This window comes from Glandiceps talaboti, chromosome 6 (genome assembly GCF_964340395.1).
Source record: "Glandiceps talaboti chromosome 6, keGlaTala1.1, whole genome shotgun sequence".
In the NCBI taxonomy this organism is placed as follows: Eukaryota; Metazoa; Hemichordata; class Enteropneusta; family Spengelidae; genus Glandiceps; species Glandiceps talaboti.
The window spans coordinates 13,800,592-14,078,091 of NC_135554.1; the positions used below are offsets into that span (position 1 = coordinate 13,800,592).

Sequence of the window (277,500 nt, forward strand, 5' to 3'; positions counted from 1 at the left end):
AGTTCGAATTTACATCATTTCGTATTTCATCAATTTTAACGGTTTATTTTCTTGTATGTCTTTCTTTTCTTTTTTTACATCAGTGCACATCACTCTGTAACAAAAATGGTAACAAAAACTACACTGTGTTTTATGGGTACTCGTCGTAGTGGGCGTACTTCTCGTTTTCTCACAACATGCACATGCTGGAAGTATTTCTGAATCGGAAGAATTCAGAATATTGCGTCAAATCGGAAGATTTGCAGGTAATTAATTACTTTTTAATATTAATTACTCTGGTCATAGGAACTGTCTTTTGATGATAAGGGCCAAATAAAAAAGTTGTTTGGTTCCGGTTACCCGATCCCACGTAGTTTTTCATACCGACCCTAAACTTTTTGTTTACATATTCGAGAAAAATAATAATACAATCGCGAAAATCGTGAAGTCTCGCAAGAAACAGTGGGTGCGGAAACTGACATCAACTTAAAAAGACAATATAAAACTATTCTTCCAAACTGTAATGGCTGTACATCTGATAGGAAGAAATAAACAACACAGAGACCATTTGAAAACAATGGAAAACCTGAACTAGACACTCACGTAAAAAAATTTAATAAAATAAAATAAAAAATCTACCTACCCCACCTATTTTCAAATTGAATGTAATCGGAACCACACAACATTTTTTTTACGCCTTAAAATGTCAAATTACTCGTATTGCCCTGGACCCTTTTACTTTTGCGTAAAGTTGTTATACGTTTAGGAAATAATTATCATCAGGGCATTCGAGAGCCCAGATACATTGCTTGTGGTTGATTTGGGTGATTCCTCTCCTCTCTGTGTTGAGACGGTACATAGCTGATATGAAATACAAAAGACGGGTCTATAAGCTAGGCATTCTCTGGTTTTATTCCTTGGTCATTGTGTAACTACATATCTCTGTGTGCCTGTCTTTGTCTGTATGTCTGTATGTCTGTCTCCCTTCCTACCTACCTACCTGTCTGTCTGTCTATCTGTCTGTATGTATGTATGTACGTACGTAGGTACATATGTATGTATGTATGTATGTATGTATGTATGTAGGTAGGTGGGTAGGTTGGTATTTATGTATGTACGTACATATCACAACAATAGTTTTAGTTTGTTTTTGTACTAGGTTGTCGACAATCAGAGTAATAAAAATACAAAATGTGAGTCTTTTAATAAAGATAGGAGTTGGTCTTCAGTAATATCATCTTTTTTTCTGTGTCTCTCTTTTTGTCTCTTTATCTATTTATATCTGTCTTTCTGTTTCTCTCTCTCTCTCTCTCTCTCTCTCTCTCTCTCTCTCTCTCTCTCTCTCTCTCTCTCTCTCTCTCTCTCTCTCTCTCTCTCTCTCTCTCTCTCTCTCTCTCTCTCTCTCTCTCTCTCTCTCTATCATAACAAGCACGACGACCTACTGGAAACAAAAAAGAAAGTCACTGTGGCTGTGCCACGTCCACGAATTTTTAGCAAATAGCGACGTCACTGTATCACATAGATGTGTTATCCGTCTTTAGTAAATTGTGATGAACGTATGGCTGACAGACAGAATCTAGATCTTGTATTAATGTATGACTTGCGTTTGTGTCATTCAATAAATGACATTGCAATGTTAAAACCTTATATATTTATCTAAAAGTTTGATATATTTTCTTCAAAGTGTAAGCTTTTCTGTATCCAAGTGTAAGCTTTTCTATATCCAAGCATAAGATATTAAAATTTTGAAACAGTGATTTATACCCTTGTCAAAATTTCTTCGAATACTGAGATGGGTGTCTTTGCGGCACGTTTAATATACGGCATGATGTACGAAAACTTTGACTTATTACTAAACATGTGTATTGCGTAAGAACATGAATAACGCCTGTCGCATGTCGATAACACTGATGGTATAAGTCTGCGGGTGTGGCTCCTCTCTCTCTCTCTCTCTCTCTCTCTCTCTCTCTCTCTCTCTCTCTCTCTCTCTCTCTCTCTCTCTCTCTCTCTCTCTCTCTCTCTCTCTCTCTCTCTCTCTCTCTCTCTCTCTCTCTCTCTGCAATAAACTTGCAATAAACTGTGAGTTTATCATATCATCAACTGTTAATAGAATAAATGTTAGTGTAACACGTCACAATGATAGTTCAGTTTGTATCTGTATTAGCTTGTCGACAATGATCTCATCAGAAAAACAGAAATGCATGCTAGGAGTCTTTAAAGAGACGAAGTGATCTTCAGTAATATCATGGGGTTTTTTTCTGTCTCTCTTTTTCTGTGTCTGTCTCTTTCTCTCTCTGTATTTATTTATTTCTGTGTCTCTCGTTTTGTATATTCTCTATCTTTATGTATCTCTTTATGTCCGCTTCTGTATTTCTCTGTTTTTCTCTAATCTGTCTTTCTCCGTATATCTGTATCTTTCTGTTTCTCTCTGTCTCCATGTATGTCTGTCTGCCTCTCTCTCTCTCTCTCTCTTCTCTCTCTCTCTCTCTCTCTCTCTCTCTCTCTCTCTCTCTCTCTCTCTCTCTCTCTCTCTCTCTCTCTCTCTCTCTCTCTCTTCTCTCTCTCTCTCTCTCTCTCTCTCTCTAGAAAAAGCACAACGTAAACAACGTGCTGAAACCAAAACGCCTGTGCCACGTCCAAGGATTATTAGCATGTGACGTCGCTGTGCATGCTGCTCTATGTACCGTGGATTGAATATCCATCTTAAATAAATTTGGATGAACGTACTACTGGCAGAATCTATATCTTGTATCATAATATGCTTACCATGATACCTGTTATTTGATTGGATGAGACATTGTATATGTTTTTTAATACATACCTTGGCATTAGGCCCCCAATGCTGTATAATGTATGGAAAGCATGGATATTAAAATTACGAAACAGTGAAATATACTCTTGTCAACAATTTCTTCGAATGCTGAGATGGGTGTCTTTGTGCCATGTTAATGTAAGGCATGATGTACGAAATGTGTATTGTGTAAGAACACGTATAAAACTTATCGCTTGTCGATAAAACTGGTGGTAAATCTGCCGATGTGATTCATTCTCCTCTCTCTCTCTCTCTCTCTCTCTCTCTCTCTCTCTCTCTCTCTCTCTCTCTCTCTCTCTCTCTCTCTCTCTCTCTCTCTCTCTCTCTCTCTCTCTCTCTCTCTCTCTCTCTCTCTCTCTCTCTCTCTCTCTGCAATAAACTTGCAATAAACTGTGAGTTTATCATATCATCAACCGTTAATAGACTAATATAGAATAAAAGCATCTAATATCTTCATATGACGAATTGACTTCAATTCTAAACAAAAATAAAGTAGTGTTATAATTATCCCCTCAATAATAGAAAAGTCCAATTGACGCGTTCACGTGCATACCCCGGACAGGCTTAGCATGAAAGACGCAGCACTGTTTTTCTTCACTAAATTCCAAATTCGCATATTATATTGGTGTTTGATAAGACCTGCTCAGGGATTCCTGCCGGTAGATATATACAGGAAAGTGAAAGTTACACATATGCTGCAAATAATGGCCTCGCAAGTATTGGTTTCATCAATGTATTTACACATATTCTGATTCTAAATTCACGTCCACGCCCCGGCGGTCATTATTTTTCGCGGCATATATGCAAATGTCACCTTCCATCCTTCCATGTATACTAGTATACTAGTAGATCTACCGTCAGTCTTTTCAAACCCTAAATAAGGCATGGTTTAATATTTTGTAAATGTATAGTTTGATTAATTACATTAAAATGTTAATACTTTGTATACTTTCTTTAAAGTGTAAGCTTGATAAATGGAAAGCGTAGACATTAAAAATGGAATAATACTGTGACCCTGGTAATAGTTCAATAATTCTTAATTTCTCTCTCTCCCCCCCCTCTCTCTCTCTCTCTCTCTCTCTCTCTCTCTCTCTCTCTCTCTCTCTCTCTCTCTCTCTCTCTCTCTCTCTCTCTCTCTCTCTCTCTCTCTCTCTCTCTCTCTCTTTCAGAAAAAGCAGCACGATCTACTGGAGACAAGAAGAAAGTACTAGGTATTCCACCTCCAAGAATTTGGAGCAAATGATGTCGAGTGAGGTCGTGGTACCACGTAAATGTATCATCCGTCTTAAACGAAGTTCGGTGAATGTCGGCTGACAGAATCTAGATTTTGTAATAATGTATGGCTTAATATTTTGTAAAATGCGTCGTTTAATTAATTGCATTGAAATGTTAATACTTTGTATTTCATCTGAAGGTTTGATATATTTTCTTCAACGTATAAGCTTGATAATGGAAAGTGGGGTCGTTCAACATATGAAGCTTTGGATTATATCCACAATTTCAGTGAATGGCGAGATACATTTCGTTGTGGCACGTTTAATGTAAGGCATGTACGAAAAGCTTCACTTGACATATCACCTGCTGATCTATTTGGGGGTTTTATTTTCTTAGCAAATGTGATAAATTTTACATTATAACCGTGTCTGGTTATCTATTTCAAAACTTACACTTTTACAAGTGTAAATACTGCAAAACAATAATTGTAAACTAAGGTTTCTGAAATGTTTCATTTTAATCAGAAAATTACCATGAAAATGTAAGAAAATAAAAACCCCAAAATAGATCAAGTCTTTTACTAAACATGTATTGTGGTACGAAAACCAGTTGAACGACATGGCTTGTTGTGTGATACTACTGGCGGTAAACCATGGATATGCTTGGAAGGTCCAATAATAAAAAAAAAGGAAAAAAAGAGGGCGCCTTCAGGGGTAGGAGCTGTATGGTTGGTAGTAGTGTTCCTGTTATGTCATGTCTTGATGCCGCATCTTTTGATAAAAAATAGTTGCAACGGGTTCTTGCATCAACAATTCGTTCTTGTGGATTTATCATAAGCATTGATTTAATTAAAATTAGAAAATTAATTAAAGTACGTGTACTGGACATTTCCAGTCAGAATTTGTGACAGTTCTTATATGTCGATTTAATGAAAAATGTAATTTAATTAAACTACTCGGTTTTTTCATCCATAATGGGTTCTCATGAGTGGATTTCATTAACACACAATTTAATTAACCAGTGGACCATAGTTTCTTCACTACAAAAACATATTTTCTGTCTGTTGAATTGGGATCTTCGACCTGCGTTGTCACCTGGAAATCACCTTTTGACCTTATGCTAATTACAAACAACATTATGATATCACGTGATTAAAGCTCTCATCATGATAAGACTTTTAAATGATGCCCACAGAGTTTACACGTGTGACTCTCTGAGTCACCGCCACCGGAAAGAAACATCAACGAGAAAATGTCGAACGAAACACGTGACTCTCTTTAACTACGGAAAGTTGGACTGCTTGTTGGATATTCAGGTCCCAGAGATATCAGGAGTAAAATATATTACCATCTATTGTGCGATTTCTCAAAAATATAACAACATCCCATAGCCATCCACATTGTATTCGATTAGCTCTATCCTAGCTGCATTTCTTTAGTATTCTGGGTGTCTCAGAAAAGTGATTTTCGCCAATATTAAGACCTCTCCGAAAGACAATTATCATGACAATCTACAAATCTGGCTTAGAGGGGGTACACTTGGGTATAGTGCCTCGTCCCAGTGTACAGCTCTGGGTCAGATTAGCCAACTTTTACAACAATTACTCTAAATAAAGGAGTCGCACGATGCAGGTTTGGTGAAATTCACTTTTATATAAACTTCTCTCACTATGAAAATATTCAACTAAGATCGATTCAACCTATTTTAACATGAAACATTACTTTCATACCAATCATTTAGCCTCGTGAACACTGACATAGTATAATACGATATTAATTGTGACACAGCCGTGTACTTTGCATGTCAAATGTTCCTATATACTCTCATAAAATATTCAATTATCCGTCGATTGGTTTTGTTACAAAATACATGACAAAGAAAATGCGAATAATTTGCAATTTCCGAATGTCTTTATAACACTAATTTTCTTCTTAAATGGTTATTAATATCAACCTAGCTCTATAAATGATCTAGTCGCACTCGTTAACTTTTGTGTACGTCTATCAAAATCAATTACAACGCGTTGCTCTTTTCTAAGTTTCTTCAGATAACAGGAGAATCGTGCTCTTGAAGGTTTCGTCAATAATTCTGAAATTTCCATGACCTTTCTTTGGTCTGTATCTGTATATGTTTGGATACTGGAGACTGCCTCACAATCGAGCAAATGATCTTCCAGAGGGTGGTATGTGCACTTTGCTGGTTTTAGTCAGGCGAATTACATATTACAGGGTGATCATGCAGATTTAAACTGTTCTGGCGATTTCCTTATTACGACGGAGTCTGTTGGAGCATTCCAACCTTTTATAGTCCTTGGTATGAATGAATTTTTGCAGATTTCGGTATTACAACTGTCTATTTCTGGATGGTCTGCTAATATTATTGTGACTAACTTATCGAACTGATGAAAGTTGTGTTCTTTTCATACAATTATAAACTACTGTAACGATGTAAACCAGTAAAGTTGAAACAACTTATAGTCAGCTGATTCAATCTTACTAACACTGCAACATCTTATCTTATCGTTCGGTTCACCAAAAAAGTCTAATTGTTACATCAATCGACATGCCTGAAAAAAACATAGTATACATCGTTACAATGTATATTACAATGTATATTATTTACAATTTACTAAAAAGGTAATGGCAGCTCACACAAAGAGAATTCAGCATTGTTGTAAGATGTGTGTGGTGCCAGATGATGAAAAGAAGCAAACGTCCTAGTAAGAATTTTGTCATACCAGACGATAAAATGTAGCAAAGCTAGTACGACGTTCCAATTTTAGCTAAGCCAGACGTTATTTTTGTTTCAAATAATTGCCGTCTATTAGGCCAAATAAAAAAAAAATTGTTTGATTCCGGTTACCCGACCTCATCTAGCCTTTCACGCCGACCCTAAACTTTTTTATATATATTCGAGAAAAGAAGAAAATCACGAAAATTGTGATGTCTCGCAAGAAATAGTGGATGCGTCAACTGAAAAAGACAGTTCTTCCAATCTGTAGTGGCTGTACATCTGATGAGAAGAAGCCAATAACACAGAGAACATATGGAAAACAACGGAAAATATAACTACCTGAACTATACACTCACATATGAAGAAAAGAAAATTAAAAACAAAATAAAAAAATCTACCCACCTCACCTATTCTAAAATTGAATGTAATTGGAACCACACCATTGTTTTTACGCCTAAGCCAGATATTATTTGGTTTCAAATAATTACTGGCGTCTATTATAATTTTAAAAAAAGACCCAAAAACATGGTTGAAGCGTCGAAAGTTTGTAATTTCATTGCTTTTGATGATCACTTTTGTTCCATATTGTAATATCCTTAAATTATTCTATTAGCGTAAACACATATATATAAGCTCTGTTATATATAGTTTTGATAGTTCTGGAACTCTTTGATAGTTCTGGAACAACCTGTTGTCTGATGATCGCACAATGCGTGAAACTCCGAGTTACAACCAAGAAAGAGTTCCAGAACTATCACTGTGGTATAGAGCACTGTCTTAGCAGATTGATACTCACCGATATATGGTCACTGTGTACATGTATTATAGCTGCAAAGAGCGTATATAGGTTAAAATTACAGATCGTGTCACATGGGTGTTTAAAAATGACCCACATCTCAGATGAGATTAAATTGAATTACAATATAAATGCCTCAGTCACAACCGATGGCATCACCAAATTGCAATTAGTGTAAATTATTAACGTATATTAGTGAACCAATTATAGTAATCTTCATGGTGTCACACGAGATTCCTCTATAATTTATATTATGTGTAATAAAAACACGAAGACCATTTAGATACTAATAGCATCATAGTGTGAATCACCACTATTTATGCTTCCTCTCTTAAGTAGCAACGTTATTCATTGTTTTAAGTAATATTTTAACAGGTAATTCATTCTATATATATATCTATCTATCTATCTATCTGTCTGTCTGTCTGTCTGTCTGTCTGTCTGTCTGTCTGTCTGTCTGTCTAGCTATCTATCTGACTATCTATCTATCTAGTATATATATATACATGTATATATATATATATATGTGTGTGTGTGTGTGTGTGTGTGTGTGTGTGTGTGTGTGTGTGTGTGTGTGTGTGTATGTATCCACCTAAAAAAACTTTTAACTAGCAATACAGACTTCAAAATTGTACAAATAAGCAGGGCTATGCATCGTAATTGAATTGAAGTAGTGAACTTAGTCTTATAGTTCTAAATGGGTACTACTCCTTCTCTTGTAATTACCTTCTAAATACGACAATCTACCAAATACTTACAAGAAGGGGAGTAAATATTACATGATTGTAAAAAAATTATTGCAGTTGACTGAACAAATAAAGAGAAGTAGGGAATTTTAGATAGGGCAAAGGTCAGACTTTTATATTTTGAATTATTTTTGTTTGTCTTTGTCGCATTTTACTTTAATACTCATTCACTCACTCTCCCGGCCTCACTCATTTACTCTACCTCACTCAATTGTATCCGCTAAATGTACCTAAGTGGGGTTTTTCGATGATAGAGTAGAATAATTAATTTGATATTTTAATTTAATCAACTTTCATTCGACTTTATAGTTGTCTCTCATCTCTTTTCTACTCGCCAAAAGATAGTAATTACAAAGAATTACCATGGGTTCATAGCAATTATCGGATAGTGTAAGATAATTGAGAGATAATAGAGACGGAGTGAATAAGGCGTTTCCGAGTATTTGTTTCTTTGCTTTTTATTCAATGAATTGAAGAAATCTGTAACATGAAATTAGGCTTACAAGTCACCTACTACTACCACACACACACACACACTCTCTCTCTCTCTCTCTCTCTCTCTCTCTCTCTCTCTCTCCCTCTCCCTCTCCCTCTCCCTCTCCCTCTCCCTCTCTCTCTCTCTCTCTCTCTCTCTCTCTCTCTCTCTCTCTCTCTCTCTCTCTCTCTCTCTCTCTCTCTCTCTCTCTCTCTCTCTCGCTCTCTCAAAATGACAAATCCACAATCAACTCCAGAGTTGACTATTTTCCTGATAGTGTATAGTTGTAAGGGGACACCTCTCCAAATGTGTGGTAGAGTTCCAATTCAGCGTTCCCTGTCCCATGATTTATCATAGACTTGGGTTTTATTCAACTACACCGTAGTACACGGAGAGAAGCGTTTGAGAGAACAACTCACACAACAACGTAACAGCACAACATTTGTTACCACGTACCACAAAGATATCATAACATGAGTACGTCTTTATATTGCAATAAATCGAACGTTCGCTTTATGGATAAAAATTACAGAGAAGTAATTTAGTTTCCGTTTTAATTTACAAAATAATTACAAAAACAAATGAAATATAATGATATCCACCATGTCATATCACCATTATTGCTAGCAGAAAATAATCGTGTAATTTTATGTTAATATCATGACTCGGAGGCGTACATAATATCCCGACGACAACAAATTGGGTCGCTATAATTATTTTCTTTATAATTGGGCTTGATCAAATGAACCCTTCCGGAGAACAGACTTTAGTTCCCTTTATAGTGTGATTGTAGATGCGTACCCACACATTTCGCCTTGAAGTTGCTATTCGTTGTGATCCATCGAAAAGAGTCTTTCTCCTTCTTTGGTAGGAGTGTTCGGTTTATTCTGGTAAGTACACTTGTTGTCAATTTGAAATTTACCTTTCAAAAACTTTCGAAGAGAGAAAAACGACAGAAGCCAGTTGAATAGAAACTGTCCTCTGGCGCGACAAAAGTATTTCGAATATTGCTATATTTTATTGTCTGGCGCGGCAAATATCTTCCTGACATTGTTACATCTTATCGTCTGGCACGACAAACATTGAAGTAAAATTGTAAAATTGTTCAACTTAACTGACATGTTTTTCGTCAAGTCAGACGACAAAATGTAGCAATGTTAGTAAGGTTCTGTCAAGTCAGACGATAAAATGTAGCAATGTTAGTAAGGTTTTGTGAAGTCAGACGATAAAATGTTACAATGTTAGTAAGGTTTCCCGCCAGACGATATTCTAAATGTGATCATTATATACTGGCTTCTATTGTAGTTTCCCCTCTAGTTTTCATTTTTATTCTTTCTGATAACCAAAAACAAACTTATGAAATATTCACTACTTTGAGATTCTTTAGACCCTATACATTTCATATATACACAGAGACAAGTAGACTGTCGACAGTCGTTCGTGCCTTTTTTACTACGTTTCATCTAAAACAAAGTCGTCGCCTCGCTCCGTAGCGCTGAATACTAACTAATGCGTCCTGATAGGAACTGCGATTGCCGAAGATCGCCGAAGGCACGAACTGTGAGTGCCGAAGGCTCGTGCCTCCGGCACTCGCTGATCAGTACGCGGTTATGGTATTGCTCCGGATAGGAGCGAGGCGACGACTTTAGTTTTAGATAAAAACGTAGCAAAAAAGGCACGACTACGAACGACTGTCGACAGTCTATGAAACAAGCAATGTGCTGGTTATCCGAGACTAAACGGTCCACTTAATTTCGTCTGTGGAAAAATTTGGTGTTTATTTTGGCAACAATAGTGACAATTGTGAAATTTGTCTACACGTTAGGAGCCAAATTCATGCAGATAATATCTACATTTAATTCCCATTCAATAAAACATTTCTGCCTGAACTGTTTTAGTTAGAATTAAAGCGCAAATCAATCGATCTTATGCATGCTACTTGGGGTCACACGTTACTACAATCATGAACAATCCTAGACAGTAACACAGGCCACTCAAACAAACCTTTTCTTACAAGATATTTACGAAAGATGTTTTCCTCGACTGAACTCTGGCACCATGCAAATAAGCCATTTCCACATCGCATATCGTGTTTTTCGTCAAACAATGCGCCTATATATATAAACATGTATGTAATAGATAGTCAACGAGTTCGGGAGGGTTATCATGTGCCAATAAACAAGGGGGCGCAGCCCCCGAGTTTTTGGCACATAACCCTGCCGAACGAGTTGTCTATCTATTACATACATGTTTATATATATAGGCGCATTGATTCAAAATGCTCACATTCACTATCGCTAATTTGCTAGACGACATGTTTGTGAAATGCATTCTGGTTTTAAAACTTTTCAAAAGCGTCTGCAAACACCTTAAAATGACCCTTTTTCAGTCACTTCCCTTCGGATTTACTTCGAGAGTTTTCGGGTATTTCCGGTCCCACCTAGACCACGGGATTTTATGACGTCATAAAGAGACATGGATAGCACATAGCCTATGGCGAGCGTAGTCACTAGGTGAACAAAACTCAACAGCATTGTGAAAAAATACATTGCTAGTGGTTGTAACAGACATCAGTAAACAAAAACTACACTCTACATGTCTTATTAACCAACATTTACCGATATTTACTCACACTTTCTGACTAATTGGCAGTGTCTGTTGGTATAAATGCTAAAATATGATCTCCCCATATTATGGCAAAATAAATCAAAAACGGCTAGACTAGATATATATAAACACTTGTAATGTCGCGTGTTTCACACTCATTGACTTTTATTTATCTGATTTTTTATTATTTGCCGGCAAGAAGCATTACGATACCGTGGTGACGTTTGACGGCATCCCCGGGCCAAGGACGGCATATTTTAGCCCAATCGTACTCGCGTCGCCTTTTGAACAGTGCATTTAACAACAAAGTAAACATATTTCATCTCGAATAAATATACTAGCTATTAGAATACCAATGGGAAACTTCAAGAAGGCGTATCGGGACATGTGCCACAATATATTTGTTGGTCCCATAATACACTAATTGATTCGATTTGCTCCGAGCATATGGAAGTACGCTCCGAGTCATTGCATCATGTACATGTAAATGGAACTGTGACCGACCTAATTTTGTTGTCCATATATAAAATGAGACTGACCTGCACATTTTTCACAGTTTTCGTTGTGGTCTTGTATTGCCACATGTTTGGCTTGTGAACACAAGTTTACATCTATTATTATCTAGGGCGTAATACTCTAGTCCGAGTCTGAAACCCATATAAAACCTAAGAAACTCGCATTCGGATCGGACAGAACAGAAGTAGGTCTCATCGACTTGTTGGGGACTCGAATTATTGCTTGTTTTTATCACGGTATACAGGTGATTATTATATATCGGTAGAGGGGTAGTGTTGTCAAGTTTTGTGCAGTCACCGCGGCCGCGGCAGTAAGCTCATATTATTACTAGGCCGCCGATCAAAGCTGAAGCAGTGTATGTACAATGTACGTATGGAATCGGGAGAGCACAGCGCACATTCGTGTCGGGTTAAATTTATCCACGTGTTGATGTAATCCATATTTATCAATCAGATATATTGTAAAATTCTTCAAGTCGTACAGAAATAACGTCTCTAAAACAAACCCTGAGAAACGGGACCGGACGTGGCTAGCCAAGTATCTAGTTGCAGGCTTTCTTTCATAACCATGTGCTGGGGTCACGACCTTGATTGCCGACGTCAATATTGTCCAATCGTATTTGATATCATGAACACATCGCGATATTTGATTTGTTGGTTTCCTAAACTGTACACTTCGAATACCATGATTCGTTACAGAATTCTTCTAATGAATATTAAATAGGCTTGTTGCATTAAATTAAGTGATATCGCAACAAGGGAAACCATACAAGTTTTCTTCCAGACGAGTTGCTAAAGTCATGTAAATGACAACACTAAACTCACGAAATGTCCTCAATTCTTTACAATTTTATTGCTGATGATATGGCAATCTAATAGCTAGTATATTTATTCAAGATAAATATGTTTACTTTGTTGCTAAATGCGCCGTTCAAAAGGCGACATCAGTGAGTATAGTCGAGTATAGTGGGCTATAATATGCTGTCGACGCCATGCCTGTCGAAGATATTGTAATGCTTCTCCTCGGCAAATAATAAAAAAAATCAGATAAATAAATTGAAACACGCGAGCGACATTACAAGTGTTTATGTATATCTACACTGTAGTCTAGCCGTTTTGATTTACTTTGCCATAATATGGGGAGATCATATTTTAGCATTTATACCCACAGACACTGCCAATTAGTCAGAAAGTGTGAGTAAATATCGGTAAATGTTGGTTAATAAGACATGTAGAGTGTAGTTTTTGTTTACTGATGTCTGTTACAACCACTAGCAATGTATTTTTTCACAATGCTGTTGAGTTTTGTTCACCTAATGACTTCGCTCGCCATAGGCTACGTGCTTTCCATGTCTCTTTATGACGTCATAAAATCCCGTGGTCTAGGTGGGACCGGAAATACCCGAAAACTCTCGAAGTAAATCCGAAGGGAAGTGACTGAAAAAGGGTCATTTTAAGGTGTTTGCAGACGCTTTTGAAAAGTTTTAAAACCAGAATGCATTTCACAAACATGTCGTCTAGCAAATTAGCGATAGTGAATGTGAGCATTTTGAATCACCTTTAAACTACGCTGTGATTGGCTCAAACGGATATATAGGTCACACGCCTAAGAAAAAGTGGGTTAAATAGCTCCATATAACCAACCGAAATGAAGGCCTCTGATTGGCCAAGTCGGTCTAGCCGTAGTATAAATATACATATTAGATAAATTATGAATATTAAATAATTACACCTTTCTATTGGACTTTCATATTCCAGTTGAATCGTGAAAACTTGACAAATGGCGGGAAGAAAAGGAACGATTATCATAATCTTCACAGCTGCAGCACTTTTATTGTTTGTCCACTCTTCTCATGGTAAAGCCTTTCCTGAAGAACGTCGATCTCTGAGTTCGAAAGGTCAGGTTCAAGGTAATGGATCATTGTCTGAATTACACTTGAATGACTGCACAGTCTATCTACCCCTAGATCATCTACCCCAATCCAGCCCTCCGCATCACATCTTTTATTTGTTTAGCTAGCTATTTAATTTCAGGGGTGGGTATAGTTGTCGAGTATATTATCAATCTTTGTTTTCGAATTGAAAGGTGCGTTATAAAAAGAGACATCAATAAGAGACATTTGCCACTGCTAAAAATCCTAAGACATACCAGACCCTACCGTAATTCGTAATCATCCGGCTTTGTTCGGCAACTTTCGGAAGAGTAGTATGATAACTTGCACCAGGCCAGGTCCACTCCCCAAAACAATCTATTTGCTTACACACTGTCGGATTGTATGTTACTTTCACTTTCTCATTTTTTTTCAGAAACAAGAGACCAGCATGTACTGAAACGTGGATGGGGATCAAATCGGAAGGGAGGGCGAGGCAAAGTCCCCGTCCCTTTTATATTTGTAAGTACATAATATTTTATCGTTTTTTGTATATTGCAAGTAATCTTCTCTCTCCCTCTAATCAGTACAGTAAGGCGTAATAAAAATTGTTTGGTTCCGGTTACCCGACCCCACCTAGTTTTTCACTGCCGACCCTAAACTTATTTTTATATATTTGAGAAAAAATAATAAAATCACAAAACTTGTGAAGTGTCGTCAGAAATAGTGGATTCGGTGACATCAACTTAAAAAAAGACAATACAACACTGTTCTTCCAATTTGTAATGACTGTACATCTGATGGGAAGAAACTAATAACACAGAGACCATGTGGAAAACAACGGAAAACATAACTACCTGAACTAGACATTCACACATGAAAAAAATATATAATAAAATGAAATAAAAAATCTACCTGCCCCACCTATTCTAAAATTGAGCGTATCGGAAACACAGATATTTTTTTTATTAGCCGGCATAAGTATGAATTTGTTATGCGCAAACGAGGTTGTAATAAGGCGAACGAGGTTGTAATAAGGTTACGTTTTCACGGCGTTTCCGGAACAAGATGGCATGATATGCAGAAGTTCAAAAAACCTAACTGGCATGCTATAATTCCACGTATTTTGAAAAAAAAATATCTAAAACTCAAGTTGTTTTTTCCTGTCTTTTATCTTCACAGAAAGGCTTTCACTTCAGATGAAGACATTTTAAACATTAATGTGAGATTCCAAGGTTTTGAACTTTGATAAACTTTTGAACTTTGAACCTTTGTTGCGTCGAATTTGTTTGTACCGAAAATTACATGTAACAACGTAAACGACTGTGTGGGTCATTGACCGATGTGTCCATGTGAAAGCTATGAGAAAGTTGACGTTTTTCTAAGTTGCCATGAGAGAAATGTAACATTGCAGTATTTGTTTATTTATATATTTTTATTTCCAGTTGATGTCCCCCTGGTGATCAATCCCAGTCTGAAATCAATTTCAACTGAAAATCATTGAAAAAGAATGGGTGTCAAATCATTCTATTGAGAAAGTGTTCGGTAATGAAAAAAAGGGTCAAATAGCTGGCTTTTTAAGGTCATACGAGGTCAAAGCCGGTCGTGCCAATACGCTGTACGCTGTCATTCCACTAAAGATAATTGCTTGTTTATAAAGAATGTATATAATTGTTGTACACTATTGTGTATACGGACACAGTTAAAGGGCTACAGTATGTAACTTTATGGCTTTTGGTAGTAGCTACTTTTGTAGGATACCAAATGACAGAACCAATGTGGTAGAACTCACACCATGATATTCAAATAGGATATAACAATTAACGACGACATGACGTATTTTTAAGGTAACCAAAAAATTCGAAAACATATTATAGTTTCAGATACCAGGCCTGTTTTGTGTACATCTGTGCAAACTCAGTCACTTCCTTCTCGCGATGGATTGATTCTGAATAGCTTCCAAATATTTCAGTGTATATCATGTATATTCTCAGTACGCTGAATTTGGTCGACAATTGGGCCATAGTCACATACTTTGCGTCTTTTTAACCTAAATATGGTGAATGGGATTTGTTGACAAAGGCAAATAATGCCTATTTAAGGATCCCTACAACAATTAGAACCAATTACTGATAGCATTTCCTATCGCCATAAATAGGACAATTATTTAAATGAATTATTATTGATGTGCCAGAAATACGCGTACGTAGAAGGCGTACCAGAGCAAAGCTCGGGGACGTACCTCAATGGCCCTAATGTTATGCCTTGTCGAATCAGTGTCTGTCGGTCGGTCTCTACCTGCCTCTGTCTGTCTGTCTGTCTGTCTGTCTGTCTGTCTTTCTGTCTGTCTGCCTGCCTGCCTGCCTGCCTGCCTGCCTGCCATCCATCCATCCATCCATCCATCCATCCATCTATCCATCTATCCATCTATCCATCCATCCATCCATCCATCCAACCATCCATCCATCCATCCATCCATCCATCCACATGTTTGAATCAGTCTGCCAGTCTGTCTCTTCCCACCTGTGTTTATCTCCGTCATGGTGATTGGGTGAGTGTGCGAGTGCGCTATGAATATGCATGATTCACGAACACGTGTCCATGTCAGTTTTCTCAGCTCTTACATTCTGTGTTTATTTTTCAATCACATGAAAAATGAAAAAGGACAAGATTTGGTATAATTTCACTTGGAAAGAGTCGATTATTTCTAGGCTGCTGCACACCTGAAGACATCTGAACCGACATCTGTGATTTGTTCTTCAGCGACTCAGTGATGACGTCACAAATACTGGTGCTAACCATGAAACAAGCTATAAATAACAACAACTTGAACGACATGGTAAAATTAACAAATTTTATTACGATCAAAATAAAAGGTGTACGCTGATAAGAATATATACTTCTACAGGGCAAGCCATGCTAGCAAGTAAATGTTTCTGATTGATTGATTGATTGATTGATTGATTGATTGATTGATTGATTGATTGATTGATTGATTGATTGATTGATTGATTGATTGATTGATTGATTGATTGATTGATCGACTAATACAGTGCGCACAGTAATTCTATATAAGTCTGGATTCGTAATGTTCGTATAAAAACATAAATGTACTCTTCAAATCACACGGTATAATAGTGGACTTTGTAACTTGTCACTTCCATCTGTCGACTTGGTATCCAAAGCGATCCTCATCATTGAATACAGGATGGTACAAAGGGAACAGGAGTTCTTCCAATAGTCTGGATTGGTCACAACAAACTGAGCTGGTATCCTAACATGGACAAGGAAAAGGACAATAGTGAATAAAATACATAGATAAACAATAAATAGATGAATGAATAAATAAATAAATAAATAAATAAATAAATAAATAAATAAATAAATAAATAAATAAATAAATAATAAAAATGAATAAATAATATAATTAATTGATTAAAAATAAATAATAAACAAATAAACAAATAATAAATAAGTAAATAAATCAATGAATGAATGAATGAATGAATTAATTAATTAATTAATGAAGACAAATGTAAATGATGCAAAGAATATGAAGAAGTCAAGATTGTTAGCTGGTGAGGACCATGGAAATAAGTTATTATAAACAAGTCTTGCCTGTGGCATGTACAATAGCGTTAAGTTTCTATACGATATAGTGACTCAACAAACATAAAAAAAAAGGTTAAACAAATGTATGCCATACAGCAGAGAGATGGATACAGAGACAGACAGACAGACAGACAGACAGACACAGACAAACACACACACACACACACACACAGACAGACAGACACACTCGTATATGGACAAAAAATTTAAGTTGGAAGCAATGCAAATACAATTCGTGTTAATTCGTTATGTATTTGGTGTTATATACGTTTCTCATTGAGAGACATAGGATAGTTAATGTAAAAGAGCAGAGTGGATACCATGATAAAAAGAACTAAGTATACTAAAATAGTGGGTGTTGGTTGCAGTAGTGATAGTGGTGGTGTGTTGGTGATGTTGATGGTGTCGGTGGTGATGTAAATGGTGGTGGTTACGTTGATGGTGGCGATGTTAATGGGGGTGGTGGTGGTGGTGGTGGTGGTGGTGGTGGTGGTGGTGGTGGTGGTGGTGGTAATGTTGGTGGTGGTATGTTGGTGGTACCGGTGGCGGCGGCGGCGGCGGCGGTGGTGGTGGTGGTGGTGGTGGTGGTGGTGGTGGTGGTGGTGGTGGTGACGTCACAACAAACCGCGTGACACTCTAAGTGATCTCTGGAAATATGCTTTCCGAGAATTCCGAAACTCTTGGTTCCCCTTGGAGGACTTGTCAAAGTTCCAAGAATTTTACGCAGAGCTATCCCTACACCAGCGATGTTAAAGAAGCGCCATCTACCACGTCACCACATACGATAGACATACTGTAAGTTTTGACTACGACTACAACTACAAGTGTACAGGGGAATAAACTTGTGATTTAAATTTACCGTATTTCAAGGCATCTCAATGTTTATAATTTAATTGTTTTATCTAGCAATATCCATGCGTGTTCAAGAACTATGTGCACTTTTATTTTTCATTTGCGTTTTCGATTTGTGAATTCTATGAATTTTTTACTCAATTTTAGAAAAATCGCCATAAAATGACGTGGTAGTAGAAGTGAGTGGTGATTGTTAATGATGACGCTATAGATGACAAGTTGTCGAACTTATAATATAAACTAACCTTCAACAAAGTTCATCATTCTTGTTGTCGCTGTTTGCCCAATACTTTGCTCCAAGCCTTCGAATTAACTGAAATTCGTTCAACCTTCGGCTGCGGCTTCCGACTACTTGGTTTTATTCCGAATACTCCAGCTGGTATAATATAAGGTGATGTCCTGGTGCAGCACTCCACATTCAAAACCACTAAGCAAAGTGCTAACAAGATGTAAACTTCGGACTTCACCATTTTTGCTTCCAAGTGAGCAAAGGAAAGCTTGAGGAGCTGAAGAGAAGTGATACTGTGTCTTGTAGATGGAGGCAGAAGAAGACAGAGACTGAAGGAAAAGAACAAGATTTGACAGGATAAGTTTGACAAAACTGCTTAGCTATGTAATATTCATGGATTAAGAATAGAAAGACATTTTACGACTTCATCACACCAGCATCGCCAACCAATCAGCGGCGTCGTTCTTAACTGTTTACGTTTATCAATGAATTACAACGTTTCAGACAAGGCACGGATCGGCCATCTGTTATGTCTTCAACTTAGGGACTGTCTGTTTCTTCGACCGGGAAAGGAGGTGGTGGAATTTTTTTTTATATCACTACTTTTAAAAAAAGTCTCCGACCCTCTTCCCCGAAAACCGCAAAGTAATCATGACACATCCCCCTTCCAATCACAAATGTTAACGAAACATGATGACTGCCCTCCGATTATTCACATGCCGGGTAAATTACCCCAACACAGTAGACGACAAGACTAAAAATTTCGCCTACAAAATACTTAACGCAAGACAATACCATCATATATTAGCAACTAATGTCTGTACATGATATAGGGTTGAAATAAAGTTTAAGGCGTATCATGACATTGGGAGGTCAGTGCATCTGATCGTGGGCGATGCCATAGTAGGGGGAAGAAAGCTCAAGGGGGGATGTGGCTCCTCTTGTGTGGGGAGGGGGTCTCCTAAAAACACCCTGGCGGGTTTCGGCTCTTTTAAAAACAATTTCTGGGCTATCCACAGCCTTTTAAAGCTAAATCTAATATTGCTTTTACTTTCATTTACACGTCATGTACAGAAACTAGTATATGTAAGTAGTCATGTATGTTGTTTGAGGCGGGGCTGGCTGGGTTACATAGTTTTGTTTGTTTTTTGAACTTTGGTGAACTACTGCAAAAATTTATCATATGGCGTTAGTGAAATTGGTGGCTGGATAGGGATTCCCTATACATTTTGGTGTAGCATGTACTGTTACAGTATTGAAAGACGTCACCACATGACATTTATATAGTGCCTATATATCAGAGTTCTGCCAATGGCAAAGGATGGCTAAGTATGCGTCAGTGCGTCGACTACAACTGTTACCTTAAAGTTTCAATATGTACGAAAAATTACCCCCCACCCCCCAAATAAAATATATGTAAACTCAAGTTATTTGTAAGAAACAGGTAAGTGTTTCCACTGTAAAGAACAGAGTTAGAAACGAGTGCAGGGGAAACACCACAGTTCAGACACGGTCACGCTATTGTAGCAACATTAAAAACGACAATGACCTCGTATAGACTTCCTTGTACAGTTTCAAGACAGCATGACCCCGCAACCTACTTCTAATTTCAAATGGAGAGTGACACCCCCGTACTAATCCACCACCACCAGCACCCGCCGAAGAAATTGAAGCATCCCTATGGAGTATAACATTGTATTTGTTCTGGTAGCCAAGAAAGAACACACATTGTCGCTTTTTGAACATGATGTAACATTTACAGTAATACGTCATGTACAATGTGAGTTGGATGAATTTATAATTTATAGATATATTCAGATTTTAAACTTGCGAAAGTAAGAGCTTTTCGTAATGAAATATTGTGCTGCGTGATATCTCTACTCTCGAGTTCAAAGGTCACAGCAAAATCACGCCATTTCAAACCGTCGTTCATCTCACAAGCTTTCAAATCGTTATAACCACTAATGAGACGGCCGGCAGCAAATAAAGTGAATTCTTGCCTAAAAATATCTTGCAAGTATTAATGAAATTTTTACTTGATTGAAAGTCGTATACTTACTTCAAATTTCCAAAATGATTTTCAACTTGATTAAAGGTCGTCTGCTTACATCAAAGTCCCAGCCTATACCGACAACCAGAGAGTACTGCGGTACACATTCATTTAGCATTATGAATATTAAGACCCAAAGACATCTGGTCACACAGTAGCCAATCAAATTGCAGAAATTCCCATCACGCCATCGGAGCATAATCTAAATGTTAATGCATCATGGTAGAATTCTACTCACTAGCAAGAGTTTATTAGGAGGAGGAGGGGGAGAAGGTTGGGAAGGCAATATCTTAACTTTTTCTTTGCACTCGAATCATAAAAGACCATGGTATGATTACTCTGGTGTCAAGTGTCATAAAGTCCGCATATTAAACTCTGCAGCGACTTCTCATAGATAGCGCCACCAGCGACCAGATATTAGTATTTTCTAGTGCCTGAAAAAGTATGTATGTATGTATGTATGTATGTATGTATGTATGTATGTATGTATGCATGTATGTATGTATGTATGCATGTATGCATGTATGTATGTATGTATGTATGTATGTATGTATGTATGTATGTATGTATGTATGTATGTATGTATGCATGTATGTATGCATGTATGCATGTATGCATGTATGTATGTATGTATGTATGTATGTATGTATGTATGTATGTATGTATGTTTTAGACTCTCTCACAGTCGAGTCCTCGACGCTTCGCATTGTTAAATTTAAAGCTAAACGAGTTATTTTGCATGTACCCATACCATGTACATAACCGTACCCGAATATCCTTGAACTGAGCCCTCATCGGCCACATAGAGATAGCCATTCGTTGACGTGTGACTGCGACGCTCCGTGTTTTCGCGAAGCCCGAGAGATGCCGATGAGGGCGGAGCGACACGACGTATCGTGCATTAGTGGTGTGTCTCAGTTATTGTTAATCTGGAGATGAAATCTGTCTTTTAGTTTAAAAAACACAGTGCCCCATGAAGGAAACAGCAAGGCAACCTCGTTTGGACTGTATGTTTAACACCTGTATATTTTCTCTTTCATATATCTTAACTCTCTTCTAAAATTTCTTTACAAATCGGCCCGGTTACCAGGGTTCCGGCAAAAACCTTTAGTGCAAACATTGTTAGACGATTTATGGTCGTCGGGTCAGTGACGGATAAGGCAAACATTGTTGTCACAGTCGACTGTCGAAGGTCGACATTTACTTAAACACCAAATGAAAAATAGCTATGAAAACAGATAAATCAAGTTTTAAATAACTGGCGCAGTTGTCTGAACAGTTTAGATACAGTCCACAGGGTCAACATTATGCTATATACCCGAGTTGTGTTCTCATTGTATAAACAAATACCAAACAAATAAACCGTCAGTAGATCTACACCTTTCAAATGATGACAACAGGGAACCATGGATACAATCACACAATTTTACCACGTATCTTAGTCAACGCAAACAAACAAACAAACAAACAAACAAACAAACAAACAAACGTTATAAAACACGCTGACTACCTATTTCCACTTTTAAAGACTAACCAGAAATCGCTATGCTATTTTCCTGGTATTACCAACGTAATGCAAAGCGTCTAGTCGGATTCTCTTGAAAAAAAACATCACTAATTTGTTGAAAAGCGGGAAATTTAGACAACGTAAACATTTGTTTTATGTGATATTTTCAAGTCTCAGAGTAATTTTTTTATCTCATCCACTTTATGCGATGGGATTTTGCCAACAGCACAGTTGCCATGGCAGCAACAATAAATATACAATGGGGACGGTTGGAAACATGTTACGTTTAAAATTGTTACTGGTCAAGGACTAAAAACAAGTCACTTTCGTAGCGGTAATAATATGTCGTTTGTCAAGTGTCGTTAAATCGAGGCGTTTATCCGGATTCTTTGTTTGCTTGTGGGGTTCTCTCTCTCTCTCTCTCTCTCTCTCTCTCTCTCTCTCTCTCTCTCTCTCTCTCTCTCTCTCTCTCTCTCTCTCTCTCTCTCTCTCTCTCTCTCTCTCTCTCTCTCTCTCTCTCTCTCTCTCTCTCTCTCTCTCTCTCTCTCTCTCTCTCTCTCTCTCTCTCTCTCTCTCTGTTTCACACACACACACACACACACACACACACACACACACACACACACACATTTCAATATCTCATCGTTGGTAACGCTCTTCTAACCACGGGTCAATAGTTTCGTCCATTTGCGTACCTATACTTCATAAATACAAATATGTACGCAATGACAGACACGTACAGTAGCCGTAAAATGTGGTAAATAAAACGAATCAAGTGTTCGTTACACCGCAACGCGAAACATCGAGTATTGTACTAGCCAGACTAAGCTTTATCTGAAAACAAACACGGAGCTGTTACACAAACTTTTCAACAGTACTTAACTATTACATGTTTACTACAATCCTTCATAAAACCAGTAACCATGGTAACTATACCGTTTGTGTGTCAGTGCGTGCACACGACGATAAATTCATAATTTATATAACATGTCATGCCACTTGTCAATTTAATATTTCATATTTTATATGAAATATTTCATATTTCATGTCTTGAAATGATCGATGACTGTGCAAAGTGTATCAGGTGCTTTTGCCATGTCAAAATTAATCTTGTCTGTCAGTGTGATCAGGATAGGATATATGGCTTCTGTTATGTAGTTATAAATACGTATCATAGAAGACAACCCAGAAACTTGTCGCGGTCAAGTGACTATCACGGTTTTGTTGTAGACCACGAACAGCACATTTAGATGTGTCCTAGAGTGTAGAAGTAGAAATGAGAGCCTATTTGTTACATTGCATACAAAAGAAGTGAGTGTAAATGGTAGATGCACACCCAATGATGGAAATCCACAACTACAAAGCATAAGAATGTACCCATCACCTGTCCTGATTTTGTGCGCCAACTTTCATTGACCTTGATGCAACGTATTTGTTAGTCTCGGTTACCCAGACTCTTGCCATTGAGGGTGTCAACCTTTCTGAAATGACACTCTCTACTCTATATAAAGAGAAAGTGAAATTACACCCTCTACTCTATAAAGAGAAAGTGAAATGACACCCTCTACTCTATAAAGAGAAAGTGAAATGACACCCTCTACTCTATAAAGAGAAAGTGATATGACACGTGCGCCCTCTCCTCTAAAAAGAAAGATTGATTGGCACCAGGCCGGGCCCTATTCTAAAGCATGAGTAGAATTTTACCCGGTACCATCACAGGGTAAAGGACAAATAATCAATTTTGTACTCGCGATTTTCCGGATTTCTAATATTATTTTCTGTATATTTCAAATAAAGTTTTAAATACTGTTTCCTCCCACTGTTTTTTTTTATATTTCCTACCTGATATCACTGTCTTATCTGAGTTGATCAGCTTTGCATTAATTAGTAGCTTGCTAGAACAAACTCACTATTTGCCCAAATTAACGCATTATGCCGTGAGTGTAAACATCTACTGGTCCGACTAATGGTAGTTCCGTGTACGCAAATAGTGAGTTTGTTCTAATGTAAAGCTGATAAACTCAGATAAGACATTGATATCAGGTAGGAAATAGAAGAAGAAAAACAATGAGGGGAAACAGTTCTTAAAACTTTATTTGAAATATACAGAAAATAATATTATTTAATTAAAATTAATTATTTGTCATTTTTCTTGTGGTACCATGTGTGATGAAGTGGCCTTAAGTTACAGAGGCAAGTATTTAAAAGTTGTTACAAAATATTAGAAGTTAAGCTATTTATAGAGTTAAGGAGTTATAATCCCTTGGTACATGCATATGGTACATAGGAAGTGTGAATGAACCTTGGAGTGATGTCATGGGGGATGTCTTGACGTGACAGACATCCCAAATGACAGTGATATTAGATATTAACACTCGGTCAAATTTCCATAATTTAGTATACGGATCCAATCGTAATACTTAGAGTTATCCATGTGATGGCGACTACCCAATGAGTAGCATGCAAATTCTTTAGGGAGGTGTTATATATTCTTACTAGTTTTAAATACGTGTGTTTTCATGTGAAATGTTACATTTGGATTTTACGTTCGTGTGGTCTCCTTCCAGTGAAAAGCTGTTGTACAAGAATCTTTGCTGTATGCTGTGAGATTTTTCTTCCATCCTTGTGTAACTGACTGTTTGGTAATGCTTGAGAGTTTAAAGATCCCGGAGTAGAACAACAACTAACCCCTCAACTTTATTAATAAACACCGTGATAAGAACGTGGGATAACATCTTTACGCTATGGACAAGTGGAATTACGCATAAGGAGATGCAATCGTCCTTGTATGGATGGATATATAGAATATAATGTTACAAATATAAATGACGTTATTACTTTAACTCCATCTTGCTTGTATGGATTGATACAAAAAAATACCATTACCAATTGTGCTGCCCGCAGTATATAGAGAAAAAGATGTATCAGGTGAGTATAGTGTATGGAGAATACGCTTATTCGTATAGCATTATTTTTCAACAGTTCCTATCCGTCACTGGTATAAATCCTCAATCCCGGCAATTCCAAATGTATTGTCCTTGTGGAATTACGCTCCTTGCATACTATGATAAGAACAAACTACATGTACTCTGTGGTGAAAGTGGAACGACACACGAAGACATAAGAATATCTAATAGCACCTTTTAGGTACTCTTATGAAAAAAATATGCATTGATTACCCCCCCCCCCCCCCCACCAATACCGTAACTCTGAAAGAAGAAATTATAAGAAAATGTATGCCAGGCATCCGAGTCCGGTAAAAGATGGTAGTTAAATTTATTCAACTCATATTGTTTGCAAATACTTGCTGACACGGTGTAGAAATGGTCGACTTTTGAACTCTAGGTAGGTTGGGTGTATCAGTCTATATCATGTTATCTATCTGAATATAATACACGTAGTAGAGTGGGTTGCTTGTTGGAAATACAATCTTTGAAGATTTCGGATATATAGTGGCGATCACTGACAATAAACGGTCAAAAAAAAAATGAAGGAACAAAACTACTGAGAAAATATGTTAATATGTGTATGGCTCCTAGCTGTTGTACGGGTACTTTGTGGCAATTTGTTTGTCATTTTTTACATCGCACAATGTAAGAAATGTTTGAATGCACATTCTTTAAAATTCACTCAAAAAAATGGCGACAAGAGGTGTGGTAACACAGTTATATTGCGAATTTTGGGAGTTTCAGGGATTTATTTTTGCATGGAATTGTCCTTGAAAAGGACGTTTGTGACAGGTAGTCACTGTGGTATATATCATGCAACTACATTGGCATGCAATTGAAAGTACTCGAGCTCACATGATAAGGCCCTTACTAAATCTAAATACACAACAATACTCCATGATCCGGAATTGTTACAATCATATGTACAAAATTGTTAATACATCAGAATTTGGTTTCTTCCCCAAAAAACAGGTAGCCAATCGGCCCGTATTCATTATCAATATGAATGGTCTAGTGGCAACACTTATTCCAAAAACATTAATTCCCAGCTCTAACCATATGTTACAAATATCATCAGCTGTGCATTGTAAATTGATTTTCAGCTAGGAATACACGTAGTTGCGTTGTTCACGGTATACATTCTAATTTCAATGACAAAAAAAAAACATTTATTTTAAACACTTAAGTATCGTTTTAAGATTAAAAACAGAGACTTAAAAATAGTGACTTTGCTGATTCACAATTTTAACTATACAAACTATATCAACAAGTGCCAAATTTTACCAATTTCTTACATTCTCTCTGTGAAACGAACATATCAATATGAGTATTTGATTATCAGTAAAAAATAAGAAACTACACAAAACATTTCAACAAGTTGTCCAAACTTTAGGATCTGTTAAAAGCAATGTCTTTCCGGTTTGTTTTTTTTGTTCCGTGAGATTGTAAACATGAACTTTTTATTTATTCGCTCTCCCTTGTACCTCCCAACTGGAAAATGATTTTTTTTTAAAAGCCTTAACAGAAAAAAAAGGAAAAGAAAAAAATAACACCAAAGTGTACAGCCGATCACAGTAATGCAGTCCAGAAGCACTACTTGAAGGAATAGCCACCTCATAAATTAAAACTGAATCGTTCTGGGGGAAAAATATTATATGAAATAAAGGCTCAGCTTTACATACTTTGCAGGTGATTGTTGTGTACAGATTGTATGCAATTTGACTTTACGAGTAATTGCTTTTACCTCCAAGGATGGTTGTGATATGCTGAACCAGATAAGACCATCTTTTCAAAAACGGTCGTTGACACGCAACGTCATATCATGTTATAGTTCAACCTAAGATATTGTATCGTGTTAGTTGGAATTACCCATTGATTAGATCTTTAATATCAAGCGGGCTTACCTTTGCGTTTCACCCATAGGATATGACATTTTTTTTACACATACTCAGAAAACTTCAAATGCAAATTTAAAATTGAGCTGTCAAGCAGGGTGTCTGTATTTTACTGGACTGTGAAAGAATAGCAACGCTTATCCGAGTGTTCAGTGTGATTGGGCAAAGGATCCTGATGTGGTTATTGTGTCTCTGTTATTCTTAGTCTAGTCTAAGAGTTGAAATATGTCTAGCTCTGTGCCAAAAACGTAATGTCCCATGGATAAATTATCAAGCATACATCATTTTAGCTATAAGTCTTGGTTTAACATGTGTTTATCTTCAAGTTTATGTAAAAAGAAAAAAAAAAGAAGAGAGAACGTGTCTCGTACGTAACACTTCAGTCCGTTTGTGGTTCATAAAATACAGGGACATAATGTTATATCATCTTGGTGATAACTGTATAGAATCGGGTCATTACGACCTCGGGTCGAAAGGTTCGTGTTATCTCAATGGATAATAACATGATATGAGTAAATGTCAATATTGTCCTTACAGTTACATAACCCACTAGTCTGGACTAGTCTGGACATAACATGTATAGACGAATGAGTTGTGTAACTGTAAGAGAGTTGCTTGGGACGTGCACTGAACGAGAAATACCATCTTTGAAGATTTCAAATAGTTGCCATGGCGACTTCGAAATCACATTAAACGGGAAAACATTTTTAAAAAAATACTGTTTAGTCTTTGTGGTCGAACTCCATATACTTTACAACAAATGTTGCAATGTATGTTTTCCTGATAGTTATCAGTCTTGATTGACAAGCTCAATCTCCACAAGGTCGATTCAAGCCGCATATAGATAGATATGATCTATATATAGATGGGGTTTGTTTTGCTAAGATTGAGCTCATCTGCAAATAGACTGGACAGTTACAAAAGAATGGCCCCAGGTCAGTAGAATGACTCGTACGGAGACTTGTAGGACACAGAGCGCGCATGTGATTTTGTCCGAGGCGAAGCAGGACATAGGTGTCATGTATATAAATCTTAGAAGAGTCTCTCTCCAAGATCTATGGTCATGTTAAAATCCCACTTTGGATTAGTACTAAATCGCCCACTTCGGACTATGATTAAAATCAAGATGTGAAAAACAGTTTTTTGGCAAAACTATTGAAAAAGTTTATCTAGACCAAAAGAATGATAGTATGGACTTGTGTTTAAGATAACACCAATGCGATGAAGACGTGTCTTTTTAGACAGTATCTGATTCAGTGATTTTGAGTTGCCAGGGACGTCATTGCAGGACAGTTGACTCTCTATTTTAACGTTTGATGCTCTTTTAATGAGTAATTTGTTTTAATCTACTAGCTGTCTTCTGAATTTTTATCCTTTGTATTTGAAAGAACTTTTAACCAGCAATTTCATACGTCATTTGAGCCCTTTCTTCCGAGACATTAAAGTGATGTTTTTCTCTGTCTTTGCGTAGCTGTTCTATTATTTTTTTTCATTTTTGTTGTACAATGCACTGAGACGTAGTGTAGCGTGTTTCTTTTAAGAATTAAAATAATAATAATAACAGTGTCTCGGGATTGAAATATGGCCCTTTAAGCAATTCAACCGCGGGAAGATATTACCATTTTGGCGATTTTTTCCCCCCGTCGTCCTTGAAAGTACTTTCTCAGTGACTGGTACTGTTATGCCTGTATCTAAGATAATGTTGATTTTAATAATGCAGTCAGTTGTTTTGTTTATACAAGATTACCAACAATAGGTTGTGTATTACACAGACAACTAATCAAACTCACCTGATAGATAAGCTGGTCATAGTCGAAAAGAAAACAAACTCGAGTGTGAGGTGAACTCCTTATGTCATCGACGGCTTGTGTCATCGATGAGACTCACAGTTAGTGCGGCGTGTAAAGAACTCACTGTCTGTGCCGCAAGCGAACAAAAACCTCTTTGTACATTTGTATTTAAAGTTACGTACATTGAATCCGTATTTTTACTTTCACCAAGTCTTGGTGTAATATTTCAGGTTATGATCATCTTTTAGTAGGTTCGAGGTAGGGTGTAATGGAAAGAATTAAGTCACCACGATCTCAGTGTCAGTGACGTCACACATCTTTCAACTATCTCGGTTGGCTGAGAGTTCAGTCAGTATAACTTCTTACCAGTCGGAGGCGAACCTTTTTTTTTATTTTTTTTATTTTTTTTTGGCCAACACTTTGCGTGTTTACAACTTTACTTCATAACTCTTTGGCAATGTATCCTTGCCTAATGAAAAATTAATTTTCAGCAAAATGTTGATGACGCCATGTCAGAATGAACTTTCACCTATATCCCGAATTAATACTTAGAACAATGTTTGCATTTTGCTCATAGCATTTCTCTAGGATGACAATATTCCTCACACCATGCACGAATCTAATTGATCGTCCGACCGGAACAAAACAAACGAGACAAAACGATGGAGATAGAGGTAAATAAAGATATCTAGTCGCTTGCACCACATCAGATTTTAATCAGATTGACCACGCAAAGCCAAGTTGAACAATAAAAGTATGGAACTATACCCAGGTCGTTCTACGTCACGACAACGCGTGTCTACGTCACTGGTTCTGTTGTGTTTGCCTATAACTCTAAAATTCGCTCACGCCGGTTATGAAAAATTTAAATCAAAACAAGCCACATAACAACTACAAAACTGAGGTCTAAAAAATGGTGTGGTTCCGATAACGCCCAATTTGTTTTATCTTCGAGGATCTGTTCATATTTACAGATGTCAACAGAGACTTCTCATCAATGTTATCACACTTCCTGTACTCTACGCAGATAAAATTATAAAATGGTACGTTGTTTTGATCACATGATGACGTTTTCAAATCTCACTATTTCTCGCGCGACTTTGCAGATTCTTTTTCGATTTTTTTTCGATAATTTGTTTTGAATAACCTAAAAACAAAAACAACGTTTAGGGTGACAGTAAAAAAAACTAGGTTGGGACGGGTTACCGGAACCAACCAGTACTGTTTTGGCCTGATTACCCTACGTTTGAAACGTCACCATTGATTGGCTAAGGAGATACTTATAACTTGAAAAACAGTCTATCAGTCACGTAGTGATGTACGTGACCATGTTTGACCACAAATTGTCGGAAATGTGAACAATGTTGTCTGGTAACCTTATCTAGTCGGGAATTTGTTACAAAATGTATCAAATACTTAACAAGTACTTGGAATGTCTCGGATCAGTTCAAGGCTCAGATAAAGTTGTTATTGACATCGACATGTTTTATGAGCTCAAGCATACGTGTAAGCTGGTATTTATTTTCCTACTTTTTCTACGTATACCTGTTGTTCAAATATTTGGGTTTTTTTCCGTAATATAAAAATGTATATAAACACACACAAACTAGTTTTATTTTTTCACAAATTCAAGGCACCAGACTTTGACAGGAATCCAACATGACGATACAGAGCTTACGTTCACCAAACCGAACCTCGCCATTTATTTTTACGAGTACTTTACATGCCAAAATACAAAAATAAAAATACGTATATTGTAAGAAAATTGTTTTATAAAACGATGCATTTTGTTGAGTGTGCCATCTCACCTTATCACTTACACTGTCGCCCGTGAATGTTCTTGTTAAAATATGATGGGGATGGTAGCAGTGATGATAATCTTTTACAAGCAACCAGATCAGGCAGAGTATACACAACATGGAAAGCACATTTTAGATACTAACTAACTAGATTGTGTAAGATTATAAGAGAAAGGTAACTAGCCAGTCTTTTATTGTTTGTCACTTTATATGTACAAATATTGCTTTCTAATACAGAGTAAAAATCATTTAATTTGTATGTATACATATAATGGAAATATTGATTAACGGTCAGTATATGCAGCTGTCATGGGGAGGGTCACTTTTTACACATGGAGAATGGGGAGGGTCACTTTTTACAAATGGAGAATGGGGGGGGTCATGTTTTACTTAACAGACCATGTGTGATTTCCTCCACCCCCTGTAAATACTGGAGGCTCCCTTATTTTATTCCTTAAAAAACAGTTACGATGGCTTGTTAGTGATATTGGGTGATTTTGCGACATTTTCGCTCGTGAACTTGTCGGTTGATTTTCAAAGTCCAAAACTGAAAATGTGTAAAATGGAAAATCAAAAAGAAATAAAGTGAAAATGTAGGAAATTCAAAATGGATGGAAAATAATTTTAGTGGTGTATTCCGATTTTCTTTTGTTCCCTCAAAAATATTATGGATGTCCAACTTCGAAATAAACAACAAGGTCAAAGAAATTGCTACAAGTTGTGTCCTTTTCGAAAAATATTCAACTGCTTTATTTTGAACATAGACGTTGGAGACTGAACATAACTTATACTTACTGCTTGGAAGCAGGACTTTAAATTGTAAAAAAAAAATTAAAAATGTCTGGCGATTCGACGACAATAAAAAAATACGTCCTCAAATCATGAACACGTGATCAATACTGTTAATTAATTCGAAATTATCTCGTCATACTCTAGCTCTCAAAACAGACCACGAGCTGTATATCTTATAAGTTCAGAACACTTTGGAATTTTTCATACTGGTGAGATCTTACAAAGTAACAGTGCTCATAAATGACTATATGTTTACATGTTATCATTTTGGTGATATGTTTGTTAATTTTACATAGCGAGCTTTCGTGTCAGCCTTTTCATAAGAGAGGCTGTATTTTAGCCTACATTGCCAAAATTGTCTAATTTAACCCCAAATTTCGAAACAAGATAATTTAAATCGTAGATGTGTAAACTTCCTGTACTTTGGAAAGCATTATGTAGCCTTATACCAACCCTGACAATATACGCCTGCACAATGATTATGTAATTCAATGTAAGCTACACACACACACATCCGAAGAACGGAACCTGTTACAAACAGGGAAAGTAAACAGATGGAGGCGATCAGGATAACGTAAACATGTACCACGAAGGTCAATTCAGGCAAAATAACGAAGGTAAAATAGCAATGAACGATTAGCCAACATCTACATAGGATTTCAATCAGATTGGGCACGCCGGTGTGCCGCGGGTATACATGGTATCACTCGGAACCCTGGGATGTAGATGACAGGTACAACCCACCATAGCTAGAAACAATCACTCCTCAAATTGTTTTAGTCAGATAGGTCAAGTTCCCGTTGATTAGTGTCACAGTGCGTATTGGTATGTTTAGATAATTTGACCATGACCCGTACGTGCTACTCGCACATTGCACCCCTTGGCTGCTTATGCTTATAGTATTGGAGTCATGATGGGTGAATGGTTAGCATGACTGGCTTGGAATCTATATGTACAGGTTGCAGGTTCGAGCCCTGTCGCTGCCTGCTGTTTGTTTCTGAGTGGCTAAAGTCCTTGGGCAAGATTTGAACCACGACTGTGCTTCAGTCAACCCAACTGTATAATTGGGGACCTGGTAGGATGTAGGTTGCAATGTGAAGGGTTTAATCCTATGCGCTGAAATGGCTGCAATGGATTGTATGCTCCCCGGGGAGTTGAGGAAGACTAAAGGGCCGTTGTGCCGTTCTGATCCGTGCCAGGGGTAATAATTGTAAAGCGCTTTGACTGAGCACGGTGTGGGAAAGCGCTATATAAGAACCGAACATTATTATTATTGTATGCGTACGTACGCCTATAACACTAACTGTGGACGTACGGTATTGGTAACAGCATGCAGCAAAGCATAATATTGACGACGTTCACTGGTTCAGTGATCTTCAGGTAATGTTTTGTATTTCGAAGAACTTGCCTTGAAGTAATTACGTGACATTGTACTGGTTATTACTTCTGAAGTGGCAGAAGAGTAAACCAATGAAAGTTGTTTACCACACACGATAGCTTGTTTACGTACGACAAGGTCATCTATCGGGTCGGGTCAAACTAGAACCGTATCCTGGAATGACCTGATTGTTTACTCGGTAGTATCATTGCGCGTAAAAAAAAAAGACGTTGGATACAGAAGAAATCACTTTTTTCTTGATCGTGATTTCGAGGCGGTTCTCCAATTTCTTCATATATTTTATGGCGTCAAGTTTTTCATTATCAATAGTGTCGATTCTTGTTTGTATTGATTGCGATGTGTGCAACAGCGAATTGATCTGACAACGCGTACGCTGTGAATGTCAGAAACGCTTAAATAATTTGCATATTCTGACGATATGAGTACAACTACAAGGAACTCAGCAAAACAGACGTACCAGTTGTATTTAAGAAGTCACGTAGGTATAACACCGGTTACGGTCAAAATATAGATTTTAGTGCCTTTTCAGAGATTCTTCTGCCTCTAATGGGACAGAGATACATACGCAGCACTGGATTTACGACAGACGTATCGTATCTGTGCCAATGTTTGATCGAAAGACAACGCTAGATGACGGGAGAGATGCCAGTGGCAGTATGGAGGATGTTGATAAACCAACTTGTCGTATCCACGGACCCATACCTAGTGGGTCAAGGCGAAGGTCCTATACAGTAAATGAAGCTCACATTGAAGAGCAAAAGCGTTGGGCTGAAGTTAGGGCAAGGAGAAATGTGGCATCTTATAATAAAAGCCATTCGAAATCAGAATCGAGCGTAAATTCATGGCTGCCAAACGTTTTTAGGTAAGTTTTGTCGTTTTGTATGTTTACCCGGAAATTAAGAGTGTTTCGATTAAATACAACTGAAACCGGAAAACTGGCTCGGCACAAATCTTACTAAATATTGTTACATTTTATTGTATGTTTAAAATTTCTACCCACCTTCCTTTGACATGACTGTTTACAATATGTTACTTATAAACACTACATTCCCCAAATCGCGTTAATCGTGGTACTAGTAATTCTCGCACCAGGGTAATATTTGACCATAGCACAAGCGAGGAGACGACTAATATGTAGACCTGGCTTCCAAATTGCGTGGCAATCGATATTGTGAACTATACAACATTGTCGTTCATGGACAGAATTTATTGTAATTTTGGTTTCGTTTTTCTTTATATGTCGTTTACATCTACGCCTACACACTGACTGCAACTGGAACGTTTTTGTTTTTTTAGAAGTAATGACATCAATAATCGTGATATCATACGCCCTGATCAGTATTGAATCACCTGCGGGTAAACATATTAATGTGACCATACATGTAATGTGGTATAATGAATCCAATTCAAATTCATTCTTGAGTCCGCAGACAGGAAATAAGTGCCCCAAATTACACAGTCACGATTTCAATCCGTTACCGTAATACTTACTACTAAAATCGACCTCTAACTTAACACACACAATGTCCAATTACGTATTTTAACTAATTTCAGTCGTTTGTTGTCTGATGGAAAAAAAAATATTACCCCACTTACATTACAGCTTGTAATAAGCTTACGCAAACTTGAACGACAGGTCGAGGTGGCCCACTTCTTCAAGTTGTTGTACATTGCATAATACCGATACTTCAGTCACTCTGTAAACACCACATTGTGTATATTTAAAGACTGGAACTTGGACGAAAGTACGACAGGACTGAGGGCGAGGCTAGCTGGCCAACTTGTTGTTTAACCTCTACACACTTTACTCTGTAAATACCACTATATATATATATATATATATATATATATATATATATATATATATATATATATATATATATATATATATATATATATATATATATATATATAACACTCACATATATATATATATACATGCACACAACACACACACACACACACACACACACATACATACATACACACACATACATACATACACATACACACACACACACACACACACACACACACATATTAAACGTGCAGTGTACTTGACAGTACCAATATCGACATTTTCGTTCACATTTTTTGTTGTAACTGTAAGCTTACAAAATTCTTGTCCGTTGTGATGTATTTAAAGTTTAACATGGTTTTGGGTGGGAAATATTGTTTCATTTGAAGTTCTTTGGGGTAGTGTATGTGAGTCATGTATATATAGAGATTTGCGGAGTTTTTTTCTCTCATTATATTGAGGCACGTTAACGCCCACTACACCCTAACATTTTGACATATGTCTACCCCGTCTATGCTGTCAAGCCAGTATGTCGAGTCAGATAGGCTAGTCTCTGGGTTCAATAAGAATGTTCTATCGTAATCCTATTTCATTTCCCAACAACCAGGTCACACATAGTCCAATAGCATTCGTGTAGTCGCTGTCGTAGCGAATATAGTACCTACACTATTCCACACGTTGTTTAGGCCACAGTCAGAAAACACACTTTTTTTTAGTTATTTCTTTTATTTTATTCACCAGATTTACTTGCAATGATCAAAACATAATAAACTGTACCGCCTAAGGGCTCTGTGCTTTGTAGTTGGCTGGTGCTGATTTGACTCAACTTTACTACAAGAGTGTAAAGTGTGGGTTATAAACTGCCCCATTACTCCAAGGTTAAAAATCGCAACGCATGGTGCTTTGGTATCTTACATAACGGACTGGCATTCAGAATTGAAATCCCAGGTGACATCATCAGTAAATCTGTGGAATCGTCGCTCTCTCCAACGTCTATGAACCACAAGACTTACATTACGAACATTCTTTTGTTCTGGAACAACTTTTTCTAAAACTCTGATGAAAAACTGGTGTTTTTCACACCTAAATTTAGATCCTAATCCATCGAAACTGGGCCGTTGTAAACTTGTGACAACTTTTGTGTTAGTGAATGATCATTATAAGCGGTTTCTGACGTCCGTAGCTTTTATAGTATCCAAATTTATTAGCATGCACGTGAGTGGTGTTATAGCAAGCGAATTTTGCTATAACATCCGATCATGATGACGTAAATGTGTTAAGCTTACTATTGAAGTAAACAAGTACAGACACCTTGGCATTATGTCAGAAGGAGTTAAATCTAGTGAAAATGACATAATGATTTATTCTGGCAGAGTATTGTAACCAAATTGTTCTTGATTAGCAACGCGTTTCAAGTCTGCGTAGGACAAGTCTTTGAAAGTGGATGATCACCAGCACTGTGGATAGGCATATATACAGTCAGACTTGATTTTAAAATGTGTAAACGCCCATTTCGAATAAGGATGAAAATCTAGATGTGACAAACGGTTGTTTGACGGAGTTTATACATAAAGTTGGTGCAGAACAAAAGCATAACCCTATATAGTCCTCATTGCTACACATGATATGTGGTGTGATGTGGTGTGATTGAACACGTAACCACAGATAACTAACACGTGTGTTAGTTATCTGTGACGTAGCACAGTACATCCTTTTCAGTAACACCTAGATTCCCAATTATTTTACTTCGTTCATCCCAGGAAAATATGAGTAACATAAGGAGCCTTGCCAGAACGAGGCGATGGCGAGTAGTGACAAGACCCTTACGTCACGAGTATTTTCCGACAAATGTATTGGAGAGTAATAATATACCTTAATCCCAATTTTAGAAAAAAAATGGAGAAATTATTGCAATTTTGAACGTTTTTGACTCATATTTTGAGCAGCACAGATCCTATGACGTAGACGGGTGTTTTAGTGACGTAGAAAGAACTTGGTATATATCCCGCAATTTTTGTTCAAACGCGTACAACTTAGCTTGCGCATGGTATATGATAACACTTGATATTGCTGATTTCTTTCAACGTTCCGGAGATATGATACAGCGATTCAAAGATGGCGACAATTTACCACGCCCAACAGTGGGTGTTTTGTACTCAAATACTGTCTCCTAAGAGTACACACAGACATAATAAGTATATTTTTGCTGCGTTGTTTGCATTGCTAAGAATAACGCTAGCAAAACAGATAAAAACTTAACTTACTTTATGTAAAGGCTCAGACACAATATCAATAGAGTAAAACCAACAAACTTGAACGTTAAATATTTCAAGCTCACTTGTACTCACATAGAGTATTTACATAACAAGTTATCACCACTTGACTTTGTGTAAATTACTGCTGCTTGCTTGGTGGTGACCGACACCTGTCAGTTTGAATCGATGGAGAATTGGTCTCTGCAAAGTATTGGGAACACTGAAATAAAAAAATACCATTCTACGTAATTTTCGTGACTAAAAAAATCCACTTGGAAAGTTGACAGTAATGGTATAACTTGTTATACAGACAACCGTCGTACGTGAATTACTGTACATCAATTACTGTAACGGTCATAAGATAGATTTTGGTAAATTATACGAGATTCTACTACATGACATGTCTCCGAGTGGGACAGACCATGGAGGTGGGACAGACATACCTACAAAAGACCAGAATTTAGTCGTTGGCTTTCGAATCTGGCGATCATTTCTAATATAAGTTGGCATAGATCATGTCAGATTCAAAACCAACGGATGGTCTCTAGACCACACACACACACACACACACACACACACACACACACACACACACACACACACACATGTATATATATATTTAATTATTACATATACTGTGATGGCCTCAGAACAGTATTGTTATCAAAGCTGTGTTGGTTGTTTCTTCGTCTTTCTTTTTAAAATGCGACATATACTCAGATGCACACACAGAATTGTACAAATTTCGATTCAAGTGTTCAGGATTACATGCCAGGACTATCAATGTGCCGACTCTCTCAGACAGTCCACAGTCTATTATCCCCAGAGTCACCCAGAAATGCATGTCACATGTTGGCTTATTGTGAGTAACTGTGCGAGATATTATTACACGGTTGGTCTTTTGGACCTCAGGGCACTATATAATTTCTATAGTCGGGTCTGAGGTTGGACAAAGAACTTTTATTGTAAAGATATACACTGTACATTTGTATATTTCCAGAAAATTGTGTTTATTTCAATGTCAGATTCGGACAACGCCCACAACTTGAAGGACCTGACCAACTTCGACACTTTGACACTGAGGCGTTCGTCTAATATCATCCAGACGGAATGCCAGCAGTTTTCATAATGTCTGAATGTCACAGTCCCTGGCTTATTTCAGATAACCGGTCTAGACAGAAAAGTTATAGAATTCTATTATCACGTTCCCTCCCTGTCGCTTTTAGGACCAAAACCTAGTCGGGTCAGAACCACATACACCTTACAAATCACTACGCATGCGTTAACGTTGTTTTGTCGAATAAGAGTCCAACATAAACACTTCGTGATGGATTCACGTGTATAATGAGTATTAAGAAAAAACCGTATCCAGTTTCGTTGACAACACTATGCATTGAACGAAGTTGAAAACGATCATTGTCTATGTATGCGAAGTCCCCCAATCGGTAATCAACCGTTTACAAAATCCATCTTGCGAAGTCAGAACGAAGTGAATCGTGGTTTCTTCATGTTTTACAATTACGTGCATCACATTGAAAACGGACAAGACCCAATGTATGTTGACGGATTGATTGATTGATTGATTGATTGATTGATTGATTGATTGATTGATTGATTAATTGATTGATTGATTGATTGATTGATTGATTGATTGATTGATTGATTGATTGATTGATTGATACTATTGGTGTTTTCTGTATAATAAAGTGTTATATTAATGATCATTGAAAATAAACGCGATGCCAAGTTCCAAACAGATCTATTATTCTGAATCTGAGTGGTTTGAAGCGCTTGTTTCTTCTTTTTGTCGTCAGTACACTGTAGCAATAACAGCTGTCATTATTATTCAATGTTCTCGTATTTATTTAGAGACAGACTCAGGAAGGCAAAGTCACAAGAATTAGCATCCAAAAATGAACACAAGTACACTTAGCAACCAAGACTACGCCCTTATCAACAGCCAAACAGACATGTCTTTTTCAGTGATATCAAGAGTGACAGATTATCGAGGGAATGAGCCTTTCAAAATGATGTGTCTAGCAACCAAGACTACGGCCATAACAACAGCCAAAGTGACATTATTAACAGTGAACAATTAGCGAAAAAATCGGTTTAGTATGCGTATTTAGAGTCGGAAAATTCCTATTCGGAAGTGTTTTTGTGATGATTTCATTCGCCCCCGGCAATGTTTGTTTCCAAATCAGCACACAGTTTTATTTTTATAGATTTATTGGCTACAACGTTGACATCTCCACGTGAAAGTTCTCCAGAGTTTTTGCAAATTAGCACGATTCTCTTTTACTTTGAAGAAGAAATAACATTTTGTCAACTAACAGATCATCGTCACCTGAGCTAACCAGTCGTTATAGAGACATCACGTTTAGTGGGAGTGTGTTAGATAGCCCGATCAGCGATGGCAAGACTATGTTATTTACATATGACCCAATGATCTTCTGATCCCTGCCCGCATGATGTTTTAAAAGCGAAACGTAATCCGATATGGTAAAGTATAAAACATACAGTGGAATAGGTTCACAGATAACATAGATAAGCTATACTGGCAAAGGCCGTAAAGGGGCAGACACCCCTGCGTCATGACGTCACCAGACAGAAAAGCATGGGCTGTTTACGAAAGTTAAACCAACTCGCGTCTGTGCGTGCTCAACAATGATTGTGTGTGTTTTGATCGAAAGTGGTCTGAAGGTGATAAACACATTCGTATATGGGGTGTCTTATTTATCACCGCTCAAGTATATTTATTTGTTATAGAACATAACAAAATGGAGCTCGAGACCAAATGAGGTTCGTTATTATTACTGAGTAAGGCCTATACAACTTGTGTGGTTCCGATTCCACCATGTGTAGAATAGGTCGGGTACATATATATATATTTTTTCATGTGGGAGTGTCTAGTTCAGGTAGTATGTATTTCGTTGTTTTCCTTATGGTCTCTGTGTTATTGTTTTCTTCCCATCAGATGTATAGCCATTACAGATTTTTGTTGTCAATGTCTTTTGAGTCAAGTTGATGTCAGTTTCCGCATCCACTATTTCTGGCGAGACTTTCGCGATTTGGTATTTTTTCTCGATTATGTAAAAAAAAAAAGAAGTTTAGAGTCGACAACCAAACATTTTTTAGGCCTAAGAAGTATGATCTTACTATATACATTAAATAATCATCTTCCATAATGTACTTCATAATCATAGCACTGTACAGATACTAGTATTACCCTATAACGTCATCCACTCTTTGGGGAGCATGCAATCAATTGCAACCTCTGTAACGTTAGTGCATAGGATGAAGGCATTTACAGCTTTATCCTACCAAGTGCCCACAGTTATACAGCTGAGTTGGCTAGGGCACAATCATGATTCAAATCGTACCTAAGGACTTTAATAATAGTCATACAGAAATAAACGGCAGTGCAGAGGATCGGGCCAGTAACGTGCAGCCGACCACTCTATTAACACCAAACCTTCGACCATCACGACTGAACATTGAACAGAATGATATACGTGATATTACAGGTCTGTTTAAAAAAAATGATCGAATAATGTCTCAAGATCCCTATCAGATTTTATCAAATTTAAAAGTCCAAAACACCCTAATAAGTCACATCGGAATTGTCATATCTTATCAAGATTCAAGATATTTATCACGTTTTGCACGTGGCATTTTGGACAGATTTCTTGATAAGGTCGTTTAAGAAATACAAGCTATATATGCAAACATGGAAAGAAGTAACCATGGAAGTGTCATTGTACATGCACAATAACGAAATTTGTACTGATGTACGTCGTTTCTATTTGGTATGTAAGTTGCGCTCCCTTTTTAGGTTACACAAAGATGGTGATCCAAAGCTCAGTCTGTGTGTGTACGGTACAGTAACTATGAAGTAATTATAAAGTATGCATGGCCCAGTGAGAGCCCAATATCAATGAGGTCATGTCACTGTTGGCGACACTGTAAATGGTAGACTTGTCAGTTGTTCTTTGATAAAGCACATTTGTCAGAAACACGGTCGTATCACTTCTATTTTGGGCTGAGTATATAAACAGAACCCTTGGTCTGGGGGAGAAAATCTCATCCTTAACCTAGGTGTATGCCTACTAGATTTCACTCGTCTCCAACCCCCCACCCCCCATTATGAAATATAAATGTTTTCAGACACAGTATAGAGATATCTAAATGGTAGGCACAACCCACTTTTTCAAAAAGCTTATATCTGGGGAGAGTTTACAATGGTTAGACTGTAATTCTAATATAACTATCTTTTCATCAATTTCGGTATACGAAAAAACTTGTCCATAACATTACTACATTCATATACAAAATACAACTTTTAATACAAATAATCTACCTCTTCTCTTAAAAGAGAAATGCAGCTAGCCTTTGCAAGGGTGTTTTCATTGTAAGCATGCATTATTTTCTATAAACTTGTTATTAGACGGAGAAGGATACAAATTACCAAGATACTGGTTGAAAAAAGTCCAAAGGGCATGCATGGAATTCATTCTCTACCTCTCCATTGAAGTTCACCAAAGATACGATCTTGTGTTTGAAGACTAACACTTTTCTACCAGCTTCGATTTTCAAACAGCACCTAGAATGTTCAACTATTTTTCGATGTTTACCAAATTTCACAGCAAACAGAGACTTTTCTGGTTGTACACTGTATTTGGTTACATGAGCATATGATAACACTCTCTTATGTTTTGATGCAAAATTCCTTTCCGTCTTACAAAATGTTTAAACATACTGTACAGTAACAAGAAGCAAAATACCAATTAAGTTTATGCCCCGGCTTCAGTCTAGCCAAGTCTTTCAGTTCACCTTCCGAGCATAGGGGCCAAGGACCCAGCGTCGCTTGTAAATGTTGTGTTACATACATGGTTAAGCTTATCATTCGGAATGTTTCAAGTGAATCAAGGTATATACTTGTTTTCGATTTCTGGTGACGGTTGTCCTTGAGTCCGCACTGGTTTGCATTGGTTTTTGTAGCATTCCATGTATGTTTTTACTAGTGATATAAACAAAGTGACATAGCCCAGAGACAAATTGCATACCCAAGGTCTCAAAGTTCAGGGCTAGCTGTCGTAAAAAAAATATATTTGCATATGTAGAGAAAGTAGTTCGGCTTTGTTCTCGACGTGACCTTTATACACTTGCACGTACGTACCTGCGCATGTGAGAAAATGTGTTGTACATATAAATATATACGCTCGAGGCACAAATTTCTATTATAAACTAGTGGGCGAATTATAGTCTGACAGGTAACTTAGTAAGACGCCTTGAGTCAGAGATTTGTCATGGATTGAGTGACAATGCACATGATTCATATTCTCCTCTGAAGAATTGAAAGGAGTATGATTCAATGCACACTGAAAATAACAATATAACATGTAACCAGACCTTTTTTGGCAAGCTTTGATGCGTACATTACTGACCAAAAAAGTGCATCGATATAATCCGAAGCGGACGTAACGTATAAGTTTACAGTACATCCTTATCAGGCAAAAAAAATATTTGGTTCCGTTAACCCGACCTAACCTAGATTTTTACTGCCACCCTAAGCTTTTTTTTACGTAATTCGAAAAAAAAAATTATCGAAACAATTTGTAAAGTCGCGCAAGAAATAGTGAGATTTGAAGACGTCCTTGCCTCGTGTGATCATTTTAACAACATGGTGGAATACAGTGTACCACACAATGTCTTCTGCGTATAGTACAGAAATTGTTATTACAGCGATGAGAAGTTTGATTGATTTTGATTTATTACTCTAGGTCAATGCATCCATAAATGGATTTTCATGCATTGAATATAAAAATACAAAACATACGTTAAAATACAAAGACACATAATTTAAAAATATGGGAGAGTAACAAAATTTACAGGGCAGAGTACAAAGATAAAATAAAAGTTATAAAAAGTAAAACACGAGAGATGCTAGAATTATGAAGTTAAAAACGGTTTAAGACATTAAAAACTAAGTGTTTACTAAGTAGTCGTATTTGCGGAAATACATGAGCGGTATTTGAAAGAACGACTGTGTGCCTTTGGAATGTGGTATTTGGTCCGAGTATTGTATTGGTGTATTGTTGAGTTTTTGGTGACAAGATCAGATAAATAGAGTGGTACTTTTTTGCTTATACATTTACTGACAATATTTTTGAAGTGTTGATCGTGTCTTTCCTGAATAGTTGGCCAATTTAGAGAATTTCTGGCAAGTGTTACATGGTCTGATTTTTTAAGGCCACATTGAATTCGTACAGCAAAATTTATGATACCTTGAAGACTACTTTTCAAAGTGAGATTACAATTAGAAAAGACTGTGTCACAGTAGTCTAAAAGGGAGAAGACAGTAGCAGCTATTACATTCTTTCTGACTTTTTCCGGTATACAACGCCTAACACGTGCCAGTCTTGTTAGACGGAAACCACATGCCCTACGGAGATAAGACACATGGTTTGACCAAGTCTCTGTTGATCTCTGTAAATATGATGAGAACATTTGAACAGATCCTCGAAGATAAAAATAAACAAATAATAAAAAAATAGCAAATCCTACCTACCTAATAGGAAATTGGGCGTTGTCGGAACCACACATTTTTTTGCTCTCCGCGGCCTAGGGAGCCCAGAGCAAACAGACAGGATTACAACAAAGAAATGTGTATTAACACTCACTTCAAATATGACAGACGTGTAAATATAGTATACCACATCAATAGAATATTAATATCAACGTCTCTATACACGTAGTATAGTAATTTTCACTATTAAAAATAGTTACTTGCTACTAAGTGACTTATTTGCATAGGAAGCATTGCAGTGGACACAACTAAACTGAGGGGTGTATTATACCAGCCTAGAAACCAGCAGCAGTCGACGTTTGGAGAGCCGCAAAAATCCCCACTCAGCTGGATTCTCTAGGCGAAGTTTTACAGTAAATACGCATACATTTTGGGGTAATCGCAGTGTTCTACTTACTGAAGTATACTTATTAAACCTGGTATTAAAATATAACTTATAAACGATAAAGGGATCCCTACTATGCCAGAAGACAATTGTAATGTCAGAGAATGTATGCGTCTACATGTTCTAGAATATGCATAATGTAGACGCATACATTCTATGGCATTACACTGAGATTTTATGTAAATCGTGCAAGTAAAAATTTAAACTCAGCCTGCGCCATTTCAGTTTATGTTCCTAGTTACATAGAAACGTTGATATTGGTACTTGATTAGTATTGAGTAATGACTTTTTTCCATTTATGTATCCATATCATTTATATGTATTCAGATATACATTTACATTAAAATTTTCTTAATTTTGACATGTTCGTTTATAATAAGCACACCCATATTAACTAGTTTAGCCATGGGCCCCTGTGCTCTCTCTAAGTACGTGCAAAAGCAGACACCGCGTTCCCGGCGAGTACAGAATACGTACGTGTGCACACGATTGTGTATCCTATTTTTCTCTCTGTTTGCATGTTTCTGTGTCAAATTTAGTGAATGTTCATTCTTGCACGCACGTTACAAAACACATCTATCAGTAACCTTCGAACTCTTTATTTTGGAGATTTGTGACACGATGAACCGGTTCCAACTTCCACTTACAGCGCAAAAAAACGAGCGTTCACATATTAACAACTGTAACACATATTATAAAATTCAACCATCGTCGTAAACCACAGCCTCTTTTACGGCACCGTACAAGACGCACCGTAGTTGCTTCAGCCTTCGTGACTTTCGAGCATGAATTAAAAACCGTTCATTTGACAAGTTGATGTTGTTGTTTTAATTGATAATGTAATAGAACTTGTACTACTGAACATAGCAGGGTTTTAATGATGTGTGTGAGAGAGGTTTGCTTACAGTGAATGGAGCTAAATTCTATAAATGATCACATATGATTGCCTGTGATCGTAAATGCATAGGCTACATCTCAGACAACTGCAGAAGAACTGTTCTCTAGTTGTTGGAGGCAACATATATTCTCACGGCGACCACTTCCTATTCAGGCTGTAAAGGGGCAACGATTTGAAGCTCTCCCGATCGTATCCTTGTACTTTATCTTTTTTTCCATAAATCCTTCATATTCAATGTGGTCAGGAACTATCACAGATAAGCTTAACCAAATATGGTGTTTGGTTGACCATGAGTTTATCAATGTAACATTAATCTTCAAAGTGCATTGACTATATTTTCTATGTCACTTTGGTGTTATTTTCCGTATTAAAAAGACTGATGTTGACTACGTTCGGAAACACACGTTGTAAATTGGACACTTTTGCACTTACCCCCAGATTGTTTTGGAAAATATGCAAGATCAGTCTAGATTATTTGTTGTGGGTGCACGTGGAGGGGGGGGGGGTTAAAGTTCGATAAACTGAACCGACCTCACGTACGCCATGTAGTTTTACCCACAATTCACTGGGAAACAACAGTGCATGTTTTGTTTCAAATCCACTACAACTTACAGTCAAATTAAATCAGCACTGATTAGATTGATAGCGGAGTATCGTTGAGGCCGAAGACTGTTATGTAAGATGGGGTGGGGGTATCGATTGGGGGGGGGGGGGTGAATTCCGGGTCGGGGATGAGCATGCACTTAATCTAACTTAAATGGGGTTGAACATTAGGAAGACTGATCTTCATAGTATCATCTCTACAGGTGTCTGCATAAAATGGTCCCAATCCTTCTGATCTAAGGGCCAAAAATATTTTAATACTTGGTGTAAAATATGTAAAATAGAGATGACGCGTGTATTGTTATTTTTTTATCTTTAGAGTGCATGGATACTTACTCGTATCACGTGATATACATTTCAATGTACATATGACAAGGCTCTTTTAAACGTCATTTGGTTTAAGATAACTGTTGGAATTTCAGTTATTTGTGTAAACTTGAATCACTTGAGTCACCGACACATTTCCTGTGTTAATTTTGGGAAAAAAACATGTTTTTATGGAGACGAGTTCTTCGTTCATAAGATGACAAGGTATAAATCTAATCATTTAGCATGTGTACATATTTAGCCGTAACTTGTCATCATTTCAGAAGTCAACCAGTAGGTATTGAGATATACATTATGGTACTTTTTCAAGTTAATGAACGTTGAAGAGGCACAAACCACGTTTATAAAACGTTTTACTCAAGTGGCATAAATTGAACTATTTCGGTATAGAAATGGTAACATCAATACCTTCTAAGAAATTACATGAAATTACAACCTGGCATGGTTAGAATTGCTGATTGCAATGTGTGTGTGTGTGGGGGGAGGGGGGGGTTACTCAACATTTAAAAAAAAAAAAAAATGACGTCATCGGATCGTTATACCCAGTGTGAATTTTGTCTTCCTTGTCTGTGGTTCAGGCAATGGTAAGTGATGGTTAAGCATGCTTCAGTATGTAGAATAGTGTGTTTAGCTTTTTGGTATGGTGCGCGCAGGTATAATGATAACAATTTTAAACAAGGACGCAGAAAACAATATTGTCAATGCAGCCATTGACGGATGACATAGGATTATTATTTTGTTCTGGACCAAGTTTTCTATAGCTTTGTCAGTCAACTGTTTATCACACCTAAATTTTAATCCTGTAATTCGCACTTGCAACTTCAGAATAAATATCTGATTCACAAACTGTAATTTTCAAGTTCCGATCATCGTACTGCGGGTAAAATACCAATATTTCCTAGATCACGTTACAATCAAAATATACCATTTTCTACCTAAACGTAGAAGAAATTGATCAAAATGTGCAAACTATAATTTTTTTTAATTTTTTTTCTGAAGGCTTCTCTCCATAATTTATTTCGGGGGTTTTAACTGTCAAAATTAAGGGTATGTGATGAGTATTACATTTTTCCTTAATCGTGAGCTGCATAGCCGGCTATAGCCCCGCCCCGCGACCACCCACTCGCAGTCGATTGACGTCCGTCGCACCCTAATTGTACTAAAGAATGTAATTATTTGAAGTGTAATAATAGTAATTCGTACATGTAGCCTGCTTATGGTGTTTCACCGGACATGTCTACATGGTATACATGGCTGTGACATTACGTCACGTAATTAATATGTAAAATACAAGCAAGGTCGTCAGTGACTTGTTGAGGTCGCCCCAGTAACAAGTTAATGTTTATTCATGAATGAATAATTTAATATTTTACTTTATGATGTTGAACTCAGTTATCTTTTATCTGACGTGTGTGTCTTCCTTTCAAAATGATGTGTTGTCGACTTTAGACACAGAGTGCAAGGTACCGTACCAACCACGCACGCACGAGACGACACATCGTACTGTCGTACCTAACACTTCGTGAACTGACACCATTTTGGTTACATTAAACGGCCTGTTTTCGTCAACAAATTTTTTTAATAACATTTATGAAATCTACAATGCCTCACCGGCGTCGAGGTTCAGCTGTCGAAGCACTGACTAAGGTTGTTTCTGGTTTACTTGCCAGGAAATGGCACCAACAACGAAGCCCAACTGTCTACTGGAGTCAAACACGAAGAGAGTTACCTGTGAAATACATAGCCGAATTGTCCGAAGAGGTCTTGGCTTCATATTCTGCGCCGAATGGAGGAATTACTAATGTTCCCGGGGCTGACAAAAGAAACGGTAAGAGCATTTATACATCAGACGATATCAACAGATGCATCTCATTTTGTAGTTGTGGGCCTGGCTAGTTTTATGTGTAGTAGCCCATGTATGCATATGGGGAAAAAGGCGTAAACTTTTGCAGTAACTTTTGTAATTAATTTGTTCAAGTAATCTATAATATATTCTTAGTTTTCCCAAGAAGAAAATGAGGGCTCGCCATAACGTATACCATCATGCAACACTTTCGAATAGAGAATATTATCAAAAACTATCCATTTCTGGCATTTGTACGTTTATCTTCAGTCAAAATGGTCGTCAAACACTGGCAACTCACATTGACAGTTTGGAAATTTCCTTGAAAACAATACGTGAACAACTAAATTTAGGGCCAGGAACAATCTTTCATATGACCAAGTTTTGGATGATTCGAGTATTTTGATTTTCAACTTGAAGATTTGGTCCTCGGAGCGCTTTCTTCCTTAAGTTATAAGGCCTTAACAGGACTGGCCGCCCTAAAATCTGTGAGTCACTTCGCTCAGTGGTACAAAGTGGAACCTGACCTATATCATTCACAGACAGACAGACAGACAGACAGACAGACAGACAGACAGACAGACGGACGGACGGACGGACGGACGGACGGACGGACGGACGGACAGACAGACAGACAGACAGACAGACAGACAGACAGACAGACAGACAGACAGACAGACAGACAGACAGACAGACAGACAGACAGACAGACAGACAGACAGACAGACAGACTATAAAGTCTAGTATTTCGAAAAGTCTCACCGTCTGAACTTCATGGTTGTTGCTGGTTACTTTTGTCGCATGTTGATATTTCCACCAACTATTCAATATTCTGATTTATGGATAGGAATGCGTAGTACTTTTTAGATTGTTGTTTTCCATGTCTACTGTCAAAATATAGGCCTAATATTATAATGGTGTGACTTGAATATATCTTCCCATTCTGATAAAAATCGGCCTCGATCATGATAAAAACGTAAACATGTACCAAGAAGGTCAATTCATCAGGCAAAATAACGAAGGTAAAATAGCAATGAGCGATTAGCCGACATCCACATCGGATTTTAATCAGATTAATATCTTCCCTTTATGGATAGAATTTTAAGCTATAATATTGAGCGTATCGACAAATTTGAAGTAGCAGGATTCATGTGATATTTTCCTAAGGGAAACAACAATCTGAGCAATAAATACGTGCAGATTTATGTGCATCAACTAATCAATGTAGCACTCTCCAGGTGATACAACGTGGCATTTGGTGCCAAAAAAAACGCTGCGGGAAAAAAAAAGTTTCAGTTCCAGTTCTATTGTAAAGTGTTATTGTGTGTGCTTGCGCCGTTTTTATTTGTTAGTACTATAAAATATAAAGATGTGTGTACAAGTCGAACTTTATTTGTACTTTGCACATTGATTTTGGTCGAAAACATGATTCTCTAGTTCTGGTACAGCGGTAGGTTCTCGGACTAGCCATGGCACCTTCATAACCAGCCCAGGCCTTGAACAGATCTGAGAGATAGCGTCATTGTGATGTGGCAACGTTTGTGGTGCATGTTTTTATGATGAAATTAATTTAGGTTAGCATTAAAATGGAGGAAATAATAGTGTCTATTAATTGCCACAACCACAGTCTCTGCCACAGCATACATCGAAAGGACACAGTGGAGATACTACGTACGTACGTAGCATCGAATATGCTAGCTTTCACTTCAGTGCAGTAACAACAAGACAAGCTTAGTGCGTAAAGTCAATCGATACACACACATAATAGGTACGGTTTTTTCGGCTTTGTCGTGCGCGGAGAAAATGGCAAGTGACGGAGGAGCGCTTAGTCATGGTAGAAAACAATGTCTATTGTTAGAAATTTATCATTTCGCCCGGGAAAAGGATAGCATTGGAAGTGTCGGGGCTTGAACCCGAGGCCTCTCACATGCGAAGCGAGCGCTCTACCACTGAGCTACACCCCCTTGGAGGTCTTGATAGCGATTTTCATTATAGTTGAAGCTGCCATATTGGAACGTTCTATTTTCTGTGTGGGGGCCAAAGCATAGACTCGCCAACGCACGTATTTGGTCAATGCATGGAACATGTTGCTGTGTCGGTTGTATGTTTTTGCTATTTTACTGCGATTTTAATCGATTTAATTATTTTTTTATGGACAAAGGAATAGCTGGAGTTGATGCATGGGACAAAAAGCATGATAGAGCTTATGGTATAGCAACATCACTGTATGAATACAACCATTGCAATAAGATAGCCACAGGTAGGTCATATTTCACCATAATTCTATCTTGGCATAATTTAGTATTCAGCTATGGAAATAGGCAGTTTTAAACTTTTCAACAAAATGTACCCCATAACTATTTTTCTTTCTCTTTGTTTAAGACATCAACCCTGACAACTGACTCTAATTTTTTTTTTTTAAATATATAATATCCCTTACAAGACATCGTAAAGTATACAAAATAATCCATCGTTCAAATAATGAATTTGTGAAACATTGTTGTAACTTGTATGTATGTTGAATGTAATGGTTTTTTTCCCAGAGTTTTTATGCAATTATGTAGATAAGCAATGTTGTTTAATATTACTAAAATCAATGTATTAAATGTAATTCACTCCCGAAATACTTTTCTGTTTCTTGTGTTCTTTTTGTTCATCAATGTACAATCGTTCTGAAAATGAATTAATGAAAAATATTAATAAATATTGATTTTGTATGTAATACAGTAAACTGTAACTTTAAACAATAGGCAATTCTACTTGAACTACCAACTCTTGGTGGCGCTATACAAGTGACAGCAGTCAATGATTTTAGTAGTTGGCCTAAAAGTACTTGCATGTGGCTTTTATTTTCGCATATTTTTACAAGTGACAGCGATCAATTGTTTTAATAGTTGGCACGTTCTTCATTGTCTAAAACCCTAAAAGTACTTCCATGTGGATTTTATTTTCACATATTTTTACAAGTGAATCAAATATCAATGTTTTTAATAGTTCCTATTTGTCTAAAACCCTAAAAAGTACATGCATAGTTTTACAAGTGACAACGATCAAACGGTTTTAATATTTCCTCATTGTCTAAAACCCTAAAAGTACTTGCATGTGGATTTTTATTTTAGCAGATTTACATATACACAAATGAATTGCTCAAATGGATTACTCAGTCAGTCATCAGTAATTCATAATTCTACAAGATATCAAATAATTTTCATTATGTTTTCTACAACAGGAGACCCAGTTGCTGATGTTCTTGCTATATGTGCCAGGAAAAACAGCTGTATATTGATTATAGCTGATGGAGTAAACTGGGGTGATAAACCTCGACTTGCTGCGAGATGTGCTGTACATGCCTGTATGGAATACCTTAATAAGAAACTGTATTCTAATTATTGCCAGATCGACACTACACAAGATATTTTACAAGTAAGTCAGAAAATGAGATAATTCAGCCTTCTGTTACATGTAGTGATTTTATATATATCAAAGGGGGACAAACTCTGTGGCGCTATTTGGACTAAATTGTAACAGGATATGTAGTGCAGATACATAATGAATTAAGTTGTAAAGTTTTGAATAAATTAAGTTGTAAAGTTTTGAATAAATTAAGTTTTAGCCGAAAACCATAAATATAATGTTCATTCCATAATCCAGCATATCATAGTTGATAAAAAAATCTAATTTCATATTGTTCATTTCCTATTTTGAAATATGACTTCAAAGATCAATATTTGATGATATTTGATTCACATCACAGCTTACGAACGATGATTTCAAAGATCAAAATTTCACATTTGCAGTATACGAAAGATGATTTCAAAGCTTAACATTTGATAATATTCTGTTCATTTCACATTGCAGCATATGAAAGAGGGTTTCAGAGAAGCTCAAAATTTCATAATGCGAGAGGAAGGGACAATGACTACATTGACTGCCACCGTTGTTGCTCAATTAAAGGGTAGTACACAGTATGCAGTTTGTACCCTGAATGTTGGAGATAGCCTGGGGTTCATCTACAATAAACAAGCAGGAGTTCGAGAATTAACAGTCGGTAAGGAAAATCTTGTATCTATGAAGTGAGTGGGCTGAGAATGCAGTATATATACATGACTTTGCTGACGGTTTTTGGAACCCCAATAACACTATAAGTGAGGAGAGAGTAGGTAAAAGTAACATAGATCATCATACACCATACAACAATTTTGAGGGAACATCCGTGAAAAACCAGGAAAGTCTGGAGTAGATTTTACTTCTTATCACCATTAACAAAACTACAGGGGTGTCTTCTCTGGCTGTATGTTAATATTAACAATCACCAGGTCATGTTATCAGGGATGACTGAATGAAGAAATATGATGTATAAAGGGTTAAACCGTTGCAGGGCAAATTGGAAAAATGAGGACGAATTTTATGTTCAGAAAATTGCAAAGAAAAAAATCAATTTTTTATTAAAAATGTATTTATTTTTGAATTGATACCTTATTCACTTAGTGTTGTTGAGTTACTGTTTTCATTGGACAGGTATTGTTACCAATGACTTTATTCCTCTCCCAAATTTTCCCATTGTTTCAATTTTGTGTAAACATGTTCGTATCTAAAGTTTCATTCTTCTCTGACTTTTTCACAAAGGAAGCCGCAATCCAAATGTAACTCGTGACATGAAGCTTTGTGGTGGCGCCCTCGGTCCTGTGGATGGTATAAATCCTGACTTGACAAATCTGACGTACTCGCTGACAATAGCTGAAGCAGGAGACGTTGTTTATCTAACAACAGATGGTGTTTCTGATAACTTTGATCCAGTCGTTGCACACCGTGCTATGTCTGTAAATCCTATCAAATTCATTTGCAGTTGTCCACCAGCAACTGTCGAACTAGCAGAAAAAATCGATATGGAGGCATTACTGCCAGTGTTCGATGAGCGGCAAAGACAACACGACAGTCTCAAACATATGGAGATGGCATTACTAACTATGGAATCCCCACATGGGGATGATATAACTGCCTCTGATGTTTGTGCCAAACTCTTACAGTACGCTGTTAATAAGACAGAACAAAAGAGAAAACGTCTTGAACAAATGTCGATAGACAATATACAAAAAAATCCAGCTGAAAGGAGACAAGCTCTTTCTGAAATGTCATCGATTTTTAAGGGAATTCCAGGTAAACTCGACCATGCTGCAGTTGTAGCTTTCCAAATTGGGCAGTTCCAAACAAAGAGTAAATCTCAGCAGCATCAGGAAATTTCAGAGGTAACACGGCACTCAGCAGATATTGATGAAGACTCTTATGTGTTTCTAGAACCAGACTACTTTGCTGCAGACTATCCGAACACATGGCCATCTACAAAATCGTTTGCCAGGGATGAAATGTATTTGCAACAATACTTGTGAATATGACACAAAGTCATCACAAAACCCACCAAAAAAATTCAAAATCATCTTTGTTATTCAAGGAAAAATAGTAGAGAGTATCAACACAGACAATCTCTTTGACACACACTGTTTTGCCAAAATGTAGACCACACTGAAGGTTTGTAGAAAGATCACAACAAGTCCAGCTTTGAGAACACATGCTGTGTGAAGCGTGTTTTTAATGACTAAGTCTAATTTAATTTATTCGTGGTCTGCCTAGAAGCTGATGGTATTCACTTTTATAAAACATTATGTCTAATTCGTGCCTTAAAATAGAATTTTATCAATCTCAAGCACAATTGTTTGAATTATCGGTTGACACTTTGTTGACATGAATTCTGCTCCATGTACCACACAAGCAGGTGTGCGTGAGAATATGTTAATTTTCTTGTTCTGTTTCGACCCGCTGGCATGTGGCAAAATGATATTACAGGTACCGAGAATGTCATTCAACTGTCTGTGTTGATATTCCAAACACAGTGCCACATTGTGTTTGCAAATTTATAGTCATTTCACAAACTAATTTTTTGTTGACATTTTACATTATGTTTTAATAGTGATTTTACAAACTAATACCCACCAATGTTATGTTTTAATACACACTTTACTTACTAATATACCAATGTTATGCTTTTAATGCACATTTTATGAACAGACACATTGCAACCATTATTATTATATTTTAGTATACATTTTACAAATCGGAACCACCTAACGTATTTTAATCTGAAATCAATCAACAGTTCATGATTTGTACATTTATGAAAATACCAGTTGGTAGCCATCTTAAAAAATGGTGGCCATATTTGATTTTCAAGTAGCTAACAGTTTTTACTGCATAATGTGAATGATTTTGTCACTTAGGGTACTCCACTGCAAGTGACGTATACGACCAAATAATGTTGTATGTTTTAAATTTCAGTAATCAAGAGGAACACATTCCACTCATATAAAGTACAATATGCAGCTGTCACAAGACGTGAACAACACATGAAATCATATACTGACCTCAGGCACCACATGTCAGGACAAACATTAAAACCTCAGTAACTGTGACACGAACTATTATTTCATAATTTTTTGCTCTCATTTTTTACTTCTATGCTACTGATATTGTTGTACTTTCTGAATTATGTATAATTATCAAGTGATCAAACATTATCAACGTTAGAGTTGCTAGAGTGATATGACTGCTAAGTGCTAAGCCCAGGCACTCACCTGCACAGAAGTTGGCGGCACAATCTGAATCTGCTAAAAATTACCTAGAAACAGTATCTAAGATTGGCAACTTTGCATATCTCAAAATACCGATAAATACCGATAATCCCCAATACTGAACAGTCAAACCAGGATTAATGCCATAAAGACTACAGGAAATTATCCTGCTTCATACTCAGTTGTTCAGATATGACATCAGCATCACTGATATTCAGTTTTGTCACGACCTGCAATCTGATTGTGGTTATTACTCCAACTTTTAAATGTCTAAATTTCTAATACAAGTTTGCCCTTTTCATCTACTGGCAAAAATTAACAAAAAAAAATAGTTCCATTCACAACTACTGAGGCTTGACTAACTACCAATGTATGCATTTTTCAGTGTGCATTGTATCCCAGGAAATATAAACAAGGTTTTAAATCACACAAAATACATTTTGAAAATTTTTTCAAAACTTAGAAATATATCTCATTACATCTATACATAGGCCTATGTCATTCAAGTCAATCCTTATCTTTCTTATATTTTCTTATGACTTTTAAAAAGTCGATGAATGGGATGCCTTCATGTAATGTAGGTCCTTCAAGTCAGTTGAATTATGGATTTGAAATATTAAAATTTGAGAATTATAATTTTGTATTTCATTATATATTACATGGACATATATATATATAGGTCAGCAGTAGATGTATGTGATGATCTAAATTTCTTCTATACATCAGATATAAAAATTCATTTTCCTGCTTCATCTTCAAGTAACACAGTCTGTAACAAAGGACATATTTATCTGAAAATCTAAGTTCTTCAATTCTTCCAAACTTTGCATAGCCTATTTACTGCACTGTCAAGATACATTATTAGCTGTTCATACCTCCTAGTCCTCTGTGTAACAGACCTTGGCCCTTAAGTGTTTTGTTATAGACTGTGCCCCTTTAATGTATTGTTATAGACTGTGTCCCTTTAATGTATTGTTATAGACTGTGTCCCTTTAATGTATTGTTATAGACTGTGCCCCTTAAGTGTTTTGTTATAGACTGTGCCCCTTTAATGTATTGTTATAGACTGTGTCCCTTTAATGTATTGTTATAGACTGTGCCCCTTAAGTGTTTTGTTATAGACTGTGTCCCTTTAATGTATTGTTATAGACTGTGCCCCTTTAATGTATTGTTATAGACTGTGTCCCTTTAATGTATTGTTATAGACTGTGCCCCTTAAGTGTTTTGTTATAGACTGTGTCCCTTTAATGTATTGTTATAGACTGCCCCTTTAATGTATTGTTATAGACTGTGTCCCTTTAATGTATTGTTATAGACTGTGCCCCTTTAATGTATTGTTATAGACTGTGCCCCTTTAATGTATTGTTATAGACTGTGCCCCTTAAGTGTTTTGTTATAGACTGTGCCCCTTTAATGTATTGTTATAGACTGTGTCCCTTTAATGTATTGTTATAGACTGTGCCCCTTTAATGTATTGTTATAGACTGTGTCCCTTTAATGTATTGTTATAGACTGTGCCCCTTTAATGTATTGTTATAGACTGTGCCCCTTTAATGTATTGTTATAGACTGTGCCCCTTAAGTGTTTTGTTATAGACTGTGCCCCTTTAGTGTTTTGTTATAGACTGTGCCCCTTTAATGTATTGTTATAGACTGTGTCCCTTTAATGTATTGTTATAGACTGTGCCCCTTAAGTGTTTTGTTATAGACTGTGTCCCTTTAATGTATTGTTATAGACTGTGCCCCTTTAATGTATTGTTATAGACTGTGCCCCTTAAGTGTTTTGTTATAGACTGTGCCCCTTTAATGTATTGTTATAGACTGTGCCCCTTTAATGTATTGTTATAGACTGTGTCCCTTTAATGTATTGTTATAGACTGTGCCCCTTTAATGTATTGTTATAGACTGTGCCCCTTTAATGTATTGTTATAGACTGTGCCCCTTAAGTGTTTTGTTATAGACTGTGCCCCTTTAATGTATTGTTATAGACTGTGTCCCTTTAATGTATTGTTATAGACTGTGCCCCTTTAATGTATTGTTATAGACTGTGTCCCTTTAATGTATTTCTATTTATTCTGGTACTGATTGATAATTGTGTGTAACCTTGCCCATTTTCTGACCTTGTGCTTTTTCATATGGTCTGTTTCATGCATTTTCAATACATGCCAATTATCATGTATACATATATCTGCGCTATTTGTTGTGCATGCCGGTTTTAAAGATAACACTGACATATTTGCTGCATTGTTCAAAACAAATACCTATCATTTTTAGCATATAACTTTTATTTACAAGGGATAATCTCGTACATCTATATAGCTTTCATGAAGCTGGACTTCTGTAGTTGTTTTTTTTTTCAAAAGAAAACTTTAGCATCTTTTACACCAACCCAGGTATTTGCAAAATTAATGCTTAAAATAAATTTGTACTTTATATATTTCTAGATTTATTGTTATATCATTTATTATTAAGGCAGGAAAGAAATTTCATTGAAATTAATCTCTATAAAACTCAATATGTTTTATAATAATATCGTGAATTATATGATACTTTGATATAACTGTTTGTTTTATTTTATAAATCAGTATGACGGATTATTAGAGTTTATGAATGGTCAAGATGATTAAAGTCATTAGGTTCCCCCCTAGTACAGTAGTAGACTGGAATCTGTGTGGATTTGGATTTTAGATTTTGCTTTGATTGGAAAGTAAAATCTAAAAATCCCAACCCGCATGGATTCCAGGCTACATGTACTGCTGCATATATATGTTAAACAAGAATGTAATTTTACGATGGAAATTGAAGTACTCTTAGAAATAAAGATTTTAATATATAGTTATTCAATTTGTCCTCATCTATATCGCCCATGATTACATCTCCTTCTCTCTAATCCCCTCTCTCCACTGTTTGTGTGCCTGTCTGCTCTCTCTCTCTCTATCTCTTTCTCTCACTTTCTCTCACCATCTCCCTGTCTGTCTGTGTGCTGTCTGTCTGTCTGTCTTGACTCACTATATCTGTTTTGACTATGTATGTCACACACACACACACACACACACACACACACACACACACAGAAAAGTAACAACAGTGTCCTCGATTCGATATGACTTGAAGGAGCCAGTTCCAAGAGTTTATAAAGCAACTTGTGAGATCACTGAACCACTCAGGTGTATCCATCTTAAATAATTTGGGTAAAAGTATGGCTAATAGAATGTATCATTTAGGCAATATACTATATGGAGTGATATGATATGGTTACTAAAAAATGTATTTTCAAAGGAAGCGTTTTAAATGCAGTTCACGATACATGTCTCCATGTCTCCTAAAGCTTATAAATTATTATCTTAAATAGTATCCCTTTTAAAAATACACATTGTTTCAACAAAATTTCTGAAAATTGAAACAATAAATACTTAATTATGTGTAATATACAACTCTAACACTCATAACATTACCTTTGGTGTTTATATATGCAGGAATTGATGTTGTTCCATTTACCTGGATCATCTTCTTCTTCTTCTTTTTTTATCAGTGGCATGTTTCACTTGGGATGTTTTCAATGTAACAAAATGTTGATACTTTATGTAGCCAATAATTAACCTACCTGTGCACCTACGGGATAGAGTTCCACGGTTGCACCAATGGATTTTTACAAGAAACCTATGTCATTCAACGATGTCACATGTCAGCTGGTAATATTATATATCCTGAAATATATATATTCTTGGGAATATCGTGCCTGAATCTTAGTTGGTGGCGCTCTGCAGCTCTTGAAGACATTGTTACGTCACAGCTTGCACACAATCGTTATAATGGTATGTACAACACGCAGTATGATGCCCTCTTACGATGGAACCATGTTTCGTACATGTGTCGATTAGATACATTTTCACGGCCTTTCTCAGGCTTTAAAGCAAATGCGAAGAAGTTCTTTTTCGTGCATATATTAAACAAACCAAACCAAGCCGATCCTAAAATTCGTTCTAAACCTGTCAAAGCTTGGAATAAATGAAATAAATTCTTAAACTTTCAAAGTTTATGGGTGAAATTAATGATTTCGTATTATTTATTGTGTCCCCGATTTGAAATCATAGGAGCTTTTCACAGTGCAATATAAATATAGAACATTAAGCTTGTATTGTATTGTGTTGTGTTGTGTTGTGTTGTGTTGTGTTGTGTTGTGTTGTGTTGTGTTGTGTTGTGTTTGTTTTCTTTTCAGAACTTTTTTACGGTTAAATACAAATGTACAAAAAGAGTATCTTTTCCCATAATTTTATTCGTTTAAAACTCGGTCTACAATTACTCTGTTCATATAGAGCGCCCTCTATCATGCACGTTCTGCCGACTCAGTTTGGCTTCTCAATAACTTCCAGTTGTACATTGACTCTGTCTACAGTCTGTGTCACTTCAAATGTCTATGTTGTCATACTTTCTTTTAAGGATCTCTATCATACCCATACAAACCTCCACTTTGTATCACTTTCCTTGTCTGTGATATCCTATCTTGGTTGTGTTGGCGGGAGTAGCAAGAAGGTCAATTGAGTGGGACGGGTCATCAGATGTTTTGAGTTTGTTATTCATATTTAGTTTGCAAAGGAAAATGTCATCAGTTTTTTTAAATTATTTTTTTCCCAGATACCAGTAATCTCTCATGACTATACGAGTTCACTCAACTCAGTTAGGTTATCATATCACTTGTGCGGTTTTTTTCTTTACATTTTTAATTCAAACACAGAATGAAAAAAAGCCCGGAGACTTGAGCAAGTTTAAATGTTGATGTAAAATGTCAGGAAGTTTGTAATTCATGCTCTCTTACGCCTGTTCTAAATATGTTGTTGAATCTCAGACTAGAGAGCACGTCCAGTCCAGACTGTAAGATACGTCGTGATGTTTCGCCCTCACCGGCCTCCTGTTAGGGGTTGGCTGATGTTTGAGGGCGCCCCGTCACGGCGTACCTTACAGACTAAGTCCAGTCATGCTTTCGTAAAGTCGTGGATTCGAATCTGATATATTGTCCATTGTCCGATTTGAATTTAACTCGATCGTCAGCAAGCAGAACCAAGACGGAGAAAGTGAACGGTATTGATTCAAGGCAAAAATCATGACCATGAAATCATCCAAATGTCATATGATATTCAACAAACCATACATGAATCAGAGGAGCTTCCGATTAAATCTGTAACGTAAATATCAGAACAAATAACGGTAACATCCCGATTCAACATTTCTACTGAGGTTAATACATGAGTGAATGATAGCGGCATCGTCCAGCCGCACGGGGGCGTAACATTTTCTTTACTGGGTCATTCATGCGCGTGGAAAAGAACATCGCGCATCGCAGCGTCAATCACTTTTTACATACGGTATAGGGTCCACTGACAAGCAAAAGTTGGGTTGTGCGAGGTGGCCAGTCAAATTTGTAACTGTAGTTAATGTGTTTTAGCCAAATTTCTTTAATTCACCATGTTGAGACCACTTTTCTATAATGTACGCTGAATAATTAAAAATCCCGCTAACCAGACTGAAACATACCACAGGTCGAGATCAGCGGAACGGATTCGAATTAAATTAAGTATATGGATAAAGATGTCTCCATAAAAGTCATTAATAACACTATATCTTTTGTGTAATACAAGATTGGCCAAAAGTGAATTTTCAGCCCACAATTAATGTATATTTGGCGATGGAAACATGTATGTTTCAAATTAATAAGCTGCCACCGTGTATACGTAATGTTGATTGAAAGTATCATAAACTTTGATATTATAAGCCATATTTCCTCTTTAAAAAGTAGACAATATTTTTTTAGTTGACAATTTTCCCGATTGTAGCATTAGACATGTAAAGCAATATAGTTATCCGAAATGGAGTAAAAAGAATTCCAAAAAGATTTTCACAAGTTTTGAATAAATGTTCTTGGGGTTTTGATTTCGTAATACATTTCAATTTGCCTCTTTATAAGGCAACACTAACTTAGCTTACGCCCTCTCGAAAATATACTCTGACGAGAATGTATGAATTTTGTAACAAAATGTAATAGGTCCGTGACTTATACTTACTCACAAATCTTGGCGAAATAAAGAATTGAGACCAGTTTGTATGAGCTTTCAGTAATTACAAGGGGCGGGGAATTGGGGGTTATATTTACACGCAAAATAGAAAATGTAATTAGTGGGGGGTTATGTTTTAATAAGAGTAAATGAAGGGGGTAACCTTTTAGAAAATGGGATCGGGAAACGTCACATTGATTTGACACCTGATTTGATCTCCCACCCGTACCCCTATACGTAATTACTGAAAGATCCCTAATACAAAACTAGTATTTAGAAAATAGTATAATCTCACAGTCAAGTGTTCAGTGTCAACTATTTGTCTTTCTTCTACGTGTGCCATACAGTAATTCCAGTTCTATACATCAAGACGCGAGGGTCATGGTTTTATTTTTGCATCGTATTGGTTAATAGTAAGTTCGAAGTTAAATATTTGAAAATGAAATGAAAAGGGTTTTTGCCATGACTTGGACCGACCACCGTCATTGTAACAATATAGTAATACACGTATTTGCAATTTTGGTTCAGAAATGAAGTGACGTTACTTACAGGTTAGGTATGATAACTCAACTATGTAATTGTCAAATATAACCAGTTATTACCACGTATCTTGGATTGAATCTAAAGAATGGAACTATTATATTCAACTTGTATTATCCGTCAGACAAAACGAATCTGTATAGACTATGAGTAACTTATTAAATCGGCATACACAAAATGTAAAACTTACAAGTTTATATGCAAATTAACATAACATATTGTTCTACTTCCCGACGTGTGTTCATCATTTGCTATTGGCAGAAATCAATGGAATCTGGTCACCACTGGAAGGAATAACATATAAGCAATATAATACTAGCATTCGATAACATAGACAAAACATGTTGGGGCCGGATGTACCCTGTTTATACATACAGCAATTGTGCATGTTAACAATGTAACGCCAGATGACGATCTAATTCATGCATCGACGACATTAACAATATTAAAACACAATAATTGAAATAATCGAAGTTTTATATGTCTCAGTAAGAAAAGCAACAACTTAATTATGAACCCAACCTGTGCCATTTTTAGTATTCTATGATCCCTGACTGTGATATAGGGCACCTATGGCCTATCAAACGACTGCAGACGATCTAAAAACTTTACTGCAGTACGTTACTTTAATATTGAATGGTGGTTATTGTGGAAGAACACTGTTGCACTGTTATACGTCACTTGTTCATCGACAATAACCCACGTATCACAAATCATGCGGAATTCTCATTGAAAAGTTCTATACGTTTTTACTTCGTCTGTATTGTTCAGTAACTTGATCCATTCTTAGTTCGTAACCTGCTATCCTCCATGGCTTGGCTTTGATAAAGTTATTTGGACATTTTTTTTTTTAGATGTATGGTTTGAAGAAATTTGTTAGAATATGTCGTGGGTAAAGCGGTTCATCTCTATTTAATTTATATTATTAAGCCTGTACAATAGTTTTCAGTGTTTCTAAAGACTTTCTGTAATATTAATTTGAGAATCAGCTTTCAGTTACAATGGATTTTGTAGTCAGTATTACACATTCTGATGCGTGCGTCATTTCACATCCAATAACACTCAGGCATGGTGTTTCACGTATCGTCGGTTACAAAAATATTGTAACTTCAAAAAAATAGTATCGCGTGGATTTTATTTATGAATCTTTAAGTTAAGTATATATCATGATCACTTGGTTTCTGAACATAACATATTGCCACTTAAGCTTGACGTTGGGAAGTTCAACTATCAGAATAATGAATAATTACAGATGACTAACAATGACCTTGGACTTACTGAAATAGACACAAACTATCAAAGAGTGGGTTCTCAGTTTTCAATGGAGAAGGGGTGGTGTATCAAGCCATGTTTAATTCGCTGATTTTGTTATTTTCAAAAGTGACCATCTAGCACCCCCCATCCAACTTCAAGTGATTTTTTCCAAAATGACCCAGTACTCCTTAACAACAACAACAACAACAACAACAACAACAACAACAACAACAACAACAACAACAACAACAACAACAACAACAAGCATGATCGACTCCCCCCGCATGTCATCAACGAATATATATAACAGGTGAAAAATTATTTCCTTTGTTTGTTGTCAAATCAAGAGGTTCTCAACTTGAACTTCGTACAATCCAGTCAAATTCAATTTCAACAACCATCAAACTTGAAGTCTCAAAATAATATAATTTCGTATTGATGTGATAACGTACTAGGAATGACCATTCCCTCTAGCAGACCGGGGGGGGGGGGAATGATGCCTGTCACGTGACACGCTATCGTGTCAGCGCAATCAGGGTAGCAGACGATGTGTGTGTGCATTTCTTTATATCATTATATAAATAAACACATGTTGATTATTCCTGTCTCACACGACACACATGCCTACACTATCCAACATACGTTTAATACACAAAGGAAGGTGGTCTAGCCGGCATCCCAAGTTCTAATTTTATCTCGGAGAAGTTCTTCATACACCCACTACGTATACCTACTCACAAGTCAAAAAGAAAAATAATAAATACCAACGTGTATTGAGAGTTAACCAGTAGTGTGCTACGAGATTGAGATGCACTAGATGGCGTGTCTGACTTCAGTACATCTATATGATGGGAGGACTAATTATAATTTGCATATCAATACATACAGGTACGTATGCAAAACACAGAACCCAGCAGAAGTAGGAATCATATGGCCGGTTTCTAAATTTAAATTTAAATTTAAATTTAATTTAATTTGATTTAATTTAATTTAAGTCAATTTAATTTAATTTAATTTAATTTAATTTAATTTAATTTAAGGGGGGAGGGGGGGGGGTTTGTCCCTGGAATACGGTACGGTGGCCCACAGGCGTAGTGGAATGATCGGAACAAAAAATAAAAAAATATCTTAAATTCTTCGTTTCATTGTAGTGGACAGCAATACATTAAAAAAAAATCTTTCTATAAAATTTCGTTAAACATTAGATGTAACTTAAGTTAGCTTACTTCTTTGTAAGTTCAAATTTCTATGATAAATATAATTAGATATTGGTGTTCTCATAGTGTGAATTGATTTTTGTGTAAGATCTCAACATATATACGATATTTTTACAAAATTCAAATTTCTTTTCATTATATTGAGCAGTAGCCTTAGTAGGCAGAAAAATAAAGAGAATATACCAAACTCCTTTCAACTTTGTACTCAGATTGTCGTCGATCACTGTGATGGTACACATCCGCAGTGCATTTCCATATAGTCTGGAGGAAAAAACCCGGGCACTTCGCTTTGCATTCTCTTTATTTGATTTAATACCTGTACGATAGTTTTATTACTGGGAGTTCACTTCTGTTAACTTATATGTATCAATGCAGTGTTATATACACACATGGTACAAAGGCATGCTGAGTTGACCTTTGACATCAAGGTTTCATTCATACACAAAACCGCATACTCCCATGATCCTTTGAGCGAAATGACAACACTGTCGTGAACATGGCGGCCAACGTAGGGTGACAGCTGATATATTTATGAACTGAACTGGGGACTGATTTCTTCCATTTAATCTCAGATTTGGAACCGATCTAGATTATGACACAAGAGGTTCAATAATATCGAATCAATCAGGTAAAATAACATGGCTAACCAACACTTACTACATATTATAGCGCCTAGTTTTTGTTCACTTTGAAGTTTTTTCCAACTCCGGGCTCATCGATACCACTACCAGACGACCCAAGAGGATGGCAGACCAGGGCGGGGACGGACGGAAGACGCCGACCTCCCCAGGGTATGATCGCAGTTCGTTGGTGACTTACTTCGAGGAGAATGGTCTTGCAGATTTGTTACACCACTTTCCAGCAGTTGTCACACTTGGTGATTTCAAGGCAACGACAGAAGACGACCTATTACATGAGTACAGCATACAGACGCAGGGGGACCGAGAACGGTTAATGAGAGCAGTTAACGCGGCAAGGGAAGCGGACGACGATGATGACGACGAAGACGACATTACAGAAGAAGAGGTAAGACATTCTACTACCACTTTACTACATTATACCATGGAAGTATAACCATACTTCCATGATTATACCCTCTATAACCTGGATGTTTGTCTTGTATTGGAGGTGTGCCTACCGAATTTCTCCGTTTGTGTTTACTTGCGCGATCATATGCGGGTCGCCGATCCCGACCCCGGTAACAAAAAATAAACAGACCAGGTACATGTAACTCACCGTTTAATATATATTACTAAGTTAAGATGCGTTGGCAGGTGTGTGGCTGGGTATATATAACATTATTATTATATGAGTAACACTCATACCGTCTACCATGTAACCCAATGAGTTATAAAGACTACACATGTGTATCAATTAAAGATAAAAATAAAATGGGGAAAATAAAATAGCATGATAACACAAATGAAATAAAAACAGAAACTTTTAACGAATACCGTTATACCTACAGTGGAACATACATGTACATGTAGGTGAACTGTTCACACAGTTGGAGTTTGATCATGTCCGAATTAGAAATATACATGTGCAACGACCCAGTATAAGGTGACCCTGTCCTGTAGGGTCCATGTCCCAACTGACTTACCTGGCCACAATCCACACCTGCTTACAGGCCAGATTTATAACCACACATCAAGTAATTCGGATAAAATCGATGTATAGATTAGATTAGATTAGATTATATTAGAATGACATTTATTTGACAGTGAAGTCATATTATATATTAAAATACATACATGTATGTATATATTTTGCTATTAACGATAACATCACATCAGAAAACAATGTACATATTGTTACAAGGTGGTGAGCTTGTAATCTAGATTGGAGCTATGGTACAGTACAAGCACAGAATCTGGAAGCCTTGTTGATTTCTATGTACAGTTTTGCTGTGAAAGAAACATAACTCATGCATGTACATGTGTATCATATGTCAGCTGAGAAACGTGCCCAAGATATCTAATAGTAATAGTCAACCCCAAAACATGCCAAGTTTCCCAGTGGACGGAAAGATTTGCACGGTTTACTTGAGTTTTCAGCATATTTTGTTTAAAGTACATGTAGGTTGTAGATGTTATGAATAGCCATAGAGATTTTGTATCACATTCTAAATCTGTTTCTGGGACTTCATCACTTATTCTCTGGAAAATAGTGGAAATGTGGATGTCACTCTCGAGTTATTTTCCTAACTTCTGTTCTGAGCTGTAAAGTTCACCGAGGAGATCTGCATCATTTCCTGGGTGTGGACTGGAGACCTGATAAATCCTGAAAAGGAAAGTACAAATACTGGTATAACTAATTGGCAAATAAATCACAACTGTAGATATTATATTTTTGTCAACTTTTAAGATACATAACTGTACAGTCACAGTGCAGGACAGTTTGATTTTCATAGAAAATAAACAAGTAAACACAACAACAACATTAGTGGACAGGTCATAGATCTCAAATATAAATTATATGAGATAAAATTATTCATTGAAAAAAACAACACTTTACTACAATCACTAACAAAAACAACTTCTCTACAGTCACTACAAACTCCTTTTAATACTGAACTACTTAATCATTTGATTCATAAAAAACATCCCAGTGCATTGAGTTGTATGATAGTTTAATGGACTCTAGTCTCAGCTGTGGACTCATTCACCCAGTCTAGGCCAAGTGGTCATCTTCCAGTTTTGTTTGACATGAGTTATATCGCCATTGACCTACATTATACAATGGTCATCATCTGATCTTGTCTGACATGAGTTATATCACTATTTTTTGATGACTGGTGAAATTTCTTCTCAAAACATAGTAATCACATTCAGTAATGTTGGTTATGATGTACATTTGTATACTGTATAGCAGGATGAAAGAAGGGGAAGACCCACCTTTTTATATCTAAATCTCACAACTAAATGTCTACAACAGTGTATTGTTCAAAGTGTCGGCCTGGATTGTCTGTGTCTTTACACGGTTGACTGACCACACGTCTGAGAATGACTCAAAAATTTCATATTGTTCTATAGTATTGTGGCTCACTGGATGTTCAAATAGAAATAAATCGTTCTTTAGTTGTATACCTGTCAAAACTGAGACAGGGTAGTCAATTCACTAAAGTTGATTTACATGTCTTAAGACTGGAGGGCATCTTGGCAGCTAGTTCTGCCAGTCTGTGTATCGCTATTTATCAAGATCCTGGAAGTCGATCAATAGAGAGTAAAGGTCTTTTCCCCGTGTACAAAAAGACTTAAGAAGAGGAATGAATGAAGTGTCTATAATGGTGCTATGATATCTACGAGGTCATTTGTGTGTTTTTTTTTGTACAGTTTATTCCAGTACAATAGGATTATGTAATGTAAAATTGTATTGTTACTGTTTATTGTTATGGTATAGATTGATCACACTGGAGGAAACTGTGACGTAACTATTAACTTGTAGTTCTGTTATATAAAGCACACAAAGAATTGTCTATGTGGAAATGAACTCCCTAGGACAACAATACACATGTTGGATACTACATAAATTTAGTACTGCTAGACTAGCCCCCCCCCCCCCCCCCCCCCCCTCTCCCCTGCCCCTGCCACCCCTCCCCTGGGTTGTGCGACAACTAAAATACATTTCAACCATATTGATAGGTTAGATATATTAAATATTTGAAAACATCAGTTATGCACATATGTTCTTTTGTTTTGTTTGAAGATTAGTAGTAAATGCCTATCAAGGTGATGTAATTAAAATTTTGCTGACTGGACAAAATTGGCAGAGTAATATATAATTGATGCGAAAATAGTTATTTCAGAAAAAAATATACAGGCAGTCTTTTATGTGTTGAAAAACATTTAGTTATTGATCAGATATATGTTTGCAGACTTTATGTAAAGAAATACAGTAACGGTATTAATTTTATTGTATTTCTTTACATAAAGCCCAGGAGCTGTAACTGCAACTCAGCAAGTATTATCTGCTAATCAGTATTCACTCACAACACATACAACACAGTTCTCCCAAAATACTTTTTACAGAGTGATTAATTACTGCGTTATTAACCCTAGGGCAGTATTATATTATCAGCACTGGATGAGATCTCCATGCCATCAGGGTCGTTATTGTATTCAGTAAATCAATTACATGTGTGTGGTTGTGCATACACTGTATAATTTCTGTAAACTTATATTCACAACTTTCAGGTCTGGATCTGATCTGAAACGGTCAAATCTCTGGTCAAAGTTTAAGCCATATTGTGTATACATGTAGCTTAAAGTACAAATGTTATTGTATCATAACCACTGGGTGATATCACATAGGTAGAACTCACCTTGAGGACGAGTCTATAAGATATGATGTTTGTGCCACACTATCAGCTACCACTCGTGTGGTTTAGAAGCCTGTTAGGGCTTACAATAATAGTATGATGTATCTTACAGTCTACTGATGACCAGTGTCTGTGAAAATCAAAAGTTATTGAAATTTCTCCAAAATTTATCATGTGAAAGCTTGTTCTTTGACTTCTTGAAAAAGTATAGAAATTTGTGGTGCAACATCTTTTCATAGAAATCAACATTCTTTTATTTTTCGCATATAAAATTAGGTGGCCATTTTGGATTTTAAAAAATGGGTTGATTTAGGATCAGTTTTTAAATCTCTGTTTAAAAAATTTGCACCATGACTCCGAATTTTTTTCCCTGCCTTTAGGCTGAGAATGGGTTTGGAGTTTTCTCGAGCAAAGTAAACAGGAACAGTTTTAGACTTCTATTTCAGAAGTGCATGTAATGTAAACAGTTACGAAAGCAGAAAGAGAGAAAGTCATCCTACAAGATAAAAATCCCAACTTGAAAAGTTACACCTTCTTATAATTTCAAATGAGAAAACAATAAAAATGCATTTTGTATTAATAGTAATTCATAGATTCATTTCATATTATGAAAAATTGTTATTGAACGTACATCTATTTGCAATACTTTTGTGAGCTTTTGAGGTACTATACTGAGAAATCATATGATTATCACACAAAAATTAAAGGAAAAATAACCCAAAATGAAATGCTGTAAAAACCAGGAAAAGTTTAGAATTATTTTTGCCCATTTCGCTGGACCACTAAAACACAAAAATAAAAAGTGACTAAAATACCTTCTTGTACATGTACATGAACACAATTATGTACCAGTCTGGTAATTAGTAAAAAAATAATCTTTGAGAACTAGCTGAAGACTATTAATTTAAAAAAATGCAAAACATAGCCAGTGGTAAAAATATGTAGGTACAAACAAAAAATGTAGTAGTAACAGAGACCAGTAACTGAATGGTAAAATACCTAGACATGCTTTAAAAATCAATAACCAGACTACAGATATAGACCTCATTGTGTGTTAATGTGAAAAAAAACAACATATTTGTTTCTATATCGGTGGGTTTGAAGAGGCAAGTTAAAAATAAAAGAAATAAGGACAGGTTTCTTTAACTTGTTATTCATATAGATCATCTGTGAACAGATCTGTGTGTTGCCATGGTAACAGCAACCACACTCTGTCAAAATAATTGTTAATTGTAACATAAATACACAACTTACATGTAGCTACTCCTACTCTAATTGGACACCATGGCATAGTTGTTCATTTAGTTGTAAATTAATGGCCAACGTGGCTCAAGCAGCCATTTTTTTAAAATATTTTTTTTATATTTTGTTGAACAACAATTTCTGTCCTACAGTATTCAACTTGAGAAAAAAAGTTATTTTGCAGAAGTCACGAGAAGTATTTTTTAAAAACAATTTTACAAAAAATACTCCAAATTTCAATATATTTCAACAATGTAGTATTTAAAATCATCTTGAATATGAAACTTAAAAAACTGTTTTCAACAATTTAAACAAAAATCCATATATGTAATTTTGATTTGTAAATATACAATATGTTTTCAAATTTTTTACAACAAAGATTATAAATATGAAAAATGGATGAAAACACCACAAGTTGTGTCATGTTTTTGTATCCTGCTAAGTATTAATTTTCTGAAAAAAATAGTAAAATAAATGTTATTAATGACAATTACTTAAAACCACCTGCCTCGATACAAGATGAAAGGATTGTAGAACTTCCAGCAGACAGCCACAGTACTGTTCATTCTATGGTACAATTACTCTGAATTGTTGCCATGGATACCAATCCATTGGTGTGTTATTAGTTTAGCCACAACTAAAAGGTGCAATAAATTATAATTATCTGTTTATTCCCATGACATGCTTGAATGACATTTATGCGTCAACATTTTCTTCTCCTTATTTAATTAAAATTCACATTGGTCCATGAGTAGACATTTTAGTTTCCCCCCCCTGTGACTGTTTCTATCTTCTGTATTGACAAAGTAATTTGCATATTATTTACATAATGATGTGCATCATTAACATATCATTTGCATGTGCTGTTTTAGGAATTGGAAGCCGACATTTTGTATTAACGAGTGAAGTGCAAGTTGTTATTTTTTTGGCTACATATACAATGTATATAAACACTTTCTTAAAAAGTCATGGCAACATTTGCACATTTTGCATACTACACTACTATTTAAAATAAATGGCTTGACTACATTGTTTGTGAGAGAGATGGGCTAACACGAAGATAATATTTTTATTGAATAAAAAAACACTTATAAACCTTATGTAATATATTTTGCGCCTCGACTTGGGTATAAAATCTCCATTAAGTGTTGATATATTTGTGTGAATTTTTTCTATGCAGTGATGTCAATTAGACAGTAAGATATGTCATGTTGTTCAGTCCTAATCAATAGTGCTGGCTGATAGTGTGGCATGACTGTCTGTATCTTATTATTCTTACACACTGTGATGTCAATGACAATTTTCAGGAACACCTAAAAATTACATCATCATATCATCACATCATTATCTAGTTCTATTTGCCTAACCCTGATGCTCTACATGTAGATGTCACAAAATTATGTGTACTGATAATGTTTTAATTGGATAATGACAGTAATGTTCAAAAAATTATAAAAATGTAATACAATGTGAGAATAATAGATTTTGTGAGAAATTCTGATGTTTTAATTAATTGCTAAATTCATGAACCCATATGGGTATGTGAGAATTGTAACTTGATATGTTGTAGTTTTGTACCATACATAATTTTAGTGTGGAATACTTGGAGAACAAGTTGGTAAGTCAGCTTCCACTATGAATAGTATTTTACTGCCTATAGTATAACAGAAATACAGAATGATACAGGAAATATGTATTTTTAAATACACCTATATTATGGTATAGGGTTTCTGTTGTTGTGCTAATATAGGTGAATGTGTGTGGCCCAATTATATCACCAATATGCCTTGCAAATAAAAGACTGAAATTTTGCTGACATTTACATTGTTTTAAGAAACTCCAACCCAATCTGGAGTAAAAACTAAAATCAAGAAAAATAGCATACATGTACAAATTGTAGGTCACAATTGAACAGACGTCAAATTATAAATTAAAAATAAGCCATTTTAGAATCCAAAATGGCCTCTGAATGCCTTAAGGTTGAGATGCAGGTTCGTTAGCTCATTTTTCCTTCATCACATTTCACAGTAAAGACAAGATAAATATACCATTTTTTTCATTAATTATGTCGAGTCTTTGTATGAAGTTGTGGTTTCTGTGGTGATTTTTTACATTTTTAACCATATTATTGATCTGTACCCAAAAACTGTGTTTTTTGACGATTTTCACTTAAAGCTATTTAACTTTTACAAACAGTTGAATATAGTCCTCTTTTCGACTTCAAATGAAAGCTATGTACATAAACAAAAAAACGTTCCTCCGGATTTTTTATTTTGTCTCTCATTGTCTTGTTATAATCATCCAAAGTTGTATTTTTGTGTTTTTTGCATAAATTACCGCTTTTCACACTTCTCAACGCAATATCTCTTGATTCCCTCAAAAACTAAACAATCCGGAGGAACGTTTTTTCGACACACTGTCTCCGAGTATTGTCTCCAAATTTGACGCAGCTGGGACGTTCTGACGCAAAGTTAAATAGCTTTGAACTTCACACAGTATACAAAATAAAGAACGTAGAAAAATGCTAATTAACACAATTGGACTCCTTCCGCCCGACAAAAGCTTTCAAATTCGACAGACATTGCAACAGCTGTTTTCTGTGACTTGCAAATATGTTACTCAATCCTTGCCATTTGGTTGTGTACGTTGCTTTGCTACAGACATGAAGAAAATCGGGTATTTTAGGAGGGTCATGAAATGCTACAGATAGAAACGTGTTTGTTTCCCGCGATAAAGGTGTCAAGTCATCTATTATTCATCTACGGGTGGAGACTTTGGTTTAATCTTTTAATACGGTACGCGTGCCGTTCTCGACATTACATAGTATACTTTCTGGTTTGGATTCGAAGCTCTTGCTCTACGCAGTTGGTGTTCGTGTTTTGATTCGAATATGGGCTACGTTCCATATTCCTGCTCATGTATTAGGCATTGCTACGTTGTTGGTGTTTCGTTGAAGACACACAATAAAAAAAGTTAATCCTTTCCCTGAAATCAAATTTCCACACCACGACACCGTACGACATCGGGAATGTTATACAAATTGTAAGGAGTGTTACAAAACTACGGTATAAATAATGGTACTTGAACTCACGTCAACAGTTTTTCTTCCACTGCGAGTGACGTTTTATGATACTCGGAGTCGTAGTAGACATTACCTCATTTATTTAAACTACTTGTACCTTCAAAATCTCCATTTTATAACTTTAATAGCCTTGAGGATCGCTCGGTGCCAAATTCTTTGCCGTTTACGTTCAGACAGCGTCATCGTAGACGCAAATAAACAACGCAACGCACGTATACTACTACAGTACATGTGACTCGGTGTCGACGTGTCTCGAAAGTTCACGAAGGATCGAGCCGTGATAAGCCGATCGTTAGAGTGTGGTTGCCACACTCAATTTATATGACCTTAACCCTAATAATATAATATAGTATGTGAAGAGGACGTTGTCAAAATCCACCAACGCGAAAGTTCAAAGCTAGTCTACGGCCACGTTCTGTGAATCTTACAGAAACAGAAATGTAATACCCGGAAATCGCCGATGCAATGTCACGCATCTGACGTGAACTCTCAAGTCTCGAAGATAGCGTGGTTCATTTTCGATGCGCCAACGTGTTGATTAAATCGTTTTATTTTTGTAAACATCAATTTTTTTCGATCGGCTAAAACAATTAGCCTGCAATACTGTTAGATATTCGAGATTTGTATGTTTTTTTTTACATGCATGGTACTTGAAAACCGTCATCTAATACATCGCCGTCGCGTCGGGTACACTTGAAGGCTGTAGACTAGTGTAGTCACAGTCGCTTGTAAACTGTTATTCCTTTCCTAAATGGTTTTATTCTTGTCTATAACGGTCCTAATACAGAACAATGACGTTATTATAGGGATTGGCGATATTCTTATGAAATCGGTAGCAATGTCATACCCCCCCCCCTCTCCCCCTACGTGTTGTATGTAACTTGTAAGTACCATTTAGGAAAGGAGTAACAGTTTACAAGCGGCTGTGCGGCTGTAGTGCAGTGTAGGCCGCTTCACTGTAACGTTTTTAGCCGATGCACTGGTCAAAATCAACGTGCATAAGTCCAGGTTCAAAGGAGGTATTTTTTTTACTTTTTATTGGTTATAACCAAATTTACCGAGTTTGATTGGTTTTGTACAACAACACAGCGATCACGTCAGTCATTGCACAGAGGCCAACTAGCTATGGCCCATTTGCATATGAAAAGACACTCTTCTGTAATCAACGTTTCTGTCAATCTTCTTTATGTATGCAAATCTTTGTACATAAACATTCAGGAATGAAACCATATAAAACACATATAGCGTTAGAGTTTTTTCATTTCAAATTTATTAATGGAAAAAATGAACGATTTTCAAAAAATCTTTTAACCAAATGATGGCACATACCATGAAGCTTCATAATGAGCAAAAAAAAAAAAAAGGCCAAAATTCACCAACGAACCTGCATCTCATCCTTAAATGTCAGTAACTATACATGTGGTTGTTTTCTATGATCTCTCTCTCTCTCTCCACGTATAGTCAAATGGACAAATTCTCTTGAAAATCTCGCTTACATGTAAGTGTCCTGCTGGGGAAAGGGTGAACAGCGCATGTCAGTCGCAATCTAGGTACATCACACACTGATAAGTGGTTGTAATTGGTTACTTCATTCAGTTTACTACAAACTCAGTCTTCAATTTGAAAGTAAGTCGTGTGAGAATGTGATAATATATCGTCACATTTATATCAATGCTCAAGTAGCATAAACTATTGCTACGGGTGGTGAGAACAGAAAGCTGTGCTAGAGAAGTTCATTTTACTATAACGGTGGAGAGCGAGAGATTGTCGAAAATGACCACTTGTATAGTTAATACTAGACTATTGAACACTGTGTTACATGTAACTCTATGGGAAAGGAAGAAATTGTCAATTTACCTTTAAATTTAAAACATGATAGCGAACTCCAGCTGCCATATGGCAAAATTTGGAGAAATTTGAATTACTTCGATTTTCAGGGAAATTGGTCCTTTAAATACCTTTGTAGGCACACTCTACCTTAACATGACATACATGTAAAATATTTGATTTATTGTATTAAAGTAGAGAGAGGAGATAAATAATATGTGATCAAAGATCATAAATATTGTATGTGAATGAACCCAAATAAAATATTATTTGAGTCTTAAATAAACATATTGAAAGAGATTAGGCTTACAAGAAATGAAACTGAGATTATAGGAGTGGTATCACCAGAGTCGTTCAAAATGTATCGCAGTCATCTTTTAAACTATAGTTGTCGGAGGGCGACAGACAGCAAGTGTTTTTTTTGTTGAAGGAGAGAAGTTGATAAAAACCTGCCTGATTTCACCACAGATTCTAGTCTAGTGCTGTACGTGCATCAAATCACAAGATCTCTTATTTGTGCTATATCCATGGCATCAAATCTCAGGATATCTCTTAAGACTTTTGAATCATGATTTCTCATTGAGCTAGAAGGGGTGAAGAGATGATTTGATACAACGGGTAGATGTAGACTGCAAATAGTCAGGCACTAGTACTAGGGTTTTCTTCCCTATATCATGGTACTAATGAAATTCTTAGATCTACATTTTATCAGTTCAACTTCTGCTAGTTGGGTCTCTAAACTTAAATACAGGTAGCATGACTGTACACTATACTGAACTACAATGACAAATACATTGAACTTGAAGTTACTGTTCAGATACACATGTACATGTATACGTTGATATAAAGGGGTTGGGATGTTTTAACTGCACTACTTCCACTCAAGTCCAGCATTGTAAATAATATATAACATGATATATAGTAATTAATACTGCATGCATACTATGTTGTTGGCTGTGCATGCATGACTACCCATGTGTGTGTAGGCGAATACATAATTAACTTTGTACAATATACATTGGTCTACCCATTCATTAGCATATCAGTGCCATTTATAGGTGTTATGACCTATTCTTAAATTTGACCCCAAATTGGTAACCTCATGAATACTAGATGTACATGTAGAACAGATTATACAAACCTGTGTTAAAACTTAAAGTCCACATCCGATTCATTATCTAAGGTCGAAGGACTCTGGTCTGAAAACGTGGGGTACTAAAACATTATTATTTTCAGGGTGTTTTGTTGCATTATAATGTGAGTGTTGATAAAGAAAAAATGAAAAAATAATAATAAGTAGCCAATCAGAATCCGCCTTATAATATATACACTCAACGTTCGAAATTGAAAGAAAGAGAACCACCAAACAATAACGATAACGCTGTTGTCTGCGCTCTGTGCGCGTGCTCTTTTTGAACAGAACGCTCTGAAGTATTGTACCTGTATGTTTTCTGCGCATTATGCGTTTTCATTCGTTGAGTGAATTCACACAGCGACAAGATGTGGTACTTGAATGCCTATGGTGTTGTCACTGTGGTGTCAGATGTATGTAATGAGCGCTCACAAAAGAACAAACGACAGTAAACATAACAGCCAAAAAGAAATCGTGAAGTGTACAATACATCAGATTTTAATAAGATTGATATGTATTAAAGTTAAAAACTTTTTGTGGTATGATAGTATTTGAAGTGCTGTTATTAAGGTAAATTATCTGAAAGTTCTCCAGGTATTTTCATCAGGGTTCCCCACCAAAATTATGACTACAGGCCCTAGAAATTGTGATAATAACAAATGGACAAAAAATCCTGTGAGAACATCTAAAAATGGGGATAAAGTTGCTGACCAGCAATTTTAATGGCAACTTGTTTAGTAAACACAGAGTATTTAATCTGATGCATATATTACATACAGTGTGTTTTGAACAAGGAAAGTTTTGTGTTAAGCCAGACTGTTGAATAAATATTGACTTAATGTAAAAGGTACATAGTGCTTTGTTTATGTGACTTCGCTGACTGTCAATTTGAAGGTTAACAGTTTCAATTTCTCCTGTGACATTCCAGGGTCATAACCAAGTTATCAGAAAATCTAGAAAGGATGAAAACAGAACTCTTTATTTAAAAAAAAAGGACTGTAACAGTTATATTGCAATAAATACTGATAAACAAACAAACAAATGAATGTCTCCATCAGTGTGCCCTGTAATGATAGCCAAATTTTGTTGTTGTGAGTCAAAATGATAAAAACTGAGATTTCTTGTGAGTCACCATCACACAGTGAGCGATAGGGGAACACCAAATTTTGGTGCGTCACTAGAAGATGTGTGCGTCAGTGGTGTGTCAAATTAGCTTAGAGGGCTCACTGATCTCCACACTATACATAATACATGTACTGGGACTAGTAGAGTGAAAAAAGAAGAAGATATACAATCAGATGTATTATGAAAACAAAATATTTTGGGAAAAAAGTTATGAATTAATTTAGAGGTACAAATGTAATTTTGTCATTGTAATCGGTGAAGCTATGCGCATTTTCAAAAAAATTTGCATTTTCAAAACAATTTGCTATAATTGTAAAATTTATTGAACATAGTTCCTTTTATAAATGTGATATAAAGTTAATATACTATTTGAGATTAATTACATGATACATGTAAATTTGATACTAAATAATTACAAGGACAGAGGTGATATGCTTCTCTTTCTGGTCACTAGTTGCTCAGTAAAACGCAGCAGCCGGCTGTTCAAATTACATGTGCTTGCCGAAGGGGAAGAGTGGCCATCGATGTCATGTTTTAACTTAAGCAACAAGGGATAGGAAGAGTAGCAAATAGGTACAAGAGAAGAGAGATCAAACCAAGATATACCACTTGGATTGAACCATGATTTTTCGGATTTGCATGTAAAACTCTTGTTTATAAACAATTAACGTATGCGCAATGGAAGATGTGCAGTGCATGACCCCTGAGCTCTAATTAAATGCACTCTATTAATTAATGTTGTAAAACCTTCGAAAAACGAAGAAACACGACACAGTGCACAACCAGTGAGCTAAAATGAAGTACGTTATTAATTAATGTAAAACCTTTGAAAAATGAATATGACGACCCCTGACCTCTAATTAAGTACGCTATTAATTAATATTGTATAACCATCAGAGGAAAACTGTAGAAATTGACTTGAAGATGTGAATAAAAGGTATATGGTTCTCTGTGTTATTCATTGTGTAAGAGACAAGATCAATAAACAGCAAACAGCGACAAGACGATCAATACTCAGTATTTAAGGATGACCCTGGAAAGAACCTATAAACCATCTTTCAATGCAGCTGTTTGTGTCTGCCCATAACAAGATAACTAAGAACTGAGAGATGTATGGGGCTAAAAGTTCATGATTTGCAAGATAATAGGGTGATCAGTCTTGAGGTGATAAGCCCTTTTCTGTTTTCATGCCTTTGCTGTCAAACTGTACAGGCAGACTCTAACCTCACATCACATACAAAAAAATGTACTGTACACTTCTGTGACATTTTCGATGAAGACTTATTTTCACTTATTTCGCAGGAAACCAAAGACGCAAAAATATGTAATGACTAAAATGCCTTCTTTAACTTCTTATAGTATACATTGAAATGAATTCTACAATGTAACAGTCTGGTAATTAGTAAAAATTAATCTTTGAGAACCAGCTGAAGACTGACTGTAAAAATCCCAAAATTTTCTAATGTTGAAAATATCTAGGTTTTAATACTACATTACTTCAGTAGTCTCGAACAAGTACTGGATGTATTGATAAATAATGCAACCAGTTGTTGATTTTCTGTTTTTCTTTTAACTGTCTGTGTATTTGTGTACGAGCAATCTCAACCAATCAAATTTTATAGTATGAACCTTTGGGTTAAACCTTTTAACCGTGTGTATTTAAAATAATGATTCTAAATCCCCAGGGATATCATACATACATTGATGACCAGTGTCTTTGGTAAATGAGAATCTTTAGGTATTAATTATTAAAACTTGTAATATTGCGTAAAATTTGACATTTACTTTCTGTGCCATGAACCAGTACTATTGGTAGATAAATGGTTATATTAATTGGAGGGGTTCAAATGCGTTTGATTTTACATGAAAATCAAGGTTGTTAATAGGAAAATGTAGCTACAGTGTACTGGTATTTCATTCATGTAACCATTGCCAATAGTTTTAAGGTTACAGTGTTTCCTACTATGTATGGTTCAAAGAAAAAAGGTCATCTGAAATAATATATCAAGTTTTACGAGTCCAGTCAGGCACTATTTAATAGTCAGTTTGTTTTATTATCTTCTATTGGATCACAGTATGACCAATTAAAATAGTTGACTTATAAGTTATAATGTTACAATCCAAGCTATATGTATGACGACTTCCATACTTTACAATCCAATACCTTACCATAGCACAAGCTGTAATTTGAATTTAAACTGACTTCGGTACCTTATGACGAATTTGAATTAAACTGACTTTGGTACCTTATGACTCACAATGTATGGTTTATTTAAGTGATTTCTAATACTCTATCAGTATAGGATGCAAGCTGTTATACATGTGGTAACACTAACAGCATAATAACTTTAACATCTTACCATCCAAGCCGAGATGTCTATATAAACTGATTTTAATGTGATCCAAGCCATACATTGTGCAATGTATCTGACTTTAATACTTTATGATCCAGGAGCAATGCGTAACTGACTTCGGTACAAGTCACTGTCACATAACTGACGTGAATACCTTATGGTATAAAAAGTAATGCACAAGTGATTATATATCCTTACGATCAAAACAAATAGTTCACTTGAATACTTTGTAATGCAAGCCATGCAACAATTTGATTTATATCCAATATAATGTACTTGGTGCAATTTCTTTTTAGTGCTTATGTTTAGTTTTTTTTTTTTTTTTGTGAGTGCCAGTTACCTACATCTGACACAATGCCATAGGTTTTCCCGAGCCACACGAGAGCGTTGAGTGAATTCACTCAATGAATGAGAACGTGTAATGTGCCGAAAACATACGGGTACAGTACTTCAGATCGCTCTGTTCGGAAAGACCTCGAACGCAGAGCGCTGAGTGCAGACAACAATGTTATTGTTATTGTTTGGTGGTTCTCTATCTTTCAATTTCGAACGTTGAATGTTATATTGTAAGGCGGATTCTGATTGGCTACTCCTAAGTACGAGATTAGGTTTGGGAAAACCTATGGTATTGTGTCAGATGTATGTAATGAGTGCTCACAAAAGAACAAACGACAGTAAACATAAGAGCTAAAAAGAAATCGTGCTGAGTATACTACATCTGATTTTAATCAAATTAGTCACGCAGCTGACTTGAATACCTTACGATCAAAGCCGTAATACTGACTTGAATACCTTTGATCCTATCCATTAAATGCTTACCAACTTAAACATGTAAATATATTACGGCAATGCTAGTTGGGAACATATCCATTTCTAGGTACTTCTGGTCTTTCTGTGAATATATTTGGGATACCCCTTAGATGAATTTATGGTTTAACATACAATACTATAATACTGTATGTTGTTATTCTACTAAATCCAAAAATAAAACCAAATGTAATCATGGTACTTTAGTAATGTTCTTTATAAACTTGGTAGTTATGGACTGATAACTGACTCAAGAGGGAAAGTTTCGTTGTTGTTAAGTGTGCCTCAGTCAACCCAGCTGTATAATTGGGGATCTGGTAGGATGTAGGTTGCAATGTGAAGGCTTTAATCCTATGGGCTTAAATGGCTGCAATGGATTGTATGCTCCCTGGGAGTTGAGGAAGACTAAAGGGCTGTTGTGCCATTCTGATCCGAGCCAGAGATAATAATTGTAAAGCGCTTTGAGCATGGCGTGGAAAAACGCTATATAATAACCAAACATCATTATTATTATTATTATTATTATTATTATTATTATTAGGTGACAGCAACGAGGAGGATAAACAATGACGAATGCAATCCTTAAAGTTTAAATTACAGTCTGTATCGACATGTTGATGATATAATTTGTCAATGTCAGGTTATATCGATGTGTTACAAGATTATACACATGTGTATGTAATATTGTAAGGTTAGATCTCTGTCAGCATAATGTACATATACAGTAGCTGTAGACGATTGATAAACGGTTTCAGTCACTACATAGTGCATGTAGATTACCAAGTCAATGCCATATGAAACCAGTTCACTTCAAGTTTGCATAAACACAAAGTGTGAATGAGATTCTGCAATCTTTCAAGATGGCAACATTTCATCTTGACATGTAAATGATGTAGTCTGCCTGCGTTGCTAGACCTGTGACTTCGTTGTGCTCAAATGAGAAAGCTACTTTTAGATACAAAATGTATAGTGTTTCTGTTCCAGTGACACAATGACACTACCAAGAACTACGGCTTGACCAACTTGGCCAATCAGAGGCCTTGATTTTGGTTGGCCATAACCCACTCTTTCTTAGGAGTGTGACCTATATTACGCTCAGCACTCAATTTGCATGCAACAAATTACTCAAAATTTTGAAAAAGATCCGTTTGAGCCAATCACGCCGTGGTATATTAAAGTAAGATAGACAACTCATTCGGTAGAGTTATGTGCCAATTTTGATTTTAACTGAGAATAATTTGGTGTTTTCTTTGAGCAAAGTAAATTTTTTAAAAATGTGTTACGTACAAAATTTACACGTACATTGTACTTTCTAGTTGTACATGTACCTGTGAATCTGAATGAATAGTGCGTGAGTTCTGAACTGATACAAAACTATGCTTCAATTCATTCCAATTATTATGTTTTCAACTGCCCCAGCAACACACGTGTACAGTCAGTCAGTCAGTATATTTGCAAACAAAGAAGTTGTATATTGCTGGTAAAATGTTGGCAGTGATGTGAATGCATCTACTGATGTGAACTTTATGATGTATTGTTAACTATGACAATGCGTATTTATACCTAGTAATAGCAGTATACATAAAGAAGCCATTATTTACTTATTCATTGGAATAATCAGTCGATCAATGGGGGTTCAATTTCTTTATTTGTGCATCACCTAATTCATTTGCAATTGTCTGTTATCCTTGTATTGTTCGGTCAGACAATTGCTTTGTTTAGATGATATGTATAAATAAATTAAACATTTTGGTCCCTGTAAAGTGTATAGTTAGTACATGTAAGTTATGCGTAAAGTAGGACACAGGGTAGTCTGGATGTCAACTGTGGTTTCTAAGTGATTTGTAAGTGAAGGTATAAATCGTAACGATACTGTATAGGAACTAGACTAGACACAGGGACATTGTTATCATTTACTAAATCTTGTTAAAGGGCTATGTTTCAGTCCTGCATCATCGCATATAGTGTTATCTTTAGTATTACATGGGATCATACTTTTGTTCTGGCCCATTTTTTTCTTTAGCTGTTAATTCTAATCTAAAAGTGGGCCTTTAAAAGTTAGAGCAAAAATGTAGACATACATGTAGGCTACATTGTATGTATTATAATTAGGCCAAAAAAAAGAATTGTTTCTGGTCAGCGCGCATCACTTATATTCCCTCGCATCAGTCTTTTTTTTGTAGTTGTCCAGCCAATGCAGTCTGCAGATCCATGGGCAAATGCAAAAATAACCCTCCCTACTACAGTGAAGACAACTACAGAGCCAATCATGAACAGGCAAATGACATCTGCCCCACATACACACTTGCTCTAAAGTATTGAATAAAAAGAACAGTAACTGCCATAAATAGTAGACTGAGTAACAGGTTTGTTGAGAATTTAAAAAAAAAAAGAAAAAAAAAAGAAGAAAAAAAATCTGTGTCGTTGCACCATTTTAGACAAACTGTCCTGACCAGAAACATTTTTTTTTTGCTTTATTAATTTCAATTCTTGTTACCTGAAATAGAGTTTCGCCATCTTGGTATATGTATGCCAAAAAAACCCAACAAATAATATGATTTCCTGGTCGACACTATGTGTTCTGCTGTATGTGCTGCACATGCATTACTGTACTAGATTAAGTTAACCTTCTTGTTCTATTTGACCCTCTACATACATGAAGTAAAATGCTAATTTTGGATACAAAGAATTTGTTTTTGTAAATTTCTGTCAATATTATGTTTATTATCTCTCTGTATGTAGGTAAATTTGTTAGGCCAGACTATTTCTGTCCTTTTTTGTAGTAATGTTTAACTGGAAATGGTATTGTTATAAAAAATGTGATTCCCCCAATGACAGGTACAGGGAGACACTGGGACAGACATGATCAATTATTGTTATCAAATTGTGGGTTAATAAGCAAGGATTGTTACCACGGTGACATTTCTGTGTTCGGTCGAAGTACATGTAGGTCATAAGATAAATGATAGGTTCAGACACAAGTGAGTCAGCAGTTGTTGGTAATATCGGCCTAGATTTCAGACAGATCTCAATATATCATCGACTGTTTGTTTGTATTGCAATATGCGAGGTACACTCTGTAATATTCTGATTGTATACTACATGCGTTTGTCAGTAGACATTAGCACATTGCTTGGGTTATGTTAAGCTGCATATATATATGGAGTACATCAAGCTATGTACGGATATCAAGCTGTGTAGGTATATGTCAACCCTGCCTGGGTTCCTAAACAAATATACTGGCAATTTAAATATGATTTAATAGTATTTGAATAAAGGAGATAGAAGTCACGTATTTCCTTTAGAATTTTCATGGGAATGACAAAATGATCTATAGTTCATTTAGGATCCACACAGGCAGAACCCCTGGAGTGATTATCGAAGTAATTGATGGATACATGTAATGTTTGACATATCTAATATACCTGCTGTGCTGAGATCAAGAAAGTTTAACAATAGAAAATGTCAGCGATACAACAACATGAACTTTAATAGTTATAACTAATGTTGTCAATGTACGTAAGATTAAGGTTTTCTGCATTCTTTCATCTTCTGAAAACAAGATTAATGGATGGTATAACTGCTAAATAAGAAGAGTGGCCACTAATGTCAATGACAATGATAGAGTTGTAAAGACATGGAACAACTCAAAATCCCTAAATATCACACTTTCTTTCACATGATATCTATCTATCTCAAAACAACCATGGTGAGAACACATCACAGAAAAACTTCCTTCTTCGACTTGCGGTATTATTGAGATACCAGATACACCTAATCTACAGTTTAGATTTACATGTACATTTTGTACCTGTGCATGTGGTTCAAATGTATAGTCTTGGTTACCCAGACTCTCACTGCTTGGGTTCTTCAATGAGACCACCCATACGAGGACCTGGGGAAACCATGTTTCCAACTACCCCTGCGAGGAGTCACACAGTACATTTCTTCGAAGTCATCAAAAATGGGCATGTTCGTTGTATATAAGGTGTATCAGTCGCTTGAGAAATGATAACCTGTCGTGAAGGTACCTGAATCATTCAGGCTGCAATGTTGGACATGAAGTACATGTATTCCCCAGCATGCACTTCTCCCAGAGATATATCCCGCGTGGGTAGTTGGAATGTGGTTTCCCCAGACTCCCATCTTGGTGGTCTCGTAGAAGAGCCCCAACAGTGATAGTCTGGGTAACTGAGACCACATGTACTTGTGATATCTAATCATCTCCTTTAGAGAGATCTTGAGATTTGATGCCACTGATATACCACTAAGAGTAAGACTAAGAATCACCAGAAAATTAAAATTTGATACTGAACAATAAATAGTGACAAAATCCTTCAAATATTTCCCAAACGTTGAAAAAAACCCTTCATACAAAATGGCATCAAGTTTATTGAACACAGACAGAGGGCTTATCGAAGTCATTACTTGTATGATATTGGGCAAGCTGAGGTCATTGTTCATCCACTGTTTTAGAAGAAAACTGCTGAATTCAACTGGCACAAAATGTATAAAAGTACTAATGAGCATATAGAGAAAGGACTCATTCTTAAAATTCATTTTGGAAATAATCTTTGGCAACTTGATGGTCATATTTCACATCGTTCTTCATGAAAACTGTTGAAATCCATGTTCAAATATGGTGTCAAATTTAGTGAGAAAATATACAATGTACAATATAGACAGACAGACTCAAATGGTAGGATATAGCTCTTGTAACTTGGTAATATATCGGGCACTCTGTGATCATACATTTGCATTTTGTGCCTAATATTGGATTTAAAAACATTTCACTTTAATATAAGCCAGTGAAATGCAACTTTAGCTTAGAGGAAAGACTGAAATGATAAAGCACAGGTTAGTCATCAAATAGCCATCCTTGAAAACACAAGAATTTGCAGACATAAGGTTGTATTGGTTGTCATGGAAACAGAGGAAGACAATTTGATGATTATTTCACCTGAGAGTAGCTTAGTGTGAAGCCAATCATAATATCAACTTTTCAAGGCAATTGGGGTCATGAACTGAGGGAGTTTAAATTCTCATTTACTCAGGACTTAGGTACGATTTGAATCAGATTACATACTATTTTGCGACTGATCTAGGGTTACTGGTTATGCAATACCAATTTAATTCCCGCAAAGTGTGGCATGGCATGGCTGCTTCCTACATGTGTATCTGATATCATCGAAAATTTACATGTATCTCTACTTTAGTGAAAAATATTCATTTGAAATGTCAGTCATGTTCTTTTTTTTTACGGACTGTCTGCAACTTTTGTTGCTTTACATCTACCAGGTCACGTCACCTTGTAAAGATGCAGTGTTGGTGTGTGCATGTACATTGTAACTGTGTGCTGCACAGACAGACATGGCAACAGTCAGGTATTTTGTTAACAAAAAACATACAGACACACATTATTGTAATTTACATATACATTTGTACACAGACATACAAAATGTACACAGACTCAGACACTCATACACACATTCATATGCATACATGTATACTCAAAGACATATATTACATTTGTATTATCACCACATCAAATAAATATACAATTGTTTTTGTTTTGGGTGCTTCACCCCCACCCTTCACCCCTATGTTTTTCAATCAATACTTGTAAACTAGTATGCCATTTATCAACAATGAGGGCACTGTTCTACATTCTATATGTACATGTAGCGTTTTGATATGACAAGTTGTATCTGAGAAAGGCAAAGTTCACTGGATTTCAAACCATCATTGTAAAATTACTAGATATACCTCTTTGTAACAATGCTAGAACACACTCCCTAGAGGTACATAGTACTTTTTTAGCGAGAGCTGAAAAATAACCCAAGCTAGCAAAAATGACCTGTACTACATGTAGTCACAACGATTCTAAAATTTCCGTAAAAGTAATACTAGTAATTGCTTTCCTGGTGACATCCTATATAGTCTTCAATATTGTACTGGGTTATTGGAACGTTGACAGATCGTCACTGCAGGCTTTCTATATTATATATTATAAGAAATCCACTGTGTCTGTGTTGTAATACTCACAAAACTAAAATTTTGATCATTTCTGAGGTGGCAATATTGTAAATTGTAATTGTCTTATTGTGGTGTTCCCATCCATATTCTTGACTACATGTACATGTATATTAAAACTGAAAAGTGGGACTGTGCGATAGGTTTGTCAAATTTGGGATTTCCGTCCATGTTCTAGTATACAATGTACAGTGTATTCAATCTGATGTAGTGAACTTGGTGCGATGATTTACATTATACCCGTTTCCTACTTTTATTGTCGTTTGTTCTTTTTTGTTCAGTGAGCACCTTGTACCTACATCTGACACAATACCATAGGAGTTCTCATACCAAATCTTGTACTTTTGTGTAGCTAACCAGAATCCGTCTTACAATTATAACACTCAATGTTCATAATTGAAACAAAGAGAACCACCAAAGTGTCGCGATAAAAGTGTTGTCTGTGTTCTGCACTTGAGCTCTTTTCGAACAGAGCGTTCTGAGGTACCGCACCTGTATGTTTTGGGGTGTCACACATTGTCATTCGTTGAGTAAATTAATTCAGCACTCACATCTTGTACGAGAACTCCTGTGTTATTGTGTCAGATATAGGTACAAGGTGCTCACAGAACAAATGATAATAAAGTAGGAGTCAAATAAAGAAATTGTGATAAGTTCCGTACATCAGATTTTAATCAGATTGACAATGTATTGTGATAAGAGGAACCATGCAATACATTGTAGGTTCGTCTAACTGTGGTTTTTCCATCCATGTCCTGGAGTATATAACGTGAAATGTTAGGTCAAAAGTACACAGGCACTGTTGTCATTTCAAGTAATATGTCATCTTCACATTGATGTATATTGTATGTACGCAACACTGGAAATACCAAAGGGTTATATACATGTGATAGAGTGGAAGTGAATGAACGTGTGTGTTCCAATACGTGTTATATCCACACGTGTAGCATCACACCCTTACGGATAAAAGGTCATGCAATCAGAGTGAGATCAAGTATTTTGTATAACTTTGTCTTACAAGTTTATGCATGTGTCATCGCGTAGACTAAAAAGTATATGTGTGGACTTGTTTTCTACAATCTCTCTCCACATACTGTATAGTCAAATGGGCAAATTCTATAAAAAAATCTAGCTAAATTTCTTGCTGGGGAATGGTGAACAGCGCATGTCAGTAGTATTCCCTGTTCCTGTAATAGTATAATGTGCTGACTTGAAATTTGGATGTAAGAAATATTATAGTTGGCATATGTTAGTGTAATTAACATACTATCCCGTAATTAGCATATGATCCTGTAATTAGCCTATGTTCATGTTATATTAGCATATGTTCCTGCAATTAGGATATTTTTTCTGAAATTAACATACATGTAATGTTCTAAGACTTGTAATAACTTAAGTAAACATAATGTGCTGACTTGAAAATTATGTAGCAATTGTCAGTGACTGCACTGTGATGTCAGTATTCAACTTCAGTATTAGTTTATGTGCCTGTGATTAGCATCGTTGTAAACGTCTTTTAAGGCACCATCCAAGACGCACCCCGTACTTGTTATTTCGCAGTGTCGTGGGAGAAATATCAGCTCTAGTTTGTGAGAATGGTGATATAAAATAGCAACATGTACCATACATAATCATGGTTTTTGCCCTTTGTGTACAATGTACATGTACATGTAGCTATTCAAGTTTTGGAAGGGGGGGGGGGGTTTGATCATTCTATACATGTAGTTCAAGAAGGGTATTGACTTATACTCAAGAATGAGGTTACCAACAGAGGGATTGAGTATACCGATGTCATGGTAACTAAGTTAGTTGTCCTCAGGTTAGGATAACATTACATCTCTTCGTAGTCAACAGTAAAATATACATGTACAAATATATATTTTGATAGAATTCTGATGTGATGGCTTAACACAAGACCTGCAGCCATATCATATCGTAGCAATCCCATCCATTATCTAGATGCTTATATGTCAGTTGTAGTTTCAGTAGAATTGCAATTCTCACCACATGTAGATGTATGTCATGAATTTTTCACTAGGTACAATGTATAATACTCCCCTGCACTTAGAGCCTGATAGATTACTATAACTCAGGGGTGAACAAATCATTTTATGAACTGGTGGTCCCCCAGACCAGTGCCTTAAAAAATCCAGTGGTCCTCCTGAAAGAATTAGTGGTCTCAGGTCCTGCTAATGTGAAACATTAAATCTTACCTATGAATCTGTATATTCAGACGACTTTTTAACATAGTTATTAACAGTACGGTAGTGGTCCGATGGACCAGACAAGGTAAAATTTGTGTGGTCCGCCCAAAAAAATCGCTAGTCCCGGACCCAGGACCAGTGGATTTGCTCACCCCTGTTTAAACTGTAACAGTTATTGAAAAATTAATAAATGACTTGTGTACATATATACAATGTAATAGTTCTTGGCATTAAAGACTCGCTGATTATCCTTTTCTGCACATTAATATTCAAATCTTATAAAGCATCAAATACTTTACGGTGTGGAATTGTAATGCTTTGTTGTTTTTGACAGTTACGGTTTTTGATTAATTCTAAAATATTGCATGTATACATTTTGTACATGTACTTGTACATACTGGTACATGTACATGTTATCTACATTTATGTTACTTTAACTTTTGCAACGATTCTAATAAACTTTTGTTTTGATCTCAAAACTAGACTCTTAAATGATTGGTTAGTGTATCAGATTGAAAAAAAAAGAAGATATTTGTAAAAATACAGTACATGTACTGTCAGGTGTAATTATATAAAGGTAGAATGCGTCCCAGACCAATTTTCTCTGAAAATTATTAAAATATCTCCAAACTTTGTCATACATGTAAGCTTGTTCCAGCCCCCATTTTGAAGTAATAAAAGTAATTCAGAGGTTCACTATCTTGTTTTCAATGAAATCAATAGTCTTTCATTTCCCTTGGTATTCAACTTTAACTTTTAAGCGGCCATATTGGATTCTGATTTCAATATCATATTGACCACTGTTTCACAAATTTGCATGGTGACCCCCCATTTTTTTCATGATTTTGAGTTGAGAATAAGTGGGTAACAATAACTTATTCCATGGAGTATGTATTATTTACTTAGACACAGTTCAGATGTTTTTTTTAAACAAACGGTTCAACGTGTCCTTCTGACTACAATTTTCACCAATCTCTATATCAAGACTGTTCAGTGTATGAATATGTACTGAAAGCATCACCAACAAGTACACATACATTTTTTGTACTTTTTCTTTCTCTCTGTTATTTTGAACTGACTAACTGATCCATCTTAAGTTGTTATGTTATGCTGAGAAATAAAATCAAACCAGGGATTATATCCCTCATCATATTACATATACAGTTACATTTGTAAATCTATAGCTCATCGTTACCAAGGTAACTGAATAAGGAATGGAAAGAAACTGCCAAGATGAGGAAATTGAGAACAGTTTTGGATTTCCTTTTTTTATTCAGAATTTATTGAATCTGTTTGCTGTCTGCTAGCATTCCTGTTTTCTATACATCTGCCTGAGAATGATGTTAAATGTGGAGAATCATGAAAACCATGGAAATGTGTTTGTTTGATTGTACGATTGTAAAGACCTTTATTAAGTTACATTATCATGAATGTTGTAATGTCTGTCATGTGTGCTGAGTCACGTTTTTTTGCAAATGTTTTTTTTTTTATGATTGCATCATCACATTTTTGTAAATGTTGTAATGACCGTGTTTTGTCAAATTTTCGTGACTAGGTTGATTAACATAAAATGTTCTGATTATGTTGTAAAATAAGTACCTTTTTCACCAATGTTATATACTGACTGTTTTGTCATGTTTTCATGAAAGTTGTAATGAATGAATGAGTTGAGTCACATTTTCTTGAATGTTATAATTGAGTTATCTTTCTGTCATCGTTCCGTTTCTCTGAATGTCACAGCCTACATGTACTGGGAACTGTCGAGTGAGACATTGATGTATACAGATACTAAACCCCCCTAGGTGCATATTCATGTACATGTAGTTCCCTCATACGATACACTGTAAATCTTAGGATTATTTTCATTTTTTTCATTACAAAAGCTGCATTATGGTTGTCATAGAAACATGAGTTGATAAAGTACATTGTAGTCTTACCAGAAAATTAGGTATTAAAGTCTTACAAAAAACATTTTTTGATGGAGTATTAAGTGAAAAACAGGTGCACATGTATTAAAACTTAAAAGTCTAGAGTCATTTCTTGATTAAGTATAGTTTGTGAGTATTATTGTCTGGTTAATGTTGAACGCTGTATAAAGCAGGGCATTGTCTTCTTCAAAGAAACCCTTCTTCTTATGCTAATTACAAGAGTTGTTTCTTAGAAATTTTCACCAAATTAACAAGTAATACAAATCGAAACATTGATATATTTTTATTTTTCCTTCAATCAATATTAAATCTGTTTGTGTCTGCTTCAGATGTCTCTTCTTTATTACAGTGAAATCCTCTCTTGGAAGTCTTTTTAATAAGACTCAGAATATATAATTAGTAAATGTTGAATCTTCTTGAAGATCTTCGAGCAAATGCGAGATGGGCAGGATCTGTGGTTTTACTGATTCTTAGTAAATACACGTGACAACCCTGTGTTTAGTACAGCTCTTAAAACAGAATTTTCACTGTATTTTTTTTTCTATTAGTATTACACAAGAAGGTAAACTTCTTTCCACTGTAAAATAAACCTTAAAGAACAAAATATAAAAAATAAATTTGATCAACATCATACATATGTTTTAATAAAAAAAAATTCTTGTTTCAAGTGTGTACATTGAGAGATTGCTGAAACATCATTGTGTATTAGTACAACATAGGATATTAAAAGTCAAAGAAGAAAATTATAGTGAAATGTACGACTAATAAATGAAATGTACTGGTAGTATTCTACTTATAAATGAAAGCATAGTGAAGCACACTATACCTATCAACTAACTACTCACAGAGCTTGAACCATGTATAATTTAGGCATGATATATACACAATGTAAGAAGTATATTAAAGTATTTGTATACTGAAATGTCCAGGAAACACTAAAGTACAATGTACATGTATGTCATCCACTGTGCTAATAACATCAAAGATGATGTTTATTGCCATCAAAGACATCCACCAACAGTAGGTTACTACCTAGAATAGTTTAATTGAGGTTAATTTATCATCAAAATAAAAAAATAAAAATTTGCAAATTAAGCTTACAGCTTGTACCAAAGTGATATATGTAAGTTCAGAAATTTGATAATGAATTGTCAAAAATCTGTTAGTGAATTTTTTAAAATCGACATGGGACAACTTGAAATACTGATTTTGTCTAAATATAACATATTTACATGTGTACCGTATGTATGTATGTATGTATGTATGTAAGTATGTATGTGTGTGTGTGTGTGTGTGTGTGTGTGTGTGTACATGTATGTATGTATGTATGTGTCTGTATGTATGTGTCTGTGTGAGTGTGTGTATGTATGTATGTATGTATGTATGTATGTATGTATGTATGTATGTATGTATGTATGTATGTATACATGTATGTATGTGTGTATCACACACACAGATATACATGTATATATTGGTATTATTATATTTGTTTCAATTGAACCTTGAATGAAAGCTTTATACATGTGCATGCATTTATCAAGGAGCCTTCTGTCAAATGCGGTTTTTCGGTGCACCAAAAGATTACGTTATTGAATCATTTATTTGATTTGCCAAACTTCTAGGCTACAGATCCCACTGTTACAAGTTGGTAGTTATATTTATAATAATAATAAACTTTATTTGTTCAAATAAATTCGGAAATTTGTTGAATTCGGAAATTTGTCGAATTTGTAAGGTACATTTTGTATTTTGTGACAGATGTAATACTTCAAGTGAAAGAAAAATAGCAGAAAAAAATTTGAGATTAGCACGTGTCTGTGTTAAAGTTAACATTATGCAGTATGCATCATGTTGAATGTATGTGCAAATGTAAAGTAATAGAGCTGATTGAAGCAGGTGAAAAAGTGAAACAGTTGATCTTGAAAAGACGTGTTCATGTTTTTTGACAACATATCACTATGGTTGGAATTGGGTTCTCATGTCAAGAGAAAGCAATGTGAAGTGATCACTGCTTCAAATAAGCAGCATGTACATGTACATGTATCATTCAAATGTATCACACAAAAGGTTGTGGAGTGTCAATAAATATATACATGTATACTGTCGAGTTTAAAATGCATCAATAAACTGACAACTGTAATTTCATTTCACTAAGAAATCTATTCATCTAGCCCATCCAAAGCATCTCTGGCACGTCACAAGGTTGTACCTATGTGAAGGATGTCTTTCCTCATCCAGTTACCATGGCAATGTTAATCAGAAGATGTTGCCGAGACTAGATTGGCTCACCCATTCAAGATGGTATGATCCTCGCAGCTCAAAGCAAGTATTATTCAGTTGTGTGGATTCTGGATAGGTGAAGCAAAGCAGTTTATTTTGATCTTTGTCGGTATTGCGGCGACATTAGTAATTAGATAGCACACATGTTGTAGCTACGAAATCACGTGTTAATGTACAAGAAGTGCACAAAAGTGTTTTTAACCTAGGAAAAAACGTCGGTCGTCATATCAGATTCTTCAGAGATTAACAGTATTTTAGTTTAACTTTGGCTGAAGTTGTAAGATGTCAGCGTTGTTACCAACTATGACCGCAAGTGGTGTAAGACGCTGTCCCAAAGACAAGGTAATGTATACATGCATTTACCATTAGCTTGTTGTCGAGCCGTCGCTGTGTGTCTGTGTATAAAAAATGTTGTACATTACATATATAGCTCTTTCGATGAAGTCATCTCTGATTTTTCTCACTGCAATTGCTTCGCAGCAGTCAAAGATTTTGTTCCTTTCCTGCATTCACTTCAGGGCTTTGATAAACAGGACTGCAATGTTTCCGTACGAAAATAATTTTATTTTGTATTTGCAATTCAATCCTATAAATGTTAACTTCGTCTTTCCATATGTCATAATGAATGTTGATCATACTTCCCACTCATTCAAACATCGTGGGACTTTTAATATGAGAAAAAAGAATCATCTGTTGTTATTTTGATAGATGATGCTGTGTGGTGGTTAGTAGTCATCGTTAGTTTATAATTTGATTTACGATTTTCGGATGATGTTTAGTCCCATAAGTTTCACTTTAATAAGACGTTTAAACTCAATTTGAATGTGGATGATTAAAACCAGCGATTTATTGAACTTTTTATTGACTAAATATTCATCAAGTGTCTCACCTCTGTCTATGTGAATACCTCATTTCTCAGTGAAGTAACAGTTTTGTGTAAATATTTATTACACTTATCACATAAATATTTATTACACTTATCACTTCAAATTGATCCTGTCTGCATGTATTTTAGTTACTGCCTTGATTCTTGGAGCGACAATTCTGTGTAAATATTTATTAAACATATCACGTCAAATTGCTCCAGTCTGTGTAGTTACAATGTTTCTTCTTGAAGCAACAATTCTCTCTGAATATTTATTGTACCCATCACTTCAGCTTGCTCATGTCTGTGTAGGATGTACCTTGTTTCTGTGTGAAGTAACAACAATTCTCTCTCAATATTTATTATATCCATCACCGCAAATTTCTCATGTCTACTGTAGTTACCTTGTTGCTCCGTGGGGGGTAATTATTGTATCTAAGTTATTATATCCCACACCTCAAAATGAACCTTGTTGGCCTCCCCACCCCTTCACCTTTGCAAAATTACTTTTCATGTAGTGCTTATCAAAGAAACTTTTAAACTTTTTAAACTTTTTTTATAGGAATTAATGAGTTGAAAAATTTCAGTTAGGCCTAATGAAAAAAATTGTGTGGTTCCGATTACAGTCAATTTTAGAATAGGTGGGGTAGGCAGAAATTTTATTTTATTATATTTTTATTTCATGTGTGAGTGTCTAGTTCAGGTAGCTCTGTTTTCCACTATTTACCATATGGTCTCTCTGTTATTGGTTTCTTCCCATCAGATGTACAGCCATTACAGATTTGAAGAACAGTATTATATTGTCTTTTTAAGTTGATGTCAGTTTCTGCATCCACTATATCTGGCAAGATTTCGCTTCATTTTTTGTGATTTTTATTTTTTTTTCTCGAATATGGAAAAAAAAAGGTCTAGGGTCGGCAGTGAAAAACTAGGTTGGGTTGGTAACTGGAACCACGCAATGTAATCTAATATGAATTTTTAGTTTTCTTAGTGTCAGGTTCCTTTTACTAATTGTCAGTTGATGTATTACCTTGGAGAATTTTTGAGGATTGGCAGGTAGAAGATTTCGAATTTATGTTCTTTTTAATCAGCTTGGCGTCTGGTTTTTCTTACTGCCTGTCAGCTGATGCTATTACCCTTGGGTACAGAGCTGATGTACAGGGTTTCTAAAAGACAAGTTCAATGACATGCTCCAATACACTCATAATGCAGTATACCATATAAGATTATGATTAAGCTGTGGAGATGATACTAAATAGGACATGATAGAAAATAGAAAAAAGTCACAGTGTCATTCATTATGGGTGTGAAATTTGTAACAAAAACTTCAACAATATGTGTTCAATTTTAATGAATTGAGGCTTTACCTGTCCTTGAGTCGTTGTCATGGTAACACAGGAGCGATTGAACATGTTCGTCTGCCACGTATTGTGTATAAAATCACCAGTTCTATACTTTAAATTATTTCGTAGCAACTACTTTTTTTTTTTTACATGTAGTATTTATGATACATGTGCAGTAATGTAAATCAGTTATTATTCTAAAAATCATTATTCGTGGCAGCTCAAAGAAGTGTATAATCTAATTTGATGAAATAATTGAAACACTTCTTTCCATTAAGGCCATCAATTAATGGACTTGTGAACTCTCTGACTAACACAGCAATAATTCTAATCTATAGTGACAAATATGAGGTATTTATTTTAAAACAACATGATGCAAGTTTGTAGGAACATTCAAAATGGCCACTCTCGAATAAAAACTGTTGTAAATTAAAGAGTTTAAGCAATGCGTGTCTTAGGGACGGTCGCACAATGTCGTACAAGCTCAATGAACAAATACCGTTCATTTAGGTCATCAAAACCCCCTTACCTAAATAAGCAAACATTCACAAGTGCGTCATCAAACATTTCTGTATGATATAAACTATGATGAAAACTGTAGCCGTCACACCACTACGATCGATGTAATGTAAAAACATGATCGTAAACACATTAAATTAATACCATACATAAACCAAGCACCATACATGTTTCTCACATGAGAAGTAAATTTGAATCAACATATGAAGATATCTCAGTACAAAAGCTGCGTGTACATGTATTGTCATTGAAGGAGTGAAAGTTTTCTGTCGAAATTTGGTTAGAAGTGCGAAAGTGAAGTTCTGCAATTGCATTTACACCAGACCCCCCCCCCCCCATAACTGATGTATGCTTATTTCTCAAGCTTTTGTGACATTGTGCGATCATTGTTGTTTAGAAAATTAGAAAATTACAGTATGAATTTTACACGAGTTGCCAACATATATTTTAGTAGGTTTTGACCACAATCATCATACATGCAAGGTATATGGAAATCTATGCAAAATTTACCAGCTTTCCTATCTTGACGGGGGTTTCCAAAACACTGAATGTAATCATTCCAAAATTTATTTAAAAAATCTTCAAAATAGCATGTCCAAAGCTCCAACAAATGTAACCCAATTACCTCTCATAAGTGAATAGAATAATTTCATTGGAGTCAAGATTTTTTTGAGTGCCATTGTTGATACTGCAGGAGATGTATAAATTATATGAATCATGGTTTCATAGATTGTGTTATTGTGATTTTGTTGTGTGCTTGTGATAGGAGTGACAACTATATCTCAACAGATATGAAATCTTGCCAAGTAATCGTAGAGAGCGAGAGGGATATCAACAGAACTGTATGATATATCAGTTTTCATCATGAATAGGTAATGAAGAAAAAAATTCAAGTGTTGCCTGATTGTAAAGGTGGAACGGATTTGATAAAAGACTATAAAAGTCTGTTAAAAGATAAAGTCGAAAGTATAAAGAGAATAAATAATGTTAGAAGAGAGAAGGTGAAGAGGCACCAGGAATGGAAATATCTTAGATTGCATAAAGCTGCAAGGATTTGAGAAAGATTCTGAACGGAAATTCTAAAGAAATTGATACGCCACATGTCCCTGAAAGATAAAGTTGAAAGTACAAAGAGAATTTGATTGTGCAGTAGGAGAGAGGGAGAGATGATCAATAGAGACACAAGTACTTGGGGGTAAAGATACAGTATATCGTTTGAAGTTTTTTGCTTGAATGTTTTTACGATTTGAAGTGTCAGAGATAAAAAACGAAGACTGTGAAGTGAAAGGGTTAGTATGTCTGAGAAAATAAAATGTGTCTTGCTAAAAGCTAAAATTGTAAGTGTAGTGAAAGTATATAGGAAGATGTGTATCTGAAGAGGAGAGAAGTTGTGTAAAATATATATAGATTGTATTAAAGATATCGAAAAAAATATGGTTGCATGTCTAGAGATGTACAGCTATTGCATATTCTGTGAACCAGAATGTAATCCTGATAATTTTCTGTGTATGAAATCAACGTCTGATCTGTGTGAAATGTTATCACCGTTATTGACAAAAAAATATAATAAGACACTTGCAAATTGAGTGCTCCTTTTTTAATCCTCTCTTGAAAGGTACATGTACATGTAAGGTCAGGTAAGCAATGATATGGGATGCACCACACTTCATGAATGTGATTGTTCATATGACCCTGTTATCTGAAGGGGATACTGACTATAATGGGAAATGTTAACATCTCAAATTTAAAGTTAGCCCTGAGAATTTGATTTTACATACAAATGTATTATATATGATGTACTTGAGCAATATAAATCATATTTCTGTGTGATCTCAAGATAATTTATTACCCATTTATTTACAAAATTTATACAAAAATATATTCTAAATTGAGTTTGGGAGTGGGGGTGGGGGGGGGGGGGGGTTGGAAAATTCTGAAAAATAACTTGAAGCAGTTAAGTCTGGCACATGGATGTAGTACAATATCACAAATATACCCAAAAAAATTAAAACAAATATGAACTCTATAAATTTGGGTTTCCTTACCTCAGTTACGCACATTTTTGCATAACTGTGAACACTGAGCCTTCCCATAATAAAGAATGTTATAAAATACAACAATTTCCTGTAGACTTTAAATACAAATGTGCGTCACTGGAGATGTCTTCATCATCTCCTCCCCAAACAATTGAAACAGGTGAGGAAGAGTGTCCACAACAGCGCTAGCTGATCTTTCAGTCTAAGTAGTTTTTTGAAATTTTTCCCTGATGATTCTAAACTTTTGTTGCAATACGTTTCAGGTTTGAGTATAATACGGTAACCATGGAAATGATGAGGAAAGTTGAAATTACATGTATACAAAAAACTGCACTGACAGAAAAAAAATGAGTCTATGACCCCTAACATTCAAGTTGAAAAAAAAAAATTATGAATATAGATTCTACCTATTTTCTGAGAAGGAAAAATTGAATGACAAAGAGGCGAACTTTATATGAACTCAATGTTTATCATGTATGTGTATCAATATGGATGGTTGTACTTTCAGAATGTGATCATTTTAAAAGTAGAGCATATCTATTATAGTTTCTGTAGGGAATTAACCATGCAATTATACCGGTAGAATGTATAAAGTCAATCTAGAAAAAAAACACATACAATTGATGGCCTCCCCCAGGGGAATTCCTTGAAAAGACAGTTATTAAATGTAATGATAATGATGGTTTTCAAATGTGTCATTTCAAGTTTTAATTCAAGTCATGCTAAGCCAAGCTACATGTAGCTGCCATTTTTGCATAAATACATTGTGTACTACCATAGCAACGTTTTGCCATAATGATACATGTACTGAGTTGTTGACAAATTTATTATGTTTTTGTAGTTTTCTGTTAAATTGAAAAAAACAACTTCTGATTAAAAGCTACACGCATACATACATACATACATACATACATACCAGCAATATTTGCATAATACTCTGTGTACTACCATAGCAACGTAATTCTACACATGCTATTTTTAATTTTGGACTATTTTAACGAGTATGAAATGCAGTTATAAATTATTATATGTGTTTGTTGTGCTCTGTCAATTGCATTATTCAGTGATAATGGTAGATTACTTGTTTTTGGTAGATTTGTTGTGGTAATATTTACAAATTTATATGAACACACCTGTTGCTTGCTTCATTCGGAAGTGAGCAGTGGTTGCAGTGTTAGCTGTGATACTCATTTTCAACACAGTGTGATGCATTAGACATATGGTGATTATAAGTGTTTGTGTCCCAGGCCCATCATTTACAAATGATTACAGTGGAATTAATTTCACCAAAAATTGAAACAATTCAACATATATATATTATGTATATGTATATTATGTAAGTGCATAAAGGACAAGTGAAACAGTCCCGATCAATAAATGCAATCTAATGTTTCAAATCAATACTCTTTCTCAAAGGATATCAAGGTAAGATATACAGTATCGTAGGTCATCACCTGACTGGATATCTAAATGTTATGGCTAGAACACGGCACAGCAAATTCATTTAAATGGTAAAATAAGCGTGGAAACATCTGAAAGTCACACACAGCAAAAACTATATCGGCAGATTAAAAAACAGTGCAAGTATATCAAAGTATTTTGACCATGACCACTAAAAGCACATGTATCAAATCCACCCTGTCACGTGCAATAATCGACAATATATCTCATTATATATATTATTTTCTAAACTGTGTCATTTACTTACAATGTACACAATACAGATTTTCCTTTGAAAAAAAAGTGTATATAGATAAAATGTCTAATCTAGAGAGAAAGAAACAATGAATATTAAAATTTCATCTTCAAAATGTAACCTATATGATAGATAAAAATGTTTGTGAAAAATACATGAGGGGAATACAGGTTTTGATTGAAACGAGGTATAATAAATTAAGGTTGGCTGTATGTTTGTTATGACCTCACTGACCCTATATATTTCTTCAATTTGACGATATAATAAAAAATTGTCACCCTCTACTATGCTAGGATTAGGATAAAAATCACAACATCACTGATTGTTCAATGGTGATCCCAGGGGTGCATATCTGAAGGAAAATGATCATTTATTGCTGAAATTTGGATATTGATATTAATACCAATATTTAGTAACAAACGTTTCAAAGGTTTCCTTCTAACTTTAAATGTCATTTCTAAGTCCTGTAGGATTGATTATGAAATGAAAATATCATAATCATGTCTACATACATACATTTGTACACTTACTTTTTTTCAATACTTTTTTTTTACAGCTAAAATGATGTTGCCTTTGTGTTTCATTCATGTAACATGACATTTAATACACACCCTCAGACAACTTCTAATGCAAAAGAAACAATTACATACTAGGTGCTGCACACAGTGGGAGTGTAGAAGTAGTCAAGTTGATATGTTGATTATGTTAGAAAATAAACAGTTGAAGCCATTAAAACAATCAAGTCGACGTGTAATGTTTTCATTAGAAGCCTGTTTTTACTGCACTGTGAAAGAATTAGCAATGTTTATCAGTTTTCAATGTGATTGGGCAAAGGATCCTGCTGCATTTATTGTGTCTCTGTTATTGTTGGTCTACAGTTGAAATGCATCTATCCTTGTGTCAAAAACGTAATGTCCCATGAGCAAAACACCAAACCTACATCATTTGAGCTATATAAAGAGTTTCACAGATAGACTGACCCATCGTTACAATGAAAAACATAGAAGTAAAGTCTGGGCACATGAAGGGGAGATCCATGATTGAAGTAAAAAACAGACAAGAAAAAACTTCTCATGATTGTTAGGAAGGGAAATGAAGGGACGGCATATGCTTGTATAATTGGAAACTGATATATGAAGTAAAGTTAGCTTTAGGCTAGGAAATGCATGGCTTCATGCGGTATGAGTTTCCAAGCTCTGAACGCACAAAAGTTCCTGGGGAATACTACCATGTACTGGTACATGTAGTAAGTCACTCACACATACATGTATACCGGTACATCACATGGCATTGTCAATTATTGCACGTGACAGGGTGATTAGCTACATGTGGTTACACTGGTCATGGTCAAAGTACATTTTGTACTTTCATAAAATTGCACTGTTATGGTGTTTAATCTGCTAATATACAATCCATGTACTTTCACTTTTATGCAATTCGTGATGTCATTAGCAGAATTCAGATGTTGCTAAGAAATCAGGGTTAGCGGGTAAGAGCAAGGAACTGTTCCAGTGGGTACTTGACACATGGCAAAACATAAATGTTGTATCTGGGCAGGATCAATTGAAAAGGGAGAGAAACATATTTTTTTGATATATTTTTAGCATATTTTTTTTAGAAAAACAACAGGAGGAAAAGGTGAATTTAAAAAAATGACGAACACAAAAGTGAATTTGTTATTTTGCTATTCTTTAACAATTGAAGAATGATCTGCATGCCGTTATATTGTTGTGCAGTACAAATATAAACGAGTAAAAATTTAGGGATTTTTAAGATTAATTTGATTTTTTATGTCTTAATAAATTACCGATACATGTATGTATAGCTAGCATACTGTAACATATTTGGACATAAATAAAAAATGTATTTTCACATGTTTGTGTATAAAACAACATTGACATGTATGTATCATTAAAACCACACAAATGAGATGAAATGTAAATGGACTGTAATAACAACAAATCATCAAGACCACACAAGTGCCAGTGTGGGTACACAGATTATTTTCCGTCGTGCTTGCTGTGTTTTCTGTTGCACTGTGACTCACTACACTCATGAAAGTTAGTCTAGTACCTGGCCTGACAACAGTAATCTGATTTTACACAACGTTATCTTCACACATTACGTCTAGTCAGTGTCGTTACTCTTGCACAGAATTCTGTGCTCCCACCTACAGTGTTCATATAAACATGATGACGTTGTAGCGTCCCCCACGTGATTTTAGTTTAAGCAGACTGGAGGTGGAGTTCGGTTGGACATTTGCATATCGTATCAGTCCAGTTGTTCCAATGAATATTAATGAGCGATGACGACAGTCTGTCAATTTGTGATGGATTCGCATGTCATGTGATTTTCTCATCATATATATATTATGCAAATGGATTTTTGAAGAATGTTTTTTCTCGCAATTTTGTTGCAGTAGTACAGAGATGAAATCAAATGAGACAGTATCAATCAGACATTATGTAAAGTTTAAAAACAAACTATTTACTGTTGAAGTTGAGTAATAGTAATAGACGTGAGTGGTACATTTTATATCATGGATTTTCCAGGAAAGGTTTTTTCTGACAATGATGTTTTAGTACACCAGACAAGTATTGATTTACATGTCAAGTGTTGGATAAAGATTTAATTCTCAGTTCTCGTTTCATTGTCTGTGACATGTTTGAAATAATTCATATGCTTTGTTGTGACAAGACTGGACTTAACGATTCCATCATCCGTTATTTCATCTTGTGTACCTTGTATTGTAGAAATATCGATAACCAAGAAAGGATTATGATACACATACGCACAACAATTGTGATTTTCTCATGGTTTTCGTTTGTAATTATTTTCATCGTTGTCAGAGTATGTTAATATTTTCCAGATTGTGAAATTCACATGTGTGCACATGTTTTATTTCACCGCATTACTAGAACAGTTGTGCGTGTTGTTAATCGAAGTTCACATCTTTGGGAGGAGGATAAGGGGTGGGGATGGGGGTTGGTAAGTTATTGTTTGTTACAAGTATTTCATGAAAGTTGTGTATTAAAGTTTGGACATTTCCTATATTCTTGACTATTAAGTTCAGATATTAAATAAACCATATTTCTTCTCATCAATCACTTGCCATTAAAGTTGATATTTCAGAGAAACATGTTCGGTGACATATCGTACATGTACATACATGTAAAGTTTTCTATGGAAAAGATATTTTGACGTTTTCCAAGTTATTAAATCTAAATATTGCATCCACTTTTTTAAATTAGCATATTTTTCCATCAGTTATTTGTCTTATATAGGTTTTAGCAATTTAGCAATTTTTAGCAAAAAAAAAATAGTTGATGTATATTAAAACATTTTTATGCAACATATGATCCGAGCCAGGGGTAATAAATTGTAAAAGCGCTTTGAGCACGGTGTGGGAAAGCGCTATATAAGAACCAACATTATTATTATTATTATTATTATATGGAACAGTTTGACTTACAAGCACATGTACATCTTTCACGAATTTAAAAAAAATAATTGTCAACCGTACAAGTGTCAGTATAAACTAATTAGAGAAGAGAGATGGTTTATCTGATGATTACTTCCTAAATAGTTCTTCAACCATCAAAGAAGAGCTTAACCGTATCTGATGGATGTGGAAATTGAAGTTAAAAAAGTCATGCATTTCTAATGTACTACAGGATTGAACCGTCAAGTCGCACCGTACACAATGTCTGTTTTGTGATACATGAAGTTTAGTGTGTATGCTTCACCAACATTGTGAGAGTTGCTGATGATCCAGAAGTGCAAATTTGCTGTGACTCATTGTCGTGACTTGGTTTTGAGTTTGCTGATACGCTAGACTGAAAGATCTATTGCTGTTTCCTTGTCTGTCTGTAGCCACAAGCTCCCAACCTTGTAAAATCAGAAGAATTTGAAGATTAGTTTTCTAGTTCCAATATCTCGGTTTAGTTGGCGATGTACAAGTCATGTACACAGTTAGAATGTTCTTAAAACTTGAACATTTGACAAATACATGTACTAAAATCGAGTACTTCTTTAGAAATTTCACCATTTATGGACATGTGTTCAGACAAATGTCATGCAAGGCAGGCAGTTTTATGAAAATCATTGATCATAGTTTGAAGTAGTTTGCATTTTGTATATGATAAACAGTAGGCATAGATATCTGGTAATTTTGATTAGGCTCTCATTGTAGAGTGTGGCTGTTTTCATACTGACTTTGTCCATAAACTGGATACTGTTATGTGATTGGTTGCATCAAAATCTTGTTGCAGAATGGAATGTTGACAGACTGACTCTGTGCTGTTGTGAGTTGGAGCTTGTGGTTACATGTAGTGTGGAAAGAAAAACCAATCTCTCAACATGGAAAATATATCGTTCATGATTCCAATTTACTGTTCTAAAGTGTATATTTCACTGTCTTATTGATGTACTACATGCATTTTGCCACCAAACTGTAAAATGAACACTGTCAGGCTATACAATGTACATTCAGAACTGTGTAAAACCCCATCAAGTCTACATGTATAATTTGTATGATGAAACTTATGTTTTGAATGTTGTTATTTTGGACTTTATGGGATAGGTCGTACGGTTCACTTCCTTGTCAAAGGTCCAGCACCTCTGCCGTGTAAAACTGGAGTATGCCGTCTAAATAAAGGACAAGATGTTATGCTGTGTTTCAAAGTAATGAACACTGGGTGTTCTTGTGAGTTACCATATACATGGAGTAAGGGGTAGAGAAAATCCTAATTTGGATGCGTCATAATTGGTATGTCAAAAATGGTTTAGAGAACGGAACCTCGAAGAGTGTAGCCTAGTACTAGTAGTAGTGGGGATTTGGAATTTTGTGAGAGGAGAAAAACGAAATTCAAAATCCCAATTGCCTGGCTAGGAAGAATAATCACAAACATTTTTTTTTGCACATGTGGTACCGGGTAGTTTCTGTTTCTCTCGTTAAACAGACAACCAGGGATGAATTCATTTTTGTACATAATCTCGGTCAGTGTGCCCTCCCCTCCGTCCAACTCCCAGTGAAGTAACAATAACATTTATCAAAAATACATGTAGCTTCTATATAAGTCAAAAGATTGATGAGAAAAAAAAGACTTGTTATGCTATACACAGTACTTATACTTTCAAATCTATCTGAACACAGTCATCGTCATAAACCACAACCTCCTTCACAATTCAAGATGCACTGGACCCATCAAGAGGTTACGACACAGTGTCTTGGAAGAAATACCAGCTCTGGTTTGCGAGAATGAACATAGTGTACGCTTACTAATAATTTACAATGAGCTAACCGACGAATAACAAAAGAATTTCTAGAATTTGCAATAACATGCATATTATTACTACATGTATTGGATATTTAGTACATTGTATTTACAAGAAACAAAATAATGTAGTTTATGGTTCTGTGGTATTATGTCGTTGTGAATGATGCATCGTTTTGTTCTATTTCCGTTATATCAATTTCGTACCTCGAGCTGTGTGATGTAAGACAAGTACACATGTACACATGTACAAAAACTTACACTAATGAAAAACATGAAATCCTTCATATATCATATATGTGGCATTTGTTGATGACGTGGTCTAATCTCAAATTGATTGCAGCTATTGAAAATAGTAAGCCGTTCCAATGTGTGGTAAAAGCATGACTTCACGCCAAACAATGCATTATGTATTATGTATTATTATGTAATACACACATTGTCAAGTATTTCAAAAAACACCAACGCAATACTTTAATTTCTGAAATGAGACATGTTTTGATGTCGTCCCATCTCAAACTCAGTAAACAGTAAGTCGTGCCAAATGAAGAGATTCATGCCTGTCACGCCAAATGCAACTGAATTTTTGTATATATTAAAATACGACCTTTTTTGAAGCCTGTACATGACTAAAATATTCTAAACCATATTTTAGTCACCTGAAAGGTGAAAGGGGTTACAATGGGCTTTGTCTGTCCAATCATCAATAATACTTCATTTCTCAGACATGCAAATTGCAATATCCGATTACTTTCAAACCTGGCACAAAGATAACTTACATATACAATATATATATGCTCTTTTTCTAATTTTATGTGTAATTGCTTCGTGTATATTTTTTAATTTAAACCTGGTCATATTTTTCTATTTGCATTGACGTTTGTTACATGTATTAAATTCATATGTGATACTTCGTGTGAGTTCTTGTAACCTTCAGAACTTCTAAGGTTCTTTTTTTAAACAATTCAAATGAAATGTTTTGAAACACTACAGTAACTGCAGTGTGGAGCTAGTCAACAAATCAAGCTGTTTTTGTACTCATTTAATGTTGAATCATTTTAAAAAAAGAAGATATTTTTATTTCAAGTGATTCCATATCCTTGATTACTTGAAGTAAATCTTCACTTCACGGTCTGTTTATACACGTGACTTCCTCCAAAAATACAATAATCATATGGGGCCAAAACGTGACAGATTAATGACTATGATGCTTTGTCATTCTCAAAATTGACAATTTGACATGAAAGACATCATATTACATGCAAATACTTTTTTTTAAAGGTCGTAATGGGCCTTTATGGTCAATAATTTTGCCCAGAAAGGAAGTGATTAATGACTATTATCCTCCGGTCATAATGCTCGTTTGTTTATACATTGTACATACACCTTATGATAAAAGTCTTTAGTTATGATACACTTCATGGTGCACTGCAAAATAACAGACATCCCTAGAGTATTAACGAAACAGAAATCCTGAAGATTGGCTCTTTCATGATGGAGGTAGGTAGAAATAAATAGCATATTGTATAAATGTTTTGTAGGGGGTTAAATTTGAATGTAAAATCCCTTGCTTCACTTGGGTCTTTTGATATGGACAAATTTGAGTTTTCCGCTCCGAATTTAAGTGGTTGTGTGAAGTTGTTGACTTATAAGTTTTGTTTTATTCAGATTGTTGCTAGAAGTAAAAATCAAGCCAGATTGAAATACTAGTGCCCTTGTTAATATTAGGGCCAAATAAAAAAGTTGTTACCCGACCCCATCTAGTTTTTCACACCGACCCTAAACTTCTTCTTTTTTTTTTACATATTCAAGAAAAATAATAATAAAATCGTGAAAATCATAAAGTCTTGCAAGAAATAGGAAACTGACATATTGTAAAAGGACAATATAAAACTATTCTTCCAATCTGTAATGGCTGTACATCTGATAGGAAGAAATAAACAACACAGAGACAATTTGGAAAACAATGGAAAACCTGAACTAGACACTCGCACATGAAAAATATATATGATAAAATAAGATAAAAAAATCTACCTACCCCACCTATTTTGAAATTGAATGTAATCGGAACCACACAATTTTTTTTTACGCCTTACTTTTTGATACATGTAACTGGCATAAGCCTCAAATCATACTGTCCTGTTTTCAATTATTAATCCAGTGAATAAATTAGAAGCCTTGTGGTTTAGTATTACTTTTACATAACTTACATCAGCCTGAAATGAATGCTGTCCTGTTTCACAATATAATAGAAACCATGCAACATCAATTAGGTTGCTAGTCGCCTTGTGGTTAGATCATTTACCTCATACCATACCACTGCAGTCCTGGTTTACTAATTAGGTTGACCATTGTCTGTACATGTACTGATACGTTACTTTAAGGTATTCAGGCTATGAATGACTGCAGGTTTTCCCTGGTATTCCGGTTTCGTCCTGTTTTAATACAACCTCAGAAATCCAGTGTGTCACCACTGACGTGCTGTAACCAAGTGTTCTAGTGTGTGTCTGTTTAATAAAAGTGTTTATTTAAATTATTATAATTATCCATGTGGTAAAAGTTTTCTATCAGATCTTAGGACAGGACACAGCTATCGTTTAATATTATTATTCCCCAATATTTTTTCTAAATATAAGTGACCTAAGGGGCTTTGTCACTATGAGTCTAGCGACTCGTAGTGACACAACCCTTAGGTCACGAGTATTTTCTTGCTGAATGAAGAAAAATATCGGGGAATAATATGATAACACCAATGCTAATAATATTAAAGGAAAACTGTGGAAATTAATGATAATTTTGAATGGTTTAACTCGTATTTCAAACACAGCTAGCAGAACCAGTGACATAGACATGCGTTGTCATGATATAGACGTGTGCTGTTGTGACATGGAAGGACCAGGGTATTAACAAACATGGCAGAACCAATTATGACATAGACATGCGTTGTCGTGACATAGATGTACATTGTTGTGACATAGACATTCACTGCCATGACATACATGTACATGTAGAATGACCAGGGTACAAAACATACATGGCAGAACCAATATGACATACATGTATACATGCATTGTCCTGACATAATTGGGCAGAACAACCAGGATATAAATTCCATACTTTTTGTTCAACTTTTCTTGTGCATGGTATAATGAATGGATGATGGGATGAATTATTGAAAAATGTCACCGTTTAATATAATATTTGAGTACTATCATCTAAAAAAAAATAATAATCATATTCATCAATATCCTTGAAGGAAAAAAGGAATTTGTGATGTCATAAATTTTTGAAATTTTATCATTGATGAAAATATCACTTGGGTGAGAAAGGTGTGAAATATTACACTTGTTGACGTCATCAATCTGTATTATGGTACCAATTGCAATTATAGCAGTCATTTTTGTCTGAAATATATCATTCTTGTTATTAATATTTAATTTGATATGATTCATTTTACCACCGTCATACTTTTTATCTCAGGAAAAGAAGTATTGGAATAAAATATTCATGAGTTTTATGGTGTTATGTGGTGACACATGTTTTTCAATGCTTGGGTGGGTAGTGCTTTTTTCCATGTGAGTGTTTTCCTGGAGACTTGCTGTAGAATGAATATGATGGCAAGTGTTTGTGTCTGACATTGGTGGTAATATAAAACAAACATGTATGTTGAACTTGGATATTACTACCAAACCAGAGTGACTATAGCGTTTCAGTTAGGTATTGCATTATTTTTTATGTCTCACTGACATAACGTTTTATTTAAAAACAAATTATACAAATTTAATATGCAGGTACTGATAGCACGCATGCATATTATCTCACTGTGAACACAAATAAACAGTGTTGTATGAATCTTCCGTGTTTCATCCAACAGTGATGTTGATTTGTGCTCACCAGTGAGATAAAATGTATCATTTTATATTGTATGCTTGTTACATCAAAAGCTAGTCGAAACGAAATAATTTCAGATGAACAAATGTTCACTTTGACTCTTTTAATTTTCTTCTAATCTTTAATCTGGCGACTACAAGTCTTCCCCGAGTATCAAGATTATCTGTATAATATTAAATAAAACATGGATATAGGGAAAACATGAAAAAGTGGGAATGAACTGCGCATTAGTTTTGTAGCTCATACAAAAAGCCAGAACCATTTGAAATGTTACAATAGAGTATATATCATCCTAGTTTTGAAAGAAATGTTGTTGCCATGACTACCAAGAAATATAACTGCAATCGTGTGTCTAAAGCTTTACCAGTCAAGGGATGTTGTGTCTAAATTTTTCATGGTTTCATCTTTTCTACCTCCGAAACTGATACGTTTAGAATATGACTTTAAATTTTATTTACATAATAATTGCATTTATGAATTAATAGGTGCACATACTAGAACGCGTGGATTCCATGGACATTTTAAGGAAAAGATAGCAATTACTAGATGTCATATTTTATGTCAGTATTTTGTGTATGTAAGGCAACGGAAGTTGGAACCCCAGTTGTTTGTTTGTTTGTTTTATTTATTTATGTGTCCTACATGTATGGGCTTACCAAGTGAACATTTCGTTCAATACAAATACATGTACCGTGTAAATTAAAGAGTTTCCACATCCAGCCCACTGGGCTTATAAGACACTGAAGAACAGTAGGTAAATATACAGTATATCAGTAACAGTGAAGTGGAATCTGGTAAACGCGCATACATTGTATTAAAATGTTTAATATACATGTAAGAATTTAGATATACTTTACAATGTACCTATTCTCCATTCTTGCAAACCAGAGCTGTTTAATATTTCTTCCACTAAACTTCGAAATAAAGGGGTGGCACGTTAAGAATGGTGCCGTAAAACAGGCCATAGTTTGCTATTCTCAATTTGAGTCACTTTAATTTGACAAATTTGATATCAATCTATTAACAAGAAGTTTTACAATGATTTTGGTTTAAAAAATCATCGGAAGGAGTAAAAAAGTTACTGAAAAAATTAGAATTTTGTTTCTCTAATTTTGTGACTTTTGTTACCACAAATTTATCAGTATTATTTTTGCCATAACTGCAGTCTAAATTACTACTCTAAAATAAATTTGGAATGAGTAAAAAAGTTGCTGATAAACAAGAATTTTTGTGATGACATTTTGGCGGGAAAAAAGTTCAGTACTACAAAGTCAAAATTTCAGGATATGGTACATTACACATACAGATGTATTGTGCAAAGGATGTATGTCGTCATTGCAACCCTAAATCAACCACATGTAGTACTTATTGAGTGCAACATGTCTGTGGTTTGAACTAGATCACGTATGGAAAACAGTCTGGAAAAAGAATTCTCAGATAATTGGGGGATTAGGTTCCTGACAGGAGACCTGGAAAGATCACCGGGCAGGTCATGTTCCGGAAATAGGGAGAGGAAATGGAATTCACATGTGTCAGTATAGTAATGTATGGGAAGGTTAAGAGGTCTCAAAAGCAAGGTGCAGTTGATATTTGTTTAGTTGGTTGAGATTCTACACTTTGTTAATTGATGGTTGAAGTACTTAAAATTACTTTGGTGTTTCTGTGGTTTTGGGATGCAATGTGAGGAGAAGTCAGTTTAAATTTGAACAGCTCTAAGGTGAAGTGCGCCCTCATGAGGTAATATTGACAATTTCTTCATGCACATTATACGGTGTACTCCCTTGTGCATAACAGCATTACATAGCATAGACTGGCACCACATTTTCACAAAAAATATAGATTTGTATCCTTATATCTGCATGATCTAATGTCCCACTAACTTGCTTTGTTTTTTTGTCCTCTGAAAAAGATACGGAACTTTTACTGGATATATGATTTATTTAATTCTAAATAACATTTATATCTCTAAACATAAATTTTTTTAATGAAAATAAAATCTCAGCACAGTGTTACTTTTATTATGATTGGAGGGTGGTAGGGATGGGATGGTGGTGAATTTGGGATGCTGGTTATTAGTATTACCACTGTAGAAGTTATGTATACATATATATGTACAAGACTTGGTGCTTTCTTTTCATGAATGTATTTTTTTCAACTATAGAGGGCAGTCTTTTGCATCTACCTTGTAAGAATTTAAGGTTACTTCTGTAATACTTTGATACATTGACACTTTGAACACTTGAATGTGGAATGAATTTCTTTCAAACTGTTTTTAGTCCCCCCCCTCCCCCCACCCCCCTCGAAAGGGATAACTATTACAATGGCCTTTGTCCGTACAGCTGTGCATCTGTCCATCAGTCCGTAGTATGTCTTTTTTCAGACATTCAGTCTCTGATTTCTTTCAAACCTGGCACAAAGGTGACATATGGGAGATATGCATGCCACTTTGTTTCACGACATATGCAAATTTGACCAAATGTGCGGCCATATTTGAAGTACTTCAAAATCAATATTTACAACATAACTCAAAAACTATAATACATATAGAGTCTCCAAATGTCTAATAAATTTATCAGATACAAGCTTTCTTTTAAATAAGACATTGATTGACCTTTGGCCTTGACTTTCAGTTCAGGGTCAATTATCAAAATCAAGCCATTCTTTTTTCCTTTCACAGACACTTTGTAATATTTATTTGCTGCCACTTTATTTTAAATCATGTTCACAAGTTATAGAGAAGAAAAGGATTTCTTTTGGTGCTCATATAACTTTTTACTGAATGATGACCATATTTGGAGTAACAAATCCATATATTACTGCATAAATAAAAAACTTAGATATTCCATTCAAGTGTCTAACCCCATATAATCACGTGCAAGCTTTCTTTTTTACATGGTGACCTTTGCCCTTGACTTTGACCTTCAGGATAGGAAAAGTAATTGCCTTGCCTGGTGCAAATATAGTCCTGTTAAGATCATGTTACAGAATACATTTCAGTCACTTGAAAAAAAAAGAAAAAAGATCAGGTTGTATATGAAAAACAGACAAAAATGTTAAATATGTAAAGCCAATCATTTTAGTATCAGAGGTAACTTACAGGTAGTGAAAATTGTTAAATACAATTTTTTTTCTGTGGAAAAAGAGTGGAAATGTATATTAAATTATTTGAATTGACGTCAGCAGATTGGTGAAGAAGTGTGAAAAAAACAGGTTTTCATTGTATTGTACGCATGTTATTGTTATTTCGTTCTATATGATGTCCGTATTTTGACATTCTGATAATCATAATGTATTTTAATGGAATTTAGGTATGTGCGTCATGTGAAAATGTATCCTTGTATAAATGTGATATCTTGCCTATTTTTGAAAATGTCAGAATATCTGCCTAAGGGTATCCAATGTGTTTTACTGTCTATCTCTCTGATGTTTGGTGCCAACAAAACATCATCAGTGCATGTAATTTAAACCGATGCGATATCATTTCCTTGACGACACAAAAAACGCTGTTTTTTGTCATGTTTCTATGCTCATCAGAATCTTGCTAGGTTATGAGTTGTGTGATAAGAAATTTTTCGGAATGAGAGAAATGGTTGCTATGGAAATACACGTATTAAGATATCTAGGCAACGTGTCTACATTGCAATAAATGTGACACTAGTAGATAACGTGTCTTTGTGAATGACATTGGAGTATATAGACATTGGAGGATGTCTAGGATTGGATGTAGCTAATGTTTTACCAAAGTCTGTCTGTCTGTCTGTTTATGTCTGTCTGTCTGTCTGTTCTTTTGTTGGTGATAGGATATCTGAAAAAGTTAATGGTTGATTCAGATAAAACTGTGTGGAAAGATTACTATATAAGAATCAGTTGATATCTTGTAGATTTTGGTGGAGATCCAATTCAGAATTTAGATTTTAATGACGCTATAATGGAATTTCTACATCTAGTATTAGTAACAGACATTGTATTCTAACCCTTGAGGGCGTCCTTTTTTGGTAATTAACAATGGTAGAACTGCTGTATTAGGAGTGAACTGTTCAATCAGTGTATACATTCTATCAAGTACTAACTAAATCAAAAGTATAATAATTAGTTCAGATATTTTGATTCTAGGGGTAGTTTAGCAAGAGTTTACCAACCTTTTACAAAGTCAGTGTGTTTTAGGGAAATAAAGCCTAATCGAGTGTCAAGGCATAGTACGCTATTTTTTATCAGACTCTAACACCCCTCCCTCAACAAAATTAAAAAAATGAATGTGTCTCGGGATATGTATTAGTACACAGAAAATGATATGCAATGATGTAATATGGACAGTTCATCCGTTTTTTCCATTTTTTTCCTTCATTTTTCCATGGTTTTATGAGATGTCTGTTGATACTACAATGGCAATCAAGGTTTCAGTTTACTAAGAGAGACACAAACTGAAAGTATTGTTGTTCAATGTGGTAGATTACAAATGTGGGTGATAGTGATTCCTGTCTTGTTTGGATAATCAAGATAGTGCATGTGTATGTTCAATAGCATATATTAAACAAGTGGTAACAAAAACTAAGTTTCCGTCTATCTAAGTAAACTGATAACTCACGGCTGATGTTGTATTTTCTGACCTTCTGTATACATGTACATGTGATATGTATACTCCAGTACACCCCCCCCCCCCCCCCCCCTACCGTACAAAAAAAAATTATGAATAAAAATAAAATGCATCTGTTTTTCAATGCGGCTGTTTTATTTTCACATTCTTATATATGGTTGATTTCAGCTTCTATTAGCATTATTTATGGATAGATTAGTTAAAAAATGTTGATAAAATCCTATTCTGCATTTCATGTACTGAAGGGGCCATTATCTTTATTGAAACGTTGCAGCATCATTTATAGTTCCGAGATTCAACTTTTTGTTTATCAATCAATATACATGAAAGGAACATGAGAAAATGAAAAGGAACTATAGTACATGTACATTTGTATAATCTAAAGAAGTGTTCAGAGATGACAAAAAAGTGAGACCATCTTATATCATCTCGTGGCAGTTTCAGGCAGAATGATGAAGTATCATTGATTAATAAGAAAGTGTTTTGTGTCCATTTCTATGATGTCATTTAGTTACCATGACAACTGATCATTGCTAGAGTCGTTTCTGATGCTTGGGCCTACATTTTGTATTTGCAAAGTGATATCGATATCTTGTTTTTCCTTTCTTGTACCACTTTATTGAGAACTGTTTTATGTGATTGTTTTTGTGTCATTGACTGATGATGACTTGATACTCACATGTGAGGATTGCTAGGAGATGTTCCTATAATTAAATTGGTGTGTTTTTCTTTTCTGTTTTCATGCCAGCAGGGGAGATGGGGATGCCAGTATTAGGTTTTGGAGAGGGCTTTAATATTAGCTGGGGAGGGGAAGGAGAGGGGAGTTCAGCAGAAAAATGGCGATGCCAGTATTAGGTATTGATTAGGGGTGTCAGTATTAGTGATTGAGGAGGGGTGTTAATATTTGATGGGGAGGGGGAGGGGAGGGGAGTATTGATAAGGGGTGCCAGTATTAATAAGGGGTGCCAGTATTAAGGGTTATTCTTAATATTAGATGGGGGGAGGGGGGGTTGGGTTTGGTTGGGTTGGGCAGAATTGTATGATTGATTAAACAAAGACGACATGTTAATGACTGTGGGTGGCTTCAGTTGAATTTGAAATTTCATCTCAGATCCTCATTCATGATTGAGCTAGATCTTGAGATTTGATGACATGCATATAACACTAGACTATAGTACATTTCTGATATACAAAACTTTGATGAAATGGACAAGAATGCCTAGAACCATCCTATCGTTAACTTCTTGTTTCCAAATTTTCACAAAATTGACAATATCAGATAAAATCATATTGTCCATTTCATAAACATTTCTTAAACTCCAAATTTTGACAAAATGGACAAGAAAGTCGGGTACAATCCGATCGTCAGTTTCAGATACATTTTTTTGTTTACCAAACTTTGACAAAATGGAGAAACCCATTTCATGTACATTTCTGATATTCCAATAATCTTCAATAACAAGATGACAAAACAGTGACTATATTCAAACTGTACTGTGTGTGATATTACATGTGTATAAGGCATCATTAATTAAATTATTTGTTAGCCGTCCACGTGTGGATAGGTTTTTTGGTAGATTTAGAAAAAATAATCGAATTTTGTTTTGCTCAAAAGGCCATATTTTATTCTATTGCAAATGGCCACACCATACAAATATCTTCAGAATAACCCTAAAAGAGTTCAACTGAATAGATCGACTAAACTTTGGATTTTGACATTCATATTTCAACGAGAGATTTGTAGATTTTAGATACAAACAGAAAATAAACCAACAGGAAAGTGAATTTTACATGACATGCTACAATGTAGCATTGTGTTGTTGTTTTTTTCGGTCCCCTGTCTATCTTGATAAGTTTTGGGGAAACTCAAGGACGGCAAACAAAATATTCAATTGATATTATACAGCCTTAAATGTATATCAAGGAATCTCATGAACTGAGAAAGAAAAAAAAATGACAGAGAAGCAAAGAGATAATAAATTGAATTATAAAATGATAAATTTGATCAATAAATGGATGACTTAATTAGAGCCTGCTATAATGGTGACTAATTGTCATTATAATCAGGATACAATACAAAGTGTGAAGTTGATGTGATTTCCATAAGCTTTTATCTCATCAAGACATATTGTTTTGTTATCTCAAACATTACTACAATCTTTCTGAGTTATTTATTTTGTGTATAGATGATTAGAAATCTATGGATGGTGGTGGTGGTGGGGGGTATTTGATTGCACTAAAACAAGTTCAAGTTTATCAAAACAGGATTGACTAATACATGCCTAATTTGATAAAGATGATAGCTTTCAGCTTCCATCAGTTTTGTTGAATGTTCATTATTTTATTCATATTTAGAATTGTTATATTTTCTTTTTCATAGCATTCTTAAAAGATTTTAAAGAGTGATAGGAAATCAACTTGATGAGATGTAGAACATTGTAATCAAGAGGATTAATGATATGGTCGTTTGATTTTGTAGGTGTAAAGTTGGAGCAGTCAGCTCACAGCAACCTATATGCTAGCAATCACGGTGATCATTAAGAGCATTCAAATGGGTTCTAAAAAGTGTTTTAAATCAGAACAACCATAAATAGTGACATGAATGGCTTGACATACTGGGCAATTAGGCAAGAATTACCATGACAACGATATGTGAAATCAACATATGTTGTATAGTCAGGTCATGAATAATTCATAACTAGTGTACTCTGATTGGTTGATGATAATGTGGTAGTATTTACATGTCTGGTATGAGTGAATCAGATGCCAGTGAGAGAGTTTATAGATATCACTTTAAAGAAATATCTGTCAGCAGTCTGTGAGTCAGTGGTTAGCAAACGTCACCAGGGCTGAGTTTATGTGAACTAGTTGCTGTCACCGTCATGTAGTACAAACCAGTTTGAAGGACTGCTTCTCTGTAGAGACACAGAAAGCAGTCTCAATATTCTACCTGCTGTGAAGCCATCAGTGATGGACATACTGTAGATGTTGTCATTTTCTCTCAACGTGAGGTTTCTTAGAAACCAAGGATCATTTCTAAGCCAGCATGTCGATAAACTGTCGACAGCCGATCATCAAGACATCCTAAGACTTAGGTACACAGTACATGACTAGCCATTGTCTACTTTCGAAGTCAGTTTGTGTTGGGTTTTTTTTTTTTACCTGATGTTGTTTTCAATAGCCTCTTCTTGTGTGATGACCCTAAGACACTGTTGACTTTATAATACAAGACTGCAGTACTGTGATCCAATTCACAACTACTTCACATACTGTTGTGGCAGTCTCCAGACCAGCATTCTACTGTAGGTGAAAACTTCAAAGAACTATTATCAGCTGCAACCATGATGAAACCACTGCACGAACGCCGCCCTAAGGCTCATGTCCCGTGTAGGATTCAGATTGTGGTAAGTTTTGAGGCTTCCTTCCGAGGTCTTGATGTTTGATATTTATCTGCACTTAACAGCTGTTTCCCTCCCAGAGTGACCTGACCTTAAAATGGTTTCAATGTTTACAAAAATTAAGTCTCTTACCAGTCTGACATTGTAGATAAAATATTTTGAGTTATTTTATTGGAAAGAGAAAAAAAAGCTGTCTTGTGGACTTCATACTGTTAATATACCGATATGCCTTATTTATACAAGTTACTGAGGCACATCATATGAAACGAACAAACAGAGGTATAGAATTTCTATGTATGAAATATTTCTAATAGCAACATGTACCCAAGTGCATCGAGATCGAGTCAGCCAGCCAGCCAGCCAGCCAGCCGTAATTCTAATTATAAAAAAAATATTACAGTCTGTCTCTGGCATTCTCTAGTACAATGTTGAATAATACTTCAACAGCTGAGTTTTCATTAGTCAGTTGTCCACTGCTCTCATCTCCTTAGTTCTTTCTTTTTATCTTTAAGTTGTGCGATATGCAGTGAAAGCTTGTCATTGCTTTATTTGTTGGATGTGAGTATTGTTTGAGAATGGATGTTCATGAACTCTGGGTTCATAGTTATTAAAAGAAAATTTCTACCCAAGAGTTGAAACCTTATCTCTCAAATTTATTCATATATAATATTGTTTGTATTCTTACCGTAAGCGTAGTTTCAATAATATGAATAAGGAGAGTGAATTATTTTGTACTTAGGGTCCTAAAAAATCATCTCTCTCTCTCTCTCTCTCTCTCTCTCTCTCTCTCTCTCTCTCTCTCTCTCTCTCTCTCTCTCTCTCTCTCTCTCTCTCTCTCTCTCTCTCTCTCTCTCTCTCTCTCTCTCTCTCTCTCTCTCTCTCTCTCTCTCTCTCTCTCTCTCTCTCTCTCTCTCTCTCTCTCTCTCTCTCTCTCTCTCTCTCTCTCTCTCTCTCTCTCTCTCATTTTCATAGATTTAAGTGAATATGGAAACATCTCAAATACTGTTTCTGAGTATATTTATCTTTGAAAATATCAATTCAATGTTATTTCTGCACATCAGAAGGACTTTTATCTCATTCTGACATGTTTGCTATTATAGAATAACAAAAATAAACTAAAAATAACCTCAGTTTCTGTTTGTACTGATGAGTGTTCAACTTCTCGTTTTTGGTTTCATTGTCAATAAACAACTCTTGAATCGGCCTTAGGAACAGAAAAGAAGAAAGTATTGAAGGTAACCATAACGATAGCAATGTGTGATGTCAAATCAGGGCTAGGACTGTGTAGGTCAGATTTTAGTCCGATCTTTGAAATACAACTTGTAAAATCTAAGTCTATAGGAAGAATAGATGAGAAAGAAATCAACATATATAGTGAAAGAGCTGTCACTGTTTTAACTTTTAAATGCTATATGTTGCATTGTTCAGTTTAGCATACAACCAGGTATGGATGGGTCCTTATCTTAGGACCCCCAATAATCTCTCACTATTTCATATGACCAAACTTATACAACATGCAATGCAGTTTCTGATGAGAATTATTATACTGAAATTAAAGGAATGAATGTGTTATTTTATAATAAAGATACATTCATCGATTTGATGTTTATGTTACTATCGAAGAAAGAATATATTTATTAGTAAATGTAGTGAAAGTATAGTGAACGGTGTGGCTTTCATCTCGGTGTAAGGAAAATTGTCTCTTTTCACATCATGGCTTTATAACACATGATTGATGTAGATGTATGTACGTACGTAGTCCCTGAACTAAGCACTGTTGGCCTTCACAGGACATTAGAAGTCTGTATGTATAGTGTGTCAGGTTTACTTGGGTGGATGACATTGAACTTGTTTTTTTCAGAATTAAATGTTTGCCTTGACTGGACCAGTTTATGCAAATTATGTCTATTTCATTATTCTATTCAAATTACTCTATTCAGATTGACTGATGTGTACATGTATGTGTAACAGTGTATGTGTGAAATTGACTGCACTTCATTTCCCCTGGCAAAATGAATCAGTTTCTTCCATCTTCTTAGATTAGATGGAACTCGTAAAAAATGGAGTTTAAAGAATTCACTGTTTCTCGTCAAGGTCAGAACTTGTCTAAATTTTAATGGCAATAAAAGTGAGCTATTTAGTAAGTCAGTACTTTCCATCTTAGATGAGATGAGACTCGTAAAAAATGTAACTAACTGAATTTGCTGTTGCTTTTCAAGGTCAGAACTTGTCAAATTTTTTATTGAAATAAAAGTGAAAGCTATAAATTTAGAAGTCAATTTGAAGACGTCGTCATTTCTTGCCACAGGCAGAGCATCACTAATATAGTAAAAAAACACTAAATTCGTCATCTTAGTGTGTAATATTCCTCCTGTTAATGTTAATTTCACTTCAAATTTTACTGATTAATTTTCTATCACATATAACTGATAAAATATGACTGTCATTGTTTTTATTCTTTAAAAAAAAAAATTAAAATCATGCATAAATTTGAAATATTCTTTGGGAAAGTCGATAAAAAATGTGACTAGTAAATTGTACCACTATTGGCAGAATTTTTATTTTTATTAGATGTATAAAGACCATAATTGTCTGTAAATATGAAGAAAATATCACTGAAAAGAGAAAAGCAGTTCTTACAATTATTGGGGTTTTGACGATTTATTGCTCTTCAAGAGAACATGCAAACATTCAACGTGTACTGTTGGTGTAGGTGTTACATGGAAGGTACATTGTATTGTTAAATGAAGCCAGATTTCAATTAAATGGACACATGCAGCGATAACAATATATGGTCACCCTGACAGCCACGGATTCTGTAGAGAAACATTATGGCTTTTCTTCAGGAAAACATGCAAATATTTCATGTGTATTTTTTGCGTAGGCGTTACAGAAAACATATTAGATATTAATTAATTGGAGATAATTAGAGAGAGAGAGAGAGAGAGAGAGAGAGAGAGAGAGAGAGAGAGAGAGAGAGAGAGAGAGAGAGAGAGAGAGAGAGAGAGAGAGAGAGAGAGAGAGAGAGAGAGAGAGAGAGAGAGAGAGAGAGAGAGAGAGAGAGAAATAATGATGCCTCTTGAGGAAAACATGCACACATGTAAATGTATCATGTATTGCTTGTGTAAGCATTGCACAGCATCTATTGTTAATTAAGCTAAATTGTTGATTATCGAAATAGCAAGAGAGTCATAGCCAAGGATTCTGTCGAAAAAATATTATGGCTTAGCATGTTGTTTTTACAGGTGAATATGCAAACATGTAATTTGTATTTGTTTGCGTGGGTGGGTGTTACACAATGTGTATCATTAATTAAGCCAAGTGTAAATAATTAAATCAGATTATTAGATAGACACATTATGTTTATAACATGATGGTCATAGAATGCGATGATGTAATGTGTGTGGTAATTATCGGATGAATAGACGTGACAAATTATGATAACTACCCCAAAAGGAAAAGATTATTTTAACTGAAATTACCTCTTGATATGTATCATAAAAAAACGGATTTTAGTGTCACACAATGAGCTGGGAATTTTTTAAACTGTCAAGAAATATATTAGAACATAGAAAACAAGTGAAAGCAAGAAAATTCCAGAAAATGAATAAAGACAAAATAATTTTTTTTTTTTAAAAAGAAAGAAAACAAATGCAAATGTTGAAATGATTGCACAGGCAATTTTTGTCAATGTTTTTGTTGTAGATGAGTTTTCTTAATATCTTGAATTAATTTTGTATTTTCCACCACCAGAATACAGTTCAGAAAACCTTACCTGTTATTTGACTTTACACTGAGTCTACAGTGTAAGCTTTTTAATACTCAGGTGAAAATACTTGTACAAAATTTTGATTAAAGTATTCTACATGTAGTATAATGTTAATGTCACATGCATGTCTTCTATAACATTACAATTGTCTTCTAGTATCAGAACAGTTGATTACATGGTTGGAATTTTTGCAACATTTTTTAATACGTATAATAAATTACGTCATATGATCATTTATAAGCTATATCTTATACAAGATTTGAGTTCTCTCAATTACAAATGATGACTAAGTCTGCTTTAGTAAGCAGAGTACTGTGAGTGCCTTTTAGGAAAAATGACGTATAAACTCAGCTTGTGCCCTTTAATTATGCAAAATGTCAATTTTTCGTCTCAAGCATATCTCTGTTGTCGTCATGAGATCATATTTGCAAATATTACAAGTATATAAATTGTTATTATAAAGCATATATCGCTCCAGTACGTATACAATTTCAATTTAAAAAACAGATATGAAATATGAGACCCATCATATTCAGATTACCTCTTTGGATTTCAAATATTATTGAGTACAGACCACTTTAATGTAGAGATGAAAGGATATTAATCATACGAGAAAGATAAACCAAACACCAAGTTATGCGATAAAAAACGAAGATGAAAAATATGGCTGTTAATGTGTGCGTATAGATTTGATGTCATTCACACATAGGGTATAGAATTGCCTGTATATGTACCCGGTATACATATAATATGTTTGTATTTCTCTATTCTCTGCGTTTTCTCATGAGTAAAGAATTTATGGAATACTGGCTTTCTTTTGAACATTTTAAATTGTCCCAAGACATTTAATGAATGATGCTAATTTGTGGAATGTATTTATTTTGACAAGTTGCCATTAGACATGCTATCCAACTTACGGAGGAGATTGAATGCGGTACATCGAACTTGTGTCGCACTGGGCTTTGTTTAGTGAAAGATATGACATCTGTGGTTTCACTTCTTCCATTAACCTTTTCACCCCTGTAAGTTTGTTTTCTTTTGGTTTAGTCATGTTATTCTCTATAGGGTGGATCAATTTACTTTAACCTGCATAGGGGTGATTCTGTTAATATTACAGATGGACGGTTGTATATTGGCGGGTGTAAAGTGATTGCTTATAATGTCACCATGTGTTTTTAGCACAACTGAACTGAGGTTCAGTAGTGCTATAGGGATCGCCCGGCGTCTGTCTGTCTGTGTGTGTGTGTGTGTGTGTGGATGTGTGTGTGTGTGTGTGTGTGTAAACAACTTAAAGTCAAAAACTGCTGAACCGATTGCCATGATATTTGGTGGGTCCATTACCTTGGGTGTCTAGTTGGGAAATTGTTCAAATCAAAATGATTGCATCACAGGTGTGTGATTTGGGTCAAAAAATGTGATTTTTGGTCAAAAAACTTAAACTCAGAAACTACTGGGCAGATTGGTGCGAAATTTGGTGGGAAGATTCTTTAGGGGGTGTAAAGTAAGATTTGTTCATGACATGATGATTCCATAAGTGATATGCAAATTAGGGCTCAAAATGTGTCTTTTTGGTTAAAAATCTATAATTCCAAAACTACTGAGCAGATTGGGCTGAAATTTGATGGGGATGCATCTAGGGATGTATGGACGAAGATATATTAAGCATACAATGATTCCATGAGTGATATGCAAATTAGGTGTAAGAATGTTCATTTTTGGTCAAAAACTTATATCTCAAAAAGTACTTGGTCAATGAGTCTGAAACTTGGCGAGATGTGTCTGAAACTGTTATTCTGCAGATTTTCTTCAAAATATTTTGACAAAATTGGCCCTAGCGACCATGACCATGCCCTTTAGCAACAACCAAATGGCAGTATATTTTGGTCAAATAACAACATCATCAGGTAGGCAAGTGAGTAAACATTCAAAAAATGTATGCAAATACCCTAGCAACCATGACCCCGCCCATAGCAACAGCCAAACAGTGGTGTATTTCACAAAGATAACAACAGGGTTTAATAGACAATTGAATAAACATTCAAAAAATGTATGTAAATTTGCATAGCAACAAGACCACACCCATAGCAACAGCCAAATAATCACATATATTGCAAAGATAAGAACAGGAATAGAAAGACAAATGAATAAACATTCAAAAAATGTATGCAAATACCCTAGTAACCATGACCACGCCCATAGCAACAGCCAAACGGTGGTGTATTTCACAAAGATAGCAATGGGGTTTAATAGACAAATGAATAAACATTCAAAAAATGTATGCAAATACCCTAGTAACTGTGACCACGCCCATAGCAACAGCCAAACAGTGGTGTATTTCACAAAGATAACAATGGGGTTTAATAGACAATTGAATAAACATTAAAAAAATGTATGTAAATTTGCCTAGCAACAAGACCACGCCCATAGCAACAGCCAAATGATCACGTGTATTGCAAAGACAATATCAGGAATTCATACACAAGTGAACAAAAACATACATAAATGTATGCAAATATATCTAACAACATGACCAAGCCCATAGCAACAGCCAAATGATAGCATTTATCGTAAAGATAGCAACATGGTTGGATAGGCAACTGGATAGTTATTCAGCAAATGAACACCTATTGTTAGCATGGACTAGCATATGGATAAACATTTTTAAAAACTGTACAGTTGTGCTACAACGCCATTGGCAGTATTTTTGATGGATGTTGCTGTATGATATGAATCATAATGATAAGCTTGGAGAAATTACTACGACTACTGCTGTGTTTTTACAGACGGGTATTTTTTCTCTCTTTTCGCAATTACAGTATTGATGGGAGGCAGACAGATTAGCACCACATGCAAAATGTTTATAAACCGTACCAAAAAAAAATGTTATATTAGAAAGTTGAACAATACGTTTATCAATCATTGGCAAAGTTGAATTACTTTCCCTTCATACTGCCAAATGTTTGAATGTCGTATGTCTACAACATGTTATGACCCCGACATACAAAAATGACAAATAAACTATGTTATTGTCCTAAATATGCTAATCATCTTATGAATATTCATAATGTATTGAGTGATGGGATCAGTTGGAGAACAGCAGTGAAAAACTAATTAAATATGCAAATTTTTGTGCATGTTCATATTGAGTGGAAGGATCAATTGAAAAGTAGAAGTAAAAACAAAATAAATATGCTAATCATCATATGAATATTCATAATGTACAGTAGGATCAGTTTGGAAGTTAAATGAAAAAACCTGAATAAATATGCTAATTATCTTGTGCATATCAATTGGAGAGTAGAAGTAAAAGTGAATATACTATTCATATGAATATTCATGATGTATTGAGTGATCAGATCAGTTGGAGAGTAGAAGTAAAAAACCTCAATAAATATGCTAATTATCTTGTGAATATTCGTAATGTCTTGAGTGAAACTTAAGGATTTAGAGTACAAGTACAAGCACATTTGTATAGTAAAGATGTCTATAAATCAAATAAATGTAAGGTCAAGTGGGGTGGTTGTATCAACATGTAGCATGCTTAGTAGTAAGATGATGAATATGCTTAGGGTAAACTATAAATTTTGTTGGCAGTAAAAACATTAATCAAAACTTTAAAAAAAAAGTATTCAAAATTTTCCTAACTTTGTGAAAGACACCTTTCACTTGTTACTGCCAATCGATTGTACAATAATATGGTAACTGTGATCTTGGTCAGCAAGTAAGCTACGCCTTATTTATAATGAGTTACATGCACAATGTAGGTCGTTATTTGATCCGTACCATGACACTAAAAGTGATATGAAGTGCAATGTTTCATTACAGCCACTGAAAACTGTGTCATAAGCAGTGTGTTTTCTAATGATAGTCAAATTTTGTTGTTGTGAGTCAAAATTAGAAAAACTGGCATTTCTTGTGAGTCACCACATAGTAAGAGATAGGGGAACACCAAATTTTGGTGCGTCACTAGAAATTGTGTGCGTGTCAAATTGGCTTAGAAGTCATAAGTAACATCAATATACATATTATCATTATGAACCAAAGAGACAACGTAATGCTAGTTACTTAGCTCATGTCAGGATTTATGTGATGTCTAACACTCCAGTGATCAAATGTACCACAATTTATATACATGTATATACTATTTAACAGTCCATGTCACTAGTATTCCCAAGAATGCCGATTTAAGTTTTGAAGGTTGTGGAAAACCCTACCGTTAATCAATTTTTATGTGTTTGATACTGGAAATCTAGATTTTTAAACAGTCTTCAGCAAGTTCTCAAAGACTCATTTTCACTAATTTAATACCAGACTGGTACATTGTGTTCATGTACAAGAAGGCATTTTAGTCACTACTTAATTTTGTGTTTTTGTTTTCCAGTGAAATTAGCAAAAATAAGTCTGTAGCGAAAATTTCCACGTTTACAGTATCTGAAAGCAGTCAAAGGAAACTTCTTCCATTTACCAAATAGTAACTACTGTCACAAAGTCACAAATCATAGACTTACTCTCAGTCTTTGGGCATTTTTCACTCTTTGTTTGAATTGTGTGAAATAACAACCTGAGTGAGTTGTTGTGAGCAGTTGGGTGAACACTAAGGCTGGGCCCAAATGGAGTCGACTAATAATTGGGAAAAATTTAAAAAGAAGTTGACCACATTTTCCTTCACAAAATTTGAAATGAATAACAACTTCAAAACTTTTGAAGATTATGAGAAAAGGGAAAATTTCCCAAGGGATTGGTGGTGCCAGTCTACTCAAATCATAGAAATGGATGTCAGATATTTTATGCCCCAATATTTTTGTTCATTCAGCCAAGGCAATTGTGTGTGACACAATGAGCCTTGTCACTTTGAAACAATATTACGGGTAGTTGACAGAACCCTTATGTCACAAATAGTTTCAGGCTGAATGAAGATAAATATTGGAGAATAATATGACAAATTGGGGAAACTAATGCTGATTTTGAGCAGTGTGATTCTAATTTTAAAAGTCATGAAACCAAAATGACATAGATGTATGTGTCAGTGTCATTATAAACAATCAGGGTGTAAATTCCATATTTACTGTTTGAACACATGTATATGTACAACTTGGCTTGTGCATGGTATAGTGTGTTTTGAATCAAAGACGTTGGAGATCTCTGTAACATCTTCGGTTGAATTGACAAGTTATGGTCATATTTGCTATGTACAATATGCATATTAGATCATATACACGTACACATAAAACAATAATTTTACCACAAAACATAAATTTTACCTCATTGTTGGCAGCTATTTCTCGTATGATAACTTAAAGTAATTTAGTTTCAATAGCAGAATAAGAATGAGTAAATTGCTGTCCAGAATGAAAATTCTTGATAAAAGAGAGCACACCAGAGTCGCTTTGGATTTACATATGAGCCAGTTTACAAGAGTGTTTATCATCAGTTGTTGAGATACTAATTAGCGCATGGTCATGACATTCTTACCTTATGAAAAGAGTCACTACCTGTGACAGCAAAACAGTTATGTCCTCCTCCCTGGTACTGGTTTGACGTTATTCTGTGTCTATCACCTACGTGTGTGATTATTATAGAACTTAGAAGACACTTGGTTGGTATTGAGAATCAAGTGTGAATTACGTCATTCGGTGCATTGGCAACTATAACATGTTATTTTTCAACATCAAGGGTACTTGTGTTTATGTTACGAAAACAGGAAGAGACGGCCTCCCAAGACGAGACAACAAACGTGTACGTCATGGGATCAACGAAATACGAATGTACATTTAAAGTTATGCTGCCAATATTGTAAATTTGCTCTTGAATTTCGCTTAAAAAAGCATAAACGATGTTGGCAAATTGCGTTCCTTTGGTCGGCAGAGATGACATTGACCACAACAAATTGTGCATTTACACATTCCAAATTTAAATTTTCTGGTCAGATTCTCTTTAATACCTTTGGTTGCCAGAGATTATATTGACCACAACGAACTGTTTAGGCGTTTATTGTTAAATTTACAAGTTTTTTCTGGTTGGTAATACTCATACCGCTGATGCTACTGGCAAAAGTGGAATACAGAACATCTTTGAGGCAAAATGTCATATGAATTGAAATTAAGAAATTCATGATATTACAAAATTGTACTTAGCTGTATCTCCATGGGTATTATATTTTTAATCTGACAATCACCAATATAGTAATATTATTAAGTTGTTGAAATACCAATTTATTATTAGGCCCAAAGACAAAAATTGTTTGGTTCCAAATATTCAACCCCACCTAGTTTTTCACTGCTGACCCTAACATTTTTTTTACATATTCAAGCAAAAAATAATAAAATTGTGAAAACTGTGAAGTCTCCCCAGAAATAGTGGATTCAGAAACTGACATTAACAACAGAAAACTGTTCTTCCAATCTGTAATGGCTGTACATCTGATGGGAAGAAACCAATAACACAGAGACCATTTGGAAAACAACAAAAAACATAACTACCTGAACTAGACACTCACACATGAAAAAAAAATATAGAAATAAAAAAATCTACCTACCCCACATATAGTGTAATTGGAACACATAATTTTTTTTTCTTAGGCCTTTTTATAATAAAACAATATTGACTGTTACATTGTTTGAAATGTTCGCATCATCACAGTACATATAAGTGTAACAAGTGCTACAACTTTATATGGGAAAGGTGATTTGTCGAAAATCGATGGCGTCATATGTTATATCTTCACAAGACAATGAAATTTTATTGACAGTAAGATAAAGATTGACTTATTACCCCTTTCACCATGTCTGATGCGTTGTAATGGTCCGTTATACAGTCAGATAGCATTCCTCGTCTACTTCAAATTCCGATAGTATAGTGTGGTTGTCAGTGTCATACTCTACTATGCTCCATCACATCTTAAAGAGGTCCAATCATTGGTAAATCAGAATTCTGTTGTAGCTGTTGCTTTTTTTTGTAACATTATCCTGTTCACCACGTAAGAATCGGATGATTTGGCTTGAAAAATGGGATCCACGAATAATATCAATATTAAATATTAATGTGGAAATATAGATCTGCTCTACTTTCATATTTATAATTAATACATCACAGTAATGAAAGATTTATTGGCAAGCTAGTGATTTCACTAAAAAAAAAAAGTATCCTCGAGTTAATATTTAATACAAATATTTAATACCAAAATGTAGACCTCCACTTGTAAAGATCTAGACTACTAAAAACCATACTCTCTAAACATATTTCTAGATGTTGAACTTTCATATCTCTTCTACTTTTCAGACTTAGATGTCATGTAATTTTGAATATAGATGCTTGTAAGTATTTTTGTAGATGTTTAACCTTTTGAAGAAAGACAGGTCTATTCATACTTGTGATAAGACACCATGTAACTCTCCGATTATAAAAAAAAACCCGTACTCTGTGAACACATCCATCGATGTTGAACCTTTCACTGTACCTCATTTTAATCAGAACTTAAGAACTCTTGTCCTGATGCATGGCTTACTAGAGTTTCAGGAAAACCAACAAGTTGAAGAGCTGGGCAAAGCAAAGCAATCAAACGGTACCTGTACATTTTTGATAGTTCCGCTTTGCCAAGATTTGAGATTTAATCCAATACTCAGTTTACTAATTGACCTTCGGGGTCACTTATAAGACGAAGAATCAACCTCTAACGGAATGTAGCCGGATCAAGGGAATAAAAGGTGTAATTGAGAATGGGAATAGCCACCGTTATTATCATTCAAAGTAGAGAAAATTCACTGCATGAAAAGCCGGGGTGCATAGATACATGTGCCTTGAAGGTACAAAACATAGTATTACATACAATGTATAACAGTAGATGATGGCAGCGACCTTATAAGGTCATGCAACAGGTCAGAGATTGAAACTGATGAGGACTTCTGGATCATAAGATTACCTTAGATACTGTAATCTTTGCCGGAAATCAAGTGTAACACAGCTACTGTACAGTTCTACAAAGAACACTTGTCTCAGACAGTTAAAAGAAAACGGTAAATCAGAAACTGTAATGTTGCAAAATAATAAAACTGAAGTTTCTTCTCATCACGGTTGTACAAGTGCCAATATTTATTCTTCAGGAATCATGTTGGCTATAAAAACTGATTGTATTGCAGTGTAAAATAAATTGAATAATCTTAGCTACAGATTTTTCTCCTGCCATGTACATAGGTGAATTGTCAGAACTATCCAAACCATCATTTAGTCAGTCACTTTATAAACATGATTTCATGTAAAACTGTACATTAGGATTACTGTCATTACTCTCAGTATTTTTATATCCTGATTATTAAAATGAGCAATTTCCTAATACTCCCAAAATGTAGTCTTCATCCTAATCTCTTCACAAATGATGTTACCATAGTTTTTCACTCATGTGAAATTTTTTTTTTTACACACATGCCCACACACTCAAATAACTTTAAATACAAAAGAAGCAATTATAAAAAGGTACATTGCACTGTTGGGATGTAGAACTACATGTAGAAGTACATGTAGACAAGTTGCCATGTTGATTATCAGTTGGAAAGTAAACAATTGAAGCCCTTCAAATCAAGTCCATGTGTAAATTTTTCAGCAGAAGCGTACACACATCATGTATTTCTACTGCACTGTAAAAGAAAAGCAATGCTTTAACACTTTCCAATGTGATTGGGTGAAGGATTTTGCTGTGTGTATTGTGTCTGTATTATTGTTAGTCTAGATTTGAACTGTGTCTACCTTTGTGTTAAAAACATCATATCCTACATGTATATGAATGAAGCACTAAGGCACCTTCCTTTCTCGTGTAAGTGCTATAACAGAAGCATGACTATTTTTTTTAGGTCATTTCTTAGAAAGCCACAGACAAGTCTATATGTTAATGGTACACACCTACATGTATTCATGGTCACACACACACACACACCTACAGACAGACACACACTCTACGAGCCCACACACGCACAACTACATAGTGAATTTGAGTCAATGTGTAACATCTCTGGTAAGGTTGAGTTGAATTTTGTGTCCAATATGTGAACAAATTACATTAGAGAACGTGATGGTATTCGATATTAAAAAGGTAAAAAAGAAATTGCATTTTAACAAAAATGCATTTTTAGAAAATGCATTTCACTAAATGAAATAGGTTGAGGTTCCAGGAAATAGAAAAAAGTTGTTACATATAACATTTAATCAGAGACTTAAAGTCTGGTATCTAATCAGCGACGTGAAGTCTAGTATCAGAAGTATATTCAGCTTAAAGCTACGGATGTACTTCAGGCTTTTAAACGCTTCCAGTCTTGTAAGAAACAGAAATACATTGTATTGATACAAGATTATGTATCCCAGAGGATTTGGGATTGAGAGAATGACAGTGATGTCTTCATTTGAAAGCGTGGTTGGTTGATGCAGACTTTGATATCCTCTCAGCACTTTATTTATTGTATTCAATATTTTACTTAAACGAAGCACAGGCAGCCAGAAAACAGACTCGAATTCTTACGTGTTTTAAAATCTACCTGCTGTTCTAGATGACGTCTAGTATCCCCACATGATGTAAGTTTTAATGAATTGGCATGAGCAGACAGGATCAACTAATCTTTTGAAGTAAACATTTTATATTTAATACATGTATTCGCAACATGACTTCCTAATATCTACGAGAGTTGAGCCGTTGCTACTTGAAACGATGGTGTGATTTGATGTTTGAATAATGAACTATTGGTCGTTTAGCTAACTGTGTAACGAGAAGACATAGTCAAGATCAACCAGTGAAGGATCTAAGCTAACCTAGGCCTGTAAATGACTAAGTATAATCCAGAAATATTCTTTAACGAGCCAGAGTTCATGAGGCCGCACACACAGATATCAAATACCGTACGGACACTAGCCTACAAATCATCCTTCATACCAGACTCTATTAAGTTATGGAATCAATTACCACCATCTGCAGTTTCTTGTGTCACACTCGACAAATTTAAAAAAGAAATTATCACCAATCAAATGTACATGTACATGTAGATAAACCCAAGTTCAGCTTGAAGCTGGTTTGAGATTGGTTTGTACAACATTTGGGCAACAGTAGGCGATAATCAATTGATATCTGTACTAATTTGGAAGAAGAAGAAGAACAACCTTGAACATGAGCTATCCATCCATCCAGGATTGTATAGTAGTACATAATTGATACTGGCATGATGATAGAAGTTATTTCTTCCTGGCAAAGGGTCGTTAATTTTTATGATGACGTTGTATATCATCGTATTAGTACAGGTTAGATTAAATCATAGAGTGTTAGGGTATGTAATTTAGTGGTTTTATGTAGCACATGTATATAGTTGTTCTCAGTATGAATTATATATTTGATCAGGACTAGAACATGTGTCACAAACTACCAAACCAAATCGCGTTTACCCATATTTACATGAAGTGAAAAATTACCTTTTGTTGTTAAATAATGCCAAATAAAAAAAGCTGTTTGGTACCGGTTACCCGATCCCACCTAGTTTTTCATGCTGATCCTAAACTTTTTTTTTCATATTTGAGGAAATTTTTTAAAGAAAATTACAAAAATTATGAAGTCTCGCAACAAATAGTGGATGCGTAAACTGACATCAACTGAAAAAGACAATACAGAACTGTTCTTCCAATCTGTAATGGCTGTACATCTGATGAGAAGAAGCCAGTAACACTGAGACCATATGGAAAACAACGGAAAACAACTACCTGAACTAGACACTCACATATGAAAAAAAAAAAGATTTTAAAAATAAAATAAAAAATCTACCTACCCCACCTATTTTAAAATTTAATATAATCGGAACCACATAATTTTTTTATGCCTAATGCATAATTTATACATTTGTACATAGAGCTTGTTTTTACACTGAAAGTTCCGTAAGACAAAACTCTTCTAATATATATAGAAGAAAAATAATTGGAAATATATATTATACAGTTTGTGCCTTTGAAAATATCCATGCATGTTTTAACTATGTATTAATGCTGTGTGGCATACTCATGTACATTCATGTATCTTTCGTTCTGTGGAAGTACATGTGTACATTTGGCATTCATAACTCAGATTGTGTATATGTGGTTAAGAGATACCCTTTGAATTTAGGTCAGGGATCAGATCTTGGTTTTTGATAATGTTTTGTTCACAATATTGACTAAGAAAATATTGACCTGCCTTCCTATAGGTACCTTGGAAGTATATTACTCATTTTGTATTGACTGTTGGATGAATACTATGTACAATGTACAATGTACAATCAATGGAAATTTAAATTTATGGCTGGCTGATGTTTGTCTGTGGACCATGACAAGAAGGAAATGGGAGTTTCAACTCAAGTGTGAATTGTTGACAATGACAATGTCTTAAAGCATGTCTTCAAAGGCTTGTACTTGCTGTTGAAAGAAGACAAACTACTGGGACTATCATTCCACACATACAATGTTGAATTTACATGTAATATTCAATATACTTTGTTCAATACAAGTTTAAATACAGTTTGAACTACTAAGTCTATGTAGATTTGATGGTAAATATGTAAAAGAGCTCATTTGTATGCATGTTGTCTAGTCTCAATTCACTTTGTAACCCAGTACATCAAACATGTTAAATATGTAAATGAGCTCATTTGTATGCATGTTATATAATATTAATTCACTCTGAATCTAGTACATCGTACATGCTAAAAATGTAAATGAGCTCATTTGTATGCATGGTGTCTAGTATTAATTCACTCTGTAATCTAGTACTTAATACATATTAAATGTAAATGAACTCATTTGTATGCATGGTGTCTAGTATTAATTCACTGTGGTATGACCTAGTACATCACATATGATACATGTATGTTAAATATGTAAATTGGCTCTTTTGTATATTATTGGGAGTGAATTCACTTTCAAACTTGAATGTACATTTGAAGTGATGTTCACTGGAATATACAATTAAAAAAGTATCATATTATTGCTGTGTTGAATTTGAATATGAAAAAAAATCTGAAATTTAAATTTTCTATGATTTATATTTTTATAATACACGGTATGCACATTGTATGTGAATGTTACATGTATAAACATTCTATATTTCAAGGCAACAGCACTACAAATAGAAGCTTTCCTAAGGGCATTTCCTGTTCTATCTTGTGTTTTATCAAACAAAATCTTCTGCCCCTGTTGCTAAAGGCATTCTATAAATGTATAATAATGAGTGTTGCTGCTGTTGATAACCAAGATTAGGCTTGATCATGTTACAGAAGTAATGACATGGGTAGACTTAATGGCCAATTTACTCATCTTTGAACTGTTCAAGAATTCTGTCATCTTGCTGTGTAAATTACTGCATACTTCCATACATGATAGTGGTCATGATGGGGATCCATTATGCTGCAGTTTAGACATTCAACTACAACAATGTTTGCCTATGGGGACTGGTGAAGGTACAAACATGAAGCAACTGACTGGAATTGCTAGTCTAATTTTAAATCAAGCATAAGTTGATATTACAGAAAGCATGAAAAAAAATTGAGACTAAAATTGATTTCCTTTGTGTTACCATCTAGAATACTTAGCTCTTTTTAAACATTCTACATGTACAAATGATGTTTGTTTTGCTGTCTTCAGATAATGTTAATTTGTGATTGTAACATTACATTCATTGTAAAAATGGCTTATTTAAAAACACTAATGCAGTAGATTAAAATATGTAGTGAAAAAAATAATGACGCAAAAACGTTTGGAAAATATCCGTTATCTCAACATCAGATCTAGATAATTTGACAAACAAATTTCCTCAAAATTTAGTATTATGTACATCATATGGATATACTGCAGGAGCCAACATTTGGTTTAATAAGAAACTTAAGAATTACATATCAAAATGTTGTTTCTAAAAAGTGACATATATACATTTTGAAAATTTAGTATTCAGAGGTCTTTACAAATTTTATTTGTCCAAGAATTTCAGTTATGAAAAGTGTAATTTCTCAAGATATTTCTGAGAAAGTACAACAGGATGATTTAGTAGAAAAAAAGTCATGCATTATTCAGTGGTTGTCTTACAAATTACCTTTAGTTTCTTATTCTGTTCACCTATTGTAAATTTATAAATTAAGATATATTGAAAGGCTGATGACATGCATTAGTTCCAATTCACACTAAGTCTAACATGACTCATAAATTATAATTACCGACAGTAAATTCTTCCCAAAATGGCTTGAAACTAGTTTCAATTAAGAATTAGATTCATTAAACCACATTGTCTTACACACATAATTAGTAATTAAGGTTTAATGACTATAGCTGCTTTTCACATCATTCACTGTTATCTACTTATTGCAGCAAATATATCACCGTACATCTTGGTCGTGGAATTTTGTAAAAAATGAAAGTAATAGCTCATGGATCTGAAGCCGTCCATGGAAAATTCCCAAGCTGTAAATATATATTGTTAGATTCCAGCATATGACCTTAAGACTCTGAGGCCTAGATTCAGCTCAATCATAAGATTTGCAGTTGATGTTTTTTTAAAATATAATTACATTAATGTGCTGACATGCCCGCATGATAGAAGTCTGCGTGTATAAATATCTTGTGGGTAGAAAACTGCTCTGATAAAACCATTATTTATCAAGCAATTGTTGGGGTATCTTGTGGCCTTTTTATGATACAAAGACCATCAGTCAACCATAAATAAAGTAAAGAATTTGACAAATAGCATCACATACATACTCTGTAATGCTTTAATTCTAAAGTGAATAAAAGCGTGTGCATTTTTTGTAATGTGAAAACCATTTGTGTTTATGAAATTCCAACAAGATATACATCAGATACAGATGTCATGTTCTTTGTAAGACCACGTCGTTACCATTTATATGTAAGATCGTGCAATGCAGCTAATACATAGTTGTAACTTAAGTTTTAGCATTTTGAATATTGCTGCACACACAAACTTATTATAACCTCTTCAAAGGCTGACACCTAATTTTCATGTGTGTAATTACCGACTTATTTTTTACTAGACTTATTAGAATTCAAGTCCTTGATTAAAGGTTGATCTAACTTTTATTTTGTAAACTTGTTATATTTTAAAAAGAAAACAATAATTCAAAACAAACAATTAAAAAACTATGAACATTATGTTTGATTCATCCAACTCCACGTGGATGATACAAAGTTCAAATTTGTTCAGTTTTCAGGAAATAAAATTTAATCCTGTATAAAAATTGTTAACAAATATACATGTGTACATAATATATATATTATTTATGTAGATAGAGGAAAGGAAAAACATGTGAGATAACAACTATATGTGGTCAGTCTGTTTATATAATATATAACAGAAAACAGAAAAATTACCACATATGGTATCCTGTCCACATGGTGTGTTAACAGTTATCAATGAAACAATATGGGCAATAACAGATTGTAATAAACCACCCACATTTACACAAAGATAAAAAAGAACACCCACAATTATACCTTGGAAGTAAGATTGTGGTTTAAAGCTCATACACAAAATAAAACTTGACAAATTTTGAGAAATTTGAAAAATTTTGAAGCATATGCTGGGAGATTGAGATTCACCGCCATTTCATTAGGCTCAAACTTCCCATGCATACGTAACTTATCACACTTTCTTCATCTAATCTAACACCTTTTGTTGGAAAATAATGAAAACAGCTTGCATTTCATTGACTGAAGGAAATTGTAAATGTTTAGATATACATGTAGTTGAAACCTTTCCAAGATTAAAGATGAAAAAAAAAAAAAAAAAAAAAAAAAAAATCGAGAGTGTGAGATTGAATTCTACCATTGGATTTCTTCTGTAATGTAATTTGCTTCTGTTGCTTCATCCACCATGTCTCGCTGATAACTTGGCTAGATTGAATTTCATTTCAATCAAGGTGGTTCGGAGATTGATATCTATTGAACAGGAAAGAAATGAAGCTTTGTCATTTGCACAATCACAAAGAAGGAATTACCATTTTACTAAGTTATTAAGACAACAGACAACATGATTTGCGTACGTTAAAGTTTTGCCAGAAGGTGATTCAGTATGCTCTTTTTCCATAAAGACGTGACATACAATACATCCGTTCATATTACAATATCATTTTGTGTGGTAGTAAATGATATTTACATGTTGAAATTAACTTTGGAAGGGAATGCGTATCAAGTGAATTGTTAGAGATATCAGTTTTGTGAAAACTTATTGGCTCTACATGATTGAGTAATTTGACATGGTTGGATCATGGTGAAATTGGATGTACAGGTCTCTATGACAACATTCACTAAAGTTCATCTCGGGTAAAGCTGCAATCCAAAGTTTCAAGGATTTACGGGTTATAACTTGCTGGCTTCACCTTTCTACTTCAAGTTCCAATACAGGCAGATGTTGATTATTCATTTTGATAGGAAATCCCTTCTTTTTTTCAATCACTCTTTCAAGTGCTGTACTTCAATTTGCTATTATACAGTATTACTTACTGGCTTCACCTTTCCTGTTCCCCAATAAAAAGACTGTTTAAAGGGAAATGTTGATGTTGTTGAAAGGAATTTTTTCTTAAATTACACTCTTTCGAGTACAGTACTTCAATTTGAGATACAGTATTTCTTACTTTATCATGGAATGTAGTGTGTAAGGTAGACACAGAGTTACCTAAATATACAACAACTTCATATAAAAAAAGTATAATAACATGAGTGATGAAATGGCTCTCTAATTGCAAAGATATACAGTCATGTATTTTACAATCACATAATTTAGGTACAAATGTACATATACATGAACTATGATTTTCTCCAAATAAAAGCAGTGGCAGGATGATGCTTCTTTGTTATTTTTGACAATCACAGATACATAGTCCACAAATAATTGAGGTGTACATGTACATAATATTATATTATCACATAGTCTGTATGTTTTGGGAATGGCCTCTTTGTGAGCGTGATCAATCTGGTCATTGTTTTTCAGATATTGTACATGTATAAACGAAGATAAATGAAGTTGATACATCTGTCTATGGAAACTGAAATTTACACACACACACACACACACATTTGTACATGTACACACATACATACACACACACATACACTCATATACACAGGCACTCACATGCATACATTGTATGCAGACACCCACACAATAATGTCTGATATTTATAAATGTGTACGGAACCTTTGATTTTTACAGAAGTTTTGATAGAAAGCAGTTTCTCATTAAATAGAGTGGATTATGATGATTGAATATAAGTACAGTCTATCTCCTGTCACTGCCATTCTGTTCTACTTATCTTTAAGACTGACATTTATCCATCCATGTTTCCCCGGGGCGTCAGTGACTATAATTTACAGTGAATCCTTAGGAAGAAACATCTCCCTTGAATTGCTTTATGGATACTGTCATCTCTTGAGGTTGTCACTTTTCAGGGGTCATGCTAACACAGCTCCAGTGCGACTTAGTGAGGAGTATTCGTCTCCAAGGAGATGGATGTTGTTACCATGGAGTACATCTTTACGTGTACATTTTCACTTCTGAGTGGATAGTCTCAGAAGCATCACACTGTTCTGTAAATTGCGCCAGACAAAGTATACAGCCTTAAGTATATTTTACTTTTAAAGGCATATTGATGAAGATGTCTGCATTAAGGATGAAGGAGATAATTTCTGTTTAGATTAGTGCAGTGTGTGAATGGCCATTTTGTGCAACCGACAGGGATTTACAAAAGTAGCCGACAGCCAATTTAAACAGCTGTATCTTTACAACTGGGTTTTCAACAGATATGTCTTTACTCAGTGACAAATGAGCAATACCCAAGGCATCATTATTATTTTTTTTAAGGGGGTCATGTATAAAGGAATTCTTAAACCCTAATCTATGTTGGATATTTCAGAGTAGATGTATATTAAAGTGGTTACCATGTTATATAGGGGAAATATATCTCTTATACAGAAACGTATACTGACACCAAAAGACATGTACATGTAGTACATTGTTTAAATATTACAACTTTTGGGTTTTGTATACTAATGATAACATTTGCATAATACAAATATATGTATGACACCTTGCGCATAAACATGTAATGGGGTAATGATGATGAGTATGAGTGTGCACATTACAATTATATCTGTATACCGGTATTTTGACCACCTTTCCTTCTGTATTCTATTGAGATGTAACCCTTTTCCTTTGCCCAGACTGTCATGATCTTTTCTTTTCCTTTCTTTTTTCTTTTCTTTTCTTTTCTTTTCTTTTCTTTTCTTTTCTTTTCTTTTCTTTTCTTTTCTTTTCTTTTCTTTTCTTTTCTTTTCTTTTCTTTTCTTTTCTTTTCTTTTCTTGTTTTTCCATTTTTTCTTTGTGTACATTTTTTAAGAAAAGCTAATAAACACTCAAGATACAAAAAAAAAAAAAAATGTTCCTTCTGAGAAAATGATATAAACCATTCTCTTGTAAGCACTAGAATTTGAGCATTAAATTACCATTTTGTATAAAATGAATAGTACATGTATTTGCATGAATTTGAATAAATTATATCTTTACATATAATTGGTCAAAGTACATACTTACATGTACCTTGCAAGCAGTGATTGATTGCTCTTAACAAAATACACTTGTTTGTTTTTTCCCTCCTTGCATGGAACATGACATTTATGTTCATTTTTGAACAGTGATAGTTTGCATTAATTCAGGAAATAGTTCTAGTGCTTAATTGACCTCCATATCTTGCAACTAGTAATTGCTTCTCATTGGCAAGGTGTTTATTGATCTGTAGTCCATCTGGACACACATTCACTGTATGGCTTTCAGCGGATGTGTTTAATTTTGTGATAAATGGCTATCACTATATCTGCTTACAAATACTTCATCATTGTATCCAACAATCCCTTGGTCATTGATCCATCCATCATAAGATAACATTGGTGTGGAGTGATCATTCATTTTATTCCCATATGTACATGTTATAATTTTTATAGATGATATTGATGCGGTCATGTGGATATTTATAGCAGTTTTGATGTGCATTTGATACTCTGTTCTGTTTTTGTTGACACGGTAACACAAATATGTATCATGGCACTAAGTTGTGATTTAGTGATGTAGGGTAATACATATGACTGTACTGGTATAATTAGTCACATGTTGCTGAACAATATTCTGAAATTGTGAAAATTTCACCTTATTCATTCATGTTGTCGATTTGATATGATTTTATTAAAGCTGCACTAGTTGCAACTGTCACATTTTTTGAAAGTGATTTGTGAAATGTAATTTGATATGCGTAATCATATCATACACCCTGCGACGGTATTGAATTACCAGAGTCTGGAAGAAGATAAATGTATTTGTGTACATGTAGCTGTACACAGTAGCGTTTGGTACAAAAAACTAAATTTGTTTTTTGGTCCACACCCTAAAATCAGCACCTCCAACTCAATTTGTGATTTCAACCTGTTACTTTACAACTTTTGGATGAAATCAACTACTAATTAGCATATACAATGTCTAATTTTCACTATTTTAACAATTTTCTTTTTGAAATTATGAATATATTGTTGGTATGTCTGACCAACAAATAATGCTACAGTTGTGACTAGTGCAGCTTTAAAAAGGTCATTCACAAATTATTCAAATTCAAAATACCCTCAGACTAAGAAACGGTATAATTTCTGTTTGTTAAAAAAAATCTGTGATTTGATATAAGAGAATGCCATTGGGTTGAAAATTGAAACGGGCATGTGAATTCTAATATCTCCTTCATTAATGAAGTTATGATAAATTTGTTAAATGTAGTCAGATATCGGTGTCTGTGATGAAAAAGCAGCTCTAAGTAATTTAATGGATTCAGTAATGGTACTGTGTTTGGTATTTAGTCTGATATCCAGTATGATGGAGATAATGGGGAATAAGTCCAACTGCATTCCATGGCTTAAAACTGACTCACTTAGGCTTCGTAATTACCATTGAATTAGGGATAGTCAACGGTAGTGAAAGCTAACCTTTTTTGAGAATAAAACCTGTTTTTACTTTTTGCCTCTCAACATTCCTGTTTTTAAGAAATCGGTAAAATACGTTTTCACAAATACATTTTGTATGGTTTAACTTTAAGCAGGGTGTTCTTGGTCTTACTCGTATGGTATTATGCAGGTACATAATTATACAAATGTACTAGAGATAGGACTTTTTCTGTGACTGACCCAACCCAGTGCAGTTTACACAGCGACTTGATATGGAGCGTGATGGACCTGAATGGATTTCTGTAGAAATGTGTGATTGTGTTTATAAATATGAATATTGGTATATATATGTCGGCATAGAGAGAATTGCGGGGAGAAATTCCCAGCAGACAAAAAAAAATACAAAAAATAAAATTCTGAATGGCTGAATATCTGAATACGCATGTAGAAGCGATGATCAACTAATCTCAGAACAATTTGTATGCCCTGACTAGATTTCTACTGAACACCCCCAATTAACAGCTCTAATACTATAGGAGGATTACCAGTGTCAGGTTATTATCTCTGTATTAAAGTCACAACAAATTCATAGCATACATGTATTTTCCTGGCTTTCTTTCGACCTGCATATATGTTCAGAAATTGTGGTCAAGATCGTGGTGTTTTCTAGGTGTCTGTTCAGGATAGGGAGTCTCTGTTTAAAATTTATGTCATGAATTCAGATTGTTTTTATCAGAAACTTGTGAGAATAGAATGAAGAGAGAAATCTGACACAAGTCTTCACCATTGCACACATTTATATCAAGGACCATGGTGTATGTGTTTAACCTTTTCAGTTATGTACACACTTTCCCTCCAAAATTTTGTAGATAAAAACTTCTTATGTTCTTTTTTGGCATAAATCAACTTCATTTTAGACAATAAATTGTAATTATAATAATAGTAATATTGTCCTAATAGCAAAAGATTGATACAGCAATCTTCAGTTCTTAGCATTTTCCCGCTAAGTATTTTTGATAAAATATTCTTGTTTTTTAGTTATTTTTTGGCATAAATCAACTTATTTTAGACAGAGATCATAGTCAGAATCACTATTTATTATTTTGTATCAAAAGTTTGTAACAGTAAACCAATCTTCAATACTTAGCACACTTTCCCGCTAAAATTTTTTGATAAAATATTCTTCTTTTCCTGTAATTTTTGGCATAAATCAACTTTATTTTAGACATAGATCATAGTCATAATCACTATTTATATATTTGTATCAAAAGTTTGGTTAAAAAATACATGTTGTAGATATTTTACCAGATATTCTAGGACCTGCAAAAATAATCACAGTATTTGTGTCACAGACAGTATGTCTGGTATTGAAGGTTGAAATATCATTATGATTATGGAGAGGAAGTTGATTAGAGTGGCAAGTATCTTTGAGTATTTACGTATGGGTAGGTAAAGAAGGCAATTACATACCTCAATTCCGACGGCATTTTACAACGTTTCCTTTTGAAATTATCAGGAAAATGCACCGGAAACAATATCAATATGAGTGCATTTGCCATGTCAGAGATCTCAAATGTAGGAAAGTACTGTGATTTTACTATGTACTGTATCAGACTAGCCAGAAAATGGTAATTTAGTGTGAACATGAAATACCCACGGCATTTATTATAAACATATTATGATGCTGGAATATCATAAAGGTGAATTATAACACTATCATGTAGTCAGCCCACGTATGAAGTTCTTCAATTTAAGATAGGTTTAGGTAAATTTTGAAATCCTGTGAATAAAGTCCTAAAAGATATGAAAGTATAAATTGTAATACTATTAGTTATGCAATATATCCATACAATAAATTGTATTTTTGATGATCGATTTAGATATAAACATGATAAAACAAACTAGACATGTAGAAATCGATGGTTTTGTAGTCAGAAATAAAAGTATATAATATAAAAAATAAATAACCCCAAAAATGATTCCATATGGAGTGAATAGAGATTTCTTCCATCTAAACTTGCTGAAACATTCAAATTTTGACACAGACAGATAAACAGACAGACAGACAGACAGACAGACATAATATAACCTTCCCCTACAAAAGGTCAAACAGAGCAAGTGGACAGGGTAACTAAATGATTTGTAAGAAATATTTTCAAGAATATGAAGGTATTCCTTGACATTCATTTTCTAGGAAAATACGAAAGAATGAATAAGTTCCAAGAAATCACAGGTATGTCCTTTTTGATATAGGTAGGAATGATCCGTGTACATGTATTATAGTTAATCTGTCATTGAATTGTGTTATTCAGAGACTACTTGAATGTGTATATCTACATACAGATGGAGTGATTTCACATGAATCTTTCATTGTCATGCCATCGTGCCAATTATTCAGTCCAACAACAAAAAAGATGTATAAATTGGTGGATAACGACATACAGTGTACACCCCACCCCCTCCCCTTTATCTTCTTAGTGTCATCTTTCTTACTTGGAAAACATCAGATAATTAGGGATAAGCCTGTCTTGAGATTACATCAGTCCTTGGAGATGTGCCTGTTACTGTCTCATGACGATGGATGTGTGCACCAAGGGATGTGTCTTTTGTTTCCTCCTCTGAGTTATGGCTTTAGATTACAGCAAGACTTGATTATTGCAGGAACTAGACACACATAACACACCTGATACATCTCAATGGGATAAAAAACGGTGAAACTTCGACTAAATGCAATCTTTTGTCACCTTGTGGCGGACAGAAAGAAAGGAAATTGATCATGAATATGTTAGGGTGTTAGGGCAGGCGTTGTATTGCATGAGACTTATTTCAAGGGATTACAGTTACGCATCTTCTATGTCTTACAGCCACAGTGTCTTTTTAGATTACATGTGGTTCTGACTTGAAAAATATTAGTCTTTTTATCCCCAAAATCTTTTGCACTATGAATTGAGACATCCAAACATTATGTACTATGGCTAGAAACATCGTTTGAATTCAACGAGACAGTTTAACCGTGTGTTGTTAACAATCCTGGACTTACATTACCGTGTATTTACCCACCTTCGTATATTACATGTACATGTACATGTACATGAATGTAATGTTACGAACACAGTGTTTATTGTGAAAGGCAGTTGAGGTTGATAAAATCTTATGTGAGTTCCCCTGCGTATTTTTCAGCATTTCTTACAAATATTGTTGTACATATACACTGTACTAAAATCAGGTTTTATTCTTTCTTGTAAAAATAAGATCAGTTTGCTACCTTTGGTGATACAGAACATTATAAGTATATAGACATACCTGTAGCTGAAAACATACATATACTTGTACGTAGGTGTAAATTATGACAAAGGGGCTTATTAGTAAGTGCTCAAGTCAGTTTTGACTGGAAATGACTTGTAAGTTGTACAGCCAGACGCAAAATCCTTGTGACTATGCATAGATAATTACTAAAATCAGTGAATTTTTGAGAACTGTAGGCATGTAGGCAAATTCTGTACTGAATTCCCTCGGTATTGGTATTTTTCAGGAATTCCTCACAGGAATTATGGTACACTACAATGTATGGAAATGTTTGTGGCTGTTACCAGTTTTCCCTGTTCATTCATTCTGTACTTTAACCCAAGGGTAAATGTAAATTTATGTTTTACTCATTTTGTGGTAAGACGGTTTGCAAAATCACTTAATTATGATGGGTAAATTCTGACTTGTTAGGTCAAAATCTCTTAATTTCAGATGTTCACTGAAATAGTTCATGTGATACTGATATTGATAGACATGACTGTACCATGAGATTAGTGATTTGAAACTCCTCAAGGTGAAAATCAATCAATTTCAGAGACAGATTATGTGATAAACATATGAACATGACCTTGGCAGTGTGAAACTCCTCAAGGTGGAAATCAATCAATTTCAGAAACATCTCTAGATCATGTGATAAACATATGAACATGATACGTACTGACAGATGAAACTCTTAATTTAAAAGTAAAATGTAGCTCTGTGTCTCCAAAGAGACATGATCACTGTCAATCACAATTTACATGCAATAGATGAAGTTCCTAGTAGCCTTAACTGTATAGTAATAAAACCGTTCTTCTCGTAAATCAGCACTTGTGATGCTCATCTCAAGAGGTTATCTGTTGTGTGTGGCATTGCTGTATTGAAACTAGGGACAGTAAGTCTTTTATGGGATAGACATTAAAAAAAGTGAAGACCAGACATAAAATACAATATGGTACTGTATCTAGTGTGAAGAAAGGATTGAATTACAATCAAAGTTAATGGTTTTGGTTGAGTTTTATTGTTCTCAGTGTTGAAATCATTCAGGCAACATTCAAAATGTAATAAAGCCAAGAATATAGAACAGTGGAGTGACTGTGTACAATCATAGATCCTGGTCTATGGTACAATAGACACATTATTGGACTCAAGTTAGGGAGTTAGGTCAAAGGTTAGGTTAGGGATTGAATTATGGTTAGTACTCCTGTCGTGAACGAGACAGAGAAAGGTTGGCCAGAGCTGGGATTCGAACCGTGGGACCCTCCGGTCATTAGACTGATGCACTACCAACCATGCTATATAGGCCAACATTCACTGATTCTACCATATTCTCTTTCCTTCTCAATTTTGGGAATCCCACCCAAAGCAAAGACACCAATACATACCCAAATTTCCTTGTAGCCAAATGTAGATAATGATCTAGGGAGAAAAGTTGGCTAGAATTGAACCTCAAACTCAGGACCTTCCAACCACAACCATGCTACCCAGGCCAACATCCACCGAGTCTGCCACACTCGTAACATGAACCAGTTCTATAACAGAAAAGATACTCACCTCAATATTCTTACCATAGGATTTGTTTTCCAATTCCTGATGCTCTTTGGGAATAGCAAACAAATCCGATTGTAAGAATATTTAGGTGAATATCTTTCCGGAAACAGAAATTAGTTTCGAGAGAAACAACAAATTATATAGGAATAACAAAATAATGTGGGAGATCAGGTAGATGGATAAACTTACCGTCGAAAATGAAAACTGATGTGTAAACCCAAGATTAACATGCAATTGCATTATAAACAGAACTTGGGTTGACTGTCAGTTATAGATGTGTACTATAAGAGGATTGACTCAGACGCTGAGAGTCAGAGATAATCAATTCTTGACCTCGACCTTCAGGTATAGATTACATGGCATTATGTACATGTACAGTCATTATATATGTATATACTTTTAAAAGGAATCCTACAATGAAACACTGCATAATGTAAACGGAATCATGCCCCAATTTTTCCTTCCTTTCCATTCATCTGATGCGTGTCATTCCAAGTTGAAACAATCGCAAATCAATTTTGAAAAAAAAAAAATCCATTTCCAGTCGAAAAATTCCTTGAAAACATCTCCAGCTGACGTTTGATGATAATACAAGTCTTGATGATGTGAACTTGGTGAAAGAAGGTCATATTTATTGTACGATACAACTACCCTAGTACATTGTACATTTCGTAGTTCAAAAATTGCTGCATGTTTCACTTTCCTGTAAATTATTTCTTAGGTGAAAGATTTCTGAAAATTTACAATTTATAAATCAATATATATGTAAATAAATATAAGAAACATATTTCATAATTATCAAATTCTGAAGTTTTTATTAAAATAATTGTATATTTCACAGATTATTTCAAGATAAATTGTTTGTTTAGACACAATGATAACGTGTTAATAAGAATGTCAATACTTTTTTTGTATTCTTGTTTTCTTTATTGTTTTCTCTGTCTGTTTGTTTGTTTGTTTGTTTGTGTGTTTGTTTGTTTGTTTTTTGTTTCTTCAAGGATTGTTAAGACAGACACTGACTGAATAATATTCAGTGTTACTGTTAGTATGTGAAATGTACAGAACAGTGTAGGTGACTCACGGTAGGTGTAGTGCATTGTAATGTGGGTGTGACAAACAAAAAGTGACTAATTTATTATTTAGACCATGTGTGTGATTGTAAATATCAATGTGTAATGTACACAGTGTGCATGGATCTATGGGTGTGTCAATTTCTGATTTGAGATGTGTTTTGAAATACACGATATGCTATCTAAACCACAGGTATAGTTATTTATAAGTATGATGCAGTGTGTAATGTACACAGTATACATGTACGTGGATGCATGTAATGTACATAGATATACATGTATATGACTGTCTTGATTTCTGGTTTGAGACGTATTTTGAAATATGAATTGTCTGAACAAAAGTTATGGTTATTTATAGGTGAATGCACGCAGTATACACATACATGTACATGGATGTATACAATGACTGTATAATGGAAAAAACATGTACACATGTAGATGTGTGGATTTCTGATTTGAGACATGTTTTGAAATATGAGTTATCGAGACCACTGGTATAAAACTGGGAGTGTAATCCATCCATCTGATTAAAATCCGATGTAGTCTACCATGGCATAACAGCCAAAAAGAAATCGCGAAGAATGCACGGATTTTAATCAGATTGGGAGTGTAATGTACACAATATATAATGTATATGAATTATTGTACACATGGAGTCATGTGTGGATGTGTCAATTTCTGATACAAAGGTTGTTTTGAAATGTGAGTTAGCTGGATCACAGGTATGATTGTAAATATGTAATGTAGATGGTACATATGGACCTGTGTAAATGATGTAGTTAGTTTTCACACTGAAAAAAAAAAACAGTTAGTGAAAAGCCTGATGCAATGCACATGGTACCATGTATGCAGTATATACAAATGAAAGACAACATTTTTTGTTCTGGGTCAAAATGATAAAACAGGCTTTTCTTGTGAGTCACTACATACATGTTGTAAGAGAGAGGGAAATATTAAATTTGGGGTGGTGACAAGAAATTTGTGTGCGTCAGTAGCTTATAATATAGCGCACTGCTTGTACGTATGAATTTGTTACTTTATGATTATTAAAAAATAATTGTTTCGAAATGTGCATAATTTAAAAAAAAATCCCATTATGTGTGAAATGTGTACTCGTTTTTCATCCCTGAATCTATATAGGTTCATGCCAGTAATCTGTAGAAAAAAAACACAGCATGGATTCCAGACTACTATTCCTTTGTTTTTTTTTAATGTAAAAAAATGAGAATCATTACCTGTAAGCATGGCTTTGTATAGAAACGACTGTTGTCATTAGCAAAAGTAAAAATACAGAAACAGATTCCTTATTTGTGTTGTTAAAAAATAAAAGTCTAAAGTGATGGTTATAATGTCTTTTACTGCATCATTAGTAAAATAAAAAAAATAAAAAGTACCTATTTTGGGTTGTTTAAAAAAAAAAGAAAAAAAAAAGGAACTAAAAATAATGATGATTATTGATGCCTTTACTGGAATAGCTATCAGGCATGGCGTATAAATGGCTGCAATGAATCATCAGTAAGTAAAATAAGAGACTTAATGAGCATTATGGCTGTGCATGTATAGATCAATATCATTTGTCTGATATTCTATATTCTCACAGGGACCTTTATTTGTTATCTGGTGTATCACAATTATAATGTCTGATGAAAGCAGTAGAGATTTGTAGGATTTCTCGGTCGTAAACGTCTTTCACAACGTTGCAAGGGTAACATTAACAAAAAAGCCTTAGGATGACATTTTTAATTCAGTGAAAATGTTTCATAATTGCAGTCACTAGTATGTGTTGTCTTTCAAATTCTGCTGAATAGATATACCTTACAGTATTAAGGATGGAAATGAGTTATTGCTAGCTGCAATAGTTGACACAGATTCTGTGTTTGTTGGAAGTGTGCCCTCATAAGGTAGCCCCTGTCATAAAACAAAAGGATTTTGTTTTTGCCTGAGAGGGCGCTATTGCTCAACTTGCGTGTGGCGTCTATTCCTATCAATGAGACAGTCAATACAGACACTGCTAAAGCACACTATTTAAGGTGCTGCTGACCAAAAACAGTGAAAACAAAAACTATTTTGTATCGCCTATTTGTTGTCCAAGCTGTTTTATTCAAGACAACACTGAAAACTCTAGAAACATTGCACAAAGCCATGTGTTTTTACAAACGCAAAGTCAATATACGAACCAAAATTGAATGACAAAGATTACAGTATGTACATAGCGTGATACAGAATTGAACCGTGGTCTGTGTATACATGTGTGTGTGTGTGTGTGTGAATGGACACCTTGTGTTTTGCCACTGACATATCTAACCCAAGGCCAGTCACTGTGTTTTGTGCTAGTGTGCCCTGCATTTGAATAGTTTATTATTAGCATCACATCTCTACTGCATTGTACACATCTTTAGTGGGAGGGAGCACAGGAACACCACCATTCTTGGCAGATAGAAACTCCAGGTAGACGTGTGTTGATAACCAGAATATCAGGTAAAACATTTGACCTATGCATGAATGTTGTAACTTTTAGCCACAAGTAGGAGTTATAAAATGTACTTGAAGTCCAGATTTTTCTTATCATCTGTGTCATTTTGAATGAAAGTTTACCTCATAAGGACTTAATTTCTAGTAAGTCTATGTAATGTACACCCTAAAATTAGGGTGTCAGGGGTTTAAACATACTAAAGACATTTTTAAAGTAAAATTGACTTTACTGCAAGATTATTAGATGTATATTATGTATGTATGTATGTATGTATGTATGTATGTGTGTGTGTGTGTGTATGTATGTATGTATGTATGTATGTATGTACTATGTATGTGTGTGTGTATGTATGTATGTATGTATGTATGTATGTCTGTCTGTCTGTCTGTCTGTCTGTATGTACACTTTCAAGTTTAAATGAACAGGTTTGTCAGCGTAATTTGTAAAGAATTGTTCTGGGTACTTTTGTTATTCTATAATTTATTGATAGTATCAAGTGAAAAAGAAACTTACAAACTATACAACGATGAATAATCAATGACAAATTTTTTTTAGCAATACTTTTTTTACCCATGTTTTTATTACTGGCAGTAAGTTAAGTAGGTAAAATCTACCTTAGATCCTCAGGGGGTTTACAGGGAGGATCCTCATCAAAATTTATAATGGTACTAACTTTGGAAATGTACACGCATTTTACCAGATTTCCCTCCTCTATTTTGTACTGGGGTTCTCCATCAACATAATGAAACTAGGTATGGAGAAATGTACGCATGTTTTACGAGAATTCTGCAGTCTGCTGTTACAAGGCCTCCTCAAACTTAGAAAAAAAAACACTATCTAGTTTTGTGTGAAACAAACACTAGTATCTAAGCAAAACTTTGCTTTTTTGAAATCAGTAAAAAAATGCTGTTTCTATAGTAGACCAGACTCGTTTCAATCAATTTATACTTGTTATAACTGTGATCAACTCTTGAAAGTATATCAAGTTACATCAGTAAGTAGACTGAAACTGAGCTGCTTTCCGTTCATACGTCCTCCATAGAGAATGAATAGAAACATTATGAATAGCCATGGGGACACTGTGACAAAAGACACACACCAAGCCTGTATGATGTATGGAGTTCTATACAATCTCTGTCTCTGTCTTCAAGGTAGATTTACTCAGTAAAGTTTAAGCCAGTCAGCGGAGTGGATGCTGTTTAACAACTTATCTAAGGAGTATTTATCAATAAGGAGTAAATATGAATAAAAACAAAATTTGGATTTGAATATTTTAAGAGTTTTAGTTTTACACCATGTTTGTTTAAAAGTAAGTATGGGTTGGGAGAAAGAGGATTAACTTCCAGATAAAACAGTTTTTGTGAGTTATAGATGTCTTCATTTTTATGACCATTCCATAGTGTACATGTAGACAACCTAGGTAACTAAGTATTTTCATTGAATATGTCTTTTTAAAAAAATCATTATGTAGATAAACCAGACAACAAAATATGTTCATAGGGTATGTTGTGGTCAATAGAACCTCTATAATGGATATAAGCAAACCAGGTAGCAAAGTATTTGCACTAAAGTAGTAAGGTGTAATTTAGAGGGTTTTTGTTAAGGTTGCCATGGTAACAGAAAAGGGGTAAAATTGCATAGTTTCCAATATATTTATCATAATTTTGGATGGGAAATCTGGTACAATATGACAGGAATCCAAGTAGATTTTACCTGCTTACCACCTCTTATTAGAAACGCTGTCACTTTTTAAAAACCACATTACAAACAGACAAAACCCATTCTGGTGACGTTTATGTTCCACAGAGTTAATAATAAACAGTCACAGTATTAATAAAGAATTTTCCTCTTGGGTTTTCATTCTGTATGAATATAAGACTCAAGAGACATTGAACACAGAGAAAATAATACGTTATTAAAAGAAACGGAAATGTTTTGATAAGCGTTGAATAACCTACAAAGAAACATTTGAATTTTGTACGCATCAGTTATTGATTGGAGGTATAGAGATTCACTCAACTATGAAATAAACACTAATAATGTATACAATTGGTTTCACCATGAAATGGTCGGTAAGGAGGGATACGTTGATTTCATCACAGAATAATCACTCACGCCATGTTGGATAACGAACATTGATGATGAATTAATTAATTCACCCTGTAATGAACATTAATGATGTTATATTGCCATGAAATGGACATGACCCTAATGATGCATAAATTAATTTTGGCCTGAAATGGACATTAAAGATGCATAAATTAATTTTGCCATGAAATGGGCATTAAAGATGCATAAATTAATTTTGCCATGAAATGGGCATTAAAGATGCATAAATTAATTTTGCCATGAAATGGACATTAAAGATGCATAAATTAATTTTGCCATGAAATGGGCATTAAAGATGCATAAATTAATTTTGCCATGAAATGGGCACCAAAGATGCATAAATCAATTTTGCCTAATGATGCATGAATTGATTTTGCCAAGAAATGGACATAATAATGCATAAATTAACTTCACCATGAACCCATTTCTTGAATACCTGTAATCACGTGTAAATGAATGATGACTTGTAAGCAGAACAAACTCTCTGTGCCTGTTTACCAGGATTTTTGAAAATTTCAACTTTGTAGCATTTATACCCAAAACAACAGTAACAACAATGAATCATACATGGAAATATGAATTTTTTTTGACGATACAAACTGTAAAATACAAATGAAACAATAAATCAGTATTTTGTATTTCTGTTAGATCAGTTTTAAAAGACTACAAAGACAGTTCTATAAAAGAGAAACACACTGACTGAGTTATTGGCAGAATCTTAAGTATAACGCTAAGATTAGACTGTAAGATACGTTGTGACGTTTCGCCCTCACCGGCCTAGCTAGGGGTTGGCCGATGGTTGAGGGCGCCCCGTCACGGCATACCTTACAGACTACGCTAAGATATGTATACATGATAAAAACCTAAGCTTTAAAGTATTGGACTGCTAACAGTCAGGCCTAACAAAAAAAATTGCGTGGTTCCGATTACCGACCCCACATAGTTTTTCAGTGCCGACCCTAAACTTTTTTTTTTTACATATTCAAGAAAAAAATAAAATCGCAAAAATTGTGAAGTCCTTCGAGAATTAGTGGCTTCGGAAACTGACATCAACTTAAAAAGACAATATAAAACTGTTCGCTCAATTTTAGAATTTTAACCGGAACCAAACAGTTATTTTGTATGGGCCTCATCAGACATCAACAAGTAACTGTTTACATGATGTGATAGTTCAGTTTTGAACTGTCCAGACCTTAGATGATAAATGATGATAGGTGTTAAACTTTGCAGCTGAAAACAAGATCAGAGCAGAGAGTGAATGACTTGTAATGATGTATACTAGTAAATAAAAAATACATGTGACTTAGATTGTACATGATGTCAACAACCGTAGTTCAACTCTTATCTACCATTCACAGACATTTCTCCTTTGTATGGTAATACTGATAAGCAATATCCTAATAGGGAGGTTGAAAGTTTCGTAGCCTGGAGACTCGGCTGCATGTATGTATCTGACTCGACATACTGACTCCATTGTAGTATATTCTGGTGAATGTCATTTTCAAGCCAGATAGCCAAGTCTCTGAGCTAAAAGTTCTGTAAAATCTTGCCTTAGCGTAATATCGCTTTTGCCAAGGTTGAGAAACCGTGGTAACAGAGCGGGGAAAGCTCACAAGCACACTTTCTCAGTTTGTATGTAGGAGCATCGGTAATGTAACAAGGGAATATGAAACATTTTTTCCTGCTTATATGATTACTATCCCCTTAACAAACAAAAACATTACAGTATCTGCACCTCTGCAGAAAAGCGTTTTTCTGTTCTTTTTTTCTTTCTGCAGCCCTTTGCTTAAAGTCTGTATGAGATGGTAAAATCTGTGGTTTCATTCATAGTTTTGTAAGCATGGGTAACTTTTGTCAGACTTCCACCTTTGTTTGCCATGAATGTCTACCTTTTATTACCTGTAACACCTTTATACCTCTATGCGTATGTAAAGAGAAGTGGTGAAGCCAGTTTGTTGGTTTATGGATGATGTTTTTTTCATTATTATATTCCATAGCATAGTTAAGGTGTGAATCATAACCTGCTATGATATGAGTAACACATGTCCACAGTCACCCTAGGTCGACATAGACATATTACCTGCCTAAAGATAACATTGCACAAATATATGGATCTATAAATTACTGTATTATAGTCAGTCAGTCACTGTTGCACAAAGCCTACAGAGGTGTGGAGGACCTTGTAAGGTCAGGGGTTAAATTATACTCCAAGCACCAGTGATTTTCACTACAAACTTTCACTGCTAGTCAGATTTCAAAGAAAAATTTCAAAAACATTAGTTTGGTCCTTCCAAAATTAGTTTCATTTGTTGATAAGTTGTCGTGGTAATCAATGAGCACTAAAAGTGTTTGTAATTCTTCACACTCAATGTTGTGAATTGTACCATGTGTGTGTACATGCATAGGAGTGGCTGTGTATTATTTATGCCTAGTGTAAACTTTTATGCTGTCTGAAGAGCTGATCATTAGGTAGTTTACAAAACATTGTCTGCACTAGAATTGATGAGGTAAATGTAAAACGCAAGACAGGATGATTGTAAGTTGTGAGAAACATAATTTTATAAATCTGGTTTGCTTTGTATGGAGTTGATGGGCAAGAGAAACACATAAATTTATTTAGCTGGCCAAATGCAGGCAAAGAGAAATAGCAATTATTACCCTGGTAGTTGAGCCTTGATTGTTTAGTAGATGAAGAGAAACTAAGAAATTAATATAGATGGCCTAATACATGGTCGATGATAGTTGAGTAGATTGAGAAACTAAGAATTTGATGTCATTGGCCCAGTAGAGTAGATGAAGAGAAACTAAGAAATTAATATAGATGGCCTAATACATGGTTAATGATAGTTGAGTAGATTGAGAAACTAAGAATTTGATATAATTGGCCCAATACAGTTACAGGTAGATGAGGTAAGTGGCCCAATACAGTATAGAAAAGAAACTAAGAATTTAATATAATTGGCCCAATACATACATGTATACAAAGTAGATATTATAGTTGAGTGGATTAAAGAGAAACAAAGGCATAGAAATAGGTGGCATATAGTACAAACTGGATGACAGTAATTGATTGGTTTGTCATGTGATACTTACTTGTCAAGGTCATAGTGACATTGGAAACCACCAATTTATTTAGTGTATAATTGGTCAGTATTATCATTTAAATGAACATATAGGATTAGGAATAAGTCAAGGATAGGTTTTGTTTATCTCTGCTTTGTTTACCCCTGTTCTTGGCATGACAGTGTCATTGACTGTCTGTCTATGACTGTGTGTTGGTAGTAGTAGTGGCCGGGAAGTGGAAGTATTAACAGTACAACAAGGGTGTGTTGTCTCACTCAGACTGTGACGTCACATCAGTCATCAAGTTCACCAATTGCCAGGGAGGTACTTAACATTGATTACACCCAGCATTGTGTATCAACACCAGTACGTTATAATTAGCGGTGTTGAAGTTGTTGAGTTAGAACTACCATTATTTGATATAGACAGACAGACAGAGAGAACAGGCATGAATGGTGTGTGGGATTATTAACTATACGGATATGTAAGTACACATTACACCATCTACTAGTCTAACATTCTTGTCAGCCAGCTACTGTGGTTGTGGAGTAACTACACAACAGGGTATGAACATTGGTTTTATCACCCTATGGTAGACAGCCAATATAATACAATACATAGTCACTCCTCCACCAGTAGACAGGGTGATGATAGAAAGGAAGTTATGTCAGACAATTTAATGGGTATGTCTTCTTTGTTATTGATTGACTCATTGTAATGTATTATTTCCATATTATTATCACATTGTCTGAAATTAACAATGTAGTACACTATTTGTCGGTGGAAGTCAAAATGTAATATATACTCACTCCTTTGTTTACGATTTCTTTTATCGTGAAATGTTTTATGTTTGCTATATATAATGTATGTATGTATGTATGTATGTATGTATGTATGTATGTATGTATGCATGTATGCATGTATGTATGTATGTATGTATGTATGTATATGTATGTATGTATGTATGTATGTATGTATGTATGTATGTATGTACGTATGTATGTGCGTACATTGTATTGTGTGTGTATATATGTGTGTGCATGAGTCTGTATCCATGTATGTATGTATGTATGTATGTATGTATGTATGTATGTATGTATGTATGTATGTACGTACGTATGTGCGTACATTGTATTGTGTGTATATATGTGTGTGTGTGCATTTGCATTTATTTGTGGGTTGATTTTAACAAGAACTTTCTGTATTTTCCCAAAAATATGACTTTGTGATGCAATATATATACTCATAAATTGGTCTCAACCCAACACCTTTGCAATGTCACAGTGGTAAATGATTCTTGACAATAGACTGATTTCATAATAACAGTTTTACAATCTCACAATCGTAGTTATGGATGGTAATTATGTTAAAAAAACCTTTCTTCATGTATTTCACACTATACATATTTAATACACACATCAACAGGAAGTATAAATTTTTTATTACAGTCAGGGACCAATGTTATATGAAACATGATATTGTTGGCAATCTTTCAAAGTAATCTTATCATAATAAATGTGATGGATAGGACGGTATGAGTCAGAGGATAATTTCCTTAGCAGGTTATAGACCTGACTGTACTTAGGTTGTAAACCTGTTTGTGTTGACTAAACTCAGATTCACAAGATTTTGTTGACAGATGTCAGTCCATATAGGTCGAATAGTTAGAGAACATGTAACCTGCTTGCAAGCCACACGTTGTCTGTTCTAGCCGAACGGCTGTGTTTTTGTTGATGATTGAGTGAAGATCTTCGGCAAGGTTAAAACCCATCTTCCAACTGCAAGGGCCCTGGGGGGAACGGGCTTCAACTTCGGGAGTGGTGGCACGGAAGTATTCATTAACAAGTCAAGATGGGTTTTAAACCACGAGTGTACCTAACTATGTAATTTGGAACCTGGTAGGATACTGATTGCAATGTGAAGGTTTGAATCCTATGTGTTTTGATATAGAGGTTGCAATAGATTGTATGCGCCCCAGGGAGTTTAGGAGGTTATATATATGGCTGCTGTGCTGCTATAGGTCTGTGCTGGGATAATAATTATAAAACATATGTGTTTAAAATCTTTATGTAAAAAACCTACTCTGAAATTTACAAGTTATTTGAAAAGTGTGCATTTCTCCCAACCTACTTCTTCACACCCTTAATATAATACATACAGAGATGTTTGTGATTTGTTTTTGTTTTGTAATTATGATAATTTAACTTCTTGCAGTAAAACACATTGTGCTTAATTTTGATGAAAAATGTAGACATCAAAAAACTTGTTTTGAGTGAACACTGCGTCTTATCTGCTTGACTGAAAAGATTCTGACCTTCATTTCTCTGACTGACCTACAGAGGGCAGTCTTCAATCACTTTCTTTCTTTTTTGTATGCAGTGCCATGCTAAAATTTCAGCAATTGAGTGATTTGTGTTGCGCTATACACAAATCCAATTCTGTCAGTGATTTAATGATCTTTCATTCTGTAATATAATTTCCATGACAGGAAAAGTCACCTTGTCAGAGTGCTGTTGTCAAAATCTCCTAGTTGCTGATTGAGTTTCATGATTGCGTGCCCCTGTTACAGTGGAGCCTTGACTGTTGCTATGGCAACCTTAATTAGATATCACTAGCCATCACACCTGACAAAGGAAGATAGTTTCTCATCAATTGTACAGGCTAAAGATGAAATTTTGATGAGATTACTACTGGTATATACCAGGGTATATTGAGTTCACTGTGATTGGCAATGCATGACTGTGTGTTTATTGCCAAAACTGCCATTTCCAAATTACAACCACATATTTCAATATTTCAAAATGCCTTGCAATAGTTTTGATTGATAAATTAATGTTCAGGTGGTTTGAAGTCAGTGCCAACACCTTTCCCCTTTGCAGATAAAAGATACAATATTATGACTCAATCTTATTCCCTTCCCTCTAATGCCCCCCCCCCCCACTGTTTGTTATATATACATATACAATTGCAAATACATGTATATTGTATATATTTACACACAATACAGTTACTACATACATGCACATTGTATGTGTATGGACATAGTCGGTGTATATGTATATACATTGTATGTGCAAAATGTATCTATTTTATGTCTTTGAATATGTATCTGTATAGTGTATATTTTATAGATATATATATATAAATAACACAATATCAAGTAAGATACACAGGAGCCATTACAGTGTTTCATGCTGTTATGTGTTATGATTATCAGACAACTGATGATGGTAACAGCATGAAACACTGTGTAATGGCTCCCGTGTATCTTACTTGATACTGTGTTATTTATACAGCTCTACATACATTGAGCACTGTTTACTCCAGTATAGACATATTACACATATTGAATATATGTATATATATTTATATATATATATATATATATATATATATATATATATATATATATATATATATATATATATATATATATATATATACACACACACACACACACACACACACACATTTATAGCCACGCATGTATATATACATGTATATAAACACATACATGCATATACATGTTTATATGTAGACTCATATATATTTGATAGATATCTTTAATATTCTTAATTCAGTTGTTTTGTTCATATATTAAACATAATCAGCAAATTTTTTTTTCTAAAATCACTGATAACGAAAATATAAGTAACTGTTGCGAAAGACCATAATTTCAGAATTCTTTTGAAACAATTCATTATTGATGTATTCGATGTCTATCCAAGAAAACATACTTCTCAAATTATTGAAAGAACTTAAACAAGCAAACGTTGTGAAATAATTGGTTTGTATTATTCTGGAAATCTCAGTGTGACACATACGTCATTAATTTGTCATTCTTGCGGTATGTCGTTATATTTATTAAGAAGCTTACTTTGGTGTCAAAGTATTGCGTACTTCCTGATTTAAGAACTTCTCGTGAATCTCAGCTACTTTGGATTTTGACGCAAATCCCATTTCAGAAAAAAAAAAGTTGACGTGTTTTAATTTTCTTCTTTGCAAGGTGATTAATGTTGTTTATGCTCATTGTCACGTTTTGACAGAAAATGATTGATGGTCACAAAATGTTTGTTTCAAGATAATTGGATGCTGTTATATAACGTTCATTGTCAATGTTATGACAGTAACAAAAAAAATGATCTTGTGTGTATGGAAGGAAACATGCATTTGTGAAGAAATACCGTATACTTGTATACGGTACGTGCAACATACAAAAATATGCTATGGGGGATGGAAGAGGGAGGGGGTACTCTTGGAAGATCTAAAAAGTTACGGTTTGTATTTTATCAAGGATCACGTACCACCTTAGAGATATCTAGGTTGCACCAGACTCTTCCCCACACCTCCTCCAAACACCCTTCCCCACACCCCCCTCCACACACCCTCCCCCTCATACTGAGTGTGTCCATACCTCAGCAAAAACACTAAACATCTATTTAAAAGAAAAACAAGTCGCAAGTCAGTCCTTGACAATATCTTGAGGAAATTTACATAAAATACAAACTTATAGCATACTCAGACATGAGTACAGCGCATGTTTCCCGATTCTGTATGCATATTGTATCCTGTATGCAAATAGGTTGTGATTTATTGCTCAGTGTTTGAAATATACGATGAGTCAGGAACAAAGTTCACATCTGAATGGGGAGAAAGTGTGTTTAATGTGAGTACGGCTTTCAGGTACTTATTTACTAAATCACATCATTGCAACTGTATATACTTAAAATAAATAAAGTATCAGAATAAGTGGTCTTGTCGGTAAGTTGTACTCTTATTTATACTTGTCCCTGTAGGAAGGTTATTATGATAATCAGTCAGTCAATTTTAAAAGGCAGTGTTTCGTTTCACCACAATATTATCAAGAGTACAGTATGATGGCTACTGCCTGAATGATGCCTGCATTCAAGAATTACAACTTTCCCGGTTTCCATGGAAACTCTCCTTTTCAAGGAGTTAATTTGTGTGTTTTAAGTTAAGGAATCTAACGAAGTATAATGTGTAAAGTACACAATATAGATTTATACAAAATAATACATACATTGCTGTTATGTTGTATGGCTGTGACGTATGTAGATCTTGAGTATATGTGTTACACTTTCCATAGCAGCGGAGACTTTAAATCAGTCAGCAATATGCCCTTCGATGAAAAACAAAAATTTTTAAGAAGCAGATCAATATGATAAAAACTGGGCTTTCATATTAGAGTCACCATACATGCAGTAATTAAGGATAGGGAATACCAGATTTTGTTGTGTCAAAAGAAGTCGTGTGTGTCAGTGGTGTGTCAAATTGGCATAAACCTATCTGCCTTTCGGGACGATTACAAAATGTCACACAGGCTCAATACCCGAACTTGGTTTGTTATGACTATACCCCCCCCCCCCCCCCCTAAACAATTTTCCACAAGCAGTCCACAAGTACGATATCAACATGTATAAACTACTAAGTATAGTGATGATTGTAGCAGCAATTCAGCACACGGTGTATCACATTAGCAGTAAATTTTCGCAATGTATCAACATCTCAGCAGTAAGTAGACAATCTGTTATCATTGAAGGAGTGAAAGTTTCAAAAATTTGGTTAGAAGTGCGAAAGTGAAGTTCAATGATTGCATTAACACTAGAACCCCCCACTCCCCAACCTCCCCCACAACGAAGTTCGTTTATTGAGCTTGTGTGACATTGTGCGATCGTCCCTCAGAGGGCACATTGTTAGCCTGTGTGTATGATCAAAACAGATATACATGTACAGTACTGTAGAAGATTATGTAAATGAGTTAGATATTGAACGTTTGTCCGTGGTACTGTATGTGAGCAATAAACAGTATATATACATGTACAATAGTCAATACAAAACTGATTTAGAATTTTGAAAGCAGTATACATGTATATATTAATTGAATCGCATCACATAGCTGCCTTATATGCATACAAAACTTCACTACTTCCATCAGTGTCTGATTACTGAGCACTCATCAGCAAGCCTGTCATTTCTGTTGTAAGTACAATTTTATGTTGCAGTCTCAAAATTTGAATTTATCTAAAGATGGGATGGATAAATATTCATGAAATAGTTTATTTGACTATTTTTTAGCGATATACATGTAGTTATATTTGTCAATGAGTGATTTCAGAATTTACATGCATATTGACCTCGGAGTATCTTCTTTATAATTAGCAGTATCGGTGAGTGAAAAAAAGTGACATTACCAAAAAAAATTACATTTGATAAATATTAATGAATAGATGTATAGTGTTTGTCATTTTGAATCAGGTGCATGCGTTCCACCCTGAAATAACAAGGTGATACGTTTTCAGTCTGCTAATATAGTCTACATGTTATGATACATTATTCTGCATTATACGGAAAGGCTAGTCAAATTAAAATTAACTGAACGTGACACGCACAAAGCAATTGGATGTGATTGAGAATAAATGCTAGTGATTTTATAATCAATGTATTGTGTGATATCATTGTGTCGGTTGCTATGACAATGAACCATTATGTTAATTTTTGTGAAGGAAGATGATCCTAGTACATGTATGAATATTCATATCAATATTTATGAAATGTACAAGTTGTCAATTTTAAATCCACTGGACAGCTTATAATAAGTATCTTCATCTCTTAGATGATTTTACAGCGAGGGTCACATGATTTGAGACAATTCTTTTGTGATCATCCAACTGCTAAATCTGCAGTTTTCTTGAAAAAAGCTGAATGTGACACTAATCCAGAATTCAAGAATTAGCTTGTTGTGTACATGTACATGACTTTATAAGTTATATAGCTATAACATATGCAGTGTGCCCTCTGATGATAGCCAAATTTTGTTGTCGTGAGTCAAAATTAGAAAAACTGGCATTTCTTGTGAGTCACCACAAAGTAAGAGATAGGGGAACACCAAATTTTGGTGTGTCACTAGAAATTGTGGGCATCAGTGGCACATCAAATTAGCTTAGAAGGCACACTGACTATTTGAAAGACAATTTGTTCAATTGTTGAATTATTCTACTATGCAAACTACATGTAGGTAGGAAAATCCATACCGTAGTAGCCTTGACAGGACAGTCAGAGCCCCATAATTTTCCATGCCACAAAAGTTCACTATGTAACGTTACTAATTTCCGTCCTAACCTACAGAAATGTTGAGTGTCTTATCACCATGTGAAGATAAGATGTACATGTACAGATATGATATTATTCATAGAACTAGAGCGCCATGATTTTATGCCACAAAAACTGTAACTTTAGAAATGTCTGACGGAAATTATATTAACCGCTGAAAAACTGAATGTCTCATCACAGTATTACAAATGTTGGCAATGTCATGTAATGGCCACCAAAAAACTTGGATCACACTCAGTTATGTTCATTCTCATTAGCCAGTGCTGAGCAGTTCTTCTAAATTATACAAAACAAAAACCAAAGAAGGGTGCCCTCAGGGATGGAGGTTGATGACTAATGTAGATAATTTCTTGAAGTAAAACAAAACTGACATATAGAGTTCACGACCTTTGTGTGAGTCAATGAACCAAACTGATCACTAGTGAATCTGTCATATGGCAGACATGAGCTGCTCTTTCAAAATTGAACTGGATATTTATCAATGTGACGTTAATAATCTCTTTAGCCACATCACCTGAAAAATATACAGATATCCTGACACAAATAGCTTTCCTGTGTCTCATTTAGTACCAAATGTAGATGAAAATGTGTTCACGCGTCAGAGAAATGTACATTGTATGTACATGATTCATTCTTTAATCTAGTAACTGTGTCAGCCTGACACTTCTATGATTTCTTAATTATATGTAAATGTAATGTGATGTATTATAATATAAATTAGTGCGATAATGTCTCGTTTTGTTCTACATAAATGAGTCGTTACATAGATTTCACTTTTGGTTATTATTTTTTTGCCCACTTCGTACGGTATTTGGTCGTAGGTATTGAGATTATTGAAATGTGTGTGAGTAACATCCTATAGAGCTTGTATTTCAATAAAAACAAATGAAAATTGAATTCTGAGACATTTTGTGAAATTGTGGTTATTATAAAAGTTGATATCCGTAGCACGGGATCATTTATTCAAATACTGGTTGCATGTGTTAAATGTAGCTTACATAAATTTGAGGTAAGATGTTGCTATCTGGATTTGAACCTTAAGTTTAGGGTAATGGTTATGCGTACAGACATGTGCAGACACTAACTTATATATGCGCATATTTATGTTGGCAATGCGTAATATATGCAAGATTTGCTGCACATTTAAAAACTAAGAAGCCTTTATCAACCCATTTCTTACAGCGTGTTTGGTAAGTGCCACTGTACTTCATTCTATGATTCTAATGACCTGACAGAGCCTAATTTCTTCAATCTGATGAAATTTTTTTTTTTAAATATTGACGCCCTCTATGGTAGTATTAAGAAAGCACAATGATTGTAGGATGGTGACCCTGAGTGCATGTCTGAGTGCATGAAAATTATTGAAATTTGGAAAATGGTTCTTCGTTTCCTTGAGTTTAATTGTCATTTCAGAGTCATTCACACTTATTAAAACATGATCATGAATAGAAAATATCACCGACATATCGACACACACTAGCTTTTTTTTCACTCTGTAAAAAATTTTCACCGACCGACCCATCATTTTAAGGGGTTACGATAAGAAACATTCTGTTATGTTCACGTTTCAGTAACTTGCCTCCTCTGAAGCAATTAACCTACTTTTAGGAGCAAAATTAGGTCGTTGTCAAAGAAACAACGTCCCAAACTTTATAACATTCTTCTACTCACCTGAGAAGCAGTCTCCAGGGAGTCACATGGAATGTACATTATATTGTAGTTTAATGTTTTAAAATCTAAGAAAGGACTAACCGAGTGAAAAGCAAAGAATTACCTAATTTCCGTCACGTATTAAACCACCCAAGCTTTTGAAAAATTCATCATTTATATATATTTTGGATTCATGTTGTGATGTAACTGCTGTAGTGTTGGAAAAAAAAGCTGAAGAATGATTTCAAAAGCCTAGCTAATGGATTTCTTGTCTGCAATTTTCCCCTTGGGATACGTCCATTTTGAAAATTGATAACAGCAGAATATCGCAGCTAATCAAATTTGTTGCTAGTGGTGTGCGTAGGGTTTCTAATAGGATAAAGGTAAATGTAATTGCTTTTTCTCTAACTTTATCAATTTGAAAAAGTACGAGGCTGAATTTCAATGGCATGTTCAAGCTAAATTTTGAGCCATGAATTTGTTTTTTTCTGGAGTGTTGAAACCATGGTGGTATTTTATTAATTTGTCCTTCACTGAATGCTGAAGTTATATTATATACAAAATGTATGTCATTACAGAACTGGTATGCCTGTCAAGACAACCATATGTTTATTGTGGACAGCCAGTCACTTTCTTTTAAAAACAAGGCATAGTCATTAAATCTGATTGAGACAAGAGTGTAGGCAATGATGATATCAAGAGGCTTAGAGCCCACACACTTCACTTCAAAGGAAACGAAAAACAAGTCAACTTGTACATGACATTATGTATATGTAACATATGTACATTGTATGTCAAACCAGTGTTTTTGCTAAGGTTTGGGAACTCCGGTAACAGAAAGGGGGAAAGAGGTAAAAAACTGGTAGTGCTTCCCATGCATTGTATCATAGTTTAGGTGGAGAACCCCGGTAAAATGATGTGGGAACCCCGGTAGATTTTACCTACTTACCGCCCTTAAATAAAACACTGCAAACCAGTCTACTAACTGTAGCTACGAATCTGCTGTACACTTGTTCACAATCTGGTTTGTCCTGATAACAGATTTATTCTGGTATGAAGTTACCATGGGGAATTTACACTATTTCAGACTATTTAATTATTCCGACTATTAAAATGATGAAATCCTTATTTATTAGTGTTTTGCAAGGTGTTGAAACCTGGGTAATAGAAAGTGAGAAATTCAGTAAAACTGATATAGGTTGTCAAAACGTTCTATTTCAAATGACCTCAGTGGATAAAATACATAAAATAACTACTAGAACTCAGTTAGATTTTACCTACTTTTAATTCAATCCTTAAAAATACTTTGTTTGTAAATCACTAAATGTACACACAGTGTAACTCCAATGACCACAAAAGTGTGAAAAGTCAAACGAATATGTGTATTGACATTATTACATCTGAAACAAATGTACCACAGTCTTATTCAATCTGTAAACAGACATCAGGCCATGGACGAACAGAACGGGACCTGTTACAAACAGGGAATTTCAAAGTAAACAAATAAATGAATGGGATTAATATAACACTTGGTACAGCATGTTGGAAGCTAGTAGTAGTACAGAGACTTGTAATTACATTCCATCATGTGATAAGAACAGTTGTATGGCCACTTTACATAATAGTTCATGTTCACAAACAAATGTCAAGTTCCCCTGGCACGCATAACGAGGCTACAAAACTGTTCTTATCAAATGATGGCACATAATACAATGTACAAGTCTCTGTACTTCCAACATCACAGCCTGAGTCAACTGTTATCAATCCAATTCACTTGTTTACATCCCAGGTGTTTGTAACAGGTTCCATTTGTCTACGGTCTGATGTCATCAGTTGTATGTGGGTAGAATTACAGTTGTTGGTTTTTTTTACACACAACTTGAACCAAATTGTGTTATGCATACACATTAACTCTCAACAAAGGTATCACTAATTGCTCATTAAAGGTTACATATTTGATTTATGGCTTACATATTCATTAATTATTGATAATCTTTATGGTGTTACATAGCCAAATTGATGAGCATATTTATTTACGAATATTAATGTTTGAATAATTAATGTTTAATTAAACTCATGACATTCTTATGATTAAGATTTTAGTGTAAACACGAAGATTGAGCGAGCAACGCAATGATATGATTATAATAATGATGACCTATAAAATATTGAAATAATTCAAGTCATAATATTTCCGTGTACGTAGTACAAAATTTAAGAGATCATATATAGAGTTTAATTTAAGTTTCTACATGATGTGTAGCAGCCGTTGCTGCCTCGCAACTGTCACAGAATTGAATTAGATTAGTTTAAAAAATATGATAGCTTTTATTATTCCATAGATATTTTGATATCGTCGTTGATAATGGAACATCCAGCTGTTTTGCATATGTGTTGTTTGGATGATGGTTGCTGATAGTATGCCATGATAGCATTTCTCAGGTGCATTCTAGTTTTTGAATGACACGTTGGCTTCATATATTCATAATTAATCTCTACATCAGTTAATAACTACACGCAATGAATTCCATGGGAAGAACATTTGTTGAATAGGAGCTCATATTGTTGCATGCCATTTGTGTATGCTAGCATCCAACCAATGCTAAGCAGACATAATTTACCAGTTATGTGATGTCATTGGTTGTTTGACCCCCTAGCTAATTTGCATGCAAGTCTGTCTAATTTGCATGCAAGCCTACCTTGGTTTGAAGACTTTGAAGTCAGTGAGTGTGTGTACGTGAGGTACACTGTGAAACAGTTGTCAGAAGGAGAGCAAGGTGTAGAGGGCTGTATGTGAGGGGGATTGTGATGCATGTAATGCTGGAAGTAAAGAATCTCTAATATGTTTTGTGACCCTGACTGACTCAAATATTGAACACACGTAAGTACCTCACACATCATTGTGTCATATCAGAGTTCCATTTTCTCTCAGTTTTCAATTTAAAGTCGTAAGTAAATACTGTGATGGAATAATCGTGTTAGTCTGAATTCTTTTATGTGGTAATTTTCCGCAGCGTTGAGATTCGAGATATATATTGTGTCACAATTTTAGACATTTTGAAGAGACAGGTTTATTGAGGTCTAATTTTTATGCCTGTTATAAATGACGGGGAAAGTGCACATACATATAGACTTGTACAAATATAAAATATAATATAATAATGATGTGTATAATACAGAGGCTGGCAAGTGATATCGGAAACTTCCAATGTCAAAATCGGTGATAATGTTTTCGGGAGAGAGTTGTCCCCTTGGGTTTGATAGTTATTGTTGGAGTTGAAATTTCATGATCAATGAATTATTAGAAGATGGGAAGATTTTCACACACACCTACAAGAAACTACAGGCCGTAGGGACTGCCTAGTGTTATTAAGCTATGCAGGAAAGTGAATAGAAAGAAGATTTTATTTTTATAGGAAACTGTTATTTGTATGTTTGTATACATGTATGACTTTACATGTAACACCATGATAATGAACCTCAGTGTTTAGTGTTAAATAAAGCCTTGTGTACACATACTGGGAAAATGGGTTCATGGTTCAATTTTCGTTGAGTGCAGATTAATTTCCATGAATTTAATCTTCAAATAGAGGAGTATGTATGTATGTATGTATAAAAAATAGAGGCAAGCACAAAGGAGCGCAATATAGCAAATTTTAAAGTTATTTGGCTTGTTACTAGCGCAAGTGTCAGTCGAATGGTAGTCAGTAAATTTGCATACTTGAACTTGAATTGATGCTTGTCTGCTATAAAAAAAACCTGAACTTGGACAGTAAAATCGACACATTGGTATTGAACTTGAACTAGCTTCTTTTCCATTATGAATCATCAGTTAATTTGACATGGCATACTAGCATTTCAGTTATCGTCACAGATGTGGGGAGCAGAATGTGTAATCTCCACAAGAAAAGATTAGCTGCTAAAAGAAAAAAAAGTGCATTACCACTTAATCAGCTTGTTGCTAATCTGAGTTACACGTTATCATTTTCTGCTGGGCGTCGATTTTTTTGAAAATATCTGGAAATCATGTGTAAAATTATGACAAAGTACACCAAAAACAATATGTGAATTTGGATATTATGAACAAGTTTTTGTAGTCGAGCAAATTCTTGAAATGATGTAATGGTATATTTCTGTAGTGTTTGTTATGATGGACGGAATATTGATTTCATTCCTTGCTGTATAGGGATATGTAAATGTTGCTATGGAAACAGAACATCGAGGAAAAGATGTATTTACAGTCCAGATAATTTGGCAAAGTCAGAATCATAGCATGTTGGGAGTAACTAGTAATAGCAAAGTTTATACAAGATAATCAACACTATCCGACATGAAATCATTTTCACCTAATTACAAGCATGAATGGATGAAACAACCTACCCTCAACATCAATTGTTACGCAATGGCGATATCTTATGGTATCATTTAAGTCAAATTTCACATTAAGTGCAATTAGCGATGATTGCATCATTCGTTTCACAGCCAATTTGGCTGACGAGGTGATAGAAGCTACAGTGGTTGATAAGATAACAATATCTGCGGACATAAACAAGTTTTGGAATCGATAAGCCAAGCCAAGGCAATTCAAGACAGCAGAGAAATTTTGATACATTACATGATTCATTAAACAAATCGGCCATCATACAGCGAAAATGATGTAGGCTTGGTGTTTCAAGCATGTAACAAGACATTTAATACACACACACACTCTGACAACTTCTTATGCAAAAGAGACAATAACATATTAGGTGCTATACACAGTGGGGATGTAGAAGTAGTCAAGTTGATATTTTGATTATCAGTTAGAAAATAAGCAATTGAAGCCATAAAAATCATCAAGTCCATGTGTAATGTTTTCATAATAGAAGCCTGTTTCCACTGCACCATGAAAGAATAGCAATGCTTATCAGTGTTCAATTGTTGGGCAAAGGATCCTGCTGTGTTTATTGTGTCTCTGTTATTGTTAGTCTAGAGTTGAAATGTGTCTAGTTCTGTGTCAAAAAACTGTAATGTCCTATGAGTGAAACACCAAGCATACATCATTTTAGCTGTAATGTCCCATAAGTGAAAGATCAAGCCAACATCATTTTAGCTTTAGTCATCTTTCATCATAATGATTATTAGCATATTCCACTTGTATTGTTTCAGCTGTTCGATGATTCATCCAGCAGATAATGTTTGAATTTTTAAAATATCTAGACTATAGATTCATCCAATTGTGATGGTTTTTTTTATTCTTAATATACAAAATACTACTTTCCTGATGCAGATATAGATATTGAGTGTCTTATTGAAAGTGAAAAATAACACTTAACACTTAACACTTAAAAAATAACTCAAAATGAACAACATTTTTTTAAAAACTTTTAGCGTGGCAAATTCAATCATACCTGACCACAATGGTAAGAGGCAAATGGTTTAACCGTCAAGCCACCAACAACCCAAAATAATCATGATATTATTGAGAAAATTTAAACTAGTCAGTGGACCAGAATAAATACCATGTACATCAAATGATGATGTAACAGCTGATAATATGTACCACATGTAATACTGAAAAGAGATGGTTTTATTTCATATAATTCGAATAGGATCTTGCAATATTATCATCTATTATTGAATCCTAATTTGACTTTTGATGACACACTTATTAATGACCCAATTGTGAGTAATGATGAAAATATGATAAACTTGGCAAACTGAGAATAGGGAACTTGCAATCCAGACTGAGCATGCTCAGACGCAAAGGACTATGGGATTATCTGACGTTATCGTATCACCTAATCTGGAGCTACCAATAAAATAAACCTCCCACAATGTTCAGGGTGACTGAATTGATCATTTGTGGTTACAAACAATATAACAATATTGTTCATAATACTAATTGATTAGCATTTGTTATCACATTTCCCATGATGCAACGTTGAACATGGCGGGTTTGCAAGTTCCCCATTGTGATTCAGCTTGTTATCAGTATACAAAACCCAGGGTTGTTCTTATGTTATACTACCCCACCCACATACACACCCATGAACAGGCTGTCAGTGTTTGTTGTCATAGTGAGGGCATAGCTAGTGTCATATACTTTCTTTTACAAAAACGTACATACGTACCCATGAACAGGCTGTCTGTTGTCATAGTGAGGACATGGTTAGTGTCATTATAATTTCTTTCAGACTTGTACAATGGCATCTGATAGTATTCATTACAGAATGTCATTCATTAGACCTTATCAAATACTTGCAATAGAACTGTAGAGAGCGACTTGACACAATTCACCACAAAAAGAGAGAATCTAAAATACATGATCTATTATATTAGTATGTTGGCACTGAATTTATTTTGCTTTTAGCTGAAATAATGCATGTTTGTGGCAAAATAAATAGATAAAATTAAAATAAATGAAAATGGAAATACAACCACTTTTTCACTTTCTGGTGAATTATGAATATAACCATTTGAAGGTAATAAGGACAGCTTTACTAGTATTTGACATCAATGTAGTTACTCATGATGTACAAAAATGTATGTTGTGATGTTGCAGTAATCACACTGTCAAAGTACATATCTGCCAAATTAAACTGAGCCAAAATACAAAAAAAATTACCTTTCTGATAAAAATTTTTATGCATCAACATAAATATATTGAATGTACAGTACATACGTACATAGTAAGCATTTTGTTTTATGACTCAGAAAGGAAATTTCAAATGGTGTGCTTAGCCTTTTTCAGTGATTCACAACTGTTAAGATATATATATATGTACCTGTATAAAGTGAGCCGTACACTGTACACTATAATACTTAACAGAGATTAAGTCGTAATAAGTCTGATTTTTAAAGTATCTAGCATCAATCAAGCTATTGCCACAAAGCCATTTTATCGTCCTGATAATGTTATAAAAGCCATCAGCCTCATACTGATGCACATTTTTCATGTCTTCCTTCTCTAGTTGTACATGCAGGTCACATCGCTCTAAGCTGGTCATAATTTCATTCAAATTGGCTTCGTGTTACCTGCTTAATTTGCATAATTAGGCATTTCTAATTTATTCTTTTCATTCAAGAGAGAGAAATCTTAGCAACATGAAGTCTGTCATTCAAAACAGCAAAATCTCAGTGACATAGGGAGCTCTTTCATTGAGTCTACATGTATAGAGAAATATTGGTGACATAGGTAGCATTTTCATTCAAAAGAGAAATCTCATCAACATAAAGGGCCTTGTCTAGCAACCTGACCTTTGCCATGTGCATGTGTAGTAAATATTTTCTGGCTGATTGAAAGAGATTATTGTAAAAAAAATATATCAATCCAAATATCTGACATGTGGTGAAATTGTTAATAGATAATTTTAACGTTTTGACATATGCAGTGTGCATTAACGTTTGTCCTGGTAAAACTATTATAGTATAGGTTTGTATGGTGAAGGATAGCTAGAGTGTAAACCATGATAGTGGTTTTATTTAAAGGTTTGGTAAATCTACTAACGAAGGGGAAGGGTGGGGGGGGGTGTATTTTGGGTAGAATTTACCTGCTTACCTTGGTGTATGCTGTAACTTAGGTATACATGTACCTGCATGCATGCATCACAAGAAATTGTTTTGACTGACGACAATATTTTTGTCTCTCTTGAGAGGGCACACAGAGCTGATAACCAACCTTAAAAAAAACCACCCTGTTCAAATATTCATTGTGAACATTTGTCATTTGATAATAGTGACAATCTGATGAATTTATCAACAAATTCACGTGTAGACATCTTGTTATGACAGTAATGTTCACACACAAATGTGATATTTAAGAGTTGCTGTGTGTACTTTACCTTTATCTCCAGCATAAAATATAATACTTCTGTATGCAAATAAGTTGACAAGAATTCATATTAGGAATTAGAAAATATTGAACAAATGATTTGTATGAAATATAGAAATATGTGAATTGATAATTGATGATAATTAGTATATTTTTATAATCTATAATTCTATGAGGGAAATAGGTTTGGAAAAGTGATTAAGTTGCAAAAATTTATGCAAATTTTCATGAAGTATATTATTATTATAAGTACATTTTGGAGGAAGGTCACCGAGCAATTACATGTATTGGATAAATTGGTCCAGTGAGAGGAGCTGACTATTTATATTAACTTCAGATACATTATAATACTAGAAAGTATCTTCCCAAAAGATATTAATGTAATTATTTTTTTTGAAGTGAAGTATCATAATGTGAATACATAAATATGTGTAGGAGTGATAGCACCTGGCGTACATGTACATGTACATGCATCCTACACGGTGGAACAGAAATCAATGAATCTCTGTGGCTGTACAATACATGTATAACGAAAGGTATTGCCTGAAGTAATATTTAAGAATGCAAAATTGCAGACGCAGTCCATCTAGGTGTAGCCTTTTACATTTTGAAGTAATCACCAGGCAGACATATAAGTATTGTATGTTTGACTTGCGGGGGTGTACCCTTATAATCGTGAGTAAATTGTGCAGGCTGTTTGTTAAAATGGTTCATATTGTCCATCATCTTGTCAGTGTGATTATGTTGACTTACGATTTGATGGAATGTGACAAGGTGATTGTGTCAGCGTTGCATAAGAATGATAACTTGATTAACAGTCACATCTCCACAACATGATGTATGGTCTGGGCAGGACATGAATTTAGACTGTAGGATATGTTGTGTCATTCAGGTAGGTGGATGGCACAGCACATCATTTCTTACAAGTTACAGACAAGACTAGTAAGTATACTGAAAAGTTACAGTGTCTTGTGGTCGAGGTTTTAGAACCTGGGAATGCAACTGAAAAGAGAGAAACATGTCAAACCTACAATTTTGTCACACACAAAAAAACATAGATATCCAATGTACATAATAAAGTAATAAAGTAAGATTTTGCACAGCAGTGCACCAAAATCCTAAGAGCTTCTGTTCAGAGGTGTTTTACGAAGTGAAAGGTAACTTTTAAAAATCCACCCTGTATAGCATGCATGCATGCAATATTCATTAAACAACTCTTCGTACCGGTACAATACATTAGATTGTTACATACATGTACAGAGTGCATCAAAACTGTTTGATATCTTTTAGATAGAATGAAATGAAATTTTGTATCTTTTATCATAAAAAAAGAAGATACATGTAGATAGCTGTGTTATCTTATAATATCATTTGTACGTTTTCATCTCAAGATAGAGGTAAAATATTGGATTGTATTTCATGGCTCATTTTGAACAGTGTTTTTGCATTAGTTGGTAACCATTCATTTGGCAGGAAATTACTTTTCAATAATGCAGTCATTGTGTGCTAGCAAGGAAATTAGACATTCTTGGTGATTGCTTCGTATATAAGTCAGATCAAATGGCATACATTATGAGGGAAATATATTTTGCTTAGAGGCGTGTGTGTGTGTGTGTGTGTGTGTGTGTGTGTGTGTGCGTGCGTGCATGTGTGTGTGTGTGTGTGTGTGTGTGTGTGTATGTATGTATGTATGTATGTATATATGTATGTGTGTGTGTGTGTGTGTGTGTGTGTGTGTGTGTGTGTGTGTGTATGTATGTATGTATGTATGTATGCATGTATGTACATGATTAGTAGGTGTATACAAAACAATGTAATTCTTAGTAATGAAATTTTTTCTCAGAGTCAAAAGATTTCATGGAATTTGAATATTTCTGACTTATCGGGGGGGGGGGGGGGGTGTATTTTAAAATCATTAAAGAACAAAATGAAGACAGTCTTCGGTGTCACCAGAGTCTAGAGATAGCCATTGCAACCTGACAATACAGCAAAGTACTATGTAAACAGATATTGCAAGAATTGTATTTGTCTAATGCTGCTTAAAGTACATAATAAAGTAATGTTGGTGAAGTTTGGTATGTGCTGCCATTTTGATATATTTCTCAGTTTGAGTTTGACTGGCATAAAATATTGGTTTCGTTATACTGCCATGTATTGATTTTATAGAACAAGCAATCAAGGTTTGTTATCCCTAGGCTGTACATTTGTATGACTATTCTCACTGACACAAAGCTTTGTTATTTATTATAATAATAATAATAATGTCAAGGCAATATCCATTTTGCATATGACAGTGGCTGTCCATGTAATCTATTGATATTTGTCATGTATGACAGTTATTGCCTACTTGTCATATTAATGTTTGTACTCAGCGTCTAGATTTTTAGTAGAAACTACAATGTATATAATATTATGAAATTTGAATGTTTAAATGTTAATTTATCAACAGTATGTGTACGGTATGTATACAAAATTGACTTTAAGAGGCTTTATGGTAAATTACCTAAGTTTCATAACTCAGCCAGCTTTTTCAAAAAGTCTAAATTATTCAATATTTAAATCTTGATTATTTAAATTTAGATTTTTAGTTCATCATATATTAAAGATGAGATTGTTTTATTTCTATACTTGTCAAATTCATGGCACATTTATAAGGCTTTGCATTCATTTGTTATTTTTTGAGACTAGTATAGAATTTTGTAGAAATCAGCTATACAGTAGGGCATGCACACGTCTTAATTTAGTAATCTTCGTAGATAACCAATTGATTATCTGTGCCATGTCAAATTTATAGAATATGGTACTTAATGTTTGATAAGGCAATGCATTAAAATTCATTCATCAATCTTTGAGAATTATATAGAATTTCATAGTAATCATAAATTTATGAATTATGCATGGCCATATCTCTATTCATCTTTACCCTTTTAGTTCAACTGATTTAGAAGTAAGATTACCTTTTCCTTCTTTCTCAGATTTATACAATATCATCGATTATCTTTTAGAACGTCCCGCTAATTATGAGCTTAGATCGATGTATATTTCTGAAGATATTTTTATACATCCGAATTTATGTAAATTTCAGCATCTATTACATTCCACAGAAGAAAGTACTTTACGAAAACTAGGTATATTTCTTTATAAAGATTTTTCAGACACGAAAAGAAATTCTCTAACTTAAAATAATCTTTAACAAATCTGTCAACTTTTGTTAAGTTCTTATTTATTAGTAAATTTTGAAGTGTAACTCCTTGCAAAGGGGCCGACGGCCTTGAAATGCAATAAACATAAACATATTTATACAATATTTACAGTACAGTATTTTACTTCTCAGAAAAGCATTACATGCATCAATCTGTTTTCCTTGTCATTTTAAAAAATAAGATTATTCTTTCTTGTCAAATTAATAGAATATTTACAATATGTCACTTTTAAGAAGCCATTAAATTCATTTATCAAAAATTTTTTTCTACAAAAGCCATGTTTTGATAGTCAGGGCTAAACCTTTTAGTCTACACTTGCCTGGCATTGGAAAATGATAAATGTGGGCAATCCTAGTGTGTTTAGTACTTAGAGAGCTGCCAAATAGTCTCGTCAAAGGCTTTTAATTCTTTGACGCCTCACTAATTTGTTGCGAAACTTGTAGAAGGTAAGACTCTGAGCTAGTGACTCATCATGGCCAACTGGATAATAGTATATATACATGTATTCTATAATCTAATTAGAGAACAGTATATATTATACTCGCATTTTAGCTAGATTTAGGACAACTGTACTAATTGTTTTCCCTGAGGCGACAATATAGATAAACTTCAGCTCTACTGTTTTTGGTTGATTACTTCATAGATGGCAGATAACTCACAGAAGAATTTGTCCATCATTTTGTCTGTTGATATTGAAACACTTGTACGAATAGAGTAAACTTTGTCTGGAGATTTGCCTTTTCTAATGTTCACATGGTCTGATGAGGCATGGTTTGCAGTCTGTTGTTACAGTTGATAATCATAAATGTACTTGGTAAATTTTAACTGTGGGAGTCTTCTTATCATACTGAGTTCCCAGCCACAATTTAGCTCAAGGTTTCCTCTTTCTCTGTTTATACCAGACTTTCTAAACTTTTAAACATTGATGTGTCCAAACATGGTATGCGTTTCATCATTTTGTCAAGCAGTTTCGTCAAGCAACTTAACAATCACACGGGCATGCATGTACATGTACCGAGTCATGTATACACATTTTCTTTGTCAAGTAATAAAGTACATTGTATAGTTTGCATTGTTCATCAAGGTTTGTCTTGAAAGGATGGTGCATTTAATTAGGAGGAGGAGGAAATCACCCACTATCCCCCCACTCCTACCCCTACCCCCAATGCTAACACATGTATATTATACAAGTTCTCCTAATCTTATAATCGTGTAAGAATTTGGGAGGTGCTCCAGCTTGAACAGATAATATACCAGGAACTTCTTTTTAACACTTGTTTACAGCTACATGTAGTGGTGTATATATAATTATACAAACATCACACATTTTGTACATTGTAAATTGCTTAATAAAAGAGAAATTGCACCATTTTCATATGTTATTATCAAGATGATAGCGAAAAAAATCCTTGTAATAATATAACCAAGTCCTTATAAGTAATGTGTATGTAAAATTTAGTGAAGAGTTCATATGAGCTATCTTAGTGTCCATGAGTTATCAGAAGAAGACACGTCTACTTAAAATATGTGGATAATGGTAAAACAAACACTGCATAACTTTCAGTGATATTATGATATAAACACAACCCCTGTTATCATATTTTACATAAATGTTATTGTCAAACAGATACATAGCAAAGTAGTGTAATGATTGACTGATATTCCAGGAATGAGCAATATTCCGTTTATAGAATGCTATTATCTGTCTAATCCTAGCAATGTGATTTAGCGTGTGTTTATTTTGGGACACACTCACTACTTACTAAATACTTAAAGCCATTGGCAGCTGTATAAACTATAAAATGTAAATTGTGATTAATAGTTTGTACGTTTTTGTTCCTTGTTATATATTATTTTTCGAATTACATATCTATAAAAGTATGTGTAAGTTTATACAATCTTTATTTCACCCTGGATGAAGATTACATGTATTAGCAAATGAAACAGTATACTTTTACACTTGATATGGATGCTATAAACGATTGTGGTGCATACAGAAAACGCAACTCTTTACTTTGGTATTATGGATTGTATTAGCAAATGAAACAGTATACTTTTGCACTTGATATGGATGCTATAAACGATTGTGGTGCATACAGAAAATGCAACTCTTTACTTTGGTGTTATGGGTTGTGTTAGCAAATGAAACAGTAAACTCTTACCCTTGATATGGATGCTATCAACGATTGTGGTACATACAAATGTACAGAAAATGCTTTACTTTGGTGTTATGGGTTGTAAATTGTTAATATGAATTCAAAATTAAGTTATGTTTAGATTTCAAAAATTTAAAACTGTCCACAAATGAAATAGAGTTTGCACAGGAATACATATGTGGAGTACACGCTGTGATGATTGTACATTTTCATGCAGAAGTGGAAAAATTATTCTGGCATGCTACATATTGCCATGTATTGATGATATCTATGAGTTGTAGAAGTTGTACTCTGGAAAAAGTTAATTTTTGTAATATTTTTTTGTTGTAATACTAGTAATAGACTTTTTCAGCCAAAAGGTTACCAATTTTGTACCTCATGGAGTTTTGATGTGACACAACCCATGACACATAAGTACAAGTGTAAGCATATACAAAAAATGTATGTATCTGCATGATTATTTGCACCTGTAAGTATTCTCGCAGTATTCTCTGTCGCCATACAATTTAAAGTATGGTAGAAGACAGTCTGAGAGCAAACTTGAATGCAAATAAATCTGAATATTAAACTGGCTCTCATACATCATTGGGTTCTGTTATTAGAACATATGGTTTCTGAAACAGCAAAATTTCATAAAATTAATACTGTGTATACGAATTTGCATATCATTTGAATACACGTATGCATTAATGTTTTTGGTATCGTACTGCAGTGCAAATGCCACTAGTATGCTCATGCATCAGTGTTAGTAATTTCTGGTACACAATGATAATATATGTTAAAATATTTTGACTTATTTTTTTCCTCTTTGCTTCATTACAGAGTGATTATGATGATCAACAGAACACACCAGAACAATCTGCAAGCCCAAAACCACCAGGAGAATTTGTATTTTCTTTACCACGTAATTTTAAGCTTAACCGACAATTGTCCGAAGATGCAAGATTAACCAGACGTGGGAGTGTTGGAGCAACTCTTTCAGCTCACCATCTTTCAGTTAGTACCAGCCATGGTAGCGGGGAGACTTCTAACTTACTGCGAATGAGACAAGTGCTTGGTCAGTCAGCGCCATCTCTCTCTGCAAGCATGGTAAGTGTACACGTATGTCACAAACCATTCAGAATTATATCTCCCAAAAAGATTCAACATCAGCAGTGAATTCCTGAATACAATTACACCGTTGCACAAATGCAATTATTTTATTTATTTATCAAAACCAAATTTTGTTCCAGGTCACAAATGTCATTTTTCCAAGTGGTTACACCTAGAGGAGAAGTGACCACTCAGAGTACATAATTATATAAATTTTCAGTATGCTAGGAGTGCTAACCCTAACCCTATCCCTAACTGAACCCCCTAGTTATGTGTATATTGTTTGTCTTGCCCATCATGGACCATGTACATTGTCTTTCTTGTCCATTAATGATTAAGGCACTATTTAGTGTCTGTATTGTTTTTGCCTTGCCTTTGATGGACTATACAAAGTGTCTTTGACATATTTGCACTCAAGTTTATAAATCCTCAATTATTTTTTGCCAATAAATAACAAAGAAAAGTAAAAAACCTAATAACAGACGTATAAATTAGCATATTATTAAAAAAAAATTAAGAAGTACTATGCCATAGGGTTAACTTCTACAGTGTACATGATATGTAGATTCAACTTAATACATCTAGCCATTTGTTTTTTGAGAATGAAATAAACCGTGTAGCAAATTGAAGAATGCACTTATGTAGTTCTTAATTCTGTTCTTCAAATTTTTGGCAGTGTTAAAAGTAGATATCTATTGCTTTTATGTAGAACAGAACAGAACAGAAAATATGAGATGGATTTCTAAATTCTATACAGTACCAGGAGATATGAAATTGACTTTAGACGCTGGAATGATTTCAATTCTTGATCTTGATGTATGCAGTTTATGAAATTATATAACTTATAAGAAAAAGAAACTTGCCATTTTGAAAGGAGTATTGTTTCTTATCCCAGTCACCCCTCTTTAATAGCAAAGATATAGAGATATTGAACTGCCAAGAAAAAAGAAGATAATTCAAAGGTTCCTAAACTGTATATATGCTCATTGTCACCTCCTTTTATGTGGTGGGAGTGACATAAGTTATAACATGATAAAACAAGAGGATATGAACTCAGATCCCATTTATAAATAACCCCCCTCAAAATGCTTTTACCAGAGAAATTCAATTTCCTATGTTATCCGAAGTAACGAATGCAATGTACCCCAGTAGGTGATGTGATATCTTAGTGCACTCTGCCATGTATACCTGTAATAACATCAAAGGTGATAGTTGCACACACTTTATTGTGTTCCTCATGATTTGTATTGAATTACAGCCCTGACAGATAGCAACATGTTACACAATACTTAGTCTTTGCTGTTGTTGCATTAGTATGTAACTTTATATCAGTTATAGAAGAACAGGTGCTAGTCCATGGTGTCGGTGTTCCTCCTGTCTTTTTCTGCATTTATACTCGCATCTTTTTTTTTTTGAATGGTAATCGCATCTTGCATGTGATAAATCACCCTGTAGGTATCACTGAATATTTTAGCAAAATAAGAAGGTAGATAGATGACAAAACAGATAACAGTAACAAAGATATCCTGAACGAGGGCACCAGGCCATCTTGTGCCCCTTGTTAAAATGACGACACCCCCCCCCCCCCCCCACCCACCCAACAAGTTCTCTGCAACCATGCCCACATGTAAGTTACATGTACTCTTTCCTCGGGTCATGTTTCATAACCTACATGTACAGTTTGTGTCTGGTCACCAAGTCCTCTTGTGACCAAATTATAGAGAGATCTGAGAAAATAATTGAGAGCTCAGACAGCTTCCAGGGAAGAATTCATGGCAGGAGCTTTACTCGCAGACATGTTGATTACGAAAGCAGTGGCAATGTACTTTTACAGAAGGCAAAATTAAATCTTTTCATCTTCTTATTTCTTGTTTGCCTATCTTGGCTTTAAAGTCTCCACCCCCACATGCCATTCAGACTGAGCCATATCAATTGTCATAGTCACACAGATGATATTTTTAAAAAAAATATATATTTATTGCGAGAAATTATAAACATACAAACATACACACTTATCTAAAAATGTACAAAGTATCGAAATTTGCAAATCAATCAATGTATCAAGAATAGAGACACAAACAATTACAAATCAAATCGTATTTGAGGAACAATTCATTGCTGTAGCTTAGACAGTAGTCTGGATGCCAACGTGGTCTGTAACGAAACCACGCCTGGTGACGTGAGTGGAGGTGTAAATCATAACGATACCGTAAAGGAACTAGACTATACTTAGACAGAGATGATAAAAACAGTGGCAATGTACTTTATAGACCATAAAGTTAAAACCAGAATGCAATTAAACGTACTTTTGCTGGAGGTTATATGTCGTTATAGAGGTTTTCTCGTCATCGTATTCTTCATCCTGTGTGTATTAGTTGGCCAGCCACTTACTCATTTACTGCCTCTAGAGATGGAACCACAAAACCGTAAATTGCTGCGAATATTCAATTGTAAGACAGCAAGATATACTTTTGGTGGCTTATATTTGGTTTGCTCTAGTCTTGAACATGATGTATGACTGGTAATCAAAAGCGGAGGGAGGGGAGAAAGCAAACCCCCCCCCCCACCCATGTCCCAATGACTTTTCACAGGGTGCTACTACAGCCATGCCTACCTTCTTCCTGAGTATGGTTTGGAAATGGTGATAACATCAAGTGTATAAAGTTAACAGGATTTATGTCAAAAAAGATATACTCATCTGAACTGAAAGTAATGACAGCCACAAAATTGAAGTGTGTGTGTGTGTGTGTGTGTGTGTGTGTGTGTGTGTGTGTGTGTGTGTGTGTGTGTGTGTGTGTGTGTGTGCGTGCGCACGCTAGTGAAATAGAAATTAAAAGCACTGATCACAGTGTTCCATGTCCTAACTATAAAACAAGTTCAGACCATTGTGAGGATATGGTTCATATACATGTATGTATATATCCTGGTATATGTGATTTGATTCTCAAGATATGAATTTTGTACGTAGAGTTGTGATTGTAATTCAACCCGTTCTATATCTGCTACACATTGCCTGTAATCAATGATTAATGCACTGCATGAATGTATAAATGTGATAGCTGTGCAAATGTCAACAGACATATGGACCATCTGAACTTTTCACCCCACAAAGCTAAGTTACTTGCATTGATTTATGTCAAAGACTCACATATCTCACAAACATTTCCAGGATACAGTGTGTATGTACATGTACATGTATGTGTGTCATACCTTGTATACTTAACATAAATACGTCCATATACATGTACGTATACAGACATATATCGTACATGCATTACGTACTTGTATGTACATGAATACATTTTTGTACACACACACACACACACACACACACACACACACACACACACACATAATAGTCCCGCCAGCAACTGTATACATGTATACCGTGTAGTTAGAGTGAACTTGGCAAATGTCAAATGAACTCGATGCAATCAATACTGTCTCCTGTGGAATTCGTTTCCTGATTATGAGGACATCGGGAGAGTGCCAGGGGATGATACAACACAGACATAATCCTATTATTATTAGTTGCATTATTCAACTAGCTGTTAGCCACCTACATGTACACCTGTAAATAGACAACATACAACAGAACAAAGAGATTTATTACTTGTTTTATCGGGACATCACTTTTTGTTGGTCTTGTCCGTCTTTTTGACAAAATTCACTGATTTGATCGATGAGACTATATACAACCTGTTACAGCATTGTTGAGAGTATATTGTAGTGAAATCTACAGGATGTGATTGCTGAAAGTTGTCTAACGACAACTGGAACTGATGCAAAGATAATCTGATTAGTATAGTAAAGCAGTGGCGTAGGCAGTGAGATACTCTGTGTTAGTTCCCTCACACATATTCCGTATGAATACCATAGTGTTTTTATGTTGTTGCTATTAATGTTTTACTACATGATAAGTTGTCAAATTTTACAATGAAATTCACATGACCAGTGTGAAGGGAATAGACACAACTGTGATTTTCAAGATAGGCCCCTGTGTATTTGTGTTGTATGTATGTATGTATGTATGTATGTATGTATGTATGTATGTATGTGTGGCGTGATGATTGAAACGCTGTATAAACTTATTTCTACATGTACAATCTCTAATCAGATTAGTCATGAAATATTATAATTTCTTCTTATTACCCATATATTATTAGCAATTGGTTGGAGATAATTGACTATTTTCAGTTTAGGTTGAATATTCAGTTTCAGAAAAGATGTCGGTTACAGCTACCGAATATTTAATAATTCATCTAAAGTTGACATTGCACTTCCTCGCAAGCCAGAGCCTTTAAGTGGCTTGTAATTTTATGATGATGCATTTATACAACTGTAGGAGTAAACACAGCAATTAACAACATTTCATCTAACTCATCTAACCAATGGTAGTAAAATGAAATGCAAACCCATCAAATCACATCACAAAGTGACATGCATGTTACATCGTAACATACCTATCTCCCTCTAATGTCATACAACATCAAACCATTATCCCACTCACATGTTTTTCCATCTCTCTCTCTCTCTCTCTCTCTCTGTTTTCCATCCTCAGCCAATGACAAAGGCCCTCGTGATGCAGGTGCGTATCTTAGATCTTGAATGTAACACAGGAAAATTAGTATGAGAGAATTGCAAGATAGCAGTTTAAAAAAGATGCACATTGTATCTTCTTGCAAGATCATGAATATGCAGTACTCATTAACATAAATGAATACTAATTAGCTTACCATCATGCATTGGGTGTCGATCTGAATCATACATTGTTGTGTATATAGAGAAATATTTACATTTTGAAACAGAAAATACTAGTCTAAGAGATGTTTTTAAACTAGAATTTCATGCTTTTATTTCTTGTTTGTTTGTTTGTTTGTTTGTTTGTTTGTTTGTTTGTTTGTAAGATATGCCATGTTGGGGTGCCCTCATGTAATTGACCTTCACATCTAACCAGTGAAGGCAAAACAACATGGCGTATCTCACAGACAGAGTCGGAGTCTTATACTGCTACTGAAAATTGGTAATCTTTCACATTATGTTTCTTAGAATCTACTAGTTATTTTGTTTATTCTCGTTCTAATAACAACAAACCAAATTCTCAATGTCTAAAATATGAGAATCAGGTGTTTACAGATTCACAAAAGACGATATATAAACACAAATCATCTACTAGAGAGAGTATTAATTCTCAGGAAAAAAACATGAGAGAAGAGTGTAATGTGAGCATGTGTTCACTCTTTAGACTTCTTGCAATATTTTTTGTAGGTTTTGTTAAAGATTGGAGTGAACGTAATATGTACTTTGGCACAATGATTGAATTTATAACAAACAGACAATTTTTCAACATATTTTACACCAATATACATGTTACAACCCATTGTACATCTATAATTCCTGTTTGCTTCTCTTATGACAACAGTTTACCAGTGGTGAACCAGTGACATATTCTTTTACGGTGCCAACAAGTCAGAACTAATCACTCGAGAATCAGTTCAAATATCAAGTACATGTACCGTGTACATGCGGTATCATACAGTACATGCGGTATCATACAGTACACACACAAATATGCCAAGTACACTACAGTACACTATCAGTACAATTCATTTCATTTATCACTGCTGATCTTGATACTTATTATTGAGACTGAGTCTTGGCTATTTTACTATGCACGATTCATTTAGAACAAAAAATATACAATTTATATACTCTTGTCATTCTATGTCACGACGACACTTCTATGTCACAACAATGCATCTCTACGTCACTGGTTTGCTGTGTTTGAAATATAGAGTCAAAACGTTCCCTGATTTTTCTTCGATATTACTAGCGCTGGTATAATTATGTTATTCACCAATATTTTTCTTTGTTCACCTGGAAAATACTCATGACTAAAGGGTTATGTCACTACTTGTCTAGCAACTTGTAGGGAAAAAAGACCCCGTAGGTCATGAGTATTTTCCTTGGCTGAACGAAGAAAAATATTGGGGAATAACATCTAATTGCTGAAAAAGTTAAAAAATATTTCAAAGGCCAACTACTGGTAAAATGCTGTCCAGATGGAAGCAAACATGAACCAAGAGCAGAGCAACAATGGATGACTTTAGTGGATTGACAAAGAGAGAGAAATTTTACAAAATATGTGAATACAATTGAATTGTGCTTTATAGATAACAATCCTTATTATTGCAACAATATTTTTATTAATGATAACTAGATAGTGTGTAACATTTGCTAATCTCAATGTATTTCTCACAATTAGTAATAATTCAAAATAGTTGATGAGAATTGCTAGTGGAAGTAATAATACTTTAATTGGCAATTATATATATGTATATATTGGTACAAAAATTGTTCAAGCAAGATGATCTAAAAAAATCATTTTTTGACTAAACTATATGAATGCCTTCAACATAGTGTGAATGCATTATATATATATGATGCAAAATTGGCAAAAGGGAAACTTAATGAAATCACCTTACTACCCAACCAATCATGTATACAATGTACCTTATTGACAAATACTAACATCAATTCACATCATAAATTCTCAAACAGAAAATTACTTATGACAAAATGTATAACATTCATTTTGTTTCAGGAGACTTTCTGATTAAACTCATTGTTAGAATTATGTCAGAATTGAATGTCAAATCAATTTTCTGGCTGGTAGAAGTGTCCATAGTAACATAGCATGGTATCATACATGCATGCAAATACCATAATTTATGCAAATCCGATCATAATTTATGCAATTATAAGATTTATGGAAATGGCAGTTTACATGTGTATGCAAATATGCCATAATTTATGCAAATAAAATGTATACAATTTGTTACTATTTATGCAGATGTCATAACTTACGCAAATTTTATAATTTCAAAAGAAAAAAAATTACAGAAGAGACAGACCTAAGTGAAACTAATGAACACTGATAAATAATCGGTGCAGATAATATCAAATTTCATATGTACATCGTGCATTGTAGATTAATATGGAAGGTTTTTATATTTTTACAAAAATTTGTTGCGTGTCATATTGAAAATCCAAAACCATATTTGAAACCCATTATAATACAAAAGGCTTACTTCAATTACTCAATGCAAAACAACATATGTCAAATCCTTGTTTGTCGCAAAAGATAACTAAATGTGTAAATTATAAAATGTTATTGTACGTACAATAGCAAACTCTTTACATGTGTGCATATTTTAGCTTTTTGCAATGTAATGATTTACAAACACAGACTTGGGCAATGTTGTTTCACATTGATTTTTCAAGTAGGAAGCCATAATACTATTGTTTTATATATATTAAAAATCCTAAGTAAATACCAAAAACCTTAAATTTTAGCCACTTTAAATTTTAGATGTAAGTGAGAAATAAAAAATAGTTAAGTTTTTAGTTTGTAGGTTGACGTTTAACCTAAAGAACTTGAATAATATAAGATACATTAATGTTGTATGTCATCTCATAACGAAAATAAACCATTGTATTTCACAACACTTTGGGCAGTGCGTATGACTAGGTTGATTCTCTCTCGGGAACTGTTCATTAAGAAGAATACATAGTTAGTACCATTGTAGGTGTAAAATCTGGTGTAGATGACAGGGTTTTTAAAGGTTACACATCATAATTGGTATGTGTACGTGGATGCATGCCACAGTATGCTCAGCAAACAGTCATGAAATTAGGCCATAGTTCGATTTCTATATAGTATTTACTCCAAACTAAGGATATACACCTAATTATCAAAACTAAATTGTCACATTCAGAGTTTTGACCAGTTGTGATATAACACTCCAGAGATGTGCTAGGCAATAAGATCTGAGTGAAATCCCAAAGCAACTTATTAAGCGTTACCATCTGATGTAAAACATGTTCTCACCTAACTAAGTTGTGACACTGACGTACATATAGCTATTTTTTGACCTATTCACAACTTTATGAAATTCAGATTGTGAACAGTTTCTGTTTAACAGAGAAAGAGACACTTCTTGTTGTGCTGTTGAAACAGTAACATGTCGCGTACCTGTTCCCGACTTGTGTTTGTACGGACAGTCTGTAGAAATCAGATAAGGTGTTCTGCTGTAAGTGTGCACAATGATTATATGGTATAGAATTTCTCTGCAAAGTTACCACTCCAAGCTGAAGTGCCACAATTTCATTTAATTTTGGATGTTTTTATGTTTGAATTTCAGAAGGAACTAAGCCTGTCCAGAAGAGGAAGGTAAATATTTTCACTTCTATTATTATTTTATGTATTTCTTACTCTGAAATTGTTTCATGTGTTCTTTGTGACATCAATATGATTATGAAAACATATTTTGATGTATAGATCTAATAACTATATGATCTACCGGTAGGGCAAATATTGCACTAACCACTTGTGTTAACTGACTCTGATCATTATCACAATAAAAGCATGAATGTACTGGGTATATACCATGTTATTGTAGTACACTATATAGCGAGGTATTACGAAAGATAGTCAAGTTCCAAAATTTATCAAGAGTCGTTGAACCTTGAATGATGACAGCAGTGGTATCATCATAGCAACACAAGTCAAGACTACACTGAAGCAAAGATTCTGTGTACTACGGTATAACTTGTATTATATGTATACCTACTGCCATGGCTGCAAAATTATTCTCCTAACTGAGTAAATTAGTGTACTGTGAAATTGCACCTCATTTGGAGAATAATTTTGGTAATTAGTTCCATAATCATCACTTTGTAATATTCTCCTAGGTTCTGAACTACTTCCTGTGTGTTCCCTGGTGCATGACACCATTCTTATAGGAAAATTGATTATTTCCATTTTGTCCACCAAGTGTATTTACCAGGTGGCTTCGGCAGTCAATTTGCTTTAAAATTATTCAAATCTTTCAAAACTTACTACATGATAGTTATTCTTTGTTTATTCTTCTACATAACATTATTTCCAAAATCCTCCAAAATGGTAGTGTTTCCAGCAACGATATATGGGATAAATAGAAGTTACTTTGTTGAATTGAATTGAAGTGAATTGCTTCGAATTCTTACCTCAACATTGTATAACAGAATTATTACAATTTACAGAATAAGGGAAAAGCCGTGTCAGATTTATTTATTTCATTCCTTTAGTACACTTGAAAGTTGTATAAATTATTGCTATCAATTTACCTAATTTATATATGGTTTTCAGTGCTTAAATAACACCTTCATAACTTTACTTCAATTTTTGAATCAAGCCCAGGGTATCCCCAAAATGGCTGAACACAGGTCAAGTGCAGTAGACACTCCTTTGTAACATTTAAAAAATTGAGAAAGATGCACTTCATTATCCCAAATCATTATAATGTGAGTTGATCTCAGTACTTGTCTGTAAGGTACGCCGTGACGGTGGTGCCATCACACATCGGTAAACTCCCGTTAGGGTGGAATGACACAACATACCTTACAGTCTAATTGCAGAACTAAAGAAATAGATAAATCTAACTTGATTATTTCCTTGATTATTGTACCACATGCAAGCCATTGTATGCATGTGTGAATAGAAAACGTGGAGTTTTATAACGATGGCTCAGATCACGTGAGATAGTGTTCATCAAACCACAAGTCAATGTGTTAGGCAAACTGCGAGTCAAATCGAGTTCAACTCCACATGTGTCATTGACCTCAAATTACTTGAGGTATACATGTACACACTGGAAAATCCTACTGCAAAAAAAGTAATGTCACGACCACCATAATAATGACCTTATAGTTTCTCATACGTCGACAATGTCATTCAAGCCCTGCACCACCCTGCTGCTTTACTGCATAACATCATTACAAGGAGATTTCATTTAAATAAGATATGCAGTGAAGTAGAAAATTGCATGCACCAATCATTCACAGCCTGAATATGGAGTTTTATACTGATCATGTACATGTATGCAGTTGTGTGGTCGGTAAAAACCTTCAAAACTGCTACCACAACACTGAAAGTTTTGATGTAATCGTCGTTAGTGGTGAACAGAACAAACAATGTAGTTTTTCCATTTTCTTCAAATTATCTGTAATTCTAAACAATCGGAAACAAGTCTTTTAATGACTTTTGTGGGTTATCCAAGTAATTCAACAATTTGTACCAGTTTTTATTTGTATATCAATCTGTGCTGTCGATCTTGTTGTCTTACTGAAATAAACTAAACTAAACTAAACTACATTAATTTAAAATATCATGTGATATAATAGTTGAGAGTAAAAGTAGCAATATATTGCATTTGCATAGAGTGTACTTATAAGAAGGTAATAATATTCCTGTTTTTCATGCCATGAAACTATGAAAAGAAGCTACCAGTGTTATGTAACAGGCTTTTTATTATAACTGCTTAAATTATTGTAATAATTATCCATTGTATCTTTGGGCTGATGGCCTTTGAATACGGTATTATTACTCCTAAATTTATAACAAAATTAAATGTTATTTTAAAGCCTTCTTCTTTTTTCGCTTAAATTTCTTTCCCGAGATCGCAACATGTATGGGGTACCGGGTGTGCGTGTAATCCTTTGGAAGACATACGAATAAGAGGGGAAATAAAAACAGTACCAGCAAAAGAAACATATACTTAGTGCTTCAGAGTTTGAATTATTCATAACAAAAAAATTAATAAACTACAAAAATACCACCTCGGGGGAGTTGGATTACATGTAATTAATTCATTTGATATTTTTCTAACGTACAAAATAAAAACATGTAGTATAAAATTGCAATATTAAAAAAAACAAAAAAAACAGCAAGATAATTGAATAGTCGAGGGTCATGCAGCAATTATTTGGATTTGCACTTTCATATATCATGTTTTGTCATGTGGAATTTTATGAAGTTTATGGAATTAAAGTGAGTTTTTGAACCTCAAAGTATAACATGAAACTGCAAGCATTTTAAAAAATGACAACTACAATGTACTAAGTACTATAATGTCTACTGTTACATTAATGGTTTTACATCGCTGTCTTGTAGTGTACCAATCCTTTGTAATAGCTTTTATGTGTATTGTCTATTGTTTGTAGTATTGTAATTTCCTCATGTGGGATCAAGGAATTATTATTAGTAGTAATATTATTATTATTAAAATAGAAATGAAACAAAATAAAATAAATACAAGATATGAGAATACTAGTATTAATGGTAACAGCTAGTATAACAATTAGCAGGCATGGACTTGAAAATGAAATTTCATGACAAGTTCAATGTCAAAATGTCATCACAATACTGTTAAACTAATCATTTAACAAAACATAGAATGAGTGACCTATATGTACAATGTGTACTGTATTGCTGTAAAGATAGAGCCCCTCCAAGAAACCAGCTTGCTACTCCTACGCTGTAATAGAATCTCCAAGTGAAGTGGATTAGCCAAGGAATTGAGTCCAGACATGCATTTACTCAGGGAATAGCATCTGGGAATGGCCGGATTCCCTACTCTGTATTTTGATAGACACAGAGGGAAAACAAACACCAATTTGTGGGAAAACATTGGCTGGTTGTAGTAATTGGTTTGTAATACTCCAGAGGCCAATTTGGTTTGCTAAGTAACAGGGGGTCCTGACCTAGAGCACAGTAAGATGTAAACCACAGTATATATCAGTATCTATTTGAGCCGATACTTCCATTTGCAGACATCTGTCATGTATCTTACCAGGTAAAAAGACATTTTTTATGGTCATTTCTATGTTCTCATAATGGTTTCTGTAAATCACTTCAGTAGCGTGGCATGTAACATTGTGATCTGCAGAATGTTGGTGTTACTGTAGTGTTAAGCTTGACCAGATTGTCTTGATCATATTACTACTAGAGATCAGAGATTATCTTGGATTATTCGTTGACTACAGCCATGCCAAAACACCTCCTGTACATGTACAGGTCAGCATCTGTGCTGCAAAGTTCCTTTGATATATTGATATATTGATTATAATGTTCATATTTTCTTACAATTTTTTTTGCAGTGCCAGAGGACGGAAAGGTACTTCACCGACATTACCCAGATCACATTCACCGAATTCACACGGTAGGTATTATTTATACCCATTGTTTCAGTATATCACATACATGTACACACAATGTAGTTTGTATTGATGGACGGTAAAGTTCAGTTTAGAATACCATGTTGCTTCTTCTTAGTTTGTGGCTTACAGATGAGTTAAGAACCTACATGTAGTTACCAGTTTCAGAATGCTTTTGAAGAGAAAACACAAATTTGAACTTCTATGTTTCATAATGAATGCCTTTTAATAGTCGTCGTGTTTTCAGTATAGAGTGACTGTATCGAACACTTATCACTCTATTAGTATTACTCAGATATACTCGAATGTTATTTGTTATATTTACACACCTGAATGTGACTCTTACAAGTTACATATCATGTTTTGATTCTCAAAAAGTAAGAGATGTCTTGGACTGGCTGCAGGATAGAAATGTAAATTATTACTCACAGAGTCAGTGAAAAAAATATTGGGAGTGAATCCCAATTTTTTGCTGATGTTTTGTGTAACTATGTACCCAGATTCCATATTGTAAACACTCCTTGGTAAAAAAAAATATTGAGTCAAGAATTAACTGATTTATACATAGGGTTGTTTTTGAAATGGAAAACAACCGGCATGTTTGTTTTCTTGTTCAAAGTACGGCCATCATTTATGAAAATTTGTATGAAATTTCACAAAAATGCAATTAAGCACTTGTTTGTCACCTGTAGCATACATGTATATACAATCTTGAACAATAGCATGCAAATAGTGTGGTACTACTACTAGCAAGTCCAATGGGAATAGGGCAATACAAACACACATTTCACTAAAATCAAATGGACCATGATTTAAACTCTCTGCAGATTTCAGAGGGAAAAAAAAAGCAAACTTATTTACATTATCCATTATCTATGACAGTACCTGGCAGAAAATTCTGTGAAAATGGCAACTTGTCATTTTGAAAATGATAGCAAAAATATTAGGAAAAATTCCACCTCCCTATAATGCTGTTTTTAAGGAAATTTTGAGAATGAATGCTAGTCATAAATTTACATGTACATGTATCTATTAGAGTTTTGGACAAAAACTATTTGTAAATTTACATATCTGTCACTGTTTAGTACAAAAAATTTATCATAAATTTACATATCTGTCACTGTTTTGTACAAAAATCATTTGTGAATTTACGTATCTGTCCCTGTGTTATACAAAAATTAATCATAAATTTACATATCTGTTTTTGTTGAAAACTATTCGTAAATTTATAGACCTGTGCCAATTTTGAGCATGAAATTATTAAGTGCAAATTGCAACTTTTTATTTTGAAAATGATATGAAAATATGTGGAAAAATTCTACCTGTGTATAATTATAAGTCTAAGATTTTGGGACAAATAATTCATAAATTTACATATAGATAATACATATTATATTTTTATCTGTTTTATGCATGAAATTCTCTGCAAAGTGCAACTTTATTTTTAAAACTGGGAGTATAACTGCTAGGAAAAATTCTGTTGTGGAGAATGTTGTTTGTCCATATATTAATTGGTTTGATGATGAAATTCTATATAAATTTACATGGCCATGTCTAGTCTGTTGAATTCATGATATTGCCTCCTAAGGGTGTACACCTTCGTTATCATGGACATAGAACAGTATGTTATCGTTGATGATTTCTAGGGCAAGGTCATTCATTAGAGGTTGGTGCATTAGGTAAAATATGCATCAGTGTTACGATCTAAACATCATGTACAACAACTCATTCATTTCTCATGATGGGGTGTGTAAAGAAACTGCTGGTTTTATGACGCTTCAGGGAGTCGTAGAATCACAGCCATGAACATTTTGGTCGTTTCAGTATGTTTACTTACATAAACGGCATAGTGTAGAAGCCCACATTGGACATTAGTAAACTGTAATGAGAATTGAAACTGCTGACCTTGTCGTCAGATCGTAGCTATGCATGCCTCCAGGTAGTTCACAATTCTGGTATTACATTATTCTGGACTTATTCGAGCATTAGTTATAGTTAGGCTTTACAGCCAGTGATGAGCAAGCATTTACAAGTGGAACTAAGTTACAAACAGGGAAACTAAACAAACGAATTGGATTGATAACACTTGGCAAGGCATGTTGGAACTACAGTGACTTGTATTACATTTCATTATTTGATAAGAACAGTTTTATGGCCTCATTACATTATAATTCACATTCACAAAGAAATTTCAAGTTCCCATTGCATTTCATGCACACACAAAGAGGCCACAAAACTGTTCTTATCAAACCATGGTGTATAATACAAGTCTCTACTTCCAAAAGTCTGTTTATCTATTTTCCCTGATTGTAGTAGGTTCTGTTTGTAAATGCTTGCCTGTCACTGGTTGTATAGACTTCCATACCAAAATTGTATGTTTCTAGCCATTTCATCAAAATGAAATTAAAATAAGATTTATGATGTGCTTTTTCTCAGCAGTTGAAGCTGTAGGCAAAAATAATATTTCAAAACTAGAAAATAAATGATTCGAAGCAGAAAAATGGATTCCTTGTGATGAAGTTACTTTTTGAAATATACCGCACTGTCCCTCAAGCCATATGCCAAGACATGAGACAAATGAAATCACACAGGTTTTCCTCAGTAACTTGGACTCCTGTTCTTTAATTTGAGTGTATGCCTTGGAAATAAAATAATTAAATTTACATTACTTTGTTCTCAAAACTGAAAACCATTCCTACATTAAAATCAAGAAAATCTGGGGTTCCTGGGCAAATTTGTTAAAATAGACTCTGAGGTCGAAGTAATATTACAATGAAGCCATTTTCGATTCAAATATAGCTGACAAATTCTGTGTAAATTCTTTTTTGAAAAATGAAACATTTTGTGAATTTCCTTAAATGGTGAACCCCAAATTTATCATATTATTTCAAAAGAACGAAGAACAAGTTTCAATGTGGGCAAAGTTTGGAGGGGATTTCACGATTTCCAATTTTCAGGCTAAGTGGTCCCCGAGGCTCAATCGACCTTTTAAAAACAAAAACAAAAATAACAACAAACTACTTTGTTTGAACTCTTTCTCTCCTGCTAAAGTCAGTTCATGGTCAGTTAACATCATAGCCATAGCTGTCATGTCATCAACGATAGTTTCTTTTTATGACATCGTCCAAGATGCACAGTCAAGAGGTTGATTTGTTCCATGTATCACAGCAGAAAAATAGGCTGTGGTATGTGAGAATGCTAGCTGTGTGCATTGTAGCAGTAACAGTTCAAGAATTCTGATTAGATTACTCTTTCGTATATACATGTAAAGTATCAAAACTGCAAGCTATAAGAAACATCCCCCATCTCAGATTCACCTCAGATTCACATCATGTGACTGGATGTTTCAAAGTTGAAAAATGCAGTAGCTTTCTTTCTTGTTATTGTCTTGGTCAGTGCAGTTGATCAGTAATGTGAAAAAAATGGAAATTTAAATTTAAAAACCTAGTCTCAAAGTAAAAACAAAAAAGGGACTTGAATTTTTAACCTGTTTCACGCCTCAGCTTACCATTTGAAAGAAACAGAATTCAAATAACAAAATTCGTCATTGGAAATAATGTAATTATATTTTTTATCAATTTTTTTCCATAACTAATATTACTACATGTCAAATACAACATTTTTAAGTCATAAATTTGATAATAATATTATCAAAATGAAAATTGGAATCCTTTATCGGAAACTAAAACTCATTAGGGAAGGCAATTTATGTGTGAATTTACCTTGGTTTAAAGATGTCACATTTATCTGTCCTTGGAAAGTGGTGTTATCAGCAGCATTGATGGAAGATAACATAATCGGATAACCGACTTTTGATAGCTTAAAATCTTCAAGGGAATCCACCGTCTTAAGCCTCTTAAGGCTTTCTTGGCCAACAAGAGCAGGTGTGTTTATCCTGATCGGATCAGACCAACCCTGGCTTTTTTCTCTGAAAGATAGTACTACGTGACTTTTTATTTTTTGAACGAAAGAAGGCATTTTTTCTAACTTTAAAAAAAAAAATGTATAGCATTATCAATATATGTAAATGAGTCCAGTAGTGTAGTTGGATACAGACAACAATACAGAAAAAGGTGTTTTAGTACATGTCATATAAATGAATAAACTTTAACATCTTTTTGGATGCAAAACGTATGCTTTTTTTAGGTTATTTCTTTTATCAGTTTTTAAGTTAAATTTAAAAAAACAACTTTTTAAAATTAATTTTAGATACTTGTCATTTTAAAAGCATACTCTTAAAAAGCTATCCTATTTAAAATGTCCAGGTACTTCCAGTAGAACTGAATATTTCTGCTAGCGTACTCCTATGCTCTAAGAACAATATCTATAGTGATTTACATGTGCTGGCCAAGTTACCCTTAGCTACTATTTGTATTCCCTGTAGGTACATGTATGTGTATGTGTAGATACCTCCAGGCAATGAAATCTGGGCAACATTGAGAATTCTTGTTTTTGTCGATTATAAATCCTTACAGAAATTAAAGTAGTTAGGCCTTTATATACAGGGATTTATTTTTCCATTGAGAATAAATCAATATATTTTTGATGTTTTAGTTGTTTTGTATACTGTAAACAAATCTTTTTTTTCTCATGGCCACCATATTGAAATTATTTCTCTCCTAAAACTAGGTGTGGTCACATTACCTGGGGAGCTTATTAAGCCACAAAAGGCTTGGTGGGAATTTACTCGTGCTTCGTGAAATCTGCTGTGAATGTTCAATTTCAAGTCAGTTATTACACAGACTCGGGAGTGATTCCAGACTGAGTGTAAAGTCCTTGGCTTTATCATTTGTACATAGGTCATAATTGTAAAGAGAGATATTGTTGTCACTCTCTCTAATCAGAACTCCGAGAGTTGTGATACATAACGTCAATTCAGTATGGCTTCATAATTATATAAAATGGGTTCAGTGAGTTGTAATATACAAAGTCTGTTCTGTATGGCCTTGTAATGATAGAAATAGAGTTCAGTGAGTTGTGATACGCAAAGTAAATTCTGTATGGCCTCACAATGATAGAAATTGAGTTCAGTCAGTTGTAATACACAAAGTCAGTTCTGTATGGCCTCATAATGATAGAAATTGAGTTCAATCAGTTGTGATACACAAAGTAGTTCTGTATGGTCTTATAATCATAGACATTGAGTGCAGTGAGTTGTGATACACAAAGTAAATTCTATATTGCTTCATAATGATAGAACCGGAGTTAGTGTGAATGTGGAAGTAATAGGTGTACAATGGCCCTGATGATCCTGTCACCTGATTGGCTATCAATCACAATAATCCAAAGCCTCTGGTTGGCTGTCTTAATTGCCTGTTAGAGTTGACAAGATTAAGAATGAAGTGTAAGTAATTGCATCACATGTACATCTTGTTAAATCCGCAACTTAGATGAAGGACACATCCTAAAAAGCATCACAGTTGCTCCAACTCAAATGAGTGACTTCATACTCAGGTCAAGTGGGTACCGTCTCAGTTTGAGTGTTCAGAAAGTTATGTCTTAACAATGGTTTGATTGTACACTGGTTCTGAATTTATGTACATGTGTGTGGTGCTAATACAGAAGAACATTTGTGGTATTATGCGCAGCAGTGTGCCCGCTAAAACTTATTTGCGTGCTACTTGCGCAAGGTCTCCATTTGCTCTCACAGTCAAATGTCATGTTTTGCACAACCTTATATCCCAGCATCAAGAATGAAACAGAAAATTATACAAATAAAGTATAATGTTGTCACAGAGTTTTATTTTTCTCTATTCAGCATCCAAGAGCAGGTACAAAATGTTAGGTTCATATTGCAAATAAACATATTTGCTTCCGGCCTTTGGCCATAAGGGGTATGCACCCCTTCCGGAGCATCCCCCGCGGCCATGCAAGCGGTGGCCATGTCACCCTTTCCATTTTTATCCTTCTCCTTAAGTTGCTTAGTCTCAAAAAACTTAGAGGAAACACTGATGCGCAGACAACCATGATTTATCAATAAAAAATCATAAGTTCAGCCGTAACTACCATTTTTTGAATGCACCCAAATATTGACATAATGGATCATCACAGAGAAAATGCAATGTTTTAGGGAGACTGTATACTGAATTCAAAGAAAAGCAACAACATAACTCCGATGCAAAATGAGTTACTAAGTATTTAACATTTAGGTAAAAATAGTGACCCGAATTTGCAAACTCCAAGAAGTAAACTTGTTTTTATGCTCAGAATGTACACTATTTCCAAAGTTCTGAATGTGTACATGTATGTCAAATGATAAATTTGAGATGTTAATCTTTTTAAAAAATTACATCAAAATGATATAGCTGTGACAGATATTTACTTTCTATGTACAATGTACATGTACCTGGTACCAAAGGTGTCCGACAAACGGAGGGTAAACAGATATAGAACTTGGAAATATATTCAATTTGTTTTTTGCTAAGGTTGGGGAACCCCGGTAACAGAAAGGGAGAGAGGGGTAAAAAATGGCAGTGTTTCCCCCATAGAGTTTGTGGTAATTTTGTATGGAAACCCTGGTAAAATGACATGGGAACCGTGGTAGATTTTACCTGCTCACCACCCGTGGCAAAAACACTGTATAAACTAGACTGTGAGTCTGAGTACATGTGAAAATCAGGACTGTGACAAATGGATTGGATGTCTTTGAAGATGTACAAGCCTATTTCTACCGAACATTTAGAGTTATTGATTCATGAATCTGATGGATTTGATCATTTTCTCCTTGGGCCAAATTCAAAATGATATATCTTTCAGATTACTTGTTGCCACCTGCTATGCGTATCCTTAAGCACATTTTCACAATAGCCTTGTTATTTTCCTTGCTCTACAGGAAGTCCATTGGAAAGTCCACGCAATGCTTCACCAAGTGGTCCAGCTCATTTTGCCTTTGCCTCAGTGAGAAAGGCTGATGGTCGCAGGTGGTCGTTCGCCTCACTGCCGTCCTCCGGCTACGGAACAACAACTCCAAGCTCTACTGTCTCGGTAAGTTTCATAATTGATGAATCGGATGAGTATGCTGTGATTTCCCCTTGATGTAGGGATGGATGGTTGTTCACTGCTTCCGTCCGGTATACATTGTAAGTTCCAAAAGCATCACTACATGTAACCAGAACTATACATTTTCTTCATGATTTTTTCTTATTATTATAAACTTATTCCTGTTGGTAATATTCACTACCCATGAAATTGTATAGCAGAAATCACACCCTATCAATTCCCCCCCCCCCCCCCCCCCCCCACACACACACACACACACACAACGAAAAATGTATATTTTTTGTTGAGTATTACTACTAGAACAGAGCAGATGGTTTCATTACATGTACTTCATATCACTGCAATGCCACTTGACGTAATACCATCAATGACTAGCTAGTCAACAGGTAATTTAAGCAATTGTAATTAGAAAGATTAGACCACTTCTCAGTGGGTTGATGTGTTTTTCAACTCACGTACATGTACTGCACATGCTGTAACTGGGGTATTATTTTTGATCAGACAATTGGCAATTTAGTCAGTGAAAATTGTTAAAATACCACTAATTAGACATTTTGAATCAATTAGAGGTCTATTTTATCTATAAGTAGTATAGTAGTAAGGTGATATCATGATTCATTGGTATATACCAAGTCCTTGTTTGTACCACAATAAATTACAAAAGATTAGTAAAATGTGTAAAATCTTTGTTATTATACGTACAATAACAAACTTTTTATACATTTTTTTTAAGCTTTTTGCAATTATGTATTTAGTTACACACACAGACTTTGTTAATGTTGTTTCGCATTTATTTTACAACTTCCTATGCAGTGTGCCCTCTAAGCTAATTTGACATGCTACTGATGCACACAATTTCTAGTGACACACCAAAATTTGGTTTTCTCCTATCTCTTACTATGTGGTGACTCACAAGAAATCCCAGTTTTTATCATTTTGACTCACAACAACAAAATTTGGCTGTCATTAGAGGGCACACTGGTAGGAAGCTATGATAAAGTTGTTTTATAAATTAAAAAATCCAAAATAAATACCCAGTCCTTGTCCATATGGCTATTTTAAGACTGTGACATTCCCCCTTCCCCTCCCAAGGATGCTTATTTCTTTCAACTTATTCATTAGAACTTTTAATAGGTGTTGAAGCACTCAATCCTTACAGTGCATGCTCACTAAATGTGAACAGCTGAAAATAAGCAACACCGGTTTTGATTGGTTAATTAAAACAAAACAGGTGACCACCAACCAATCAGTGATGAGCTAAAGTAAAGAGTTATGACATGGACATTAATGAAGTCAGATGTAACATTTGGATAAATGTTTGGACCACCTGATGTTCATTGAAAGTGATGGTGATTGGTTTACTGTCCACCAATCAATTATTGACCTGTGAATGACATGTGGTGACTAGATAGCAATTACAATATCGTTAACAGAGTTGTGTCCTCTGTGTTGATTTCCCAGGAGAATTTCTAAATCTCTGCAATCATCTGTTTTTTATAAAACTCTAAATGAAATACAGCATATTTTGAAATTGGGAGAATTCTGTGATTGCCATATACCCAGCTTATGCCATTAACACCCCAGCTCTTGTTAGATTGCAATCTGAATGACTATTAGGTGTTTCAATTTGACATTGACCTTCCCACCCACCTTTCAACCATGAATGAGAAGTTTGCATATCATTATGCAAATTAGGTAAAGTTCAGGTCAAAATAGAGATGAGGTCAATTTGGTCATGAAATGTGATTATCCGGATAAGACGTACTGATAGCTATCTGCAAGGTACTTGGAATTTATTTATGCCGGTATAGAGTTTCACCCTGTTGAGCAGAAAGCTTTCCATTGCCAATGTATCTTTTAAGGTTCTCTACATTGAGGTGTTGTCAGATCAATTTTAGATAAGTGTCGACCTGATATATTTCCATTTTCTTTTTGGTGTATGATTCATGAGTTTGATGGACTCTCTGAATAATATAGATACACATTTGGAATGAAACTAGGGAGTTGTGGTTACATGATATATTGAGGTAGCTCCCTAGCATGATATGATTTCAATCAGTCCATATTTGACCTGTAATACTAGCAAGTATAGAACATTGGCCATTTGTTGTCAATACAAAAATCACCTTTTATGTTGGGGTGTCTATAACTTAAGTCTACACATATCCAACTTGACACTGCAATTTTGTCTATAAATAATACAATCATAAACCATCAAATCTAACACAAATATTTCAAGGAAACTGAATTCCTTTTCATTGATGGGTCCCCAGTTCTAGATTCTGTATGTATAGTGTTAATAAAAACATACAGATCAGGATGGATGGATGTGTGTATTTACATCTATGTATGTGTGTATGTATGTATGTATGTATGTATGTATGTATGTATGTATGTATGTATGTGTGTGTGTGTGTGTGTGTGTCTGTCTGTCTGTCTGTCTGTCTGTATGTATGTACGTACGTGTCTGTGTCTGTGTCTGTGTCTGTGTCTGTGTGTGACAGAACTGGAGACCAATCCACCAATGAAGAGGAGCTCAGTCTCCATGAAATATTTGGGTTAGAAATGTATCATATGGTTTGTGATGATGTTTGCTATCCATATCCAAAACAACTCCCTAAATTAAATAGAAATATCCAAATATTCTTATATATGACAGTTCACTGTTCTACATTCTTCTTGCCCAAGATTTGGCAAGAATGTCACATCAAACTGATTATGTGTAATTTTAGTATCCATATTTCTAGTTGAACCGTAAGAAGAATGATATCTAGATTCATCATGAGCTCAATTCAAGTACTCAACACGCAGTCTTAAACTACGGTTATGCTTGGTACTGAGTTAAACGATGACGTACCATGACATTAGGTGTCACGGTTTGTTAGCAGTTACATTTTGTAGTTTTGCATAATCAACAACACTTTGTAATCTCTGACACCAGATATATGATTGTCATATATGGTGTGCATTGATTTCATGTTATCGTATTCTTTTACACTAAGAAGTATAACTGAAAGCAATGGAAAACTCGGTAGTTTATAGAAATTCCAGGCTGTCCAGCTCACCAGTATACATATACATGTACTGTTAATGAAACGCAATGCCTGTACAATGTAGTTAGTCTGGGAATACCCTGTAGTTGGTCTAGCTACCTAGGGCTACACTATCTCTTTGTCTCCACATAGTATTCATGAATGTATACTTTACGGTGTATGAAATGAAATGCCCTGGAGTTATCATAGATTCCAGGCTGTCCTGCAGCTCTGCGTAACTTCGAGGGAAACGAAATGCTCAGCAGTTGTTCTACATGTAGTATACATTCCATATTATCAGTTGAATACCCTGAAGTTACCTATACATGTACGTCTGGCTGTCAGACTTAATTTAGTCAGCAAATGTTCACTTTAGAGAACCACTTAAGAGGCAGAGAGATTTCTCTGACGGGGTGTCACCCTCTAAATGCAGAGCATGACACAGTGCTTTCAGAGGATGACATGAAACATGGAATGTGTATAATACAGACAGACACACACAACAGTCAGCTTTCTGTCAAGTTTCAGTCTTTGTCAATCAAAGATAAACAGAAACAGCAGATGATAAAGTCGTAGTAGCTGAGAGTGGAATAGAATGCATTCAAGTCATAATTGATGGTGAATACTTGAAATAAAGAGTGCTTTCTGGTTTTAAAGAGACATTTCCTTTTATATGCATGTATTTTGGTTGAATTTCAAGGTTTATTTTGCATTGTGAAACTTTTTTTTTCAGCTCTCAATATAAGATAACATGCAGTGTTTTTATCAGCGATAAAAGTTCCTATTTCTTCACTGGGTTGTGAAAATTTCCTTCTTTGGAAAGTTATCAGTGTTGAATGTACAAGAAAATAATGTACTGGTAACGCTGATGTATAATCCTCGGGAGTTGAGGAAGTGATTATATACATGTTGGGACTTTGGTCTGTGCCAGGAGTAATAATTGTGCAGTGCTATGAGTACCCCCATATTCATTTCTAGTTGCAGAATGCATTTGCTACAAAGAATGCGACTATCACTTTTGTTGCAGATGGCAAGCGCTACATAGTCACACTCTTGTCTATAAGCATAGACCCTACACATGTATATGTGGGTTCTGTGGTCTAAGATAGCTTCTGTTAGTTGCACTAATGATCGCACACAGCAAAGACTACTATAAACTGCAAGTAGCACTTTGGGTCGCATAATACCTTTAGAGGTACTCATACATACCTCGATTACAACATCTCTTGTGGAAATTGCTGTATGATATATACATGTACCGGTATATTTATACAAATGTATCCATTTAATATTAGTACAAGGGGGTTTTTTTGTGAAGAAAAGAAATTTGCCCAAACTTGCAGTCATTAATTAAAGGCCAGGGTTTCAATCCCTTGTTCTCACGTTACTGTTATCTTATTAGCAGTGTACTCTCTAATGAATGACAAGAATTTATGTTTTGGGTCAAAATGATAGAAACATGGTTTTCTTGTGAGTTACCCCGTAGTAATGGAGAGAAAATGGAGAGAAACTGTTGTTTGTGGTGGCATGTCAAATTGACTTAGAAAGATGAGTTTGTTGAACAAAGAAGTATCAGTGCAACTACATGTACAGTGATAATGGTATAACAAATTTTTCAACACAGATGGACTGGAGTATGACATACATGTACTTGTACACTTGAGTTCAAATAAAAGGATAATAAAGCCAAATCTGGTTAAAACTTCTGCTTTATTTGAATCTCATGACTTAGCAGTTAGAGGGCATACTGCGTATCAGTGGAGACATGGAATGATTACTTTGGGCTGTTCTTTTGTTGTTATCCGACGTTTTCCTACAATCTACTAGAAGTTTCAACCCTAATCCAATTTGATGCGCCACTGACGCACACTTTTTCTAGTGACGCACCAAAGTTTGGTGTTCCGCTGTCTCTTACTATGTGGTGACTCACAAGAAATGCCAGTTTTTAGCATTTTGACTGCCAACAACAAAATTTGGCTATCATTAGAGGGCACACTGACCCTTTAGTGTATCTTTCGTAGTTTGAATTAACACAATGCAACAGATTTGATAATATGGAAATTTTAGTCTCTGGCAAACCAGCTGCGGATCACAATTACATGTAGACAGAAATTTCTAGTTGAGAAAATATCTATATTGTCATATGTTTATTTCTTTGTTATTTATGTTGTTTTTCAGTCTTCCTGTTCAAGTCAGGAGAAGCTACATCAGTTGCCATTTCAACCAACACCCGATGAGTTGACACTTCTCACAAAGCACTTTAGTAGTGGGGAGGATAATCCTGGACAGGAAGATGATGGAAGGAAATCGCCGTCCATCCGACCCAGATCAAGAAGTCTTAGGTAGGCAGAAGTCGTTATTGGAGACAGATAACTGTAATATTTCTCCATTCAAAAGTGTTATTCTTTCAGCATCTCAAATTACTGTAATTGAAACATTTGAAAACTAAGGAAAATTCTCTTTATCTTATCTTTTTCCGTAAACATTCAAACAAACACAAAAGAAGTGAAAGATCTGTCGTAAAGTGTACATGTTGTTTAAGATTAAACATGTGTAAGTTGTGCATTTTGCTTGCACCAAGTGTTTTGTCATAGGTATGATCCCATGTACTGAGACGTCATATTTGGTTCTCTTTCTTCTTTTCCATTTCTTCGCTTCAAAGCTTAGCCATTCTTGATGTAAAATATGTACCATGGTTAACGTAAGCTTGGGATTTTTTGAAGCAGTTTCCAATTTTTGAGCATTATCACTTTTTTTCATCATCATCATTGTCGTCATCGTTGTTGTCATCATCATCATCATCATCATCATCATCATCATCATCATCGCCACCACCACCACCGCCTCCCTTCTCATCCCTGACTAACATCCGTGCAACATTTCTAAAAGTTACTGCATGCATGCTCCAGTCAACTTTTGTATCTCAAAAACTTTTGTATCTCAAAAACTTGATAATGTTATAAATAGTACTAATCACAATTACAATTTTTGTATTGGCTACTTTTTCATAGATTTCTATGAATGCACATGTACATGTGTGTCTTTCTGTATGATTTTATTACTTACATGCATGTGTGTGTTATTGTTTATTTGAGAGAGTTGTGTATGTGTGTACTGTTTGTATGTATGTATGTATGTATGTATGTATGTATGTATGTGTGTATGTATGTATGTATGTATGTATGTATGTATGTATGTATGTATGTATGTATGTATGTATGTATGTGTGTGTATGTATGTATGTATTTATGTGTGTATGTATGTATGTATGTATGTATGTATGTATTTATGTGTGTATGCCATTGTCTTGCAATCTGTGTGCTATATGTATGTACATCTCTATGTGAGTAACTATTGGTGTGTGTGTGTGTGTGTGTGTGTGTGTGTGTGTGTGTGTGTGTGTGTGTGTGTGTGTGTGTGTGAACGAGAGCGAGAGATAGAGATATTTTTTTCATATACTAAAATATGTATGTCCAAATACGTGATGTGTTATTGTCTAAATCTATCAATTCTTTTCACATTGCAGTAGTAGTCCAGTACTTGGACCTGGTGGTTTAGAATGTGAGGTACTTATGATGAACAGTGTATACAGAGACAGATTTCCTAAAGCCAAGGAACAAATGGAAGAAAAACTTACGGTAAAAATATTGCCTTTATCATATCTCTTTCTGCGAATTTAACTCCAGTATGTCGATTTACATTTTTAATGTCTCTCTGTAACCGTTTTCACTGTCTATACAATGTGTGCTGACCTTGGTAACAATTTTCTGCGAGGGTGAACAAATCTAATTATGACAACGATATTAATTAGATTAAGTGTGTTATGTGAATACCAAGTGTCGGAACAGACACATTTATATCAGCTAAATTATATATACATGGTAAGTATCCATTTGTATTAATGTGATCTTTATATTGTGATGTCCATTTCCTTCTGTATTCTTCGGAGACAGTGAATGTACAAGTAAGTTGAATCATGGTTGAGCTTACAAGGTTGTCAATTTCATGTTTTATCTAATGTATGTTTGTGTCCATTTCGTTCTGCAAGTTTTGAATTATATGGTACATTTCGTGTGTTTTTGTTGTATATATATTTCTATGTCCATTTCACTCTCAGGCAGTACATTTACAACTAAAGTTGAACCACAGTTCAGCAACATGTACAAGACTCTTAATTGGGTGGTGAAAGTGCATGGCCTCTGGGTTCGTAATTAGAAAAGCAAATTTATACTCACAGAATCAACAACCTTTTTGGAAGTGTCATCCCAAATGTTTGCCTGACAGCATTGTGACGGGTGTACGGCAGACTTTTGAGGATAACTGGATATTTTCTAACAATCACCCACATTTCTATTCTTTTTTCTTTTCTTTTTTTCACAGGAATTTATTGAATCACTGAGTGCAGAACAGGAGACACATGACAGCATATTCTGTTTCCTAGTTCACCAAGTCTTAGAGCTGGCCAAGGATTGTTTGGAAAAGTCACAAGAGGGTCTAGTGACCAGCGCCTATTTTATTGAACTGTCTGAAAACTGTAACCGACTTGTACAAGATGTAAGTAACGATGACTCTACCATATTCAAGTCAGGTTGAACACGTTCAAACCAAAAATATGGATTTGATACCCTAATCTTTGTACATCGTGATATGCTATTCTATTCATTTTGTAGTGCTTGAAATATTTTTTTAAAAGACATTTATTTAAAATTGCCACACTCTTCCCAATTTTTCTTGATTTATCCTAACGAAGGTATTATTATATTATTCCACAATATTCACTTCCCATCTGTGACGCAGAGTGACAAGGCCCCTCAGGTTACTCATATTTTCCTTGGCTAAATGATAAAAAAAATTTGTCGACATAACATCGAAGTGTGTTCACAAAGCGAGTATGTGTTCGCTGAAAATAAAACTCATCTATTGAATACTATTCCACTGGATTGGAAAACTGTCAAGTCTCTTGATCCACAAATATTTTTGGGAACTACTCCCATGGATGAGAATAACACATTGACTTATGTACCAAACTTATTGTGTTCATTTATGAGTTACAGTTTGATGTGTCTGTACTGTGTACTCTCTTAGCACTCTGAGCATCCAAACATATCTCTGCAACTGTATCTCTTTCACTAGGCCCAGAATCGATCTAGTTCAACTGCAGACTCTGTCAGTGAAATTACAAAGAAGCTATTGATCATCATATCAAGGCCGGCCAGATTACTGGAGTGTCTGGTAAGTGGAGGTGGTGATAGCGTTATTTATGGAAAAACCACTGACTTTTCTGCATGATCAGCGTTTCTTTTCTTTAGGATTGAGAAATGCTGTTTGCTATCTTTTTAGGATGTTACAGCTGCAGTTTGCATGTCAACCATTAGAAAGTAAATAACATTCTGTTATCGTATCTAGAGAGTGAACGCTTGTGTACAATAGCAAACAAAATATTGTCAAATTTGTCTAAGTTTGCTACTAGAGGGCAGCAGACATTCTGTAAGATGAGCTAAAGTTGAACTCTAGAGGGCAGCAGACATTGGCCTTGAGACTTGAGGTTACAGTGTCTTACAAATCTTATCAGAACCTGATGTAAATAACACTCAATACTTTAACTGTTATCATTGTAGCAGAGACACTATGTCAACAACAACAACAACCACAAAAACTGTGCAATAGTTTCATGCAGTGTGCAGGAATGTCATCTGTTTAAATTTTTGTCACTCTTTCCTCGTCAAATCATGTAATTTTTACCTCATCTTGTCTCTCGACAGGAATTTGATCCTGAAGAATTTTACCACCTTTTGGAAGCAGCAGAAGGTGAAGCCAAAGTGACGGAGGGAATAAAGGAAGATATACCTAGATATATTATTCAGAAATTAGGACTCAATAAAGATCCATTGGGTAGGTTCAGTCGGAAAAATATATGAACAGTTATCACTATTTTACTTGAGCTGTAAGAATGGGTCATGGTGTACTTATCTGAAGACTGCAAGTCAAAAATTATGAGTTTGTTTGTAAATTATTTTTTTCTTTCTTTTCATTACCTCTCGTTTACATTTTGTACGTTGCATTGTTTCTGCTGTCATAGCAGTGCTCAGTGAATCATCAAGTAGCCAACCAGTGCACAGCTGCGCCTATTGTTTATTTTATGCATTGTAAACAAATAAATTGGAGTCTTGTTTATCTAAAATGTTGTGCTAAAATTCAGTCCTGCATAAACCTAAATACTCAGAAAACATTTTGCTGTCATACTTGCTATTTTGCAGGCTTCAATAAGTCCCTAAAGACAATTTTTTTGACAAATTAGTGAGCCTTGTGTATTGTGATTATGTATTTGTATGATGTTTCAGTGTGGAGGGTCGATGGTTTCAGTCATGACTTATTTTGACATTTTTTCCAAACAAAATAAGTAAACTTTTACAAGGTTACGGTATTAACACAAAGTAGTACCAATGGCTAGGAGACAGGGAGGGTATTGAGCATATCAGAAGAAGGACATTATCTCCAGTATGAACTTTGGTATATTTTTCAATTTCTAACAATCCACTCCAAATTGTGGAAATTTATATATACTGGTACTTCAAAGATGTAGCATATTGTGTTTCGTTTTCAACTTTATGTTTTTTTTCCCTCCATAGAATTAATGGATCCCTTCAGTTATGACAGTGGAAGACCAGATACGCCAGATACCGATGAACTTGCCGGGGAAAAGGAGGAACCGCAACCCCCACAAGCCAGACGCAGGAACAGTCTTATGAAAAAGCAACCTACGGAAGATGACTTTGAAAACGTCAAACTTATCAGCAATGGTGCTTATGGGTAAGTAAGACAGAGAGGTTCAACTCTCAAGGGTTGTCAGTCGTAGCTGAGCAGTGAGATTGTATATATCTCTTTACTACTACAGTCTGGGTTTGAACTCAACCATTGCTGATCAAAACATTATTCAAATTTAACCAGGTATGTATGTAAAATGGGTGATGCTAAATTTGACCCTACCAAACAACGCAAGCTTTCTCATTACTTGTGTTTCCTCCTAGGGTATTGTTCAGTGTCAACGGTATTGAACAACTTTTCTGAATTTTTATTTGGAGACCGATAAAGATCATCATTGTTGTATCGGTACATAGATTACATATGTGCCATAAACATAGACACTGTCTACTTCACAGGGCTGTGTATCTAGTCAAGCATAAAGAAAACCACCAACGGTTTGCCATGAAGAAGATCTGTAAACAAAACCTAGTGTTGAGAAATCAAGTCCAACAGGTGTTCAATGAAAGAGATATTCTGACGTTTGCTGAGAATCCCTTTGTGGTTGCCATGTACTGTTGTTTTGAGACAAAAGTAAGTATCGAACCCGTAGGCTAGTTCTAAATATTTGTCTATGGTTCTTCTATTGTACCTGAAGGATTGATGTGTTATTCTACTAACTGAAACTCCTTAAAGGGGAACACCACCCAAGGAAATAAAGGTATTTTCGTAATATTTTGGGTTCTGGAGAGTCATTTCATGATTTCACATGACATAAATTCTGCACGATTACCAAGAAAAACCAAACTGAAACTCTTTTTCTCCTTCATTTGTTTTCATATAGTTGTCCACTGTTGTCACATTGGACTTAGCTGAACAATGAATATTCATGACTCCCAAGTGCTTATTACTTCAGATGAATAGTCATGAATATTCATTGTTTCTAGGTAATTGGGCAAAATTTATGTGATTTGAAATAATGAAATGACTCTCCAGATTCCAAAATTTACGAAAGTATGTTTATTTTCCGGAGTGGTATGTGCCCCTTAAAAACATTACTGTTTACTAGATATGTAGCATTGCAGTTAGGTGAAAATTTATGAAGGAGTTGACGATGTACTTTTTCGCTACACCCTAAAAATTTATTTTAATTTTATTCTTTGTGAACAGAAACACCTTTGCATGGTTATGGAATACGTAGAGGGTGGTGATTGTGCTACTTTGTTGAAAAATATGGGTCCTTTACCTGTGGACATGGCAAGGTATGTACTGTCTTGTGTTCCTGTTTTAAATCATACCTTACATTTTTTTTTAAAGAAAACTTTGCAACCTTTAATGGGGCAAGGTCTGTAACTTTATTGTCTTTGGTTGTTGTTATTTTTTGTTCCATTTTTAAAAGTTGAAGTTTGGTTGAAAAGAGTAAATTCATCAGCAAAATACTTCCGAGGTCCTGTTACCAACCAAAACGTAGCAGGTCTCAACTCTAAATTAAGATGGTGTGAAGTAATTCCAGCAAATACTTTAAATAAATGAGAAGATAAACTGATGTGAAAGGTATATGAGATGTATGTGTTTTTGGTTTCTTGTAGGATGTACTTTGCAGAAGCTGTCCTAGCTGTGGAATACATACATAGTTATGGTATTGTCCACAGAGACCTCAAACCTGACAAGTAAGTGGATAGATGGGTGGATGGGTGGGTGGATGGATGGATGGATGGATGGATGGATGGGTGGATGGATGGATGGATGGATGGATGGATGGATGGATGGATGGATGGGTGGGTGGTAGAGAGGGAGTGGTTGGTGAGTGGGTGGTTGAATGAATGGATGGATGGATGGATGGATGGATGGATGGATAGATGGATGGATGGATGGATGGATAGATCGATGGATGGATGGGTGGGTGGGTGGGTGAATGGATGGATGGATGGATGGATGGATGGATGGATGGATAGATGGATGAATGGATGGATGGGTGGATGGATGGATGGGTGGTAGAGAGGGAGTGGTTGGTGAGTGGGTGGTTGAATGAATGGATGAATGGATGGATGGATGGATGGATGGATGGATGGATGGATGGATGGATGAGTGGGTGGGTGGATGAGTGGGTGGGTGGATGGATGGGTGGTAGAGAGGGAGTGGTTGGTGAGTGGGTGGTTGAATGAATGGATGGATGGATGAATGGATGGATGGATGAGTGGGTGGGTGGATGGATAGGTGGATGGGTGAGTGTGTTGATGGGTATGTGGATGCACTTTATATGGGTGGATAGCTGGCTTAATTGATGGTAGGCAGAGCTGTTCTTGAAAACTTGATGTTTTGTTGAGTATACCCTTGTGTGTGCATAATACATTTAGAAGCAATAAGGGATTTTACGTCTCATCATTACAGATCTCACAATCTGTCATGAGACGATAACCGACTTATTGACATTATTACCATCAGATCTCACAATCTGTCATGAGACGATAACCGACTTATTAACATTATTACCATCATATCGTAGTAACGTTATATTTATTTGCAACTTTTCACCTTCAATATCTTAATATTGAATGTTTTTTTTCTCATTTCAGTTTACTGATAACGTCAATGGGACATATCAAACTGACAGACTTTGGTCTATCGAAGATTGGTCTCATGAGTTGTGAGTATCTCATTTTTGATGAATTCTGAAGAAAAAAATATATACTTAGATAACAGTTGATATTATGTTTACAAATTTTTTATTAAAATTTGAGGAAACAATTTGGAACTGCCAATTGGAAAGATTTGTTGAGCTTTCAATTGAAGCCACGACTGTTGATATTAGTGAAGTTAGGAAAATGTCATGGTTTGTATCCAGCAGTGTGTAATACTAATAGTTACATAAATGTCTTTTTGCTTTATAAATCCGATTTTTTTATGCTTGACATTAATTACTAACAACATTACAATGAGTGTTAGTAAATAACAATTATTGTTACTACTGCCATCTATAAACACCATTTGCAATGTAAAAATCATAAGCTTAAGTGAAGTTGTATATTTTCTGTGTCTTGATACAGTGACGACAAATATTTACGAGCATGCAATCGAGAAAGACGCGAAACAATTCCAGGATAAACAAGTGTGTGGTACACCGGAGTATATTGCACCGGAAGTGATTCTACGTCAAGGTTATGGCAAGCCTGTTGATTGGTGGTCCATGGGTATCATACTGTATGAATTCCTGGTTGGATGTGTACCTTTCTTTGGTGATACTCCCGAGGAATTGTTTTCACAGGCAATCCAAGGTGAGTTCAAAATACATGACATGGGTATAAGGACGACATCTGTTGTACGTGTCAAACCTTCTTAAAGTACCCCCCCCCCCCCCCCCCCCCCCATCAAACCAACTTACACCCCCCCCCCCCAACAGATGACTTGCCTCTACTTTGTTTTGCTGAATTAATATGAAACAATAATCATTTTTAAATACTTTAGCTCATTTGACAGAATTTGTCTCCTGCCCTCTAGTGGTCAACTTTGGTAAATGTCATTCATATTGTGTATCAGACTTTATATGAACTGTAAACCTCACAGCTAACAAACATTATTTGACTGACATACATCATTGCAGACACCATTGAATGGCCAGATGGGGACTATGCCCCAGATGAGGATGCCCAAGATATGATAACGACCCTACTACAAAGGAATCCTCTAGAGCGGCTTGGTGCTGGTGGTGCCTACGAAATCAAAGAACACATGTTTTACAGTGGTTTAGACTGGAACTCTCTACTAAGACAGAAAGCCGAGTTTATTCCCCACCTTGAGGGAGATGATGACACAAGTTATTTTGACAGTGAGTTAATATTATCTAGCTATTACTGATACCTAATTGTAGTAGATATTTGTACTTGATAAGGTCATATGTTTCATGTTTTCTGCTTTGTGGTTGGACATTAGTACAGACACACTGTTATGATAGTGTGTGGTACAAGGTACACCTACACAATAGCTCAGATATACATCAAACACACGCACGCACGCACGCACGCACGCACGCACGCACACACACACACACACACACACACACACACACACACACACACACATACATACATACATACACATCCACATCCCTGCCTGGGAAATTCCATGACAAAATTTAGGAATGATTTTGATTTGTGTTTGCTATTATGTAACGAGTTACAAAACTGGCTTCATTGTATTAAGTATTCTTTCTACAACTACATCTAATCAACAAACTTTGCCTTCATCATTTCTAGGTCGTTCTGACAGATACAACCACGAGTTAGACACAGAAGATGATGACGAAAGCTCAGACGTTCCTGAATTTCATAACTTTTCAACATGTTCACCACGATACAACAGATCATACAGCAGTATACACAGAGATATTGAAGAAGCAGACCGTAAACAACGACAAGAAAAACTACAAAGAGATTTGGACAAAGAAGCAGCCGCCATGGACAAAAAGAAACACAGCACGCCTAAACAAGACATATCAAGTTCTCCTGAAAGGTATACTTTCCTTCTCTTTCCATCCACATGTCTTCTCCCTTTCTCATCATGTCCACTCTGTAGCTTGAGTTTGTTGCATGATGGCCATTTTTTGCATGTATGTATGTATGTATGTATGCATGTGTGTGTGTGTGTGTGTGTGTGTGTGTGTATCTATGTACATGTATGTATGTATGTATGTATGTATGTATGTATGTATGTATGTACAGGGCTTGAAATTAACTTTTTTTCTTTGTTAGTCCTAGTGGGCTACCAGTTTCAGAAAATGGTAGCCCAAGGATTGTGACCTGTAGTCCGATATTCCTGAACTGAAAAGAAATTTCCCCTGTTGGAAATATTTGTTTTATTAAAATACTTTCATGTCCATAAATCTTCCATCCTCATCACATAATCAGTGGTAGCCTGAGTGGGCTATCAGCCGCAAACTATGGAATCCCCATTACAATGTTAACGAGGACTTAATCTTATCCTATTCTTAAATATTTCAATATGTTTTTGGTAATGTCCGTAATGTCTAGCTTCATCTTTAGTAACGTTTTATTTTTGTCAGTGTAATGTATGTATAGAAAGTTTGTACTTTTATAAACTTTATAAACTCTCAGAAACTTAACATTCTGCGTTATTTCATTTCTGCAGTTCTTTCAAACTTTCGCCAAGAAACCAGTCCACACCAGAGTCAGCAAAGAGCGAGAGCGTGAGCAGCGAGCATTCCCCAACATTGCCTCGACGACACTTACGTAAACCTGCTATGAAGGACACTAGCAGACTCCCAAAATTCTCCATCTCACTAGAAGAGGAGTTTAATGAGGAAAGTAGCCCTACTATCACAACCACAGATCTAACACAGACCGACACAAATGAGGAGGAGAAGAAGACCGCCATAAAGGAAGTGGTTCGCAGCAAAGAGTTCTCCCGTGCTATACCTATACCGTTGAAGATAATGCCTGAACCAGCAGGTGCCAAGTCACATACTAGACCAGTCATTAAATCAGCCTCTGCTACTGCATTGTCATTGTTAATTCCAGGAGGTAAAGGTCAAAATCAAAATCATTGGGTGTAATATGCACACACACATACAATACATACGTCACTCAAGTCATATTTCACATTTCTTCCATTTTCAAAGCACCATTCGTAAATGCACTGTGGCAAATGTAGAACGGTAGACATTTTTTTTTTAAGATACAATTTTGATGTATGATAAGGTGTCTAATCCTATCCCTAACCTACACCAGACTCCCTAACTTGAATACAAATATGAGTCTTCTGTACATACACTCTTGCCTTTCACATGCGCTATGTATGTTTTCTGTTATCCACATAAAAATGTATACACCTAAAAATCACAATTATACAATTACAGTCTGTTAAAAGTAAATGTTTATCTTACACTTTCATCTGTTACTTAGTTTTTTGTGCTACACTGCATGATACTACTTTTAGCACACACACACACAAAACTGTCTCGAGATGAAATCATTTTTCAATTTTTACTTTCAACCACCTTCATGTTTAAAAGGAACTTTTCACAATCAGTATTTACAGAGGTTTCATCTTTAAGTTAGTATTTTTGTGCAAATTAACAGTTTTCAAATTAATGATTTTTGAAATGGCTACCCTAGGAACAATTGTTCAAGGAACTATTAATAGTGTAAAAATGTTTATGAACAAAATGTGAATTGCACACAAAATACCCTGATTTAAGATTAAATTCTGAATTCAGTGTTTTGTTTGGAAACCTGGTGGACATCAGAATTTGTGTGTTTTGAAGCATCAGTAGTTTGTTATTGGAATTCATGCTTTCTCTTGTTAGAAAGATGAAACTTATCAACTTTTTACACTGATTGAAATCATCAAAATTTTTCACAAAGATAACAATTATTACTTTTTCAACAAACATGAAAATTCTCAACTTGTTTTTTGTCAGAGATGTAAGCTATTACTCTTATATACCAGAAAGGGATCTTGCGTACAAGTTTATCCAATTTAACTGTGTGCTTCACATAAACTTTTTTGTTTCCTTTTTTTTGTTCTCTCAGAGGATAGTTCATCACCAATGCCTTCACCAGGAGCATCTAGTTTGACGTCATGTAGTTCCAGAGACACGTCACCAAGCCGTGAAACATCACCCTTGAGTTTCCCCACTACACCAGCTATACACATAAAGAAAAGATCCCGTGGGTTTGGTTTTACACTCAGAGCTATCCGAGTGTACATGGGTGACAGCGATTACTACACAGTTCATCATTTAGTTATGGTAAGTCATTTTAATAGTTATGGTAAGTGATGCTCTGTGTCAGTTATGGTAAGTCATGCACTGTCAGTTTAGTTATGGTAACTGATGTACTGTGTCAGTTTAGTTATGGTAAGTGATGCACTGTGTCAGTTTAGTTATGGTAAGTGATGTACTGTGTCAGTTTAGTTATGGTAAGACATGCACTGTCAGTTTAGTTATGGTAAGTGATGCACTGTGTCAGTTCAGTTATGGGAAGTGATGCACTGTGTCAGTTCAGTTATGGGACGTGATGCACTGTGTCAGTTTAGTTATGGTAAGTGATGCACTGTGTCAGTTTAGTTATGGTAAGTCATTCACTGCTTCAGTATAGTTATGGTAAGTTATGCACTACATCAGTTTAGTTATGTATGGTAAGGCACGCACTGTGTCAGTTTAGTTACGATAAGTCATGTACTCTTTAGGCCTAAAATTAGTGTGTTCTGAATGATTACAAAATTTAAGAATGTAGCGTAGAAACAATTATACAGCCACGTGTAAAATAGCATTGGGATTTAATGATCCTTACAAGTATGTTGGTTTAAGAGCCAAAGTTAACGCTAGATTAAATGTGGCTGTAGCAGTCATATCTCGACAATTGCATGGATAAGAGTAATGGCACATTCACTGTATCGTGATTACAATTGTCTGTATATTTTACAGTCAGGCCACTGTTCTATATTTTTGCCATTTTTTGCATAAGGCTGAATTGATAATTGTTTTCCTGTTACTGTGTTTTATAGGCGGTTGATTCCCGTGGTCCAGCATATGAAGCCGGTTTACGTCCTGGATTCTTGCTAACACACGTCAACAGTGAACCAGTGCAGGGTCTGTTACACACTCAAGTTGTGCAACTCATCCTGAGCAGCAGTGGCGGCATCACCTCCAACCAGGTGACACTGCATGCCCTACCATTGGAGAAGACATCCATTCGCAGCGATGGACGAAAACGATCACTAGCCACCAGTAAGATGGCTAAAAGAAAAAAGAAAGGACGCAGAAAGGACAGTGATAAGCGACGTAAAAGTTCTTTGTTTCGTAGACTGAGTATGAAGAGTAGCAGAGGTGATACTTTACTGCATTCTTCATTGAGTCCAAGTAGGAGTATTGGGTCACTGAACCGACCCATCGGAGCTAACGAATCCTGGCAAATGCAGCCCAGGTCACCAACCAGAAAAAAGTCTCCCCACTCTCCGCCAACATATCGATCACCACCCGACTCTGCTGGGGGTTCACCTCTGGCATCGTCAAATAGTAGTTCACCAAGTTCAAGTGTACCCAACTCACCTGCCAGTTCTACAACACATTCACATTTCTCTTCAAGGCCAAGTTCGTTACATGGATTGACTCATAAACTGTCCAGGACATTTGGTCGGACAGGACACAGAAGAAAATCAGTGGGTCACATACCGTTATCACCACTCGCACGAACCCCTAGCCCCTCACCTAGTGCAACGTCCCCAACTAGGAGCCCAAGTCCATTAGCAGTGTCACTCAATCTGAGTCACTCGCCAGGAAGCTCTAACACCACCCAGACATACCCAGTACATATGATGGCAAGTCCAACATTGACACTTGATCCGAAGACTAAAAAACAGTTTGTGCGACCTAGGAGTGCTGACACACCAGGTTCACCACTGCTGCGGAGAGCTCTATCTCCAGATCGCCTCCATCCCGGCTCAGCTGACTCTCCTCCACGGAGGCGTTCCTTAGAACAGATGGAACAGGCTAAACTAAGCCATAGCAGGGAGAGACACCGGAAACTGGAGCGTTACGGGAGTGCGGAGCTTCTGAAAGCTGTTGAAAAGAAGAAGGAAGACATATCAGTGAAAAAAACAGAAGGTGCTGAAAGTTCTTGTGCACGTGTCGCGGAAAGTGAAAAAACAGAAACTAGCAGGTCTGATGATAATAAGACTGCTGAGAAACCCACAGACTCGGAGACGTGGGAGGACAGATGTAACTTATTTGAATCTTTGTAAATATAAATAATATTGTTGCCATAGTGATGACTTTGCTGCTGTCCACTTTAAACTTAATTGAAACTTTTGTACTGAACTGCACTGCCAGTATAAGATGGTATGGTACGAAACATTCGTGTAGAATTGTGCATTACGAGTGACATAAATATGAGCTCAAACATTTTTGCTCAACTAAAAAGAGAGAGAGAGACTTTTGAAATATTTTTTACAGATGCCAGTAACTTAATGAATGTGACTTTTGTCTGTATTGTTTTGCGTAATTTTTTTTTGGTCAGTGACCACAAATGTGTAGAATAAGGCAGAGTGGTATGATAATTGGTAGAAGTGAGTGTGTGTCAACGAATACAACCAAAACGCTCATCATCAATTAAAAAAAACTGTTGCTTGGTTTGGGTACCACGTATGAGCTTTAAGCGTACACATTTACAGTTGTTTGTGCGCATTCGTTTATGATGTTGATGAAATAGTTCACTTGTAAATAAAAGGTAAAGTGTGTGTGTGTGTGTTTTCATCCTTTTTGGTTTAATACACAAAATATAAGAGGCAACTGGATTTAACGCTTCATCAGTATATATATAGGATGGGTATTAACTCAAGTCTTGCTTGTATGTGGTACTATAACTGCATTGTTCACTGACACATTACACAACCCATCATATAGATTTCATATCTTCAACTTATTATAACCAAAAAAAAAAATTATGAATAGAACATGATCTCCAAGCTCCATGCACGTAAATCATTAGCGTTTACTCACGACACTCTTTGCCAAATTCTTCAAATGATGACTTACATGTTACCAGTGTGCTGTTGACATTCAAAACACTTCTTGCCAAGCTTGCTACTGTGTTTCAAAAGACATGCATGTTTTGAAACATGTATGTGAAAACTGAAAAGTATGATGTTAGGAATGGATGTGAGACAAGTACAGGAAAGTGAAAAACCACATGAACAAAGTGTGAGAGAGAAATTCTGGGACATTTTCAGTTTGTCATGTGAATTCTGTCTCTGTCTGTGTCTTTGTATATTTATTTTTGCCAAGTGCTTCCAATAATACTGATATACATTGTCACAATTTGTTGATATTAACTTTACAGACAAAAACGAATTTGTAACTCTTCTGAATTTTGTGTTTCCCTCCTTTGTTGGCTTACTTTTAAATGTCAGTAAGTGAAAACAGATTGTAAAGTGTTAGGAATGATGTTTACAATGTTTAAGGGCTAAATACAACTTTTGCCTCAGTTTGAAGAAAATGCTGATTTTTTTTTTGTCACTTAGGTACATCAATCAGTATTTTTTTTTTGACTTTGTACTATCTTTTTATGTCAGAGCATCTCAAATCACTCAAAAATCTATTCAGACTCCTGAACTTTTAACCCAATCCCGGATAATCCATTAAAGCCCTGGAAAAATTTGGTATGCTCCTGGAATATGAGAGATTCACAAAAATAAAATCAACCAAAAAAGTACTGTTCCAATTCTTCTGACAATGGATCTTGCTTTGAGGAGATGTACCAATAAAAAACGCTCTTGAAAATGAATGATGATGACTAATGAAAACAGCAGTGGAACTGATAAAATATCAGAAATTCCGGATAAACTTGGATAAGAACACTTTAAAGTGACCGTATGGATGAGGATTGGGGTTTTATTTTGGATTTTTATTTTACAAAATAATTTTATCATGGCTTCCTACTTGAAAAATCAATGTCAAACAACCTTGACCAAATCTGTGTTTGTAACTTAACACATTATAAAAAGCTAAAAAATATATAAACAGTTTGCTACAATAACAAACATTTTTATACACATCTTGTGCAATTTATTGAGTTACAAACAAGGACTTGGCACATATTGTTTCACATTGATTTTTCAAGTAGAAAGACATGATACAATTGTTTTATAAATTAAAAACCAAAAATAAATACCCAATCCTCATCCATATGGTCACTTGAACTTCAGGAAAGAGATACTACAACTTGTGATTTATAAAAAAAAAAATAATGAGAGGAGATTATGAGAAATAAGAACATTGAAAGTCCTTACCAACACAATCTGTTTTTAACACTAATTGTTGATATCATTTTTTTTCTGGAAGCAAAGAGATTGATTGGCATCTGTGTTGATTTCCTCTATTGTTTTATGTATGTTTCTATATTATGTATATTTCATAACTAGATCTACACAACATGTTTAAACATTCCATATGTACATAAAAAAAAATCATTCTAACTTGTAAATTTTGTTGCCTTGCATAGCATTTTCAAATTCTGTAAAATAATTTTGTACATGCACATCATACAGTCTTACCCTACTCACCTCTCTATATACCAGTGGTTTAGTCGTTGTCTTTGAATGAGATGATACCATTTGATAAGGCAGGGGTGTATGGGTTTCCATGCAGTCTTTGAGTGTGTGAGCAGTGAAGCAGTTATATATTACAGTAGAACATTTACACATTACCAAACATTGTTTACTTTTTCATTTGTCTATACGTAGACTTTTAAGATACGTCATTGTACTCCGTCCTCACCAGCCTGGTCTGAAAGAGATTGACTGAAGTGTGAGGGCGTCCTGTCATGGCATACCTTACAGACTAGTCTATACGTTGATTTATTTGAAATAGAAATTGTAAACTTTTTTGCTGTTAATTTTGTCCCAGTAAACTCCAACCCATTCACAGATCAAATCAATCTAATAAAAATCTGGGGTCACCATACAAATTTTTGAAATAGAGGTCAAAGTGTTATAAAAAAATAAAGCCATTTAAAATCCAACATGGCCGCCTATTGCTGTGTTAAATCTATGGGGAAATGAAAGATTATCAATTTCTCTTACAACAAAATGGTGGATTCCCAAATTCAAATTTCAAATTTCTTTTAATATTTCAAAAGGGCCAGAAGCAAAGTTTCATACAACAAGTTTTTAAGAACGTTAAGTTTCAGTGAAAATGGTCCACTAGGTATGTACTGCCTTAACTGTGTATTAGTTTGTGATGCTTGTGCAGACTCCAACACAGAATCCCTGTATAAACAGTACAAATATACAGTCGGCATTATTTCATTATTTCTTAACGAATTGTAAATTTGTTGAATAATGAGTTCTTCAATCGTACGTCAATCATACATACTTTGAAAAATCCAAGAAAATAAAGAAGTCAAAGATAGAAAAAAAAATAATGAAGAAAAACGAATCATTTCCATTACAGCTACTGGGGTTTTCAATGATTGAAGATGCAAAACACACCAAGCACTTTAATAGTTTCTCTTCGGATATCTTTTCAATAGAGTTGTTTCTTTGTGTGAAAGACAAGTGAGAATATATGCCAAGTTAGAAATTGTGACTTGAATATTCACTGTTCAGTAGAAACTGCTACGACATTAGCTGTACGATACTGGCCTTTGTCAACCTAGCCCAAATTATAGTCTTATGGGATTGTGTTCATGTATTTGTTGCTCCCTGTAAAGTCTGCAGTCTCAAAATAACCCCTCCTTATCTCACCTTTCCATCATTGTTAGCGTGTACGATACAATCTGTCATGCATGCCACACCCCGTTGGCTACCACAAAATGAGCAATGAATGGGGCTGAATGAGATGATATATGTACACTCGACAACACTGTAAGCCAAATTTGAATTTGAGTCTTAAGTGTATTAAGAGGGGGGTTAGAGGGGGAGGGGGATTTTTACAAGGAGATGGAAAGATTTTCTAGTGGGAAAACAAGTTACAAGGTAACATACAAAATGTCACAGATCTACACCAGCAGTTCAAGTTTGTGGTATGTGAGTAAAATATAGTATAAAATGTGATTATTACACAATAAATGTAAATTTGTTTGAAATATCTTTTGCTAATAAAATATGAATATTTGTAACAAATTGCTGTGATGGACATTTTTTTAGTACTACTGAACTGAGCTTCAGTATATTGCAATGATAACAATAGGGATGGGTGTACATGTATGTGCCTAACAACAAGACCACGCCCATAGCAACAGCCAAATCGTGGTGTGTATTGCAAAGATAAAAACAGGGAGGGATAGATTTAAAAAAATAAAGACATAAATGCCTAGCAACATGGCCCACCCCGTGATGAGTGGAAGACACTATTGAAAGTCACCCAACAATCAGATGCAACAACCTTTTCATTAAACCTTTCATTAACATTTCAACCCTATGTATCATATAGATGGCACTGTCTTTCAAAGCTGGTAAATTATTACTTAAAAGGCTATCAACAGCTAAAAGACTACTCCGTACTCTTCAGGTCTCCCAAGAACATGTCAAACCTATGTATAAAGAATAGTTACATGATGGAGTTGCCTTGTGTAAAGGCTGTGAAATTATTAATTGCCTGGAATGGTTTGGATAGCCCAAAGATTACCTTGCTTCTAGGAGGAGACCCGTAGGACCTCCAAAACAGTAGGACGTTATACCCTACTTGAACTCTTCCCCCTATCTTTTACTGTCAGTTATGCTAATGAACTTTACTTTTTTTTCTAAACATTTCAACCATATGTGTAAAGATTGGTTGCGCTTACGCGATGATGCTGTCTTGTAGAGTATTGTATATACAAGACAGCAATACTCGGCATGTGAATCTCATATGGGGTGGGGGTCATCATGTTTTTCAAATAAACGATGGGGTCATGTTTAAAGTTGTATAGCTGGTTGGAGAATTTTTGTTGGATTGATGATGGAAAAATCGAACACCCCCTCCGACCACCCCCCTCCCCCCCCCCCGCCGCCCCATGACTCCTAAGGGGAAATTGACTGTGAAAAGCTTGTTTGATATTTAATTTCGTGAAGCTGATCATTTGATGACATTTCAGAGCTGTGCGTTCACGTTCTTTTTTATTCTGTAATGAAGTTTTGTTAGTATTTCAATACAGAATAATTCAAATATTTAGATATTCTCGATATATGCCAAGATTTGGACCATAGAACACAAGTCATGACAGAAGCATTTTTTTGAAATATATCCAAAAGTTTGTCAGTCAAGTGGATGCAAGTCTATTTTATTAAACTTTAAATTCACGAATACAAACTAATTATTATTTATGAAATTGAAGTTGTTACAAGACACACTACTTGTTTGCTTGGTGTTCTAACAAAATCAATAGCTTGCTGCATATAATACTCATTTTGTATAGAACTGCAACATTTACAATAAAAGTCACTTTCAAAAACTTGCGAGGAAATTGTTGATGACAATTCATCTATATCTGACACCCTCAGCATATTAGACTTGTTGATGTGTTGTTTCCTCTTCACATTCTCTTTTCTGTATTCTTACATCTATGGTAATTTCTAATCACACTTTTCTTTCTTGTTTTAACACCTTCTCATTTCCTTTGGTTCGTTTTCACACCCATCACTTCATTTCACATGCACCTGTGTCTGGTCTTATATACATGTATTATTTCACATGTGTGTTAGGTCTCACTTTACTTCAGTCCTAGACAAATTTGTTACTCACTCCTAGTAATGAATTTGTCAACAACTCGAGTGTGTCAGAATTGAAGAGGTGTATGAGATCCTTATGAGTTCCTTTTGTGAAGGAAGGTAACAAGGGACTAGCTGAAACACGTATCTAGCTAGTTAAAGCCACAATGGGTCATGTTAACTGACACAGGAAGGAGGGGTGGGGCAGATATTTTGGAAAAAAATACTTGAATGGGGGAGGTGTTATTCTTTAAAACATCTCGGAGAGGTTGGGGTAGGCATCGCTTTGGAAAACAAGAAAGATAAGAGTATATTGTGTCATTTTGGTGCCGTGAAATGACTCCTAATCTGCAATTTATCAAGGTTTCCTACTGTGGAAGTATACCCCCTTTCATTTGCTCTCCCTATCCATATTGTCATGTATGTAAGCTCCATTGGTACATAGTATTTAAATATGACTGGATTGGGTTAGGCTTATCTTTTAACCATATCTATATACATGTAATTGATATAACTTTTTTATATACTTTACTTCGCGAAAGCCCCGAGTTTGGCCTCATAGTTGGAGCCAGGTGAGAGAGATGCTCATCGATCCGAGATCCATGGCAAAGTGTCCAAAAAATCTCCCGTATTAGTCAAAAACAAGTATATGACTAGTATTCTTGTATTCAAGGGACAGACGTGGGTTCGAATCCTACACGTGTCACTTTTCTATTCAATTTGAAGAATAACACTTTAATAGGATTCATGAATATTCATAGTTAAACTAATTCATATGCATGTCTGCTAAGTTCCGGGAGGCAACAGGGGATCACTATGAGAACTAATGAGGGTGAAAGATAGTTTTAATTTGGTGTTTCTTGATAATCGCGCAATATTTATCTGATGTGAAGTCAAGACATTACTCTCCAGAACCCAAAATGAATATATGAAAATATCTTCTTTTTATTTCCTGACTGGTGTACTGCCTTTAATAATCGAGTTTCACTTTTCTCATGAAACTTCCACTGTCACTGCCACTGCCATTGGTTCACAACTCAAGGCCTACCACACGTGTTCCTTTTTTGGGAGTCTATGAAGCGAAGTAATCATTGCCAGGAAATGTGACTGTTAATTATGAAAAAGAAAGTTAATATTATACCTACAGCTTGAAAGTTAAATTCACTGGTTAATGTGAAACACTATTTTATCATGAAGTATTATCCCTACAGTACAATATACCTTCTCAAACCTAACACAAAATCACAGCTAAAACCCATCCAGGGCACGTCTCATCCAGGGCACCTCTTTCTTTGCTAGATGAAAAGCAAATATCTAGTAATCATACCTGTTTCTTCCTGATGGACTAAAGCACGGTATCCAGTATAACTCACAAGATGATGTCTCATTGTTCAATCTAAAGATTTCGTTGAGCTGCTTATTCATAAATCGAGCCATTTCAAGTGGGTGTGAAGGCAGAGAGCTGTAAATGTTCACAAGTTTGGACTTTCAACATTATTTCAAGAGGTTGTCCACATTATCCAGCTTTTTAGTGTTACAACATATATTGAGTTACTGTGCATTGAAAGCGAATTATAATTGCCCAATACTATATGTTCGACAAATGTATATCAGTCCTCAAGATTTTTTCTTCATTTTAGCCCGGTATGAGTTACGTAAGGGTCTTATTACTAAGAGTAACGACAAAGCCCTTTTATCAAAAGTATCTCTCTTCTCCTTGTATCTTTTAACTATGTCTTGTGCAACTAATGGCCGAAGGGAGAATTTAAAACTTTAATGTTACAATGCCAAATACACTAACTCTACAAATTACGCTAAATACCATACTTCTACGGTGCTAACTACCATAATTCTACAGAGCTGACTACCACAATTCTGCAATGATTGTGCAATGTTAACTACCATAATTCCACGGTGCTAACTACAATAATTTTACGTTGCTAACTACCATAATTCTGCAATGCTAACTACCATAATTCTATAACGCTAACTGCCACAATTCTACAGAGCTAACTACCTTAATTCTGCGGTACTAACCATTATAATTCTACGGTGCTAACTACCATAATTCTGCAATGCCAGCTACCATAATTCTACAATGCTAACTACCATAATTCTACAATGCTAACTACCATAATTCTACGGTGCTAACTACAATAATTCTACGGTGCTAATGTAATTCTACTGTGCTAACTACCATAATTCTACAATGCTAACTACCATAATTCTACGGTGCTAACTACAATAATTCTACGGTGCTAACTACCATAATTTTACTGTGCTAACTACCATAAAACTGTACAATGCTAACTACCATAATTCCAACTACCATAAAACTGTAGTAGCTTCTAATACTGGAACGAGTAACGTTTTAAAAAAAATGTTTTGCTAGGTACAATAACATATACTCGTAATATAGTACAACTTGAATAGTATTGGATCACCTGTGGGTAAACATTTTTTGTATTTGAATACACGATAAATTAAATCAAATCAAATCAAATCAAATCAAATCAAACCAAATCAAATTAAAATCAAATCAAATCAAACCAAATCAAATTAAAATCAAATCAAATCAAATCAAATCAAATCAAACCAAATCAAATTAAAATCAGATCAAATCAAATCAAATCAAATCAAATCAAATCAAACCAAATCAAATTAAAATCAAATCAAATCAAATCAAATTAAAATCAAATCAAATCAAAATAAAATCAAATCAAATCGATGTTTGGGTCCGAACCCAAAAATCAGTGCCCTCAAAAGCGATCACGATTTCAACCTCTTACTGCACTGTTTAAGGATAAGATCGACCCCTCATTAAAATGCACAATGTCAGTATTTTTAACAATTGTCAGTGAATAGGTTGTGGTTGCCTGATCGAGAAAATGATACTACAGTTACAAACTAGTGGAGTTTTAACATGGCCATATATTCAACAACAAGTTATCGCCCAACATTTGACAACTAAATAACAAGACACTATGTCTTTTTATAGAAGTAACTGTCCGACAATTGTTTTAAAATATATCTTTGGTTACTTAATGAAAATAATGTCCCAGTTGCAGCTAGCACAGGTAACGCAAACTGTTTGTAATTCCATAATGCAGGCTACATTCACTTTGCAGTGCTATATTAATATTCTAGGCTAGCTACATAAACTTTACTTTGATAGCAAAATTAACCGGACTAGACTATCTATCTGAAGTTTACTCTCGGCTGCACTATCTGCAACTGAACGTGGTTTTTAAAAAAATGCTTTGTCAGATACAATAACTTACTCGTAATATTATCCCCCCCTGAACAGTTTTGTAATCTGTTCATTTTTAGAAATAATAAGTTGTTTGATTGAAAGCGTCTAAAATTTTAACTTACTGTCAATTGAAACATGATAACATAATAACAACGGACTATGAAACATGCGTAGGTGTGTGTGCACGGTACGGTGGTTTCACCTTTATACGCTATGTGGAGTTGGTTTAATAGTGGAGTTGGTTTTTGGAATTTAAGAAAATGCATACTGTACGGCAATACGTGTGCCCACTTTTATACATCATAATATATACATTGTCTCTCGTATACGTGATAACAACTAAATCTTAAAACCATTGTTCAAACATGCCTTTCGTTGAACCAAAACAATTTGCAGAAGACTAGTTTAATTAGTCGTTCCGGCCGAGTGTGTCGTGCGCAGAACAATGCGCAATGGCAAAACACGCGGACGTCATTTTAATGTCAGCTTTGATATCAAAACGGAAACAAAACCAAGATGAACGTTAATTCTCCAGATATAAACTGATTAATAATAAATTAAAGTTATTTCGAACTATAATTAAGATTGGGTATGTATTTTTGTTTTCAAGTGAATTCACAAACAAAATGTAGGTAGCTGACAGATATGTGACGTTAAGGGTTAAATAATTTTGAAGTGAGTGCAAAAACGGCTGAAGGAGTTTAACACTGAGGGTGGTACATGGTTTATCATAAATTCATGTTTCTAAAAGAGTGATTGGTTGTTTACTCCCACCCCCACCCCCCCCCCCCTCCCGTACAAGAAATTTGAATCTACAATGATATTTAAATCACAGGCAAAAGAAACATTACGGCCTTAGAGAATTCTGTCAAACCTACTCTTGTCGTCACTGCGTAAGGACGAAAGATCTCTTTGCTTTGGAAGACTGATTTCTACCCCAATAGGAGGTAAGTACAAGCACTGTTTGTCAATTAAATGCTGTTACAACGTTTTACTGATCATAAACACAGTATTATAAAATATGGTTAGAAGTGAATCAGTTTCGAATTTTGAGTAGGATCATAATCAATATCCAATAATAATCCTTACTTATTTATTGGTCTTAAAGGTCACTGGCCCAAATCGCAAATTTACAAAAACGAGCAAAAGAAGCATACAGAGAGAAAAGTAAAATAATTGTACATATATAAGTGAGACAACTAAATAATTATATGCATTCCTTTCTTAACTTGAAAGATTTGTACGCAAAAATTGCCAAGTTGACTATTACAGAAGTCTTGTTACTTGACATGCGCTCATACAATTTTTGTATAGTAGGTTGTCTGTACAACCACTTCGGTAACTATATTTCCCTTAGATTGTGGAAAAGTGGGCAAACTGAAATGAAATGAATCTGTGATATAGACATTTTGAATAAACGGTCTTCAAAAGCGATGCCATGCGACCTGCCTTCCTCAATTTCCAGTCCAAGGCAAGAGCATCTCAAATTGGCTAACGCCCAACGAAGTTTTATATCCATATTTTAAGTCAAGTTGTCTTCACGTATTAAACGTGAGAATGAAATTTCGATAAAGACGAATTTTATCCTTAGAACACGTGTCTGACCACCAGTTATGTTTAAACATATCGTTTGCTCTGGTCATGAATTGGCAGAGGAAGGCATCAAAGTCACCATGGCAGGCCCTTGAAAAACCAAACTTCTCTGAACCCATGCTCAAAAAGCATACGTTTGACGTGACTCACCCAAGATTTCCTCTTGTTGCTGTCAGTCACAACTGCAAGATCGTTTAGCGGCATTTTTCAACCAATATGTTATTAACTTTTTGACAGTGTGTATAAAAAACCACAATCGCCTAAAACACATACATCAGGCATTGTTGACTTAACACCAAGGAATGCTTTACAATATATAACTTGTATTCTTTCAGCAGAGTGATACTGTTTATAACCCCAAATTTCTGCTCCATAGGTAATTACTGCTAGGAACATTGTATCAAAAAGTTTTAAAATATTCTTTGTGTGGCAAAGCACCCGTATTTCTGATCATACGAAAAATACTCCCCATGGCTTTCCTGGCTTGATCTGTTAGTGTTGACACTGCTTTGCTTCAAGTAGTTCTACTTGACAACATCAGACCAAGATATTTGCAAAAACTAACTGTTTTCACTCTTTCCCCATTTGAATACCCACTTTTCGGATTGTTTCACAATTCCATCACGCCTATATACAATGGTCTGAGTTTTACTCATATTTACAGATAGTTTCCATTTCACGCAGAAAGCTTAAAGTTTCTAATACTGTAAGCAATCGTTGTAAACCAACTGCATAAAGAAGTCAAAATAAATCATACAGTTCTTGAGTAATTTGAATTCCTTGGTATCCTGAATTGGTTAACATACTATGTAATTCATTTATGAAGAGAGAAAATAAAAAAGGGCTAAGCATGTAGTCTTGCCCTAATCCGATGGAGCACCGGAAATAAGGACATTTGTTAGTTCACAAGAACAAGTTACATAGAAAGAGGATTAAGCTGTCAAAAGATGTCTTTGAGCACTACCACTGACCAATCTTTGCACTGTATAGGCTTGTGTTTTTATTTTGTAATTTTTTTTTCTATTCTTGGTAAATGAAATAATCCAGTTATTCTGCAACTCTTTATCATATGAATGAATGAACGACACAATATTACAGTGGGATATATAAATTTTGTTTCATATTTAAATTCGATCAGGGATGATCAAATCTATTTCTAAGCCTATTACTAACAATGTAGAAGTACCGACAAGGGTATCCCAAGCTCAGTATAGGAGTACCTTTCAATTTAAAATATAGAACAAACTTTGATTGTCATCAGATGTACACAAGATTTCGATGCAGTTTGATTGTGAACTACGTAATATTTACGATAGCATGATTTTTTCATGAAAAATACCGAGAGACGACGCAAAACCATTCCATAAGACGTATCATCCAACTGTAGCTACCTATGCAATCACCGTTCGTAAAATTTGAGTCGCGGATTCGTCATCTGAATTTCGCGATTGGTCATCTGAATTGAAGCATATTTAGTGTGAAACAAGTTCCAAACTAAATTAAACCTCTTAGGTTTATACGTTTTGGTATTATATTAAAGTTACTCAAAAAACGAAATTTGAAGTAGAAATGTGAAAGAAATAAAAGTGTATTAATCTGGGCTATGAATTACTGAATAAGTCCATAACTTTACGTCGCAAATGTAAACAGATGTGGCCGCCACGTGTGAATGTATGCGATTTCAGTATTCAACTTGGGCATTTATATTATGTTCCTGTACTTGCGGACCAAAATGAAATTAATATTCTTTCAGAATATGTGAAACAAAAGTGTTTTTATCGGCGATATAAATGTCAAAACCGTACTTCAATTGCCAGTAACCACAAAACGTTACTTCAACCAATGCTTGGCAATTGGCATGATTGATAGGCGTGCTTCCCACATGGCTCGTATATGTACATGCATGCTGGCTGTCAACACGGTGTAACCATTTCAAACTTACGATGGTCCGTGATGCGTTGATACTCCATACAACGTTACGTTAAATCTTGCTAACAGACCAATAGTCACAATGTATAAACGGGCGGTTTCAGAAGAAACATGGCGGACACCAGTCAAATTGTTATACACGCATAGTAAAGTCAGGGAAGTGGCCATTGACTTGGTGAGAATTTTGATTCACCACTGTGGCGACTAACTTAGGGTTTTTCGCCATTTGACAGTTTCTTTCACATTTGCGACAGTGGCAAATGGATAGCGTGAACACAATATTTTGGGATTCAAAACAAATTCAATTTAAAGCATAATAATCGATTTTTTCGGATGAGAACTAAAATGGGTCAAAACTCCCCACTCCCACAGTGAAGGAATTTAGTTTTATATCCGACATTGAACTATTGATTTCGCCCCTTAGAGTGTAACATGTGAAGCCTGTTATTGGTTTCTGAATGGTTGTATGAAACATAGCCGCTGAAAAGGTTATTTGAAACGGGCGCCGGCAGGAAAACCTTTCATTACATTACCGAACCCTATATGCATAGGAGTACATTGTCCAGTTTGAGTTGATTTCTTTTCATTGTATGTATTTTCTGTGTGGCATAAGTTTAACATAGTTATTTTGATTAGTAATGGAAGTGATCTTTCTGTAGGATGTGGTTGCTCTGAAAAAGGCCATTTGGTTTGTCCAGAAGATTTACCTTCTTCCTTGGCTCATTCTTGCGGACAAAGTATTGATAATGAGCTTGCTGTATGAATTCAGACCCAGCAGTTTTAGCGATGTGTCTCAATGTTTCACAATGTTTACATACTGGAAATGCTGTCATTCCAGTTTCAAAGCATTGGAAATGCTGTCATTTCACTTATTTTGTAGAGTGGCGGCTGTCATTCCACTTGTTTTACAGTGCAGTGGGTGTCATTCAACTAACTGAATGTAGAAAAAGGTGTCATTCCACTGTTTTCATACTGGAATTGCTGTCATTCGTTTTCTGTCATTCGGGTTGTCATTCGTTTTAGGGTCACCACAGTTTCTTTACACAAAATGGCTTCCTGTTTGTGCAATAACAAGACATTCTTCTATATTTTGCGCTTTATAAGTTACAAAAACATAGACTTGGTCTATATATGTTTCCTCATATTCTTTTTCAAGGAGAAGACGGTGAAGTTGTATTAATTATTAACAATCAAAAACGAATTTTTTCCATCTATATGAACACTTCAATAGAGTGTGTTTGTTTCATTTGAACAGGGAGCCGCAGATATGGATATAAGGAAATACAGCTTTGCGTTTATTACGGTTGCCATGACAACAGTGGCGACATCTACAGCAAGTGACGCTTACAACTATAACTACAATTACAACCTCTCCTACTCCTGGTATTCTGAGTACCCAGAACAATTTTTTTCTGTATGCTACGATGAACAGAGAGAACGTCGTCTAGATTCGTGTATGTCTGACTCTGGTCAACCAATCTGTAACGGTGCAATAACTTATGGTTCCCGTTGGAGCTGCAATTGTGATGCTCACTGCTTAGCGATGGGAGACTGTTGCCATGACTACGTAGATTTATGCATGGATTCGACAACAACTGATTCTGATATAGGTGAGAAGGCCATGTATGTCCCGACTGATGTATGTGTGCTCACTGATCAGGGCAATGTCACGATGAGACAAAGTTGCCCAGAAAAATGGATTGATCTACGCATACAGAGGCTTTGCACACTTCCAATTACCAATGAAGGTATGTATGTATGTATGTATGTATGTATGTATGTATGTATGTATGTATGTGTGTGTGTATATGTGTATGTATGTAAGGCACCGGTCAGTTTCTCCAGCCTGGGGGGGGGGGGGGCGGTGGATTCTTAAATCGGGCCGACAAAAAGTCACTTACCCACCCTATCTGTAAAACCAAAAACAGGCTGACCCCCCCCCCACCCATCACTTAATTCTACAACATTCTACAACCCTTTCAGACAATGATTTCCGAGCTTTCCAATACAGCACCAACATGTAACCAGATTTAAACTGAATGCCTTCTGTAAGGGTATAGTCTTGCAATTTCATGATTTATGCAAGAAATTTAGCACTAAATCAGTGATTTTTCAAGTCCCGATGAAAATTAGTTGTCAAAAATGTTGTTCAAATGCCAGCCACGCCTCCTATTCTCAGCAAAGGAAAGCTTACCATCCTCAACTTCACTCGGCTTTCGTGATCCCCTACATACCCGGGATATGGCATGTGCGTGTTGAACTTCCTTCTGTCCCACCACGAGTTTACAAGTCGGTCTGTCTACTCGTTGCATGTAGACTATTTTAATCACTACAGGAAAATTGTCAAGATTTTGTTGAGTGGCACACCCTCACTGTACACTAATTATATAGAGGTCAATGTACAGGTCACATTATTGATACATTGTCGTGAAATTTTCTTCATAGACTAGGCGAGGCTTGGTCTATTTTCCATATTTTGACCACATACATTTGGGTATAAATTATAGATTATTACACTTGATAAATATGCGAGAGTGTATTTATATCCTGAGATACAGAGCTAGATAAATGATTATATACAAGCCTTGCAACAAACAGCGGTAGTTTGTTATTTATCGAGAGAAATTGGAAAGAACGTGGTAAAAAGAAGACGGTTCAAGGTCAATAGAATACTTCCTAAACTTCTAATCGAAAATCTAAAAAGACACGATTTCTCTTTATTCATCTGCGCATTAGTGTGTGAAATTTGAAAATGATAAGTCCATATTTGACGAAATTGAAACGATTATAAATATTTCACCTGTTTGTGAACTCCGCGCCATGAAAAAAAATTGTTTTCTGGTGAGTTTGCATCACTTAAATACCCTGCCTCGGTCTTCTTTTTTCTCGTGTTTGTCAAGCCAATGCAGAGTACAGATCCAAGGGAAACACAAAATAACTCTCCCTACGTCAATTGCTACTTCAGGGAAGACAACTGCAGAACTAATCATGAACAATTAACAAAAACATGTGTGTCGTCACACCACTTTAGGCAAGGTGTCCTGACCAGAAACAACAACTTCCGTTTGTGTGGCCATCGTGTCTAATTAAGGAAATATGGCAGTAAGTTATCAAAACTAAAAGCTAAATCGATAATATTTTCAGGACAGTTGTGCTTAGGTATGACAAATGTATGTACCAAGTTATAATGAATTTAAACAGTGCACTCTTGAGATATATCCTAATTACCGAAAACCATTAATTACGTAAATTACTCATTAATATTCATGGATTTGTTTACCAAAACCTAATCAGTTCTTGCCATTACCCTATCGAACACTTCTACAAAATTTCACTTGAATTGAGCCAGTCCTTGTTTAGATAATGGTCACACACACACACACACACACACACACACACACAGACTTCATCTCTAATATAAAACCTTCCTTACGGAAGGTAAAAAGAAACTACATAGGGTTGAAATACTTTTGAAATATACTTTGATAGCATCTTGACAGTAAGGGGCAAGAGCTTGAGACTGGGATATGTCCACCTCATGTGGGGGGGGGGGGGTCCGAGGGGGTCTCCCTCTAGCAGCCCTGGAGGATTTTTACTCTTAAAGCCAATATTTAGGCTATTCGGACCCTTTCAAGCAATAACTTAATCCATGTTTTACATGACAGCACCATCAAGTATCAGAAACTATAATTTATAACTTGCATAGGGTTGAAATATGTTCTTAAAAAGTTAAATGGCATCATTATATACATGGAGTAAAGGTCAGCATATCTAATGATAGAATCATTGGTAGGGGAGATTTGGAGTCTAAGGCAATTCTATACTATCTTGGCAAACATTTCATATCTTTAAAAGACAATATCATCTGAAATTAGAATACGGTGAAAATATTTAAGAAAAGTTTAATACCATTAAACTTTAGGTGGTCATACCTAGTGTATAATAGAAACTGGAGTCTGATGACAAGTTGTGATTTGTAGTGTCAATAACATGTAGTATCCAAAGTAGAAAGTGTATTAATTCCTTCTGACAAGTTTATACTGACGAGTAGAACAATTTAGATTAACTTCATTTATAAACTATCTATGAAGATTACCATCACGAAAACTCCAAGTTCACTTTTGCCCCAAAGTGTAATATAAGTGAAGCATTGATTGTGAAACAGCCAAGCATTTACATGACATGTTCTGTAACTAGTGTGGTAGCTAGGTAATACATGTATATGTGTATATGTACAGTTATGTTTGAACTAATAAGTGATATTAAAGAATTCATGTAAGAAACAGGGACAAGAACACATATTTACATGTACTACATTCCAGACAAGGCTATATGCCATTGTAGAAAAAAAAAATTTTTCTTCCATCACAATCCAAAACACATTGACCCCCCCCCCCCCTCCACAATTTTCAAAACAGCATGACCCCTCCCACTGCCAATTTCAAAAACAGGGTGACTCCCCTACAAATCCACCCCCACCCAGGCCAAAGAAACTGACCGGTCCCTAAGTACGTATATACATACATACATACGTATGCATGTCTGTCTATGTTTGTGTACGTATGTATGTATGTATGTATGTATGTATGTATGTATGTATGTATGTATGTGTGTGTGTGTGTGTGTGTGTGTGTGTGTGTGTGTGTGTGTGTGTGTGTGTTTCTAGCTGTCTGTGGACATGATATCTCAAACACTTCTGCATTAATTCTTGTATAACTTGATGCAGGTCTGCCTTACAAAAATCGTAAAATTTGAAATGTTTTTTTGGACATATGCTGTTGATGTTTTGTGTCATTTGCATAAATTATTTAATAATTGTTTGTTTCCCAGAGTGCTTCGCCCTATTATATAGTGTGCAGCAGGCCTTTTCATAGCTTGATTGCCAATTTTTGGCTCCAAAGGAGTGTTCATGTTTTCTGTCTGTCTGTCTGTCTGTCTGTCTGTCTGTCTGTCTGTCTGTCTGTCTGTCTGTCTGTCTGCCTGCCTGCCTGCCTGCCTGCCTGCCTGCCTGCCTGCCTGCCTGCCTGTCTGTCTGTCTGTCTGTCTGTCTGTCTGTCTGTCTGTCTGTCTGTCTGTCTGTCTGTCTGTCTGTCTGTCGGGGAATTTGGCACTAAATAGGCTAAGTGTAGAGCACATTATACATATCATTATGGTTTAATCTCACTGCCAGTCTCATTACGTGATCATTGCACACCCGAGAGGGGGGAGGTATATATATGTTTATAATGTCTGTCTGTCTGTCTGTCTGTCTGTCTGTCTGTCTGTCTGTCTGTCTGTCTGTCTGTCTGTCTGTCTGTCTGAGTGTATGTGTGTGTGTGTGTGTGTGTGTCTCATAAATTTCTAAAAACAACAGCTTCATAAATTGAGAGGAGATTCAGTACACAAGTCCTTTTGGATAATGTTGAATTAATGATATATTTTGGCAAGATCTATATGTAATTACCATACATTGTTCGGTCAGTAGATTCAGTGATAAAGGTCCCTGAGTTACAATGCGATCTCGTCTACTTATTGGCACTGACCGTTGGTGGCGCTCCTTACATTAAGTGTATAAGGGTACGTTTGCCTAGCATTATATATGGGAGACATTGAGATCAAATTTAGCTCAAATTTACCGTCATACATCAACAGATAAATGTTTCCCACATAATTCATCAGACATTCAGCCTATAGATTCATGTTTACAAGGAAATATAAGTTTCAGCATAAAGTGAAAATCAATATTGTATTGATCACGTTTTGCTATAAGTTGTTATACCAGGAATTCTATCTTACAACCATTGTAAAGCAAATATTGTATTCCATTGTGAATTGTTCCCTGAATCCAGCTTACATTATTATTATTTTCATCTTTCTTACAGACTATTCTATGAAGGTAGTACCAGTGACTGCATCGGATGGTATAACATACCGTAATATATACTGTGCAGTATGTAATGGTGTGGCTGAATCAGATCTGGAAATTTGGAAGACTCTTATACAGTGCCAACCTCGATCATTAAATGAACATAATACTTCCATTGCAAATCTTGACTTTTGGCAAAGCCTACAGTTCGCAAATTCACTTTACAATTCCAAATATTGTACTATGACACCAATTAAGAGGGAGAATTCTAGCTCCACTGGGGTAAGACATTGTGTCCGTTCTAGAGTTATTGATACATGCTCTCTGATATATACTTCAAAATGGGAACCTACAACTCACGCGCTATTATCACTGTGCACGTCATATTTTTCAGCAGTTTCTAGCAGTGGGTTTGTGTACAAAAACATCCACTGTGCTATTTGCAGTGATGAATTAGACGTTACTTTATGCGGGGTTCCACTTCAGAATCCACACCAAGAATTCTCCTTTCTGACGATTCTTTTTGATCTGCCGACATTACATGAAATTTATATAGAAATTAAAACGCAGGGTATAGAAAATCAAAGATTCAAAGAAATGACATGTTCGTTTGGTGGCTTTTTTGACCCAATGTTAATGAAGTGTATTTATCTAACGAGGGATCAAGAAAACATTCACAACAACAGTGGCATGTGGGATGTGAGTTTTGATTCCAATTATTCCAAACCGGGAAATTATGTTGACACTTCTTACAATGTAACCAGCGAGATATTGCCTACATGCAACACGAGTGAATTAATACGCCTCAATACTTCAGACTTTTATATTGAAGGTCGTACACTCGTGTATCGCTATAGAGGTTCCATGTATGAATCTAGCGATTTTTATATCTCTGTCAACAATTATATTGCGTATGTCTGTGCTGACGCCATAACTGAATTTTCAGTAGCTCGAATTGAAAGGTGGTTGATGTGGCTGATAATTGCCTTTTCCTCGTTATCTGTTGCTTGTCTTCTTACACTTATAGTCATTCATTGTGTTTCCAAGAAAATTCAAAGTTTCCCCAAGAAAGTTATTCTAAATCTAGTTATAGCGTTGCTGTTTGCACAAGGGCTATTCCTATCAGGAATGGGAATAAGTGATTTTCCACAGCTTTGTTTTCCATTTGCTGCCTGTCTTCATTACACCTGGTTGGCATCTTTCTGTTGGATGGGAATGACTAGTTTCGATATGTGTCGAACTTTTCATTCTGTCACAAAGTCGTTACCCATTAGCCAGGAGAGGAGGATTTTGATTGCCTATGTCGCGTGTGGTTGGGGTCTACCTGCTATTGTTGTAGGATTACTAGTTGCCATAGATACATGTAAATGTATGGGTCTTAGAATCGATTATGGAGCTGATGGGGTATGTTGGATTCGTAACCAAGTTGCATTGTTTGTATTCTTTGTCGCGCCAATAACCACAATCCTTATTTTCAACACTGTGTGCGGCGTTCTAGTAAGCATAGCCATCAAAAGTTGTTCGGCTGGTGTTCAGACCAATAGTTTTGGTGGATGGCGAAAACTGACTGTAGTATGTTTGAAGTTATATATTGTGATGGGCATCTCTTGGAGTTTAGCCTTGGTTGAAAGTTTCATCGATAATATTGCTCTGAGTATCTTTGTCTTAGTGTTCAACTCTCTACAAGGAACGCTTGTACTTATTGTTTTCATGGTAGATTCTTTTGTATCAGCTCACCGTTCTACTGAAGGAGTCGGCCAATGTCAACATACACCTCAGCAAGGTCAAATTCATAATACTGATGTTGAGTTAAACTGTTTACCAGATAATTGATGTTGGAATAGTAGGCGTGCTGTTGGATTTAAAATTCCAACCAAGATTGCATTTCATCTAAAATTCAGTCTAATCCACGTACCATCGTTACGATTCTACATCACCTACAGTTATTTCTACTTGCGATTTCGGCGAAACTTGAATATTCAATGAGAGATGTTTTACAAGCAAGAGAATATGTACTTTAATAGGAGTAATGAATATTCATTGTGTAACAATAAATGTAATATTTCTGATGTGACTCCTATGTTGCAATGGCTTATAGCAAACATACCCATTATAAAGGCAAAAGATCAACTTGATATTTCTCTGAAATCGCAAGTAATTGTAGGTGACCGTGTAAAATGAAAGGACTCCCCAGAACCCAAAGTTTATGAAAATACCTTTATGTCCTTGAGTGGTGTCCCCCTTTACTAATGGCAACGCCATTGAAAATGTATGTAACATGTATCAATCGTAACTGTATTTTGATACAGCCAGAGAGTTACAATAATATAACAGTAGCATACTTATTTTTTTACAAGGTTTGGTGAGGGCATAAGTGTGTTAGTTTCCTGAGATTACTTTAGGTGATTACAAATATTTGTGTTGGACTTTTGCTCCAGTTATTTTGATGGTGTAATTGCAACACTTACTATGTGTTGGAAATACTTAATTGTCTCATACTACATCACATCTAAATATTGCCTTTTATATGCTTGTTACGAATTATCTTATGTTTGTGGCTTTGCATTGGGATATCTTCAACTTGTACCAATGTTGCTGTAACAGTATTACGCCTATTGAAATGAGTAGAGAAAAACTTGAGTAGTATAGAACGTAGCGATTTTTAATCTACTCTCTATTCAACGAACACCTGATGGGGTTTGATTCTTTTTCATTTCAGAAAATAATGCGTTGTTTCTAGACTGGCGATAAGTCAGATTGTTATATGTGTGCGATTATGTGAATTTTGACGGTAACATCTTCTGTGATTAGACGTTGTTGGGGCCAAAAGAAGCACTTGTGACTATGGAACCATCCTTTTAGAAGAGATGGGGTGGGTGGGGTGGGGTGATAAAGATGATACCATAAATGTTGGATGTATTTTATCCTATTGTTTATCTTTAACTGGTATAAGCCCAATAATAATTCTATATATATCGGTGGTAAGCTAGATGGCAAATGTTTACATAACGTATAGTAGTGTGGCTGAGCAATTACCACCCTATGTGTACAGTTTAGTGAATTAGCTGATAATAGTTTTCAGCTTATGCCAACCATAGACGTTGGAGAATCTATGTACCAACACAATAACCAACTCCTATTTTCCCATATCAATGCATTCTCTTTGCTGTTGGTACTAAGCAAACAATAAACATCTGACAAATTCTTCTTATAATTGCTCTCCTTTTGATAGAGACATACCATCTAGTGATATGAATGAAGGTAATAGTCCGGGTCCCATTAAGCGAAAGCGTGCCGAAATACCAGATCGTTAACCCTGTGTCTAGAAGATCAAGTTGAGACAGCGTTGTCGTGGTAATAGGTGTAGATGGAAAATGAGTGACTTTGTGTCATGTTGGTGTTGTGGTAAAATGGGTCATTTGAAAAAGCCCTACAGCAATTGTGATGGGACTAGTATAAGGTTGTCCACCAAGAGACACTTAAGCAGTGTAGGGATGAGCCATTGACACCTGGGGTTGATTTGATGGGGTGAAGATTTTGCCGATTGGTGAGCATATTCGAATTTTGTAAACCTATTGATTCGGATCATGTTGGGTCAGGTCTGAGTGATGAGGTCATTCCAACAATACATATGAACACATTTAACGAGAAGAGTGACGTAGATGATGTACAGGTTGCAGGTCAAGTTTCTGAATCCATTCTTGTAGTTGAGATTGAAGAGTTTTCTGAGTTGTGTAAAGTAAAGAGAGATCATCTTCATAATAGTACTCATCAGATGGAATGTGAGGAACTTCAGTCCGTTGGGCAGACAGTAGAAACTGTCCAGGTGGTTAGTAATCTATACGCATATGACAATAGGTCTGAGACCTGGACGAGTGGGTATCCTGGTCAGGTGAGCAAACATGGGTTTGGTAGATTGTCGCCTGGTATACATCATACCTATAGGGACCTCACTTCTCATTTGAGATAAGAGGCTGAGTTGGCATACTGGATGGTATAGTATTTCGTACAATGTTGGATCCGGAGGCATTCGGTGTTAACCCAACAAATTGTAGGGGGTATTTCTCATTTTGGGTGTATGTTGTGGAGTTTGGCAATGCTCCAGTCATGTTTCACAAATATGCCTAAGGTGAAACAAAGAAAATGAATTGGTCAACCTAAGTCTAAGGTTGTGCATGGTTGTCGCACTTTGATGCAGATAGAATACTCACTGGTGCACTGTATGTGGTTAGTGGAGATAAATGGATTCTTGTCTTATAGATGTCACTTGATGTGACTGAATATTTTCTGCGTAGACCTTAGTTCTGGGGAATAAGGTGGATATATGATTGACCATGGCAGCAAGTAAGAAATTAGCCTATTAGTGACATGGGACAAGGATACTACGGTCGTGATGAACTCTCTGTTGTAGAGTTGATGATGAGAACTGACTCATATGCATAAAGGTAGCTGGTGGGCCGTTTTCTCGACCTTGACAAGACTGACTGAACAAACAAATGTATATAACATCCATTCTATCACTTCAGCATGCCCTGAACTGTGTCTCGCACGCGTCACACGGAAATGTGATCACATAACCCCTGTACTTATGGAATTACACTGGCTACCTGTACGCTACAGAATCCAATACAAGATCCTGCTACTCACGTACAAAGCTCTGAACAACACTGCACCTGTTTATATATCTGATCTAATCAACCTGAAAGTGTCATCCAGAGTTCTCCGATCAAATGACAAAATCCTACTTCATGTACCATGGAGTAACCGGAAGACCTATGGTGATCATGCTTTCTCACGCACCGCCCCCCTCGCTTGGAACAATGTCCCTCTAGAAGTGCGCCAGTCACCCAGCCTTGATATTTTTAAGAAGCGCATCAAGACTTATCTGTTTAGCAGAGCCTACTGACATCTCTATATACCCACACCTTTGTAAAGCGCCATTGAACATTGCTACGTAGTGGAGTTTGGCGCTATATAAATCTCTTTGATTGATTGATTGATTGATTGATTGATTGATTGATTGATTGATTGATTGATTGATTGATTGATTGATAACGTAGTAGGATATCCGTGGAAGTTTGCATTGTGAATTAGTATATAGTAGTGGATTTAGCAGTAAGAACTTAATACCGATAGCTAATATGTATAATAGAAACTGCAACTTCAATCGAGTATGTGTGCCCTAGATTCTGATGAGATGTGATTTGTAGTGTGCGTAGCATGCATGTAGTATCAGAAATACACAGAGTATATTGATTTTGATCTCTTCATAATGAAGAGCAGGATAAATAAGAATTATAAAGTGTAATCAACTTGTGTCCTCAAGTACCCACGAGGAGCACTTTTAAATGTGTAACGGAATTTTCCGCTTTCGCTCCCTGGTACAATGTATTAAGTGAAGCATTGATTCTGAAACTGCCGAGTCTAAGTGTAAACATTTCAAACTATGTTGAACTTATAAATATTTCAGTAGTATTTTAGTGTTAGTAAAATATAAAAACATATTATACAAATGTATTATTGTAAACATAATTGTGTTGTGCTAATTATGTATTACTAATAACTAAATATAGTTTTATTCTGTGATTGCCATTAAAAGTGATTATGTGAATCTGTAAAATTTGTAAAAGTATTTTGAACATATTAGTGTTACTAAAATATATAAACATATATATGTAATGTAATAGTGCAACAGGTGTATTATGTTAATCATGTGGTATCGATATACTTTTGTGGTGAAATTGTCAAGTAGATGTGATCAGAGATAGGTTAAGGTTAAACGATTCGTCGACGTTGGTGCTTCAGTTAATTGTTAACTAAAGTAACAAGTAATTACAGACGAGTCTACCTTATTGTAAAAAGTATACAATTGAAATTATTATAGTGTTTCAATGTTTCACAGTTTAATATTACATATTGATTTGTTTTTTGTTAAGTACTAATTACTGAATTCGTTTTTGAAAATCTTACGACTGCATTTGTTCAATATTCTACGTTATCACTTTTGAATGCATTGGAATTCATCTTAATACCTTTACATGTTTCTGATTCAGTTTTGGGTCCATATACTTCGTGAATGATAATCTGTTATTTGCGTACTCATGCTAAACATACAGCGATTATTGAAGAATATCAAAATCGGTTTCAGGCCGTATCCCGTTGATAATTCGGTAACGGTACAGTGGCTAGGACTGTTTGTCATGTGTATTTATTGTTTGGTCAACTAACTATAAACAAAAAAAATGTATTTTCAGCTTCATTTCATCGAAGAATCGAATATCAGTAAAGTTGCTTGTTGGGTAGTAAAGTGAGAAATTACTGTATCAAATGGGTAATCGAAATATTAATTCAAAATAACTTTGTACTCAGAAAAAAGTGCATATGAACTGCTGTTCGTTCCGACGACGTTGTTACTTCGATGTTGTAAGGTATATGCGCTATATCAGTTTCTTGTTTCTGAAAGTTTAGAATTTCTGTATTCACATTTACTATAATCAATAAATATATGTTTGTTTCTCTTGTCAAACACGACCTTCTTGTGTTCTATTACTTTGAATACTTTCAACTAATACTAATTGATGTAAAAGACAAATTAGACACTGAACATAAATTTTCAGATTAATTCTTGTTCTAAATGCTCTTGCGTTATTCAAATCAAGTATTGCTTCTTGATAGATATTCCTGTCCTCATTGAAACGTCATATCAAATTTAACCGGACGTTTCTCCAGGCCGACGAATAGTCTGGTAACAGGTGATTGATATCGAGTGTCGGGGTTCTTAAGGAAGTTTTGAGAGGTGACTTGTCATCACAAGGCCATCAATAGGCCTGCAGAAAAGTCTGGAATACGACATGAAACTGTTAACATTGTTACTCCAAAGTAACACCATGTCCAGTAGGAGAAATTGTGATTTTCAATAATAATTTCATACCATGATTATTAAAATCACTCGTGAACATATCGTTTACATCTTTAATCTTTACAACTGTAACAAGGGCTTGACGCTATATTTACTACCAATCGCCACTTCGCTTCGACGATAATTCTCCACACACCTCTCATTCTCTCCACAAACACCTTATACTTTTACATCAGGTCCAGGATCCTTGAACGTTGGGAATAACTCGGACTAAACACAATGTTCATGGTTAATTAACTCCCTTTACTTACTCCTCTCTGGTATGATACCAATCCTTATTCCAACGTGTGTAATTTAAACATAAACTACAGAAACTGAATGCTCATATGATTGGACAATGAAATCATCAACACCATAAATGCATAAACTTGTGAGTTTCTTAATTCAACCCAAATGATTTTGTATGAATGGTAGCTAAACAATGTGATAGGTCAATTTTATTTTCTCAGCTGGTCTGTAATTAATCATATCATGATGATGACCTTTTAATGATTCTTAATGTTGTCATCACAGAAGAATAATATTCGCGAAATGCAAGTACTCTTCAAAGTATTATGTAATTCAGGAAAGTTGAGGATTCAAGGTCACCTCAAGTTGGACTACATCATCCTAATAAAATCGAATGACAGACATAAAATTATGGAAATTACGAATATCGGAAATTAGTTTTCTGCCACCTGTGACACCAGTAATGCTTTGGCTCAAAACAATCCAACTAATTAAAGTATAAGTGCATCACATAGTTGCTTATGGCGGGAAAACACTATGCATTATGGTTGGACCATTTCTTTGACGTTCTTTATGATGGCATCGTGGCTGATGTTAAACATTTCCAGTAGTTCTGCAAATTGACCACTACGAGGTATACCACTGACAGCCAAACACCGTACGGTGATATTTGGAAAGGTGGATAAGGCCCGGGAAACGGCTTCTCCAATACCACCTTAAATAGAAATACAATAACAAGAATTATATGATGCCGCTAGTAATGTATGAATAGAGAGAAGAGTTTGTGAGTCGCCAGTATTTCTTTCCCCAACTACGTCATATCAGATTCAATACGTATCATCCACCAGCCTACTTTTGTCTTCTCTGGGCTGTATTGGACCGTAATCTAAAAGCTCAAAATTAAAACTACATCCCCACTTCTATAAGATAATACATATGGCATTAGCTATGCCATCTAGAATAATCACGCCATTCCTGTAATTACACCTGTAATCATGCCTTGAAAGATACCTTTTACTGAATTATATATGTCAAAATGTCCCCAAACGTTTAACACAATTGGCTGCCATGGACTCAACACCCGATGAAGTGTCTCCTGTTTACTAGGCCCATACCTTGTCGACTCTTGCACGCTTCAACATCATCACCTAAACGACGTTGACTTATTTGTGGTGCTGAAGTTGTGTCAACGACCTTTATGGCAAAGCATCTGCCAAGAACCCACGAAGTTAATGTCGTTGTCATAGGCAGCCACATTTAAATGAAAACTGACATGTATGATATTAAACAAGAACTCTTAAAGGGGTCAATTTCTGGCTGTATAATGACAACTTGCAACGTTTAAAGGCGTACTGACATATATAACTGTGACAGAAAATGTTTCAAGAGATTATCACAAAAGACACTGCAGCAAGAGCCCCTTGATTATTCAAGATGTAGATATACAACATTGTCATCATATATGAAATATTTTACGTAGTTTAACTAGCAATTACAAATTTAAGTAAGTCTATACGATCAACTGGTCATATTTGACTTGTTTTCCGAACAGTTATTGTCCTTATGGTTTGTGATGTTTAATGCAGTATTTTACTAGGCTAATTTCCATTATTTCGTTTCGCCATTGCTCAGACTCAAATAGATGTTATCTTGGTGAAAATAATACTATCTGTGAACATTGAACAATTTAAGCGTTCTTTTCAAATGCAGACAACGAAGGTGGAAACGACCATCATTAAATGAACTGAACCGAATTCGACATCAATTCTCTGAATTTCGTTATATGTCACTGTCGAGTGAAAATCGGAGAGAAATTGATACATTTCGATGGTGCCACTGCAAATTATTATTAGAGGGTGTTCTTTATATTTTAAGTCATCGTATGGTTAGAGTTTAATACAACACTAAACTTATTGTTCTACATACAATTTGTATATCTCTCTCACCTTCGGGGTGATGGTCCTCCACAGTGAGCACTTTGCCATCAGTTTGACTGGCACTGGCTGCCAGGGTGTCTATATCAATGGGTTTGATGGTGAAGAGATCAACAACACGGATTTTGATTCCTTCTCTTGCCAGTTTCTCAGCTGCAATCAATGCCTCGTGTAGGGTTATACCTGCACCGACTACTGTCACATGTGCCTTGTCAGGACTACTCACAACCTATGACAGCCAATTCATGTAAGATATAGAATTAGAGGGCGTGTGGTTGGTGGACTTTTGTGCAATACTTAGAGGATGCGATATTTATTTATACCTTTATTTATTAACGATAATTATCAAGTTGTATAGCTAACCCCCCCGGAAAAGGTAAAATGGGAAGTGCGAATTATTTTATTAGCACTTCGTTAACGTTATCTGTTGCTATCATTAGGGTTTTTCTAAAAAAAATGGAAGTGCGTGAAATGGGTAACCATATGGCAGTAAGTTGCCGATTGCTACCAATCTTATAAACCAATCACAAGTAAGAGCGAGTCAGACATACAAATATCACTGTAAGTACAGTCGCTGCAATGCTTGAAATGACATATTAAAAAAAAGATAAGTTTCTCTTAACATGCCGTATTCTGATTTCCTAGTTATTCGATAACCATCTCTCACTTTACCTTATGATATCCACATCTGATTTTTATACTATGCATTTACAATAAAGGGGGACGCCATCCACAAAATAAAGGTGTTTTCATAAACTTTCGCATTGGAAAGTTCGCTCGATTACCAAGAGATTGAATCTCTTTCTCGCCTCTGTTGTTTTTTGCAGTGGTTCACTTTTGTCTCAAGAGCCTTAGTAGTCATGCATATGTAATCGATGGACAATACATATTCATGACTTTATACTTTGGAGTCATGAATATTCATAATAAATTGTATAGACATTTTGTGACTTATTCGACGAATGCGCTTGGTATGGTATCCATGTAAAATACTACATTTGAACTCAGACCCGAAACAAGTAGTACAGTAACTGTGTCTGCAGGCATTGTGGAAATTTAAAATACTTGCCAGGTCAACTATCCAGCCCTCCAGGAGACTGTTACTTCGCCTACATGTACAAGACGAATGGTGAAATGGGAGCCCCTTGTAATACCGTATATGTTGTCATTGTCATTACATATTGTCATTGCCGACATGCTATTAAACACATGAAAATCATATTGGTGTATTCGAGGGTGAATATGAAATCAGAAACAACGAAATCAATTTTCAAATATATCCTCCCTACCTTTGCTTTGCCAACCTGAAAAACTTCATCATTATTGTAGATCACTGCTATTGGAGGGCGAGTTATGCGAATATAACAGATGCCATTTGTGTTAGCAGCTAATTCTACAGCCCTCTCCGTAGACACTGCATCGCTAGGGTAGAACACCGTTGATGTAGGAATTGAACGGAACATGGCCAAATCTTCTAACCCCATTTGGGATGCACCATCTGGACCTGCATTTAAAATAGGTATATAAAAAAACTGAAATCTAACAGAAGTAACGTTGTTATTGAATTAATTTTTGAATTTAGCTTTATAAGGGGCTATGTTTCAATCCCGGATCATCGTATTAGTGTTATCGTGATAACGATTACACGAGTTCATTCTTTTGTTCTGGCCAAACTTTTTCCAATAGCTCTGCCAAACAACTACTTTCCACATCTAGATCTGAACCTAATCCTAACTGGGCCTTTAATTTTGAATCATTATGTTTATGACGTCGTATGTTGATGTCAACAGTCTTTTTATTGAATCAATTAGCATGTTAATGTTAACTTCAGATGTTGACCTCGGTACCGACATAGTCGGGAATGTTCGATCAAGAAACATGTATTTATTAATGCGATGCCTTAAAACAAAGAGGAGATTCACATTTTATGTAACAGAACAGGCGTAATTTCTGCTGTCCCTCCCACTTGTAATGACTGAAAGCTCTCATAGGTAACGAGCAGAATTTTAAATGGTGCAGGGTGGGGTGGGGTGGGGGAAGAAAAGGTGGATCAAAATATTTCTTTTAGCCTTCTCCTCCCCCAGTGCTCTCAAAAATGTCAAGGCCTCCCTTGAAATGAACACTAAAATTGTTATCCTCCCACCTGAAACTACATAGAGATTTTGATGTGCTTGATCAAATGTTCTGTACCCCCTTCCATGCATGCTGACAATGCACAGTTGTAAGTCGCACTGGTATACTACATGAAAGTAACAGCATCAGTTGACTTGAAAGTCAATAATAGAGTTCTTTACAAATAGATGTGGGCATTGCAAGAATAATTCTCATATTGAGCTCTAACCTATACTTGAAGAAACGTATCCAGCAGCTCCCCCCCCACGTGATGGGGGGGGGGGGGGGACACCATTACCGTGATAGCTCTAGGGTAGGGTGTGGGTGAAAACCTTTTTGAAAATAAAGGACATGAAGGAAGACATTTAGGTACACAAACATCAAACCGTACAAATAATTCAAAGCCATACTTTAATATGGTCTTCAATACCTTAATTATAATTTCTGTGAAGGGACTCCTGTGTTTGGATCTAATTGGCAGAGCTGAAGGCCTGAACTCCCAAAGACTGGCGCACTTCCAACATTGTCTGAACCGAGGTCAACATCCCAGCTCCACCACACTACCTCCCCCTTTATTATAGTATGTCTCCTCACCAGGTTTGTTTTGTAAAAATAACAACAATTTTGTTGTATCACTCATCTTCTCACACAACCATCGATTAATAAACTGCATGGTTTGCAGCAGCAATTTGATTGATATGATCTGTTACTATCATGGTACAATGTGGCAGAGGATGGACGTGTCAATGTTATGATCTGGCAGTGGTAGCAGCGTCGGGATGTGAAAATCTCAAAACAATACAAAGTTAGATAATACAATAAATCTAAATTAAATGTGACCCACTACCTAATACGATTTTGAATATTCTAAAATTTGGCACTCCCGATAACCAATTTTAATATAGGTGGGAGTCCCCTAATTTCAACCCCCGGCCCTCCCCGCCTGTAATTACTGAAAGCTCCCTAACATAACCCTGATTTTAATTTATATCAACGACCTTCCAAATGCCTCTAACTTCTTTGATTTTCGGACGATTCTAATTTATTTCACACATTTTCAGACAAAACAAATACTGTAAACCTGGATTAAGTCAGTTATCATTTCAAAAATATTACAGACTGGTGCGATGTTAATAAACTGACAATCAATAATGCAAAAACAAATTATATAGTTTTCCATGGCAAGCGTCAGAAGGTATTCCAGCATGGATCTCTTAGTGTCAAAGATTATGTTATAAATGAGGTAGACAAAGTTTTTTTGTTGGGGTTACCATTGATAAACACCTATGGTTTGGAAGTCTGGGGAGTACATTCCCATCGTATTTACTTTCTATTTTGAAAATACAGAAAATGTGTGTACGCTGCATTACACTCTCCAGCTTCAGGCAGCCTTCTTCTCCCCTGTTTAGGAATTTAGGTCTCCTCGATATTAATAAACTTTATCAACTAAGTTTTGGAAATTTTATTTTTGAATTATGTAATGGATATCTCCCTCATCATTTGAATGATTACTTCAAAAGTGTAGACCATAGATATGAAACTAGGCTGAGGTGTTATCAAACTCTATCTATTCCTATCACACACAAGGCTGTAGGAAAACTTTCAATCTCATATGTAGATGCTCTGGAATAGTCTTCCAATACATATGAAAAATCTAACAAAAAAATATGAATTTAGGAAAGCGTTTAAAGAATATATCATTTAAGATGTGTAAATTTTCCATTATGGTTCTTTGTCTTGTCATAATTAGTTCTGTGTCTGTGTTATGTTTATAATCTATACGTTCGTTTTAATTAAGCCCGTTAACTTATTATTTGCATTAGGGTGGAGCCAAACTCGATTAGCGGAAAGCTAGTTTTGGGACTCTAAATTGCCATTTTGTTTCTCCTTTTGTTTTATGCGGTCATTATTAACATGTACATGTTGACTTTCAACTTGGCAATGAATGAATGAATGAATGAATGAATGAATGAATGAATGAATGAATGAATGAATGATACAAAATCATGTTAACCAATTAAACTGTGTGAGACAACAAAGAAGATACATTAATTGATAACAATTTAAATACATGCAATGCTTGCATAATTTGAGATGACAAACACATACAATGTGAGAAAACTGCACAAAGTTAGACAATACTAACCTATACACACACCACAATGTGAACCACACAAATTAATGTTCGTCTGTGAGATAGCACCCATTCGAATCTGATCGTATGCCCTTGTCAGAAAAGCGGCAAAACTGCTGGCGAATGCAATAGTACGGTTTCTGCAGGTTGCACCAATGGCTATCCCTACCATATTTTGTTCAGCGATAAAGCATTCAATGAAACGGTCAGGAAACTCGTTTAGGTACATATTTGAGAAGGTGGACGTTTCCGTGTCACCGTCTAAGGCTATGACGTGTTCATTGTCCTTGCCTAATTTTATTAGAGCAGAGCCATAGGAAACCCGGATAGGAAGCTGCAATATACAATGAGGACAAATGGCAGGAAGATATTTTATCAGAACTATACAACAACAGAAAGAAAATAGTTTGATTGGGTGCGGTAACTCACAAGCCTATTTAGTATTTTTCCATTTATATATCGAAATAAAGAGATCTCATCATCTCCTTTACCTGTACTTCTTGAAAAGGTATACTTTCATAAAGGTGCCATCTTTAAAGTGTGCTAACTCATTTATACAACGTGTCAATCTAAGCCAACGGTGATTTATTACACATCAGGAAAATGTATTTGTTATCGAGCGAGACGTTAACAATGTAGCAATGACAATAAGGTATTTTGTTGAGCCAGATGACGCTCCGCGTCATGTTTAATGACTATCAATATTCAAATACCATGAGTTCGACGCAAATGCATGCATATCTTACGCAAATTGATAGAATATTACAATTTCATAAAACTGCCCACTGGCTTAAACAGTTAGTCATGATTAAGAACTATTTTAAAAATATGCAGAGAAAACTATTCATTACCTTTTCTCCCTTTTTGTAGTTTGGCGGCTCGGATAATTTGACTTTGAAATTTACAGGTGGAACATCCTTGAGCGGTAGGGAGGGACATATGCCATCCTTGCTTGTGGACTGAATTAGCTCTTGAATTGCGTTAATGGTCTCTTCCGCTTTGTCACTAATTATACCTTTGCCGTGATAGCCAATCCTATCCTCAGCCACTGAGTAAAAAAGACTGTATTAATAAATGTAATACTCCATGGAAAATTTAAGGAAAACATATCTTAATTCTGTCACAGTGCTATTATGTATACTTGGCACATGGAAATATCGTTGTGAAAACTTTAATGCTTGGTATAAGTTATAACTTCATGGATTCTCCTAACCTATCTACATAGTAAGTACAGTAATCCCCGGTCCCTTTATCAGTTGCTACATCGCTGTATACAAAGAGTGATGCGAAGGATTCAAGTTCTGTAAAGGGTTTTGTGGTTTAATTTTGGGAATTATGATTAATCAGTATGATGAACATATTTTTGAGGGACTGTTTATATTCCAATTGTTATCACCCCCACATTTCATGCTACATACTAGTATACAATGCACAACATAATATATTCTTCTTGTATGGTGTAATGAAACAGTACTTAATTAATGAAACAATAGCAACATCTCCTTGACGATATATTGTACGCACACTCTGTACTCTACAACATATTTTGCTATCAATATTTTACCTGGAATGCCTTTTCCTTTAATTGTCTTGGCTAGGATACAGGTTGGTTTCCCAGAGACAGTAGTTGCATCATAAAGTACCTTGCATAGAGCTGCTACATCATGTCCATCCACAATATAAGTGTTCCAGCTAAAGTAAAACGAATCAGTTGTACAATATTGTGTTACTTTTCGATCTTCGCACACAGCTGACAGACCAAGTAACTACACTCGAATCACTCTCACATCTTATGTCCGACTCAACTTCTGTACCGACTCAACTTCTTTACCGGGATCACTACTTGAACTTTAGGGAATTAGCTCAGACTACACACAGTTCATGTTCCAGCCAAGTCTACACTGGAACCATATGGCAAGCACTTAGCACATGCCTCGTTCATTGACTTCCCCCGAAATGAAGTGCCTGCCTGCTAGTTCCAAGTGTAATCTTTATTGTCCTTAAAGTCTAAATTTATATAACGCATAGCCAATGGCCAAATGATTAATGCAAACCATATTAAAGTCTGCATGAGGTGTTCCCATGCTCTAAAGACTATTATCAAAACATTGATAAATGATCACTATGAATCCTAGCTATTTATGAAGTGCAGACTGTCGTCTCATGTACTCGAGTACACTTGGAATCTTGTGGTCTGAATCCGATATCCTTTAGAGAGTCTAGAGAGTCTGTTGGATGACCTTTCAGTGAAAGTGGGACATGCGATGTAGTTAAAATATTTAATATACTAAAATTATGAATGTCATCTGTGACAATTGCATAAAATATTCCAAGGGAAAACATAATGGTGGTGGTGGTGGTTGGGAGTCCCATAGTGTATGGAAATGTCGTTATTTTCTTGAGTGGCGTTCCCGTTTAAGTTTCCATGGTATCATTTGTTCAGCACTTTTGACAAGATTTCATGGGACTCACTGGATGCTATAACTTTGGGGAAAGAGTACTCCGTACTCTTGCAATTTCGTAACCGACTTCTCTGCTCTCATTGGCCCAGCAACCTGCACTGGTAAATCTTTCTGTCTGGTTCCGATAATATTGTTGTAGAAGAGACTATACGGATTGTGAGTAGTGTAGCGAGGAACGTGGAGATGCTAACGAATTACGAGTAAAATACAAAGGCACGATCTCGAGTAGATGTTATGATTGCGGTAGTATAGCGAGGAACAAGTTGACACCATATTATGATTGCAGCAGTATAGCGAGAAATTTGGCTTAAAAATCAAAATTGCCCTCCCGACGTACCAAACGGCTGTTCTGTATTAGTATTATTATACTAGTTCAAAATAAACGTGACGTTGTTAGTGTAAACCTCAGACCGCTAAAAAAATTCGTTAGTGGTCTGAGAGTAAACATACTTGCCGTGCCTTGCCTTGCCTTATTGAAAATAACTCAGCGGGTGTGTCAGCAGTTAAAGTACACAGCGATCACTCGACTCGCTCGCGCCATAACTTACTCAACAGATATATTTCGACTTTGATTCACGGGGCTATTTACTGGTTGACCGAGGAATAGAATAAGTGCTGCCGAATAAATATCACGTATAGGGCTCATCTCCTTCTGGTGGACAGCTTTTGTAACAATGTAACTACTAATGTGGAGATGAAGTATCGTAATCACCTGTATGACATTATAATAGTGGAAACCAAATGGGTAGAAACAAAACGTCGTTCGGATCGACAGACTTATATCTAACATTGCTACACTTCATATGTGTATATATATATATATATATATATATATATATATATATATATATATATAATATATAATAGGTCTTGAAAAGAAAATGTAGCAATGTTGGTAAGATTTTTACCAAGCCAGAAGATGAAAGGATGAGGTATGTGTAAGATATTTGTTGAGCCAGATGACCTTTTGTTTCTACCCAACTGGTTTCTATTGCATTGATAAGATAAGATGTCTTGCCACTTGCATATATGATCTCTAAGACCCTAGTGATAGCAAACATAGATTGACAATTACCCAAAAGCCTCCGTCCGTTTACAGTAAGTCTCCATGTCGTGCTGCAAAGTTGTCACACCACATTGACCTAACCGGTTGATGTCAAAGATTGCTACCAGATTATCAAGTTTGTAATGACTAGCGAAATGCATGGCCTCCCAAATAGATCCTTCTGCACTTTCTCCATCGCCAATCACACAGTAGACACGGTAGCTGAAATGTCAATAAGGTTATATTTCAGGACGTGCATTATGTTTGGTTGTAAGCTGTGAACGCATTGAATAAATTGAATTGAATTGAATTCACTTGATGAGCTGAACTGACTTGAGTTGAGTTGAGTTAAATTAAAGGAGCACAAACAGAGCTCATATGGTTTGGGGGATGTACATGTACATCAAAAGACACTCACAGAATTCTACTTACTGATGTACACCAAGTGACTAAACTCAAACCTGGTATTACGATATAATTTATGAAGTTACGTAATTTATCATACGTATCAATCAAAAACGTACAAGAACTGCCTATCTACGTAAATATGTGTAAATATGTTAGTAACTGTTCTAACAATGTCAGAACTCAAACTGTAATGTCATCGAAGGTAGATATCAACATTACAATTATACTAGAATAGTTTATTCGAAGTCTTTTAAAAGTACTTTAACTTGCGTAAAAAGCTTATAAACCCAGCACTTTGTGTTGAGTTGAATTGAACTGAACTGAACTGAACTGAACTGAAGAAAGTAAAGGAAGTATGAAAAATCAGTAGAAAGTAAATGATGAATGTGAAATACGAAATTCCCTTGAGTTGGCGAGAGACTAGAAAATAGTTTTGAAAAAAAAACCCGATTGTGTCTATAGTTTTTCAACATCAAGAGTGTCCTTGCATAGTAAGGGAGCGATTAGTTTTTACGGCCGGGCGCCCCCGCCAAATCAGGGGGGGGGGGGGTCACCTTAATTTGGGACTCAAAGAAGGGGGTCATCATTTTTACGAAGTGAATAAAGGGGGTCACCTTGTTTTCAACTAAACAAAATCATGAGCCACACTCCTGTACTTAAATGTTCATACATTTAATATCATAACTAGGCCAAAGCCCGTAAGCTCGCACAGCTGGGTAGATTCATTTGTGAGCGGCTGCTTCACGATGATATCATAGATAGCGCTCTTGGCGTGGAGATTGCACTCCGTACATAGAACACACATGCGTAGTCATTGTACCGCAATGCATCCTTGGGTAAAAGCACCAAAAAAACATCGCATAGTATATAGGACATGCATGCGTACTAGTCATTGAGTCGCTATGCTGCTGCTTGTGGGTGCTGTGCGAACTATTAAACAAAACAATGTATGTGCATAAAATAAACCATAAACAAATAGCTATAAATATACATTTAAATATAACAAAAACTCTCTCTCTCTTGATACATCCAATACATATGGTATGGCATCACATCACAACACTGCACCATGGCCACCTTTAAGCAACAGTTATTTGTTAGAAATGACTTCTCGCTATTGCATGCCATGAGTTGCATTGTGTCATCTTGTGGTAGAAAAACTTGCTTGTGTAGCTGTACATGTAAAACATAAGAAATGAAATACATTAAGATTTACTGGCTCTAAAATCTGTTCCTTCATTGACCTGAACATGTGGAATTGCACACAAACATAACCAATTTAGGACACTTTGAAATAATATGTGGCAAACACTGTGACTGAAAGTGCCTGACCCAGCCTGTGTCTAGATATTGGATATCCAATGTCCATGTATATAGTTAGTCTAGTTCCTATATATTTTTGTACATCTAATGTATGATAACTACAATCATCTCCATTAGAAGTCCCAAATTGATTTATGGTTAAGATCAATAGTTCAATGTAGGGTAAAAACTAAATTCTTTTAGTGTGGGGTGGGGGTGAGAGGAGGTCTTTTATAATGAAATCTGTTTTGTACCCCAATACAAACAATTCTAAAAATGTCAGATTGAAAATGGGAAAAACATTTGTTATGCAAGGCACTAAAATCCATTTATTATGCCAATAAAAGAGCTATTTTTCCTCACTACATACTGGCTTTGTATTCATAGCACTACATAATACTCCATACTGATTTGAAATTGATTGTGCTGTGTGCATTAATTTTACCAATTTAATTAGAAGGGGATGGGGAAGGGGTTCTGAGGCCTTACTAAAAGAATTAGTTTTTTTACCTACTGATCTCACCCCTAATGTGTTGATTTATCATACATGTACAAACTATTGAACTGTTACTTTGCATAGCTATAGTACGAACTACATGTCTTATCAAAAATTACTTTTCAGTGTTTGTGTTTCACTTCTTCTCTGATACCTGTGACCATCACCAAGTTTAATACATGTTACCAGGCTACATGTGAAACCCCCTTTTCTCTTCTTATTGTTTTAGACCATAAACTACCAAGAAAGAAATATATTCCAAGGTGAACACAATATTAATCGGATTCTCGGAGAATATATATTATGTGAATGACTGATAAACAAAGTTATAAACACAGATTTGTTTGATGATGATCTAGTAGCCAGGACTTCTACCGTACTGACACGGTGCAAAGTTATGAGTTAAATTAGATTTTACATCTCCCCTGGAATATCTAGTATCCACATTGAGTGACTGTATACTGCAAGTAAAATTTTGTCAGCAGATCATAATATTACATTTCCTTGGTATTAGAATGTATTTATTTTCAAGGCTATCATGTTGCCAACAATATACTGGACACCATAGCCAATAGTATGTGAATTGAATTAGTAATCTAGTTTAGAAACTGCTGTAGTACAGAAAACATTGTTATGACATTTTTTAATTTCTATTTTGAAACCAATGACATTTATCACATTTCATTATTCAAAACCTTACAATAATATTTTGGTTAAAATTAGCAGTGTGGTCAATGAATGGGGTGGGGATGGGGGTGGGGTGGAGTTTTGAGTCACTGCCAATTATGAACAGGACAAACAAGTGCCTTGAGGAGTGCAAACGTGTAGATGTATGGAAAGCCGCAGTTGTGTTAAGTCTAAAGAAAACAATACATTGACTATATGATGTAAACAATTCATTATATGATGCAAGTACATCATTATGTGTGACAGTTATTGACATGGATTTACAAGTATGTTATCTCCATTTATAATATTGTACTTGATAATTAGCTGAATTAATCAATATTAATAGTTCACTCAATCAAAGAGATATCCTAGAACTTTTGGGTACTAAACCATGAATATTTTGTATGTCCGTGAACAGACAATCATACTTCTCATAGGGTTCCTATCTAAAGAGCTTTATACATGTGAAACAATGGATTGTGGTTAGCAATTTACCAGATACACTTAAAATTACTGAGAATGTAACATGTAAAATTAACGATGCAGTGTGTGGTATTATGCTTTGAGAATAGAGTGTCTTTTGCAAGAACAAAAAGAGTGTTTCTTGTCAACAGATGAGGGGGGAGGTCATTGTGTTTTTTTATTTGTCAGAGGGGGGTTGGATTGTTTTGTGGATGAATTGCAGGGGGTCACTATTTTTAAGTACAACATGAATAAAAAGTCACCGGCCCACCCGCGGCTGTAAAAACTGATCGCTCCCTAATCAAAGCCGTGATAACTGTTACTGTTCTATCAGTCTGATTAACAAATGGAATCTTATAAATGAAGTTATATGCAGTACAAACACATAGATCTACAGTCAGTTACAATCAAACGTTCATGCAAACCTTTGAAGTTGTGAACACAATCAGCATATGAATTTTGTATAGTACAGACGCTCGAAGGAAAATGTCAAAAAAATGTGATGAAAACTAGATGTTAAAGCCACACTAGCTGCAATTGACACGTTTTTTGAAGCTTATTTGATAGGTATAATGACTCCTATTTGCGGAGCAGTACACATAGTATAGTACAATATAGCCAATGAAAATTATTATTTAATTTATTGGTATTTTAATATTAATTTTCAGTGAATATATTGTTGTTGTCTGATAGGGAAAATAATATCTTAGTTACAGCTAATGCAGCAAAATGTAGTTCTATAGCACTGCTTATATTGTTATTGTTAACCTTCAGCTGGTTGAAAAAGAAAGTATCACAAAAGATAAAAATCACAAATAAAAAAAAAATACTTGTAAGTGTGTGTTCTCCCATGAAGGCTTTTCTAATTTCACCTTGAAATAATATAGCATACGTACTCGGCTTTATCGTAGTGTTTGCCAACGTAAGCCATACCACATGCTACGCTAAGACCTTGTCCAAGTGAACCAGTCGCAACATCAATAAAACTCGATCTCTGTAAAAAAAATAATAATTGCATCATGAAATTTTTCCGAGAAATGAAATGGCAACAATTATTGTTTTGTGGTATTTTCACATGTAAAGTGTATACATAAGTATTGAAATTAATCACATTTGCCAAGAAAATATAGAGCCACACATAATGTATAGTTTCAAGATTGCGTGTATCAGCTTTTAAAAATGAATGATTTAATCATTCCTACAGTAAATTTGCAATCGCTAATTAATATCTAATTATAATACACAGAGAAACACACATATTTAACTCGATCAAATCGCGCTGGAATACAAATAGAATATACGGGACACTGCTGTGGAGCAGTGTACCGATTGAATAGCGCCCCCAACGGTCGTAGAATTGACTTCTCTGTCCATTCTCTGTCTTGTCGCGTGATCGCGAGATCGAATGATACGAATCTTGGAATTTGAAAATTCAACCTCCACGAGCTCAGCATTTGCTCAATTTGCTCATTTGCTAAAAAAGAACAGGGGCATGAGGCAACAATTCTGGTGAAACGCGAAAATGATGTGATACAGGTAATAAAGGACCGAGTTAGCTATTAGTAACATTTACATACTTACTCTTTATTTATAGTATATTTTAATAAACTCATTATACACGTCTATACATATTTGTTATTTTGGGTATAAGGCCAGAAATGGAATGATTAAAAATATTATATGTATGTACTTGTACACTTTCTGGTCTTTAAAAAAAATGAAAAAAGAAAGTATACGGATATGGATAGACATGGTGCAAAATCGACGCTTAATGCGCTCGCGACAGCTGACGCGCTGCGCTGTTTGGCGTGCTCGAGCTCAAACGCATTCCTTGCTTAAACTTGGAATACAGAGGGGTAGGACGCGGCATCGAATAAACCAATCAGGACGCTTCAAATCAAACGTGACCCATGAATTTTCTCTCGAAGCTTGATACCACCTGCTGCCCTCTTGTGGTGAGATATATATTTCGCATGTTGCAGTACATTGTGGCGTTTGCGGGACAGTAAAACAGATTGCCGAAACAGCATATTATATGAACTGAAGCTCCGAAACGGTGCGTCTTTGCGAGGGATATAAACAAAAACACAATTGATAATATCTTGGTTTAATCAATATTTGGTGCCATGCCGTAGAGTTGCGGTAGGCTCGAACACACAGTCGATTCCTGTCTATATTATTTTCATAAAATTACGTAAAAATAATCATTAAACATTAGTCATCATATCTTTGTCTCTTCAAAATATACCTCTGAATGATAGATAAAACGTAACAACATAATTTGACTGAGAAAACAAATACTCGTAAGTTTGCCCGAAATAGAAAGCGTCCGTGAACGAGGGCGATGTGGTTTCAACCTTACGACGAAAAACAACATCAAAGTGTCCTACAGCTACCCTTTCTTTTTTAGTAAATGAGCAGTTGAGCAAATTGAGCAAATGCTGAGCTCGTGGAGGTTGAATTTTCAAATTCCAAGATTCGAATCATTCGATCTCGCGACAAGACAGAGAAGTAAATTCTACGACCGTTGAGGGCGCTATTCAATCGGTACATTCCCACCGTGTTGTGTGTGTTGTGTGTGTGACTGTGGAAATGACATCGCTACCGATTTTATAAGAATATCGCCAATCCCTATAATAACGTCATTGTTCTGTATTAGGACCGTCATAGACAAGAATAAAACCATTCAGGAAAGGAATAACAGTTTACAAGCGACTGTGGATCGCGCGCCCATGGCTGATGGCAAGTTTGAAATGACGGAAAACATAAATTGTGTTCGGTCTGATTGGTAATTTGTTATCATTGTAATCATTTTGACGATGTAAAATCATTTAATTTATGGGAAATATGTGAAACTTTAAAAAAATGTTTACATGTAAGCAATCATGATCGTGATCGAGTGTTTTGTTTACAACCTCGTTTCGAGAAATGACGTCAGATTAATCACAATCATGTTTGAGCAAATCGAATGCGCCCCTGATCTTGCTTTCTCATCGATCATCAAATGGGGTTGTTCCTGTGGTACTGGGGTGTCACTTACAGGAGTTGGATGACCCTCTAAGTCGCTGTCTATTTTACGGAGCTTCAATAACTCTTCCACGGGAAAGAGACCAGTCTCTGCCCAGGCAGCATACAGAATCGGAGCAGCATGGCCCTATTAAATACATACATAAAACGTGCTACCTTAAGCAGGTTTGTGCTATTATGAATTCTGTATGTATTAGTCACTGTCATTTCTACCTTGTGTCATGCAAACCAACGAAAGGATTAATTATCAGTACCACAGCCTTATCTGAAGAAACAACAAAAAATTAACGGTTGAAAAACAATTTGAAAGCAAAAACCTGACCCATATATGAACAAACAGATGACTATGATATACAAACATCATAATAAAATTGATAATGTATAATTATACACTCAATGTAATAAATCACGGCTTGATAGAAAATAAATAAATAGCGCTGCTGGTATTTGAATAGCTTGTACTACTCATTGTATGTCACTATTGGTAAAGAAGATATGAATTAACATAGTACCTTGGCTGCTAGGGATTATAATGACGAATTGCGGGAAAGTTTAGCGAATATACTCCAATACATATAAAGTATCCGAAATATATGATTTTATACAACATTTGTCTACCAGAATTGTATACATATACCTAAAACATAATTCTCCAAAACATCTAAACCAAATACTTTGGGTTTTGATAAAATGCGCGAGGGTTTATGCAAGCATTTTTGATATATACCCGGAAGGTAAAATTTGCATATATACGCAAATAATAAGCGAAGATAAGCGAATATGAATAATAGTGACTCTACTGTAGAATAACATATCAGTAAACAGGTCAAAAATATGCAGCTACAACAATGATAATGTCTTTTGTGCCCATTTAATTAGTTTATTTGTCACCTCGTCGACATTTTCACATTACCTTAGACAGGACTAATCTGTCATTTGCTGGATCCTTTGGTTCCTTCACTTTGTACCTCATTTGGTGGAAGAATAGAACTGACATGATCTCCGCCATACTGCAGCATGACGTCGGATGTCTATGGTGATACAAGTGAAATAAGAATATGACAGGTTATGGTGAGAAAATTACACAGGCTTTCAGTCTACACATAAATCCTATTCATCTAGCTCCCAATTGTTTCATTCCATATATCTTATTTTCGCAAACAGGACACTTTCCAGGTAATGTGACAGTTTAATACCATGAAAGTGTCAGCAAACTTGTTAACATCAATCAATGAAACTTTCCTTAATCTTGTTAATCATCATAATGAAACTGTCTGCAATCTTATTAACTATCAATGAAACTTCACAATGAAAGTCTGCAATCTTGTTAAGGGTTGTCGGCAGAGTGGTTAAAACACTTGCCTCTTACCACTGCGGCTGGGGTTCGAACCCCATTCAGGGTTCGATTAAAGTTACGACACTGTAAGTAAGAAGAGTGTCGTATCAGTTTGACTCTAACGAACAATGCAGGTTTTCCTCGGGTTCATCAGTTTCCTCCTGCATTAACACTGAACCCATGAGGGATGGCCCTCACTGGACTTCTTGGGAGACAAGTGTTTATATGCTTAAAGAACTATCCAGTATAAATAAAGATTATTATTATCATTATTACAAGTGAACGGGTTTAAATATTATATAACAATAAAGCATTGTGTGAGAGACAATTTAGAGGAATGGTGCCTTTTGGTCCTATTGTCAATAAAATGTATCCGTTTGAGCATATATTTGCTATGCCGTCTAATATCTGCTATGCTGACTGACGTTTGAGGGCGCCCTTTCACAACTTTATCTGTACATACTTAATTCTGCATCAATTTGTGAGAGTCTAAAATATAATAAAAGTAATTTCAAAATTGCATGTCAGGAAAATGAAAAAGTTAAGGGGTTTAATATTATATCAATGAAAATGTCTGGGAGGACTTTAGTTGAATATCACTGAAGTTGAAGTTTTAATACTCAATTAATTATGCGACATTTCTCATTCAAGGTCAAGTTGTAACAGTTTGGAGAATATAAATATAAGTATTATTTTATTTAAATAACTGAACTTTTAATAATTCAAATCGAACGTATGTCATTATATTGTGGAGTGTGCCCTGTCGACAAAAGTCTAAATATTTGTATATACTATTAGCAGTTCTGTGCAATGACAAAACATAGATCAGTGTGAAAAATCCTCAGGAATCTATAGAGTTTGTTCGAACGTAAATTATTTATTTCTATATGCCAGTGTAACTGACTGTGACTTCACATGTTTCGGACTAGTTTGACTTTTACCAATATTTCTCCCGGGGCGGAACCAGTGGCCATCTTTGATAGGGGTGTGTCGTCATAGGCCCAATTTTAGACCCACTTTGACCAAAAATCAATATCCCATTTTAGACCATTAATTTACAGTTTTTTTAGCATAAAGTTTAGACAAAATATATGTTCCATAGGAGGCAACATTTTGGGGCAATTACGATTAAAAATATAATGCAAAGTGGACCCATTTTAAACTCTTGAGTTCAAAAATCCCTGACCCCATTTTAGACCAAATGGCTAGAAAACGAACCCAGAAGGCCGGCACATAAATGTATACTCAAATAAGGGAGTAGCCCCCTCCTCCAATATTTGTCTGAACAGCTCGCATCACGACCGAGCAAGGTTAATAGGCCAAATACATTGTTCTGTAATGATGCCGATGACATTCCCTGAAAACAATATTTGCAATGCGCCTAAAAAATATTTTCATGAAGCTGACTTGCCTTCTTTATATCAGTTCAAACACATTTCACTTTGATCATGAGCCACAACCGGGGAACTCCTAAATTGGTCAGGGAACCCAGTTACATTTACATGCTTACTGCTGGCCTTCAAAAAGTTCGTTGCATCGGTAAAGTTTATCATTGTGATGACCAAGTATAGTGTGTATATTTTAGAGTGTTGTGTTTTTTGGTTCATTTTGCACGATTGAAATAGAAACAGGTGAAATGCACATAAAATCGTAAGTGCTAATTCGGATTGGGGTAGGAAACGTGGTCAATGCACGGTACTAACCACAGGCTAATGTACTCCACTACTAACGCACATGTTGACACCTTTATTACATGTAAACAGACGTGTATTTCTCAACTTGCCATGCTATACTGTAATGTACGATGACGCAAACTGAATCTTTACAACAACAATAATGACGTTACAAAGAGATACAGAACAACAGTAAAGTCTCCATCTAATTAATTATTAAAGGTTCCAGAGTTAGTGGACAAAATGTGAAATTGTACGACAAATAAGACCGCCAATAAGGTCATTATCGGCTTTAAATGTCCATTTTGTTGGGCTAAAGCCAAATAAAAAAAGTTGTGTGGTGCCGGTTACCCCACCTAGTTTTTCACGCCGACCCTAAATTTTTTTTTACGTATTCGAGAAAAATAGTAATAAAATCGCGAAAATCGTGAAATCTAACAAGCAATAGTGGATGCGGAAAGCGACATCAACTTAAAAAGACAATATAAAACTATTTTTCCAATCTGCAATGGCTGTATATCTGATAGGAAGAAATAAACAGCACAGAGACCATTTGGAAAACAATGGAAAACCTGAACTAGACACTCACACATGAAAAAAAAATGTAATAAAATAAAATGAAAAATCTACCTACCCCACCTATTTTAAAATTGAATGTAATCGGAACCAGACAATATTTTTAACGCCTAATGTTTAATGTACGTTTGACTTTATAAGGTATCATATTAGTTTACCATAGGTCAAAAGAGCCGTATATGTGTAGTTACACCCGGAGAATAGGGGCGTTCACCATGACGAAATACAGGACAGATAGTCGAATGAATCATGTACATGTTCAATATCATATTTTCATAAATCATCGCAACTTTTGGTCTTCCATATCTAAGGCATATTAAATAACATAAATGCTCCCCTTTCTGATGAAAATAAATGTGATTCGTCTAGCTGTCATGTCAGTCTATGAAGAGTCGGATACCATATACCAGTCACTCGTCATAATTGTGACATAAAAAATGACATTTGTATCCATCTGCCGACAGATTTATACTCCTTACCCGGAACCCGCTGCATCAGTAGCTCTGATGGAATGGATACGTAGCCTGTTGGCAATATCTCGCAAATAGATCAGTTTCTTTTCGTCAGCTTCAGCCATGTCGTTGAGTTATACTAAATTTGGACTCGTCGTTAACAAGTATGGTCTACAACACAAATTACCGAATGGAATACGTCACGAGGTCATGTGACGGCCAATGAACCATTGACTTAAATACATGACAATATTCTACAACAGTGCAGTGTCTGGGTCAACCATTGTAGGTTAACCTGGAATAGCTGGTCGTTTACTTTGTCTGCAAATCAGTTAGCAGCGCATTGGCTCATTAGACTACTAAATGGCCGAGGTGTCAGTTAATACGGGTTTTAAACGAAAGATACCTGGTGTGCAGAATGATCATCCAATTGAGTGTGGCAACTACGGGGCGAGATCAATAGTTCAATGTAGGATAAAAGACTACATTCTTTCAGTTATGCCTCGGACCCCCACCCCACCCCACCCCACCCCTTTCTAACTTAATTGGCCTAAGTTGAAAATTGTTTCAGACAGGACAATTTCAAATAAGTATGTAGTAGTATGTAGTGCTATGAATACAAAGCCAGTATGCAGTGAAGAAAAACTGTGTTTTTATTGTCACTTTAGTGTATTTTAGTGCTATCAATTTACTATAGCGAGAATTCTTTCAAATGTGGATTTGAGAATATGTTTTAAAAAGAAATATTTGTATTTAGCGATACTAAACATTCCATTAAAAGTAAAATCGGTTTTGTCGGATGAGAACTAAAATGCTTCAACCCGTCACCCCAAACTATAAAAGAATTGAAATTGTTTTGATCCCACTTTGAATTATTGATCTCGCTACTAATAGTGTACATAGTAATAATATTGACCTTGTGATAAGTTGTGTTTATTCTGGTATGTGAACAACATACAGCTTGGGTGCACTCTGAGCTCTGTCCGCTGAAGTGTCATGAATTTGTATTTGGGTTCAGACATGACGCTTTTTATACATGTCGCCGAATGTCATGAATCTACATGTTTATTTTAAAAGATAGCTTGTCGGAAAACAATTGTCCTCAAGGCGTCCTTTTGTTTCAAATTCACGGACGTTAGCGTCATTTTGTAATTTACATATATTCATGTTTAGACAATAGACATTTCAAGTTTTCCTGTAAAATGGTTTTGTAAAATTTAGTTAGTCGAATTCTGACTCTGGCCTTGGACTGAGGCCGAAGTCACCAGGTCTTTGATAAATAAAGTCAATAGTTCCAGTTCATACAACAAATATCGTCTCGTATGCAGTTTGTCATTCCACTACTACAAGTCTTGCTGATCTTAAAGATTTGATATGGTTGCGATCCGAACCCGTTTGTCAACGTGGTCAATTGGTACTGGCCAACCTCTTGTACTTACTATAAGGACAAACTGCTTTTGATAAGTTTCAGAATGTAATGTGAAATTTTGAGCTAGCATACATATTGCACATTTTTCAATGTAATTGGACATATCCCTAAATTTCTCCTTTCATGCAAGTGGTTCATGAAAACTAAACATTACAGCGACAAGCTTTTATATGCCACATTCTACTTGATATCATCGGCGAATGCGTACAAAACTATATGACATTTAAAGTTTCTTTGAAGATATTGCCTAATTACAAAACTAACTAACTATGCAAATATCCCAAAGTTAACAGCCACATCAACAAGTCTTTGTAGACAAGACAAGACGTAGTTCCCAATATTTTGACTTCCTTATTCGTATTCTGATTTTATTTTCAACAAAAATGGTCACCATTGCATTATTGCGAAGGTTGAGAAATAAAGTGGGGTACATAATTGGACAATCTGACCGTTGTACCAGGTTTGATTGTCAAATCCATCTATGTATATCAGAGTGAATACTTTGAGTATTGTGAGTCATTTGACCTTCATAACATAGAGTTCAAAATCAATGGTCAAGGTCTCAATAGAAAGCTCATCATGCATGCATGATGACATGTATGTAGACACTCAAATAAGGGCTCTATCTATTATGATTCTAGAGTTGGTCCACGGACAATGCAACTGCCATTCACCCATTATCGCAAAGGTCATAAATCAAAGTGACATGCATATCCAGACTATAGTATCTGACAATTGTGCCAGGTTTCGTTGAGATCAGCCTATGCATGCCAGTTGTACATATACACTTGGAATATTTTGGGCTATTTGACATTGAACATATGGGTCAAGGTCACATACGAAAGCTCTGTATATATAACATGCATGGTGTATGCATTCAAAGGAGCTCTCTATCTGTTAAACTTCCAGAGTTAGTGGGTCAAATGTGAATTTCTACGTCAAGTATGGACGCCATTCGGTCATTATTGCAAGGGCCACAAAAGAACATGACGTGCATGGACTACTGTACATCATATTTGTGCCAGGGGTGGTTGAAATTGGGCCGTGCATGTCAAAGCTGTACATAAAGACGTTTAACAATTTTGGCTATTTGAATTCGAACATAATTAAATGTCAAAGATCTCATTAGAAAACACATAATAGATTACATGGGTGTAGACACACAAATGAAGTCTCCATCTAATTAATTATTAAAGGTTCCAGAGTTAGTGGACAAAATGTGAAATTTTACGACAAATATGACCGCCAATAAAGTCATTATCGGTTTTAAATGTCCATTTTGTTTGGCTAAAGCCAAATAAAAAAGTTGTTTAGTTCCGTTACCCCACCTAGTTTTTCACGCCGACCCTAAACTTTTTTTTACGTATTCGAGAAAAATAGTAATAAAATCGCGAAAATCGCAAGAAATAGTGGATGCGGAAATTGACATCAACTTAAAAACACAATATAAAACAATTTTTCCAATCTGAAATGGCTGTACATCTGATAGGAAGAAATAAACAGCACAGAGACCATTTGGAAAACAATGGAAAACCTGGACTAGACACTCACACATGAAAAAAAAAATGTAATAAAATAAAATAAAAAAATCTACCTACCCCACCTATTTTAAAATTGAATGTAATCGGAACCAGACAATATTTTTTTAACGCCTAATGTTTAATGTACGTTTGACTTTATAAGGTATCATATTAGTTTACCATAGGTCAAAAGAGCCGTATATGTGTAGTTACACCCGGAGAATAGGGGCGTTCACCATGGCGAAATACAGGACAGGTAGTCGAATGAATCATGTACATGTTCAATAGCATATTTTCATAAATCATCGCAACTTTTGGTCTTCGATATCTAAGGCATATTAAATAACATAAATGCTCCCCTTTCTGATGAAAATAAATGTGATTCGTCTAGCTGTCATGTTAGTCTATGAAGAGTTAGATACCATATACCAGTCACTCATCATAATTGTGACATAAAAATGACATTTGTATCCATCTGCCGACAGATTTATACTCCTTACCCGGAACCCGCTGCATCAGTAGCTCTGAGCATTGGCTCATTAGACTACTAGATGGCCGAGGTGTCAGTTAATACGGGTTTTAAACGAAAGATACCTGTTGTGCAGAATGATCATCCAATTGAGTGTGGCAACTACGAGGCGAGATCAATAGTTCAATGTAGGATAAAAGACTAAATTCTTTTAGTTATGCATCGGACCCCCACCCCACCCCGGCCCACCCCACCCCTTTCTAACTTAATTGGCCCCAAGTTGAAAATTGTTTTTTAGACAGGACAATTTCAAATAAGTATGTAGTAGTATGTAGTGCTATGAATACAAAGCCAGTATGTAGTGAAGAAAAAACCCCTTTTTATTGTCACTTTAATGTATTTTAGTCCTATCCATTTATTACAGCGAGAATTCTTTCATATCTCGATTTGACAACATGTTTTTAAAAGAAATAATTGTATTTAGGGATACTACTAAAACATTCCATTAAAAGCACAATTGGTTTTGTCGGATGAGAACTGAAATGGTTCAACCCGCCAAACTATAAAAGTATTTAAATGTTTTTTTTTGAACTCACAACTTGCACATACCGTGGAAGTATAACCGAGAGGGTGATACTTCCATGCACATACACAGAGTGACATACTGCGGCTTGCTTCAAAAACTTGAAACGATATACCCTTTCTCAAACGCGAGGGTAGCAAAAATGGCTCGTTTCTAGTTATGATAGTTGCCCCACAGGATGTCACGCCATCCACTCACCTAGACCAATTTACAGTATATTGTCCCCGCGTGGTTTTAGACGAATCGAAGAGTAAACTGATCGTGACCCTTTGTACTCGGTTTGTCCTTTCTATAAGGGTGTCCGTACTCAGTTAATTCTAGATTTCTCATGCTAATACTTTCAAAACTTAGTGAAGTAGGTTGTTAAAATTATATAAAAACGTAAGTAAACATGATGTGTACATGTTGGTGATATATCATTTCATATATAATATAGTCTGAATGACTTAGAAATGACAGTTAAAGCCAGAAAGGAATTTTGAATTATTTGTTTTTATTAAAGTTCCAAACTTTCATCAGCAATAATGGATAATTTGGATTATATATATATATATATATATATATATATATATATATATATATATATATATATATATATATATATATATATATATATATAATAATAATAATAATAATAATAATAATAATAAGATAAAAATCTACCTACACAATGTTTTATTAGGCCTTAGAAGGATGAGGTTTTTTTAAATCATCGATTTCATTGACCATGTTCGATGTAAGGTCTAGCAAGGGACTGAATCATTGAGTAAGCTCATTGTCATGTACCCATCACTTTTTTTTGCCATGAGAGCGTATTTTTTTTTATAGTTTAAAAAAAATCTTTATGGGGAGGGGGTGAACAGTGATACACACCCGGGTACACATAAGCCTATGTACAGACCAATCCAGTTACTTCACTTAATTGTTGTATTTGTAAGCATATGGATAAGTATATATAGAAAAATATTATTTCAACAATATACAGGCCTGTCTCTACACAGTCTGGTCTCTCCTCAGGCCACAGAAGTGGTCCTACATCCTGGGGGTACATCAAAGGTTATAGATAGTTATCCATGAGTTTAAAAGTATAGTATAGTATAGTATGGTATAGTATAGTATAGTATAGTATAGTATAGTATAGTATAGTATGGTATAGTATAGTATAGTATAGTATAGTATAGTATATTTTATTTGACATAAAAATGTAAGAAATACATTATCTAGAGTCAAAAACATACAAAACAACAAGAACAAAGATAATAGATAGTTATAAATATAAATACAACACTAAACTACAGTATTGAATACAATTAAGATAATAATGAATTAGAAAATTAAAATGACATTTCCGGTCCATATTTACCCATTGGCATTCATGTTTTGTTTCACTGTGTAGTTTGTTTATCTATTTATTTTTTTATTTATTTATTTATTTATTTATTTATTTATTTATTTGGAACCCGGTTCCTGGGCTGCCTGGAACACGGTTCCTGGGCTCCCTGTGGTTTTACCACAGATCGTATACAGTTCGATAGCGGAGGAGTAGCCAGCGCAGCGTCACGGCAAATGTGCAGCGCCCTCAGTTTGTGACCTTTGACCGCCGCCATTTTTCCTTTCGCTGGACTAAAGTCGTCAACACAAAACACGTGCATGATTTCCTTAGCTGTTTTTTCTAGAGAATAAGTACCTGCCATTGTAATTTTATTCCTTACGACGAATTTGAAACGATACGTGATTCTACATTACTAGTTGTGTTTATATCTGAAACGTGGAGCATGCCAAAAGTACAGAGCCAGAAAAGAACACGACAGCATGACCAGATCAGACAAGGTAAATTACAATACATAACATATTTCCGTGCTTTAAGTTTTGAGCCCGATTCACTCTTTTGCGCTTGTATTGATGTTGACATTCTGAGGAAATGTGTAGCTGCAGAACACTGAATCGGAATCAGAATCAATACATTGAAGACACCAATACTGGTAAATAATCAACGGAAGACACTTTAGCTAACCCTAACCGTAATCACCCCTCCCAAGTCATCTTGTAAGTTGTAGACGGAGTACGGGACTCGATTCTGACAATGTCCCTAAAGGTAAAGAGGGACATTGTCAGAATCGAGTCCTGACTCACTCCGTCTACAACTTCAGCAGGACTACCCCTCCCCAACCCTCTATATGCCACACTCACTCACTCACTCACTCACTCACTCACTCACTCAATACTTCCTCCAATCATTTACCCGCTTGCTTCTTCCTGTCATTGGACTTAAAAACACGCTGGTTGTCTGTGATAATGAGTACCCCAACATATCAAGTGTATAGAAGGTTTGAATGTAGCACCATTGGATAAATCTTGTATGATGATGTCCAACTAGCGAGATGACCAAAGCTTGCCACATATGTAGGTTCCCTGCCATGGTCAAAGGTCATTACCTTGCCACTATCTCAGTGCATTATGACCAACCTGAATGCAAAACAAGACTCCCCAGACACGGATTACAACTGGCTTTGTAGGTAATGAATAGTCTGTATTCAGATGCAGATTATATTTTGTTGTATTCCCAAAAAAACCTTCTGAAATGTGTTATATTTTGATACTAATTGTGTGCAAATACATACCCTATAACCATGGAAGTATAACCCACGTTATACTTCCATGCTATAACATACAATCTAATAGTCAGCATGTACATGTACAATGCACATATAGAACGTCTACTACTCACTTAGGATTCAAACACATAAAATATAATCTAGTGTCCTGTACTATCTCCTCAAAACCCCCTAGTCATTAACTCAAGGCATCTGAGTTAGACATTCCATGAACAAGGGCACTCATGAATATTCATAGACATGAAAGTCTGGTGGATTAGAACAGTCGTCTTGACTTCATGGAACGTCCAATGCACACCATGTTTAATTCTATTAATTTCAGCAGAAACAATAGTATTAAAGATAAATTACAAAAAAAAGTCAAGAAGACTGTTGACAGTCTAGATAATGAACTGTAGTGATGTAAGGATTTATTTTTGTCTAACAGTTTTTTACATGTACAATGTACCTATCATTTACTGCTAGGTGTACAATTTAAACGAGATCTTGGACAACATATATTGAAAAATCCACTTGTTGTTGATGGAATAATTGAAAAGGTAAGATCCTAACATTTATGTACATAAAGTTTTGTACAACACATATTAAATCAGTGTAGGATGTTAGTTGAATTTATAACAGTTTCTATTTCAGACAAATTGACCATGTACATTTTGTAGACATCTGTCCTGAGACAGTTTGTCAGTTTTTTGGTGACTACAAACTTTGCATGGCGGTACTATTGCCTGATTGTATCACTTCTACCACTGTTCTACTCATGATAAGCTGTCATTTATAATGTTCAATTTGCTAGTTCAGACTTAGCCAACCACTGCAGGGAGAGCCTCTACAACGTTTAACTGTAAGCCAAGTTGTATGTGTTCAAACAGAAAATGTAAGATTTCTATGTCCTTCTATGTCATGACAACATGCATCTACATGTACATGTATGTCATTGGTTCTGTAGTCTTTAAGATATGAGAGTCAAAATGTTCAGAATCAATGACTGTTATTTTCCCCCACTTAAATTAAACTTGTTCAAAATAAGTTTTATCGCCCAATATTTTTCTCCATTCAATTTTTGACTGTGAGGTTTTGTCACTTCTCACAGTTGAATAATGTATTTGATACATTTATGATCTTCCAGGCAGCACTTCGATCTACCGATGTAGTGTTAGAAGTTGGTCCTGGTACTGGTAACATGACAGTCAAACTACTGGATAGAGCAAAGAAGGTGAAAACACACACACAGATATGAACACCCCCCCCACACACACACACACACACACACATGTACATATTCGTACAGTGCATAGGCGTACATTGTTCACAATTTATGCACACACATGCACACACACACACATACACGTACACACACACACACACACACACACACATACAGAGAGAGAGAGAGAGAGAGAGAGAGAGAGAGAGAGAGAGAGAGAGAGAGAGAGAGAGAGAGAGAGAGAGAGAGAGAGAGAGAGAGAGAGAGAGAGAGATAAGCACATACTTGCACACAAGTAAAAGCATACATAATTTGATCACAACGATTCGTGAATAGTAATAGTACATAATGTATAGATGGGGTTCTATCACAAGGGTTGTCATTCCAGACACATGGGGAGTGAGGTCCTACATTGTACCTTCAGTAATTCACTTCCTGAAAGGAAGAGAAGCAGACTTTAAATACTTGGAATGCTACATTTTCATTTTTATCTTCCGCAAGGAAGGGTTATGATTTCTTTTGTCTTTTGTATCTCTGTGTCTGTGTCTGTGTCTGTGTCTGTGTCTGTGTCTGTGTCTGTGTCTGTGTCGTGTCTGTGTCTGTGTCGTGTCTGTGTCTGTGTCTGTGTCGTGTCTGTGTCTGTGTCGTGTCTGTGCCGTGTCTGTGTCTGTGTCTGTGTGCATGTGCATGAGTGTCTGTCTGTCTGTCTGTCTGTCTGTCTGTCTGTCTGTCTGTTTGTATCAATTCTAATGAAAGTTGCTACAAATGTTATGGTAATAAGAGCAAGAACTGAAAGTAAAAAATAACATGTAGTTTTTCATATTGAAAAAAAGGTGAACAGAAAATTGTTCAAATCTGGCCCATATCCCTGTTAGAACAAATTTGATATGTATATTTTGTACTTGTCTCTTTTTTTTGGTGGTTGCTAGGTTGTAGCTTGTGAATTGGATCCAAGACTTGCTGCAGAATTACAGAAAAGAGTACAAGGAACGTAAGTTGACATTCTGTCTGCCCAAACAAAAATATAGTCATCATGCATGACAGGATCTTTTCACTGAAATCTGGCAATAATTGACACAAGTAAAGAGCTTTAATAAACTTCCCATAGACTTTATTTTTTGTTTAATTTCATTTATTATATCATTCCCCACTATTTTTCCTTGTTCTGACTTCAGTTCGGCAATACTTATGACGTAGGGTTTTCTCACTACTTGTTTTTCAACTAATTGCTGATCTACTTTAAATAAATAAGTCACTTGTTTTTCCTGAGACAGGCAGAGCAAAGAACTCTACATTTGTTTGGGGAAAATATTTCATTATATTGGGAACATTAATTTGTAAGAATACAGTATTAAAGTGGCCATATGGATGAGGATTGAGTATATATTTAGGATTTTTAATTTATCCAACTATTTTATCATGACTTCCTACTTGAAAAAAATGAATGTGAAACAACACATGCCAAATCCTTGTTTGTATTAAACTCAGTATATTGCAAAATGTTAATAACTGTAAAAAGTTTTTTATTGTACGTACAATAACAAACTTGTTTACACATTTGTAGCATTTTGCAATTTGAGTTACAAATATCATAGACCCAGTTGTGTCACAGTTATTTATCAAGTAGGAAGCCATTTTAAAATTGTTTTATAAATTAAAAATCCAAAATAAATACCCAATCCTCATCCATATGGTCATTTAAATTAATCATCAAGCATTAGACTTCTTGGACTTTACAGTCAGGGTTGTGGACATCCAGCTCAGATTAATAGAATACACAAGGCATGCCTATAAACAATGTGACTTCACATCCCTGAAGAAGACTTTATGACTCAGGTTGAAAGCTAGGATTTATTCAAAGTATTTTTGTGAAGTACAAAGTTTGTATTTATTTGAAACCATTCATCTTGCACAGATGAGGCTTCTTCGTAATATTTTTTTTTTTTTTTTTTTTTTTTTTTTTAGGCCTGCACAAACCAAACTACAGTTAATGATTGGTGACGTGTTGAAAACAGAGCTGCCGTTCTTTGATGTCTGTGTAGCAAATTTACCGTATCAAATCTCCTCTCCGTTTGTCTTTAAATTACTTCTGCATCGTCCCTTCTTCAGGTGAGACACTTCAAATGAGAAATATCAATTTATTTCTTAAATTTGGTATTCTCTAATGTGTGTTAATAATAATAATATTTATTTCTTGTTACTGATATTACGTATGTGTCAGTGATTACTTTTGTTAGTAATGAGTGCACATGCACTGCAGTGCAGCGCAGTACCAAAGATATTATAGCCTATCTGAATGAAAATGAAAGAGCTGGCTTTTTACTTTAAAAATGTCCACTTTTTACTTTTTACTCAAAATCATGTGAAAAGCTGTATTTCATGAATTCTTTTTACTGCGTTGTTTTTCACTATAGTGCTGTTTGTGACAAAGCAAAGAGATCTTTTGTGATATCTTTTGTTGATTTGGAAACATTAAAACCGTTGAAGTGAGACTACTTGTAAGCCCAAGCTCAATATTCTGGTTATCAGAAAGACAAAGGATTCCTTGGTTTGGCCACTAGGAGTGCTGTTTGCAATCTGTTTTGGGGCAGGAAGTGATGGCCATAACATAGTTGACTATTGTGGCATACAGACAGCAAACATGAAGATACAGCTCACTAGTCTTCCATGCTGCTCTCACTGTAATGTTTTATTAGTGACTGCTAGCAATCAAAACATTCTTAACGACTACTGTGATGTACTTTTAAGAACCAACAAAGTTTTTTTTACACAGTCACATTTTGTTTGTGGCTTTGTTCTTTGCCATATGATCACTGGCAATGATTAAATTTTCAGACCTCACTTTTCCAAATGTGGGACGCCCTCTTGTGGTCCTTGTGAGTGAAATGGTTGGAACTTTATACTGGAATATGGCATACATGTATTAGTATGTGATTGTGTACATCACAGTTGTGTTTCTGTAGACTGAAACTGTGTGGTTTCCATATACATATATGCGTTTTAAACTTTCCATGTCCTTTCCATATAGGTGTGCACTGTTAATGTTCCAGAGGGAGTTTGCACAAAGATTGGTAGCCAAGCCTGGAGACAAACTGTATTGCAGGTTATCTATAAATACACAATTGTTAGCCAGGGTTGACCATATAATGAAGGTAACTTTAAAATTGATAACTCGATCTCACTTTTATACATACTAGAATATATAATTTCTGTGTTTTTGCTAAAGTTGGGGAACCCCAGTAACAGAAAGGGAGAATATCATGGTAAAACTGTCATAGTTTCCTATACATTGTACCATGAATTTGATGGGGGAACCCCAGTAAAATGATGAGGAACTTAGGTAGATTTTACTACCCTTAACAAAAACACTGAATTTTCACTCAACAGGATGCATGTCTCTTATTCTATATCACCTTTTAATAGGATTTGAAACTTTCTTTTCCAGCCTAGTGCTACATGTTTGAGCTTCTCGTTGACAAATAGAAGGCATTTTGTTGTGTGAAAATTCACAGAAATTTTACAATTTATTTATTACTGTAATCATATAGTTTGGCACTGGATTTTTTTAACCTGATTATGTGCACAAGTTTTTGCTGTGCAAATAAGTCTTGTTGATGTACAAAGTGTCAACCACAGTTGTGTTGAATATGGCAGGCTGACAGGTTTAGATGTTTACATGAACCCCTCGGTAGAGTCTACTTCCCCCTTGCACTGTCTGTCAAATTAAAGCGCACCAAATCTAAATTGCTCTTCCAGTGATGTTTTGTAGTGTCAGAATAAAGATGACTACAGTTTTGAATGTTTTTCCTCACAAGGATAGTTATCGTCTGATGTATTGCCACTCATGGTATACCTGTATTGATATATTTCAGTGTATGTTATTAATCACCTTACAAGATATGATATACAATGTACATGTATGTTCATTTTTAAATTAACATGTTTCTCATGTACTTAGGTTGGTAAAAATAATTTCCGCCCACCACCAAAAGTGGAATCCAGTGTTGTAAGGATAGAGCCAAGGAATCCACCCCCTCCAATCAACTTTCAGGTGAGTCAACATTACATCCATATTTGGTATAATCAGGTTTTATTGATCGACCCTCATGTCTACATGTGAATGGGATGTGATGGATGAGTATGTCACCTTCAGTGGTTTCATTCAGGTTGGGTAAATACACCGTGACGGTAACAGAAAGGGTGAAGTCAGGTACATGTACATGTAGTACATTGTATCATGATGTTGATGCAAAACTCCTTGTAAATTGCCACTGAAATCAGTTAGATTTTAGGAAAATAAACTTTGGGTTCTGGCGAGTCATGATTTCACATCACATAATTTTCACCAGTTTGGCAAGAAACATCAAAGTGAAACTCTTATTTTTTCATCTCTATTGTTCTTTCACTGTGATACACCAAAGCATGATAGGTCTTAGCAGACATGATTATTCATTAGATATACACTGAATATTCATGTGACAATTTATATGAAAGAAGTAAGCCCTTAGGAGTGAAACAAAGTAAAAACTATGTGATACGAAAGCATGAAAAGACTCTCCAGAAACCAAGTTTATGAAAATACATAAATTGTATTTCCTTGAGTGGTGTTCCCCTTTAACGAAAAAACTGAGCTGGAAAGATAGTTGAAAATTGATTGAGATGACATTGCATTATTGCAACATGAATCCCATGACATCATTACTAGATGTGTACACAAACTGATGATGTCATCACATGTCTTATCATGATGTATACATCTGATAACCAAAACCATCAATTGTGACACATTATTTAATCTTACCTTCCACTTCTATGAATATTGACAACCCAGATTAATAAACATTTAATTTAGTGTGAATTAAGACATAGCAACAGAAGATTTAATAAATTTAAAGACAAATACAATTGGTGCAATTTATTTATGACAGTGTAAAAATAAACAGCTTTTTAGTGTCATATAAAAACATGGGTTCCACTATTTCATTGCAATTTACAATATTACAACCAATTAGACAGAATAAAGAACGATAATGTTTACATAGATGTTGATAGATTAGTAGTATTGGTTTCCGACTTTTTCTCAACATTTGCTACAACAGTGACAGACTTTGTCAAATTTACACTAAGACTTAGAGATAATATCAGCCGTAAACACCAGGGTGCACACACTTAGTAGTTGTCTTGTGTATGATTAGATGTATAGACATGAGGTTATAGACTGTAGAGTTAGATTTTGTATGGTGTGCGCAACAACTGAGGTGGAAGTTGAGTACCATTTTGTGCTTCAGTGCTCAGTGTATAATGTTTTCAGAATGAAATATATTCCTGAAGATACTTCATTGCATTATACTCTGTAAATTGAACCGTCTAATGCATTTGAAGGATGACGCTGTCATGAGAAACTTACTTTGAAAGGTCATAAAGAGATTAAGACTAAATTATATATTTGCTGAGAGTACATGTGTGTATACATATTAACCCTGTATTTGAAATCATTTAGTTTTAAATATATGCGTATATTGTATTTTCAACTTCGTATATTTTGTAATCAACCATCTTGTCTAGTAATTTCAAAGTGTAACTCCTTTGCAAATGGGAGCCAGAAATGCATACATACCTATACTATACGTATGATTTTTTGTTCTGGTTATTGTTAAGAGGACTTATTAGATGACCATTGAAGGTGGTATGAGTAAAAGTACTGCTAAATAGTTCAATGCTGGTATGGTCATCTACTCGCACCCACACTGTGTCACCAATATCCAAACTTAGGCTAACACTCTGACTTTGCATGCCTCTGTAGTCTTCGTCACCTGAAAACACTCGAACCATTTGGTCTTCGTTCATCATAATGTATGCTGCAACAAGATTGTTGCTGGATTTCAGGGTCGTAAAAGTAAAGAAATACACCCCAGGAACTTGACAAGTGAAAATGCCGTTGTCGATATCCATGTCATCACCATTGTTTACAAATGTCTTGTCATAGGTCACAGTTGTATGCGAACTTTGACCTCTAACAACAGTAGTACGAGCAACTGAGAAAACTGGCCACTCTCCATGCATGCGTGGTTCTCCCTTCTGGCCTTTCAAACCACGTAGTCCACGTGAACCTTTGTTTCCAGCTGGGCCCTTTATGCCAGGAGAGCCAGGAGGGCCTGGAAATCCAGGTTCACCTACAGAACCCTTAAAACCAAGTTTACCCTTGGTTCCATCTCTACCAATGGGTCCTTGTAGTCCGGGGTTTCCAGGAGCTCCTGTTATGTTCAAAGAAATTGTTTTCTAATTTAGCACCAATATATGTTGTAACATATACTTCAAGTTCACACACACACACACACACACACACACAGAGAGAGAGAGAGAGAGAGAGAGAGAGAGAGAGAGAGAGAGAGAGAGAGAGAGAGAGAGAGAGAGAGAGAGAGATACACACACACATACACACTGTACTGTATAATGGCAGTGATATGCAAACAAGACCAGTGTAATCAAATATGAGTGAAGAATAGCAATTTCAATTACTGCAATGGATTCTAACCTCCAAACTATATGACAATCAACATGTATTCTTTATTCATCATTGATGTAAATTTGCTGAATTTAAACAATTGAAATATTTGATGAACTCGATAGATACATGTACCAAAATGACATGACTATGACTAAACCTAGTATATCTCTGTAACCTTAGTGCATGAATAAAACTTTTAAGTCATTTTGAATAGAATATTGACGAAAACATTTCTGTACAATTATAGTTCATAGCTAGAAATCTGTCTCTTAGTGGAATGAGTATGCATGGCATTCCAAAGTGAGGACACTAACAGTGTGTCATTTAGAGTGGAGTTAGGGTGGCTGAATGGTTAAAGTGACTGACTTGGAATCTGTAGATTGCCACTGTCATTTGTTTTTGAATAGCTAAAATCCTTGGGCAAGATTCAAACCACGATTGTGTCAACTCAGCTGTTTAATCGAGGACCTGATGGGATAGAGTTTGCACTGCGAATGGTTTAATCCTATGCACTTATAAAGGCTGTAATGGATTGTATGCTCCCCAGGGAGTTGAGGAAGTATAAAGGGCTTTAGTGCCACTAATTATCCATGCCAGGGGTAATAATTGTGAGCGCTTTGAACTCTCAGGAGGAAAGGCGAATTATATATACATGTTATAATATTATTATTAAATTAAGTAGGACAGGTTGGTTTACACATTAGTTGGTGCAATGAAGTCACATGTTCTCACATGTATTATTACATTGGCAATGATTTTAGCTGGGATCTGGGAGACATCTACTAAGACCCCCAAGTCAGGTCGGTATTGGGACATGTTGTATTTCACTGAATGTTATAAAATTTAAGTTGAGGTAGAAATTAGGAGTGTTTATCATCCAACTTTAAGTTGGCGAGAAACGGTATAATTTTCATATCCGTTACCTTTTTCACCTCTGATGATAGAGTACACACCCTGTGTACCAGTTGGCTCAACATCACAACATCGTTCACATGGCTCCATTCCCGACTCTCCATAATTAGCAGAACTAACAACCAGGACAAGGTTTAGTATCAATACTGCAAACATTTTCTTTGTGTGATTGATCTCAAAACCACTGTCTGCAAAGTGGTAACCTCTGAATGGTCTTGTTGTAAGGTGTTATGCAGTACTTCTGACTGACTGCTATCAGTGACTATCATTTGAAGGTTGCTCAGCTATCAATATCAGGAACTTGTTTGCATTCATTTGCTTAATGAAGACATTGTTTATGTCATGTTTCTCATCGTAAGACCTTTAAAATCATGCGTTGGTCGGTTGGTTACAAAAGAAAAATTAGTACTGTAACAGTAAATGTGTGTACATGTTGGTGGTCCTTTCAATTCATAATTGTACTGTAAACAGTCTGAATACCTCAGATATAACAAAGTCCAAAACAAACTATATGGATAATTTGATTAATAATAGTCTTGCATTTCAGTGATAGATGAAAATTTCCCCAAATGTGCATTTGTGGTGCTACCATCTCAAGATCAGTGGATGGACTTGATGAGTATACACCAGTCTATTACACCAGGGTAGTGACCAGTATAGTATATACCGTCACATGTGCATGGAATTCAGTAGGGGGACCCAGTCAAGGGACAACTGACAATATTGACTTACATCAAATGTAACCTCTCCCAATAGATGACATAAACCTTGCATATCTATTCTAAAAGTCATATTTAAATACGTTGTTTTGCTACTTTTAGTTACACTATTGGAATAGAAATCCAAACTTTTAGATTATTTTTATCACTTCTCATTGCCATGATTGACCGTCTGCGACCGACAAAATCGGCCATGCTTTGGTATCCTCAACCAAATTTGCATGTACCATTACTGGATCAAACAAACACCATAAAGCTCAACCAAATGTTAATTTATACATACAGAGGAGTTACTGCTTTACTTCTGTTTCAGTGTCCGTCCTTCTCTTTTTCTCTGTAGCATAATTGGTAATGGTATTTTTTGTATCCATCCATCCATACATTCAAGTGAGATGGAGCAAAAGTAGTAACAGCATTCTATTAGTAACGTTATATTCTATGTACCTACCAAAACAAGCAAGATTACATGTCCCTACGTGCTAGACTGGGGTGTTCAATCAAGGTCACCCAGTGACAACATGTTTTTTAATTAAGTGTACAATGTATATTCCTTTGTTAAAATGTACATATTGGGGATGGAGATAAAAAGCTACTGATCATTCTTTACTACATAGGAATTCGTAGAAAAAGGAGGGGAAGATTTAGGTTAAGCTATTATATATATCAAGTAAACCCATCCCTATGGTAAACAATCTAACGATAACTTTTATCAAAATGAACCAATCAGTTTTTTTTCAGATTTATATCTGCAGACTTTGTACATGGAATCACAATTGTTAGATAATATTTGTTTTTGAATTGTTTTGTTTGAAGAGTCTGCCATATATATATAATAGTGCTTGTCTGGTGTAAATGTTTCATCCGGGATTACTTGTGTTGCCATTATAATTCGGTCCTTTTCGTAGTCGTGTATTTCTTTAATGCAACAAAATAATTTTAAAATCAATCTGTACAGTCCGATCAGACATCATGTGATTACTGATGGTTACAGGTAAGGTGGTTATTAGGATCATTTGTGCTAGGGATACAGTCCTTACATCTGTTTAGTATTTATCATATGCACCTATGTCACTCCTGTCATTTTGTACAAATATGGTTGCAGTGGTGTTTTTATGGGGACTTCTGAGAAAAGAAAGGTCCCTTTTACTTTTTTGTTACCATATCTAACGCTGTTAATCCCTCCCTCCAAAATTATGCATATTAGTTTCATGTCATCATTTTCAAATGATTTATATATTACATTCCGATCTAGATGTAGATAGAATAAACTTGATTTGTGAGAGAATCTGCTTCTAGAGGAGCTATAAAAATTGACTTCTAAAAGTGTGTCTTTGTTATTAATGCCCTTAAGAATAACACTCAACAGTCATTAATACCAATATTAAATGTACTTGGGGAAGAAATAGCCATGGAGAGTAATTAGTGTAGACAAAGTTTGTAGAAAGACCTAGGAAGCTTTAAAGGGGTATGTTTCAGTCCTGAGTCATCACATTAGAAGGCTTACATGGGATAATTTGTTATTTTGTACCAAGCTTTTCTATAGCATTGCCAATCAATTAGATTTTATTCTCCAATATTTTTTTTCGTTCAACCAAGGAAAATATGAGTGACCTAAGGGGCCTTTGTCACTACAAGTTGCTAGATGATTAGTGACAAAAGCCCTTAGGTCACTGAGTATTTTCTGAATGAAGAAAAATATTGGGGAATAACATAATTATACCAGCGCCAGTAATATTTTTTTAATTAATGGCAATTTTGAATGTTTTGACTCATATTTCAAACACAGCACAACCAGTGACATACATGTATACACGCATTGCCATGACATAGACACACATTGTCGTGATGTAGAACAACCAGAGTATATATTCCATATTGTTTGTTGAACCTGGCTTGTGCATGGTATAAGTCAAGTTGCAGTCAGTGCAGCTAGCTTTAAATAACATTTTCTGCTACCATATACGGTACTCAATTCAATTGACACACATACAACATTTGAACTGTAGTTTTATGTCAGAATTTATTTTGATACATGAAAATCTGGTGTCTGAAGTCAGACTAAACTTAACAGGAATGTTCAACAGCTATACATCATATAGTGTTTGAAAATATCTAGAACCATCGTTATTGTACTTGATTGTTCAACGTATGTGTACAATCATTTCATCAATGTCCTTTCTAATGATAGCCAAATTTTGTAAAAATGATAAAAAAAGACCTGGCATTTCTTATGAGTCACCACATGGTGAGAGATAGCACACTAGATCTTGGCGTGTCACTAAAAAATTGTGTGCATCAAAGAAGAAGAAGGCACCCCTGATTTACAAACCAATCTTTAAAGTAGCCTTATATGGATGAGGATTGGGTATTTATTTTGGACTTTTAATTTATACAACAATTTTATCATGGCGTCCTACTTGAAAAGTCAATGTGAAACAACATATGGCAAGTCCTTGTTCGTAACTTAATAAATTGCAAAAGATTGATAAATGTATGAAGTCTTTGTTATTGTACGTACAATAACAAACTTTTTAAATACATTTTTTTTAGCTTTTTTGCAATGTAATGAGTTACAAACACATACTTGGTCTATGGTTTTCAAATTGATTGTTCAAGTAGGACGCCATGATCAAATTGTTTTAAATCCAAAATCCAAAATAAATACCCCAATCCTCATCCATATGGCCACTTTAATATTGTATGCACCTCTGACATAAAAACTTTAAACTTTTTGATACTACTTTGTTCATGATAACCTAAGCTAATTTTCATTAAAAAATGAACATTACAATACAGAGTTTTGGAAACAATTATGATCAGAGTGATGTCAAAATTTTGTCATTTTAGACTCCAATATGGCAGCAAAATACTGTAACTGTATGAGAAACACCCAAGTTTCTGTTATTTCAAAAGGAACTTGGAACAAACTTTTATATCATATATGGCCAAGTTTGGAAAGTTGTAGAGAAGTGTGGTTTCCAGTGAAATTTGTCTCTGTAATGTATGTATGAAATTTACACAAGTGGTCTTACTAAATGACCACTGAAGGTGGTGTGGCGTTTGTCATTACTAAACAGCTGTACATCATTTCTGTAATCTGAACGTTTATCTATTCGAACCCATACAGTATTACCGGCATTCAAACTGATTGACAAACTCTGGCTTTGCATACCCTGCCAGTCCTTATTATCAGCAAATATACGAGCCTTCCCAACATTGTTCACCATGATTTGAGCTGCTAGATATTTGTTGGGTGGTTTGAAGGTTGTAAATGTAAAGAAATATACTCCGGGAATTTGACATGTGAAAACACCAGTTGCTATGTTCATATCGGATCCAATATTTGTATAAGTGTAGTCATAGGTTAGTGTCTTGTAGTAAGATTGACCGTCCTGAGCTGAAGAGCTTGCAACTGAAAAAACTGGCCAGCTCAGATAATTGTTTTGTCCTCCTTTCTGGCCTTTGAGACCACGTTCTCCCTTTACACCCTTGAGTCCTGTGGAACCCCTTGGTCCTTGTATACCACGTGTGCCTTGAGAGCCGTTTCTGCCGTCAGAACCCTTTTCGCCAATATCTCCCTTGGTACCCGGAATCCCTGGAGTGCCACGATATCCCATTGAGCCCTTTTCACCAGGAGAACCTGTGTTACCTTTAGGGCCTACACTGCCAACTGGTCCCGGTAATCCACTTTCACCACGGTAACCACGCTGTCCTGAAAAGTGCATAAAATTGGAACAATATCTGTGATAAGAAATGACTGAAAATCTGGTATTATGGTAGGCTTACTATGAAATGAACAATTTGATGAGGAAAAAGATCTATATTATATTTTAATGTATGTTCCCTCATGGTAGGCGTGGTTAAACCTAGTAATTATGCATTCATCTGTCGTTTTAATCTATGCCTGTCTACATATGCAGGAAATGATAACCATACTGTACTGCCATCAGTCAGTAACTTGCTTTTGTACTTGTGCAGTTTTCACCCGCAACGTACATCATTTAAATAAAATACTATACATGTATCACCTAGCAGATCTCGTGTCATACCAAACTATGAGTCCAGCCCATGCAGTCTGTCTGCAGATCCGGGGGGAAACAAAAAAAATAACCCTCCCTACTTCAGTGAAAACAACTGCAGAGCCAGTCATGAACAACCAAATGACATCTGCCCCACATATACACATGCTCTAAAGTACTAAATAAAAAGCACAATAACTGCCATAAATAGTAGACTGAGGGACAGTTTTTGTTGAGAATTAAACAAAAAAAAATATTTAAAAAATTGCATCGTCGCACCATTTTAGACAAACTGTCCTGACCAGAAACAATTCTTTTTTTTTTTTTGTTGGCCAAACTGCAGTAATTAAAACAGTTC

General features: G+C 35.3%; 5 protein-coding genes, 1 long non-coding RNA gene and 1 other non-coding gene across 9 annotated transcripts in view; 4 read left to right on the forward strand and 3 right to left on the reverse strand.

The window, feature by feature from the left end:
• The first annotated feature begins 9,518 nt into the window (after positions 1-9,518).
• On the forward strand, positions 9,519-15,113 carry LOC144436092 (uncharacterized). Its single transcript, XR_013480928.1, has 4 exons — positions 9,519-9,646; positions 13,637-13,788; positions 14,186-14,271; positions 14,932-15,113. It is a non-coding gene; the product is annotated as an uncharacterized LOC144436092 (long non-coding RNA).
• Positions 15,114-33,047: 17,934 nt separating this feature from the next.
• Positions 33,048-56,751, forward strand: LOC144436179 (uncharacterized). Its single transcript, XM_078124891.1, has 6 exons — positions 33,048-33,484; positions 47,148-47,305; positions 49,482-49,580; positions 50,550-50,743; positions 51,179-51,368; positions 51,947-56,751. Exons 1-6 carry the CDS (start codon positions 33,228-33,230, stop codon positions 52,705-52,707), a joined length of 1,659 nt encoding a protein of 552 aa, XP_077981017.1. The 5' UTR covers positions 33,048-33,227; the 3' UTR covers positions 52,708-56,751.
• Trnaa-cgc (transfer RNA alanine (anticodon CGC)) lies at positions 49,213-49,284 on the reverse strand. The gene has a single exon. It is a non-coding gene; the product is annotated as a tRNA-Ala (tRNA).
• A 6,755-nt stretch (positions 56,752-63,506) lies between the features above and the next one.
• Positions 63,507-215,712, forward strand: LOC144436471 (microtubule-associated serine/threonine-protein kinase 2-like). Of its 3 annotated transcripts, none has more exons than XM_078125270.1 (22): positions 63,507-64,029; positions 174,027-174,293; positions 178,858-178,884; positions 182,501-182,529; positions 186,276-186,337; positions 193,165-193,316; positions 198,542-198,705; positions 199,890-200,001; positions 200,744-200,917; positions 201,497-201,595; positions 202,126-202,255; positions 202,993-203,173; positions 203,524-203,698; positions 204,275-204,366; positions 204,694-204,774; positions 205,681-205,751; positions 206,152-206,379; positions 206,706-206,930; positions 207,358-207,613; positions 208,250-208,641; positions 209,653-209,870; positions 210,629-215,712. In XM_078125270.1, the coding sequence occupies exons 1-22, from the start codon at positions 63,748-63,750 to the stop codon at positions 211,862-211,864; spliced, it is 4,653 nt and encodes a 1,550-aa protein (XP_077981396.1). In that variant the 5' UTR covers positions 63,507-63,747; the 3' UTR covers positions 211,865-215,712. The 3 variants fall into 3 exon arrangements, with proteins under 3 accessions (XP_077981396.1, XP_077981397.1, XP_077981398.1); XM_078125272.1 differs by lacking the exon at positions 63,507-64,029 and adding an exon at positions 114,382-114,962; XM_078125271.1 differs by lacking the exon at positions 178,858-178,884.
• A 21,424-nt stretch (positions 215,713-237,136) lies between these two features.
• On the reverse strand, positions 237,137-257,335 carry LOC144436165 (transketolase-like protein 2). Its single transcript, XM_078124872.1, has 11 exons — positions 257,192-257,335; positions 254,041-254,158; positions 253,141-253,254; positions 250,997-251,094; positions 246,794-246,985; positions 244,821-244,948; positions 244,108-244,304; positions 243,269-243,590; positions 240,300-240,514; positions 239,023-239,239; positions 237,137-237,791 (listed from the first exon to the last, which is right to left on the reverse strand). Exons 1-11 carry the CDS (start codon positions 257,287-257,289, stop codon positions 237,619-237,621), a joined length of 1,872 nt encoding a protein of 623 aa, XP_077980998.1. The 5' UTR covers positions 257,290-257,335; the 3' UTR covers positions 237,137-237,618.
• Positions 257,336-262,792: 5,457 nt separating this feature from the next.
• Positions 262,793-277,500, forward strand: part of LOC144436263 (dimethyladenosine transferase-like) — a 19,475-nt gene continuing 4,767 nt past the window's right edge. Inside the window, exons 1-7 of the mRNA XM_078125007.1 lie at positions 262,793-262,995; positions 264,246-264,319; positions 264,907-264,993; positions 265,914-265,975; positions 266,950-267,093; positions 268,013-268,136; positions 268,943-269,035. Of these exons, the coding sequence (XP_077981133.1) occupies positions 262,941-262,995; positions 264,246-264,319; positions 264,907-264,993; positions 265,914-265,975; positions 266,950-267,093; positions 268,013-268,136; positions 268,943-269,035 (639 nt within the window). The 5' untranslated portion in view covers positions 262,793-262,940. The remainder of the gene's footprint in view (positions 262,996-264,245; positions 264,320-264,906; positions 264,994-265,913; positions 265,976-266,949; positions 267,094-268,012; positions 268,137-268,942; positions 269,036-277,500) is intronic.
• LOC144436198 (complement C1q tumor necrosis factor-related protein 1-like) overlaps positions 275,127-277,500 on the reverse strand; it is a 3,828-nt gene continuing 1,454 nt past the window's right edge. The window contains exon 2 of the mRNA XM_078124920.1: positions 275,127-276,835. Coding sequence (XP_077981046.1) covers positions 276,138-276,835 — 698 coding nt within the window. The 3' untranslated portion in view covers positions 275,127-276,137. The remainder of the gene's footprint in view (positions 276,836-277,500) is intronic.

Coding starts and splice junctions, on each gene's coding strand:
- LOC144436179 (XM_078124891.1), top strand. CDS start 33,228: ATGTTTGATCGAAAGACAACGCTAGATGACGGGAGAGATGCCAGTGGC. Junction 33,485..47,147: donor TGGCTGCCAAACGTTTTTAG/GTAAGTTTTGTC, acceptor TTTACTTGCCAG/GAAATGGCACCAACAACGAA. Junction 47,306..49,481: donor CGGGGCTGACAAAAGAAACG/GTAAGAGCATTT, acceptor TTATGGACAAAG/GAATAGCTGGAGTTGATGCA.
- LOC144436165 (XM_078124872.1), bottom strand. CDS start 257,289: ATGGCTGAAGCTGACGAAAAGAAACTGATCTATTTGCGAGATATTGCC. Junction 251,095..253,140: donor TAGAGGGTCATCCAACTCCT/GTAAGTGACACC, acceptor TTTTTTTTACAG/AGATCGAGTTTTATTGATGT. Junction 243,591..244,107: donor ACTACAAAAAGGGAGAAAAG/GTAATGAATAGT, acceptor TGTATATTGCAG/CTTCCTATCCGGGTTTCCTA.
- LOC144436471 (XM_078125270.1), top strand. CDS start 63,748: ATGGCAGACCAGGGCGGGGACGGACGGAAGACGCCGACCTCCCCAGGG. Junction 186,338..193,164: donor ACATTCACCGAATTCACACG/GTAGGTATTATT, acceptor CTTGCTCTACAG/GAAGTCCATTGGAAAGTCCA. Junction 203,699..204,274: donor ACTGTTGTTTTGAGACAAAA/GTAAGTATCGAA, acceptor CTTTGTGAACAG/AAACACCTTTGCATGGTTAT.